This window comes from Rhinichthys klamathensis, unplaced genomic scaffold (assembly GCF_029890125.1).
Source record: "Rhinichthys klamathensis goyatoka isolate OS25496 unplaced genomic scaffold, OSU_Roscu_1.1 h1tg000127l_1, whole genome shotgun sequence".
NCBI lineage: Eukaryota > Metazoa > Chordata > Actinopteri > Cypriniformes > Leuciscidae > Rhinichthys > Rhinichthys klamathensis.
Window position 1 is genome coordinate 4,917,631 of NW_026606664.1, and position 288,358 is coordinate 5,205,988.

The following is a 288,358-nucleotide window of genomic DNA, read 5'->3' on the forward strand; positions in this document are numbered from 1 at the left end:
ATGGAGGCAGAGTGAGGCACGCATGCGTTAAATGTATGTCTGCCAAAGCAAGCAAACATATGCACAAAGTCTGTTCTTTTGCTCTGAGTCTTAGTGGTTTTGGAGCCAAAACATGGAGAAAAATAGTCTCTGTCGATGTCTTTTTATTCAGCATTTATTTTTGTCTCACAAACATATCAACACAGATGAATATGCGGGCAAAAATTGTCTTGTTAGTTTAAGTTGTACCAAAAAATTGGGGGGCTAATTTGACTCCAAAAATATAAAGAATAGGGGAGCGCGGGGCACAATAACGCGGGGTTAAATGTAACACGGACCTTTTACATAGTTAGTCAGGATCAAGCAGGTTGTGTTTCCGCTCTTTTTCTCTCGCTGCTAGAAGACGGTCTCCCGCGAATTTGTGGAAAGTTTTGATAATATTTCGTGAAGATACTGGACAAAGAGTGTTTTGACACCATGCAAGTAAATTTTTTCATCATAGGTTTTTTCGGTTTCTGAGTTGGGTGTGTACGTTTTCAAATCTAACTTTATATTGCCTTAATCACTGTCTTGTTTGCTAAAACATAGCACCGTTTTGAAACATGTCAGCAACTCCTAGCAACTGTTAGCTAGGCTTAAAATATGCTTTACACAGCGGGGTTAGTTGTAACACAGTGTTAGTGTGTAGTGTACAAGTGTACAATGATAATCAAATGAAAACAGGGAGCCACACAACTTTTCAGGTTTGAGTATTTATTTATATATTTAACTTTGTTGGACTTTCACAAACAATGTTGGAATTTAAAATGTTTAAAATTTAGTTTACTATGCATTGATCACTTGTTTATTTATTAAAAATATGGCCTGTTTTTAATGCAATAAAACCTTTAAATTTTGATTTTAAGCTCATTTGTATTATTACTGTTATTATTAATAATAATAATAATTTTACATGCAACTGCCACACAAATCTAATTCAATTGCAATTACAATATTTGATTATTTTATTCATTTATTTATTTATTTATTTATTGCAAAACTGTGCTGCCCTTTTCTATGTCTCTATCCATTGATCCATAATAGAAGGATGATTGGATGAGGGATGGATGTATGGATATCTATCTATACAGATGCACAAACATTATCAAACTATACAAATAAAATAGTACTGAATTATGTGTGTTACACACAAGTGTTACAACTAACCCCTCTGTCTGTTACAATTAACCCTGCATATGGGATAAGTTGTAACATTTGCACTTCTGTCACAGTGCAACAGTACGAAAATGGTAGGTCCTACTCCTAGAACTCCTTTAAGTGTTCATTTGTAGCAGAGATGTGTATGTTGCTTGTGTAAAAAAAAAGTTGAATCTAACTTAATAATTTTTTTAATAATTGAGCCAAAACCAATTGAGCGGCTGGTGGCGGGTTGACTACCTTTCGTGAGGCACACTCGCAAGGTCTCTCGCTCTCTCTCTCTCTGCCGTGCTCGCGCTATGTATGTTATGCGCGCAGTATGTTCTGTCTCGCATGCGCGCTCTAGATTCCGGCAGATCTGAACTAATTTGCGGGCATCAGGGAGACGCAGGAGACTCCCGGGAGACTTGGGATGTCTGCAATGGCCACAGACAATTTGAGGAAGTGGTGGGGGAAGTGACGTATGCCGTAAAGCAGTCGAATTTTGTAGTTCTTTTTGTGCACGGGTTCCTACCCGAAACCCGAAGTTACATAGTGATAGTAAAAGCGATACAGACAACGTCAGGCTATGGCAGACGTGTCATTTAACTTATTTTAAGTCGATGTACCATCACAAGGGTCTTGGAAATATATTATGAAGGTTGAAAAACTACATACTGTTACTTTAACCTAATAAAAAAAAGGCATTTATTTAATTATCTTCCAGTTAACGTTCAACAGATTGCTCTCAGTCTGTCCTTTAGATCTTTGGAAATGTCTAATTAAAATGTGACCTTGAGAAAGAAATGTATAGCTATAAAGTCTTCAATTGTGTAAATATCCTCTGGGTAATGCATCTAATTTGCGATGAATCAGTCATGTGCATAAAGCATGTACGTAATTATAATCTCAGTTTTTAAAAGCAGCCATATAACTGTGGTTCTCTCGTTTATGCTTAAGCTACTTAGAAAATGAATAGTAAATAGTTAGGCTTATATACTTACTAGAATATACTATAGAATTTTGCCATTATTATAAATTCTTAAACACTGATGTATTTTGTGATACTCCCATTTATTAATGGAAATATGACACGAGAGGCTACAGTGATTTAACATTAGTCAAGAAGGTTTTAGGTCATCAGCTTCACTTCGTATTGCAGTATGCACTACCTCTCATTATTTCTTTAATAATCATAATCATATATGTGTTTTAAGGTCTCTTTAAGCATATGGGCCACAGAGGAAGATTACGCCATGTATTTGTGTTCTTACCTCCTACAGTGTTGTTATTTAGCATGTTGAGATGTGTTAACTTGGTGAGGAGGATGATGACAGCCTTCTAACATCTTTTTGTCAAGCTGTGATTCTCACTCCATGTGTGTTATAATTAAACCTGTTGGGGATTGTCCAGTTTATGCCATATACTCTCTCCAATCACACTTTACTTGTCTAGAGGTCATGTTGAAGGATTATTGATCTATTGTTTGAACATGACATGAACCATGAGGTGAGATATTTTACTGAGTACCAAGACATTGTTTTCTATGGCCTTGACTGATTAGCAGTAGGCTAAGTAACAAACATTATGACTTAAAGCGGTTACAGATTGCAGTCTCAACATTGCTGGGAAGAACAAGAAAATTGTAAGAAATGACAAAGAACTTAAAATGGATGAAGACATGTTACCTCGTAGTAAAATGTTATCTTAGATCGCAGATTAGCATAAGCATTAAGCTAATCTAAACAAGTTATTGTAGCAATGTTTTCCTCAAGTCACTTTGGATAAAAGAGTCTGCTGAATGAATAAATGTAAATTATGTTTGATTAGCTTATCTAACAAGTTCAATTAGTTACGTGATGTATTTATTTATTTGGTAAGTAGGCTATTCATGTCCTGAAGCAAGCAACCTACGGTACGCCGCTCATTAATGCAAAAAATAAAAACATTCAGGGTGACAAAAGAGCTGCATGCTTTATGTCAAGGTCTTTATCACCATGTCTGGGTATATTTTGCAATAATAACTGTACATTATCCCTGTTGTATGCTGGCTAAATGTGACTATGCTAGTCTATAGAATCCAATTAGTAACATTTAGGTACAAATTTATGTCTACGAATAGGCTAAACAGAAATGCTATAGTCCATGCAGTCACTGAAGACCAACACGCAGAGAGATTAATGGAGAAAATGGAAAAGCTGAGAAGAAAGAAAAGCAGTTTTCTGGCCACAGATCAAATCTCTTGCATGATGACACAAGAGTAAACTAAATATCTTCCAGAAACCCATCACCTCAGACTTTCCCCCCTTCCTTTTTCCTTCTTTCTCTTAAGTAGTAAGAAGGTGCTGGAGTGTGGTCCAAAACTGCAGTAGTATTTACTCTTTTTTTCCTTGTAGAGATCTTCTCTCGGAACTCTTTTCTTTGAGAGGTTTCTGCAGCTCTCAGAGCTGTCTGTCCCTGGGCTCCAATTAGTTGCCTTTAATGGTCAGCAAGGGCACTAGAGTGACCCTCATAAGGTTCTCCTGCTGAGCAGAAGAAATAAAAGCATGAAGTGTCTCTCACATCTGGGCTGGACTTTCATATGTTTCTTTACCTTATTATATGGTCTCTCACTCTGTCTCTTCCACTCTCTCTGTCTTTTGTTCTGTTTAATGGGTTGTTCCTGTTATATAGTTGTGAACTCTATAACTTTAGAGTGGCTCAATCAAAATTAAAAGAGTTCACAAAATCCTTTGTTAATATTGTCTGATGTTCATTCTGTTTTCTAATTGTGATCTTATTGTGAATGAATCATTATGTATAAGTTTCTTTTTTTTTTTTTTACCTACATTTTTTATCAAAATGTCATAACTCAATCTTCCAGTGAAATTCCAGAATTCTCTCTGGTGACCAGGGTTGCCAGATTTCCACAACAAAACCATCCCAATTGCTCATCAGGATTAGCTCAATTGCATTCCGGGGGGTTTCCCCTGTAAAAATCTCGCTGCAACCCGCAAATTTCAAAAACTACCCACAGCGGCAACAGTGTAAAAGTAGCCTAATTTCACGGGAAAACCGTGGACCTGTCAACAATGCTGGTGACTTATGCCAGACTTTTCCAATTATTTAGTCTGCTTAAACCATGCCCCTTTCTTACATTCAACTGCAAGCTCGATTTCAGTTCCATCTCCATCGTCCCGTCGCACATGTTTTTCTTTTTCAATGATACATTTCACTCCAGTCTGTTCTCACGTAAATGCGTCTCTATAGCACCCATTGTGTATTATCGTGCAATTTATACGCGAAAATGAGTTTTTACGTGCATATGATACGCAGTTTTCGCGTGCATTTGATACGCAGTTCATTTGCGTTTAATAGACACGCACCCCACTATGATGAGTGAATAGTGTCTTTTCTAAGACTTCCCTAAAGACGTAGAAGGAGCAGTCTACCCTTCCGTCGCCGTCAGTCCGTGTCAATTTTTGAATGGGATTGATAGAGACGGCAGACGACAGACTGGCGGCGACGTCACGGCGGTGTCACAGTATGAACGTATACCTTACGGCGACGTGGTGACGGCGTATGTGAGAAATCCATAAAAAAATCCGACGTCTGAACTAGGCACGTCGCATTATAAGACGCCTGATACACACGTCGTCCCTCTGTACGTCGCATTATAAGACGCCTGATACACACGTCGTCCCTCTGTACGTCGCATTATAAGACGCCTGATTCACACGTCGTCCCTGTATGTCGCATTATAAGACGCCTGATACACACGTCGTCCCTCTGTACGTCGCATTATAAGACGCCTGATACACACGTCGTCCCTCTGTACGTCGCATTATAAGACGCCTGATACACACGTCGTCCCTCTGTACGTCGCATTATAAGACGCCTGATACACACGTCGTCCCTGTATGTCGCATTATAAGACGCCTGATACACACGTAGCCATGTAGGCTATGTCACCTTTAAAACATTTTAAAGTTTGCATTAGTGGGTGTAGGCCTACTTGCTATAGGCTATTGCTTTTACAGTAGTTAACTTATTTCCCAAAGGGCCCCTGGTGCATAATAACTATAAGTTTATTCAATGGCTAGCGGGACTTCAGCACCCCCAAGAAAGACCAAAGCAAAAATATTTTCTGGAAGCAATTATATTCAGGCTGTAGGCTGTATAGTACTATTCTATGGAAGCCCTGAACCGCATGGTGAAGAAAAAACGAAAAAGAAATCTTATCTTGTTATTTCGAGATATTAAGTCGTTATTTCAACATTATATCTCGTTATTTCGACATAATAATTAGTTGTTTCAACATTATATCTCCTTATTTCTACATAATAAGTCGTTATTGCGACATATAAGGGGACATTCTAATCTGCATTAAGCTGTATAATAGTTTTCTATGGGAGGAAAATGCTTAACGTGTAATTAAACACGTTGCGTTCATATTCTGGGCTCATCTGATTTTTTTTGTAATAGCCTATAGTTTATTATGATTTTTATCAAATGATTAATAAATGCACGCACAATTATCTGTGAACTTGATAAATGTTGCAGGTATGTTTTATTATTCACAAACAAATGCCTTTCAACTTATGTGTGCAAAATTCAGAATTAAATGAATGTGCAGCAAATTGTACAAATACAGAGTCTGTATACCAAACACTATGTGTTGTAGCCATTAAATAAGCGCATTTAGTTTCATATTTATTAAAATATTATAATGTTATTTTTTTACATCTATGTTAATTTTGAAAAGTGAACAGCATAAGTAAGATATGAGTCGAAATATATCGGTAGACATGGAATGGGTCAGACATGATTTTGACCACTTCATTAAGTTTTGTTTTGTAGAACGCCTTTCTTTAAAGTAAATTTCGTTATGTATAAATTGTATCTTAATTTTAATAATTTTTACCATCAACGAATTGCCTGGATTTAATAAATAAGAAGCAAATATATCAGACGATATAATCATGACATGGAGGCTCCCGCGCGGTCACTTTCATTGCACATAAACTGGTGCGCATCTCAATATAAATTAACAGTAGGGGTTCAACCGAAACTCAGTGTATGCCTCAGACATGAGAAATATAGAGAGAGCTTGAAATGTCTTTAAACAAAACAATTCAAAACGAAAAGAAATAGGCTACTCTCTGATTATGTAATATAGCTTATGTATTTCTCTAGGCGCATTCACTACGGAGATGGCGATCGTCAATTGCATATTTGCAGCAGACACAGTGTTGTAGGCCTATAATACGCACACATATAGCCTAATGTCGAAATAATGAGATATGTTGAAATAACATTACTACTAATAATAAATATTTTGGAAAATGTGGTTGAATGCTGAATGTTGTGCTTGTTCAAATTAATACAATTAAAACTTTATAATTGAATAAATAAAATAATTGAATATTAAATATTGAGTGGCCAAGTTTTGCTAATTTATTAATAGTATTGATATAATATATATATATATCATAATATATATAATTGCTCAGCTCCCCCTGTCAATGATCTAGCACTCTCTCAACACCTGTAAAAAATTATCTGGCGCAACCCCTGTTAGATATACACTACCAGTCAAAAGTTTTTGAACGGTAAGATATTTTTGAACAGTAATATTGTGAAATATTTATACAATCTAAAATATGAATATATTTTAAAATGTAGCCTAATTTATTCCTGCGATCAAAGATGAATTTTCAGCATACTCCAGTCTTCAGTGTCTCATGATGATGATTTAATGCTCCAAAAACATTTTATTATTATCAGTGTTGAAAACAATTGTAAATATACTTATTAGGGCTGTCAAATGATTAATCGCGATTAATCGCATCCAAAATAAAAGTTTGTGTTTACATAATATATGTGTGTGTAGTGTGTATAATAATTTTGTATATATAAATACACAAATGCATGTATATATTTAAGAAATATTTGCATGTATATATTTTATATATATTTATACATAATTGATATTATATATAAATATAAATATTCTATATATTAATAACACATTTTTCTTAAATATATACATGCATGTGTGTGTATTTATATATACAAAATAATTATACACACTACACACACATATATTATGTAAACACAAACTTTTATTTTGGATGCGATTAATCGCGATTAATCGTTTGACAGCCCTAATACTTATAGAATGATGCCGTCTTATATGTTAAAAGCTCAAGGAAAATTTGATTTCTTAGTTCATCACCCTTTTAATGTCTTCATAAGATTGGCAAATATGAAAATGTAATTGTCACAAGCATCTGTTTTTACAACCATGTAGTAAAGTTACTATTTAATGAAGTCAGTTTATGTAATGTTTTTACTAGATTGCTGTAGGGCCTGGATACATTGAGAGTGCTACAGGCACTTCAACAAGACAGTGTCCTAAGGAAGCCTGTTTGTTGGAGGTCCCCCTGCCCCATTGACTGCACAAACAATCACAGACCTCTTCCCTCTGGGGACCAAGGGGTTTTTGGGGCCCTTGGGATGTTTTGACATTCACTGACATTTGTGCTTTTTTCAGTTATTTATAAACATGTTAATGGCAAAGGTGTAAATTCACTCTATATAGCACAAACGGGGCTACCATGATATGTTAGCAACATGTATGTACATGTTTGTATTTTTTGAGAGAATATTATTTATGCATGGTTATTGAAAAACTTAAAAATAAAAGTTTCTGAAATAAGGCCACAAAACACATATTGATTATTTCTTCACAAGACCTTTGAAAATTGTATCACATAGTCTAGAACAGGGGTTCTCAAACATTTTGGAGCCAGGGACCCCTTACAGGGGAAAAACATTTCCAAGGACCCCCTCATATTTATAACAGTGACTGAGGCTAAAGTTAATGTGGGAGTGGTTAATGAAATATTTTGACACAAATAGTCTCCACCCAGGGTCATATGCAGGAATTTCTAAATAGCCTACTGAGGTCCCAAAAGTGAACTTGCTAGGGGGGTTCGGGGGCATGCCCCCCCGAGGAATTTTAGATTTTCTTGATCTACACGTGCATTTTAAGGTGTTTTTAAGGCCAAAAATTGTACTTTTTTCTTGATATACCCAGAAAGAATGGAAGTGCAATGTGACAACATGTCCCATAGGTGGGGCACATTGTAACATGACCATATGACAGATTAAAATGTTATCTGATCTAATCAAACAAATATACAAGACAAACAAAAATATTTTCTCAATAAAATACAATTATTAACTTTTTCATATAAAATAATGGCATTTTAAAACAATTAAAAATAAACTAATTTTTGAGTTTGACAACGAACACACAGCTATACAACATAGTTCAAAACATATTCATTGTAACGCAGTGTGACAACATGACCCACTTGCACAACTGGGATTTACGTTGTGCCCCGCTATCCCCTATATTTCCTTTCCCGGTTGATACTTTGCAAACTGATTGTTTCTGTCGTTTGTTTAAAACTTCTATCTAAAACAGCTGTTTAGTTTAGCGATTTACATCTCATCTCGCACTTTATGACCGAATAACTGAAGCGTCATGCGGAAATTCGCGCTCGGCTTGCAGCTTCTGTGAACATAAACCCGCCTACTTTGATTTAATCTCCGACTCAAACATTGACATTGACGAGCGCTGTTAGTCTGCTGAAACCGCTCGGATGAGAAGGTCAGTTGTCATCGCGATGTTTAATATCCTTGCAGCACCAAATTAGAGTTAATATTAGGCAATTATTTCACAACTTTCATTATACACATAGAAAAATTACAGAGGCCCGGACCTCAGGGACCTCAATTGTGGGTATACGACCCTGTCCCTATGCACAAATTTATAATTTACTGTATTCTCCAGAAAATAAGTTGGACCTGAGTGTGTAATACTTTGTTGCGTTCTTGAGGCGTAGTAGGCCTACTTCCCCTCACTCCACAGCAAATCCTTAAATTAATGGTATTCAGAACAAAACAAGAATGAAAAATAATACTATTAATAGATAATAATACAAATAATAATAGTATACAGACAACATTTATTTAAAACATCAAGTCTAAACGAATTAAGTTGAATCGAAACTGAAACTGCAGACGTTGGGCTCGTGCATCTCTCATTCGGTCCAAAGTTTCCATATTTGCGATGTAGCCTAACATTTGGAAGCTTAACTATTTATGTAAAGAAAGCTTCATGCTTCAGTCCCAATATAGGCCTACACGTATCAGCATCTTCACATTTGGAGAAATGAGATTGGAACAACAGCAAGTCGACAGTATATGATTGACCGTCTCTGCCTTCATAGTGTACAACAGACAAATTAAATTAAGCAGAACTTTTTATAAGTTCGGTGAGTATTTTATTTTGATAATGAACAGGTTTTGATGTCAAATTAGCAGTGCTAGAACTGACATATTGTGCGCGCACATGAGACGCCGGCGCGAACACTTGGATTTTTCCTCAGCAGTGGTGTGGTCATACAGATAAGAGTACATCATTCAAAACGGCAAAGTGTCTATTTTTTATTTGTGTATACATTAAAAATGACTACAAAATGTCATGCCTTTTAAAAATAAAGAACACAACAGGATGCGCGTTCTGCCGTCTCTGTCTCCTTTGTGGCGCACGTGCCCAAAAATCGACCAAAATACAGCGAATACTTGACGCACAGACATAAGAAATATAGATAGAATATCTATCTATATAAACCTTTAAGAGCCTACTTTTTTATTATTTGACATTAAATGCATTATATAAGTCACTTTGGAATAAATAGCAAGTTTTTAGATGCTAAAGAAAAGATGACTTATAGTCGGGAAAAACGGTAGGCTGTTATAAATTATTTCGCGGACCCCCTGGCTATAGTTCACGGACCACCAGGGGTCCGCGGACCCCACTTTGAGAACCACTGGTCTAGAATATTTGCTCCAAAACTATGTGAGAATCATCCTGACTACTCATTCAGATAAGTCAATAAAGTCTTTAGAATGTGTATGACGTGTTTTGTTTGAGAAAGCTTTATGCGAGGAGGCGTGATCTCTCATTAATATGTATGCATTTCACACCTGAGAAAGACAAAGACCCTCCCATAATGGCCCAATTAGGTGCTATCAGGCCATATCAGTATGAGGAGCCTTGCACAAAGAATGGGGAGATTTAAAAAAGAATGGCTTTTAGATTGTTTGGATTTATTTACAACACAACATAATCCAAAGATACACAACAAAGGACAAAAAAGCACATTAGTAAACACACTGATCTAAAGACAGAGGCTTGCACAGTCACACAGCATTGTCCCATTCCTGAAACATAGTAGGCCTACATACCTGTCATTTCCAAGGTGTTTGATTTTTCATTACAGTCTCCTCTGAATGTTGAAGTCAGCAGGACTGATATCAAGAGAAACTATATGGCTGCACGACTTTGGGCATACATTGTAGATTTTTTCTGGTTAAAATAGCTTTTTAATTATATATATATATATATATATATATATATATATATGTATATATATATATACACACACACACACACTGCTTAGAATTAGAAGTGAACACATCCATGCTAAAGTTGACTAAAAAGAGGAATAAAAAATCTTAATGCCTTAATTAAAAAATGAGGAAAACTCCAACCTTTAGGGACATGAATAATGTCCCTGAATTCTTTGTGAATGAATATTGTATCGCAAATAATTAAATGTTCTTCTTTAAAATACAGGGTGCATACTTCTGGACACTTCTATCCCCAGAAACTCCTAACAAAAGCTGATGTCTATATTTTAAGGCTTATTTGATGCTTATTTGATTTGAAAAACTTTATCCAAAACTAGTCAACGAAATTTTGTCTTTTATTTCGTCTGTAACAGTGCGTTCATTCATTCATTTACACACACACACACACACACACACACACACACACACACACACACACACACACACACACACACACACACACACACACACACACACACACACACAGAAACATGATTCACATTTAAACAGTATGCTATGTTTCCGTTTACTGACACTAACGTTATTCTATATCGCGATTAGAACAAAGCACAAACATAAAACACTTACAGTTCTCAGCAGAATCTGTTGCTCCTCCTCGAAGTGAAAATAAACCAGCACTTGTTCTGTGGTAAATGTCCCAGGATTATTCCTCATAGCCGCGCAAGACGAATCTTAATCTGACTAAAAAATATAGTGTGTTTACAGCATTTGGCATTTATCTATTTTGCAAATGGCCTCAACACATTATCTTATGAATAGCGCGCTCTGCGAGTGGGTGTGAACAAATTAACGATAATGAGCTGAGACAGGAGAAACTGTACTTCTCTTTAGTTTCATACAGATTACACTGCAGGAGAATATTTGTTTTAAATGTGAATTGTTTTATTTAAAAGTAGAAATTTAAAGCATTCTTTAGACGTATGTTTCATGTTTGTATGATAAGTATTAGCGGAGTTTCCGTTCATTTTCCAGACATGTTTCAGAAAGATTTTTGCGGAGATAGAGTGAGCTGAATGCGCACCCTGTTTATTTTATTTATTTATAAAAAAAAATACAAGGTTTTGATGTTAATGTGAGTGTACACAAAAAAAGAAGACCCTCTATAGTTTATAATCATGTATTGATTTTATTTATATGACCATAAATGACGGAGCATTTAAAAAAAAACAGCAAAACGCGCGGGCGCGTTCTTGGTCCCCAGAGGGTTAAGGTCAATTATTCATAATATACATAAGTTCAGTGTTTATATACACTACCGTTCAAAAGTTTGGGGTCGGTACGATTTTAAATACTTTTAAAAGAATTCTCTTCTGCTAACCATGGCTGCGCTTATTTGATTAAACATACAACAAAAATCGGTTATAGTATTCAATATTATTCCAGTGTAAATCAGCTGTTTTCTGTGTGAATATATAGTAAAGTGTCATTTATTCCTGTGATCAAAGCTGAATTTTCAGCATCACCAGTGTCAGTGTCTTCAGTGTCAAATGATCCTTCACAAATCAGTATAATATGAGGATTTGATGCTCAAGAAACATTTATTAGCCTATTATTATCAATGTTCAAACAGTTGTTGGTCTGTCAGTTGTACAGTTTTTTTTTTTTTCTTAGGATTCTTTGATGAATAGGGTTAGGGTTAGAATCTTTTGTAACATTATAAATGGCTTTACTGTCACTTTCGATCAAATTAATTATTCCTTGATAAATAAAAGTATTGATTTCTTTCCTCAAAAAAATAAAAATAAAATTCTCACTGACCCCAAACTTTTGAACGGTAGTGTATTTCTTCATGTAATAGAGTTGTCAAATAAAACAATATAATTACTTTTAATAGGCCTACTTTATTTGAACCAATTATATTGCCTCATTTGTAATATGTTTTAAGTCATACTAAAGGCAATTGTTCACTTCTGATCTATCTTTATGACCAAAAAATACATAAATAAAATAGTCGACACTGACAGCCCTAGTTTTGAACATTTGAACATGAACCTACATTGTTTTGCATTTTGTGACTAAGACTATTTCCATGTCTTATATTTTTTCATTGTTGATTTCTTAAAAAAAATAGGCTATTAAAATACTTTCTTGTCACTTTCTCCTGTAAACAATTTTGTGATTAGTTTCATATTGTGTATTCGCCCATTATGGTCATCTGTGTTAATTAAAATTATTTTCCACCTTCAAAAGTAAAAACTCAGAATGACACAGTCCAGAATATTATGTTTATAGATTACAATTAATGAATTTATCTGTTCAACTTTAAAGTTGTTGGTAATAATTGTGCAAAAAGTTGTGACTTTGATAGGCTATAATTTGCATATTAGTCCTCATATCCAGTAGAAAGTGAATATATATATATATATATGTTCGTAAACCATTCAGAGATGACATTAATGACATACACAACTTTGTATACAATACAAAAATTTGTATCAATGATATTTTCAATGTCATCAGAACACAAGAAAATAATGATTGATTAGAAAGATAACAAAGAAAAGATAAGAAAAGCTGGGGGGGGGGTAGATATTAATTTATTGTGGTGCGACGTTGGAGTCACGCGTTGGTGTCACGCGTCTGTGGTGCGGCGTGCTGTGGTGTGACGTTGGTGTCACGCGTCTGTGGTGCGGCGTTGGTGTCACGCGGCTGTGGTGCGGCGTGCTGTGGTGTGACGTTGGTGTCACGCGTCTGTGGTGCGGCGTTGGTGTCACGCGGCTGTGGTGCGGCGTGCTGTGGTGTGACGTTGGTGTCACGCGTCTGTGGTGCGGCGTGCTGTGGTGTGACGTTGGTGTCACGCGTCTCTGGTGCGGCGTGCTGTGGTGTGACGTTGGTGTCACGCGTCTGTGGTGCGGCGTTGGTGTCACGCGTCTGTGGTGCGGCGTGCTGTGGTGTGACGTTGGTGTCACGCGTCTGTGGTGCGGCGTGCTGTGGTGTGACGTTGGTGTCACGCGTCTCTGGTGCGGCGTGCTGTGGTGTGACGTTGGTGTCACGCGTCTGTGGTGCGGCGTTGGTGTCACGCGTCTGTGGTGCGGCGTGCTGTGGTGCGACGTTGGTGTCACGCGTCTGTGGTGCGGTGTGCTGTGGTGCGACGTTGGAGTCAAAAGTCGGTGTCACGCGTCTGTGGTGCGGCGTACCCCTTCTGTCACGTAAAAGTACACGACTGTCGACTTCGGTAGGTTATCCGTGACACTATCCACTCGCCATACCCCACACCACTAATTCTAGCCAAACGTATAATACACACGCACCCCACACCACTACTAAACCTACCCTAACCAACCATGCGTATCCTATGCACGTAAAAACTCATTTTCGCGTATAAATTACACGATAAAAACACTGCGTGCTATAGAGACGCATTTAGTGTGATCGGGTTGTTCACTCATATGTACATCACAATATGGAAGAAATGATCGAAAGCAACTTCAGTTACATGTTGACTTTAAGGACCTGGATTTTACAAAAGGCTAACATGATGGAAGGGGTTATTGGGGAATAATGAAAAGCTTAAACATTTTACAAGTAGCATTAGCACAAACAGTAAAAATGGCAACACCAACTCAAACCACAGTAGTAAAATTATTTAAATTTTACCCAATTTTTCACTTAATTGGGAAGTAATATGGTTTAAATTTTTAATGTCTAAGTGTGATTTTAGTATTTTATCTAATATAGACTATCTTATTTAATATACATACTGTACGATGAGGGCATGAAAATGTACTGCATAACTAGATGCTAATGGTCTCTTGGTGCTTCTGTAGACGAGCATCTCACAGATATGATTTGCAATTGCCCTTAGCACTTAGATTATGTTTTATGGCATGGTTTCAAAATAGATTAGTGAAAGTGTGTGAATTTATGTAGGTGGAGGGGGCATCCTTTGTATGGTGACCTGTATTTAAAAGCACTCCAAAACCATAGAGAGAAAGCTGCCAGAGACAGTGCAGTTTTTGTTGGGGCTTTGAAAGTGTTCTAATTTGGCAATCTAATCACACGCTTTCCAACAGAGTTTTAAAACAGGTGCTTAAAAGGTGTGCACAGAGCTTTATAATCTTGCTCCACGGTAAATTAGGCCTTTAAAATGCTAATTGGCACTCACCTTCGCTCAACTGGAACCGAGTGTAAACCATGTCATATTGTATGTAAACTTGGAGCTGCAAAACTGTTCAATGAAACTATGAATTGTTTCATGCTCCACTTGCTTCCACGAAGGCAGGTATCCAGGAAACCACTGCCATAAGCCAATGCCTGGTTTCTGCAACTTACCAGGAGCTTTCACCTGCAAATTTAAGTGCCAAGCAAACTCTCAGAGGATTACAATGGCGTATCTTTGTTTTGCATCCCAGCAGGCACTCTTAAAGATTAGAGGCGATGCTTGCAGGATAAACAACAAACCAGTTGGAGCGTATGTTTGGGCCACGGGCGGCTCATTGAGGATGCAGCACTCGTATTGCGTTAGCATGCGCGCATGGACTTTGGGAGAATGTTGTAATTTAGGTCTGCAAGAAAAGCTCAGTGGGTTAAACAAATTAGTACAGAGTTGTCATGTGAATGGATAAGAGTAAAGATTTATCAGTTAACTAATTTGGACAAACTTACCAAAAGGCTAAAGGGAAATCATTGGGAATTTAGATATAAATGAAGGCCTGACAAGTTCCATGCATTATGATTTGACTGCTCATAAAACAATTTCCACACTAGAACTTTAAATCTCTAATATGGTAACAGCACACAAGAATTTATTTTTGTTTTCACGCCCCATTAATTTTCAAACATTAACATGTACACACTACTTGTGCTTCTTGCCTTAAAAAGCTGGAATAACGATCTCTAGTGGTGTGCTACTGACATCTAGTGGTGTTTACATAAAAATATGAGCCTAGTGTCCTACTACTGAGTCTAACTAAACCATGGGGTGTCTAATCCTGCTCTTCGAGGGTCACTGTCCTGCAGAGTTCAGGTCCAACCCCAATTAAACACACTTGAACCAGCTAATTATAGTCTTACTGGGCATATCAGAAACTTCCAAGCAGGTGTGTTGAGGCAAGTTGGAGCTAAACTCTGCAGGACAGGGATAACTGAACTAAACCATAGAATGTGACTAAAGATAAAAAATGATGAAGTAAATGGTTTTCATAACACAGTGTAACTAAACTTAATAGATAAACCAAAAATTAAAACACTGCCTAAACTAGCATACAAAAAAGCAGCAATGCATTATATGGTGAACTCTAACTGATATTTTTAGATGGAACACAGTATGTGCTTGCAAGAGACATGGACACACCTGGACTGTTCAGTCAGACAGGGCATTAAAGAGAAATAGGACGACAGCATACAACAGCGAGCACCCTTATACAGTGCTAATTATGTGAGCTACAAGCTAACACTAACTGCAGCTACTGGTTAAAAGACTTTTAGGGTACATTTATGCGACACCGATGTACTAAAATGGAAAAGTTTTTCCTTCGCATTTTTTCGTGTACAGACGACAATGTTGTCTAAATGATGCAAGTTCACACGGATCTGTGAAAACGAGTGAACGATTAATCGCAATTACCATGTAATCACACTTTAACCGATTTTGCTTATCGTGATTTCGAAATCGCGAAGGCTACGATTATCAGCTTGTCATTGATGTATGGCTCGGTAAACGCTGCTCCATCTGAAAGCACTGAGTTTGAGTCACTTATAACTTGCATTTGAAAAAGATGAGAAGCATTTATGAACCTTTTATCCAACAAAAGACAACATTTAATAACATGCTTTTACTCCCAACTCACCTCATATCGACAGTTGAGCATCCTTCTGTGAGATGATGCCCGATAGGGATTTCCTGAAGTGATGTGTGTTATTGTTCTTCCGCGGTGGGGCATATTTGGCGTGTCTGCGTGAGACGCCCTCTGGCGTAACGGTTTTCAAAAGTTTGCGTTTTCAGGCCCCCAAAATGCAGTTGTCGTGTAAATGAATGGCCAAAGTGCATAAAAAGTTTTTAGTTGAAAATGGTGTCGTGTAAACTGGCCCTTAGTCAAATGGTTTCAATATCACTTACATGTTTCCTGTGTTGGTGCGTAAGTCAAACCTTCTGGCAAAGTAGGGGTTTTTTTTTTGGTAAACTTTCAGAACACTGATGTTCATTACACCTACAAGTAAGCAAATGATTGCAGCTACATTGATAGTAACACAAAACTTGATTTAAGTAAAAAGCTCTCCAATAACTTTCTTCACAGTCTTTCTCATTGCTAGCATGTCAAACAGGTGTTCCGAATTACATTCTGTCAGATTTGAAACACTGCCCCCTATGTGCAGTAAAGTCCCAACTGTGTCTCTTCTTTTGGACCTGAAGTGACCCATAGCCCATGTGATACGAATTTTACAGGCAACGACAACAGTCTCTGTCTGTAAACTTTTCTGAGCTAAATTTAGCACTGGGTCAAACAACAAGGTTGCTTAGCTATTGCATACATATTATATAGCATGCAAAGACATTTGTAAGCCATAGAGAACATGATATGTTAAGCAAACAATATCAGGAGCGAGAGATGAATGGACTAGAATGAAGGGACAAAAACAGAGGTGGGTCTTCTCAGAGAAAGTAGAGCAAATCACTGTTGACCTCAAGATCACCCAGAGGACCCGGTACCCAAATATTACAGCCCAAAGTTGAACAAACACCCAAATCCCTATATGTGTTAGTGCGTGCATTTATTTATACATCTTCAAACGTCCTCCTTCTTTGGGCCATGACAGGTGCCCCTCAGCTCCACCTGTCCATCCTTTTCCACAGCCACATGGTGGTGGACAAATCCAGAAAGGGATCAGTCATTCAAGAAATGGCATGCTGAAGTGCCACGGGGCCACGGAAGATCTCTGGACACCGGATCAGACGCAGCTGCCCCCCGGCTGCTATTTTCACTCAGCTTAAAGCACCATGGGCAGCCAGCATCTATGCCATGGACTACCCACAACAACCAGTCTGCCTCTGCACGCCATGAAGTCCACTGCAGGCGAGCGAGGGCTAACTCATGAACATCCTGCACACGATACCCAGAGCTTACCCTCCGACCCTGATGAGCTCGACAGCAGCAGTGACAGTTCGGAGAAATCCACCGGGAGCCCAACGCGGGGCCACAGGGAGGCGGGGAGACACAGAGGAGGCCGTAGACTCTCAGGGGTTAGTAAACAACGGCAGGCAGCTAATGCTCGGGAGCGAGACCGTACACACAGCGTCAACACCGCCTTCACGTCTCTACGCACCCTCATCCCCACGGAGCCGGCCGACAGGAAGTTGTCGAAAATCGAGACTCTGCGATTGGCATCAAGCTACATTTCACACCTGGCCAACGTGCTTCTGCTAGGGGAGGACTGCAGGGACGGGCAACCGTGTCTAAAATATCAAAACATCTTGCAAAGCAACACCAACCTCAAAACCCCACCAGTACGACCCATCTGCACCTTTTGCCTGAGTAACCAAAGGAAAATGGTGAGTCCTTGAAGGTGGCGAAACTATCAACTTCTACCTGTTGAGTCTTTAAAGGTTGGGCTTGCCTGAAAATGTCCAGAAATTGTGGCATATATTTGCATGCCAAACTTTATTGGATTTCACGTTACTTGCCAGTAGTATTGCAAATAGCTTTCCTTGAATTGTCCTCTTAGCTGTTTAACAGCAATAACGCATGCCTGTGTATTTCACACAGAATTGTAAACTGATATGATAAAAATTGTGCATGTGTGAATTCTAACACCTTTCAATTATCATCTACTTCTGCAGCTTAGAGACGGGGAAAAGCAAACAACTGCGTGACAGCAGAAGTTCTCTGACTGACTGCTGCTATGTACAAGCTCTCAACTTCTGAATGTTTACATGTATAGAGACATCGCCTTGCACAGAGACAAGACTTTCTGCTGTATGTTTTTTTTTTTTAAATCTCTGAGGACAGACAAAATGAGCGACAAGAAGAGAGATCTTCTTTAAGAGATTCTTGAAGAATCTGCACTTTTTCTGCATTTCCGATAAATGTGTTGCTTCTGCATGTGTGGCCACCTTATCAACTGTGTATTGGTTAATGTAACCGGAGAATATGTGTAATGTTGCACCTGGTGGGAGGCTATTTCAGTATCAGATATAGTAAGCTACACCATCCCTTGCCTTAAAAAACAGTCTTGTGTCTGCCTCTTGCATGTCACATGATGGTAACTGAAACCTTGCGGTTTGCAGTGGTCGCTGTCAGTACAACGACAGGCAAAATCTCATCCCCTCCCTCTTGTCTCCACATCTAAGCTGGGACCCCAATCCCAACATGGGTCTCAGGAGACTGCACACAAGAATCTAACCTCAGCACGAGAACTTGGGTTGGGCAAAACATACTAAATATTTATTAGAAAGTTCAAGTGGCGCGACTGAATGCTAAAGGTGGAAGTATTTCATAATGAGAACATAATCTTTCATGTCTTGGGAACAAGGTACATGATCCCTAACACGAGCCTTGGTGTCATGACCCTGACCTCAAATATGATATAGACTTGTCTCAAATGCTACCCGCAGTCCTTACTGTCTTTCTTTGAGTCCACAGTTTGGTGACGTAACGCTCGTTCAGACTGTTGTGTAGAAGCGCGCACCAGTGCATGCTCAGGGAAATGGGTACAACAAGGTCGCACTGCAAACACAAAGGAGACGCTTATTGAGATGTTTATAAATCATATAACACCAAATTCGGTCTTGTGGATTTCATTGACATTGCGTGAGAGAAGGCCATGTTACCAAAAGTCCAAATCACAATACATCTTGGGCCCTGTTTACACCTGGTATTAAGGTCACCTGGTATTGGTCGATCTTATCACAAGTAGACGAGGGAGACACGTACCTGTTTACACCTCTCTTTTCCTCTCCACTTTCAACCACTTCTGTCCTGCCTTCTTCGATAGAAGGGTACATAGGCGGGTAAATGTATTGGCTTTTTCAGATTTTTCGATCTAATGGACAAAATAAGCTAGAGCAAATTACATATGAACGCGCCGGAGACGACAGAAAAACACACGGACAGCATCAGCTTTCGTTTCTGCACTGACAGCCGCAAGATCACATCGAAGGCTGTGTGTGTTAGAAATCAGGAATGGTGAGAACACATTGTGATGGGTTTGTTTTTTGTCTTCAAACCAAGCTTGGGTCTTCAGCCGACAAAGTTGAAATCCCGCCTGGCTAGCGCGCTTACCATAATGTTTACAAATTAGGTCAGTAGGCGCAGAGCAGGAGGTCTTTTGTGGCTGTTCAAACCCAGAGTACCCCCCCACCACCAAAGTTCATTATTATAAAAACATATTTATAAAAAGTCTTTGACTTTGAAAAGTGCTTAGTGCCACGTCAGGGTCTAAGCAGACGTACAGACTTGTTCTTTTGGAGTCTGAGCACTGCAGGTATTTGGAAATCGAACACAATTTCAAGAGCATTTGCAATTTATCGATTTCACATCTGGAAGAGAGGTTAGGTCTCTGAACAACACGTACGCACAATGGAGAAAAGATATGAAGATCAAATGAAGGACAGTTTCTACACAACATTTTATTAATGAGGCCCTTGTCAATTACACAAACATTCTCCACAATTGTATCTCCTACAAACATGCAAATAACTATATGAGAATTAATTTGCACCAAATGGAACCAAAATATGAGAGATGAGTAGCTGGTAATTCCCCTGGTTCTTCAATTCCTCATTGGCTATTGTTAACTGCAGCGGTTTTGCTTGTCGAAGTGTGCAAGACTTAAGGGGCAGTTTAATTCAACAATGGTTTTGGGGCAGGGGTAGGCAAGTTCGGGCCTAGAAAGCTGCTGTCCTGCAGTTTGGCTCCAACCCTGAAAAAAACCCTCACTTGCCTGTAGCCTTAGTAATCCTGAAGACATTGATTAGCTTGTTCAGGTGTGTTTGATTAGGGTTGGAGCTAAACTCTGCAGGACAAAGTGTCTCTAGGACCAAACTTGCCTACCCCTGGTTTGGTGGAAAGGTCAACAAGCTTCTGGCTTGTAGCGTGCACTAGGCTCAAGTACACCACTGAATCCTCACATGTGCTGAAACTTTTGTTGTATGGTTTACATTAACAGAAGAGGAATCACAAATTTGAGCCTAACATTTACTGTGATTAAAATTTAGTATATTTTCAGATTCTGCACCTGCGATTTTAAACATTTAAGAGTTTTACTTTTGTAAAAGCATCAAGATGAGCATAGCCATTTCTAATCCAAAATGTTTTCCCATGTGTCTTGCACAAATCAAAACTTCCGCTTGTAAGGTTTTCCTGTATTTTTGGAGACTGTGCATGACTTCTTGCATTCACTTTGTGAAAATGGAGGTTTTTTTTCCTTTTACTAAAGATGTGCAACCAAAAAAAAAGTGCAATGAAAGTACCACATATTGTACTGGAAATACTATGACATGGCTTTTGTAAGTCATTTGTAATTGTATTTTTCCCCACCAAAATGAAGGTCAAAGTGCATTATATCAATATGGCCTACTTCTAAAACGGTTTCAAAACTATCCTGTCATTCTAATACTTGAATTGTCTTCTCTTCTAAAAGTGGTCCGTTGCACATGCCAAACATCAAACAAGCTGCTATTTAATTATCAAATATTTTTGTACAAAAAAAACAGTCTGTTCTTGTGACTTTTTCAACCAATAAATTATTTTTGAAAAACATGTTCTGAATGTGGTTCTTCCTGGGTTTTGCGGTGCCCTCTGGTGAAAGACATATTGCACACCCCTTTAAAATAGTGGACTCAATTTGATTTTGCAATTATTCAAAAACCAGCATGTTAAGAATAGGCAAGAACCACACACAAAGCATATATACTTCTAGGTCTTTATTTCTTAAAAAAAGTCAATTAGTTATTCAGTTTAAAGAAATTGGTGACAAATAAGATAAAGATACATCATAGAAGTGGTTGGGAGTCATTTAAGGGTCTTTAAAGGGTGATCAGCTATTTGTTTTCAGCGCTGTACAGTTTCATAGGCAGGGAACAGAATACTAATGGATGTTATGGAAGAAGGACTTAACCCTTTGGCAATAACATCACAATGAGACAAGCTGACTGTTCTTCCCTATGTGGACACTGATCATGACGGGGCATGAAGGCATCAATACCATATAGAAAAGGGCATCTTAAAACCAAACAAGGCAGCCTGATCTAAATCAATGGAATGTCAATTCATAAAGGAATCATTTTAACAATAATTTAAGATGTCCAAAGTGTATTGACACTTAAAAGTTCCTTGAGTGAGTAAATAATTACAAAGGTTGACCACAACTTTTGTGCTATTTTAAGTGTAAACCTTTATATTACAAAAACATGTTAAAATTAACCATTTGTTATAAAGCCCTTAAATGACATCTAAATGTTATGGTTTGAAAAACAGGAGGTAGAATAAAAAAAAGGAAAAAAAAAGGCCAAAAGAAAAAAAAATTAGAAAGACGAGCACTTCTGTAACAAAACATTCTGCTGACATTGTGTTTTAGTCTGCCTCCTCTTCCTCAGATTCAGATTCTGGGAAGAAAAAAAAAAGGGCAAAAAATTAACAAGAGTCATTTTAGGCAGAGACGGAAAAGAAGAAAAGAAAAACCACCACTGCTTAGTGCTTACCCTCCTCAGCATTTTTCAGCCATTCTACAAACTTCTTCATCTGCTCCAGGAAGACACTCTTTCCTTTGGCCACATGGGCTTCTGTGTACCACTTCAGAATAACCTCCTCGCTCAAAACATCAGCTACAGGCAGTCAAAACAAGAAAAGCTTCAAAACACAGATATAACCTCTGTATTCCACCAGCCAAGTAACATCTTTGTACAAAATTACCATAGTATCGCAAGCCTTTGGCTTAAGTGCATGGTTTTGAAAGGATTAAGTAAAGAACACACACCTTTGTAAAGAAGCACCACGATCTTCTGGAAGGCCTTCATGAAGTGGATATTGTCGTAGCAGTACTCCTGGATCTTCAGCAGGAGGGTGAGCTCAGACAGGCCTTGGGAGGTGAAGGCCTTCAGCAGTGGGCTGTATTGCTGCAAAACAAGTTAGCAGAAAATATTACTACTGATAAAATTCAATAAAAGGAAGTAATGTCGCTTCCATGAGCGATGTAGATACCTTCAAGTGTTTGATGGCTTGCTCTGTGACGAGCTCCTCCTTTTTATTCCACTCGACGGCGCTCATGACACTGGTCCACACAATACCAATCATTGTCTGCTCAGAGATGCTCGTTTTCTTCATCTCCTCACGAACGTAGGCAATGATCTGGGGAACAAAAACACATTAGCTGAATACAGCAACAATAAACCTGCATAGCCAAAATATGGATGATAATGTTAATCAAAATCTTTAATATTTTAAATGAATCATAATATTTGGATGCCTATTTTTAGTGGGAAAGTAGCCCAGCTGTTGACAAGACAAACTCACGTCTTTGAGGGTCTCGCCACGGGACATCAGCTCTTGCAGTTCTTTCTGAAGCTCTTTGCGCGCTCCAATGGACTGCTGGTTGCGAGCGAAGTCCGAGAGTTCCTTCAGCCCAGCGTCGGTGAAATATTTTGAGAAGTGTTCGCAGCTACGCTTGTTGGCAGGGAACAGCTCCTGTTTTGGGCAAGAGGATGATAGGTTAAAAAAAAAAGAAAGAAAAATAAAGTATCAACTAGAGGTCTTCACAGGTCCAAAACTTTGCCAAGTGCCTCAGATCTGGGTCAGTCTAATAGCCTCAGGTAATTTCAAATAAATGCTTTTGCTGAATGGACCCAAGACAACTTGTATTCTCTTAAAATATACCAACTCAGTTTTTCCCCTACAATGTATTCAGCGCCGCTGCAAAATCTTCACATGATCAGTAATAAATCACGACATTCACTTACACTCCTAAAAACACTGCCACATGGCGACCGGCTGGCGCTGCTAATGCGGTGGCTCTGAATCCACTTGCTGACAAGGATGAAAGAGCCACATATGGAAATATTTTCGATTAGACAAATTCCACGTTGCCATAAGGGGCCGTTCACAGCGCGTTTTTTGCGCCTGCAAATTCGTTATTGCAAATGTAGGCGCGCGGCAAGCCCACTCATAACAGAAGCGACACTTGTTTTTCCAGGCGCGCCACTGTTCATGGTTGCATAGCAATGACAGATGCCACGGGAGAGCAAGCGCTTGTGGAAAGCACTCTCCATAAGGACGAGGAAGTATCAAAGAATTAATTGATTTCTAGCCCTTGCATTAGCTTTACTACTAGATATATTTATGGAGATGTGAAATAAAAAGCCACCCTGTACAGCTATGATCAGCTGTTCGGCCGAGCTTTCGATGATACGGAAAGGCCGAAGCTGATCGGTTGGTTTTAGTCACATGACTTGAGACGAGATGTTTTCATCTCGCCACGGCTATGCGGTTGTATCGGGGTACTTTTACGAGTACCCAACATGAGCAAAGTATTGGACCAACACCCGAGTACTGGTATCAGTATCGGTGCATCACTATTTGTCATTAATATTAGTCCGTCAGAAAAGCAGTTCTAGGCTTATGGTCGTTTCACACCGCAAGCGCGCGGAAGTATTCAAACCGGAAGTGTTTGTATAGTGTCACAGCAGCGGCTACACAGCTACATATAAGTAGGGCTGCACGATTTGGGGAAAATGTCATATTACAATTATTGAGGTCAATATTGCGATATAATAAACAAATGGTTTCATGAGTCAACTTGCTTGGTTTTAAAGCAAAATGCACACACAGAATTCTGAAATGTGTATTTCTCAACTCAAACTAACAACAACAACTAAATGATTGATAACACCTATAATGACCAATAAGCCATTGATGTCTGGATAAAAATAATTTTCATTTTAATTTAAGTGAACTTCAAACAATCCTCACATAAACCCATAATGTCATATTTACCTGTGTTCTTCCTGTCTAACAGGTAGGACATGTAGAGAAATTGAATAAAGTTATCAAACAGTCTGGACTGCATAAATGATAAATTATATGGACTAAAATCCTATTCCCATTTCAAGTTCTTTGGTCAAGAGCAGTGAGTGTTCTTTGATTAACTTTACTGACAGAAAGCATAATTGGATGCTGGCCCTTTAAGGGTTGCTGACAGAAACGCGGATCTCACACGCGCCTTTTTCTCTCACAACTCTTTACGACCATCATAAGACTGCTCTTATGTTATGAAGACACTCGACAAATGATATTTTGGCATAATTGTGTGTGTTATTGTTCGTTCACTTCAAGCGGGGGGGTAATATTGGGGGGTCCCACAATATTACCCCCCCCCCCCCCCCCAGTGTAATATTGTATGGTGATTGCAACTACATTTGCACCAGCTGGGTGGTCAAGTGTGTTCGGGTCAGTTTCATTGGGGAGAAGCTTTCTGTGGTGGTTCTGGCTCCTTTCTATGGTGGCTATATTGTGCAGAATGGCACATGCAGACACTATCTGTGATGCCCACTCTGGTGACTCTTAAGCGCCAAAGACAGTTGAAACGTGCCTTTAGGATGCCAAAGATCATCTCTAACTTTTACTATGGTTTTACTGACACATGAGGGTCATGATAGGGAATTATTGTGTAGGTTTTGCTGTCCCAATTCAAATTAACAGTGTTTTGTACTGTACCAAATTTAACTAGCTTTCCTCAAAGCGATGACACAACATACTCACGGAAAGTAGATTGTTATCTGTTAATTTTACTATTAATTTAACGATTCATCTCACAGAAAATAATAATTTCACATGTTCACATAATCTCTACCTGAACATTAAGGCTGTGAAAGGACTTTCTATTAACATAATCTGCCTCATGTTCTCCTAGAGAAGTGGAGATTGCAACATGTGTGCAGGCTATTGCTCCAATGACTCTATAGCAGGGGTCCCCAACCCCCGGGCCGCCCCGTTTTTTCCAAGCGCGTCCGCGCCGCATCGAGATAAAAACATCTCAACTTTTCAGAATGCCGCAAGCGGACTGTAGGTCACGTGACAAGAACCAACCAATCATCTTCCACACTGTAAACTGCTGCACTAGTTACTAGTAAAAAATATTTTTACTAAAAATATTAATGCTCACAACTAGGGATGGGAATTGATAAGATTTTATCAATATCAATGCCACTAACGATTCTGCTTATCGATCCAATTCTTTAACGATTCTCTTATCGATTCCTGATAGCACTGTGAGGGAAAAAGTAGTCTTTTTCGGGGGAAAAAACAAGTTGTTTTATTTGTTTTAAAGCTTACACTTGACTAAGCAAACTGTACTTTTTATGTAATAAATGGAACCTTATTGTAAAGTGTTACCGATTAGTTATACACCGATTAAACGCCCCGTGAGTTCAGTGTTGGAAAGATCAGTTGTTTTAACCATTCATTAAAACGAATCGGTTCAAATGAGTAATTAGTTCGCGAATTGGACGTGTCATTATCGGACGTGTGCTCGTTGTGTGATTATCCCGGCAGTTGGGACATCCCACAAGATGTGTGTCATCACAGAAAACATTTCATCACTGGATCGTTTTTTTCGTTTATTTGAAGTGTGGTTTATGTCAGCTGAATGTGCGGAACACTTTTCAGAGAAGATAAGGCAACGTATTTTAGCACAATTCACACCCAGCGGCAATTCAGGAAAAACAAATCTCCGAATGCTCCACAAAAAACTTTAGTCTCCCTACCTTACCATCGTGTCGTTTATTTTGATTAATATGTGCGAGGGAGAGAGGAAGACAGCGCTTAGTTTTGAGACGGTGAAGCCTACTTTCGCCTTGCTCCGAAGAGAGAGAGTGCGTGCGCGCGACCGGGGCTCTCTCGCTCTCTCTCTCTCTCTCTCTCTCTGCTCGATCAGTTTAACATGCGCCCTGTCACAAGCGCAGCGGTTCATCTACATTACCAGAGAGAGACAATTTTACTCACTGATCAAATAAGACTTTGCAGGACAAAGATTAGCTTTGGACGCGGTGCTATGGTGCTTGATAAAGGACAAAAGGGACAGAGCAGGAGCATCGATAAGAGGACTCGTTAACGTCGAGGGCATACAATATCGATGGATCGTAAAATTTAGAACCGGTTCTCGAGTGGAACCGGTTTTCGATTCCCATCCCTACTCACAACCGATTCCTTGTTAAATCCATCATTGTTTATACAGAATTGTTCTATATTCTATATATAAATGTGTATGTGTTTGCTATTTCTGGTGTTTTATGACCACTTCAGTTATAGTCTGACCTCAGACAAATACAGAGCCGTTGCGCAGGAGAGATAAGTTAGTTTCATGGCAGAAGCTCCGTTTACTGATGCTTGGGCCAACTTTTCTTAAAATATACCGTATTTTCCGCACTATAAGGCGCACTTAAAAGCCTTTAATTTTCTCAAAAAACGTCAGTGCGCCTCATAATGCGGAGCGCCTTATATATGGATGGTGAACATGTTCACCAAGACGGGGAGACAGCGCCGGGCGACTTACGCCACTATCTGGCAATGGATCGTGGATGCCTGGGCTGATATATCAGTCTCCTGTGATCCGAGCTTTCACGAAGGCAGGAATAATCTCTTTATTCAGCCAGCTCACATACCCGTATTTACTTCCTGTTTTCGGCCGAAGTCCACAGTAGTTGATTGTCGAGTTCGCGCGCGCGCGATCAAACCTCCTCTGTGTGTTCAACATCTGATTCGGATGAACCAGAGCCGTGGCTCTGGGATGAACTATCCATTTGAGCTGATATTCTCAGAACACCACACAGCACCGTCATCGGCTGACAGCTGACAGTCTGAGTCTCCACTGTTGCTTAGTTACCAATGATCGCGCGCGCGCACTCGACAATCGCCTACTGTGGACTTCGACCGAAAACAGGAAGAAAATGGGGTATGTGAGCTGGCTGAATAAACATCATTTTTATTCATATCTTTCTTATTTACTGGAGTCAGATTCACCGTGTTCACTCACATGGTTGTGCACTTGTAATGACACATTAAGGTTGTTAAGAGGCTAAAAGCAGGTTTAAAACTTTTCCCGTTTAAGTCAACAGGGTGCAAATTTTAAAAATAGGATAACGCGGTGTAGGCAACACCAGTTTTTGTCGTTGTTATCTGTACTGACAGCACTCCAAATTTACAAAAAATGAGCTCAATGTTAAAATTGACCAGAGTTTTCCTTTAACGTTTGAACAACGTTACTATGGGAGTGAACGGAGTTGTCAGAACGCTTAATAAAGTTTGATCTGACTGTTTTGTTGACATTTGTTGACATCTAGTGGATGCATAACGCAAACCCAGTCAAACGTTTGACTGCAGTATCTTATGCGCCTTATAATCCGGTGCGCCCTATATATGAAAAATGTTCTAAAATAGGTCATTCATTGAAGGTGCGCCTTATAATCCGGTGCGCCGTATAGTGCGGAAAATACGGTAATCAAACTGGTCCTTGTCCAGTCTGAAATAGGCTTTGAACCTCCCATTGTCCAGGCGGAGCTCCTGAATCAGCTGGTGAAATTCCCCATGGTTTTTGTAGTATCGGTTGCACGGTCTTGCACCCAAACACTGCAGCGTTTTTTTTTTTTACTCTTCTTAGTAAATAAATCTTGAAATTCCCGCAAACATTGATTCACTTTAGCATGTAGGTTGTATTAGTAAATGAATCCACACAGATTATTAAATTAAATCAGTAATTTAAAAACTTTCTGAGAGACGCAATTTCACAAACAGCGTGAGTTCAATGGTGCTGCGTCTTCTCTCTCTCGTCTCTCAAAACGGCTGCTCAAGGCAAGCGTCCAGCGCTGCAGTCGGTGAAACTACACGCTCACGTTTAGGAGTCGGGACATGACGGAATATTCACTGCTTAATCGGGCCAGCATTGCATCGTGACTAAAGTTTACCATTTGCACGTCTTTAAGTCTTAACAGTTTAAACATTCAAACGATTTTAAACTATTCAGCACTTGCGCGCTCTCTGAGAGTTGGTTTTCTCTGCGTGCATAGGCCTACATAGACTGGAGTAAAGCCGCCTCACATACAGCTCGCGAGATTATATCGCTTTAACAGACTAAAACACGCAAAATGTCAGACATTTTGGTCTTGGTAAGTATCCTCAAAACACAGTTGGTTATGTCTTAACCTCTTCCACTCTAAGGCATATTTTGGAATTCCGCCTGAATTTAACACACCCAAGTTTAAATATTCACCCTAGACACATACAGTGTAGGAAATTTAAAAAGCTAGTGTCATTGTACAGAAAACCCTTCAGATTTATTAAATTAGATTGCAAAACTTCATAAATAGCATTGTATGCTTTTAAAATATTACGATAAACATAAAAAAAATAGGACTTTTATTTTATTTTTTTATAGAATCCTGTCTTTGAAAATCTGTGATTCAGGTACTGTTTGCTCTGGGGACCTGCTGATTATATTGTTTGACTATACTAGGTGGCAGTATCCACCAGAAAAAAAGATTTTTTCTCTATGACATTCTGAGCAAGAGTTATTCAAATATAACCGAAGGGAGGTAAAGTATCATTTTTAGTGCATATATGTGTCCTTTGGATTTTTCTAATACTCAAATGCAATTTTTTTTTTTTTTTTTTTACTAATACTACCCCAAAAATCCTACTTTTAATACATACTAAAGCACTTTACTTAATTATCGATTGATTTTCTTCATTTTCATTCAGGTTTAATGCAAAATGGTATAAAGGAATGAGACCAAGTAACATTTGTGTTTTGTAAATAAAAGCACAACAAATGTAGGCTATTCTCCTTTCAGGAGACACTAATCACTTAAAAAACTGTCTTGTAGAATTTATGTGGTCTAAAACACACCACTTGTACAAATTGAAACATAAATAAAAATGAGAGACTATAGAAATATGAAAGTAGACCTAGATAACGTTAGCCCTAAGATGCACGCTACACGATGCACCGTCACTTTCTCTTTCAAGCTCTTCTATTGCTTCAACGCAAGAGAACACCTTTTTAGCTGCTTTTCCCTCTCCAGATGCCATTTTTTTTATCAAAACGCTCGAAAAATACAAATATATATCCAATAATTTTCTGTCAGTCGTCTTCGTCGCTTGTCATTCACTTGTTACTATCTACTCGCGCGCGAGTCGCGCCTATCATCACGTCGTGATGTACTAAAGCCATGATAAAAGCCGGTCGTGATCCCGCCCACCTACTCCACTGATTCGTTGGCTGATTCAGCATGTGATTGGACTAGATAAATGATTGACATGTGATTGGAAAGCTGACAGCCTCAGCTTTGAACACGTGCCTGATTTGTATATCATCGTCATGATTAGAGGACGCTTGCACGGTTTGATGATGATGTGTAGATCGCGTGTTTCTCCTGTCGAGCGCGTTTTGTGTTCTGGACATCCGCGACATAACAGTGGATTATTTACCAAGAGGAGCTCACTGAAAAGTACAAATGGGCTCATTTGAAAGATAACATCTTAAGGTAAAAGATGATATAGAGTTTGTGGCTGATTTTAGCTTAGAGCACCTGTAATCGAAGTAGAAATGAGACGTTTGTCTTTGTTTATTCACAGAAATCATATTTTACTGCCCGATTCTTGTGGAGATAATGTGAACTATGATGTTAAAACAATAAAACAAACTACATAGTCACATTTCTGAGAATGAGAGCTTTCTTTTGATATGATTTTTCTGTTTTGTGAGATACATAAAAAAATACATATTCATATTTACATATCTGCATCGCCATTTTGGGGGAGGAGCGATTTTGTGACGATTGTTTTTTAAAGCTTTATATTAATTATTTGTGTTCCATATACACACATATAATTGTATTCTGTGTAAAGATGAGATTTTAAGATTTAAAATGATACTATATATGGGGTTATAGTATCTCCAGAAACATAAACAAATTAAGTTTAAATATAATGACGTAGCTCTTTTGCCCGCCCACGGGCGATCAGAGTGGAAGAGGTTAAATAAGCTTAAAAGTTTTTAACAGAAACGGCAATTCCCCGGTTGTATGATGAAGTTAAGCGAGATATTCTGCTGTCACTCTCTTAACCCTGAGCCCTGAGCATGTCAATCAAATGTTGTTTCTGCATAAAAATCTGAAAATGTAATCATTTAAATTGATGACTTTGTTTGGTGCACATTCCAACACTTAAGACCTGTTAAATCCTAGGTGTTTAAAAGAGTTCGTTAACAACTTAAATTGAACTTAGTTTTCTCATTTTTGCTTTTATGGAATGTTTTAAGTTTTGTTTAGTCATTGAGCAGTGTAGACATGCTTCAGTGTCACTATAATTGTCATTTCAGTTATTGAGGCAGACTTTAAAAGCAGAAGGAAGAGCCATTCTAAGCTTTTTTTATTTATTTAACTCATTGTTTATTTAATGACAAAAACTAAATTGTTTTTCAGTTATCACAACTGTTATAACACTGGTTATTCAATAAACAGAAATTACTGTTACTAAACTCAGCTCAAAAGAAATTTAAATTCAAAATTGATATCGTGATACGTATCGTATCGTGAGATTGTTGGTGATACACAGCCCTATTGCCATGATAGTGAGGTGCTATAGGCTATGCCCGGTTTTATCTGTGGTTATGATCTAAATGCATGATGCTGGATGACCAATGGTTAATAATTTTAATAAAACTCAAACAGTCAGAATATTACATTTTACCAAATAAAAATTAGCACATGCAGAAACTAAGAAATATTTTTTCTATTAAGATATTTATTTTGTTAAGGAAAAATGACATGTTTGAATGTTCTAACTCAGATTTGTCAAAATGTTCTGACAATAAAGAGTAGTGATCGGCCGATATATCGGCCCGATATTTGCGGTTTTTACGTGTATCAGAATCGGCCGATACGCGGCTGCTGCGTTCGCCAATAGTTTTTTCCCGGCATTATTTATAGACAGGCGTCCACAGGCAACTCTGTGCTGCTGGAGACGCTGCAGTTCACGTACAGACCCTGCACTGCCCCTCCCCCACTAACAGAGTGCAACCTGCACTTCAAGATAACGGTAACTTTTAAACTTTCAAAGCATCTTTTAACTGTTTGACTGCTGAAATATTGTCAAACACTTTGAAAATGGAAACACGTTGCTTTATAACTGTTATGTGGTTGCAACTATATAGCTAAGCAAGTTTGTGGGTCCAAATGGAAAACGCGAATGCCTCGTCTATAAAACTGCTTGCTTGCCATTGTATTTAGGGAGCTGCAAATAGCTAAGGTGTAGGCTATCCGTTCAGTATGCATTAGGGCTGTCAATGAATATTTTAAATACAAATATATATCAGGGCTCCAGACTAACTTTTTGCCTTGGTTGCACTGGTGCGCCTAACTTTTTTATTTAGGTGTACCAGCACAAAATTTAGGTGCACTCAAATTTTTCCTCGTCTCGCGTCGCCTTTAACGCCACAATTTCAAGCTCAGCTTTTTATCACGCTCCATATATTCATACCGTATTTTCCGCACTATAAGGCGCACTTAAAAGCCTTTAATTTTCTCAAAAAACGACAGTGCGCCTTATAATCCGGGGCGCCTTATATATGGATGGTGAACACACGTTCACCAAGAGGGGGAGACCGCGCCCTGCCAATGGATCGTGGATGCCTGGGCTGATATATCAGTCTCAACTGTGATCCGAGCTTTCACGAAGGCAGGAATAATCTCTTTATTCAGCCAGCTCACATACCCGTATTTAGTTTCTGTTTTCGGCCGAAGTCCACAGTAGTCGATTGTCGAGTTCGCGCGAGCGCGATCAAACCTCCTCCGTGTGTTCAACATCTGATCCTGATGAACTATCCATTTGAGCTGATATTCTCAGCACACCACACAGCACCGTCATCGGCTGACAGCTGACAGGCTGAGTCTCCACTGTTGCTCAGTTACCAATGATCGCGCGCGCGCACTCGACAATCGCCTACTGTGGACTTCGACCGAAAACAGGAAGAAAATACGGGTATGTGAGCTGGCTGAATAAACATCCTTTTTATTCATATCTTTCACATTTACTGCACTGCAGTCAGATTCACCGTGTTCACTCACATGGCTGTGCACTTGTAATGACACATTAAGGTTGTTAAGAGGCTAAAAGCAGGTTTAAAACTTTTCCCGTTTAAGTCAACAGGGTGCAAATTTTAAAAAGAGGATAACACGGTGTAGGCAACACCGGTTTTTGTCGTTGTTATCTGTACTGACAGCACTCCAAATTTACAAAAAAATGAGCTCAATGTTATAATTGACCGGAGTTTTCCTTTAACGTTTGAACAACGTTACCATGGGAGTGAACGGAGTTGTCAGAACGCTTAATAAAGTTTGATCTGACTGTTTTGTTGACATTTGTTGACATCTAGTGGATGCATAACGCAAACCCAGTCAAACGTTTGACTGCAGTATCTTATGCGCCTTATAATCCGGTGCGCCCTATATATGAAAAATGTTCTAAAATATGTCATTCATTGAAGGTGCGCCTTATAATCCGGTGCGCCGTATAGTGCGGAAAATACGGTATATATTATGTAAATGCTTTTAAACAAGAATAAGGTGTAGTTTTTTTATTTATTATTTGAAGCACAATTATACTGTATATAAAAAACATAAAAAATGAAAGTGCTGTTTTTACAATGTTCAAGTTAGGGCAGGGTATTGACACATTTCACAATTCGATTCAATATTGATTATTGTGGATATCAGGTACAATACATGGCAAATTTTCTCAAGAAAAACAAATCTCAACTAATGCTGTAAACTGGGAGTCAGTTGTAGCCCACTATGCTTCATTAGCCTACTATAATATTGAAGGTAAAAATTACCTGATTTGAACACAAACACCTAAATTACACTTTTATTTTATTTTTTATAATAATAAAGTTACATGAAATATAAACATTTAAATGGTGGCTGCATAAAAACTTGCCCGAATTTTTTTCAAACAACATGCATTAAATATTGAAAAACATAAAAAATTATAATGAATATGTAATATGGTGCATATATTTGGCACAATGCTCCTCTGGAGTTAATTTTTCTAGCTAGCTAACTAGTTTATGGGCACTGGATATGTTTTTTCTGAGGTAAATGTGACGTTACATTACATTGTTTACAAGCGTTTTACTGACGTCTTTCCACGGTTGAAATACTGAATGAGCGATTCCATGTGAAAGATACGGATTTCGATAAGTTGTACTCTATCCTTTAACACACTTTCAGATGCTCGTTCATGTGTATTTCGCGCTGTAACTGCTATTATTAAGGCGGAAGAGAAGATGTGCTCCGCGCTGCTGCTTCTCTTGAGCTGAGCTGAGCCAGAGCGATCTCACGCCACAGCGTCAAAACACTATTTATGTTTTTGAATTTCGTAAGAAAATGGACCTAATTTGAAATCTGAGACTTTGTTTCATATCAATAGTAACAAAGCACAAAGATTATTGCAATTTATTGGATGGGATGCGCGCTACAATGTTCCATTCATTCATCAACTGAAAACAGCACAGCCCAACGGTTCGTAAAAATCAATGAGAATCGATTAAAATCGAGAAATCAATATTTTTTACCTAGTTCAAGTAGCCTATATTTTTAAAAGTTTCTTCGTCGTCTGTTTTCCTGCGTTTATTTACCTGATGCTGCTGATTGCCGTAACTGATTCTCTGGTGCTCAGGTGACAGGTCGCAATTTATTTCAATCACACAGTCAGCACGGGACGGAGCATTTTAGTCCTACAGGAATATCTGAACCACAACCAATCAGAGGCAAAGACCCACCCAATCTCCATCTCTGATTGGTTTAGACCACGATATGATCCAACCATGCGTGCAAGGAGAACAGAAGACTCGTTTGTGGAGAGGCAGCGGATGCGATCATGCGAGAACGTTAGGTGCACTGGTGCGACCTAGGAAAAATTCTTGTCGCACCTTTTCAAATTTTGGTCGCACTCTAGAGCCCTGTATATTCGAATAGTTTAAAAAAACTGAATTTTGAAGGGGAAAATTTATATTCGAATGTGGAAAAACATGCCCGCGGTAGCAGACTAACGTTACCACAGCACAGCTCGCTCAGAGCGCTCAGTGTCGGTTCTATGTACTGTGAAACTTCAATTAATGTATTTGTTTCAATCACTGAATGAAGCCTGCTATATTTGAGACCGTAAATTCGCAACCTTAAATTGCTTGCACAAAACTCTTGATCAGCACTCAACATTTGTTTGTTGTTGTTCATTTAAACTGGCATGCGCATGAGAGGGTGAGTGCGAGAGAGAGAGTGCGCCTGCGAGTCGGGGCGAGCCAGAGTGAGCTCTGCGGTCTTGGCCATTAGTTGATTTACTCGTTTTTTTTGTAGTAATACGTTGTCAAATATGTTTAAACTCAAATAAGCTACTTAATACTAGTAGTTATGTCTCTTTGTATTAATTTGTCCTGTTATTGACGTAATCCGCGTCATTGACCAAAGGCACGACGATATGTTCAAATATGTTTTTTTAGAGGGAATATGCAAACGCCATTTGAGCAATTTTGACAGGTCATAGGATTAAGTAATACCAACGGTGTTCCGTGCTTTTTGTGGGAGATTTATTCAGCGACCACCTGGCTGAGGTTTGGACGCGTGTGGTGTTTGTCTCCCTCGTCATCGCAGTGATAGAGACTAGACATGCTCATTTCATTTTATATAGAAAAATTTAAACCATGGCACTAAATAGTTCGTTACTTTTAAAATGAAGTACAGTGTGCACTGTGCACTTTATTATGCTGGTTGCTACTGTGTGCAATAGTGTAATTATTTTATTTATGCTTAAATATTTATTTTCAGCACTGAACTTTTTTTTGTTCTACCTCATGTTTTTAATATTTGTTAAATATTGTTTATCTACTTGTTCTTGTTCTACCTCACATGTTTTTACTATGTTAAATATTGTTTTTTTAAGTTAAATAAATGTTACTTTTATTAAATTGAGACCTGTTACATTTGTTAAAATGTCATTTTTATGATGTAAATTGAATGAGCAAAATGTATCGGCTCCAAACATCGGCTCAAGAAAATCGGCAGCCCGTATCGGTCATCGGCTAAGGCTGATGGGAAAAAAATCGGTATCGGCACTAAAAAATCTATATCGGTCGATCCCTAATAATGAGTAGTTTAAAACCACAATTAACGCTCTGGTTTCTACAACTTTCACTTAGGAGCAAAAATCTGCCTTTAAACTTTTATAAACTCTTATTAAACGGTCTGTAAACTTACAAAGTTCTCAATGCTTCGTTTTGCATGTAGGGACCCTCATTATGTTACTGTGCTCGTGTGGGGCTATTTTGAGCCTTGTTAGTGGTATAAACTAGCGATTTCTTTTTACTTATTAAATGCCCCCATTACTAGCGTTATACGCTAAACAGTTTTTAGAGATAAAACTCTTTACATTCGATTATCATGAAAACAAATCTCAGAGAACGGTTGACTAGGTAACAATGTTTTATTAGACCAAAGGTTCATTTTGCACCGGAGTTCTCCTTTAATTTTTTCCAGAGCTGTATATTCTGACTAGTTTACACTTTAAAAAAAAAAAAAAACACCATAAAAACACCATATACTTTCACCAAAACTGAATAATAAAAAACAAGTTTAAATGGGTAAATTTTCTATAAATATTTTTGAGTCTTCATTTTCTTTTCTGACATGGCTACGGCGCCGAAACCCCCGCTTCACTGCTGCTCACGCGACGCTCCTGCTTGACGCTCATGCGCTGCTCCTGCTTGACGCTCATGCGCTGCTCCTGCTCCCGGTGTGAATGCACTCATTGATTAACATGCACGCCGGAAAAAAATTCGACCCGCTCACGCTTGCGGTGTGAAACAGCCGTTATTCTTAGCTGGATAACTCTTGGCAGGTTTAAAAAGGCCCTTTTCAAATTAAATACTAACAGTTTTGGATTAAATAAAAGTACAGTCAAGTCAAATAAAACGTTTTAGCTCTTGTATAGTTTGGCAACACTACAATAAGATACCATTCATTAACATTACTTAATGCATTATCTAACATCAACACATTGAGTGAACAATATATTTTTACAACATGAATTAATGTTTGTGAATGTTATTTAATACAAACACTTGATTGTTCATGTTTGTTCACTTCATTCTTTGTGCATTAAATAATGTTAACAGATAAAACTTTGGATTTTAAAAATGTATTTTTAATTATTATTATTTTTAAAGGTGCTCTAAGCGATGTCACACGTTTTTTAGGCCAAAACATTTGTCACATACAGCAAACATCTCCTCGCTATCCGCTGGCTGCCTGTCCCCTGAACACACTGTAAAGAAATGCGATCTCTGTAGACAGCCCAGGCTCCACAAACAGCGGAGACCCGCTCCCCGAAACATTAACTGTTCCAGCCAATGACCGACAAGAAGGGTTTGGGGGTGTGATTTGGGGGGTTAGTGTGCGGATGAGGAGGGGGGAGGGTCTAGCTAGCCTCCGTTTTGTTTGACAATAGTTCGAATGTCAACAAGAAGTGACGTCACCCAGGATCGCTTGGAGAACCTTTAATTATAAAATTAAGGTTTCTGTTTGTGACCAGTTCAAGGTACGCAATTCTTCCGGAGGTGCATGCCCCGAGCAGAAAAACAATGTGCTGATGCCAGAAATCGATTAAAGAAAACCATCTAAAAGCATTTAAGGCCTAACTAATCAATTCAACTAAACAATAACCAACTATATTTCCGTTTTCCCCTCAAACAAAATGTGAAAATCCAAGGGAAACGTTGTTCCATATTTACCATCAGCCTGTTGTCCATGCCAACTTTACGCAGGCAAGCAGCAACTGAGTTGATGTCTTTTTCGTTGATCCAAGATTTGAAGAGTTTCACAGCGAAGGCGGCAGATACCCCTAAAAATAAAATCCAGACGATGAGTTAGTTTACATATTCTTCACCCAGAAAGTGCTGCTGTTAAACAAGTCTGTCATTACCTTCCTTGACCAAGTTCTCATTAAAGAGGCTGCTCAGGATGGAGGCTGATATATTGCCATTGGCCAGCAGGATTCCGGCAAGCATGGCCAATTTATTCCTCTCGGACTCGGTGAACCCTTTTAAAAACAGCAGCAGCTGTAAAAAATAAATAAAATAAAATAAAAGACATTATGGGACTTTCCAGATGAACAATGAAGCGGTCTTTGTTTGACTAACAAATACGTGATAATCCTTAGTTCAACAATTTTGCTTACCTTCTTAATCTCCTCTTCAAACCCTTTCTCCAGGTACTTGTAACGCCTGATCAGCTTGTTAAAAACCTACAGCACAAGGTGAATGTGTTGAAACATGTAAAGAGGGAGCTGAAAAGTACAATTTATATCCATCACAGTGACATTAAATCAGAACAAGCTCTGAAAGGCGAGACTATTTATCAGTCAAGCAGTTTATAACGGTGAATACCTGAGCGTACGCCTGCATGGTCTCCAGGTCTTCACTTGCCGTGAAGAGGCAGAACTCAGTACGGGTCAAGTCATCAGACAGAGTCCCTCCTGGGGCTGAAAAAAATAAATATATACAAATACAACCATTGAATTAAGATGGTTTATTTCAATTCCAGCCCACTGAAATGGCCATAAATAGTTGCTTACCCAGCATTCCTCCAGCCACCAGGATGTCGAAGAGAGTCTCAGCATACCGGCGGTAATCGAGCTTGGCGCCAGAGGCATCAAGGAACTTTGCAACCGCTTCCAAATCAGTGCCAGTTTGGTTCAAGCCTTGAACAATACTTTCTTGAAACTGAGTAGGGTCAAATCTCTCCTTTTCATCTGTGGGGAAATGAGTTTTAAAATGGGTGGCACTTTTTTTCTTTTTTTTTTTACACAGAAGTTCCTGAGGCTAAGGGTTTTCAATCTCCTAGAACTAATGGCGGAAGTACCCGCCTTTCGATTTTAGCTCTAGGAATGTGGTGATTAAAATTAAAAATTAGCTCCTACTAGGGGTGGGAATTACAGGGTCTCTCACGATACATGGCTCACAATACCGATAATATCACAATACAGCAATTCTGCGATAATCAATGTATCATTTAAGGATTGTCTAGCAATATAACATGATATCGGTCAATGAAAACACAGTGCCTGTGAAAAGGTTAAGTGCAGGTTTTACAGACTTTGGACAATTATTTTACTCACACTGTTGTTCGCCATTCCATGAAAAATATTTTTCTTAGGCCATTTAACTTATGTTCACATTCTCTCATTCATTTGTTGAGAGCCAAATTGAGGAGCCATGAAGTATATCGATATTTGGTGCCAGCATATCGATTCTTGAATCGGACGGAAAAGAACAACGACATACTTCCCTATCGATATTTTGTCCCACCCCTAGCTCCTACTTCAGAGTAGGATCTAACCCAGCACAATAGGAACTACCAGTGGCGTAAGTGTACGCTGATTGGCCGAATGCACAAAACACCAGTAACCGCAATGTGGTTTCTATAAAAACCACATTTATAGATGGACCTCTCAACCTTTACGAGAAGGAGAAAATCCAACGCAACTTTAAGGGGACCAAGTGAAACATGATAATATATTTCTGTTCAACTAGAGACAATGGGCATCAAGCACACGGCAAACACTAATACTTTTTCATATAACCTTCTGTCTATTTTCTTTGTATAAATTCTAATAACGCATTAGACAGGATTACTAAACAGAGAATGGGAGCGCTGTGTGCTCAGGCGTTCTCAGTGCCGTCAAAATAAATGCCTGCCGCGCCATCAAAATAAAATTCACAACAAGCGCAGCTTCAGAGTTCCTACTGGCGGTGCGAATCCAACCAAGAAAATGGTCCTAGGGGAATATTTAGTTCTCAGGGAACCACGCTGGTGGCTAGTTCCTATAACCAAGTTCCTAAAAGTACTAAGTGCGAAAAAGGCTTTAGATACCACAAAGCCCCAAATATGATCATCCTAATCTGAAGGAACCTGCATCATGAAATTTTAAATTTAAGCCAATTAAAAATTGTCATGCAAGTTCAGTTTTTAGTTTAAAGCAGTCATGTGAACAGACCCGAAATCATTTTAATACAATAATTTACTGAACAGTAATTACTTAAATCTCATTCAAATATCTTGTTAGTAAAAATTATTTACACACCATTTTTCTCTGAAATTTTCTACGGACTGCTTTGTACTCCATCACAGCCCCCGGGACCCCAGTTTGAGAAGCCCTGGTGTTAGGCTACTTACCTCTTTTCCTAGTTTTAAAACGCTGGCCGGTAAGCGTTGGCTTTTGCTGCTTTTGATTATTCATAAAAGACACCTATGACAAGAATAGCAATATTTAAGAACATTTCATTGAAGAGTACAAAGAAACCGCAAGTAGATGTGGCAGGACATTTCCAAAGCCAGCAATAAAATTCCAAAAGAAAATGCGCTAAACAATACTGTCAATACTTTCAGGGATTTAAACCTTTAATAATAAACTGGTTTAATTAGTAGTTTCAGTGAAACCTGTAAGTTAGTAAGTTAATCAATCCAACGTGAAAGCATAAATCACGTTGTCTCGTGGGCAAATTATACAGTTTAGTATTGCTCAGATAAAATCCATAACTTGTTTAATTACTACTTGCATATGGATACGTTGCTGTATAAATGTATTAAATAGCGTTTATGTATTTTTTTTGAGGGGGTCTGAACTGCAACTCACGCGCCGGGCTCGCGCTAACGTTAAAGCTAACCGGCTAAAATGAGGCCTAACCGCTCCAAACATTTTTTAAGAACCACTTATCACTATTTACAAGCATTTCAGATCCAAACGAGCGCAATGCCAACAATTTACTGAATTAACATAAAAAAACGTGAATTATAAAAGGTATTATCTTTTACATTAAATTGATATCATGTCGGGGGCTCCGCCATCATGATTTAAACAGCTGATCACAAACATTAGCCCAAAAAACGGCCATCCTTTTAAAACACGGATATACAACAACTCACGTTTAAACCATATACGATTATTATACGTATATAAAATACATAGTGGGCTTACCGAAATGAATTCAGATAAAAAACGGCTTTTTGAACCCAAGAACAAAGCAAGACAATAGCAGGTTCAAACTCAACACACAAAACCCTCCCTGATGGCAAGAGCCTGATGCGCTTGCGCAGAAGAAGAACGGAGGGGGGGGGACAATGGACCCGTCCATTACAGGGGAGTGCGAGGGGTTAGAGAGGTGTTTATTGATACAATAATGCTAGTTAGACGTTATTAACTATTGTTTAGTCAATTATTAAAAGTGCATATTATTAAAAAATGTTCTTAGAGTGAAAAATATACTCGCCTTACTATATATGTGAAAGTTCATAAAAACATACCCCCTCCCAGCTGACAGTGATTTGTAAGCCAGATGCGGGTCATACCATTGTAATGAGGGGTGGGATTATTTTTTTTCTTTATCGCCAAGGGTAAACCATAAAAAGCATTCAGTTCAATTGGGTCAGCACGCTAAGCTTTGATTTGCATATTTCTGTATTATTGTAATTTTCTTGAAATGTATATTTTATATTTTAAGCTAAATATGAAAGATTTTCACACCAATACTTTGGGTAGGCTACATAGTAGGCCTAGCCTATATAGCCTACCTAAATCAAAAAAGAGTTTCATGTCCATTTATTCCTTTGATAATTAGCCGAGTAAGTGAAGTGAAGTGACGTGACGTGAAGGCCAAGTATGGCAAACCATACTCAGAATTTGTCTTCTGCATTTAACCCATCCAAGTTAGTGCACACACATTAGGAGGACACACACAATGTAAACCGTGGACTGGACACACACACCCAGAGCAGTGGGCAGCCATTCACTGCGGTGCCCAGGGACCGATTGTGGTTAGGTGCCCTGCTCAAGGGTACCTCGGTTGTTTCTGCAAGTATTGAGAATCGAACCCACAACATTCAAGTTACAAGTCTGACTCTCTAACAATAAGGCCACAATAGATCAGCCAAAACCTGCATCTGCTTTGTGGCCAGATCATCTCAGACCGACTATAGGCCTACATTGTCATTGACAACAAAAATGGGTGAGAACAATCATATACCAACAAGAAACATTTAAAAGACCTTTAACAGATCAATATTTAACCCCTTTATTTCCTCTCTCCTCTCAGGTGCTTCTCTCCTCTAGGTAGAACTGGTGGCAAACAGGTGGTCTCCCTCAAAAGGGACGGCTGTATGTACAATGGCATCGTACAACATGAGCTCAATCATGCCCTGGGATTCTACCACGAGCAAACCAGGAGCGATCGTGACCAGTATGTGAAAATCAACTTTGAGAACATCTCTCCTGATATGGCCTACAACTTCGAGAAACAGAACACCAACAACCAAAACACTCCATACGACTACAGCTCCATCATGCACTATGGAAGAACTGCCTTCTCCACTCGGCCCTGGCTGGAAACCATCACTCCCATTCCTGATGAGACTGTGGAAATCGGAGAGGCAGGGATTGTCCAACATCGACATCCTGAGGATCAATAGCTTTATAGATACTGAAGATGAAACTGATACACATTACTTAAAACAGTTCACGTGTCTGTATAGATAGTGTGATGCGGTGATGGTCTTTACTTTCTAATGGCGTTTACTTTCTGAAATGTGTGAAGGAGAAGTTGAATTAAACATTTAACAAATGTCAACCTTTTTGTGAACTCTTTGCATCTAATAGTTTTTGTTCTCTAATAATGTTTCTTCTTTTTGAACGAATAAAAGAATTTCCAAAGCAATAAAGAAAGATATAAAAATGGAGGAAAACCCACTGCATGCATGTCTTCTTCACGCATTCCTGAATTTAACCATGAAAGGCAGGGCAAAGCCTTTAACATGTGATCTCAGTCAGTCAGTCGCTCATTCAACTGATGGTCAGTAAACCAGGAGCATCTCCGGTGACAACTCATCTTCATATCACATATCCTTCTCAACTCATCATGTCATCTCTATCTGTGAACAGCGAGCTTGTCTTCTACGTTAATGGCAAGAAGGTACGATTCAATTACAAATACTGATTTTAAATGTTTACAGATTTGAAAATGTAAGGCACATGTATTTAACTTGTACAAAATATGGAGGACTTTTCATTTTCTTAATAGTTTTTGGCTCGTAATATTGTTAATATATGGCTTTTATATTGTGTTAGTTCATAAATAAAAGTGTTTTTAATTTCAAGTTGCTGTCACAAGTTGTCACAAGCTGTGAAGTACTATCTCAAAAAAAGGAAAGATGTGATTCTGCTGGTATTATTACTGTGATGAATATTAACATTTTTATGTTTAGTCTTCTCATATTCAAAGTACATAACCAAACTTGAACATATAACCAGCAGAAAATTGCGTGACTAAACGTGCATGTCTGAATCGTGGCACATGACAGTCAGCCAGCAGCCCAAAAAGAAATCTTTATTCCTCTTATGTATGATGCCATGAAAATGATTTTCTACGCTGCACACAGTCAGTTCATCATGTGTTTGCCCTTCTCACACATACACTTTCTAACTATAACTATGATTGACGTTCATCTATTCTAATGTTTCCACATTTCTCTCAGAATTCAACTCAAAACAAGTAACATAAAATTAGTGGTGATATTAATTCATTGGTGTGTGTGTGTGATAGGCTCAGAAATCCAATCCTGTCACATGACATGACACATACCAAACTGTGTATGGCTTATAGTTATCAATTGAAGATATTTGAGCAATGGCATACAGTCATTACATGTTTTTGCTATTTTTATGTAAAGATAGTAGAGAAGAATGCTGATCCAGAAGAGATGTTATTGGCTTACCTACGACGGAAGGGTATGGTAATTGCAATATGACAAACATTCTCCAAATAATGGTGTAGATACTTAGCCAAGGATATATATTAAATATTTTATACTCACCAAGCCTGCATTTGCTTGTATGATGTTTTTGTGTCCAGTGGGTCTGACGGGCACAAAGTATGGCTGTGGTGGAGGAGGATGTGGAGCCTGTACTGTGATGCTGTCCAGATATGACTCTATTCAGGACACTGTGCTGTATCTTTTACTCATATATCAAAACTAGCGGTATAAAACCTTTATATGAAACAAACGAAAGGAATGTTTGTTTGCAGCTTTTGACTAAATCAATGTTTCAATTAGCAAGAACGTACAACTTTATTTAAACCATGACGTTTTTAAAAATAAAAAATTCAATAAATTTGATAGTTTCATAATCCTTAATCCGTTCTTCAGACACTGGTCGGTAAACGCGTGTCTGCAACCGATTTGTGCTCTGTACGGTGCGGCGGTGGTGACCGTCGAGGGCATTGGAAGTACTAAGACTAAACTACATCCTGTTCAGGTACCTGATTCTACCTAAGAGACAAACATATCAACGTTCAAAGTAGGTTCTTTGAATAGGTTGTCCAGAACCATGTAGACATTTTTTTTTTTTTTTCAGGAGCGTATAGCAAAGGCTCATGGGTCTCAGTGTGGGTTCTGTACTCCTGGGATGGTGATGTCCATGTACACATTACTTAGAAACAACCCACATCCCAACATGGAGGACATTCGAGAGACACTGGGAGGTAACAAAAATACGTATACTCAAAATTTTGAAAACCAAGAATTTAAACACGTTTAAAAACATTGCGTTTTCTCTCTTTTAAGGGAACCTGTGTCGTTGCACTGGATATCGACCGATAATTGATGGATTCAAAACATTCTGTGATGTAATGGCTTTGAACTTTTAATACAACATAAAAATTTCAACAAAGAAGTGACAATCAGTACATGTAACAATTTGTAAAACTATTGACTTTGACTGAAGAAAACTAACATGTGCTCATAATGTGATCCATATGTTTCCAGACTCCAATATGTTGCCAAAATGGTGACGGAAATGGGAAATGTTGCATGGAAAGCAGCAATTCCCACAACAATGAATCTGATGTAAGACAATATGAGAAACAGAAATTCTTACAATTGCATATACAAATTAAATGTGACTTTTTATTAGTGGAACAGCACAACAGAACACCCGTTACTTTTTAGAAGAGTAGTACACAAAATTAAAATCTTCTACTACTGGTATTTTTGGTAGATATCTGGAAATCTTTTCAGCTTGGATGATGTCTTACCCCTCGACCCAACTCAGGATCTGATCTTTCCCCCAGAGTTACTGGTAAGCAAACCGTTTGTGTTCTTGTAGCTAATAAGAACATGGATATTTCAGGCCACTTATTTTTGTTATATCCTTTCTTTCTATCAGATTATGGGAAAGAAAAAAGCAGAACAACTTTGTTTTCAGGGCGAAAAGGTCAGGTGGATTTCCCCAGCAGATCTGAAAGATTTAATTAGATTGAAAACTGAATACCCCAACGCACTTCTGTTGGTTGGGAACACAACCATAGGTTGGTTTCAAGAGGAAGTTTATCTATCTATCTATCTATCTATCTATCTATCTATCTATCTATCTATCTATCTATCTATCTATCTATCTATCTATCTATCTATCTATCTATCTATCTATCTATCTATCTATCTATCTATCTATCCATCTATCCATCCATCCATCCATGCATCCATCCATCCATCCATCTGATTTTGTTCTCTCACAGGGCCGAAGATGAATCTGAAGGGAACCGTCAATCCTTTGGTGATCTATGGTGGAAGCATTCCAGAACTTCGTGCTATCAAATGGCAAAACAATAGTAAATCAAATTCAAACAAAGCATCACCATTACATATGGTTATTTAGTGAATATTAAAGCCCAAAGTAAATTCAACAACACTTTTTGTAGGCATAACTGTAGGGGCAGGATGCAGTTTGTCTGTTTTGAAGGACGTCCTCCTGCGTGGAATTGAGGAACTCGGCCCAGAAAAGAGCAGGGTTTACCAGGCCCTTGTTCAGACTCTACAGTGCTTGGCCAGCCAACAAATACGCAACATGGCTGTGAGTAACATAAACAAATCACCACGAGGAATTAAGAAGAACAGTTGTCTACATGTTACAGTTTTGTTTATGTTGGAATTTCAAGACCATCGGTGGAAATATCCTGAGCGCCAACCCCAAATATGACCTGAGCAGCATTCTCGCAGCAGCGGAGTGTACGCTACACATTGTTTCCAAAGGTAATGTCAGTGTATTTGGACTGTATTTGTAAATGTGGAAATATATAAAAAAAAAATACATTTGTTCTCAGTTGCCAATATATTAAACATGGAAAGTAACTATTCATTTTTAAAAATAAGAATTACATTTTTGTTCCTTTGTTCTTAAATATAGATGGTACTCGAGAGATTTGTCTAAGTGAGGAGTTTTTCACAGACTTTGGTAAAACAGCTCTACGACCAGATGAGGTTCTGCTGGCTATTGATATTTCCCACTCGACACCGGTATACTTCAAAATGGAGGAAGCTAAGCCTACTTAATATTACAAAACTATGTCAAGCTTCAACAAATAGACTTGGCCCTTAAAAGACTTTTAGTCTTTGCTTTTCCATCTATTCTCATTTTTTAAAACAACAAATATGCTATGAATTCACTTGCCATTTTGAAAAGCTAAATACTAATCCCTGTGTTTTTCAGTGGGAGTTTGTTTCAACATTTCGCCAGGCACAGCGCAGAGAGTTCGCCTTCTCCATAGTGAATGCTGGCATGAGGGTATCGTTCAGTCATGACTCAAATGTGGTGGAGCATCTGGATATTTTTTATGGAGGTGTGGGGCCCACTCTGGTAAAAGCCAGACATACCTGTAAAGAGCTGATGGGAAGGTACAGCTATCACAAGGCCTACATAATTTGTATCCGTAAATCTTGTATATGTAAGAACAGACTATCCACTGTATTGACAAATACATTGGCTGAAAAGAAAAGCCAACATAGCAAAATCTGACATCTTAGCTGCATTGTAAACATTCCAGTCAATAAACATTGTTTTTTGTTTGGCAGAAAATGGGATGAGAAACTTCTGGTAAAGGGAACACAGCTCTTAGAAGAAGAAATCTCCATGCCCCCTACTGCCCCTGGTGGACGGGAGGAGTATCGCAAGGCTCTAGTACTCAGCTTCTTTTTTAAGTTTTACATGCAAGTGCTGCTGGAACTCCAACAAAGGGTATGATGACGCTAATTATTAGTTTAAAAGTGGGATGATTTACTTAATTCATGCTTATTTTTTTCCCTAAAGGAGGTTTCTGTGAATGATTTGCCATTAGAGTATCTCAGTGCTCTAAAACCCTTCAAAAATGAGGTACCACAAGGAAACCACTCTTTTCAGGTGAGCAGACCCGAGTCAAGCTTGAGTTTTCATATCAGGTCTGTCTGATAACAAAAACATTCTCATTACATTACAATTCAATTACAGCTTGTACCAGAGACTCAGTCTTCTAGCGACCCAGTGGGACGCCCCAATGTTCACCAGGCCGCCCTTCAACAGGCTACAGGAGAAGCTGTGTATTATGATGACATCCCATCTGTTAAAGGAGAACTCTTCGCTTCCATGGTAACCAGCACCAGGGCTCATGCAAAGATCATGTAAGTGGAAGGAAATTAATTTATGAAATAATAAATTTAAAAACAAAATTTCGATCAGTTAGATTAATTTAAAATTTTTTTCTGACACAATCACACATTTCAGAAATTGAACACCACCACAAGACAAAATATCACCTCATAATTAGCTTTATTTTCCCGTATAAGATCAAACATTTTGACAATTTAAAACCATCAAAAGACAAAGACCATCACCTCATTACATTTTTTATCTGTGTATGGATAAAACATAATAAATGATCAAACAGCACATCCATATAGCTTGTTGATCCTCAGGATGTCGATGTTAGACATATCCTGCCTCTGTCCGATTTTCACCGTCGCATCAGGAATGGGAATGATGGTTTCCTTCCCGGTCTGGTTAGTGAAGGCCGTACTTCCATAATGCATGATGGAGCCGTAGTCATATGTGGTGTTTTGATTGTTAGTGTTCTGCAGTTGGAAGTTGGAGGCCTTATCGGTAGGGATGTACTCCCAGTTGATTCGGACATACTTATCACGATCGCTCCTGTTTTGCTCGTGGTAGAAGCCCAGAGCATGATTGAGCTCATGTTGTATGATGCCACGATACACACAACCAGTTCTTTTGAGGGAGACCACCTGTTTGCCACCAATTCTACCAAGATAAGAGTAGCACCTGAGAGAAAAAGAGAATTTTATATTATCAATCTGTGTTAAAAATCTCATTCATTGTAAAAGAGTTTCTGCTAAGGTCAGTTAAATGTTTTACATTTGTATTGTATGAGTATCCTCACCCATCTTTGTTCTCAATACTGATGTAGTCGGTCTGAGATGATCTGAGCACGAAGCGGATGCAGGTTTTGTTGTGAAAGGTGGACATGGCATTCTGAATAACAGAGATGTCAGTAGAGGCTGCAAAGAAAAAGTACCACAGGTTTTTAAATACGATTTACACACATATATATGCTAAATGAATGAAGATGATTTACTTACAGTATTCACTGCTCATTATATAAGGGACCTCCACTAGGTTGCTAGAGTTTTTCTTCCAGAAACAGTTGTTGCTGTAGCAGTAGAGAGCATTTTTGGTTTTGGGAAACACCATATCTCCTTCAATCAGGTGTTCAGATGATGCTGTATTTAAAGAATGTTTTTTAATTAAATTTCTCAGTATGAGAATTCACATTTTATATATATTTCACAATTTTATGAAACCCATTGTTGGCTTAACAGGAATCTACAAGATGCCTGACCATTGTTGGACTCCAAAATCTTTGTTGTGATGTCCACATTTCCAGGTATGGGTGAGAACCCATTGTGATGGTCAGGCTTCTGATTATGAAAAAAAAAGAAATTTAAATATTACTCTTGTTAGGAAAGTTCATCATCTGAGTGCATTGAGAGACTAGGAAAAGTCTTACCCTGACAGGAGACGTCTGGGAGATGCCAAAGAGAATCAGCAGAATAGAGAGGGAGGCTCTTGGGTCCATGTTGTCTATGCGTAGAGATGTTTAGGATGCTCCTGGACTGACATTTGGTGTCTGCAAGCTGTTGAACCTAAACTTTATATTCACCTGTGTAGGTGGGTCAACCAGGGATTAAGCCTTAGTGTCCAAAGGGAGGTAACTAACTCATCTGTTAATCCAAAACATTGCACAACCAGATAATTTACAGATTGTTTTGCTAATCCACTGAAATAAACAAATCCAATTATTGGATTGTATTAAGAACCCCAAAACTCCATTATACAGGGAGTGTCCCAAACACTTTAAATGGTTTCTTAAGACAGATCTACAACAAAATAATTTGTGTCAGTAGAGGTCATAGTCAAGCTCATCATGATTTAGAATCTTCTTTACAATTTATTTAAGTGCATTTTATTTCACAGGACCAACTGTACCCAATATTCCTTTAGTCCTAACCACTTTAATGTCTTTTCCAGGCAAGGAGTACAGCTCAATTCTTGGTAAAGTTACTTTTGCAAAATAGTAACAATCACTACTTTCCTATTTATACCTGCAAGCCACCTACAAGCTGAAATATGCATGAGTATGATGGGAATTTTAAGTCTAGAGACCGTGTCTTGCTCATCAGTACGTGCAGAGAGTGACAAAGTCAGGCCACTCCAAGATTTATATTTTAAAAACTACATAATACCGTTAAAATAAAAATATATCTGATTTAGTGGAATGCAGTTGCACTTGTTTGTGACAAAATAACAGAATTTGGGTGTTGACCAAGAGTAGGTGAGGATTTGTTCTTCCGTGGAGCTTAAATGTGCGTCTGTCATAAGCTTTGCCTTTGTTTTGTCAATTAACGTACACTTTTTCAGCCTAACATGTGTCATTGTATCCAAACTATGGTAAGGGACTTAGGAAAGGCTGAGAAAAATGGTATCTTTTGATAGTTTAAGAAATTATTTTATTTTAAAAAACATCCACATTTGACTGTTTATTCAGAATTTTTATTATCTTGATTTTTTCCCTACTCAGCCACACATTACAGAAATTCAACACAATTAAAAGACAAAGACCATCACCTCATTCCATTATTCATTAACGGGAACGTTAGATTATCTGACGCACAAGCATATATATATATATATACGTATATATATATATATATATATATATATATATATATATATATATATATATATATTGTTTTGAGCTCTAACAAGGGCTTTCAACCTTGTTTTTAATCTGAATGGTATATGCGGAAAACACTTGAGGTTTGCCACAGACTTGTTCCACCACCTAGAATGCAACTGAATGCTTCTTTAAGAGCCTCCATACTCGAAAAAACACGGGAAACTATTTTTAAACAGGAAATAACGCAATATTTATATACTTATTTACAGCTTGTCTATTCGCAGGGGATTTGCATTACCTGAGGTAATTTTACTGGGCCTTTTTACAGAAGGTAAAAGTTGCCGTAATTGTACGTAATAATTACTGAGATGAGATGGCATATTCGGACGGGACTAAAATAACTAAGAAACTCCGGTAATAATTACTTTACCCCACCTCTCCATGTAAAACTAATCCCATCTGAATAAGCGACTGCCTCCAGAAGAGGGTCTTGGCACAATTAAGGTCTTTATAATTGAGGTATCAGACAGGAAACCTGTCTTCTCAGCTGTAAGCATATGATTACACCAGAACTAAATCTCAAAAATCTTTCAAAATCTACATTATAGCATTTTTCCAAAAAAAGATAACATGTTGAAATGTATGAATCATAAACTGTGCCCAGTCCTCCAGTTCTCCAAGGGTAAAACCAGGTGTCTTTAATTATGTTGCAGGAGAAGCTTAATGACACCTTTAATGCTACAATCAAGCACTTTCTTAAACTTGACATTGAATCACAAATAACCCTCTACTGCACGGTGTTGCCATAATGGCAACATACCTTTTCTTTGGACATTTCTTGAAATTTGAAAATAAATATGAGCTCTGATTAATCTTAAATTCATGATAGAACCTGGTGGTAACCAATGATATGCTTTGATGACATCACGACACTACACACACCCTTGCAACGTCATTCTTTTCACACACTTTTGATTACTCCAGCTCCTGAAAAAGTGCTCGTGTATATGTGAAGATTTTTCTCATTTTTTTCATATTTCTTCGGAATAAAAAAATACATCAAGCATCTGGGGTTAGTTCTAATCTTTTTTTCAATCATTGTCGCATTCTTTTGATACTTATATTACCTTTTTATTTAATAAAATAGGTATGTTGCCATATGGCAACATTGTGCGGTAATGGAACAATATTTTGCCCATGCTAATGCAGAGTAGCTTTGTATGAATGACAATGTATGGATGCACTGATATAGTTGGATGGTTGTATTCTACTCATATATTTATATATATTTGTATATATTTATAAAGTAAAGTAAAGTATAAAAGTAAAATATATATATATCCGTCTTGACCGCTTTGATCACTGGCCAGAGATGGGTTTACCAAAAGGAAGGTGCAAGAATCCTGGCTGCAAGGGCATCGTCAGAGGGGTTTGCTCTAAGTGCAAGGTGCACCTCTGCCTTAAAGGTGGGGTATGTGATTTGCAAAACGGCCGGCAGATTTTGAAAATACACAACTCAAAAGGTCCTACCTTCTTTCCTCCAATGCTGGCCCTGACTCCACCCACTCCACCCATTCGAAGAGGGCCATAGGGGAAGGGGGTATGGTATGACCGTTTGATTGACGCACTTACTATCCAATGATTCTAGGTGGTCTTGGAAATGATTGGCTGGAGTTTTTCGAGTCCTGCCCGTTCCACAGATGATTAAATTTTTTCAGTGATTCTAACTCAGAGTAAGTGGGTTAGGAATAGGATTTCAAGTGATTTTGAAAAAATTGTCAAAAAAGAAAATCACATACCCCACCTTTAACGAAGAGAACAACTGCTTTAAGGCGTTTCACATCGAGTAGTTTCACTTGAACAGTTCTTATGAGTTTGCGTCAGATGTTTTGTAAATGTTGTTGAAATAATACTTTGAAAATTAGTTTCATATTTTGTACACAAAGCTCTTGAAAACATTTTAAATAATAAAAACAATTTAATTTCTAAAAGACAGTTCTGTAATCATCTATGAATTTCATGTCATTTTGGGAGAAAACGCATCAGACTGTTCCATTGTCGCACAATGTTGCCATATGGCAACGCACCCAAAAGTATGGAGTCGTATGGAGTGTTTTGGTTGTTGGTGTTCTGTTTCTCGAAGTTGTAGGCCATATCAGGAGAGATGTTCTCAAAGTTGATTTTCACATACTGGTCACGATCGCTCCTGGTTTGCTCGTGGTAGAATCCCAGGGCATGATTGAGCTCATGTTGTACAATGCCATTGTACATACAGCCGTCCCTTTTGAGGGAGACCACCTGTTTGCCACCAGTTCTACCTAGAGCAGAGAAGCACCTGAGAGGAGAGAGGAAATAAAGGGGTTAAAAATTGATCTGTTAAAGGTCTGTTAAATGCTTCTTGTTGGTATATTGTTCTCACCCATCTTTGTTCTCAATACTGATGTAGTCGGTCTGAGATGATTTGGCCACAAAGCGGATGCAGGTTTTGGCGTGAAAGACCGACATGGCGTTCGCAATCACTGATTTGTCAAAATTGGCTGCAAAAAGGGTCCACAGGTTTAAAATAGCATCTAAATGAATCGTAGATATGTTCAATGAATGAAGGAGATTCACGTACAGAATTCACTGCTCACTATGTAAGGGATCTCCACTATGTTGTTAGAGTTTTTCTTCCAGAAACAGTTGTTTTTGAGGCAGTAGAGAGCGTTTCTGGTTTTGGGAAACACCAGATCTCCTTCAAGCAAGACTTCAGAAGATCCTGTTTTTAAAGACAAATATATTGATGAAATACTGCAATATATTCATAAATCCCGATCACTTTTTAGAAATGTGACCCATTGCTGGCTTTATCTACAAGATGCTTCACCATTGTTGGTTTCTAAAATCCTTGTAGTGATGTCCACAGGTTCCGGCTCTGATACAAACACACCATCAAACATCTGCTCCTGGTGGTAGAAACAGAGATGTTTAAAACAAATCATTTGAGGACTGTTAATCGTTTAAGGGAGAGACTAGAAAGGACCTTACCATGAGTGGAGACGCCTGGGTGACGCCAAAAAGCAGCAGCAGAATGGAGAGGGAGGCTCTTGTGTCCATGTTGCCTCAGTGTGTGGAGATGTTCAGGATGCTCCTGTGCTGAGATTTGATGCCTATGAGCTGTTCTGTCTGGACTTTATATTCACCTGAGTAGGTGGGTCTACTGGAGGATTATGGGTAGGGTCTTATGGCGCTTTTCCATTACCAGTACCAGCTCGACTCGACTCGCCTTGGCTCGCCTCGACTCGGCTCGCTTTTCGCTCCGTTTTCCATTGCAGAAAGTACCGCCACAAATAGTACCCGGTCGTCATAGCGACGCATTTCGTTCCTCGTTGCCCCATCAAGCTCTCGCTGGATCCTCTCTTCGGCAACTAAACAAAGGAATGTCTGCACCTCCTCGTTTGACCACGGCGTATTCTTCCGAGTTGCCATAATAATAGTAGTAAGTTTAGTAACTATCTCTGGCCAAACTATTTAAAAATGGCGGGGTTATTCTGGATACTCCATCTGGCGCGTGCAATGATGACGCAGATTCTCTGTGACCAATGAGCAGTCGGCATTGTCTTCACGTCACATTTTAGTATCGGCTTAGCTCGCCTCAGCTCGCTTAGAACCTCGCCGGAGGTGGTACGAAAAAAAGTACCCGAAAGCAGGTACAGGTACAACTTTTACACAGTGGAAAACCAAACAAAGGCGAGTCGAGTCGAGTCGAGCCGAGCCAAGGCGAGCTGGTACTGTGTAGTGGAAAAGCGCCATTAGTGTCCAGAGTCTAAAATGTGTACCTACAGGGAGGAAACTCTGACCTCGCCTGTAGGTCCAAAACTTTAAACAATCATAAAATATACCTCAGTTTGTTTAACTAATTCACTAAAATGGACATGCTGTAGCTTTTGGACTTTACCACGTGCCCTAAGACAGTGGTGTACAGGGATGGTCCACAATACCTTAAATGCGCTCTGTATGTAGATTACAAATGAATCCTTATTTGTGAGAACATCTGAATTCACTATAGAGATTAGTAAACGACCCCAAATATATTAGCAAGATGGACAACTAGTTATTTAACAGAAACATTTTAGCTTATAGCTAAACTGAAAGCATCTGATTTAACAGGGAGAAAAGGACTGTTACTGAGAATTGCTAAAATATTTTCAGGAGAAATGTAGTAATATAGTATTTCATTGCACTACACCGCTTCTTAATTGATATAATTGTTTTGTTACTGAAAAGCAAAATGATTTCAAACGATGACAAAACCACCTCGCTGATTAGTAAAGTAGTTTAATCGTTTAACTACGCATGACAATGCTACTGCATTTTAAACATTAAACTGTACACCATTACTAGTTAAAGAAAAGCCACATTTCAACTCTTTGAGGTTTAAAGTTTTGATCAAAAAAGTTTCTAATTCGATTTTTACAGAACTTATGTATTTTATTTTGTAGTCCAGATGTTATAATCAGTTTTTGCAATACAGCAGAAAAAATGCTCAAATTTTATTTTGATTTTAACATCAGAGACAAGAAGTTCTGAATCTCATTTACGTAGAGATTCCAGGCGGGGGAGGGGTATATTTTCTGGTAACTGCTCTTGCATAGTGTGATTTTGTTCATCTACAAGGCCAGAGCGTTCCCATCGGACCTGTAACGTATGTGTTCAAAAGTCCCGCTCTTATTTTGTTATCCTCCCAGCAAACAATAAAATTGTTTATGGTGTCATTAAGCAGCTTGTTCATTTGTCTCCTCCATTGGTAGGAAGTAGATACCTGATCTTGATATCACTCTTGTTTGTAGCGATTGTTATTTTCTTGTATCTTTGTCAATATGCAATTTTTTAACGGTTCTTCCTCCAGTCAAATAGTTCCACAAAAACTAAGATCATCACTGCAACACACACCCGACACAGAATCGGCTCTGGCTCTTTTCACACTGATATTTTCCATGATTTATCCCAGTATTATTACTAGGGTCTTGTATGAGTGCCGAATTTTCCAGCATTCTGGCTCTGGCTTGTAGAATGCTCCCCAACAATTTTCTGGAACCAAAGTCTATTGTGAACGCAGCCCTTATTTTCACCAGAACTTCTGAACATATCTAGAACTGCATCTTTGGCTGATTTTATGCTTCAGGTGATCAAATGTATGTCTGCTCTGGACTTTCTCAATCTTTGCCAACTTGGAAAGTTGAATTTATTTTACTAGAGGATGCAAGAGCGACTGACTCCAGAAGAGGGTCTTGGGTCAATAAAGGTCTTTAAAACTGAGGTATAAAACGGGAAAACTCCCTTTTCAGCTGTGAATAACATATGATTACACCAGAACTAAATCTCAAAAATCTCTCAAAATCTACATTATAGCATTTTGCCAAAAAAAAAAAAAAAAGATATTTAGTTGAAATGTATAAATTATATACTGTACCCAGTCCTCCTAAGGTTAAACCAGGTGTCTTTAATTAGGCTGCAGGAGAAGCTTAATACTATGACACCTTTAATACTATGACACCTTTAATACTATAATCAAGCACTTTCCTCAAACTTGACATTGAATCACAAATAAAGTATGAGTTTGTCTTGCAGTGTAGCTTTATTTTTCCCAACCCAACACAATCACACATTTCAGAAATCCAACACCATTAAAAGACAGAAACATAATCTCATTAAATTATTAATCTACAGACACATGAACTATATTCAATTATGTATGCAAGCCTCATCTTCAGCATCCATACAGCTTCTTGATCCTCAGAACGTCAATTTTTGACAATCCCTGCCTCTGTCCGATTTCCACAGTCTCATCAGGAATGGGAGTGATGGTTTCCAGCCAGGGCCGAGTGGAGAAGGCAGTTCTTCCATAGTGCATGATGGAGCTGTAGTCGTATGGAGTGTTTTGGTTGTTGGTGTTCTGTTTCTCGAAGTTGTAGGCCATATCAGGAGAGATGTTCTCAAAGTTGATTTTCACATACTGGTCACGATCGCTCCTGGTTTGCTCGTGGTAGAATCCCAGGGCATGATTGAGCTCATGTTGTACGATGCCATTGTACATACAGCCGTCCCTTTTGAGGGAGACCACCTGTTTGCCACCAGTTCTACCTAGAGCAGAGAAGCACCTGAGAGGAGAAAGGAAATAAAGGGGTTAAAAATTGATCTGTTAAAGGTCTGTTAAATGCTTCTTGTTGGTATAGTGTTCTCACCCATCTTTGTTCTCAATACTGATGTAGTCGGTCTGAGATGATTTGGCCACAAAGCGGATGCAGGTTTTGGCGTGAAAGACCGACATGGCGTTCGCAATCACTGATTTGTCAAAATTGGCTGCAAAAAGGGTCCACAGGTTTAAAACAGCATCTAAATGAATCGTAGATATGTTCAATGAATGAAGGAGATTCATGTACAGAATTCACTGCTCACTATGTAAGGGATCTCCACTATGTTGTTAGAGTTTTTCTTCCAGAAACAGTTGTTTTTGAGGCAGTAGAGAGCGTTTCTGGTTTTGGGAAACACCAGATCTCCTTCAAGCAAGACTTCAGAAGATCCTGTTTTTAAAGACAAATATATTGATGAAATACTGCAATATATTCATAAATCCCGATCACTTTTTAGAAATGTGACCCATTGCTGGCTTTATCTACAAGATGCTTCACCATTGTTGGTTTCTAAAATCCTTGTAGTGATGTCCACAGGTTCCGGCTCTGATACAAACACACCATCAAACATCTGCTCCTGGTGGTAGAAACAGAGATGTTTAAAACAAATCATTTGAGGACTGTTAATCGTTTAAGGGAGAGACTAGAAAGGACCTTACCATGAGTGGAGACGCCTGGGTGACGCCAAAAAGCAGCAGCAGAATGGAGAGGGAGGCTCTTGTGTCCATGTTGCCTCAGTGTGTGGAGATGTTCAGGATGCTCCTGTGCTGAGATTTGATGCCTATGAGCTGTTCTGTCTGGACTTTATATTCACCTGAGTAGGTGGGTCTACTGGAGGATTATGGGTAGGGTCTTCGTGTCCAGAGTCTAAAATGTGTACCTACAGGGAGGAAACTCTGACCTCGCCTGTTGGTCCAAAACTTTACACAATCATAAAATATACCTCAGTTTGTTTAACTAATTCACTAAAATTGACATGCTGTAGCTTTTGGACTTTACCACGTGCCCTAAGACAGTGGTGTACAGGGATGGTCCACAATACCTTAAATGCGCTCTGTATGTAGATTACAAATGAATCCTGATTTGTGAGAACATCTGAATTCACTATAGAGATTAGTAAACGACCCCAAATATATTAGCAAGATGGACAACTAGTTATTTAATAGAAACATTTTTGCTTATAGCTAAACTGAAAGCATCTGATTTAACAGGGAGAAAAGGACTGTTACTGAGAATTGCTAAAATATTTTCAGGAGAAATGTAGTAATATAGTATTTCATTGCACTACACCGCTTCTTAATTGATATAATTGTTTTGTTACTGAAAAGCAAAATGATTTCAAACAATGACAAAACCACCTCGCTGATTAGTAAAGTAGTTTAATCGTTTAACTACGCATGACAATGCTACTGCATTTTAAACATTAAACTGTACACCATTACTAGTTGAAGAAAAGCCACATTTCAACTCTTTGAGGTTTAAAGTTTTGATCAAAAAAGTTTCTAATTCGATTTTTACAGAACTTATGTATTTTATTTTGTAGTCCAGATGTTATAATCAGTTTTTGCAATACAGCAGAAAAAATGCTCAAATTTTATTTTGATTTTAACATCAGAGACAAGAAGTTCTGAATCTCACTTACGTACAGATTCCAGGCGGGGGAGGGGTATATTTTCTGGTAACTGCTCTTGCATAGTGTGATTTTGTTCATCTACAAGGCCAGAGCGTTCCCATCGGACCTGTAACGTATGTGTTCAAAAGTCCCGCTCTTATTTTGTTATCCTCCCAGCAAACAATACAATTGTTTATGGTGTCATTAAGCAGCTTGTTCATTTGTCTCCTCCATTGGTAAGTAGATACCTGATCTTGATATCACTCTTGTTTGTAGCGATTGTTATTTTCTTGTATCTTTGTCAATATGCAATTTTTTAACTGTTCTTCCTCCAGTCAAATAGTTCCACAAAAACTAAGATCATCACTGCAACACACACCCGACACAGAATCGGCTCTGGCTCTTTTCACACTGATATTTTCCATGATTTATCCCAGTATTATTGGGTCTTGTATGAGTGCCGAATTTTCCAGCATTCTGGCTCTGGCTTGTAGAATGCTCCCCGACAATTTTCTGGAACCAAAGTCTATTGTGAACGCAGCCCTTATTTTCACCAGAACTTCTGAACATATCTAGAACTGCATCTTTGGCTGATTTTATGCTTCAGGTGATCAGATATGTCTGCTCTGGACTTTCTCAATCTTTGCCAACTTGGAAAGTTGAATTTATTTTACTAGAGGATGCAAGAGCGACTGACTCCAGAAGAGGGTCTTGGGTCAATAAAGGTCTTTAAAACTGAGGTATAAAACGGGAAAACTCCCTTTTCAGCTGTGAATAACATATGATTACACCAGAACTAAATCTCAAAAATCTCTCAAAATCTACATTATAGCATTTTGCCAAAAAAAAAAAAAAAAAAAGATATTTAGTTGAAATGTATAAATTATATACTGTACCCAGTCCTCCTAAGGTTAAACCAGGTGTCTTTAATTAGGCTGCAGGAGAAGCTTAATACTATGACACCTTTAATACTATGACACCTTTAATACTATAATCAAGCACTTTCCTCAAACTTGACATTGAATCACAAATAAAGTATGAGTTTGTCTTGCAGTGTAGCTTTATTTTTCCCAACCCAACACAATCACACATTTCAGAAATCCAACACCATTAAAAGACAGAAATATAATCTCATTAAATTATTCATCTACAGACATGAACTATATTCAATTATGTGTGCAAGCCTCATCTTCAGCATCCATACAGCTTCTTGATCCTCAGAACGTCAATTTTTGACAATCCCTGCCTCTGTCCGATTTCCACAGTCTCATCAGGAATGGGTGTGATGGTTTCCAGCCAGGGCCGAGTGGAGAAGGCAGTTCTTCCATAGTGCATGATGGAGCTGTAGTCGTATGGAGTGTTTTGGTTGTTGGTGTTCTGTTTCTCGAAGTTGTAGGCCATATCAGGAGAGATGTTCTCAAAGTTGATTTTCACATACTGGTCACGATCGCTCCTGGTTTGCTCGTGGTAGAATCCCAGGGCATGATTGAGCTCATGTTGTACGATGCCATTGTACATACAGCCGTCCCTTTTGAGGGAGACCACCTGTTTGCCACCAGTTCTACCTAGAGCAGAGAAGCACCTGAGAGGAGAGAGGAAATAAAGGGGTTAAAAATTGATCTGTTAAAGGTCTGTTAAATGCTTCTTGTTGGTATAGTGTTCTCACCCATCTTTGTTCTCAATACTGATGTAGTCGGTCTGAGATGATTTGGCCACAAAGCGGATGCAGGTTTTGGCGTGAAAGACCGACATGGCGTTCGCAATCACTGATTTGTCAAAATTGGCTGCAAAAAGGGTCCACAGGTTTAAAACAGCATCTTAATGAATCGTAGATATGTTCAATGAATGAAGGAGATTCACGTACAGAATTCACTGCTCACTATGTAAGGGATCTCCACTATGTTGTTAGAGTTTTTCTTCCAGAAACAGTTGTTTTTGAGGCAGTAGAGAGCGTTTCTGGTTTTGGGAAACACCAGATCTCCTTCAAGCAAGACTTCAGAAGATCCTGTTTTTAAAGACAAATATATTGATGAAATACTGCAATATATTCATAAATCCCGATCACTTTTTAGAAATGTGACCCATTGCTGGCTTTATCTACAAGATGCTTCACCATTGTTGGTTTCTAAAATCCTTGTAGTGATGTCCACAGGTTCCGGCTCTGATACAAACACACCATCAAACATCTGCTCCTGGTGGTAGAAACAGAGATGTTTAAAACAAATCATTTGAGGACTGTTAATCGTTTAAGGGAGAGACTAGAAAGGACCTTACCATGAGTGGAGACGCCTGGGTGACGCCAAAAAGCAGCAGCAGAATGGAGAGGGAGGCTCTTGTGTCCATGTTGCCTCAGTGTGTGGAGATGTTCAGGATGCTCCTGTGCTGAGATTTGATGCCTATGAGCTGTTCTGTCTGGACTTTATATTCACCTGAGTAGGTGGGTCTACTGGAGGATTATGGGTAGGGTCTTCGTGTCCAGAGTCTAAAATGTGTACCTACAGGGAGGAAACTCTGACCTCGCCTGTAGGTCCAAAACTTTACACAATCATAAAATATACCTCAGTTTGTTTAACTAATTCACTAAAATGGACATGCTGTAGCTTTTGGACTTTACCACGTGCCCTAAGACAGTGGTGTACAGGGATGGTCCACAATACCTTAAATGCGCTCTGTATGTAGATTACAAATGAATCCTTATTTGTGAGAACATCTGAATTCACTATAGAGATTAGTAAACGACCCCAAATATATTAGCAAGATGGACAACTAGTTATTTAATAGAAACATTTTTGCTTATAGCTAAACTGAAAGCATCTGATTTAACAGGGAGAAAAGGACTGTTACTGAGAATTGCTAAAATATTTTCAGGAGAAATGTAGTAATATAGTATTTCATTGCACTACACCGCTTCTTAATTGATATAATTGTTTTGTTACTGAAAAGCAAAATGATTTCAAACAATGACAAAACCACCTCGCTGATTAGTAAAGTAATTTTAATCGTTTAACTACGCATGACAATGCTACTGCATTTTAAACATTAAACTGTACACCATTACTAGTTGAAGAAAAGCCACATTTCAACTCTTTGAGGTTTAAAGTTTTGATCAAAAAAGTTTCTAATTCGATTTTTACAGAACTTATGTATTTTATTTTGTAGTCCAGATGTTATAATCAGTTCTCTTACGAGAGGTTCTCTCGTATTGCGTAAGCTAGCTTACGCTGCGGGAAAGATTCATCTTTGCTGAGATATTGAAGCCAAAAAATTATTTCATAATTTTGTATCCATACACAACGCAGTTCCTCTGCGGCAGACCTAGAGCGGGCTAGCTAGCAGCTCATTGGTTCGCTCAGAGAGAACTGCTTAAGCCTATGGGAGAGCGGGGCTGAACCCGCTTCCAATGAGAGGCGTCTTTTTAAAGATGTCTCGTTTTTCCTGCGGCTCTTGCCGCGCTCGTCTCGAGGACGGAGACCGCCATGTCATCTGCGCTCTCTGCTTGGGACTCGAGCATGCAGAACTCGCCCTCGCTGATGGAGGATGCGACCTCTGTGAAAGCCTGCCGTTATCGTCCCTGCGGGCACGACTTCTGGCAGTGAAAACCGCTCCCGCGCCGCCTATTCTCTCGCCGCGTAAAAAGAAACGCCGCTCTCAAAGGCCGCCGGAGCCCCCAGCGGAAACATGCGGGCCGCCGCCGCCGCCTCCCGCTTCCCGCTCTCCCTCCCCGCCCCTGCCGGACATTCAGTTGCCGCCGAGTGGCCGCTCTGTTGTTTCCGATGACGCCGCGGAGGAGAAGGACTCCTGTTCACTGCTCGCTTCTGACAGTGAAGACTGGTCATCTCTCGGATCCGCGAGAGAGTCGACGGGGACCCGCGCCGGGATAGAAGAGGAGCTGATGCGCCTCCTCTCACAGGCCGTCGAACGCCTCGGTCTCGAGTGGTCTCCTCCACCCGAGCAGGCCCCGAACCGAATGGACGGTAGCTTTTTTCATCGGCGCTCGACCCCCGCGTGCACCCGGGCCGCTCCATTCCTGCCTGAACTTCACGCAGAGCTGACAACGCTTCCTTCGAAGGCTTGCAGAGCGACCTCGAGCTTTCATGCTCGCGCTTACGCCGCCGCCGGTCAGGCCGCCGCTGCGCTTCACTCTATGTCTGTCCTCCAAGTGTTACAGAGCGATATTCTCCGTGAATGGGCCGAAGGCGGTAGAAAAACCCCCCCCGCCGTCACGGATTTGAGAAGTGCTACGGATCTCGCCCTTCGCGCCACTAAAGCCGCCGCACAAGCTCTGGGGAAATGCATGGCCAGCCTTTGTGTTGCTGAGAGACACTTATGGCTCACGCTCGCCGACATGGGAGATTCTGAGCGCGCCGCGTTTCTCAACGCGCCCCTCTCCCCGACGGGCCTGTTTGGATCTGCCGTCACGGGAATCGTCGATCGCTTTTCTGAAGTACAGAAAGCTTCTCAGGCGATGAACTTGTTTCTACCCCGCCGCGCTAGCTCTTCAGCGGGCCGCTCTCACGAGCCCTCCGCCAGAGCCCCATCACAGCGCCCCCCTCCGCAGACTCAAACAACTCAGCGCAGTCAGAGCGGCCGCCCTCGCTCTCGCTCTGACAGCCGCCGCAGACCGCCGCCCCCCCGTGGCCCGCGACCTAAGATCACGCTGAAGCCTGATCATCAGAAGTCTGCCTAACAATGTCAAGAAAACGACGGTGCTCTCCCGCCGCGGCCGGACCGCCGTCAAAGCTTCGCCCTCTGCCAGTCCCCGTTATTTCGCCGACTGCTGTAGTGTTGACCGCCACAAACAAGCCGGTGTCCCAGCCCGCTTGCGAGCGACAAAAAGCCGTTTTTACGGCTACCCAGAGAAATCTCAAAAAGAGAAATTTTGCCAGTTGTGTAGAAAATGTGCCCACAATCATGTGTTCACCCATACACACAAGCATAACATATCCCGTGTCTCTATCAGAGCCCCATCACATGAAACGGGCACAGCCCGCTCTAATATCAGAGAACATAAACACGCCCACGAGCTCGTGCACGTGTCCCCTCTCTGCTCGCTCTGTGTCACGGCCCATAGACTCCTCTCTGAGTGCAAATCCCGTTGCCACACACATTCAAAGCGCGCCCACACACTGTGTCCAGCCCGCTATGTGCAGCAATCAGGGCAATACAGCCATTCGGCCACTAGCCGCATGCTCCAAAGCGTGGGAAGCCATTCCAGGCATTTCCCCGTGGGTGTTAAGCATTATAAAGAACGGCTACCTGCTACAGTTTCGCCGCCGCCCGCCTCGTGCGCGCGCGCAGCTCGAATCTTCTGTCAGCCCGCTGGCCGCCGGCACGCTCCGCTCAGAAATTGCGACGCTGTTGCAAAAGGGCGCGATAGAGAGAGTCCCGCCATCTATGACCGAGTCGGGGTTTTACGGCCGTTATTTTCTGGTTCCCAAGAAAGACGGCGGCCTCAGACCGATCTTAGATCTCAGGTCTTTGAACAAAGCGCTCATGAAGAGACCGTTCAAGATGCTCACTACCAGGAAACTCCTCGCGCAGGTGCGCCAAGGGGACTGGTTCATATCTCTAGACCTGAAAGACGCCTATTTTCAGATCCAGATAAATCCCCGTCACAGGCCATTCTTACGTTTCGCCTTCGAGGGTCTTGTTTATCAATACGCCGTTCTCCCGTTCGGCTTATCTCTGGCGCCCCGTACATTCACGAAGTGCATGGATACGGCGCTCGCCCCCCTGCGAAGCCAGGGGCTGCGCATTCTGAATTATCTGGACGACTGGCTGATTTTGGCCCAATCACAGACGGAGCTTCTGTCGCACCGCGCAGTTCTCCTCGACCATTTGGAAACGCTGGGCCTCTCTGTCAACTGGACAAAGAGCTCCCTTCATCCCAGTCAATCGATTTCCTTCCTAGGAATAGATTTGGACTCGGTCACGATGACGGCTCGCCTGTCTACACAGCGCGCGCGCAGTGTTCAGCGTCTAGCCGCCTCGTTCCAGATGGGCACCCGCAGGCCTCTGAAAACTTTTCAGAGGATGCTGGGTTACATGGCCTCAGCCTCCGCTGTACTTCAGCTGGGCCTTCTGCACATGCGCCCGCTTCAGTTCTGGTTGAACAGCCGTGTACCCCACCGCGCGTGGAACACGGGTCGCCAGCTGATCAGGGTTACGCAAACGTGTCTCACGGCGCTGCAGCCATGGACAGTAGCAGAATGGTTTCGTCTAGGCGTCACGATGGGGACCTTTTCCTGCCGAAAAGTCATCTCGACAGATGCATCCAACACGGGTTGGGGTGCAGTCTGCGAGGGCTCACCGGCCTTCGGCCACTGGTCGATTCAGGAAAGCCCATTACATATAAACTGTCTGGAAATGCTGGCGGTCGAGAACGCGCTCTCGCACTTTCTCCCGCGCATCCAGGGACACCACGTCCTGATCCGTTCGGACAATATGGCCGTGGTCTCCTATCTCAACCGTCAGGGCGGTGTCAGATCCAGAAATCTCTGTCGACTGACGCACCGCATTCTAGTTTGGTCTCAGAGCCGCCTGCTCTCGCTCAGAGCGACGCACGTGCCGGGCCATCTGAACGACGGTCCAGACATACTATCCAGGAACCTCATCTCCACAGGAGAATGGTCCCTGAACTCACAGACGGTCCAGTTACTGTGGCGACTATTCGGCAGAGCAGAAGTAGACCTCTTCGCGTCAGAAGAGAACGCTCACTGTCCAATATATTTCTCGAAGAGCGAGGACGCGCTAGCCCAGGAATGGCCTCGCCGCCCGCTCTATGCATTCCCTCCGATCGCTCTGTTACCACAGGTAATTCAGAGGATCAGGGACACACGCCACTCGGTGCTCCTCATAGCCCCGCGTTGGGAGAGTCAGAATTGGGTTCCGGAGCTCACGCAGCTGTCACAGACAGCCCCGTGGCCCATCCCAGTCAGAGCAGATCTCCTCTCTCAAGCTCGCGGCACGATCTGGCACCCCCATCCACAGCGCTGGGCGCTGCATGCATGGGTGATCAACGACTATTCGTTGATTTGCCAGAGGGAGTAAGAAACACTATCATACAGGCTAGAGCACCTTCCACGAGAAGGCTCTATGCGTCTAAATGGTCTGTGTTCTCAAAATGGTGCACCGACAAACAGCTGGACCCACGGTCGTGCGTGGTGCCGTCTTTGCTTGTTTTCCTTCAAGAGATGCTGAACAAGGGCAGGTCCCCCTCCACTCTCAAGGTTTATGTGGCAGCCGTCGCGGCGTTCGCGGAACCCCGACGCGCTCAGTCATTGGGCAAAGACGAGTTAGTCATCCGCTTCCTCAGGGGAGCTAAGAGGATGAACCCTCCGCGGCCCCCGTCGGTTCCGGTTTGGGATCTTTCTATAGTCCTTGAAGCTATGAAAGCACCCCCGTTCGAACCGCTCGAGTCTGTGGATCTGAAATACCTCTCGCTCAAAACCGTTTTCCTGACGGCTCTGTCCTCAGTTAAACGCGTTGGGGATCTTCACGCGCTCTCATCCAGCGCCGCGTGTCTTGAGTTTGGACCGAATGATTCGATTGTCATTCTCAAACCTAGGCATGGCTATGTCCCGAAGGCGATTGGTACCCCGTTCAGGGCTCAGATTATCTCCCTATCGGCTCTGCCTTCATCCGATAGTGAGCGCGATGCCAATCTCCTTTGTCCGGTGCGGGCTCTGAGATTGTACACTACGCGCGCTGCCGCGTTCAGACGCGCTGAGCAGCTTTTCGTGTCGTTTGGGGGGCGCACCAAGGGTCTGGCCGCCTCAAAACAGACACTGTCTAGATGGATAGTGGACGCTATCGCCTCTGCTTACGCATCTAAATGCCTGCCCTGCCCTCTGGGCATCAGGGCGCACTCCACTAGAGGCATGGCCTCATCGTGGGCATGGTCCTGTGGAATTTCCATTCATGACATTTGTGTGGCCGCGGGATGGGCCTCCCCGTCCACTTTTGTCAGGTTTTATAACTTGGAAGTTCCCGCCTTGCAGGCAAAATTACTAGCTGTCTGACGAACAGCTCTCTAAGAAGCTGCTTTTCTGGAGGTCCCTCACAACCGGTTCGCCCCTTGTGCTCTCCTGTAATGCTTATACACTTCATGTGCCCGCTCTGCTGGCCCCATACATGCTTATGTGTACACTTCATGAGCCCGCTCTGCGGCCTCTTTGTACATTCACTCCACGTTAAGAAATTCCCCCGGTATATCCCTGGGTTTTTCATGAGTGGATTCGTAGCGCGCACGGCGTTGGCCAGGTGTTCCCGCAGCGTAAGCTAGCTTACGCAATACGAGAGAACCTCTCGTAAGAGAACGAATCGGTTACCTAACGTAACCTCGGTTCTCTCTAGAAGAGGGAACGAGTATTGCGTTCCCGGCCGTGCTTGCGCTACTAGCGTTTCGCTTCACGCTGAAATAAATCAACATATAAGCCTGGGAGAGCGCCTTATATACACCATGGCCACGCCCATTCTGGCGGGTCATGACGCAATGAGCGCGCGGGCGCCTCTCATTGGAAGCGGGTTCAGCCCCGCTCTCCCATAGGCTTAAGCAGTTCTCTCTGAGCGAACCAATGAGCTGCTAGCTAGCCCGCTCTAGGTCTGCCGCAGAGGAACTGCGTTGTGTATGGATACAAAATTATGAAATAATTTTTTGGCTTCAATATCTCAGCAAAGATGGATCTTTCCCGCAGCGTAAGCTAGCTTACGCAATACTCGTTCCCTCTTCTAGAGAGAACCGAGGTTACGTTAGGTAACCGATTCGTTTTTGCAATACAGCAGAAAAAATGCTCAAATTTTATTTTGATTTTAACATCAGAGACAAGAAGTTCTGAATCTCATTTACGTAGAGATTCCAGGCGGGGGAGGGGTATATTTTCTGGTAACTGCTCTTGCATAGTGTGATTTTGTTCATCTACAAGGCCAGAGCGTTCCCATCGGACCTGTAACGTATGTGTTCAAAAGTCCCGCTCTTATTTTGTTATCCTCCCAGCAAACAATACAATTGTTTATGGTGTCATTAAGCAGCTTGTTCATTTGTCTCCTCCATTGGTAGGAAGTAGATACCTGATCTTGATATCACTCTTGTTTGTAGCGATTGTTATTTTCTTGTATCTTTGTCAATATGCAATTTTTTAACTGTTCTTCCTCCAGTCAAATAGTTCCACAAAAACTAAGATCATCACTGCAACACACACCCGACACAGAATCGGCTCTGGCTCTTTTCACACTGATATTTTCCATGATTTATCCCAGTATTATTACTAGGGTCTTGTATGAGTGCCGAATTTTCCAGCATTCTGGCTCTGGCTTGTAGAATGCTCCCCGACAATTTTCTGGAACCAAAGTCTATTGTGAACGCAGCCCTTATTTTCACCAGAACTTCTGAACATATCTAGAACTGCATCTTTGGCTGATTTTATGCTTCAGGTGATCAGATATGTCTGCTCTGGACTTTCTCAATCTTTGCCAACTTGGAAAGTTGAATTTATTTTACTAGAGGATGCAAGAGCGACTGACTCCAGAAGAGGGTCTTGGGTCAATAAAGGTCTTTAAAACTGAGGTATAAAACGGGAAAACTCCCTTTTCAGCTGTGAATAACATATGATTACACCAGAACTAAATCTCAAAAATCTCTCAAAATCTACATTATAGCATTTTGCCAAAAAAAAAAAAAAAGATATTTTGTTGAAATGTATAAATTATATACTGTACCCAGTCCTCCTAAGGTTAAACCAGGTGTCTTTAATTAGGCTGCAGGAGAAGCTTAATACTATGACACCTTTAATACTATGACACCTTTAATACTATAATCAAGCACTTTCCTCAAACTTGACATTGAATCACAAATAAAGTATGAGTTTGTCTTGCAGTGTAGCTTTATTTTTCCCAACCCAACACAATCACACATTTCAGAAATCCAACACCATTAAAAGACAGAAACATAATCTCATTAAATTATTCATCTACAGACACATGAACTATATTCAATTATGTGTGCAAGCCTCATCTTCAGCATCCATACAGCTTCTTGATCCTCAGAACGTCAATTTTTGACAATCCCTGCCTCTGTCCGATTTCCACAGTCTCATCAGGAATGGGAGTGATGGTTTCCAGCCAGGGCCGAGTGGAGAAGGCAGTTCTTCCATAGTGCATGATGGAGCTGTAGTCGTATGGAGTGTTTTGGTTGTTGGTGTTCTGTTTCTCGAAGTTGTAGGCCATATCAGGAGAGATGTTCTCAAAGTTGATTTTCACATACTGGTCACGATCGCTCCTGGTTTGCTCGTGGTAGAATCCCAGGGCATGATTGAGCTCATGTTGTACGATGCCATTGTACATACAGCCGTCCCTTTTGAGGGAGACCACCTGTTTGCCACCAGTTCTACCTAGAGCAGAGAAGCACCTGAGAGGAGAGAGGAAATAAAGGGGTTAAAAATTGATCTGTTAAAGGTCTGTTAAATGCTTCTTGTTGGTATAGTGTTCTCACCCATCTTTGTTCTCAATACTGATGTAGTCGGTCTGAGATGATTTGGCCACAAAGCGGATGCAGGTTTTGGCGTGAAAGACCGACATGGCGTTCGCAATCACTGATTTGTCAAAATTGGCTGCAAAAAGGGTCCACAGGTTTAAAACAGCATCTAAATGAATCGTAGATATGTTCAATGAATGAAGGAGATTCACGTACAGAATTCACTGCTCACTATGTAAGGGATCTCCACTATGTTGTTAGAGTTTTTCTTCCAGAAACAGTTGTTTTTGAGGCAGTAGAGAGCGTTTCTGGTTTTGGGAAACACCAGATCTCCTTCAAGCAAGACTTCAGAAGATCCTGTTTTTAAAGACAAATATATTGATGAAATACTGCAATATATTCATAAATCCCGATCACTTTTTAGAAATGTGACCCATTGCTGGCTTTATCTACAAGATGCTTCACCATTGTTGGTTTCTAAAATCCTTGTAGTGATGTCCACAGGTTCCGGCTCTGATACAAACACACCATCAAACATCTGCTCCTGGTGGTAGAAACAGAGATGTTTAAAACAAATCATTTGAGGACTGTTAATCGTTTAAGGGAGAGACTAGAAAGGACCTTACCATGAGTGGAGACGCCTGGGTGACGCCAAAAAGCAGCAGCAGAATGGAGAGGGAGGCTCTTGTGTCCATGTTGCCTCAGTGTGTGGAGATGTTCAGGATGCTCCTGTGCTGAGATTTGATGCCTATGAGCTGTTCTGTCTGGACTTTATATTCACCTGAGTAGGTGGGTCTACTGGAGGATTATGGGTAGGGTCTTAGTGTCCAGAGTCTAAAATGTGTACCTACAGGGAGGAAACTCTGACCTCGCCTGTTGGTCCAAAACTTTACACAATCATAAAATATACCTCAGTTTGTTTAACTAATTCACTAAAATGGACATGCTGTAGCTTTTGGACTTTACCACGTGCCCTAAGACAGTGGTACAGGGATGGTCCACAATACCTTAAATGCGCTCTGTATGTAGATTACAAATGAATCCTTATTTGTGAGAACATCTGAATTCACTATAGAGATTAGTAAACGACCCCAAATATATTAGCAAGATGGACAACTAGTTATTTAATAGAAACATTTTTGCTTATAGCTAAACTGAAAGCATCTGATTTAACAGGGAGAAAAGGACTGTTACTGAGAATTGCTAAAATATTTTCAGGAGAAATGTAGTAATGTAGTATTTCATTGCATTACACCGCTTCTTAATTGATATAATTGTTTTGTTACTGAAAAGCAAAATGATTTCAAACAATGACAAAACCACCTCGCTGATTAGTAAAGTAGTTTAATCGTTTAACTATACGCATGACAATGCTACTGCATTTTAAACATTAAACTGTACACCATTACTAGTTAAAGAAAAGCCACATTTCAACTCTTTGAGGTTTAAAGTTTTGATCAAAAAAGTTTCTAATTCGATTTTTACAGAACTTATGTATTTTATTTTGTAGTCCAGATGTTATAATCAGTTTTTGCAATACAGCAGAAAAAATGCTCAAATTTTATTTTGATTTTAACATCAGAGACAAGAAGTTCTGAATCTCATTTACGTAGAGATTCCAGGCGGGGGAGGGGTATATTTTCTGGTAACTGCTCTTGCATAGTGTGATTTTGTTCATCTACAAGGCCAGAGCGTTCCCATCGGACCTGTAACGTATGTGTTCAAAAGTCCCGCTCTTATTTTGTTATCCTCCCAGCAAACAATACAATTGTTTATGGTGTCATTAAGCAGCTTGTTCATTTGTCTCCTCCATTGGTAGGAAGTAGATACCTGATCTTGATATCACTCTTGTTTGTAGCGATTGTTATTTTCTTGTACCTTTGTCAATATGCAATTTTTTAACTGTTCTTCCTCCAGTCAAATAGTTCCACAAAAACTAAGATCATCACTGCAACACACACCCGACACAGAATCGGCTCTGGCTCTTTTCACACTGATATTTTCCATGATTTATCCCAGTATTATTACTAGGGTCTTGTATGAGTGCCGAATTTTCCAGCATTCTTGCTCTGGCTTGTAGAATGCTCCCCGACAATTTTCTGGAACCAAAGTCTATTGTGAACGCAGCCCTTATTTTCACCAGAACTTCTGAACATACCTAGAACTGCATCTTTGGCTGATTTTATGCTTCAGGTGATCAGATGTATGTCTGCTCTGGACTTTCTCAATCTTTGCCAACTTGGAAAGTTGAATTTATTTTACTAGAGGATGCAAGAGCGACTGACTCCAGAAGAGGGTCTTGGGTCAATAAAGGTCTTTAAAACTGAGGTATAAAACGGGAAAACTCCCTTTTCAGCTGTGAATAACATATGATTACACCAGAACTAAATCTCAAAAATCTCTCAAAATCTACATTATAGCATTTTGCCAAAAAAAAAAAAAAAAGATATTTTGTTGAAATGTATAAATTATATACTGTACCCAGTCCTCCTAAGGTTAAACCAGGTGTCTTTAATTAGGCTGCAGGAGAAGCTTAATACTATGACACCTTTAATACTATGACACCTTTAATACTATAATCAAGCACTTTCCTCAAACTTGACATTGAATCACAAATAAAGTATGAGTTTGTCTTGCAGTGTAGCTTTATTTTTCCCAACCCAACACAATCACACATTTCAGAAATCCAACACCATTAAAAGACAGAAACATAATCTCATTAAATTATTCATCTACAGACACATGAACTATATTCAATTATGTGTGCAAGCCTCATCTTCAGCATCCATACAGCTTCTTGATCCTCAGAACGTCAATTTTTGACAATCCCTGCCTCTGTCCGATTTCCACAGTCTCATCGGGAATGGGAGTGATGGTTTCCAGCCAGGGCCGAGTGGAGAAGGCAGTTCTTCCATAGTGCATGATGGAGCTGTAGTCGTATGGAGTGTTTTGGTTGTTGGTGTTCTGTTTCTCGAAGTTGTAGGCCATATCAGGAGAGATGTTCTCAAAGTTGATTTTCACATACTGGTCACGATCGCTCCTGGTTTGCTCGTGGTAGAATCCCAGGGCATGATTGAGCTCATGTTGTACGATGCCATTGTACATACAGCCGTCCCTTTTGAGGGAGACCACCTGTTTGCCACCAGTTCTACCTAGAGCAGAGAAGCACCTGAGAGGAGAGAGGAAATAAAGGGGTTAAAAATTGATCTGTTAAAGGTCTGTTAAATGCTTCTTGTTGGTATAGTGTTCTCACCCATCTTTGTTCTCAATACTGATGTAGTCGGTCTGAGATGATTTGGCCACAAAGCGGATGCAGGTTTTGGCGTGAAAGACCGACATGGCGTTCGCAATCACTGATTTGTCAAAATTGGCTGCAAAAAGGGTCCACAGGTTTAAAACAGCATCTAAATGAATCGTAGATATGTTCAATGAATGAAGGAGATTCACGTACAGAATTCACTGCTCACTATGTAAGGGATCTCCACTATGTTGTTAGAGTTTTTCTTCCAGAAACAGTTGTTTTTGAGGCAGTAGAGAGCGTTTCTGGTTTTGGGAAACACCAGATCTCCTTCAAGCAAGATTTCAGAAGATCCTGTTTTTAAAGACAAATATATTGATGAAATACTGCAATATATTCATAAATCCCGATCACTTTTTAGAAATGTGACCCATTGCTGGCTTTATCTACAAGATGCTTCACCATTGTTGGTTTCTAAAATCCTTGTAGTGATGTCCACAGGTTCCGGCTCTGATACAAACACACCATCAAACATCTGCTCCTGGTGGTAGAAACAGAGATGTTTAAAACAAATCATTTGAGGACTGTTAATCGTTTAAGGGAGAGACTAGAAAGGACCTTACCATGAGTGGAGACGCCTGGGTGACGCCAAAAAGCAGCAGCAGAATGGAGAGGGAGGCTCTTGTGTCCATGTTGCCTCAGTGTGTGGAGATGTTCAGGATGCTCCTGTGCTGAGATTTGATGCCTATGAGCTGTTCTGTCTGGACTTTATATTCACCTGAGTAGGTGGGTCTACTGGAGGATTATGGGTAGGGTCTTCGTGTCCAGAGTCTAAAATGTGTACCTACAGGGAGGAAACTCTGACCTCGCCTGTTGGTCCAAAACTTTACACAATCATAAAATATACCTCAGTTTGTTTAACTAATTCACTAAAATGGACATGCTGTAGCTTTTGGACTTTACCACGTGCCCTAAGACAGTGGTGTACAGGGATGGTCCACAATACCTTAAATGCGCTCTGTATGTAGATTACAAATGAATCCTTATTTGTGAGAACATCTGAATTCACTATAGAGATTAGTAAACGACCCCAAATATATTAGCAAGATGGACAACTAGTTATTTAATAGAAACATTTTTGCTTATAGCTAAACTGAAAGCATCTGATTTAACAGGGAGAAAAGGACTGTTACTGAGAATTGCTAAAATATTTTCAGGAGAAATGTAGTAATGTAGTATTTCATTGCATTACACCGCTTCTTAATTGATATAATTGTTTTGTTACTGAAAAGCAAAATGATTTCAAACAATGACAAAACCACCTCGCTGATTAGTAAAGTAGTTTAATCGTTTAACTACGCATGACAATGCTACTGCATTTTAAACATTAAACTGTACACCATTACTAGTTAAAGAAAAGCCACATTTCAACTCTTTGAGGTTTAAAGTTTTGATCAAAAAAGTTTCTAATTCGATTTTTACAGAACTTATGTATTTTATTTTGTAGTCCAGATGTTATAATCAGTTTTTGCAATACAGCAGAAAAAATGCTCAAATTTTATTTTGATTTTAACATCAGAGACAAGAAGTTCTGAATCTCATTTACGTAGAGATTCCAGGCGGGGGAGGGGTATATTTTCTGGTAACTGCTCTTGCATAGTGTGATTTTGTTCATCTACAAGGCCAGAGCGTTCCCATCGGACCTGTAACGTATGTGTTCAAAAGTCCCGCTCTTATTTTGTTATCCTCCCAGCAAACAATACAATTGTTTATGGTGTCATTAAGCAGCTTGTTCATTTGTCTCCTCCATTGGTAGGAAGTAGATACCTGATCTTGATATCACTCTTGTTTGTAGCGATTGTTATTTTCTTGTATCTTTGTCAATATGCAATTTTTTAACTGTTCTTCCTCCAGTCAAATAGTTCCACAAAAACTAAGATCATCACTGCAACACACACCCGACACAGAATCGGCTCTGGCTCTTTTCACACTGATATTTTCCATGATTTATCCCAGTATTATTACTAGGGTCTTGTATGAGTGCCGAATTTTCCAGCATTCTGGCTCTGGCTTGTAGAATGCTCCCCGACAATTTTCTGGAACCAAAGTCTATTGTGAACGCAGCCCTTATTTTCACCAGAACTTCTGAACATGTCTAGAACTGCATCTTTGGCTGATTTTATGCTTCAGGTGATCAGATGTATGTCTGCTCTGGACTTTCTCAATCTTTGCCAACTTGGAAAGTTGAATTTATTTTACTAGAGGATGCAAGAGCGACTGACTCCAGAAGAGGGTCTTGGGTCAATAAAGGTCTTTAAAACTGAGGTATAAAACGGGAAAACTCCCTTTTCAGCTGTGAATAACATATGATTACACCAGAACTAAATCTCAAAAATCTCTCAAAATCTACATTATAGCATTTTGCCAAAAAAAAAAAAAAAGATATTTTGTTGAAATGTATAAATTATATACTGTACCCAGTCCTCCTAAGGTTAAACCAGGTGTCTTTAATTAGGCTGCAGGAGAAGCTTAATACTATGACACCTTTAATACTATGACACCTTTAATACTATAATCAAGCACTTTCCTCAAACTTGACATTGAATCACAAATAAAGTATGAGTTTGTCTTGCAGTGTAGCTTTATTTTTCCCAACCCAACACAATCACACATTTCAGAAATCCAACACCATTAAAAGACAGAAACATAATCTCATTAAATTATTCATCTACAGACACATGAACTATATTCAATTATGTGTGCAAGCCTCATCTTCAGCATCCATACAGCTTCTTGATCCTCAGAACGTCAATTTTTGACAATCCCTGCCTCTGTCCGATTTCCACAGTCTCATCAGGAATGGGAGTGATGGTTTCCAGCCAGGGCCGAGTGGAGAAGGCAGTTCTTCCATAGTGCATGATGGAGCTGTAGTCGTATGGAGTGTTTTGGTTGTTGGTGTTCTGTTTCTCGAAGTTGTAGGCCATATCAGGAGAGATGTTCTCAAAGTTGATTTTCACATACTGGTCACGATCGCTCCTGGTTTGCTCGTGGTAGAATCCCAGGGCATGATTGAGCTCATGTTGTACGATGCCATTGTACATACAGCCGTCCCTTTTGAGGGAGACCACCTGTTTGCCACCAGTTCTACCTAGAGCAGAGAAGCACCTGAGAGGAGAGAGGAAATAAAGGGGTTAAAAATTGATCTGTTAAAGGTCTGTTAAATGCTTCTTGTTGGTATAGTGTTCTCACCCATCTTTGTTCTCAATACTGATGTAGTCGGTCTGAGATGATTTGGCCACAAAGCGGATGCAGGTTTTGGCGTGAAAGACCGACATGGCGTTCGCAATCACTGATTTGTCAAAATTGGCTGCAAAAAGGGTCCACAGGTTTAAAACAGCATCTAAATGAATCGTAGATATGTTCAATGAATGAAGGAGATTCACGTACAGAATTCACTGCTCACTATGTAAGGGATCTCCACTATGTTGTTAGAGTTTTTCTTCCAGAAACAGTTGTTTTTGAGGCAGTAGAGAGCGTTTCTGGTTTTGGGAAACACCAGATCTCCTTCAAGCAAGACTTCAGAAGATCCTGTTTTTAAAGACAAATATATTGATGAAATACTGCAATATATTCATAAATCCCGATCACTTTTTAGAAATGTGACCCATTGCTGGCTTTATCTATAAGATGCTTCACCATTGTTGGTTTCTAAAATCCTTGTAGTGATGTCCACAGGTTCCGGCTCTGATACAAACACACCATCAAACATCTGCTCCTGGTGGTAGAAACAGAGATGTTTAAAACAAATCATTTGAGGACTGTTAATCGTTTAAGGGAGAGACTAGAAAGGACCTTACCATGAGTGGAGACGCCTGGGTGACGCCAAAAAGCAGCAGCAGAATGGAGAGGGAGGCTCTTGTGTCCATGTTGCCTCAGTGTGTGGAGATGTTCAGGATGCTCCTGTGCTGAGATTTGATGCCTATGAGCTGTTCTGTCTGGACTTTATATTCACCTGAGTAGGTGGGTCTACTGGAGGATTATGGGTAGGGTCTTCGTGTCCAGAGTCTAAAATGTGTACCTACAGGGAGGAAACTCTGACCTCACCTGTTGGTCCAAAACTTTACACAATCATAAAATATACCTCAGTTTGTTTAACTAATTCACTAAAATGGACATGCTGTAGCTTTTGGACTTTACCACGTGCCCTAAGACAGTGGTGTACAGGGATGGTCCACAATACCTTAAATGCGCTCTGTATGTAGATTACAAATGAATCCTTATTTGTGAGAACATCTGAATTCACTATAGAGATTGGTAAACGACCCCAAATATATTAGCAAGATGGACAACTAGTTATTTAATAGAAACATTTTTGCTTATAGCTAAACTGAAAGCATCTGATTTAACAGGGAGAAAAGGACTGTTACTGAGAATTGCTAAAATATTTTCAGGAGAAATGTAGTAATATAGTATTTCATTGCACTACACCGCTTCTTAATTGATATAATTGTTTTGTTACTGAAAAGCAAAATGATTTCAAACAATGACAAAACCACCTCGCTGATTAGTAAAGTAGTTTAATCGTTTAACTACGCATGACAATGCTACTGCATTTTAAACATTAAACTGTACACCATTACTAGTTAAAGAAAAGCCACATTTCAACTCTTTGAGGTTTAAAGTTTTGATCAAAAAAGTTTCTAATTCGATTTTTACAGAACTTATGTATTTTATTTTGTAGTCCAGATGTTATAATCAGTTTTTGCAATACAGCAGAAAAAATGCTCAAATTTTATTTTGATTTTAACATCAGAGACAAGAAGTTCTGAATCTCATTTACGTAGAGATTCCAGGCGGGGGAGGGGTATATTTTCTGGTAACTGCTCTTGCATAGTGTGATTTTGTTCATCTACAAGGCCAGAGCGTTCCCATCGGACCTGTAACGTATGTGTTCAAAAGTCCCGCTCTTATTTTGTTATCCTCCCAGCAAACAATACAATTGTTTATGGTGTCATTAAGCAGCTTGTTCATTTGTCTCCTCCATTGGTAGGAAGTAGATACCTGATCTTGATATCAATCTTGTTTGTAGCGATTGTTATTTTCTTGTATCTTTGTCAATATGCAATTTTTTAACTGTTCTTCCTCCAGTCAAATAGTTCCACAAAAACTAAGATCATCACTGCAACACACACCCGACACAGAATCGGCTCTGGCTCTTTTCACACTGATATTTTCCATGATTTATCCCAGTATTATTACTAGGGTCTTGTATGAGTGCCGAATTTTCCAGCATTCTGGCTCTGGCTTGTAGAATGCTCCCCGACAATTTTCTGGAACCAAAGTCTATTGTGAACGCAGCCCTTATTTTCACCAGAACTTCTGAACATATCTAGAACTGCATCTTTGGCTGATTTTATGCTTCAGGTGATCAGATGTATGTCTGCTCTGGACTTTCTCAATCTTTGCCAACTTGGAAAGTTGAATTTATTTTACTAGAGGATGCAAGAGCGACTGACTCCAGAAGAGGGTCTTGGGTCAATAAAGGTCTTTAAAACTGAGGTATAAAATGGGAAAACTCCCTTTTCAGCTGTGAATAACATATGATTACACCAGAACTAAATCTCAAAAATCTCTCAAAATCTACATTATAGCATTTTGCCAAAAAAAAAAAAAAAGATATTTTGTTGAAATGTATAAATTATATACTGTACCCAGTCCTCCTAAGGTTAAACCAGGTGTCTTTAATTAGGCTGCAGGAGAAGCTTAATACTATGACACCTTTAATACTATGACACCTTTAATACTATAATCAAGCACTTTCCTCAAACTTGACATTGAATCACAAATAAAGTATGAGTTTGTCTTGCAGTGTAGCTTTATTTTTCCCAACCCAACACAATCACACATTTCAGAAATCCAACACCATTAAAAGACAGAAACATAATCTCATTAAATTATTCATCTACAGACACATGAACTATATTCAATTATGTGTGCAAGCCTCATCTTCAGCATCCATACAGCTTCTTGATCCTCAGAACGTCAATTTTTGACAATCCCTGCCTCTGTCCGATTTCCACAGTCTCATCAGGAATGGGAGTGATGGTTTCCAGCCAGGGCCGAGTGGAGAAGGCAGTTCTTCCATAGTGCATGATGGAGCTGTAGTCGTATGGAGTGTTTTGGTTGTTGGTGTTCTGTTTCTCGAAGTTGTAGGCCATATCAGGAGAGATGTTCTCAAAGTTGATTTTCACATACTGGTCACGATCGCTCCTGGTTTGCTCGTGGTAGAATCCCAGGGCATGATTGAGCTCATGTTGTACGATGCCATTGTACATACAGCCGTCCCTTTTGAGGGAGACCACCTGTTTGCCACCAGTTCTACCTAGAGCAGAGAAGCACCTGAGAGGAGAGAGGAAATAAAGGCGTTAAAAATTGATCTGTTAAAGGTCTGTTAAATGCTTCTTGTTGGTATAGTGTTCTCACCCATCTTTGTTCTCAATACTGATGTAGTCGGTCTGAGATGATTTGGCCACAAAGCGGATGCAGGTTTTGGCGTGAAAGACCGACATGGCGTTCGCAATCACTGATTTGTCAAAATTGGCTGCAAAAAGAGTCCACAGGTTTAAAACAGCATCTAAATGAATCGTAGATATGTTCAATGAATGAAGGAGATTCACGTACAGAATTCACTGCTCACTATGTAAGGGATCTCCACTATGTTGTTAGAGTTTTTCTTCCAGAAACAGTTGTTTTTGAGGCAGTAGAGAGCGTTTCTGGTTTTGGGAAACACCAGATCTCCTTCGAACAAGACTTCAGAAGATCCTGTTTTTAAAGACAAATATATTGATGAAATACTGCAATATATTCATAAATCCCGATCACTTTTTAGAAATGTGACCCATTGCTGGCTTTATCTACAAGATGCTTCACCATTGTTGGTTTCTAAAATCCTTGTAGTGATGTCCACAGGTTCCGGCTCTGATACAAACACACCATCAAACATCTGCTCCTGGTGGTAGAAACAGAGATGTTTAAAACAAATCATTTGAGGACTGTTAATCGTTTAAGGGAGAGACTAGAAATGACCTTACCATGAGTGGAGACGCCTGGGCGACGCCAAAAAGCAGCAGCAGAATGGAGAGGGAGGCTCTTGTGTCCATGTTGCCTCAGTGTGTGGAGATGTTCAGGATGCTCCTGTGCTGAGATTTGATGCCTATGAGCTGTTCTGTTTGGACTTTATATTCACCTGAGTAGGTGGGTCTACTGGAGGATTATGGGTAGGGTCTTAGTGTCCAGAGTCTAAAATGTGTACCTACAGGGAGGAAACTCTGACCTCGCCTGTAGGTCCAAAACTTTAAACAATCATAAAATATACCTCAGTTTGTTTAACTAATTCACTAAAATGGACATGCTGTAGATTTTGGACTTTACCACGTGCCCTAAGACAGTGGTGTACAGGGATGGTCCACAATACCTTAAATGTGCTCTGTAGGTAGATTAAAAATGAATCCTTATTTGTGAGAACATCTTAATTCACTATAGAGATTAGGAAACAACCCCAAAAATATATTAGCAAGATGGACAACTAGTTATTTAATAGAAACATTTTTGCTTATAGCTAAACTGAAAGCTTCTGATTTACCATTGAAAATAGGACTGTTACTGTGAATGGCTAAAATATTTTCAGGAGAAATGTAGTAATATAGTATTTCATTTCACTACACCGCTTCTTAATTGTTATAATTGTTTTGTTACTGAAAAGCAAAATGATTTCAAACGATGACAAAACCACCTCGCTGATTAGTAAAGTAGTTTAATCGTTTAACTACGCATGACAATGCTACTGCATTTTAAACATTAAACTGTACACCATTACTAGTTAAAGAAAAGCCACATTTCAACTCTTTGAGGTTTAAAGGTTTGATCAAAAAAGTTTCTAATTCGATTTTTACAGAACTTATGTATTTTATTTTGTAGTCCATATGTTATAATCAGTTTTTGCAATACAGCAGAAAAAATGCTCAAATTTTATTTTGATTTTAACATCAGAGACAAGAAGTTCTGAATCTCATTTACGTAGAGATTCCGGGCGGGGGAGGGGTATAGTTTCTGGTAACTGCTCTTGCATAGTGTGATTTTGTTCATCTACAAGTCCAGAGCGTTCCCATCGGACCTGTAACGTATGTGTTCAAAAGTCCCGCTCTTATTTTGTTATCCTCCCAGCAAACAATAAAATTGTTTATGGTGTCATTAAGCAGCTTGTTCATTTGTCTCCTCCATTGGTAGGAAGTAGATACCTGATCTTGATATCACTCTTGTTTGTAGCGATTGTTATTTCCTTGTATCTTTGTCAATATGCAATTTTTTAACTGTTCTTCCTCCAGTCAAATAGTTCCACAAAAACTAAGATCATCACTGCAACACACACCCGACACAGAATCGGCTCTGGCTCTTTTCACACTGATATTTTCCATGATTTATCCCAGTATTATTACTAGGGTCTTGTATGAGTGCCGAATTTTCCAGCATTCTGGCTCTGGCTTGTAGAATGCTCCCCGACAATTTTCTGGAACCAAAGTCTATTGTGAACGCAGCCCTTATTTTCACCAGAACTTCTGAACATGTCTAGAACTGCATCTTTGGCTGATTTTATGCTTCAGGTGATCAGATGTATGTCTGCTCTGGACTTTCTCAATCTTTGCCAACTTGGAAAGTTGAATTTATTTTACTAGAGGATGCAAGAGCGACTGACTCCAGAAGAGGGTCTTGGGTCAATAAAGGTCTTTAAAACTGAGGTATAAAACGGGAAAACTCCCTTTTCAGCTGTGAATAACATATGATTACACCAGAACTAAATCTCAAAAATCTCTCAAAATCTACATTATAGCATTTTGCCAAAAAAAAAAAAAAAAGATATTTTGTTGAAATGTATAAATTTTATACTGTACCCAGTCCTCCTAAGGTTAAACCAGGTGTCTTTAATTAGGCTGCAGGAGAAGCTTAATACTATGACACCTTTAATACTATGACACCTTTAATACTATAATCAAGCACTTTCCTCAAACTTGACATTGAATCACAAATAAAGTATGAGTTTGTCTTGCAGTGTAGCTTTATTTTTCCCAACCCAACACAATCACACATTTCAGAAATCCAACACCATTAAAAGACAGAAACATAATCTCATTACATTATTCATCTACAGACACATGAACTATATTCAATTATGTGTGCAAGCCTCATCTTCAGCATCCATACAGCTTCTTGATCCTCAGAACGTCAATTTTTGACAATCCCTGCCTCTGTCCGATTTCCACAGTCTCATCAGGAATGGGAGTGATGGTTTCCAGCCAGGGCCGAGTGGAGAAGGCAGTTCTTCCATAGTGCATGATGGAGCTGTAGTCGTATGGAGTGTTTTGGTTGTTGGTGTTCTGTTTCTCGAAGTTGTAGGCCATATCAGGAGAGATGTTCTCAAAGTTGATTTTCACATACTGGTCACGATCGCTCCTGGTTTGCTCGTGGTAGAATCCCAGGGCATGATTGAGCTCATGTTGTACGATGCCATTGTACATACAGCCGTCCCTTTTGAGGGAGACCACCTGTTTGCCACCAGTTCTACCTAGAGCAGAGAAGCACCTGAGAGGAGAGAGGAAATAAAGGGGTTAAAAATTGATCTGTTAAAGGTCAGTTAAATGCTTCTTGTTGGTATAGTGTTCTCACCCATCTTTGTTCTCAATACTGATGTAGTCGGTCTGAGATGATTTGGCCACAAAGCGGATGCAGGTTTTGGCGTGAAAGACCGACATGGCGTTCGCAATCACTGATTTGTCAAAATTGGCTGCAAAAAGGGTCCACAGGTTTAAAACAGCATCTAAATGAATCGTAGATATGTTCAATGAATGAAGGAGATTCACGTACAGAATTCACTGCTCACTATGTAAGGGATCTCCACTATGTTGTTAGAGTTTTTCTTCCAGAAACAGTTGTTTTTGAGGCAGTAGAGAGCGTTTCTGGTTTTGGGAAACACCAGATCTCCTTCAAGCAAGACTTCAGAAGATCCTGTTTTTAAAGACAAATATATTGATGAAATACTGCAATATATTCATAAATCCCGATCACTTTTTAGAAATGTGACCCATTGCTGGCTTTATCTACAAGATGCTTCACCATTGTTGGTTTCTAAAATCCTTGTAGTGATGTCCACAGGTTCCGGCTCTGATACAAACACACCATCAAACATCTGCTCCTGGTGGTAGAAACAGAGATGTTTAAAACAAATCATTTGAGGACTGTTAATCGTTTAAGGGAGAGACTAGAAATGACCTTACCATGAGTGGAGACGCCTGGGCGACGCCAAAAAGCAGCAGCAGAATGGAGAGGGAGGCTCTTGTGTCCATGTTGCCTCAGTGTGTGGAGATGTTCAGGATGCTCCTGTGCTGAGATTTGATGCCTATGAGCTGTTCTGTCTGGACTTTATATTCACCTGAGTAGGTGGGTCTACTGGAGGATTATGGGTAGGGTCTTAGTGTCCAGAGTCTAAAATGTGTACCTACAGGGAGGAAACTCTGACCTCGCCTGTAGGTCCAAAACTTTAAACAATCATAAAATATACCTCAGTTTGTTTAACTAATTCACTAAAATGGACATGCTGTAGATTTTGGACTTTACCACGTGCCCTAAGACAGTGGTGTACAGGGATGGTCCACAATACCTTAAATGTGCTCTGTAGGTAGATTAAAAATGAATCCTTATTTGTGAGAACATCTTAATTCACTATAGAGATTAGGAAACAACCCCAAAAATATTTTAGCAAGATGGACAACTAGTTATTTAATAGAAACATTTTTGCTTATAGCTAAACTGAAAGCTTCTGATTTACCATTGAAAATAGGACTGTTACTGTGAATGGCTAAAATATTTTCAGGAGAAATGTAGTAATATAGTATTTCATTTCACTACACCGCTTCTTAATTGTTATAATTGTTTTGTTACTGAAAAGCAAAATGATTTCAAACGATGACAAAACCACCTCGCTGATTAGTAAAGTAGTTTAATCGTTTAACTACGCATGACAATGCTACTGCATTTTAAACATTAAACTGTACACCATTACTAGTTAAAGAAAAGCCACATTTCAACTCTTTGAGGTTTAAAGGTTTGATCAAAAAAGTTTCTAATTCGATTTTTACAGAACTTATGTATTTTATTTTGTAGTCCATATGTTATAATCAGTTTTTGCAATACAGCAGAAAAAATGCTCAAATTTTATTTTGATTTTAACATCAGAGACAAGAAGTTCTGAATCTCATTTACGTAGAGATTCCGGGCGGGGGAGGGGTATAGTTTCTGGTAACTGCTCTTGCATAGTGTGATTTTGTTCATCTACAAGTCCAGAGCGTTCCCATCGGACCTGTAACGTATGTGTTCAAAAGTCCCGCTCTTATTTTGTTATCCTCCCAGCAAACAATAAAATTGTTTATGGTGTCATTAAGCAGCTTGTTCATTTGTCTCCTCCATTGGTAGGAAGTAGATACCTGATCTTGATATCACTCTTGTTTGTAGCGATTGTTATTTCCTTGTATCTTTGTCAATATGCAATTTTTTAACTGTTCTTCCTCCAGTCAAATAGTTCCACAAAAACTAAGATCATCACTGCAACACACACCCGACACAGAATCGGCTCTGGCTCTTTTCACACTGATATTTTCCATGATTTATCCCAGTATTATTACTAGGGTCTTGTATGAGTGCCGAATTTTCCAGCATTCTGGCTCTGGCTTGTAGAATGCTCCCCGACAATTTTCTGGAACCAAAGTCTATTGTGAACGCAGCCCTTATTTTCACCAGAACTTCTGAACATGTCTAGAACTGCATCTTTGGCTGATTTTATGCTTCAGGTGATCAGATATGTCTGCTCTGGACTTTCTCAATCTTTGCCAACTTGGAAAGTTGAATTTATTTTACTAGAGGATGCAAGAGCGACTGACTCCAGAAGAGGGTCTTGGGTCAATAAAGGTCTTTAAAACTGAGGTATAAAACGGGAAAACTCCCTTTTCAGCTGTGAATAACATATGATTACACCAGAACTAAATCTCAAAAATCTCTCAAAATCTACATTATAGCATTTTGCCAAAAAAAAAAAAAAAGATATTTTGTTGAAATGTATAAATTATATACTGTACCCAGTCCTCCTAAGGTTAAACCAGGTGTCTTTAATTAGGCTGCAGGAGAAGCTTAATACTATGACACCTTTAATACTATGACACCTTTAATACTATAATCAAGCACTTTCCTCAAACTTGACATTGAATCACAAATAAAGTATGAGTTTGTCTTGCAGTGTAGCTTTATTTTTCCCAACCCAACACAATCACACATTTCAGAAATCCAACACCATTAAAAGACAGAAACATAATCTCATTAAATTATTCATCTACAGACACATGAACTATATTCAATTATGTGTGCAAGCCTCATCTTCAGCATCCATACAGCTTCTTGATCCTCAGAACGTCAATTTTTGACAATCCCTGCCTCTGTCCGATTTCCACAGTCTCATCAGGAATGGGAGTGATGGTTTCCAGCCAGGGCCGAGTGGAGAAGGCAGTTCTTCCATAGTGCATGATGGAGCTGTAGTCGTATGGAGTGTTTTGGTTGTTGGTGTTCTGTTTCTCGAAGTTGTAGGCCATATCAGGAGAGATGTTCTCAAAGTTGATTTTCACATACTGGTCACGATCGCTCCTGGTTTGCTCGTGGTAGAATCCCAGGGCATGATTGAGCTCATGTTGTACGATGCCATTGTACATACAGCCGTCCCTTTTGAGGGAGACCACCTGTTTGCCACCAGTTCTACCTAGAGCAGAGAAGCACCTGAGAGGAGAGAGGAAATAAAGGCGTTAAAAATTGATCTGTTAAAGGTCTGTTAAATGCTTCTTGTTGGTATAGTGTTCTCACCCATCTTTGTTCTCAATACTGATGTAGTCGGTCTGAGATGATTTGGCCACAAAGCGGATGCAGGTTTTGGCGTGAAAGACCGACATGGCGTTCGCAATCACTGATTTGTCAAAATTGGCTGCAAAAAGGGTCCACAGGTTTAAAACAGCATCTAAATGAATCGTAGATATGTTCAATGAATGAAGGAGATTCACGTACAGAATTCACTGCTCACTATGTAAGGGATCTCCACTATGTTGTTAGAGTTTTTCTTCCAGAAACAGTTGTTTTTGAGGCAGTAGAGAGCATTTCTGGTTTTGGGAAACACCAGATCTCCTTCAAGCAAGACTTCAGAAGATCCTGTATTTAAAGAGAAATATATTGATGAAATAATGCAATATATTCATAAATCCCGATCACTTTTTAGAAATGTGACCCATTGCTGGCTTTATTTACAAGATGCTTCACCATTGTTAGTTTCTAAAATCCTTGTAGTGATGTCCACAGGTTCCGGCTCTGATACAAACACACCATCAAACATCTGCTCCTGGTGGTAGAAACAGAGATGTTTAAAACAAATCATTTGAGGACTGTTAATCGTTTAAGGGAGAGACTAGAAAGGACCTTACCATGAGTGGAGACGCCTGGGTGACGCCAAAAAGCAGCAGCAGAATGGAGAGGGAGGCTCTTGTGTCCATGTTGCCTCAGTGTGTGGAGATGTTCAGGATGCTCCTGTGCTGAGATTTGATGCCTGTGAGCTGTTTTCTGGACTTTATATTCACCTGAGTAGGTGGGTCTACTGGAGGATTATGGGTAGGGTCTTAGTGTCCAGAGTCTAAAATGTGTACCTACAGGGAGGAAACTCTGACCTCGCCTGTTGGTCCAAAACTTTACACAATCATAAAATATATCTCAGTTTGTTTAACTAATTCACTAAAATGGACATGCTGTAGCTTCTGATATTTACCACGTGCCCTAAGACAGTGACAGTGGACAGCTTTTCTGTCTGGACTTTATATTCACCTGAGTAGGTGGGTTTACTGGAGGATTATGGGTAGGGTCTTAGTGTCCAGAGACTAATGTGTTTAAAGGGTTAGTTCACCCAAAAATTAAAATTATGTCATTAATGACTCACCCTCATGTCGTTCCAAGCCCGTAAGACCTCCGTTCATCTTCGGAACACAGTTTAAGATATTTTAGATTTAGTCCGAGAATTTTCTGTCCCTCCATTGAAAATGTATACACGGTATACTGTCCTTGTCCAGAAAGGAAATAAAGACATCATCAAAGTAGTCCATGTGACACCAGTGGGTTGGTTATCATTTTTTGAAGCATCGAACATACAATTTTGGTCCAAAAATAACAAAAACTACGACTTTATTCAGCATTGTATTGTCTTCCGGTTCTGTTGTCGAGCCGCGTTCATGAGTCTGCATTGACGCTGATGACGTAAGGCGCTGCTGACGTGTTATTTGGTGTGTCCGTGTATTCGGGTTCAAATAAATATGGCTGGGCAAAAAAATGCAAGTCTTCCTCTGTGTCGAAATCCTTAGACATGTTTGCGAAGATTGTTTTGTTTACAGCGTGCGTCTCCCTCAGACTGTAAACGAACCTCGGGCGCACTGATAACACGTCAGCAGCGTCTTACGTCAGCAGCATCACTGAACGTGGCTTGACAACAGAACCGGAAGAGAATACAATGCTGAATAAAGTCGTAGTTTTTGTTATTTTTGGACCAAAATGTATTTTCGATGCTTCAAAAAATTATAACTAACCCACTGGTGTCACATGGGCTACTTTGATGATGTCTTTATTTCCTTTCTGGACAAGGAAAGTATACCGTGTATACATTTTCAATGGAGGGACACAGGGCCGTTTGAAGGAATTTGGGGGCCCCAAGCAAAATGGACATGGAGGTCCAGGGAGGTCCAGGTTCAGTTCAGGGAAGAGAGCGGACCTATATTATGTTTATTAAATTGCTTTCCTGAGGTAAATCTGACATATTTGTTCTCCAGCTATGTTATTGACCTCTGCACGCTGATTAAAAAAAATGATTGGTCGATATTATGTATGAGGAATACATTTTGGTAAGTTTAAAGTTGTAGCCTACTGTATCTTTCAACAGTGTTCGTGTTTTTTTACTATTAGCTAGTAGAGATGATCGGTTCACGTGCGCTAGGGATCTGTCGTGTAACATTTACAAGCGCCAAAACGGTATTTATTGTTTGAATTGCGTAATAAAATTGACAGAATCTGAGAGTTGAGATTTTTTTTATATCATAACTAAGCTGCTCTGTCTAGTCTGTCAGTCTCCGTGTCCTCTTTGCTTTGCGATTTTTCTGTGCGTGACAAAATTGATGTGTGGCGTGAGAGCGTGTGAAAAGTGTCAATTGCGTGTGTCTCACGTTGAATTCGTGAGAGTTGGCAGCTCTGAATGGCGCTAGCTTGGTCAACATCAGCGAATGCTGTCTGTCAAATTAATGTAATTCAAACTAACAATAAAAATGTAATATGAACAAAACGAATATGAACATATTCACTGTTAAAGGTGAAGGGGAGTAGCTTGAATATGTCATATTTAAAAATCACTTGACATCAACCAACGTTCCTCTGGAGTAAAAACGTCCTCTATTAGGAGTTGGCTCGGCTTCGGCTATGGCTCTAGGGTCGTTGTGAAGGTAGGGGCGGAGCATAGAGACTATGCCGTTTCTCGTTTGTTACTCTAGAGTAGACCAACTCACTTTCTGGAGGTATACTGCCCCCATCTGGTATGGAATGTGGAGTATGAATTTATTTTTTGGCGGACATTGCACAAGGCACCTTTAACTAAAGGGAGTGCACTCTATGTTAAGTCCAAAGCCTTGTAGAATCAAGGGAGGTACCCAAGCTTGTTTAACTAATTAATTGAAAAGTGGATGCACTTCTTCAAAAAAATTTAGTTTCTTTGGTAATCAAATTATTGTCTCAACCTTATCACATCAGCTCTATAGATGCATCAGTGGCTCTAGCCATGCCTGGAGTGGTCGCCTTCATCTCTGCCAAGGATGTTCCTGGTCAGAATCGAAGACTCTGGTTCAACAACCCAGAGGAGCTTTTTGCAGAAGAGGAGGTACTACAATAAATATTCTCTGGTTCAGAGATACATCTGAATACTAAATTATTTCTACCTCAGATTAGATGTTTCAAGCTTTATTATCCATCAACAGTGATGTATTTTTTTTTGCATTTCAGGTACTTTGTAATGATATGTCTTGTCTGTTTGCCTTTTCCAGGTCATCTGTGTGGGGCAGATTATTGGTGCCATTGTCGCTGAGACCAGAGAACAAGCCAAAAGAGCAGCCGAGCAGGTGGCCATTACTTACCAGGACATCCAACCTATCTTTTTCACTATAGAGGTATTTCTAAACAAATTTACATTAATAAAACATTTAATGGAGTGCTACATGAAAGTTTGGGAGCAGCACTTTATCCTGCTAATCACAACATCTTTGTTTTTATTAAGGAGGCCATAGAACACCAGTCCTTTTTTGACCCCAAGAGAAAACTGGAAAGAGGAAATGTCGAAGAAGCATTTGAGAAAGCTGACCACATACTGGAGGGTTTGTACAATTAAATATGAATCCTTAATTTGAATCAGATTCAACTCTGAATCTCTTTATATAGAAATCTTTTTTTAAACCGTTATTTGGGTTTTTTCTCGATTCAATGTGAATAATCATTCTTTTATATCTCACAGGTGAGCTGTATATGGGTGGCCAGGAACATTTCTACATGGAAACTCAGGGATTGATTGCGATTCCTAAGGGAGAAGCAAGTGAAATGGAGCTCTTTGTTGCCAGTCAGCATGCAGCTTATACTCAGGTTTGTATTACCCCAATGACATACATTGATGAATATGAATCAATAAGGATATTCATATTTTACCCCAATGACATACGTTGATGAATATGATACAATATAAATTTATTCATATTTTTATGTAAATCTGCTGAAATAATTCAAAATAACTTAAAAATAGGAGATTATGAATACAAAATAACAATGATATATTTACATAATCTTACTCCAGTATTGGCATAATTTCCTTTTCTAAACAACAGGAAGTGGTGGGTATCACTCTTGGAATTGACTCCAATAAGATCACATGTCATGTGAAGAGGCTGGGAGGTGGATTTGGTGGTAAAGTCATGAAGATTGCATCATTATCTGCCATCGCTGCTACGGCCGCTTACAAGTATGGCAAAATGAAAGACTTTCTTCTTTTCATTTGCATATCTATTTGCTTTTATTGCTTATATTTAAGTATATTGTTTACTTATTTGTGTGAAATTTAAAGAAAATATGTTATAAAAGCAGATTTTAAAACAATGCTGATGCTAAGTATTGACTAAAATCGATCCACAGGACTGGCCGTGCTGTGCGATGTGTTCTAGAACGTGGAGATGACATGCTCATCACCAGTGGCAGGTCCCCTTTCTTGGGGAAGTACAAGGTCATTTGGCATTATGGGTAATAGTATTTTTGACATCACTGGGCAACTGTACATCACAACAGCTTAAGTCCCATCTTTTTCCTACAGGTTGGATACATGAATGATGGAACAATCCTGGCTGCTGATATTACATACTACAGTAATGGAGGATGCACTCTGGACGAATCCTCTTTTGTATGTTGGTTTTTATAAACAGGCAATCCCTGATGAAATATTGAAATTCAAATAAGTCAGTCCTGTAAAGGAGCTGTGAGCAAGGCTTGCAAAGAGAGACACTATCATGGATCTAAGTTTACCTTGAATTCTTATGTAGGTCAGTCTCCAAGTCACATACTGTTTCCTTTTGTAATTTCCGACCAGATCATGGAGAAAGCGCTTCTTCACATGGATAATGGTTACAAGATCCCTCATCTACGTGGACGTGGACTGGTGTGCAAGACCTACTTACCCTCATATACAGCATTCCGTGGCTTTGGTGGACCTCAGGGTTTGACCATCATCGAAAGCGTGCTACACGAGGTGGCTGTCAAGTGTGGCTTGCCTACACATCAGGTGGGACCTTTATGAAAACAGAACAAGTTGGCTGAACATACGTCAAACAGTGTTTTAATGGTTTGAAATTTGAGCTGATAACCAAAAGATTGTATGTTTAAGTGTTGATTCAAGATGTTATTGAGGTTGCTGAGTTGTTGAGAAGTGTCAGTTTTTGCTATCATAAATTTGCTGAAGTGAGATTATTTTGGTGTGTTAAAACTTGACGGGCCTTCTGCTCAACTCTCTGAAAATAAAATAAAAAAATCATAATTTACAGGTGAGAGACATCAACTTGTACAAGGACGAGAAATGCTACACCCACCACAAGCAGCTCTTTTCCCCCCATGACATGGTGCGGTGCTGGAACGAGTGTCTAGAAAAATCCGACTATACCCATCGATGCCTGTTCATTGAGCAGTTTAACGCCCACAACCACTGGAAGAAGCGAGGGATCTCCATTGTCCCACTGAAGTTTGGAATCGGATTCTCCAAGGGCTTCTATAACCAGGTTGGTGAAAACTTGTGAGATTGCACATACAATGGTGCATTTTGGTTTGAAGCTTCACACGACCACTTTAAAAGTTTTAACTTGGTATTAGTAAAGACTACTAATAAGAATTCAAAATCTATTCTCTTCAGGGAGCAGCATTGGTGAACATCTACAAAGATGGATCGGTTCTCATTTCTCATGGGGGAACCGAGATGGGTCAAGGTATCAACACCAAAGCCATACAGGTACGATGAGTCTCAGTGTCAAACAATGGATCCAAATACATACATCACATGAAATATGCCAGTTGTAACAATGTCTATCTTCGACAAATTGCAGATTGCCAGTCGCATTTTGAAGGTTCCAATGTCTTCGATCCACATCAAGGAGACCTGCACAGGAAACGTGCCCAATGCTGCACCATCCGCTGCATCCTTTGGCACGGATGCTGTCGGGATGGCGGTCAAGGTATAGTGACAGTCATCCATTTACTTTTTTTTTTTTTTTTTTTCACAACTGAAATTGTAATATTTTTCATGTAGAATGGTTGTGAGAAACTAATGAGACGTCTGGAGCCACTCATTAAGAAACACACCCAATACACCTGGCAGCAACTGGTTAGTAAGAGTGATATCCAAATACTCAATCGTATAATACAAAGTGAATTAAAGATAGTACAGTGAGAGCCAAAGGAGAATCACTTACTGTACCTACTATGTTTCCAGGTGGTGGAAGCATATTGCCAGAAGATCAGTTTGTCAGCAACAGGTTTCTTCATGTAAGTGTTCGACCGTGATGTAGCATAATGAAGCCGCATGGTAAAATGTTTGAGCATCCAACAAAATATTTGTTCGTGATATTTTGATAGTTGATTAAATGTAGTAGCCTAAATATAAAATAAATTATATACTTCTAACAGGGGCCCACACACCAGTGTTGACTGGGAGAAGAGTGAGGGCAGCGCATACTATTACTTTACTTTCGGTGCCTGTTGCTCAGAGGTGGAAATTGACTGCTTGACAGGAGATCACAAGGTACTTGTCTTTTTTATTCATCTACATTTATAAAATTAAATAATTAATTAAAACACTATTATAATTTGGCTATGGAATGCATTCTGATACATGTTATAATACAGATTTATAAGCAGTTATTTGTATGTCATTAGCCTAGATTCTAATGCTGCAATTTATCAGGTTATGTGTGCATACATTCACAATATTGAATATCAAAATTTTGTGGGCTGTGAAATTATATTTTACAGAACATTAGGACTGATATTGTGATGGATGTTGGTCGGAGCATAAACCCTGCTCTGGATGTTGGACAGGTACGAAAGATATGTTATTGCATTATATATATGTATATATATATATATATATATATATATATATATATATATATAATGCAATAACACATATATATATGTGTGTGTGTGTGTGTGTGTGTATGTGAATAATATTTCTATAATAAAATATTGGTTGTATTATTTGGCAAATTAGTCACCATACTGTTAGTAAATCTGTGTGTGTTTACAGGTTGAGGGGGGTTTCGTCCAGGGAATTGGGCTCTACACTATAGAAGAGCTGAATTTTTCCCCTGAGGGCGTGTTGTTGACCAGGGGTCCCTCTCAATATAAAATCCCAGCTCTGTGTGACGTCCCTCCTCAACTAAACGTGCATCTGCTGAGCAACGCAGAAAATCCTCACGCCATATACTCTTCAAAGGTAAGACAAAACCCCCCTGAATGTCAACACAATATGTTGTTGAGACAAAATAAGAAAGTTGTTTAAGTAAACTGGAAAATAATTAGTAATATTTACCTCTCAGTGATAATTGTAGACAAAACAAACACCAAAAGTTGTGTCTAGGCTTCTGTGATGGCAAAACTCGTCAGGTCAGGCTGCGGTTCACAGCAGACTTCAATCATTTAAGCAGATAAAACAACGTTTGCAACCTACTTTACTTCCGTAGTCTGACATACTTCCGAGCAAAGCAGGATATTTATGCACAGTGGAAATTTTAATTAATGTTGAAATATTGGCTGAAAAGGTTGTTTTAAAATGTTTAGGGGATCGGGGAGCCTCCTGTGTTTTTCGGCTGCACTTTGTTCTTCGCCATTAAAGAAGCGATTGCGGCTGCACGGAGGGAGAGAGGCCTGAGCGACAGTTTTCCTTTCTCTTCTCCTGCTACTGCAGAAAAAATACGCATGGCCTGTGAAGACTGCTTTACCAGGATGGTGGGTGTGAATAAATTCATATGAAATATATATATATATATATATATATATATGTTACCTATGTATAATATATAACCTACCTATATATAATAATAATATTATATAATTTACTTTATACGATCATTTTTATTATCTAATACATTTAATATATATTATTATATATTATTTCAGGTTTAGGTTTTCGCTCTTGATAATAATCTTAAATATCACCTTTGTTTTTGTTTTTTTACAGAATCCACTGGACAAGAAAGTAAAAATCAAACCCTGGGCTATTAATGTGTGAAGAAAAACTTATCCAAATTCAAACGTTTTAATGCCTCACCTAAACAAGATGTAACTTCCTTTTCATTGTTGGAGACTTTGAGCTCATAAATTGTTTATCAAATCAAACTATTAACCTTAGATGACATGTCAGGGACTATATCTTCTAGCGTCCATGATATTTTAATTGTGCAGTTATTGTTTTATAAAAGCAATAAGTAACTTGCTTAAATAATCAATAGTAGGATGAGAAATAATGTAATTCACATTTATTAAACTTGTCAAGCTGTCAAAGAAATCATAAATGTTAAGTGTGTTAATAATAAACATAACTATAAATTGGTCTTGAGACGTGATTGCATGCAGAGCATCTTTTGTCTGTTTTTTTGCTTTAGAAGATTAGTTTCGGCAAGCAGCTGATAATAGTTGGATGTTAAATCAGGCGACTGTGAAATCATAAAATGTCATGTGATTTGATAAGAGCAACACAACAGCTTTGAGTGAGATAAAAATGTAATAATAGGATGATGATGTTGTTTTCATATGTCCAGAGCCCATGGCTGAGCTGGTCCAGAAGTTGATCCAGCTTCACTTTGTGCAACCTACCAAAAACAAAATTATATTAATTTTATTCAGGTTTAAACCATATTTATCTTTAAGGATTTGTTTAATATAGATTTGGACACTTGAGCATGAATGGGTTACTGTAATTCTCATACCATCTTTGTGAAGTGTGTGGCACAGGCCAGACATGCCCGCTCTGGGGTGGCAGGGCTGTTTAGCTGGAAGGGGCCGGTTAAACCTGCATCATTTCGGGCTGCAGTCACAGCGTCTTTAATAGCAAAGAATACAGAACTGCCAAGGAACAATGTCGGTTCTCCGATCCCCTAAAACAAGTGGGAAAGTGCACCACAATCAGAAAGCTTCAGTTTGCAATGATGTCACATCTAGATCAGATCTAGAAAAGCAAAACAAAACAAAAAAAACCCACTAAAAATTGGTACGAAGTCACACAAAAATCTAAAATAGGGTTCTGGATCAGGTTTGAATGCACTTAGACGGGAAGGAAGTGAACCACAATGGTTCCACAAAATCAAAATAAATTGACTTTGAAGCGAACCTGGGAAGTACATACATCCGTAATAAGGAGAAGATGAGTGAGAGTGAATTACCTTTGATGAATAGATGGCACGAGGGTTGGTTGAGCCGGCTAAAAGATAGACATTAAACTTCAGAGGGACGTCACAAAAAGCCGGGATCTTGTACTGGCCTGGTCCACGTGTGTACAGAACACCAGATGGAGAAAACTTGAGCTCCTCCATGGTGTAGAGACCCAGACCCTGCATGAACGCTCCCTCAATCTAACACACATACATATTATATGAATAAATACATATATACGTATATTGTAGGATAGTCTCTTCTGCTCACCAAGGCTGCTTTTATTTGATCAAGAATACAGTAAAAACAGTAGAATAGTGAAATTTTACAATTTAAAATAGCTGTTTTCTATTTATATATATATATATTTTAAAATGTAATTCATTCCTGCAATGGCAAAGCTGAAATTTTTTAAGCATCATTACTCCAGTCTTCAGTGTCACATGATCCTTCAGAAATCATTCTTATATGATGATTTGATGCTCAACAAACATTTCTTCTTATTAACAATGTTTAAAACAGCTTCATATATTTGTGGAAACTTGGATTTAAAAACAAAACAAAAAAAGAACTTTGAACAGCGTATATGGGTAATTTGCCTATATATAGAGTATAATATAATATATAAATGAGGCATACAAAATTATTAAAATGTTTAAATTTGAAAAGACTGATGATAATTATGAACTTAACTAATACAATTATTAAAAAATATTTATGTATTGGACCTGACACAAGGGGGAGCTAACACTTCTTTTATTCTGGTACAGTTACTGGACAATAGTGGTTAATCTAAAAAAAAAAATGATTGGTTCATCAATATTCCTAATTAATCAGATATATCTTTTAACCACTGATTTTTAAATTATATATTTCGGTATTTAATAAAGGTTCATTTCTACTAAGCGAGGGAACATCATAGAGAGCATCTTACCTGACCAATGTCAATGGACGGATTTATACTTCTGCCAATATCAACAACAATATCCGTCCTCAAGGTCTATGAGGAAAAGATGCAGTATGTCAGATTCATTTTACACTGATTAAACAATGTATATGAAAAATGCCCTACATTTTCTGCATCATATCTGCATTTACCCTGTACTCTCCGGTCAAACAGTCCAGCTCAACCTCACTGCAGCACACGGCATACGTGAAGTAAGCGTACGGATTGCCTTCCTGCTTCTCCCAGTCCATGCCTAGATCATGACCTCTGAAAACAGACAAAACGCGGCTAAAGCATCAAACAAAACCTCCATGTTTTGTCTAGTTTTAAGCCTTTGTTCTAGTCTTTGATGATGCACTGAAGATCACACTGTTGAAAAACACTCTCAGCTAGCACTTTTATGTCTCAAAGTACATTTAGAAAACAAAAACACTCCTTTTAAAGGACATTTGGATTATTTACCTGTAGAATCCTGTGGCTGACAGACTGATCTTCTCCAAAAATGCCGTCATTATCTTTAAAGACATCATTTAAAGCAAATGAATAAAAAAATAAAATACATAAAATATAAAAAACGAGTGATGGCAATAAAATAATAATAAAGCAATAAAAAAAGTAACATGGTAAAGTCCCTGTACCCATGACTTTGAATGGCTTATTGCTTTTACATAACCGCAGCAACAGTAATATGATAAAATACACCAAGTAAATAAATAGTCATTAAATAATAAATCACAATGAAAACATCTTCCACCAAATAATATAGTTCATTAACCGTAAATGATATTATGTATAAATATAGATGAAAGTATAGATTTAGGTAACAGGTTATTTCACAACGGCTTTGAACGTGGCTGATTCAATCAGGTTTTAAAGTCCGAACTATCCATACAGTATATTGTAGAATTAATTACTGTACCCATCCTTTTTATTTTGCATCAAAAACGAGAAATTTGAATAGTTTGTCAACTTTACCCAGTTCTGCCATGTTCCCTCAGGATCCTTCTTTCTGATTGGCTCTAGTCTTTTGTACAGTATTTGACAGGCATCCTGCAAAAAAAGGATTTTAACAATCCTAAAACAGACATTAAAAGCATAAAAAGGCCAAACAATCAAAATGCATACATTTAATGATTTCTTCAAAACCTCTTATAGACAGAAGACATAAATCCTTCAAGATAAATGATGTTGTCCAATCTGATCTTGTGCTTCAAAATCTGGTTTTCGATATACCTGCACAGCCATTCCGTTGGCGTCGGTACCGAAGGACGCAGCAGACGGGCAGGTATTCGGGACACACTGTGTGCTGGTTTCAGAGATGTGGATCAAAGAAGCAGGAATATTCAGCTCTCGACTCACCACCTGTGAGAAAACATGAGGTCAGCCCAAAAACTCTGAAATGGTTGCAGATCTGTGCAGAAAGCAGGACGTGGTACCTGTTGGACTTTAGTGTGTATGCCTTGACCCATTTCCGCCCCACCGTGGCTCACTAGCACAGATCCATCCTTATAAATATGCACGAGAGCTGCAGCCTTTGTAATACACACACACACACACACCAAAAGATCATTTGGAGTTCATTTAAAATAATTTAAAAGTCTCAGCAGCATGTTTTAGGTCACAGTAACCTGGTTGAGGAAGCCCTCTGCAAACCCAATGCCATATTTAATGGGTATTATGGCAATTCCTCTCTTTTTGTACTGGTTCTGCTGGTTAAAGAGAACGATGGCCTGCCGTCTCTGACCGAAGGCAGCTTTTTCCATACACTCGTTCCAGCAGAGGACGAGATTCTTTGGGTCAAACTCCATCTTGTAGTGAGTGAGGGAAACTTCCTTGTACATGTTTATCTCCCTGATCTGCAACAATAAAATAATGAAAGATTAACAATAAATAAATAGATAAATATTAGTTTCCATATCAGCAAAGGCTATATTCGTGACAACCAATAAATAAATGAATACATACATATTTATTACTATATCATCATCAAAGGCTAAATTAATGACAATAAACAAATACATATTCATTTCCATAACAGCAAAGACTATATTCATGAAAATAAATAAATATGTATGTATGTATGTATGCATGAATTACTGACTGTATGAGCAAAGACTATATTCATGACAATCAATCAATAAATAAATATGTATGTATGCATGAATTACTGACTGTATCAGCAAAGACTATATTCATGACAATCAATCAATAAATAAATATGAATATTCATATCAGCAAAGCATATGTTCATGACAATAAATAAATATTAATTTCCATATCAGCAAAGACTATATTCATGACACTAAATGAAATAAATAGTGCTGTATCAGCATAAAAAGGCTAAATTAATGACAATAAATCGATCAATCAATAAATGTTAATTAATTTCCATATCAAGAGACTATATTCATGACAATAAATAAATCAGTAAATATTAATTTCCATATCAGCAAAGACTATATTCATGATAATAAATATACATTTTCATTATCAGTAAAGACTATATTCATGAAAAAAAAAAATATATATATATATATATATATATATATATATTTCCATTTTGGCAAAGACTATATTCATGACAACAAATAAATATAAATTAATTTTCATATCAGTAAGGATATAGTCCATGACAATAAATAAAATAAATATTGTCGTATCAGCATAAAAAGGTTAAATTAGTGATAATGAATCAATAAATAAATGTCAATTGTCATATCAACAAAGGCTATATTCATGACAATGAATCAATCAATAAATAAATAAATAATTCAATAAATAATCATTGCCGTATTGCAAATGCTATGTTCATGCCACTAACTAAATAACTAACGGTTTAAACAAATAAATATATGTTCATTACCATATAAGCATCAAAGTTTATGTTTATGACACATTTAAAGTTGACAAATAAAAAAAAATATATATATATATAAAAAAAAGAATTCATTGCTATTTCAGCAAATGCTATATTAATAACAATAAATAAATAAATGAATAAATGGATAAAAAAGCATTGCCACAATCAACATCAAAGGCTATTTTCATACCAGTAAACAAATAAATACAAATTCATTACCATATCAGCATCAAAGGCTATAATTATGACCATACATCCATACATACACGGCACGCATCAATAAATACCAGATGGTATCAAAATTAAAGGATATTTTCATGCCGTAAATAAATGATGAATAAATGATTAATGATGAAATATATTTAAATGACATATAAATATTTGAAAAAGTGCCAAATGTACAGTACAGTATATTCCCAATATATTAAAACCAACAGTTCATTAGCTCGATCAATAGTAATATATGAAGTATAATGATGTAACCAGGCCAAAAGCAAAACATCGTTTTGTTACTGCATGGCACCAACCTCTTCAGGTAGACGGCCGAGTTTAAGAGCAACATCATCGATCATACTCTCAATGACCAGCATGCACTGGGGCACACCGAACCCTCGGAATGCAGTATTGGAGGGCAGGTTGGTCTTGCAGGCCGCCGATCGCCCACGCAAGTTTAGAATATTATAGGCGTTATCGAGATGTAGGAGGATCTTCTCGGCGACCTGGCAGAGTGAAATATAAGAATAATGATACTGTACAAATTCTGTAATATATGTTCTCCAATGTTTTTTCCCAAAGGTGTCTGCAGTGACCCTGAACATGTAGCTTCCACTATTAAGGCACTTAAGCAGGAAGTGATCTCACCAGTACGGACTCATCTGCTGTGTTTCCGGCGTTGGCGTAGTACTGGAAATCGGCTGCTGTTATCCTCCCGGTATTCATAAATCCCACCTGTTGGAGTCAAAGTCAGAAACATGCCAACATATAAGTAAATTACATAAATAAATAGTAGCTAATAAATATACTAATAACAGCTAAAACACATTCACAGTCGTTTTTTAAAATAAGTGTTAGGAAAACCACTAGCCTTATATTTTCCCCACACCGGGTGACGCCCTCCGGTTATCAGCATGTCCTCTCCTCTCTCTAAAACACATCGTACTGGCCGTCCAGTTCTGGGGAGATAGAGTTATACTTGCCAAACTCCTACACATCAAAATTATTAATATGGTAAAAAATAATATATATATATATATATATAATGAATTAATATTTAATATCTAATTTAAATAAAATCTTGTGAATCTTTCATTCTGATGTTTGGGGTCCGACTTATTTCGACTCACTTCCAAGCAGCAACAGCAGTGATGGAGGCCAAAATGGCAGTTTTGGTGACCTTGCCTCCGAAAGCTCCGCCCAGTCGCTTAATGTGACAAGAAATGCGATTGGACGGGATTCCCAACGTCTCAGCTACCGAGTCCTACAACAAATTGGAACAAACATACTTTCTTGTACATGTTTATCTCCCTGGTTTGCAAAAATAAAGTAAAATAAAATAAAAATGTAATAAAATATGTAAAACATATATAATAAAAGGAAATAAACAAAAAAATAAATAAATAAAGTTTCAGCTACTGACTCCTACAACGAAAAGGGGGGGGGGGGAAGCTACATGCAAATCTCCCTGATCCAAATCTCCTCCTCCTTTTGCAAAAATAAAGTAAAATAAAATCTAATTAATAAAATAATATTAAATAAAATAAAATATAAGACAAAATAAATAAAAAGTCTCCACTACTGTACTATACTTTCTTGTGCATGTTTATCGCCATGATCTGCGAAAATAAAACAAATATGTAATATAATATAGACTGTTAAATGTATAATATAATACGCACAGAAAATTTGTCACACGAGTTTTGTCTCATCTGAACATGACGCATTAAGAGCCGGGGCGTGAAAACTTTTTGAGTTTGAAGATGAAGGTAAAATGTACTTAATTTGACTTCTGGGAAACACGTAAGTATCTTCTGTTGCTTCCGAAGGACAGTACTAAATTAAAAACAATTATATTCAAACAAAATAAGAAAAATTTGGACATCTTCAACCTGTTCAAAAGTTTTCACCCCCGGCTCTTAATGCATCGTGTTTCTTTCAGGAGTATCAGTGAATGTTTGAACTTTTTTTTTTTTTTTTTGTGTTTGAGTCCCTCAATTATCCTCAGTGTGAAAAGACGGATCTCAAAATCATTCGGTCACTGCTGGAAAGGGTTCAAATATGCAAAAGATGCTGGAAGACTGAAGAATTTTGAACATTGGGCGGTTTAACTGCTCAGGACAAACAAGGGACTCAAGAACAATCATAACAAAACAAAAAAAAGTCATGGATCATCCAGGTAACAATACACAGTATTAAGAATCAAGGGTACACAAACTTTTGAACTTTTTCATTGTTATAAATTCAGCTATTTCTTTTCAGCTATTATATTACAAAATATAAAATAAAATATAAAACAAAATAAAGTCTCAGCTACTGACTTAATCATAACATAATGACATAAACATTTCTATATGTAACTGATCATAATAACATACTTGTGTAAATGTAGGATGCTGAGTGGACAAATAAACTTTCATCTCCTTCTCTTCCCCAACTGGAATGACCAGAAAACTCTGTGTTTCCATGTAGAAATGCTCCTGTCCTCCGATCCGAATCTCTCCTATGAAACATGAAGCAACATGTTATAAAACATAAATCAGGTGATCAGAGAGGTAGTGTGCTTGATCATGGATCTAACCTTCATACACCTTTTCGGCCTCTCTCAAAGCCTTTTCCACATCTCCTCGCTCAATCTGTCTTTTAGGAAGAAAGAAAGACTCTTTCTCGATGGCCTCCTGAAACCAAGAAGATCCAAGAGCAGCTCTTTAAGAATGGATCTTGTTAAAACGGGAATAAAAATGAGCAGATTATTTCTTCTCACCTCCACTGTGAAGATGCGATCCTGCAGATCTTCATATCCGATCTTCACAGCTGCCGCCCCACGTTTAGCATGAGCTTTGGAATCTGCGACCACAGCACAAACCATCTGACCCACACATGTCACCTGAGGACACAAAGGAGAAGAAGATTGGAGAAGAATTACATTTTTTATGTAATTAAAATTCAAAGAAATGCCTTACATAAAAAAATAATAATACACAGACCTCATCTTCAGCCAGCAGTTCTTCATCAATGCCATTTTTCCCTGGTATGTCTTTGGCTGTGATCACATCCACCACACCGGAAAGCTTTAGAGCTTCACTAAAGTCAATATGACTGTGACAATACAATCATTTAGATGTGAAGGTACTCATTTTTATTCAAATATCCATTGTCATCTCAGTTTCAAAGGCAATTTTTTTTACCATAACTTATGGCAGTTAGCATGAGATTATATCATTAGTTGATAGCTGATGCTCAAGTCGCTATGATGAATGAATGAATGTTAATTTCCATATCAGCAAATTAAATTGATTCAAACTCATTCAAAATAATAATAAAAAAAAAATATATATATATATACCATTGCCAATATATATATATATATATCAGCTTCAAAGGCTATATTTATGTCAATAAATAATTAAATATTTATTGCATATCAGCTTCAAAGGCTATACTTATGTCAATAAATAATTAAATATTCATTGCGATACTAGAATAAAAGGCTATATTTATGACAATATATAAATAAATAAATAAACATTCTTTGCCATTTCAGCTTCAAAGACTATATTTAAGACAATAAATTAATTCGCTGATTATATTAATTAATTCATTCAAATGATTGTACACATAGATTTCTAACAGTTTTTAAGTTAAAACTGTCAAACTGTCTGCATGCATCTTACGTGATTTTGGCATGTGGTCTGGAGCTTGTCACGATTGTGAGGAAAAGTTCACCATCGGTGTGTGGTAGGTCATCACAGTACACGGCCTCTCCAGTAGCCTGACTCAGCGCCGACCGGTGCATCATGGGTCGGCCCACAGGATCTTGAGCTGGCTGATTCTCCAAGACATTCTGTACACATAAAACACACAAAGTCCGTTGTTCATCTTCTATAAGTTCAGTGCTTTTGCTTTTTGTGGACTTTTAATAGAAAAAAGTGAACAGATAATACAATAAATGATGTGTAGAGAAAGGAAACAGAAACAGGAAAGTTGCAAGCTGGATTCGAACACAAATTTCCCATATGAGAACCATGGGACCATGATTTTGCCAATTACATTGCTTTTATGGACAGCTACAATGAAAACACACACCAAAGGGTGTATAGCGTTACCTTAAGTTATTTATGGCAATAAACAATTGAATACACATTGCCACATAAGCATCAAAGGCTATATTTATGACAATAAAGACTTAAATATTAATTACTATAAAATCACACACATCGGAGGTTCGTATAGTGTTACCTGAAACTCTTGGTAGCCAGACTGAATGCGTTTTGGAAGAGGCTGAATTGCACTTTGCATCTCTTGAGGTATTTCCATCTGAGTCACATCCTGTAAAAAAAAGACACACAAAAGAGGCTTAATAAACTATGTCCATTTGGTAACTATCTCCAAAAGTCATTCATACCTTTTCCTTCAGGTAACGGAGGACGAGCAGGTGGAATTTAAAAAGCAAACTCAAGGTCAGGGATCTGCGGAAATCCACCTTCCCGCCTGGAGCCGACGGCCCAAGTTTGATCTCATCAACCAGCGCGCTGTACGCATCACTTAACGTTGCCTCCTCCCAAGGCCTTGCAAAAAAAAACAGTGCAAAGTCTTTTTATGCTTTTTTACATTTTCAATCTTCTTTAGTTTGTAATTACGTTGCTGTTTGAGCATGAAGAAGGTCCGCAAATTGAAGTCACTTCAAACAGAGTTATTCTCTATATCAGTGCGCACCGTTTCTGAACTCCCTTAAATGCCTTGATTGTCACAATATTTCTCATTTAAATAATTCCCGCCCAAGGCCTAAGTTTCTGCCTAAGTCCAGCGCCGTGGCTACACATTGTCATGTTGTAAATAAGAATAAAAAAACAGTTGTTGCTGTTATTGGCGTATACCTACCAACGCAATGGCATTGCCATTGAAACCAATGCAGGTATTCCGTAAACGAAAGAGTGGCAAGGGACACACAAATCGGATCTCAACAGTTGCGATTCACAATGTGGACATTCAATAATTTTATATCGGATTCAAATCGGATGAACAAAAAATGTGAACTTAGGCCCTGTCCACACTACTGCGTTTTCGTTTAAAAACGGAGACCTTTTGCTACGTTTGCACCTCCCGTCCAGACTAAAACGGAAAAAACGAAGACCTAAAACGGAGAAGTTTAGAAACGCCGCAGCTCCGTTTTGCGTTTTGAATCTCCGGAGGGCGTTTTAGTGAAGCGGAGGACTTTAGAAACGATGACGCAGAGGCTCACGCTCGGCTCCTCCCTGATTCGTCAGCCACCCATCACATGTCAATCCGTTTCCTGTTTACACCGGCACGCGCATGCCCAGTGTTGGTGAATGGTCACGTGATCCGCGGTTTCAGGCGTTTTAATGTGGACAGAGATCAATTCTAATACGCAGATAAAACGCTGGTGTGGACGGAGATCGTATTCGTTTTAATTCTCCGTTTTTAAACGAAAACGCAGTAGTGTGGATGGGGCCTTAGTCCCATCCAAGAGGAAATGCAGCTCAAAAAGATGTACATTTGTGTCCTACCTTCCTAGAATCTGTTTGCACACGTGGTCAGCGCTGAGGATGGTGGCTCCCACACCACCGTAATAAATACTGATCTCCTTCACTACATTTGAGTTCTCGTTGAACCAAACGCGCATCCCAGCGTTCACCGTAGCTAGCGCGTTCTCCTTACGCGGGGCGTGTCGGAAGGCATAGATGATCTCATTCTGCCAAAAAAAAAGATGCTTTAGCAAACAATGCGCAAAAAGCTAGTCGATGGTTCATTTCTTACCTGTCTTGTAGCTGGAATGAAAACGGACAACACAATCTCGTCTGGCTTTAGAGCAGTCTTTGCAAATCCCAGGAAAAAATCTTTATCGATAAGCACCCTCCTTCGTCCATCTGTAATCGATATTTGGTAGAAATTGAGACACGTCAAAATATCCTCCTTGAGGAACATAACTACTTTCAGAATGAATGCAAAATGTGAAATTTTTGTGTTGTGAAATATTAGATATCTAGAAATGATTCAAACAAAATTAAACTTGTTTACACTTTTTTTCGATAGTCCGCATTAGACATTCTACTAACTATAACTTTGCAACTACATGTTAGATTAGGGTTAGCTGTTAGTAGAATAAGTTGACATGTACTTAGTTGCAAAGTTACTTATAGTCCGTCGAATGTCTTTTGGCGGCAAGCAGGGCAGGGCAGGTCCAACTCGACCCGCTCCGAGTGGGATTCAAACCGGTATCTTCGGCATGGGAGGCGGGCGTGCTAACAAGCACGCTAAAGATCGCAGTCTCTAGTGCCCCTTTTGAGGCCAAGGGAGTGAGGTTTACTCGCTAAGCTCTTACCCTCCGCTACACTCACCCCCTAAACCTCACTCCCATCCGGGTCATGGCACCAAATGTAACCAGTCTTACAGAGCGGGTTTCAAACCGGTGTCTCCGGCATGGGAGACGGGCTCGCTAACAAGGACGCTAAAGACCACAGCCTCTATCGTCAATTGCTAGTGCGCCTCTTGAGGCTAAGTGAGTGAGGTTTAAACACACAGCTCTTACTAGCTGGCCTCCGTTACACTAGTGTTAATGAGCGCCACATCAGTTTTGAGTCCAATGGAGGAGCTCTGGTAGGACAAAAGGACTAGGACTTATTAGTATTTATATATACTAATAATTTTGTATATATAAATACACACACATGCATGTATATATTTAAGAAATATTTGCATGTATATATTTTATATATATTTATACATAATTAATATTATATATAAATATAAATATGTTATATATTAATAACACATTTTTCTTAAATATATACATGCATGTGTGTGTATTTATATATACAAAATAATTATACACACTACACACACATATATTATGTAAACACAAACTTTTATTTTGGATGCGATTAATCGCGATTAATCGTTTGACAGCCCTATTTATTTTATTATAAAAGTTATGTTAAACGTTCACTGGTTCGCACCTCCTTCTTCCCTGAGCCTTTAGACTTTAGCGGACCATCAGAATAAAGTGATAGCAGATATTAAGCAGTCTACTAATACTCTAATGATTGGTAGTTGACATGTAGTTGCAAAGTTACTTATAGTAAGAAGAATGTCTAAAGTGGACTATTGAAAAGTGGACTTTTAAATTATTTAAGAAGTTGGCTCACCTTTAGAAAGTGCCACTAAAGTGCATCTCCCAGCAGCTAAGACGGGGGTCAGGTCGGAGTTTGGATATGCGCTTGCAATATTGCCGCCCAGTGTCTACATATTTCAAGAAACAAAATAATAAATAATATAAACACACACACACACACAAACACACAAAAACTATTAAAATAGCTCATTTTTGATGCCGTACTTCAACATTCAAATAAGTTGAAGAACTAAAATGATTAAAAATAAAACTAGAAATGACAAAAACCAGACAAAATTAATAAAACTTAAATTAAAATAAAAACTGAAAATATAAAAATAAAAGCCATTTCAAAATAGTAATAAATACTATAATAGTATATAATTAATACTAAAATAACTTGTTGATTCTCCCTTAATTTGGCGATTCAGTGCTCAAATATTAAAATTCTAAAATGATTTAAAAAATAATAAAGTATTATGCTTTATTTATTGTTGATTTTACCTTAAATATATTTATGATACCATTTTAAATATTAGTTTAGTAGTTTAAATGAGGCCAGAATGAGGTTTTGGACCAGATCATAAGAGACTGAGAAATATTTGTGAGTGTAGCAAGAGTGACGTTGTGCATTCAGGGTCTGTTTACACTTACAGCCACGTTTCGGATCTGCTGTCCGCCCACAAGGTTTATCTGCAGCAGAAGAGCCCGAAACAAGTGTGTGTTCTCCGGCGGGAAACCATTTATACTTCTCTCCAGCACACTTTTCAAAACAGACATACTGCACCCTGCTCCAACACACACACCTACAAATACAAAGCATTCATTAATGCTACTTAAAGTATTTTTTGTTGTTGTTGTTTAAATACATTCTTAACCCGGTTTATTGCTCATTGACTACTATTATTATGCCATTCATGGGTTTATCTACCCCAAAAGTGTAAACACTGAGCCTCCCAGGCATCATAGAAACATTGAGGGCGCTCTGCTCAGATCTGTCAATCTCTTTCCACCTTAACCTAATCTAAAACGCAGTAGGCTGGTTAGGAAACCTTATTGTAAAGTGTTATCAAATAAAACTAACTGGAATAAGGTTAAGTTGAAGTACTAAAACACACATACCCTCTGATCTCTGGGTAACTTTGAATAGTTCTGGCACTCGTGTTGGTGATATTAATACAGGATGGAAGATACCCTTGAACTTCATGTCCAGACCTAAATAGAATAGAATAGAATAGAATAGAATAGAATAGAATAGAATAGAATAGAATAGGGGAAATGTCATAGTGACCTGAAAATGCTGAAATAGCACACAAAAATACATTAGAGTTTATTAGGTTTGGCCACGATTTGCCCATATGAAACCTATGTTGGTGTTGCCCATGACAAGAGGGGCTTGTGGGTAATCAGCCTTCAGCTGGAGCAGCTCATCTAGAGATCCAGGGCAGATCCAGGTCATTCTTTCCCCACAAAACTTCTGAGTGGTTTGGTCCTTAATCTCTGCCATTCTCTAAACACAAAATAGACTGTGAATTTATGGCATAGCTTTTTTTAAATGTGTTGTTTAGTTGATAACAGCATTTGAACTTCTGACAGACTAAAATCAACTGAATAATAAACTAGAGCTGAATGGCGACCTTGTTACAGCTTAAACATTAAGCTTAGGTTTTATCTAAAACCTCTTAGTCATAGTTACATAACCTACTCTAGTGAAGACAAATGGAGTTTTGAACAAGTCTGACAAACCATGAGTTCAGGGGGAAAGATCAGATCCTGGGTGGGGTCGAAGGGGAGCAGGTCCTCTTTACGAAAGAGTTCTGGATGACCCTATTAAACACAAAAATAACTATTACATCATTCAATCCACTGAGCGCCAGTGTTATTTTTTCTACAATAGGTTTAAATGCATCCAAGGTCAAAAAACACTTAAATTTTCTCACTTCTTTTCTCAGCTTGTCTAAAACGGATCGATAAAGGATTTGGTCTCTTTAAACCCCTCCTTTCCGGGAGCATACTCTGCTCTGGTTGGTCAGATGGCTCAATATGCTGTTATTGGTCTACTCTGTTCTGATTGGTCAGATGGCTCAATCTGGGGCACATTCAAGTTCAAAACGGTGCGCAACGTTTTGCTACGGTTTCCGGGTTGAACGTCATGTTTCCTGGAAACGGCGTGCACCGGTGTGCAACGGGGTTTGAGATGCGTTTTCTCTTGTTTGGTGGGTGTGTCAGAACTGCAGTCCAATCAGCAGCAACATGTACACTCACCGGCCACTTTATTAGGTACCCCATGCTAGTAACGGGTTGGACCCCCTTTTGCCTTCAGAACTGCCTCAATTCTTCGTGGCATAGATTCAACAAGGTGCTGGAAGAATTCCTCAGGGAGTTTGGTCCATATTGACATGATGGCATCACACAGTTGCCGCAGATTTGTCGGCTGCACATCCATGATGCGAATCTCCCGTTCCACCACATCCCAAAGATGCTCTATTGGGTTGAGATCTGGTGACTGTGGAGGCCATTTTAGTACAGTGAACTCATTGTCATGTTCAAGAAACCAATTTGAAATGATTAGAGCTTTGTGACATGGTGGAAGTAGCCATCAGAGGATGGGTACATGGTGGCCATAAAGGGATGGACATGGTCAGAAACAATGCTCAGGTAGGCCGTGGCATTTAAACGATGCCCAATTGGCACTAAGGGGCCTAAAGTGTGCCAGGAAAACATCCCCCACACCATTACACCACCACCACCAGCCTGCACAGTGGTAACAAGGCATGATGGTTCCATGTTCTCATTCTGTTTACGCCAAATTCTGACTCTAACATCTGAATGTCTCAACAGAAATCGAGACTCATCAGACCAGGCAACATTTTTCCAGTCTTCAACTGTTCAATTTTGGTGAGCTCTTGCAAATTGTAGCCTCTTTTTCCTATTTGTAGTGGAGATGAGTGGTACCCGGTGGAGTCTTCTGCTGTTGTAGCCCATCCGCCTCAAGGTTGTGCGTGTTGTGGCTTCACAAATGCTTTGCTGCATACCTCGGTTGTAACGAGTGGTTATTTCAGTCACTGTTGCCCTTCTATCAGCTCGAACCAGTCTGGCCATTCTCCTCTGACCTCTGGCATCAACAAGGCATTTCCGCCCACAGAACTGCCGCTCACTGGATGTTTTTTCTTTTTCGGACCATTCTCTGTAAACCCTAGAGATGGTTGTGCGTGAAAATCCCAGTAGATTAGCAGTTTCTGAAATACTCAGACCAGCCCTTCTGGCACCAACAATCATGCCACGTTCAAAGTCACTCAAATCAACTTTCTTCCCCATACTGATGCTCGGTTTGAACTACAGGAGATTGTCTTGACCATGTCTACATGCCTAAATGCACTGAGTTGCCGCCATGTGATTGGCTGCTTAGAAATTAAGTGTTAACGAGCAGTTGGACAGGTGTACCTAATAAAGTGGCCGGTGAGTGTATATAACGCACGCTGTATTAAAGTAAACTCGCACAATGGGTTCAAGGAAAGTTATTTACAAATGTGTTCGATGCAGCTCGGTATACGCAACAACTGAGGGTATCAGAAGACATGTTTGTCGTAAGTTTTATGGTAAAAATATAGGATATCAACATAATGATGTACAGTAGTTGTTTATATTTTTAGCTTCATTGCAAGTGTATGACATTTGGTATAGAAATAAACAATGGTAATTAAGTGTTTTTCCTAAAAATGAGAAAGAAAATACAGGGTATTAAAACAGTATGAACTACAAATAAAGTCATTATGTGAGGCTATATAGATGTGTTTTAGTCTGAATTAGGTAAGATGTGTGCTTCCATTTCAGTTTCCACAAATCCCTTCACTCGACTGGGATGCTCTCTTGTGTTCTGGGCGGCAAGTGCAGTAACTGTAACATCGGGCATATTTTGTAGTATTAAACACATATTTATACCGACTTCATCAGGCTCCGAAAATTCTTCACAAAGAACACAAAGAATGGCCTTTCTCAGCTGCCATAGTTGCAACTCTTGCGTCATCAGAACAGTGCGTTCAACGCATCACCGTTTCTGTTTAAAAAACGTTGTGCAACGTTTTGTCGGCGCTGAACGCAGCCCTGTTATGATTGGTCTACTCTGCTCTGATTGGTCAGATGGCCCAGTCCGTTGTGATTGGTCTACTCTGATTGGTCAGATGGATCAGTCTGTTGTGATTGGTCTACTCTGCTCTGATTGGTCAGATGGCTCAATCTGTTGTGATTGGTCTACTCTGCTCTGATTGGTCAGATGACCCAGTCTGTTGTGATTGGTCTACTCTGCTCTGATTGGTCAGATGGCCCAGTTTGTTGTGATTGGTCTACTCTGCTCTGATTGGTCAGATGACCCAGTCTGTTGTGATTGGTCTACTCTGCTCTGATTGGTCAGGTGGCCCAGTCTGTTGTGATTGGTCTACTCTGCTCTGATTGGTCAGGTGGCCCAGTCTGTTGTGATTGGTCTACCGGTTACAGTGCGTGTCGGAAACTACATTGCCGTATCTGAATTTCAGCTCCAGAGCTCCCTCAGCACTGGATACACAGTAATATGAACAATAACGATGGTGTCGGTTTTACCTTATTAACCCTTTAATCCCAAATTTTTCCCAGACAAAAAAATATCCAAATCATGTGTCATTAGTATCCCTTTGAAACAATCAATCATAATTTTTTTTAATTTTCTTGGAAAAGTGTGTGAAAAAGTGAGTTTTATGATCGGTCACAATTGTGACCGGTGGGATAATGTGTTGTATCAACCATTGGACAGAATGAATATAGGTCTATAGGACCTGTGCAGTGTGTTTGTGTGTGCATGTGCATGTGTGTGTGCGTGTGCGTGTGTGTGTGTGTGTGTGTGTGTGCGCGTGTGTGTGCATGTGTATGTGTGTATGTGTGTGGGGTTTGTGGTGTGCATGTGGGGTTTGTGGTGTGCGTGCGTGCGTGTGGGGTGTGTGGTGTGTGTGTGTGGGGGGGGTGTCTGGTGTGTGTGTGTGGTGTGGGGTGTGTGTGGTGTGGGGTTTGTGGTGTGTGTGGGATGTGTGGTGTGTGTGTGGGGGGTGTGGTGTGTGTGGGGGGTGTGGTTTGTGTGTGGGGTCTGTGGTGTGGTGTGCGTGGGGTTTGTGGTGTGCGTGCGTGTGGGGTGTGCGGTGTGTGTGTGTGTGGGGTGTCTGGTTTGTGTGTGAGGGGTGTGCGTGTGTGTGGGGTGTGTGGTGTGTGTGTGGGGTGTGTGGTGTGTGTGTGTGGGGTGTGTGGGGTGCGTGGGGTGTCTGGTGTCCGTGGGGTCTGTGGTGTGTCGTGTGCGGTGTGTGTGTGTGGGGTGTCTGGTGTGTGTGTGTGTGGGGTCTGTGGTGTGTGGTGTGCGTGTGTGTGGGGTCTGTGGTGTGTGGTGTGCATGCGTGTGGGGTGTGCGGTGTGTGTGTGTGGGGTCTGTGGTGTGTGGTGTGCGTGTGTGTGGGGTCTGTGGTGTGTGGTGTGCATGCGTGTGGGGTGTGCGGTGTGTGTGTGGGGGGGGTGTGCGTGTGTGTGGGATGTGTGGTGTGTGTGTGGGGGGTGTGGTGTGTGTGTGAGGTGTGTGGTTTGTGTGTGGGGTCTGTGGTGTGGTGTGCGTGGGGTTTGTGGTGTGTGTGCGTGTGGGGTGTGCGGTGTGTGTGTGTGGGGTGTCTGGTTTGTGTGTGTGGGGGGTGTGCGTGTGTGTGTGGGGTGTGTGGTGTGTGTGTGGGGTGTGTGGTGCGTGGGGTGTCTGGTGTCCGTGGGGTCTGTGGTGTGTGGTGTGCGTGCGTGTGCGGTGTGTGTGTGTGGGGTGTCTGGTGTGTGTGTGTGTGTGTGTGGGGTGTCTGGTGTGTGTGTGTGGGGGGTGTGCGTGTGTGTGGGATGTGTGGTGTGTGTGTGGGGGGTGTGGTGTGTGTGTGGGGTGTGTGGTTTGTGTGTGGGGTCTGTGGTGTGGTGTGCGTGGGGTTTGTGGTGTGCGTGCGTGTGGGGTGTGCGGTGTGTGTGTGTGTGTGTGTGTGGGGTGTCTGCTTTGTGTGTGTGGGGGGTGTGCGTGTGTGTGTGGGGTGTTTGTGCTGTGTGTGTGGGGTGTGTGGTGTGTGTGTGGGGTGTGTGGTGCGTGGGGTGTCTGGTGTCCGTGGGGTCTGTGGTGTGCGGTGTGCGTGCGTGTGCGTGTGCGGTGTGTGTGTGTGGGGTGTCTGGTGTGTGTGTGTGTGTGTGGGGTGTGCGTGTGTGTGGGGTGTGTGGTGTGTGGTGTGTGTGTGGGGTGTGTGGTGCGCGTGTGTGTGGGGTGCGTGTGTGTGGGGTGCGTGTGTGTGGGGTGCGTGTGTGTGGGGTGCGTGTGTGTGGGGTGCGTGTGGGGTGCGTGTGGGGTGCGTGTGGGTTGTGTGGTGTGTGTGTGTGTGTGTGTGTGTGTGTGTGTGTGTGTGTGTGTGTGTGTGTGTGTGTGTGTGTGTGTGTAAAATTAGGTAGAAAGTTAGGTAGCAGCAGAAAGTAAGGTAGAACAGTTAGCCTATGTGTATTAGCATGTAGATACAATGGGTTATCCCACCGGTCACTATTGTTGCTGGTGACATGTTTGTAGGTTCTATGACCACATTAAACAAAGTTGAGTAATTGCAAATGCATATATCAATACTAGACACCTTAAACATGATGTGTACCAAAAATCTAAGTCCTATCTTTATGTTAACATGCTTTACTGATCTTTTCTTTGGGAGCTTTCTTGCTGCCATCCTCTTCTCTTGGCACAAACAGGAAATAAAACAGCTCTGGTCATGTGACAATTTACAGTAAACATGTGACACTGCACATATTTCATTGAGACCCTTTATTATTTCAATATCTGTTGGAAATGCACTGATAGATCATTCAGTAACATTTTTATAGCCTTAGAAATGAAACATTTTTTTACGGTCACTATTGTGACCGGTGGGATTAAATGGGTTAATTTGAGCTCTAGTCCTCATCCTTGGAATTGCATACAAAGTAGATTTTCTTTCACAGTGCTGAAAATACATGTCGGTAACACAAACCAAACTCTTCAAGGCCTCGGGTACAGTGTTTGAGGGTGGAGCAAAGTAGATGTTGCTCGCTGGCAGCCAATGAAGACCATAGGCTGAAATTATGCATATTTTGTGTGTGTGTGTTTGTTTTTGCTGCAACTAAAAAGTTAAAGTGCCGCAGTACAATAAAATAGGACAAAAGTGAGTGCAATAAATGTACTAATTTAACTCTGGTCAAGATGAAGATACTCACATTCTCTATGGGCTCCACGGATCCATTTCCATTGGCCAAACTGCATGCAGTGCCATTCAACTGACAACAGTTTTCACTCTACAAAAATAACAGAAAGAGTTTCATGTTATTTTATGCTATGCATAATGCAACACACAAATGTCAGTTAAACCTCAAGTGAAAACAAAAAAAACAAAAAACAGAAAAGCGTTTAAATGACTGTCACATTGTAAAAGTCACATTTTAATTGATGAAGAACATGCAGTTACCAGATTGTGTATCACTAAATGTCAACCATAGACTAAGATGTTTAAAAAAAGAAATAAAAAGAAAAAAAATTGCATCAAAATATGTGGAGTCATAATGGGTCGCTTTCAGATGAATCAAGAATATTAGACATGGATGGCCAGCTCAGAACAAATCCATAAAGGATCTGGAATGTCAAGTAACATGAGTGCCACATGATTCAGCAGCTGAAACGAATCAAATAAAGGATGAATCTGGCCGCCGGCGCTGTTCACCTCACAGAAGGTTCTGTAGCCATCAACGATTGGGCGGTACCCTGTGCACCTGCATAAATTACCTGCAATAGGAACATTCATGATTGGTCAAAGTGTTCTTAAGGTTTTTGTAGATTTAAAATCATGTTTGTGTCACTGTACCAGCCAGACCCTCCGTTACATCTTCCAAAGTTGGCTGTGGGTTGTTTCTCAGTAATGCATACATGGACATCACCATCCCAGGAGTACAGAACCCACACTGAGACCCATGAGCCTTTGCTATACGCTCCTGATGAACAGAACACACATACTGTCAATGATGTGCTAAAGTGTCCATGTTGACTATATACCCTGTATATAAATATTACATGAATTAATTTGTATTAATTGAAGTAATACATATTTGTCTACATATTAAAAATGGTAAATATGATCAAAGATGGTTGTAAAAAATAAATCTGCATTGTTAATCCTTTTGAAATGTTATTTTAAAAATCTAACCTTTCATGTGTTTTGGAGAAAAACATTTATTTCATAATGTGATTTTCCCCCCACTTTAAATTATTTTACTTCAATAAAAGGTTCGATTTTTCGTAGGTATGTTACAAGAATTAAGACTAGAATTACTGACGACTTGTTTCGGCAGTTGAGAATCGGCTTTTGTGAGACAATAACTCTTTTATCTGCACTTTGATTCTTAAAACACATATTTATATGTGTGTGTGTGTGTGTGTGTGTGTGTGTGTGTGTGTGTGTGTGTGTGTGTGTGTGTGTGTGTGTGTGTGTGTTTTACTGCAACTAAAAAGACAAAGTGCAGCAGTACAATAAAATAGGACAAAAGTGAGTGCAATAAGTTTTCTAAATTAACCCTGGTCAAGTTGATACTCACATTCTCTATGGGCTCTACGGATTATATATATATATATATATATATTATATATATATATATATATATATATATATATATTACTTATTTACCTTAATTTATATTTATTACTCTTTATTATACTAGTTTAATTATAATCAATTAAGAGCAAAAAAATATATATTTTTTTTTAAATCATTAAATGCAATATAAATAGCATTTTAATGTTTTTAATTTATTTTTTATTAATAGATGAGGAAAAAATAGGCGTCATGCCACTGACCCAAATACAAACTAGGAGGAAAATCAAGTTATGATCAGATGATATATCAACTATCTGCAATTTAATCTCATAATCAGGACTGAGTGTAATCTATATTCAAAAATGATATTTGAACTGGCAGTAATCTAATACATTACCCTGGATTATAATCTGTCTGCATAATAATTTCCTGATCTGGATCTCATAATCTGGATTGAGCAAGTATAGATTATAATGTGAATCCGATACCTGGACCGGGTGTAGTTTGGTTTTGGTGCTTCCGATGCCTTCGACGGTCATCACTGCCGCTCCATGAAGTTGGCACACAGGAAGCAGGCAAGCATTCACCGACGAATGACTGGCCAGTGAAAAAAAAAATTGCTTCTTACATGCATTCGGAAGTGATTTATTATGATATCTGAGTAACAAAAACTAATATATATCTAAAAGCATACAAATACTAGCAGCAGGGCTATCTTCCTTGAGAAATCTGACTAAAAACACAGCCTAGAATTTGAGTTTGAATCTTGATTTACAAGTGTGAAAAGTGGGATAAAAAGATATGGAAGTAAAATAATGGCAAATGTTTTTGAAACAAAAAAGCTTGTTGAATTGCACTACTTGAAAAAAATATGCATTACATTAACCCTGCTTGCATTTTGCATTGTATTTTTAGGGCTTGCATTTTTATGGGCTGAAATTCAACTTGTGTATTTAAGCTGTGAATTTTTCAATTCAAAACATTTCACACGTTTTCATTTTTAAAAATTCAATAATCCATATTCACCTTTCAGATTTCACTTCCAAAATATTCATTCTGTTTAAAAATACAACCTATAATATTCGACAGGCAATTTTCGGTCCATTTTATTTCGCTTTACAAATTCGCTTCCTCAAATTCAGTGGTTCAAAGTAGACAAAAAAATGCAACATTTGACATCCGGGAACGGCAGGAATATCAGTGGATTGCCGATTGATAATCTCCATAGCTGTTAGTCGACCTCACCAGCAGGGAGTGCAAGCGGCTGTTGACGAAGAAAACTATAGAGCAACGGGTGAGAGACTCATTCATTCATAAAAACGGATTTACAGAAATGGAGCAAGCGGTAAGTATTTGTGATGATGATGATCAGGACCAGTATAGCTATTGAAAAGCTGATAAAGACACAAAAGCTGTGTTTACATTTAAAGGGATAGTTCACTTTGAAATTAATTTTTGGTATGTTTTAGCTTACCTCAAGGGCATCCAAGATGTAGGTGTCTTTGTTTCCACAGTAGTTTCAATTTTGATATTTTTAGGTCAAACTATTCTTGTCTGTCAGTCATATAATGCAGGTCTATGGCCACCAGCTCAAAGAGCATGCACAGAGAAGTCCAAATTAAACATGATTTAATGACTCGTAAATGTAAGTACACATTGATGGCCTAAGGCACGAAACGAGCTGTTTGTGTGAGAAAACTAACAGTATTTCTATCGTTTTAGCTCTTATAACCACAGCAACGTCCAAGTGATCTGAGGGCGCGGGCGCTTCGGTCTGCGCAAGCGCCGGAAGTGATCTCTCGCGCGTGTACGTCACTCATTGTTTACACAGAGATTTCGGAAGTGTTACCTTTCACTGTAAAGATCTAAACATATTTAGATAGGAAGTCGCAATGGAAGACGATTTTGATATATCAACAGACAGCGTTGAATTTTTTTCGCAACTGCGCGAGAGATCACTTCCGACGCTTTCCGGCGCTTGCGCAGACCGAAGCGCCCGCGCCCTCAGATCACTTGGACGTGGCTGTGGTTATAAGAGGTAAAAACGATAGAAATACTGTTCGTTTTCTCACACAAACCGCTCGTTTCGTGTCTTAGGCCATCAATGTGTACTTTACATTTACGAGTCATTAAATCATGTTTAATTTGGACTTCTCTGTGCATGCTCTTTGAGGTGGTGACCATAGACCTGCATTATATGACTGACAGACAAGAACGGTTTGACCTAAAAATATCAAAATTGAAACTACTGCGGAAACAAAGACACCTACATCTTGGATGCCCTTGAGGTAAGCTAAAACATTCCAAAAATTAATTTCAAAGTGAACTATCCCTTTAAGTCTTTACAGTTAGTTTTGCACATGTAAGCAGCTTTCTCTACTGTAAAATGGATTATAATGTTATTCCCCAATTCTGATGTACAGATAAAACGTTTAATCTGAGGTAGTAGACATATATTTCTCTCGGTTGTTTAGTTTTCTTAACTTTATATTGCGACGCTGTGCTGCAGAACTGTGGATTCCCTCAATGTGTCATTATTTTACTTCCATAATATGAGTAGTATCATGGGTCAGACCCATTAATAAAACAGTGTGATGAAAAGAAAAAAAGTAGAGAGAGAGTGAATGAAATACTTGATGCTCTTGGTCTGAGGGTCGTATCTGGACACCATGACGGTACAGGCTCCACATCCTCCTCCACCACAGCTGTACTTACTGCCCGTTAACCGCACTGAACACACACACACACACACACACACACACAGTGTAAAACTAATACAGTTAAAATAAGTCAATAATATTCAGAATTGCCGATTAATCTCCTCTAAAAATTATCCACGGTATCACTTCAAAATTAACATCAACAAACCTTATTATGTTACATAAATATGACTTATAATATAAATAATGATAGATAGATAGATAGATAGATAGATAGATAGATAGATAGATAGATAGATAGATAGATAGATAGATAGATAGATAGATAGATAGATAGATAGATAGATAGATAGATAGATAGATAGACAGACATGTCAGGAACGTTTATGTTATAATAAATAATATTAACATTAATACTAATAACAATGTTTTAGTTTTTATATACTTCCAATTCAAAATTCAAAATTTTAGTGCTTCAACTTAAACTCAAAAGGCAACAATTCTAGTTTTCGTTTAGTTTAAGTTTTTCAATAATAACAATAATAATATGCGCATTTATTAAAACGTGTAAACATACATTTCTGCCTCAGATAAGACAGCAACATAGTCTCGGGGTCTGGGTTCTTCTCCATTATCTGTCAACAAGAAGCAAACATATGCAGAGCATTCAATTCATGCAGATTACTATTATTTTAAATATCTTTAAACAGATTCTAATCACAGTCTCTGTTCAAATTAGATTCAATAGTATTATTACAAGGATTGAATTTGACAACAGGTTCACAACCAAACAAGTCTTTACAGTTTGACAGCCTTATTTACAATTTAACATGACCAGAAATTCTGGGTAAACAAAAAATTACGTTGGTTATGCATAAGCAATCACCTTTTTCCCGTTGACATAGAAAATCAAGCCATCGTTCCTTTGTTCAGCCATTTCCTCAAAGATTATGCACAAATCAAACAAACTGCAGCAGATCTGCGGACTGTGTCTCCAACAGGGTGAATGCAAGAGTCGCTCGAGTTTTCTGCAAACTGCAGTGTAGAAACAGAAAAGTACTAGAGGTTAGCAAAGGCGGAGCTTATCTGATGGAAGTTATTAAGTTATCCTTTCTGTTATTAAATACGATGAGTTTAAATAATAATTATCATGTTTAAACTCTTATTTGTGTATTATTGTAATTCAATGATATTAAGGTGTCCCAGTCTACTTGTACGCCACTGTTACTTTTCTCAGCGCTGACTGGTTGAACCAATAACCGCAGTTTGTGATTACTGAATAAGTGTTTTAACAAGAATTTTATGGAGACTGCTTACATTACTGGTTTTGTTTACATATCAGGTAACAATTTGTAAAGTTAGTGGATTAAAACGATGACGTTTTAGTACAAAAATAAATACAATAAGAAAAAACCCGTTTGCGAACTCAAAACGCTTCGTTATAACCTACGCACTTTTCAGAGTTTTTACTTTCTCTGTCCCTGAATTTCTGTTTTATTTTGGTTTTGCCTTATTTGAACTGGTTTTAAAAGTGTACGACAGACAAATTGCAGTAGTTGGCAGTTTTTTCATTTTATTTGTGTATATTTACCACCAGATGGCGCCAGAGGCATACATGTAGGTATTTCATCTGAACACGAGATGGCGCCAGACGCCAATGCGTAATTAACATATCTGACCACAAAGTGTCGATAGAAACAAAAAATAAAAGCACTAAATAAGAAAAAAAAAAAAGTATCACCTCCAGAATCATCCATACATTAAACAAAAGAGACTGATACAATGTTTTCAATGTGGATTTTTTTTAGTTCATCAGAAATGTTCCTGATTTGTGCAAAAACACAATAGTTACACATATTCACAGCAGTTTCCCCTCAGGACTATAGACAGAAATGTATTTTCACTGCTAATAAGTTTCTAAGAGCTGAAAAACATGTCAATAAATTGTGTCTTGTGTTGCTGAAATAGAAAAAAACACACAGAGAAACCCTGCTGCGACCCCCTGTGAAGTGTGATCAGGGAACCCCTACAGAGATTATAGCAAGTTAAAACCCAACAGTCAGAAATCTCTCCCCACAGGCGTTTTAGGATTAGCTAACACGCTAACGCACATACAAAACATGCACATATGCACTTACGAGCAAGAGACCACACTGAGAAAAACATCAATAAACTTAACCACTTAACACACAAAGGTGTTGAATGCAAAATTGCAGTAGTCAGACACATGCAGTTTGCAGTTTAAACACTAGAGGACGCTCATGAGTGAAGGTCCACACCATATAGACTGTAAAAAAGGTCCACAGTCACACCCATAGGCTATATCGCCAACTGTCCATAAATCTCACAAAAAAACAGCTGTTCTGTTTGGCCTTTGTGTTTCCTCATATTTATACTCTTGTGAAACAAGAAGTCATGGTTGGACGATTTCATTTTCCTAGTCACCCTGATGTACTAAAAAAAAAAAAGTAAAAATGAATGGGAAGATATACTCACCCTCAAATTGTTCCAAACCTGTATGAATTTCTTTCTTCATTTGAAGATAAAGGAGGATGTTTTGAAGAATACGAGTAACCAAACAGTTGATGGATCCCATTGACTTCCATAGTAAAATACTGTTTGGTTACCAACATTTCTCTTTAAAATATCTTCTTTTGTGTTCAGCAGAAGAAAGAAATTCATACAGGTTTGCAACAACTTGAGATATCATTAATTCAAGATTTTAAAGTAGTAATTTGAGAATGTATTCTGATTCAAGGGGAATCAGAATGCCAAATCCTGACTGGGCGAGAGGGGGAGCTGGGGATGGAGGAGGGTATAGCTCCTCTGAAACGCCATGCTGCTGATAATACTGAAGGAGCTTATATATGTATACCGTGATAAGCGTCATATAGGTAGACGTGGATCAGCTGAGAGAAGGCTGATGCGAGCTTGACTAACGTGACCTGCCAGAACTGACACTACACTTGATTTTTGGGTGTACTTTCACTTTAAGTGATATTTTACACATTTGAATGAATGAGTGAGTGTGTCGTATCAGTCCAAATCGGTTAATGAGTAGGTCTGTATTAAGGCATTGACTTCAGCTGGTGAATTTTGAAGGACAGTGGCAAAGGTTAAGCTAGACGCAAGGTTAAACATTGCGAATCATGGTAATGGAATGTTTACTTTCACTCGACCAAGAGTCTTCGATTTCTAGCCATTCATGGCAAATGGCTCTCACTTCAGGAACTTTAACTAGCTCAGACCTTTAGCAGCTTCACAACGCCACCTCGCTTATATAGGTCTCTGAATCAGTGCCCCAAGTAGCAACAGTTTTAACTTAATTATATTTTCAACAAGGTCTGTTTTAATGACACATTACACAGTCAATTCAGTGTACAGAGTTAAGCAAGCAGAAAACAACTAAGCTAACAATGTACATTTTCGGAAATCATAAATAAAAATGTCATAAAGTGCTATTTCAGTACAAACATCTGATAAGCATCTTTAAAAGAACAGATAGCTAAACACCACAAAAACATCTGCTGAAAGTCTTTTTAACATTCATCAGCAAACATTTTAGAAACAGTAATGAGTAGCCAACTACAAGTTTCAAGTAGCTTACTCACCTCTGCTGGTTATGCATGTTAAATGCAATGAGGTTCATAATACTTGAAATAAGCTAAGGTTGATTTTGAATCTGCCATCTTTGCTCATGGCAGTATAAATCATTTTGAACCAATCACCGGAGCTGTAAAAGCCATGTGACTGATCCATATAGAATTATATAGATCAGTGGACTGATCATTCTGATGCCTCTGGAAATAATGACACCAGTGAACGACTGATGGAATCAGGCACTGGTAAAACATCTACTTTAATACATCAAAATATTTGTGATTCATATATTGCATGCAAAAAAAAATATTTTTGTCAGAATACATGCCTCATTTTGAATGTCTGACTGTGGAGAAAGATGCTAATCATGCTAAAGCTAACCAGCAAAACATTGGCCTACTGGGCCTCTTGTATGTCATCTATACATCCTTTTGCATGTAAGTTGTCCTATTAAACTGAATGCTTAAACATAGTTTTACAAACTATTTACACAGATTTTACACAGACACAAATTGTGTTTATGTTTTTTGAATGTGGCCTGAATATTGCAAAAATACATTTCTTAATCATTTTTTTTGTCGTTTTATGTTTTATGTTTATCGTCCATTATTATAAGGTAAAAATATTTTTATAAGAGAAATTCACTTAAAAAGCTAAATTGTTTAAGAAAAAAATATAGAAAATATTTCAATTTAAACAACCTGCTATCAGATTGTTTTTAAGTTTACACTTAAATTAAAAACTTTATATATACATACAACTGAAATGTAGTTTTATTCTCATATGCATTTTGCCTGTCAAGCAATAAAACTTGTTTTCCAGCAAAAAAAAATAAAAAAAATAATTGAATGTAAAAAAGACAAAACTGAACATTTAAGAATTGTATTTGTGTTGAGCCATATTTTAATCTACAGACACTTTGGAGAGGATATATAGATAGGTTTACATTTCTCTTCAGAGTTCAAATCCATATTTGGTCACTGATATGTTTGTAGGTGTATGGTGTTAAATGTGTTCATGAACTGTTCCTCCTCTCTTTGATTTTCTCCATCCCATCCCCCACTTCTATGAAAAGAAAGACACATCTGCTTTCCATCACACCTTTACAACCGTGACTCCCTCTCTCTTTTGTTTTGTCTCATACTTCTTTCATCTCTATCCAGTTTCTTCACTCACTATCTTCCTTACCTTTTGCTCTTTGTTCATGATATTTCCTATAATCTCTTTCTACTTGACATGAACCAGTTAACTTTACAAGTTAACTGTAATTACAGGTATGGATTGGTTAACTGTGGTTAAGTAAGCGTGTGTGTGTGTGTGTTTGCTCAGGACTTGTAATCACAGACCAAAGCAGAGACGCTGACAGAAGCAAACTACTGTTCAGCTAGTCACAGTCTAGCATGTGACTTTTGTGAACACTGTTACAGTGGATTGATTCTGTCAATATAGAATTAAAATCTCCAACAGTCTTTTGATATGTAATTTAGTTAAAGAATGTACTGTTCCATCTGCCATTGTTTGGACAAACAAGTAGATCTTCTCCAAAAATCACGATTGGTTCGTGTTTGGTTATTTTTTTATTTTTCCGGCCCAGTCAGGATGTCAAACAGTTTGCCGTTCGTTTGGTAAACTGCACACTTTAACTTTAGTTATCTATGTTTTGCAGAAAACATTTTCAGCACATTCACAACCACATGCTTCAGTCCGTTATCCCAGATACAGCTGCCTATTAGTCATGATGGAGCGAAACAAAGAAGTTCTGTTTATAGGTTGATCGATTCGTCATGCAGGCGATTTGCTCTGCCGAAACATCCAACAAGAAAACCTTTTAATCAATATATACTCACACATAGTATAATTGGGAAAATATTATAGGTTTTATTAATATTTTGAATTACTTTTTATTTTTAATATATATATATACATATAATTTTTATTTTTATAAAATTTAGTTTATAATCATTTCTATTTTAGTTTGTTATTTCAGTACATCAAGTTAAACTAAATGAAAATCAGAAATGTTTTTGTATGTTTTTCAAAAATCTATTTTAATTTCAAATAAATTTTATTTTATTTCAAGTAACAAATGAGTTTCTTTGTGTATAAAAATTATTAAATGTATTATTGAACACTTTCGGTATAAAGGTGCATTCACATTCATGACGTAATTACCGTAATTATGAAATACAGCTTGCATTTCATGCGTTCACATCCTTGTAAAACTCGTAGCTTGTAAACTGGGACATTTCTGAGAGCTCCTACTTGTACCATGTGACCGCTGTACCACTTGACTGCTGCAGATTAATTTGGGCATTGATAATGTTGCCATAGAAATGCATAATTCCCAGTCGGAGGACATAAACAGTTTAGTGTGTTGTCATCATGAAATTACAGTAATTACAACATGGTCGTGAACGCAGTTTAAGATTAGATTAAATTAGTCATGTGACAAATATGCCTTTTTCTACACTGAAATCGGTAACTGTAAATGATTTTGTGTGATGCTACATCCACATCAGTAGGTGTCAGTATAAAGTATAAATATTGAACAAAATTGTGCTGTGTCCAAAATCGAATACTTCCCTACTGTCGAATACTTCCCTATTATGAGAAAAACAGTAAGCCAAACGAGTAGTATTTCCAAATACACAGTATTCATTTAACAGTGAGCGAAAAGTCCCTGGATGACCTACTACTTCCCGCGAGATTCTGATGCCACGGGAGAGGATTTATGAATGGAAGTGAAGCAACGCAACTGACGCTGGAAGGTCACGTGATAATGACCGATATATTACGTCCGAATTTCATTCATAGACACATTCATAAAAAGTAGTCTAAGCACTAGAGAATACTAATTCTAAACTAATTCACTTCTACATTTACTAGCTTGGTAATATTAAGTGTTGTTTTCATGAGTAAACTCTATAGTAGAAACTTGATTTTAACATATGCTAGTTCTCGGTGGTTGTTTACGGCATTGCTATGCGTTCAAGCGCATTGCTACACAGTTTTTAGGGTGTTGTGGGTGGTTGCTAAGAAGTTTAGCTCTATGTAAGTTTTCAGCCGTTTTATGGTGCACCAGGCGAAAATTGTAAGCATGATTGCTAGTAATTTTATGTCTGTTGCACAAAGGTGCTGACAAGTCAACCCAAAATTTAATACCTCAGTTTAAGGGCTTGTTCAGATCTCTACCTAAGTATTAGCAACCACCGAAATATTTAACTTGGCAAACACCAATTAAAAGATGTAAGCATTGCTAGTCTTTGTCATACGAAGGGCACCAAACTGAGCTTGTTTACTTCAGTAAGCAAATGAGGGCTCTTGGCCATTGTCAGCAGTGCGGCAAACGGCAGGCTCGGGACTGTCCCGAGGGAGCTAACATTTGCAGTAGCCTTTGAATGGTCCTGCAAAGAGAGTTTTCTCTTTAGCTAATGAAAGAGAGGATCGCTTGGGGGACACTTAGCTTTTATTACTTTCCTGAGAGAGCTTAATGCACTTCAGTGTTGCATAAACGTCCTCAGGTGTGCCTCCTTGGTATAATACGTCACTTTTATCAAGAAAAGGGTTGAATAGTACTTCATGTGCTTTTCTAGGTGGAGGGAAGTGTTCTGATTTTATGGCTTGCGAAAGGAAACCCATATGTGTTTTAGTGCAGTTAGGCTGGTGGCTTGATAAGGCTTCGTGGGTCACTATTAAAGTGCCTTGTTGTGCTAGTAAATTATTGAATTTTTGTTTGTTAGTGTGTGGAGTTAGGTTTTAAACATAGCGCAAATATAGGGCATTGCGTTAGCAACGCCAAAGTTATGAGTTTGATTCCCAGGGAAAGCATGAACTGATAAAATGTATTGAATACAAGGTTTCTTTTGATAAAAAAACATCTGCCAATGCATAAATATAAAATGTAAACATTAGAGTTCTCACACTTTTTCAATGATAAATTTACAGCCCTAGAATTCCCTGATGTTTTCAAATAAAATTGTATATCTAGGCCTATGTAAATAACATGGCTTAATGTCTTAATATATTTTTTAATATCTAATATTTATTGTAATAAGAAATATGTTAATGTTTATATATAAATGTAAATGTATTATGCATATAATAAATATATATATATATATAATAAATTATATAATTTATATTAAACATTTTTATATTTTAATATCAAATATTAAACATTAATTTTTTTTATTACAATAAAAGTTTGAAGTATTGTAATAATCTTTTCCCATTTTTTTTTTTTTTTTTTTTTTTTTTTTTTTTGCATTTCAATGGTTCGCAATTTCCTGAAAAATAATATTACTTTCACTAGCTCTGAAATCACTTCTGCGAACAATTTTGATTATTCATATTCATGCTTCACATAGCCTAGTGTTCCTTTTCCCTCTGAAATACGGCACATTCCGGATGTTAAATGTTAATGTTGCATGTTGCCTTCAATGTTCACGATGTTATATTTGTAAACACATTTGAATTAAACACTATTTCATATTGTTGACCCTGTAACCCTCAAAGACACACATACACCTACCTGCGCATGGAAATCATGTTGCTCTCTTTCTTGCATGTATTTAGGTCAGAAGAAAAAAGCAACCAGAGTATATAAGCTTGTTACGAGTTGCTCTGAAGAACCGTGTACATGTGAAGCCCCAAAGCGTAGCTCTTCTGGGAAACTCAATGTATGTGCTTTCTGGCAGACTCGTTAATCTATAGAGCCGCTCTGTACGGCTCAGAAATAGGTCAAAGCTGAGACTAGGGTTTTATAAGGGTATGAGTGTGTAATATGTGTGTGTGAGTGTATTTCACCTGATTCTGACTGCACTGTGGTTGTCATTACAGAGGATAAGAATCACATGGCTTCAACCGACTGTGATTTTATGGATACACAACTAATTCGTTCTCTTGGTCCAAACACCCCATTCTGTGAGCCGTGCTCTTTTAAAGATTCAGACTGTGAATTATGCATGGTGTGATATTGTATTTCAGTCATGACAACTCTCGGAGTGGATTATTTCAACCAGCATTTATTGGCAATGGCATGGAATATACATAAGCTTGATTTTGGCGGAAGAGATCTGCAACGCTGCTGAGCAAAGAATTTGTTTAGCTTGGTCAAAATAAACAAAAAGGACAGCCTGCTGGAAGAAAATGGGAGAACCCCGGTAGCAGATCTCTACAGGTGGTGCTGGGGAGGAGGAGGGGGTATACAGAAGTTTTTTTTAAATTCTCACAGCAGGGTGATCTCAGGCTAGGGTACGAGATATAAGGTTACGTGGATTAGGAAGAACTTCTGATTGGCTGATGCCACGGTATTGAAAGAACCAATCATCACTCGGTTAGAATGCAACACTATTTACAAGTGACAAATAGACAGTGCGTGCAGAATTATTACATTGATTTTCTGATCACATTTTTTTTCCCAGGCACATTTTACCAATTCCAAACCACATTAATCTTAATAACTACTATTCATTTTGTATTTAATCATTTATAAGTGATATATAATTGTTCATGAAGGCTGGAAATGCTATTCATTGCCATTATAAAGCTTGGAAGAGCCAGGACATTTTGTAATATAACTCAGATTGTATTGGTCTGAAAGAAGAATGTCATATACACCTAGGATGACTTGAGGGTGAGTAAACCATGGGCTAATTTTCTTTTTTGGGTGAACTATCCCTTTAAGGCATGACCATTGGTCAGTGAAATGCTCATTGGGTCAGCAGGGTCAGACAAACACAGGTGGAGAAGAAAAGACACGTTAACTGCAAAAAGAATTAAGAATTAAGGTGAAGAATTAAGTGTGAAACCATCAGGAACCCTTTAGTGTCCAGCGCCACCATTTTCTAGAACGGCAACCTACCTGGAGTCTCCAGAAGTGCAAGATATCAGGATATCAGAGACTTAGGTTAGGTAAAGAATCCTAAAAAAAAATTACCCCCACTTAATACAAATCACAAGCTGAAGTATAGTAAAATACATGAAGACTGTTTTTTTTTATATTCTTTATAGACAGACAGACTGAGAGTGACTCTTGAAGGACCAGCACCACATCCTCTTGTACCACAGTTTTGTAGAATGCATCTTCCAGAATCTGGCAATAAGTTTTGGGAGTTCATTTTTAGTCCATCTCCTTCCCTGAAGTCCGTTTTGCAGAAATGGACAAAAAAAAATACTTTTTTTCTGAGTCAAACGAGTCTCTATGACAATCTGGTCTTGAGATATGGCTCAGATTCTTCCTTAAATGTAAGTTTATTGCATTTTCCCCCCCGCATTATTACACCAAGTGAAAATTGTAGTTTATATAACCTAAACTAATAACTCGCCTCTCCTCAAAAAGAGACATGATTTAATGTCTGGTCCATAAGCCATGTAGGGTAAACCATATTTTAAAACAGGGTAGGTAAGGAGATTAAGTACCCTAAGTATGAGCAACAAGAGAGAGCAAGAGAAAAGTGGATATGATACAGAGTGCACGAAAGAGCACCTTTGATCAGCAGGAAGTCATTAGGGCCCAAGCCCAAAGGGCGAAGGCCCTATTGTTTTCCTTAGGATTATTTATTATTATTATTATTCTTATTATTTTTCTGCTACCTTTTGGACACTTTTGGAGGCCTTAACATGCTCAAAAACTCCTGAAACTTTGCACACATGTCAGAACCCGCGGCCATCAGGGCCGGGCTGAAGATGGTACCCGGGCGTGGCAGGGGGGCTCGACAGCGCCCCCTGGAACGGGGTCCGAAAACATGGTCCATAAATCAAACACGCTTGCATGTAATAATATGAAACTCGGTACACATGTAGATCTCCTCGTTTCATATATACTTCACACTCTTACTTTTTACCCCAGCCCAACAGGAAGTCGGCTATTTAGGGTTGTTGGTAAAACACACGCAATGGAATGTGAAATACTCCTCCTAGAGAATTCAAACAAACGGCACGAAACTCGGTCAGCATGAAGTCAAGACATTGAGGATGAAAGTTTGCGAGGGGATTTTTGATATCTCGAACGGTTTGGCCGTGGCGAGGAAACAAAATTATGGCGAGAAACGTGAAACAGGAAGTGTGTCATAACTACTGCATACATTAACTGATCTTGATGAAACTTCAACAGTGTGTTCGTTGTAAGAGCCCGATCACATGGATGTGACTATTGTGAGTCAAAGTTATAGCGCCACCAACTGGCAGCAGGAAGTGTGTCACTTCCTAAATGCTTTGAAATCACCCTCTTATTTTTACCCGATTTGCTTCAAACTTTATGTGTATAATGTAAACACACGGCAGATGTAGACCTGTGAAAGGATTATTGATATCTTAGATACTGTTGCCGTGGCAACACATCAAACTTTAATATTCTTGTTTGATGCTTTTGAGACTCTTAGCATGCTTGAAATTGCATGAAACTCGACAGACACAGGTATGCATATGGTTCAGATCAAGCCGGACAACTTTCTAATTAACTGTCATTAGCTCAGACCAAGAGGAAGTCAGATATTTTGGTTTGAATGTGGATGTTTCTGAGAATTTTCTCTCCCTCTCCCTCTGATAGAGAGAATGCACCCTGCCATTCGTGTGTGTCTGTGTGGGGAGGGGGGGGAGGGGCTCTTTTAGTTTAAACACAAAATTATACATAGGGCCATACTGCCCTCTTGTGTCCAAAATTATATTTATATATACATTATACATATATTTGGTATGTGACTGAGGACCGAGAGCTTTTAAATACGGGACATTGATAATGGCCACGTGCAGAGCGCTCGAGGGAATTCCTATGGAAGTTCTGCTCGCTCATCGCCGTGGACGCGCACCGTTATGAATGCCCGTGCAGCCGTTAGTTTCATTTTAAAATTAGCGCCTTTTCTGGGGCCGATTGCTTGAATTGTGAGTTCAATAGCCTATTATTCTTCATGGAAACCACAACAACAAAAGAGTATAAAAGTTTGGTGTGAACGCAGCATAATGAACAAGCTGCGATCTCAAGATTGCAATGCTGGAGTGTGTGTGTGTGTGTGTGTGCGTGTGAGAGAGAGGCGCGGGCGAACTGTGTGTGTGTGTGTGTGTGTCTGTGTGGGGAGGGGCTCTTCGATTGATAGTTATTGTACAAAATTATACATAGGGCCATACTGCCCTCTTGTGTCCAAAATGATATTTATACATATATTTGGCAAGCATGTGACTGAGGACCGAGAGCTTTTAAATACGGACGTCCACACGGACATTGATAAGGGTTGCGCTTGCAGAGCGCTTGAGGGAATTCCTATGGAAGTAGGAATGAACTAAAAAACGTTCGCTCTGTTCTGCTCGCTCGTCGCCATGGACGCGCACCATTATGAATGCCAGTGCAGCCGCATACTTTTTAGTGTCACTTTAAAATTAGTGCAATAACGGGGCCGATTGCTTGAATTGTGAGTTCAATAGTCTATTATTTTTCACGGAAAACACAACAACAAAAGAGTACAATGATAGATTCGCTTAAATATGGGGCTTTTACATAAAATAGCCTATTCCGTCATCATCTTTTCAGTCAGCTCTTCACTCTCGTGATTAATGAAATTTGACTCCTGTTGCTGATATTTGCTGCAACTTTCGTTCCGCTCACAATTTAGTAAGCAAACACGCTTCAAATGTGTTTTTATTTTATTTTTGTGTATATATATGTGTGTATATATATATATATATATATATATATATATATATATATATATATATATATATATATATATATATATATATATATATATATATATAGCTTATGTTTCAAATATGAGTTAATTAACAATCGTTGGAAAGAATGATACTTTTAATATCACTAAACCGTCATTAGGTGTCGCTAGGCGACCGTCTTAATGAGCGAGTCATTGATTCATTCGTTCAAACGATTCGTTCGAACGGCTGAGTCATTCATGAATGAGACAGATTATGGATTGGTCGTTGAATCTTTGAGTCAACCGATTCGTTCAAAATGCTGAATCAGTAATGAGAACGCGTTGCTGTGAGATGCTCGATGGTTCTGCTGTGATCTTTGTTTAACTATTTTCGCTGCTGAAACAGAAAAAAAAAGTCAATATTGCATCTAAAATGTAAGTGATTTGACGTGTGTGTGTGTGTGTGTGTGTGTGTGTGTGTGAGATTGTGTCTGTTACAGTGATTGTTTAACCCTTGTTAAAGTTTAGGCCTTGTCTTTTTGGATATATATCTTTTTATATAAAAAAAAATAGCATACAACCCATGTATTTTAAATGTATTGTTTGCTTTAAATTACATTGAGATTTGTATGTTTGGTAATTGAACCTGAATGAATTATAAATGAATGTGCTATATTTCAGATCATATATTTGTTTTCCTTAAAATTTGAACTAACACTAACTTTATTCTCATCTGAATGATAGATTATTTATTTATGTATAAAATAAAAACACATTTGATTTTTCTTTTTTAATCAATGTAGAATGTGTAACTGAAAAAATAAACAGATTAGGGCTCTGATCGAGGACAATAAATGAAAACCAATGCAATATGATGAATGTCCAAAAGATTTTTTTTGCTTTTAAACTATGTGTGTGTGTGTGTGTGTGTGTGTGTGTGTGTGTGTGTGTGTGTGTGTGTGTGTGTGTGTGTGTGTGTGTGTGTGTGTAAGAGATTTCGGTTGGGTGACAGTTGTAGTTTACAGTTTGACAAAAGCACAATGTTGTGTTTTATTGTGATTGTACACAAATATAAGTAAACACTTTGCAGTTTGAATAATGTCCTGTATGAACAAAAGGACGGGGTATGTTTTTATGTCTACATTGTTCAATCACGCCTCACACACACACACACACACACACACACACACACACACACACACACACACACACACACACACACACACACACACACACACACACACACACCAACTATTTTTCTAATCAGATCAGGCAAGTAATATTCTGTCTTGGCACACTTCATATAACTTTCAAACTTGTGTACTTATTTCATGTGTGCATTAAGTCCATGAGACCGTAGGGTGTCTCATTTTTCATTTTAGGTTTCAGAAGGTTGCTCACGCATACTTTGTGGTTGATATGTGCCCTCAATGCACACTTTTGCAGAGCCCACACCAATGCAAGCTCTACAGCACACATCTTCTCAAAGGTCAAAGCGGAGTTACGATATTGCCCGTCATGCACAGTAACCCTAAAGGCACCGGGGTGGCGGTGCCACCGGCTTGTTTATATATATATATATATATATATATATATATATATATATATAAATATAGCTGCGAGCAGCGATGAAGGGCCAAAGCCGGCGGCACCGCCACTCCGGTGCCTTTAGGTAACTAAAGGCACCGGGGTTGCGGTGCCACCGGCTTGGGCCCGTAATCGCTGCTCGCAGCTATATTTTTATAATTGAGATCGTAAGTCTGGAAAATATCTTCTGCGGCGTATGTGTGGTTTAAGTACGCCTGAGAGGCCAGACGCGACAGTGTTTTAAAGATCAAACGCTATAAGCAAACACAGAGCTCGATAGTCCACGATCAAAGCACGCCCCAGTCGACATCGTAAACACACACACACACATGCTCACTGAGATGCTCTGGATCTTGCTGTTGTGATGAAACAGTTTAGTGATAAAATATTTGCAAGCGCTTTGATGCATAATTCTATTGTTCAGCCTCTTTGGTCAATTTTACAGGCTCTTCCAACCACACGTACGGCTCTGAAGGAATGTTCTGCATTCAATGGAAGTCTTTTATCAATATAATTTGCGGTATGCACTTGATTGCGCTAAACAATAATTGTCTTGTCTGTCAGTTTGTAAAACAAGGCAAAAAAAAGTGTGCATGCATTTACAACGAAAGTCTGAGGCACTGCATTCTCGAGAAAGAAAGACATTTAAACACATTTAAATCTTGTTTACACTGCATGTATTTTAACGCTTATGTTTCATTGTACATGCATTTCTGTCAATATGATGTTTGCTTGTTTTTCTAAATGAGATTAGTCAAATTTATTTTCTATGCTAATCGACAGCATGTCAAAGATGAATTGATGATTTGAATGCGAAACATTCCTATTAATGTAACTGCTCATTTTGAGAAATCAGTGTCACATGCATTTTTTTCTGTATGGACCTGAAAGGGAACAGTTCATGTTGACTCTGAGACTTCAAAAGACAACTTGTTTTGTAGTCATGAATCACCTGATTGGCTGTCGTTTTTAGAGGCAAGTTCCTGGGTCCCAGTTAACCTCAAGGTCAAACCAACTCTCGTTAAACATTCTCGTATGCATTTGATCCAGGATTAAGTGGTTACTCCATTTATGATAAGGTGAAAACTATTTAATTTGAAGAAAATGTTTTGAAAGCATTCAAACAAGGTGGTGATGGCAGAATAAGAAACATGTTTTGGTAAGGTTATGGAATGTGTTCAAACAAGGTGGTGATGGCAGAATAAGAAACATGTTTTGGTAAGGTTATGGAATGTGTCAGAATCAGCAAACGCACATGAACCTTGAGTCCATAATCTGCTGGTCTCCACCAAGACGTCTGGCTTCTGAGCGAGGATTATCCTGATAAACGTGGTCTCTAAATCAACTTTGTCTCGGTCTTGGGAACAGAACTTAAAAGTTCCAGACAGCGCTGTAAATATTTAACAAATGTTAACCAAGCCTTGAGTGTAACCTAACCTAAAGCAAACAAAACTAGGTTTAGCCTTCTTTTATGCAAAGTAACGTTATTTACAAAAATTACCTTTGTGTTTAATGTTGTGAGAAAAACTTTTAATAGATTTTTTGGTTAAATTTTAGTTAGCTCGTTAGCCACAAATGTTTTCTATATGGTTTTACCCAGCCCAGCTGACAAAAACATGTTGTGGGAATATTTTACTGACATTCCAATTAAGTAAAAAAAAAAAACGATAAAAAAAAGGTTATCTGTTCGGAGGGTGCGTTTACATGACACCGTTTTCAACTAAAAACTGGAAACTTTTTTTATGCGTTTGGTGCGTTTTGGTCGAAAAACGGGTTTCAAAGTGCAAGTTTTTGAAAATGATACAGTTATTGTCTCCATGTAAACTACAAAAATTAGTGAAAACAGTGACATCATGCGGAATACATATTACGTGTTCAGTCTAAAGTGTTTCCTTACAATGTAACATCGCCAACTACTGGCCTGGCATGAATAATACAGCTTTTTTTTTTTCCTTTTTTGCGAATCCTTGTGAACGGGGATCAATATTGTCGTCAGTATGTGTAAAACGCAAAGTAAACGCTTTTCCGTGTTTAGTACATCGTTGCCGCGTAAACGTACGTGGATCACCAGATTTTATACATTTTAAAATGTTTTTTCTTGGTTATGCGAACATTAAGGGACCATTACATTTTATAATTTTGCAAACATTACGGAACTTTTGAATGTTCTCTGTACATTCTGAGACAAGCAGCAACATTTAAAACATGTTAGATGATCGTTCATCTAAAATGTTTTAGAAAAAACGTTCAATGAACGATGTATAAATAATATTTTTGTGCTAATGTTTTGAGAACAATATTGAAGACCAGATCATTTATGTTTTATAAATGTTACTGGATGAGCATTTGTTTATATTTTTGAAAATAAATAAGCCAGAACGTTCCATGTTAGTTGGATACCTTAATGAAAACGTTAGCTGTTAGCTTGAGGTATGATTATTAATCTGTATATTGTCTGTAGAAGGTTTTTTTTTTCATGTTAAATGCTGTATAATACATTTTTTATAGTTTTTTTTTTTTTTTTTTTGCAGCTGTTAGCTTGTGGTGTTATTGATGTATGAGAAGCCTTTGTTGGCCATATGATGTATTTGTTTGACCTCATCAAACCCTGGAGATCAGCGTATAATTCATTCAATATGGACGCAACTGTCTTTGCCTTACAATATGTTTGCGTGCACCTCCACCCACCGATGTAACACTTTGATCCACAGCTCCAGGTGTTCCTGGTGTTCACAAGCAAAGGAGGGTGAGCCCTTTGTGGTGAGAGGTGAACAGTGAGGTCATCTGTTGAACATTCACAGTCCAGATGAACTGTTTATAGAGATATGGAGGTTTTATCACCAAGGTATTTAAAAGAAATCCAGTCACAGTTTGAATTAGAGAACGAAAAACGTGCACATGGTATTAGTTTCTAGATTCAGCTGTTTTTTTGTGTGTTTCAACCAACAATGTACTTATCCTGGCAAAAGTTGATAAGACCTGTGTGCTTCCTTAGCATATGGTGCAATTAATATTTAACATTATTAACACCATAGTTAGTTTCCAGTTGATCAGTGCTTCACAATACATTTGTTCAGGTTAATTTTTAATTGCTTCACTAGGTTATTAGTTCTTTTTTTTTTTTTTTTTTACTTTAGAGACATACAAATTTAAATTTTGAATTTACGGAATTCATTGGTTGATTTTATTGTATTTATTTACAAATTTCAATTCTGACAAGTCTACAGAAGATTTGTATGTATCTAAAGTTGTACATAGTTTACATTTTAGATGCGATCAAAAAATTGAAATTGTTAAATAACTCCGATTGTTAATTTCAAATAACATGTACAATTAACATGTACATCAATTAACAACAACATGTGCATCCTGGCCAAACTTGCCCATTGGCCTCTGTCCATCATGGCCTCCTAATCATCCCCATATATATATATATATACTGATTGGCTTCATCACTCTGTCTCCTCTCCACCAATAAGCTGGTGTGTGGTGCAGGTTCTGGCGCACTATGGCTGCCTGTGCATCATCCAGGTGGATATATATAGGTGAAATACAGGTGTAAAAGGGGTCTAAAATGTTTTGAGCTTGTCCACTTTCGACCACTTCAGAGGTAGTCGAAAACGCAGCTAACTGTTCTATTGACCTAATGAAAAAAATTATAAGAAGCACGCTAGCCAGACGGGATTTAAACTTTGTCGGCTGAAGACACAAGTTTTGTTGACGACGAAAAACGTACCAAGCATAATGTTCTCTCACCATTCCTGGTTTCTAACACACACTCACAGCGTTAGATGTGAATTTTTCCAGCGCGTTCATATGTAAATTGCACGAGCTTATTTTGTCCATTAGTCCGGAAGATCTGAAAAAACTCATACATTCACCCACCCATAGACCCTCCTCTCAAATAAATCAAGAAAGAAGTGGTTGAAAGTTGACAAAAAAGACAGATTAAAGCACCAGGTGTAAACAGGTACGATCGACCAAAACCAGGTGACCTTAATACCAGGTGTAAACAGCACCTAAAAGTTAAACAGTATCTTATATAGTAGGATATAATATAGTATGGTAATGATAGGTTTTTAAAGAAAAACACCAGGTATGGGAGGTTGAATAGCTATGAATTGGACTAGTAATTTGAGTTGTACTAATTCTTAAACAGAGCTATATTTTGTGAACATGGTGTGTTTGTTTTCAATTGGTTGTTATTACGGCAATTGATTTTTAGCAGTTTGTCAATGATCAGGCGACAGTAACTTAACACATTAGTGTGTCAGAGAAGAGAAACTCGCAGAGTGCTGAAGCGTGAAAAATGTCCTCTTTCAGCCTAAGGCTGTGACACTTGCCAATAGTCAGATATTTAATGTGAATGTGTTTCTTTGGTGATTCCTCTGTGATGCATTAAAAAAAAAAAAAACTAAAGACTTACACGAGACAGTCCTGCTGAAGATTTTATAATTCAGTGTCCAGCTATGCTCATAGACTTAGATGAATTCACACACATACAAGTTCACAGCAGAATTGGGAGTTCTTGGCACTGGTAGCTGACCGAACTCAGTTTCCTAGCAACCAGGTGGCTCGTTGAATGAGGGATGTCAGGATTGTGCTCTATGTGTGTGTGTGTGTGTCTATAGGAGTACACAGCTCGCACTATATCCCCCAAGCATGCTTCACAATCAACGTCTTCAATTTTAACAGAGGCAAGCTAGTATGAGCTGTGTGTCTAAACTTCACTCTCATCCGGGTCACGGCACCAAATATTACCGGTCCTACTCGGACTGTACCGAACTGGCTTCTTCAACATGGGAGGCGGGTGCGATAACAAGGACCCTAAAGACCAGCATTCTTGTTTTCTTTGTCTTTCACGGTTTCGTTCTCTCTACAGCTTAAAGCATCTCCTTACAGTTCTTGTTTGGCAGAAAGAAACCGCTCTCGTTTCACGCCCAGTCTTTCAATCGTCTGCTCTCCTCCCCCAGGAGAGAGAAAGATCTGAGTCCCAAATTCATTCTGCTGGGACTTTACACCAGGAAACTCTTGCGGCTCCCGCCTCCTCAAGCAGCCAAATGATATGCTTGGCTTTTACAACTGCATCAACAGCCTGTCCTGATGTCTGTCATTAAGCGCCATAAATTCTTCATGAACAACAAGAGCAGGACAGTACATGTTTACTGTAGATGTGTCAACTCTGTCTCTTACAGAAGATTTGATCCTGCAGAAATTTATTTTACGTATTTAACTCAATTCAAACTTTAGGAGACGCCTAAGCACGTTCACGTACTTGGCAGCATTGTTGTGTTTAGCAGCATTAGCATTGCCTGTTCACTAAACTGAAGTTAATGCAAAGGGTGTGTTGTGTATCTTTTTGAGAAAATGACAAGCTGTGTTCCCCCTCTAATCTAGTCAGTGCCACCTGAGAAAGACTCTGCTAATCAGGATATGACACATTTTGGGTTTCTGTTGTCTCTGATTTTCTCTTTTGAAGACAACAGATAATAAAGGGTGAGGATGTCTGTTTTGGTTGAATAATAGATGAATTATGTGTTGCGTTCTCAGTGTTGCCTCAAGGGGCGCTGTAGTAAGAATTAGTGCAAATAGTCTTCTCTTTCAGTTGAACTACAGTTGTGGCAGAGCAAAAAATTTGAGGAGAATTTTACTGTTGAACATGATAAAGTAGAGGAGAACAGGGCACAACCTAACGCAGGGCTAGTTGTAACACCCTTGTTTTAAATACTTCCACACATGTCAGCATGTTGAAACTTAGTGTATTTACTAGTTGCCATATCAACACTACATAGAGAAAAAATTGCGGCAAAATTCAGAAATCTTTGTAAGATATCACTGAACATTTAGCAAAAGTAAATTTCTTATTTGTTAATTTTTCATCTTTTTTTTGGTGTTTATTTTAAATTAGACAAATCTGATATTATTTGAATCTCCAATATGATATTTGACAGTTGATAGGGTCATTTAATGCTTCGCTAACTAGCAGAAGAAACTAGCAGGGTTTAAATCCCAATTGTGCAGATGGGGCATGTTGTAACACTGCGTTACAATGAGCCCCTATTAGAACTATGCTATTCTATTCTACTTTTCTGAATTCTATTAAGAAAACATGAGAAAAAGGTGAATAAAGACTGAGAGTCAATGTTCAGAAATGTTTTAACTTTGTTGTATAGCTGTGTTTTCCGGTGTGTTCGTTTTCAAACATATTTTCATATTTTATTTTTAATTATTAAAAAAATGCCATTATTTTAATTATTTTGTATTTTATTGAGAAAATATTTTAGTTCCCTTTCGTTGTCACTCCGAGTTCCGTCGGATGACGACGAATGGGGTTTCGCTTAGAAAGCCAATCGACTTCGAATACTTCAAAACGAGCCAATGGCAAAGAAATGCCATGGGTCTGCGGAATTTGCATAGCGTAGCACCGCCCCACCTCGTGGGTATTTAAGGAGCACGCTGGCAGCAAACCGGCATGTTTTCGCTTCGGAGCCAAGGTGATCCTTCGTTCCACAAGCCATTCCTGAATTTGTCAGTTCTTCAAACGAGCAAGATTCTCTGGTGTTGGTGTGACGGCGATCTTCGGCGAGCGCGCACTCCCTGCGTATCTGTCTGTGGTTCGACAGCGAGTGTGTTTCTCCCCGAGCGCTTCAACACAATCAGGTTTCTATTCTCACAAAAGAGCTTGCACGTGGCACGTCTTTTTAAAGATGCCTCGCCCGTGCACTTCTGGTTGCGGTAGGCTGGTTGACGACTCTGATGGGCACGAGTGGTGCATAGTGTGTTTGGGCATTGATCACGCTAGAGCAGCACTCGTGGATGACTCATGTTCTCTCTGTGGGAACATGACCATCGCAGCATTACGGTCAAGACTCGGTGATCTCGCAAGAGTGAGGGTCCCCTCATCCACACCCCGATCTACTGACTCTAGAAATAGAGCTAGTACTTCGGCTGGTGGCCAGGGTGATCTGAGGGTGACGGTTTGGAACCAAGCGCCGACTATCAGTCCGTGCCCAGCCGCACCCTCTCCAATGCTGCAACCCGTGAGTGCTCAGGGGATTCCGGCGAGATCATCTTCGGGTGTCCCGCGGGTTTCCTTTGGCGCTCCAGAGGAAGATGCCATGTCTATTGCAGCATCACAAGGTGGGTCGGAGTCTGCTGGAAGTGAAGACTCATCACAGCTGCCGCCTTCGGGTGTGACTACAGTTGTGCCAGAGTCAGATCCAGAGATGACGGCCATGCTGTCTCGAGCCGCCGCGAGCATCGGGTTAGAGTGGAACCCTCCGCCCTGTCCCGAGCGCTCGCGGCTGGATGACTGGTATTTGGGTCAGGCTGCGGACCCCCGTCCGCGTCAGGCCCCGATACCTTTCTTCCCGGACGTGCATGATGAGATCTCGAAGTCCTGGAAGACTCCCATGTCTTCCCGTGACCGCTCGATGATCTCATCCGCCTTTCCTCCCCTCGATGAGGCCGCTGCCCGTGGGTACACTGGGCTTCCCCCGGTCGAACGCTCTGTTGCGATGCAACTGTGTCCTCAGAGCGCTTCGTCTCGTGGTGAGCCAAAGCACCCATCCAAAGCCTGTAGGTATTCGTCTACGTTAGTGGCGAAGTCCTACAGAGCTGCGGGACAGGCAGCCACCTCTTTGCATGCCATGGCCATTCTGCAGGTCTACCAGGCCCAGATGCTCAGGGACATGCACGAGGGTAGGACGGACCCAGGGCTCTTCAATGAGCTGCGCGCCGTCACCGACCTTGCTCTCCGAGCGACGAAGGTGACCGCACGCTCCCTGGGTTTGGTGATGTCCACAGCCGTGGTCCAGGAGAGACATCTATGGCTTAATCTTGCCGATATGAAGGATGCCGAGCGGTCCCGGCTGCTCGACACCCCCATATCGCAAGATGGCCTTTTCGGCGGTGCAGTCGAGGACTTTGCCCAACAGTTCTCGACTGCGCAGAAACAGACTGAGGCTATTAAGCATATTCTGCCCCGACGGCCCGCTGCTGCCTCCACCCAGCCGACCGGGCAGAGTACTCAGTCTGTTCGCCGCCGAGGGCGCCCTCCTGCGACTCCCGCCCCTCCCGCCCGGCCCAAGCAGCAGCCTCCACCCGGGCCCGGTCGCGGAGGAAGTCGCAAGAAGGCGCCCCAGCCCTCTCCAGCCCCGCCCCCCGCTAAACGCCGGGCCAAGCGGCGCTCCTGAGACGGGCTGCTCAGGGATGACGTGTGTTTCTCAGGAGGTGGTAGCAGGACCACTCCTTCCCCCGGTGGAGGGCCGGGGGAGAATCTTTTGTTCTCCACTCCCCGCTGCTCACCCACGGGTGGGCAGCACCCTAATGTGGTTAAAGAAAGAAATAACACGTTCATCCCTGAGCACACAGAGTTCTTGGACGACACGGTGCGCCGCCCCCGGGCCGTGCACCCCTCGTCCTCCTCTGTCCCAGAGCCGGATGACAGTGCGCGCCGTCTCCGGACCGTACCACTCTCATCCCCCTCTGTCGCCAGACCCCTGGCAGAGCAGACCCCCGTGGAACGTTCGTCCTTCCCTGGTCTCCTCTGTCAGGGCGCGGTTCATGACTGCACCCCCACATCGGGCCGCTATGCCGTCCACGTCTGGGTCAGTCATACCGCCTCGCTGCCCCACCGACGGGAAGTCTGTGGTTCGCATGACCCCGCTGGTTCAGTCCTTGGGAGCTTGGTTAGAGCTTCCCAACCTGTCCCGCTGGGTCGCACGAACGATCAGGCTCGGCTACGCGATTCAGTTCGCGCGGTCTCCTCCCCGCTTCAGGGGAGTCCGCTCCACTATGGTCGGTGGCAATGCCCCTATCATGAGAGCGGAGGTTGCTACCCTGCTGGCGAAGGGTGCGATCGAGACTGTCCCTCCAGCCGAAATGAGGTCCGGGTTTTACAGCCCCTACTTCATTGTTCCGAAGAAAACCGGTGGGTTACGGCCAATCCTGGACCTGCGCGTATTGAACCGCTCCCTTCACAGGCTGCCGTTCAAGATGCTCACCGCCAAACGCGTTTTCGAATGTGTGCGGCACCAGGATTGGTTTGCAGCGATCGACCTGAAGGACGCCTACTTTCATGTCTCCATTCTCCCTCGACACAGACCGTTCCTACGGTTTGCTTTCGAGGGACAGGCATATCAGTACGCAGTTCTCCCATTCGGGCTAGCCCTGTCCCCTCGCGTCTTCACGAAGGTCGTCGAGGCAGCCCTTGTTCCCCTCCGGGAACACGGGGTTCGCATTCTGAACTATCTCGACGACTGGCTGATTCTAGCTCACTCTCGAGATCAGCTTTGCGAACACAGGGATTTGGTACTCCGCCATGTAGCCCATTTGGGCCTTCGGGTCAACTGGGAGAAGAGCAAACTTTGCCCCGTGCAGAGGATCTCTTTTCTCGGTATGGAGATCGACTCGGTCGCCATGTCCGCGCAGCTTACGAGCGAGCGCGCGCAGTCACTGCTGACTTGCCTGAGACAGTTCGAGGGCAAGAGTGCGGTTCCACTGAAACTTTTTCAGAGGCTCCTGGGGCATATGGCATCTGCAGCCGCGGCAACGCCGCTCGGATTGCTTCATATGAGACCGCTTCAGCTTTGGCTTCGCGACCGAGTCCCGAGGTGGGCATGGCAACACGGCACGCTCCGAGTACCAGTTACTCCGACCTGCCGTCAGACCTTCACCCCGTGGGGGAACCTCAGCTTTCTACGGGCAGGAGTGCCTCTGGAACGAGCTTCCCGGCATGTTGTTGTAACGACAGATGCCTCCACCACGGGCTGGGGTGCCATGTGCAATGGACGTGCTGCCGCGGGCTCCTGAACAGGACCCCACCGCTTATGGCACATCAATTGCCTCGAGTTGCAGGCTGTACGTCTTGCTCTGCGCCGCTTCCAGGCCGTGCTCAAGAATCAACACGTACTAGTCCGAACAGACAATACCGCCACTGTAGCGTACATATACCGTCAAGGTGGTCTGCGCTCCCGCCGTATGTCGCAACTCGCCCGCCACCTCCTCTTTTGGAGTCAGAAGCATCTGAGGTCGCTTCGAGCCATTTACATCCCTGGAGCCCTGAACTGTGCAGCCGACGAGCTGTCACGGCTTCAGCCCCTCCCCGGAGATTGGCGACTCCATCCCCAGAGGGTTCAGCTGATTTGGGACCAGTTCGGGGACGCACAGATAGATCTGTTTGCCTCTCACGACTCGACCCATTGCGCCCAGTATTATTCCCTGACCGAGGGCACGCTCGGCACGGATGCTCTGGCGCACAGCTGGCCGCGGGGCCGCAAATATGTGTTTCCCCCAGTGAGCCTTCTTGCGCAACTCCTGCGCAAGGTCAGGGAGGACGAGGAGCAGGTCACTCTGGTCGCGCCGTACTGGCCCACCCGGACCTGGTTCTCCGAACTTGTACTCCTCGCGACAGCACCTCCTTGGCCGATTCCTCTGAGGAAGGACCTCCTTTCTCAGGGACGGGGCACCCTATGGCACCCTCGTCCCGATCTTTGGAACCTCCACGTGTGGCTCCTGGACGGGACGAGGCAGGTTTGAGTACCCTGCCACCAGCGGTGGCGGCTACCATCACTTCCGCTAGAGCGTCGTCCACGAGACACCTCTACGCGTTGAAGTGGAACCTCTTCGTCAGCTGGTGCTCTTCTCGCCGAGAAGAGCCCCGGAGTTGTTCGATCAGTGTTGTGCTTTCCTTTCTTCAAGAAGGGTTGGAGCGAAGGCTGTCTCCCTCCACCCTTAAGGTCTATGTAGCCGCTATTGCCGCACAGCATGACCTTATAGAAGGTAAGTCTTTGGGGAAACATGACCTGATCATCAGGTTCCTGAGAGGAGCGAGGAGACTGAATCCTCCTCGTCCTCCTCTCGTACCCTCTTGGGACCTCGCAGTGGTCCTAGCTGCCCTGCGCAGTGCTCCCTTGAGCCTTTGCAGTCAGTCGAGCTAAACTTCCTATCTATGAAGACAACGCTTCTGACTGCATTGGCCTCCGTTAAGAGGGTGGGGGACCTGCACGCATTCTCCGTTGACGAAGCGTGCCTAGAATTCGGGCCGGGCTATTCTCACGTGATCCTGAGACCCCGGCTTGGATATGTGCCCAAGGTTCCTACCACTCCCTTTCGGGACCAGGTGGTGAACCTGCAAGCGCTGCCCCGGGAGGAGGCAGACCCAGCCTTGGCACTGCTCTGTCCAGTACGTGCGCTCCGCATCTACGTAGACAGGACGCAGTGTTTCAGGACCTCAGACCAGCTCTTTGTCTGTTATGGTGGGAAGCTGAAGGGAAAGGCTCTCTCCAAGCAAAGGTTGTCTCACTGGATAGTGGACGCCATTGCTTTGGCATACCAGCAGCAAGGTCGACCGTGCCCCCTTGGTGTGACTGCCCACTCCACCCGGAGTGTGGCATCCTCTTGGGCTCTAGCGCATGGCGCCTGGCTAACAGACATCTGCAGAGCTGCAGGCTGGGCGACACCTAACACATTCGCCAGATTCTACAATCTCCGAGTGGAGCCTGTGTCCTCTCATGTACTCGCTTCAACCAGCTAGTACCGGACCCGCTCAGGTGTCTTCGCTTGCTCGCCATTCCACTCTACGGACTGGATACGTGCGATATTCTCCTCAGGTGAGCTTCTCCGAAAGCCCTGAGTTCCTCCAGCACTCCTGACGTCGGCGCCAGTGTCTCTTGCCTGCGCGTCGGCTAGGTGCCTCCCGTGTGCATGGTACCTCCTGGAGCTACCCCCACATGTGTATTCCCACTGTAAGCCTCTCTGAGCATGTGTCTTTCCCTTGGCAAGCCACCTTGCCACCCCTGGGGTTGAAATATTCCACCTGCGGCTGGATACCCCAGTGATTCCCCATATGCATCCCTCGGGTCATATGTGTATTTCTAAGTCCCCCCCTCTGGGTTGGCAGTAATTGCATACTTCCCTAAGACCTGGGATATGCTCCCCAGTGTACCTTGGTATTCCTGTGTTAAATAGGAGTCCTTCGTCCGTGCTAGTCTCACGACAGGGATCTCAGATTTACGCAGGGCACTGGAAGACAGCTGGGAAGGTGGCGTGATTAGACTGGTATCCCCATTCGTCGTCATCCGACGGAACTCGGAGTGACAACGAAAGGGAACGTCTCGGTTACGGATGTAACCCTCGTTCCCTGAGTAGGGAACGGAGACGTTCCGTCTGTCTGCCACTTCCGCTGTGCCGCGAGGATCGCCTGACCTCAGTCTTGGCTCCTCAGCGAAGAAAACATGCCGGTTTGCTGCCAGCGTGCTCCTTAAATACCCACGAGGTGGGGCGGTGCTACGCTATGCAAATTCCGCAGACCCATGGCATTTCTTTGCCATTGGCTCGTTTTGAAGTATTCGAAGTCGATTGGCTTTCTAAGCGAAACCCCATTCGTCGTCATCCGACGGAACGTCTCCGTTCCCTACTCAGGGAACGAGGGTTACATCCGTAACCGAGACGTTTTTCTCGTATATATATTTTTTTTATTGGATCATATAGCATTTTAAGCTGTCATGGTCGTTACAATGTACAACTATGTGGCATGTTGTCACATTTCACTTCCATTCTTTCGGGGTATATCAAGAAAAAAGTATATTGTACTAATTAATTCACTCGTTTTAGTTAAATTGTGGATAGGTTTGCAATAATTTGTTCCCTCATTTTAGGGTCTGTTTACACAACACCGTTTTCAACTAAAAACGTAAAAAAAATGAATGCGTTTTGGTCGTTCGTTTCACAGACAACAGCGTTTTGAGTGCCTGAAAACGCAAACTTTTGAAAACGGGTTTCAAAGTGCACGTTTTTGAAAACGGTCTCTGTGTAAACAACAAGAACGCGAATCTCTGAAGACGATGACGTCATGCACATGCGTGTTACGTGTTCAGTCTATAGTGTTTCATCACCATCTAATGGCCTGGCAGCAGAATACAGGGTTTTTAGTCATTTTTGTGGATCCGTGTGAATTGGGATCGTTTTGACAATGGTGTCTTCTGTACGTGAAAATCTCAAAGGAAAAACTTCCCCGCTTTACGCATATTGTTGTCGTGTAAACGTACCCATAGTTAAATCATGGCCACGTTGTACTAATTTGTTCCTAGATTTTACTATAGCTTTATTAAGTTATGGGAACAAATTCTTAATTATTTTGGTAATTATTTAGTTCATTTATATAGCTAGCTACATTAATAAAAATACCAGATTTATTAATCACCCGCTTGAGTACTGAGGTTTGTTAACACAGGAACAAAACAGGACAGTGCGATCACATTCATGTGTTAGTCAAGAATTTTTATCTGTGTTTGCATATTTATGTAGCGCGTTTCTGGTCTAACAATGTGTGCACAAGGCTACGGATAAAATATAGTAACGTTCGTCGCTGTCCTGACTAGTCCAGAAACTCTGATTAGAGACTTCCGCACTATCGTGTTACACTTGAGCCGCGTTTCCACCGCAATTGCCCGGAACAATTTGTCCCAGGAACTTTTTTCCCAGGAACTTTTTTTGCCCCAGACCGGTAGCTTTCTGCGTTTACATCGCGGTCTAAAGTACCGGGTAAACTGCGCGCGACTGCTCATTGCTTGCTTGTGACGGACAGTAGACTGTAAAAGACAGTAATCAGTTTTGAGCGCCACATTTATAATAAATATGGAAGAGATTCACACTGTGCTGCAGTTGTTTGAGATGTATTGGTTTACTAACCAGGTATTTAACAAAACGGCAGAAAAGAGACGAGCACTGATACTAAAGCGTGTTCAGAAAGCTCGTAATGCTAACGTTAGATCTAAAATTAGACAGCGTATGTTATCAGCTATTGCGGACATTGACCGTGAGAAGGCTGGGACGAACGCGCAGAAAATTTCTCTTCCGCAAATACGCTTAATAAAGCCTGAATCTCGTCGTCGGTCCAGCTGCCTTTTTTATTTTTATTAAATTCCATATTTGCAGACAGACAACTCTTACTGCATGGAACTTCATTACTGCATGAAGCCACGAACTGCAATAGATAGATTCTAAAAATTCCGGTTAAAATAAAATGCTGCGCGGAGTTATCCAATCATAATGCGGCGTGAACACAACCAATCAGCATGTTCAGCGCACAAGCCCCACCCGCGAAAGTTCCTGAACTTTGAAAAAGTACTACCTCGCGAGCAGGGACTTTCGGAGGGGGAAATATCTACCCGGAACTTCATTTAGACCCTGGTTCCTGCGGTGTAAACACACCGAGTACCAGGCCAAAGTTCCTAGTTCCTGGGTAAAGTTCCTGCGGTGGAAACGCGGCTTTGGTAACACAGTGTAAAGCTAATGCACATTGTTAAGTACTCAGAACAAAGATAAACTCTTCAACTGCAACATGCCAATATGCTAACCCACCATTTAGCTCAATAGATGTAATGGATGGAGTAGCAGACATCCCAAGTCTCCCGGAAGTTCCGGGAGTCTCCCGCATATTGCTAGCCTCTCCCTGATGCCCGCAAATTAGTTCAAATCTCCCGGAATCTAGAGCGAGATAGAACATACTGCGCCCAGAGCTTAGAAAAACTCATATTTAACGGCTCTGACTGCGCGCATAACATACACAGCGCGCGGCGCGTGCAAGGCAGAGATGGAGAGAGCGAGAGACCTTGCGAGTGTGCCTCAGGAAAGATAGACAACACCCCCCCCCCCCCTCCCCCCCCCCCCCCCCCCCCCGTCAACAATCCAGTCACCCCCCCCACCTCCCCCCCCCCCCGTCAACAATCCAGTCACCCCCCCCCCCCCCCCCCCCCCCCCGTCAACAATCCAGTCACCAAGATATACCTCCCTGAAATGACTTCTTGCAGGTTGGGATGTCTGGAGTAGATTAAGCTCTGAGCGTATGAAAAAGAACTGCGCTTTGCCAGCAGTTATCTGGCAGGGTTACGATTAAAATGATTTCATGGGTGAAAATGAAGACGCACTCACACACAGGCTTATGGTGCAGAAATGCTGTGGTGCTATGGTTTTACTGTTCTATTTCTTAACTTCTAAGCATTACGCATTGTGCTGAAGGTAACACATTCCACTCGACAGTGTGTCTGGGCACATACATCACGTGCATTACTTCTTTATTCTCTTGCTAGCACTCTAACCTGAGGGCTTCATTAGGGAGAAATACCAGTGTACTCTGATTAGCGTGCTAGTTTTGGTGCAGTTAATTCAGTTCACCTCACACAAGTCAGAACATGACAACCACAAGCACACGCACTCTTTTCAATGAGCTTTGATTTTAACAGCACATTGTTACTGCCTTTTCTCTGGAAATTAACTAGAATTCAAGTCAATCTTTCTGTTGAAACAGACGTATGCCTATCTTGAATAATAGCATGATGCTTATGACACAATATACACTGTATACTGCCATTTAAAAATACAGCATGTGAAACAGTGCAACAATAAACATGTTAATTAGCAAGGTCACGTGACAATGTGTTAATGAAGTTTAATTTAGCAAAGATGTCTAGTTGGAAAATAAATACTTTGTTTACTATTGTTTTGTTAAATGTTGTGTAAAAATAGCTACTTAATGTTCAAGAAAACAAATGGTCAAAAGGGACAAGAAAAGTAGATTCTGGACTATATTATGGATAGATTATGGATCTATTAGTTCCAGGATTATTCATTAAAAGGAAATAGAAGGTTAAGTGAAGTACATTGCATTGTGGGATACAAAATTTTGCACAAAAAAAAAGTCTTACATCCTTTTTGACATATCTATATCTAACTACTGTACTGTAAAATCTATAAAAAAAAAAAAAAGTATATGAATCATATGCAGTGTTGCTTCTCAAGTGAATATATCCTGTTTCAAGGACTTTCGATTTTGTAACTGGAAAATAAGACAAAAATACCTATGAACATCATTTCTTGAAGTGTGCTCTTGCACCCAAAGGGTACATCAACATTATTTGATGACGTCAGTGTGGTGTGTCATTGTTTCCTGAATGACACAGATCACCTAACTGTTGCGACCCCAGGCCACTTTCCAAAAGCCAATTTGGAGCTCTTTACGCAACAACACTGAACCAGTGTCACATTAGTAAAACTTGTTCATTAACATATTCGCAGTCAGAAACAGAGGTTGAAACAGAGGTTTCAGCTGCTTAGGACTCAGCACATCGGAGTCATAACTTTCAAGAAGAAGATTGCATAGGCATCTTTATGAAAACATTTTTTCAAATTGGGTACTTAACAAAGGAATATTTCCCGATGGCGACGATATATAGCCACGCTGGATTAGTGTCCTTATAAAAGTCAAAAATACTTTGTTCCTTCAAGTGACTATCATTTTTATCCTTTGTTAAGAGCCTTGTGGAATGGACCTTCATGGAGGAATTCAGTTGCTCTCTTTCATTTGGAACAATCCTTCAAAAAGTTTGCTGTACTCGCTTAAGCTAATGAGACGTCGCCTTGGATTCCATTCATGTTTTGGAACTTTTGAATAACTTTAATACTTAATATTGAAGGTTCTAGAACTATGGTTATATAGGTATGCATAGTTCTAATGTGTATGTCATGTAGTATTATCATAAATATGAGTTTCCAATAAAAATTGTCTGTCAATGTCGAAATAATAATCACAAGTTCTTCAGATGTCATCGGATGCAAAATTCACTTTTATATGGTGTTTGCATATAAGTGTGTCTTTGCAGTGTGTGGACAAAACCACCATACAATGAAAAAAATCCATTCACTCCTTTTTTTTTTTACCCTCAAAAAGCCAATACACTCTCAATAATCAAGCCGTTTGGATTTTCATGCTCCGCCTACGACCACTGACGGACTGTCCCGTATTAGCATATTTCCACCTCAGTCATTTGTACTGTATGTCAGCCAAGGCAGCACTTTACGTGTCTTGTGTCAAGCCCCATGGAAGAGAGGGGTGGGGTGAGCAGTTGCTCATTATCATTTAAAGAGACATGCACCGAAACGGGTCGCTGTGAACAGAGCTGTTTTTGAGGAGGTAAAAAAGGTGGTGTTTTACACAACCATTTAGGAATTTTAACCAAAGTATGTTAGAATCTTAACATGAAGACCCTAAAGAATCATACCAACTTGTGGAAAATGGGCATCCGATGACCCCTTTAACAAGATCAATACTCTTTGTATAAAGTGCCGTTATAAACATGTGGAAAAAGCTGTCATTTATGTGTACATTTATATTTCTAAATACAATCTACGAGTCTTAATATCTTATACAGTGTTGCTTCTCAAATGAGTTTATCTTGTGACAAAAAAAGACTAAATTCTTTTGGTTTTAGAGGTGTGTTTACTGTTGTTAGGTAAACAAAATTACAGATGGCTAACTTTAGCATACTTTAACACATAGCTACAAGTTGTTCCTTATTGGCAATAACCAAGTAGTCATTACAGTAATTCTGACATGAACACGGTAAATCAAAATTCCATTGAATTATTTCACTAAATTCATTGGACCAAAAAAAAAAACCCACTGAGATGAAGGCTATTTGCGATTTCTTGCCTGAACTAATCCCACTTTGAAGAAATTAGACTGTCAAATTAAATCCAGCCCCTCACGATAAGACAGACCAAACGGCCTATTTGTCTTTCTGATCTCTGCTGGATTGCTTGTCTATTTAATATTTATTCTACCGGAGATGAAGTCTCGGCCAGCGAAGGCTCAAGACTCTAACTGGTCCTGCTGAGGTTCAAAGGGAACTTCAGTTAAGACCCATAACCCTGTCTCCTCTGATTAGCTAATTGGTGATCAGAACTGTCTGATTGAATGGACTGCATGGATTGGCAATGTGTAATCTTAATGCCCATTTATAATCTTAATTACTGGTCAGTTAGCTTGTGGAGATATACATGATTTGATGCTAAAAGGTACAGCTCTCGTGACTGGCTAAGTTAAGTCTGACTATCACGATTTTATGTTATTTTGGTGATATTTCAGATGTACAGCACTGAGTGAAAAGGTGAACGTGATTTCACCAAGTACAACATGTTCCTGGATCAACATTCCTGTCAACCAATCAGATTTGAGGTACAAGTTTACTGTTTAGGTCAAGTTTAGGCTTACAACCAGGGTTAGGTGCTTACACCTATCATTTCCCTCTGATTTTAGGGATGCGTTATAGGTAGGGTTAAGACTAAATTTTCAGACAATGTTGTTCCAGGATCAACAAAATATGTTGATCCAGGAACATGTCTTACTCGGCAAAATCAGAGTAATACGACACTGTCTCAAAGCAACCTTTGTAAGATCTCGCTTCTTGTCGGAGAAGCTTAAATTCTTGCAGGGTTCAATTCAGTTAAAGCTTTTATTTTTGTACATTTCCTGTCATCTCGGTGTAGAGATTGTTCTTCAGAGTGCCACTGAATTCTGTCAGCATCAGCATACCGAATCTCTTCTCCTACCTTTCATTGGCCTCTTTCCCGGGTCTCATATCAGAAATAATTGACACGGACAGAGATAGTAAGAAAAACAGAGATAAACAAGAGAAAAAAAGCAGGGTTCCATGGTAATTGACATATCTAAGTTTTGCGATCTGCTGGTTGTTTCCGTTTCGTGTGATTTGTCATGGTGGGAGATATGGTGGCATCTGTGAAAGTGCGAAAAGGAAGGAACAGATGCCAGGAGCAATAGCTTTTTAGCTGTTCTAGGCCTTCTTTGTGCCAAAGAACAGAGAGGAAGCTTAACGTGCCATAATCTTCATCTTGTACCTAAAGACCAGTTATAAATCACTGAACTTCCTCAGGGAATCTATAATTACAGTTTGCTGACTGTCATAGATCTAATGTTTAGTTACAAAAGTTACATTACGTTATTATACACTCACCTAAAGGATTATTAGGAACACCTGTTCAATTTCTCATTAATGCAATTATCTAATCAACCAATCACATTTCAGTTGGTTCAATGCATTTAGGGGTGTGGTCAGGGGCGTCACTAGGATTTTCATTTTAGGGGGGCTAAACCCCCAATATGATTAAAAAATATATATAAAAAAGGTAATACTTTAGTTTAGGATCTAAAGATCACTATTAACCATTTTCATTACGATGCAAAGTCACGGTTTTATAATAACTGTGGTCCCAAATGTGTGGTAGGGCAAATAGGGGGGTTCGGGGTCTCCCCGAGAAAATTTTGATTTCTCTAATCTACATATATGGATTTTAAGATGTTCTGAAGGCCAAAAAATTTGGATAGTGGGCAGCTGATTATTTTTCTCTCCTCATCAGCATCACACTCTTTTTCTCTTTGTTTTTATCTTGCCCTGTCTCTTCCCCTCCTAAAGCTGAGCTTTGACTGATATAGGCTTTTCATTTTTGTCTGTCAGTGAAGAAAGTAAACATGGGGTCAACTGATAGGTTGATTTTGCCTATGAATCATTTTCTCAGACGCGTTTATTTACTGAAAGCTACTAAAGGTAATTAAGTTTATTAAATGCATTCACAATATGTGGGCTACACATTTATTATTGATCTAATGCCTAATACAGGGCCGTAGACAGGGCTTTATAATCACAGAGGTCCTAAATTTGAGGTTGGTAGGGGGTTCAAATTTTTTATTTCTCTGATATGTGCATTTCAAGACGTTTGAAGACCAAAAAAAAAAGGATAAGAAATAGCTTTAAAACCATGTCAGTGGGCAGATTATTTGTCAATACCTGCTCTCTCCTCATCTCCATCACTCTTTCTTTTTTTCTCAGTCTCTTCATCCCTTTCTCTTCCCCTCCTAAAGCTGGGCTTTTTTAATTTACTAGGCTACAATTTGTATTATATTCTCAATATGTACACATTCATTATTAATCTTGTGCCTAACATGATGAAAACGGCTTTGTTAATGTTTCTTGTAAACTAATTATTACATTACATGAGTCACGTTACAGCCTATTTTCAGTTCAAAATGGCGAAATTAGACAAAACTATATTACCGTAGTTTGTCTGATTATTTTTTGTCATTCGTTTAACATTTATGACCTAAAAAAGTAAAATATGAAATGTTAAGTTTAGCTACTTACATCTTATCTCGCACTTGACCGTACGCGTCGAGTCGCACTGTTAAAATTCGCGCTCAGCAGCGTCTGTGAACATAAAGCCCGCCTACTTTGATTTGATTGGTCATCTCAAATATTCTGACATTGACGAGCAGTGACAGACCAATGAGGCTCAGATGAACACACACATGAACACACACACACACACACACACACACACACACACCCTGTCCTGTTTCTGACGTGCTCTCTGCTCGGCGCCGCTGCGGATTGAAGATGAAGAACGCGCTGAATCTGATAACAAGACTGAAGCGAACACGAATTTGTGTAGCCTACATTAATCGCACATTTTTAGGGGGGCTAGGCAGAAGTTTAGGGGGGCTGAAGCCTAGTGACGCCCCTGGTTGTGGTCCTGGTCAAGACAATCTCCTGAACTCCAGACTGAATGTCAGAATAGGAAAGAAAGGTGATTTAAGCAATTTTGAGTGTGGCATGGTTGTTGGTGCCAGAGGGGCCGGTCTGAGTATTTCACAATCTGCTCAGTTACTGGGATTTTCACACACAACCATTTCTAGGGTTTACAAAGAATGGTGTGAAAAGGGAAAAACATCCAGTATGCGGCAGTCCTGTGGGCGAAAATGCCTTGTTGATGCTAGAGGTCAGAGGAGAATGGGCCGACTGATTCAAGCTGATAGAAGAGCAACTTTGACTGAAATAACCACTCGTTACAACCGAGGTATGCAGCAAAGCATTTGTGAAGCCACAACACGCACAACCTTGAGGCGGATGGGCTACAACAGCAAAAGAGACCCCACCGGGTACCACTCATCTCCACTACAGATAGGAAAAAGAGGCTACAATTTGCAAGAGCTCACCAAAATTGGACGGTTGAAGACTGGAAAAATGTTGCCTGGTCTGATGAGTCTGATAATGGTATCGGTTTCAAAAATGTGCAATTTGAAAACCGTTTTTATGTTTTCGTTGTCAGGCCCCCCTGTTGTCGTGTAAATGAACGGCCAAAACGCATAAAGTGTTCCATTTTTAGTTGAAAACAATGTTGAGTAAACGCCCCCTTAATAAGTATTTTCAGTTAAAATATTAAAAAATCCATAAAACAAGATAAAATTTATAACACTTCTAATCAAGATACACTCTGAGATATTTTGTTTTTAGGATATTTGGATATTTCACTTAAAAAAAAAAAGATTTCATGATTGACTCACTGTAAATAAATTTCATCATATCATCAGGAAAAATATCAGCACGTCTCGATTAAAGAAAGGCTGATTTGGCAATGCTGTGCATATTAACTAAAAATAATGAGATGTAAAATATGAAATGCTACATTTGGCCTGTAGTATTACTGCAGTAGTTGAGACTGTGGGTTAGGATCTTTCTGTACGTTTGATCTAACAGATTCGACTTATATCAAGAGTAAAACATTAATGCTACTTGCATAACAGTTACTTCCTTAGAGAGATTTCTTGATTTCTCTCATTCACATAGACCATCCTACCCTTCTACATTCCAGACAGTGATACACCACAGTCTTTCCTGACCTCACCTGGGACAGTCTATAATGTACCATTGACACACACACACACACACACCAAACAGGTGATCGACTGTTCTGACATTCCCTGGCCAGTGAAAGGCATATTGTTTTGTTTTATCAGCTCAAATTCTTGTAAAGGCGTGATCCACCTGGTGCTGTCCATACCTCATGAAATGGTACATTGAAACACACTGACAGTTTTACTGTAAATCTTTTCTTAGACACCACAGAATCACAGAAGTGTCCTTCCTTTGGATCTGTGGTCTGTTGGTCTCGCTTCTTTTCAGGCTGAGTCAACATTTTTCCCTATCAGAGGTGCCATAAATTCCTGTGTTTGTCAATGCTCCCTTTCATAAAAGTAAGCAATTTAAGTCTTTCTTCATTCAACCAGTCCTCTCTCCCAATTATGAAAAAGTTGCCATCCTTGATTCTATGATCCGAGAACACTGATTTAAGAGGTGAGGAAAAGGAGAGTACATTTTACAAGCCTTGATGATTTAACCAGGAGACCTTTACAGACTCTTAAAGTACAACCTCATGTACACAAGATTGCACACAAATAAAGGCTGAGAACTTTCTCAAAAAGTAAGCTCCAATCTGATTGGCTAGCTACAGTATACGTAATTTCTGGTAGTCAAGTAGTGGGTTTTTATTATGTCATTAGGAAATAAAGTAATAGAAGTTCTCAGGCAAGTACAAATATCTAGTTGATTGATTGGACAAAGATTGCAAGGTATTTTTGCTTCAAAATTTAGTTTGAGATTCTCTTGGTACTTTCACAATGACAGTGATTCCCAGTGATTTTTTTTTTTTTTTTTTCACAAGATGCAACGACAATCAACGGGAATGCACTTGGATACTGCAGTCAAGAAGAAATGCCTACTAGAAACCAACTGCATGGTTCAATCACTTCCAGTTTAAACTCACCTTTCATCGGTTTCGCACTTTGTTTGAAGTCGAAGTTCAATTCCACACCTTTCCACTTCTACAAGGTAGTCCAAATAACATTCACACCAGTTGCAAACAATACTGCAGTCCACTTAAACCATGTCCCAGATCTTTCAACTGGACTCATATGGTATTTAAAACAGCTGGGTTCAACACCAAAACTTATAGGGCCGGTTTCCCCTTAGGGCTTAAAATAAACCAGGCTAATTCTACTTAAATTAATCCACACTAAACAACTGACTTTCTGAGATGTTGCTTATGGCCATGTTTACACGGAAACGATCTGAAGAGAAAACGCAAAAGTGGCGTTTCGTTTTCACTTTTTATTCTGCGTTTAGACGAGCGTTATGGGGGGGAAATCTGCGTGCATATGGAGACGCAAAAGTGTTAGAAATGCGATGTAGTATGCACTCCAGGCGGCTAGGTGGCAATGTGAAGCACTGCCACACAACAACAACAAGTCCGTGCGCCTGCGTACAACCTTCCTTCTACTTCTCTCCCTAGTAGCGCGAAATTGAAAAGACTCTTGAACGTTTATCAGAGCTGCTAGGGCAACTTGAAGGTCCGACGTATGGAAATAATCCGACATGTTGGTTGTTATTTTCCTGTACTGGCGCATGCCTGTGACGTAAATGCGTACGCGACGAGAGCCGCCATGAGCAGATTTGCGTTTTTACCCGTTTAGACGGAAACGCGACGGTGGAGTGTTTTTAAGATTTCCACTTTGGAGGGTGGTTTCACTTTTTTGCGTTTTTAAGCCCCAAAAACGTGTAAACGAAAGGCACATCCGATAAAATATTATTACGTTTTCACCCGGAATCGTTTTCGTGTAAACAGGGCCTTAGTTTGGATTAACTAGTTCTAGACTATAGAGTCTCAGATTAAGGTAATCAAGGACAAGTGAGATCATCTTTTGGAAACCCGATTAGATGGCATGCACATGTGGCTAAGGAGAGGTTGCTATAAAAACCTGGTATGGACACTTAACCAAACACTTAACCAAAAAATGGATAAAGGCCGAAGAAAACGCTCAAAAAACTTCAGTGAATTTGAGAAGACCCTTTTTAAACAAATTGTATCAAACTATCCTGTAATTGAAAACAAACAGCATGATTCAGCTACAGAAAACAAGAAGGCACGGATTTCCATATTGAATGAATTCAACTCAAATGAAAAAGTAACCAAAAGGACACTCCAAGTTCAGGTAAGATTTATTGTTGCCCCATTCTTACAAATCAGTCAATTATAAATGTTTTCATTAATGAAATGTAAAAAGAAAACAATATTATATAGAGCTCCTACTTCAGAGTATATATTATCTTGTAAAGGTCCTGTGGAAAAACATAAACATAAACCTGAAAAAAACAACTGCTGCTACGCGTCAAGAGCGTTTCAAGACAGGTGGGGGACTCCCAGTTCCACCAGACACAGAGGAGTTGGGGGACTTGTTGGCCGGGATTATTGAAAGTCAGCAACCCCTGGAAGGTATTCCAGATGATGACCATTTGGACAGTTCAGGTGAGGAGTCTTTCAAAGACTCATTTTTTAGGACACGTCTCATTTACAGTAACATGTGCTATCCCATCCAACATAATTAAATGCAAGTCATGTCTTGTAACAAAAATTAGGTAATGACCTTTATTGTTGAAGTCAAATGTAATGCTACATTTTTTTTCCATACAAAGATGACCTGATCTTGACACAGGACTTGGGGGGCGCAGGGAACAGTCAAGATGCTCAAACGAATCCAGCAGCATCCAGTCTCCTGCAGTAGCATTAGTCAGCATCCAGCAGTCTCTAATCCAGGCAGCAGGTCAAGAGGGAAAGGGATGACCATTCATGAGAAACTTGCCATAGAGTTCCATGAACGTAAATTACAATATTTAAAAGAAGAACATGAAGTCAAAATGAAAATTCTTCATCTTGAGTTGTCTATGAAAGAGAGAGACAAGAAGCAGCAGCAGTGTCAATTGTCTTTGGAACAAAATCTCAGTTAAATAATTTCCTGAATTTTTTTTACCTGTCTATGCCAATCATTTATGTATCACTCAAGGCTCATTTATGAGAAGTGCTGCAACTGTGAACGTGAGCCTTGAGGCAAGAAGTTTTTAATCTGAGGTTAAACCTGCTTCTGACCAGGTTTAATTTAAGACTTCATTTAGATCTGAATTACGTCTAATCCTACTTCTAGAAATCCGATTGTTTAAGTCTAGACTAGTGCAAGTCTGAGACTATTGTAATCCATGTGTGAGAAAACTACTTCAATAAATCCACGTTTAAAATGACATTTAGTCTACGACTAGGCTCAATCCCCGTACGGGAAACCGGCTCATAGAGCTAAAGTCACCTAGTAGTAAATGTAACAGGTACTACTCAACCCCCTCCGAGCGGGATTCGAACCAAAGAGGACGCTAAAGACCGCAGCCATTAGTGTGCCCCTTGAGGCCAGGAGAGTGAGTTTTACACACACAGTTCTTACTAGCTTGCCACAAGTATGCAAGATATCTCAGGGTTATATCTGATTTCACATGCACTAGGGATGTGACGGTGAGGATATTTCCCCATCGTTAACTGACGTGTACTGGTATCACTAGCGGGGCTTTTAAATCATATAAAGGCGAAAGTAAAATGCATTCATAATGCTGCTCTGCTCTCCGCGCCTGTTCGTGCGCATTTTAGTTTCACTTTCAAATTAGCGACAATTTTGGGAAGGACTGCTTGAATGATGAGTTTATTAGCCTATTATTCTTAAGGAAAAACACAACAACAAAACAGTACAGTAACACATTCCCATATATAGGCGCTTTTACATTATGCAAACCCTTTCTGTCTAAGTAGATAATTCATGGTCAGAATAAGCTAGACTAGACTTTACACAGACTAAGCAAAATGACGAATGTGGATGATACATGAAAGCAGTGAAATACCCCACAGAAAGATGCACACAAATAAAGAGCAGTAAACTAGGCAACAAACCCATTCAGTTAAGAAAACCCGTACATTACCTTCCAAAGGGTTTACTTAATATAATGGGTTTGTTGCAACTGGACACTGACCTTTACCGAACAGGCCTAGAGAGAACTTCCAGGAAGTCCAACGTACTGTAAGTCACCGGGCTAATATAGAACTAATGACTGGAAAGAGCTGTCATATTTGTTTGACAGGAAGTATAGTCAAATAGATGTGCCATTTACGTCATTATATACATTCAAGCTCACTGACCCTGATAAATGAGATACCATATTTTAAAATGCATATGTGTGTGCTTATGTGTATTTAACTGTTTTTACTGCCTGATTTTAAAAGTATGTATATGTGTTTAATCTGTGAATATGGTCACCACATGGGTGCTGGCACCAGCACCAAACCTTTTCAGACACTCAGCCAGGAACTAGCATGAAGGAACCCACATCAGAAACAACAGCTGCACGTCCCGACCATTTCCACCGTAATTTACCACCAAAGCTGCTCTGAGGGTCCTTGAGTGTAACATGCAACTACAAATTGAGACTGGAGGAACATGTTCACAATTTGTTGACGTTATGCAACGCTTTTGGCTTTGATGATGTATCGGACAAACTATATACATCAGTAGTTGGCAGGGTTGAGTGTGTGTCTTACGCACCTTCTTTGGATAGTACTGCACCTCCCTGATTCGTTCCTGCATGCCTTAAAAGGGTCAATTTCATGGAAAAGACGCTCTTTTGTAAAAAGTGCTTGATGGTCTATGCGGACAATCAAATGCGAAGCTGTGCCATAATTTCACTCAGATTAACTAGACTACCAAAGTCATTTAGATATCATCATCATCATACTCAATGGCAAATGAGTTCTCTTTAATATTCTCCTAGATAGCGATGAGATGAAATAGTGATCGAATGGAGACTTGGAGACCCTCCCTACCACAGCACAGCAAATGATTTATTTGCTCTCCTAATTAAAGTGAAAATGAAATGCACTGGAAATCTCCGGTATGCAGACGTGGCTCTCGTTCTGACTCCAAATAAACCATGTTTCTGCAGAAACACAAGCTCGAAACTACCGAGAGAGAGCAGCTGAGTGGGGAGACGCGTGGAGACGCACACCTGGGAAGGAGGGATTAACCCATCTCTGAACTCTATGCTGTCTGAACACGCTCTTACAAGCACTCGTGCGAAGGAGCAAGGGAAGCAAAACGGCAAGAAAAGTTGGGCGGATTTAGAGCTGTAAATTACAGCGCATTTACAAGTGGCTTAAAATACTTATGGATGGTACATCTGATAGCATAGCATCATAAATTAGAAGAAAGAAACTGTAAGGCATACATTTTTTTCAATGGTAACCACCTCGTTCTCTGCAAGTATCACAGTTCGGTATTGTTTGCCTATAGCAAGAGATAATGCAGGATTGTTTCTCTAGAAATTGTCAAAATTCTTTCACACAGTGCTGTCGAGAGCAAACAGTCAATGACCTTGCAGGAGAGAAGTGAACTACAGCCTGTCGCAAGTATGTTACGTAACAAAGAGCTCTCAGTTTAACGGCCTGCCTCAATAATAGGGTTGACCGAAAACATGTCAGGGCACCATAAAAACAGTGTCTCCTCACTGACAGGAACACAAAATGTCTTGTTTATTCAGTGGTATGTTAACTGTTGTCTTGGCCTCCTTTTAAAACAGCTTGCCTGTTGTAGATTAACAGTTTTACAGACGCAATGGTGTCCAGCGATGTCCATATGGTGAATATTTACCTCCCTGTGAGTACTTTATTCCCGTCCTGACACTTGTGTTAGGAGTTAAGTCTTTCTTTAAGCCTTGGCAAACAGCTGAAATGACTCAGATGCTAAACCGGCGTTAACGGTTAATCCCTTTCCCTCCCGCCGAGTTGGGGTCTGTCGAGGGCGGGTATTACAGGTCAGAAGTCGCAGAGTTAAACCTCCCGATTCGCAAAATCTCAGACTTGAGTAATGTGCTAAAGCTGAACATATGTGGAATTATGAGACTACAACAACCAGCGACATTTTAAACTTCAGTCTGTCTCATTAATTCTGTCTGTCATTTTGAATGACATGGATCTATCTATCTATCTATCTATCTATCTATCTATCTATCTATCTATCTATCTATCTATCTATCTATCTATCTATCTATCTATCTATCTATCTATCTATCTATCTATCTATCTATCTATCTATCTATCTATCTATCTATCTATCCCATTCTCCATGTCTGTCTGTCCATCTGGCTGTCTTATGTATCATTTACATTATTCTGTCTGGCTATCATTCTGGCTGTCTGGCTGTCTATTTATCAATCTGTATGTCTATCATTCTGTATCACTCTGTCTGGCTGTCTATCTGTCTAATTACGTTTTTCCCTCAATCTATCATTCTATCTGACTGTATATCTATCATTCTGTCTGACTGGTGGTCTCTCTATCTTTTTTGTCTGTCTATCCTTCTTTCTTTCTATCTATCTATCTATCTATCTATCTATCTATCTATCTATCTATCTATCTATCTATCTATCTATCTATCTATCTATCTATCTATCTATCTATCTATCTATCTATCTATCTATCTATCTATCTATCTATCTATCTAACCATCTACTGTATACATTTGGCTTATCTATACATTTGGCTGAATGTCTATATATACATTGTAAATAGTTTGTGACTGTGGTTTCTGACATTGGATTGTTGCCATAGAATGCGAGCATCATATTTTGACCTCGTCACCAATCAAAGCCCGTTGATTTGACTTTTTCAGCACAAAGGCCCGAGGCACGGCACAGTATGTCATAAACAAAACACAAATCCCCTGGAAGCTCAGCACTGACAACAAAACATGAAAGCTGCATGTATTGTATTTTTTAAGACAGCACTGATGTTAGCATACGGCACATTCCTATAGACTTAATCCAGACGGTGTGATTTAAATGGCCCGAATGCAAAAGCGCCCACTCAGGATGAGAAGATAAACAGAGAGAGAGAGAGACTTGATAGCACTGAACTACTAAGCAGGATTAATCAGTTCTCAACAATATGCAGTAAACAAACAAGGCGCCAAAGCAACGTCTTCCATATCCATGAGCACAGAAATGAATGATGCATCGGCTGAAAGAGGAAGACAGAAAAAGATGACAGGAAGGTGAGAGGGGGTGGGTGAAGAAGTTGTGGAAAAGTAGGGCACAGAAACAGGAGGGAGAATGAGAGATTTCTGTGTAGGTTAGATATCGGTTTCGGCACAACAAAAGGTGAAAGAAAAGCCAGAGAGGTAAAAAGGCACTCTTGGTCTTGGGATGAACAATGAAAAGGGGGCCTATTATATTATTGGATATTACACTTATGCTCAAAGTGCCCTTGTTATATCAGCAGAAAATAAAAAGTTGCTGTTTCAGAGATTTAGAAATTTATTACGTTTTGATGAAAGATTATGAAAAATAATGCACATTGATGAATCATGCACAGTTAGACCAAATCATTAACACCCCCCCCCCACCCCCCCCCCCCCCCCCCCCCCCCCATCCCAAAAAAAAAAAAAAAAAGACTATTTGGATTCAGATTTATTTAAATTCATGCTATGAAAAAAAAATATTTAAAAATATTATGCTTTTTTTTGTTTTACAATTTTGATCTATTTTAAAATATAACTGTAATCTACATATTGTTATATAATCTATTATATATTATTGAATAAAATAATATATAATATAAAATAAAATATACATTTGAACATGCACATTCTGGTGAGTAAATTATGACTGGGTGTGGGTGAACAATATAAATAAGGTCAATATTGATATGTTGAGTGTTATTCAGGGTCAAATTATTTTGTGCGCCAGATTTTTTTTCAAATAGTTTTATTGAACATGTCTAAAAGGTCTCATTAAAAAATATATATATAAAAAAGACTCACTAAAGGTATACCAAAATAGTGCTGTAAATGCTGTGAGAGAGAGAGACGCATAAATGCATGAATACGTTTCTTTGGGTTTTACCTCATTGCTGAGAGCATCTTTTCAACCATAGATTTCTCCACTCATTTCAATCTGGTTAGCTGCAGAATGACGAGTCTAAAAGCAGGCAGAGAAAGAGAACGCTTGGAGAAGAGGACAAGAAGTAACAGAGCGATGAAAAATGGAAGGGAAAGAGGGGTAAACAGGTGTCAAGACGAGCAAAACAAAATAGGCATGTCATGACGGGCAACAAACTCCCAAATATTTCAGTCAAAAGATCCAGGTGTGTTTTCCAAAGCTTCATGGATTTACCCAGAAAACCGGGATGGAGGCGTACGGGAAAGGGGTATATTAATAGACAAATCCTTCGATATGACCCAAATAGAAGCAGAAACAATTTTCCCTGCTCCTCAATGGCCATTTTGAGTTTTACTCTTAGGAGTTCAAAATAGGGCTTTCTCGGTGTCTAACTTATGAATTATGTCATTGTTCCACAAACATACAATTTGCATGCAATTGTACAAACAGCTCATTACGGGCAGCAGAACAAAACATTGGCTGCATTTTCAGACTAACAAATCACATTTTAATAACTTGTTTTGTATGGGGAGTGAGTGCCAATTGCGATAAATCCTGACAATGGTTGTAATTGTAAAACATTTTTAACATGCGTAAATGTATAAATAAAGAAATCAGGAACAATGAAAGCATTGTAAGTACTAGCTTGTTGATATAGTAGTTGGCTATTAGTGGTACTTGCTAAGGCAAAATGCATGTCTTTCTGTATGTGTGTAATATTTCACTTTGGTGTGTAAAAATAAAGATTTCATTCTTGCAACACACACACAAAAAATAAATAAAAAAAATACGGTAACACTTTAGTTTAGGGTCCAATTGTCAATATTAACTAGTTGCTTATTAGCATGCATATGATATTGGCTGTTAATTAGTATAAAGCACATAATACCTTATTCTGCATGATCATATTCTACATACCTTAATGATACCTGAACTTAACAACTAGCTTACTAATTATTAATAATCAGTAATTAGGAGTTTATTGAGGCAAAAGTCATATAATAGTTAGTTAATAGTGAGAATTGAACCCTAAACTAAAGTGTAACCAAAAAATACAATTTTATTTTTTTTATTTTTTTATTATTCATTGTAATTTTATTTGTATTGCATTGTAATAAATATTATATGAGAACAATGGTTGCCATGGTAAAAAATACATATGTATTTCTCTAGTTGTCGGTAACTCTCTTGTCATGAGTCTTGTTTGAGTGTTGTTTACTGTTAAAACCAGATAGTTTCCCTGGGAACAAAGATACTCCGATATCTCCATTTCCATAAATAACTATATGAGTAATCTCTGCCTTTAAGTATGATAAGACAACCAAATATGAGCAATTCACAGTAAATTAATTGGGAAAATTAAAAACACGCATTGGATCACATTGACTGTCTTGCACTTCTGGCTCAATTGTCACTATAAGATCCCCATTTCTGGCCTTTTCGTATATTTCCAGTGGGTGCTACATTAATTATTAAGGTCTATTAATAGAACCCTATTACCTGCTGCTCCAAAAAAAGCGATGCATCATTCCCACTGCCTGGGTTTTTAGATAGGTTGATGTTCAAATTAATTATCTATATCATCTTTCCTATCGCCTCTGTGGGTTTCTGGATTGTTCAGAGCCAGTCTCTCATCTTGTGACATACCTTAAAGAATTTTACACTCAAGGCCTGGGTTCATTGGGATGATGGGTAATTAATGTGGCTGATATTGTGGCGTACCCCTACTGTGATTGTGAGCATAAGCGGAAGCAGTACAAATATAGAAAAAGATCTTAGCTATATTGGTTTATGGGTCAATGACAAATGAGAATGTCTTGGATGATAAAAAGGAGAGTGTTTTAATAGTCTAGTTCTTGATCATGTTGTATTGAGGTTGGTTTCATACACTGTAAAAAGTGATCAGTTGACTTAACTTAAAAAAAGTGAGAAAACCTGTTGCCTTAAAATTATTAAGTAAATACGTGTCATGTGTAATTGAAAAAATTAAGTTATGTGGAATTGTCAAGTTATACATTTTTTTCAAGTACACATGAAGTTTATTAATGAAAAATTTTAAGAAAACGTGGTTCCTCACTTTTTTTAAGTTAAGTCAATGGATAACTTTTAGTTTTTTAAAAAACATTTATAGATTTTTTTATGTATTTAAAGGAAAAAAATTATTTAATACAAATATCATGATATGTATTATTACTTATTTATTTTTTTCCAATAGTCAAATGATTAACTTTGTTTTTTTAAAAGAAGTCTACATCTTTCAGAAATCATTCTAATTTGGTGCTCAAGAAATATTATTATCAACGTTGAAAACTTTTTGCTGCTTAATATTTTTGTGGAAAACGTGATAAATTGGGTTACGAAAGATATTTTTAAAAATAAATTATTAAATGCAGCAAGGACGCTGAATAAATTTGTCCATAAGTGACATTAAAGACATTTATAATGTTACAAAATAAATGTTTTTCTTTTTAACTTTCCATTAATCGAAGAACCCTGAAAAAAATTAATCCATCCTGGTTTCCACGTAAATATTAAGCAGTGAAAACTTCTCAGCATTGATAAATAGGAACCATTAATAATTGAGCAGCAAATCAGCATATTAAAATTATTTCTTAATGATCATGTGACACTGAAGACTGATATAATGGCAGCTTAAAATCCAACTTTTACATCCCAGGAATAAATGACATTTTAAAATATATTAAAATAGAAAACAGTTCTTTTAAATAATAATAAATATTCACAATATTACTGTTTTCACTGTATTTTCGGCCAATTAAATGCAGCCTTGCTAAAGCACAAGAGATATTACAAACAAAAACGCATTAAAAATCTTAATTATTCCCAATGTTTGTCCAACCAAAATTATGAACCATTGACCTTTCTAATTTTCGAAATTGCAACTGATTTCTTAAAACAGCACAGCATTTTAGCGTGACAGATTTTGCATGCAACATTTGCCTTCAAACTTGTTCTCATCAAAACCATAGTACAGCCTGTTAAAAGTACATTTGATTTAAAATCACGCTTTGTGTATGTTTGCCGACCCAGCAGGTGTTGTGTTGCACGCCTCTAGGCCCCAGTCACACTCCCATCAGAGGGATTTTTCCGGCCCGTTGTGACTTATTCTAATTACACAATGGGCGAGTTCTCCTATTAATATCCATTTTCAATCTCGCTGAGCACTAAAAGGTCATTATCCCAGTCCCGAGAGTGTTTGTGCTCAAACGCGAGCATGTGTGGACCTCGGCCAGCCTGGAGCTAAATCAAAGGGATTTACGTCGTCCAGCGCAGTGGAATCATGTAGATCTGACAGCTCGGGGAATTATGGGTGATGGCTGTTGTACCGAACGGCAACTTTAATTACAGAAAACAGGCTCGCCGCCCGCGATAATGCTGAATGCAGACTTTTCCGAAGTGTTTAGGTCAGGTTGCAAACCAACAAAACGCTACACGTGTTACGTATATTTCAGTATAATTTATTTTTGGCATCATGTGCATAAACAGTCTTCATTTCACTACATGGTTTCATGATACAGCAACCTCTGATTGTAGTACAAAGTAGCATTTCAACAAAACAAACATATCTGGTCATGTTCAAGGCCTGTGTAGGGCACCTCAACCTATTTTTAAAAAGACAGATGGAAAAAAATGGAAAAACTGCATCGGAGGAACTATATGGTTCAATGCGCTGCAAGAAAAGCATAATGTACAAAAGAATCATTTTAATTCAGTTTATTTAAGGAATGATTTTGTAACAAAAGTAGGGTTTTTTCAAAGCACAGGCTACTGTTTATTAGCAATATTTATGGAGTTAATTTCAAGCAGCAACATGGGTCCGGCCCATTTATTTTTTTCTCTTATTTTTATGCACTTTAATTTATTGGCTGGTTACATATTTTCTCGCTATTTATTTAAGTAGTTTTTGGTTCTATACGCAAGCATATTATTAACCACTGTTTTTTTTTTTGTATCTTCTGTAACACTTTATAATAACTTTCACTAACAAGTCAGTAAGAAACATGCTTAAAGTGTGTAATTTCTGCACGACAGCACCAAAACTGAATTGCAAAATTAATGATTGTTTACAAACAGGTTTTCCAAATGTATCTGCCATTGGTCGACAAACAGATTGTCCTGCCCAAAACTAATGCCATTGGTTGTGGCAAAGATGCTATATTGTTCAAGTAAGCTGAAATATTTTAATTTAATTTTACTACTTAATGTAATAAATGTTTTAATACATCACAGTTATCAGATCAAGAGTTCATGTAGATTCAAATACGCATATTTATGCAAATGTTCCAGACAGTATGAATGTACATTAACTACGTATTTGTTGCGCAATATATTATTAATGAAAGTTACTATAAAGTGTTACCAAATCTTGCATACCAAGGCAAAACCCATTATATCTTTCATGGCAATATTTAGTACACAAAAAAAAAGACAATTCTGTCATCATTTCCCCTCACGTAATTCTAAATCTGTACGATTTTCTTCTGCAAAACACGAAAAGGAGATGTTTTAAAATGTCTGGTCACACAATGAGTCAATGGGGACACATGAGGGTGAGTAAATGATGACAGAATTGTCGTTTTTGGGTGAACTATCCCTTTAAATGTCTCTACAAGTCTGCAGTTGTCTATCGTTTCTTCTTCTGTTTGAGAGATTTCCTTCGTTTGACGATCATCTCGTATAGCTTGTCCATTCCTTCATGGAGACCCTCGCCAATGATGGCGCAGGCCGGTTGGACGTGGTACGTGGTGGAGGGACTCAGTTCATGGAGAGCCAGGTGCTTCTCGATCTCGGTGACTGTTAGGGATTTGGGGAGGTCCTGCTTATTGGCGATCACCAGCAGAGGAGTTCCTTGGTTCTCTGCGAATTTAGTGACTTTATGCAGTTCTGTCTTGGCTTCCTCAAGCCGGTCGACATCTACGGAGTCCACCACGTAAATAATACCGTCCGTGCAGCGGCTGTAGGATTTCCATAAGGGTCTTAACTTCTCCTGTCCGCCGACGTCCCAGAAGTGACAGCTGATCCCTTTGGCGGTGCCATTGCTGAGTTTGATCTTCTCTGTGTTGAAGCCGATGGTGGGAACAGTGTTGACGAATTCGTTAAACTTTAACCGATACAGTACTGTGGTTTTACCGGCCGAATCCAAGCCTAGCATCACAATGTGCAGGGACTGGAATGCTGCGATGTTGGAGAAACCGTTCCCCATCTTATGATAAATATATAACAATCAATAAATCACATAGCAACGTCGCCTATCTCGCCTCTCTGATCTCGAGGCGTCCAGGCTTCAGATTCATTGGTTGTTTAGCATCCAAACTGAGATGACTTTCAGTTTTGAAGGAAAAAACACCGGGTTATGATCCCATAAAGCAATCCATAAAAGGAGAGGCACCTCAGCATGTCAATGGTGCATACTTATCCATGCAAACCCATTAAAGCATCCATTGCACAAGCACATCAACCCAGGCAGGTATGCATGGTCGGTCTGGGAAGGGCGTTGGGTCCTCCTCCTGTTTTCTGATGATATGTTGTACTGCAGACTGCTGGCCTCCGTTTATCTCCTCACTATGAAGAGTTCACGAATAGATTTCTTCCACGCACAGCATAAATCCGAGACTTGTAAGGTCAGGGAGCGAGGCGTTTCCTCAGTGGAGATAAAAACAAGCCGACAGTGAGAGTAGACGGAGGTTTCCCCGCTGTGCTCTGCCTCACACTGAAGCGCTGCTGCTGCTGTCTGTGCGTGTGCATGAGGAATACAAATCTGTGCGAACTCCTCCCACACAGGCAAGCAGAAGCACGGAGACACCAGTTCAGAAAGTCACATCCCAACACTGCTTGTACATCCCCATGTACAACATGAGATACAGCGCACACAAAAAGTTTGGTGCTTATATATATATACCCATATATTTATTTATATGGGTTTGCATGGACACAGTCACCTCTGATAACAGATCACTCTAAATAGTAATGTAGACACATGCCTTTTCTGTAAAGCTGCTTTGAAACGATATGTATTGTGAAAAGCACTTTACGAATAAATGTGAATTGAATATATATATATATATATATATATATATAGTGTGTGTGTGTGTGTGTGTGTGTGTGTGTCTCGCTTCCTGACACACACACACATATTATGTTTATATATATATATATATATATATATATATATATATATATATAGTTGTGATTTTAAAATCTCAAATTTGATGTATTTAATTGTAGAATTGTAAAATGTTTTTTATTATTATTATTATTATTATTATGGTGAGAGGTTTTTTTTCCCATATTGAGTGAATAGATTGTAAAAAAAACAAGAAACAATTAAAGGATGAGTCATTTAAAAAGAGACAGTGCAGTTGAGTCTCTTTAAGAATTTTCTTTGTGAGTCTGCTGACATCTGGTGTAAAATATATGTATAACAGAGTCTGTTTAAAATCTCGTCATTAAAATAACATGACTGATGAAACACACACGTGTGTACGTGTGTGTGTGTGTGTGTGTGTGTGTGTGTTTGTAGGGTCCGCTTCATCGGAATTATCTGAACACACACATTGGATTTGGCACAGGTTTTATGAAAAAAGGTTTAAAAAAATTATATATATGAATAACACACACAAACAATTATATAAGTATATATGTATATAGTGAATTTTAACAACTCAAATGTGACAACTATTAATTTTAGTCCATTTATTTAAAGTTGAATAATATTATTATTATTATTACTAAGGTGAAAAAAACACCAAAGCTTTAGGAAAATCATTAAAGCCTTGCAATAGTATTTAATTACATTTGTTTTTAAATATTTTTAAGATTAATTTTATTTGCTTGCGCATCTAAGTGTTTATTCAGGATTGTTGACTGCCAAAAATGTAATGTTGCCTTTCTATCACTAGATGTCAGGATTGCAGAAGTTGCAGAGTGCAGAAGTACAAAAAGTGAATCCCTCCCCGAGGTGAACATCAATTTCTTCCTGTTTTGACCAAAAATGAACGAACAAAAACTTTTGAATCCACATCAGTAGGGGTTAGTATAAAATACAATTTGTGTAAAAAATGTCAATTAGTTTCATCCCTATTTTTCTTTATTTTTATCCAGCTTAATGTTTATAATGTCAATTAGTTCTGTCATTTCTGACATGTTTTTAGTGAATTGCTTTACAAAGTAGTTTCTCACACTATGTCGGCGCGAAGGCTTTAACTCGACTGGATTCAGGCTGTCTGAGAAAAATAAAATGAGTGTGAAAGAATGTCAATGCAAAAAAAGGATTTAGAGAAGAAAACAAAATAGCGAGTTCCTGCCATTCTGACAGTCCTCCAAGAGGAAGGAAAGGGCTCAGGAAGGAGTATGTGGGTCTTACAAAGGGAACTGGTTTATTGTGGCCGAACAATTAAATCCAGATCAAAGCCTGCTTCACATTCAAATGGACCTCAAAGAAGAGCGCAACTTCCTTAGTTAAACCTAGCATGCTGCCTACCTAGACAGCATTTAAAGGGATCATAGGTATCCTGACATGAAGAATGTTGAAAAAAGAGAAATCAACGATATTATGTTGCTTTCTGAGTTCCCTCGTTTTGGTAGAAAAACACAATCCAAGAATGTATTGCAATGAGTTTAGTGAGGGGGAAAAGTTGTGAGAAACTACCCAATATGTGTGGTTATGTTTTGAGTTCCAGCAACATGCTAACATGTTTTATTGAATAATTGTGAGTACACCCCTCACATTTCAGCAACCATTTTAGAATATCTTCTCAAGGGACAATACCATAGAAATTAAACTTGGATATATTTTAGAATAGTCAATGTGCTGCTTGTTTAGCAGTATAGATTTACTGTCCAGTACAGCCCAGGGTCATACAGAGGTTTTCCAAGATGGGTTCCACTTGGAACAGGCCTCACAAGGGTCAACCAAAGAAGAGTCCTCGTGCTGTGTGTCAGGTGTAGACGCTGGCTTCAAAAAACAGACGCATGAGTGTTGCCAGCATCGCTTTAGAGGTCGCAGAAGCGGACGGTCAGCTTGTCAGTGCTCAGACCATACGCCGCACACTGCAACAAGTCGGTTTGCATGGCCGTCGTCCCAGAAGGAAGCCTCTTCTGAAGCTGGCTCACAAGAAAGCCCGCAAACAGTTTGCTGAAAGCAACCTGTCCAAGAGCATGACTTGCTGGAAGCATGTCCTGTGGCCTGATGAGACTACGATAAACTTGTTTGGCTGTCCAGCATGTGTGGCGAAGCCCTGGTGAGGAGTACCAATAAAATTGGTAAAATTGCCTACAGTCAAGTATGGTGGTGGTAGCATCATGGTCTGGGGCTGCATGAGTGCTGTTGGTACTGGGGAGTTGAGCTTTATTGAGGGAAACATGGTTTCCAACATGTACTGTGACATTCTGAAGCAGAACATGATGCCCTCCCTTCAGAAACTGGGCCGAACGGCATGATAGCGACCCCAAACACACCGCCTCAAGCAGAAGGTGGAGAAGCACTGTGTGTCTAACATCCAGCAGCTCCGTGATGTCATTATGGAGAAGTGGAAGAGGATCCCAGCAACAACCTGTCCCGCTCTGGTGAACCCCATGCCCAGGAGGATTAAGGCAGTGCTAGATGGTGCACAATGGTGCTCACACAAAATATTGACACTTTGGCCACATGTTCACTTAGGGTGTACTCACTTTTGTTGCCAGCTATTTTGACAATAATGGCTGTATGTTGAGTTATTTTCAGAGGACAGTAAATATATACTGTTAAACAAGAAGCACATTGACTACTCTAAAATATATCCACGTTTCATTTCTATAGTATTGTCCCTTGAGAAGATATACTAAAATGGTTGCTGAAATGTAAGGGGTGTACTCACTTTTGTGAGATACTGTAGCGCAGCCTCTCATACCTTAAAAATGGCATGGCACAGTATTTCACGGGTATTTATTATCCGTTCCTCACAGGAGGTATTGGCTCCTACAGGAAGTGAAGTAATGAGGCAATGTTTTAAACCAGAGGACGCTGAGGTTGCACCTTGTTATAAATGAGCTCAAACAGGTCCTTGCCCTTTAGTCCTTCCTGTCCACTTCGACAGCTGCTCCGGCAGGAGGACAGAGAACAGGAGAATAGGACAACACACACACACAGACACTTTGTCTGTCTGCCTGTCTATGCATCTATTAGGGCTCCCAACTCTCACTCTATTCAGCGTGAGACTCATGCATTGACACTGTTCTCATGCTCTCATGCAACCGGAGTTATATTAAAAAATGTCCTGGCTCTTCCAAGCTTTATAATGGCAGTGAACGGCCGCTTATGTTTTTAAGTAGGGCTGGGTATTGACACAAATTTCTAGATTCGATTTCGATTCACAAGCTTGCAATTCGATTCGATTTCGATTCGATTCAATATTGATTATTTTGGATATCAGGTAGGCTACAATACATGGCAAATTTTCTCAAGGAAAACAAATCTCTTAACTAATGCTGTAAACTATGGGAATCAGTTGTATTATTATATTATATTAGCCTACTATAATATTGAATATTTTTCTCGCTGACTAACGAGTTTATGGTCACATATGTTTTTTTTTATAATTATTTCAAATAGACACTTTAGTTCAAATAGACACAAATTATTCTTGAAATGACCAAAGTATTTAAAGGGAGAAGGTTACATTACATTTTAAAATTAGATGTTAAATTTTGATGTTCAATTGCTTAATATAGAATTGTTCTATAGTCTATACTCTATATGGTATTTAACGCAAATAAAACGGAAATAACAAATTAAATTACATTAATGTAAAAGTAATCCCTTACTTTACTTTTTCAACTTACTTGGTTATGCATTAATGCTGTAAACTATGGGAATCAGTTGTATTATTATATTATATTAGCCTACTATAATATTGAAGGTAAAAATTAACTGATTTGTAGCTATACAAACACTTAAATGACACTTTTACTTATTTTTATAATAATAAAGTTATATGAAATATAAACATTTAAATGGTGGCTGTCATAAAAACTTGCCAGATTTATTCAAACATTCAACATCGAATAATATTAAAAATTATAATGAATATGTAATATGGTGCATATATTTAGCAAAATGCTCCTCTTTTGAGTTAATTTTTCTAGCTGACTAACGAGTTTATGGTCACATATGGTTTTTCTGAGGTAAATGTGACTGCAGCAAGGTTCAGGGAAGAAGGAGGCGGGAACCGGCGGACAATCAAAATAAAACTTTATTTAAATGAAATAAACACAATACCTGCCAACAGTCCCTCACGGAACTCCTGGCTACCCAAAATAAAATATAGCTACCTGCCAGCAGCCCCTCACGGAAGACTGCTGGCTACCAAAATAAAATAACACAAAGCACAAACAAAAGCAGGCCTGTTCCTCTCTCGCTCATCCACTCCGTCGCTCCCCCTTTATGCTTCCGCTCCTCCGTGAGAGATGCGAGACCGGTGTGCTTCACAGGTGTTGCTCATTAGCAATCGCACCACCGGCCTCGCGACGTTCTCTCACGTCCCTCGGCCGTCCTGCTCACCACATACCCCCATCACCCCTCACAGGCCGGGGGGTACACCCGAGACTGTGCCTACTCCCCCCCCCCCGGCGGCGGCGATCCCTGGGGGTATGGATCGACAAGCCGAGGGAAACGGAGACGGAAGCATGAGGAGCGACAGATCGAGAGAGGGGAGAGAGGAAAAAAAAAAACTTGGTCCGGTTCCCACAACGCGCTGTCAACTGGTCCCCCACCAGCTGGGCGATCTCCTCCGCGGTGCCTGGCGATGACGCTGGGTAGCCCTCGGTGGATGGCTCGACGCTCCTCCGCCGCCCGGTGGACGGCGACAGCTCCTTGGGCTCTAGGGCAGACGGTAGGAGTCCCCCGCTCCCTGCTCCTCCCCTTTTCTGGTGGACGGCAGCAGGCTCCGGCTCACGGCGAGCAGCGGTGACTCCCCCGCTCCCTCCCGGACGGCAGCCGCCCCTCCAACTCCCAGGCGGCCGGCAGCGAGCTCGACCGTCCCCCCGGCAACTCACTCCAGCGCACCGCCTCGAGCGTCCATGGCTGCGAGTCCGGCGACTCACGCACCATGCTCGATGGCACCGCGGATTCCCCACAGCGGCGAGGACTCTCTGACAGCGCGTTCCTCCCTCCTCCCGGGTTTCGGCACCAGTGTAGCAATGTTCAGGGAAGAAGGAGGCGGGAACCGGCGGACAATCAAAATAAAACTTTATTTAAATGAAATAAACACAATACCTGCCAACAGTCCCTCACGGAACTCCTGGCTACCCAAAATAAAATATAACTACCTGCCAGCAGCCCCTCACGGACGACTGCTGGCTACCAAAATAAAATAAAACAAAACACAAACAAAAGCAGGCCTGTTCCTCTCTCGCTCATCCACTCCGTCGCTCCCCCTTTATGCTTCCGCTCCTCCGTGAGAGATGCGAGACCGGTGTGCTTCACAGGTGCTGCTCATTAGTAGGGGTGGGAATCTCTAGGCACCTCACGATTCGATTCGATTACGATTCAGAGGGCTGCGATTCGATGCTAAATCGATTATCAGAATCTTTTTTTTGTGTGTGTGTGACTATAAATACTTTGCTTTAAAAGTACAAAGTAATGACCCATAAAGAATTAACGTACAATATATTTTATTAACATTGCAAAGAACCAACAGGAAAATACATGTGTGTCTGAACTAGCAGCAGCATATTTGTAGTAAATTAATAATATAACAACGACCGGTAACGTTACAGCCGAGTGTTTTTCCTCCTCTGGCTGGAAACGTGTCATATGGCTTCTCATATGTGTCTTGTTTCCGAAATATTTTAGTTTTACTCTACAAAGCTTACAACTAGTGTGGCTCTTGTCCAGCTCCTTTCCCCCTTCAACTTCAGAAGCCAAAATATTTCCACACGTCAGCTTTTAACGAGGAGGGTGTTTGGATTTGGCCCTCAGCCATCGCGTCCGCGTCTGTTATGTGCACGCCACAGACGGTCCGGCCACTGCACTTCCGCGCTTCAGAGTTCCGTCTTTCGCGTTCCGTCAATATTATGTTATTATAAATATATATCAAAATTTTTTTTTTTTTTTTGAAAATCGATTTTTGACAATTGTGAATCGATTCAGAATCGTCCACATCCGCATCGCGATGCATCTAAGAATCGATTTTTTCCCCCACCCCTACTCATTAGCAATCACACCACCGGCCTCGCTACGTTCTCTCACGTCCCTCGGCCGTCCTGCTCACCACAGTGACGTTGCATGACATTGTTTACAAGTTGTTTTACTGACGTCTTTCCACGGTTGAAACACTGATTGAGCGATTCCAAGTGACATGATCCGGATTTCGATAGAAGTTGTACTCTATCTTTTAACACACTTTCAGACGTTCATTCATGTTTATTTTGCGCTGTAACTGGTATTATTAAGGCAGAAGAGGAGATCATGTGCGCTCCGCGCTGCTGCTTCTCTTGAGCTGAGCCAGAGCGATCTCACGCCACAGCGCCAAAACGGAATTTATGTTTTTGAATTTCGTAAGAAAATGGACGTAATTTGAAATTTGAGACTTTATTTAGTATCAATAGTAACAAAGCACGAAGATTATTGCGATTTATTGGATGGGATGCGCGCTACAATGTTCTATTCATTCATCAAATGAAAACAGGATGACTAATCGATTCTTGAGATTTAAGAATCGATATCGGTTCGTAAAAATGAGAATCGATTAATATCGAGAAATCGATATTTTTTACCCAGCCCTATTTTTAAGTCCATCAAAGTGCATCCATCCATGATAAAAGTAATCCACACGGCTCTGCGGAGGCTAAAATAACTAGCTTCTGGCTGACGGACATACGCGTCGATTTATGGTGAAAGAGTAACCTTTGACCTGACGTATGACACATTGACGAACGCGGAATCGCAGATGATGGAGCAAAACAAAACACCAGTCACGAATTAGAAGTCTAAAATGAGAATTTTTAAAGATAAATGTTGGAGGAGCTTGAGTTTGTTGCCCAGCCCTGTTTGTTTGAACCGCGAGAGGCATCAAAGCTTACGCTACTCCTACATCCTATACATCGTCTTTTGGAGTAAGAAACTCTTTTGTGGACTTTCAGACAAGTTTTAATCAAACCAGTTGGTCTTTACCTTTTTTTGTTCCTTCTAGTTGTATTTAATGTCAAAAGAAAAAAAAGGATGGTATTACATGCAACATGCATTTGAATCCCAAAACTTTAACTCTGTGATCTTCATTAGCCCTATATTTCACATTCTTTCCTCAGAATAAAGCAAAATTGTGCATATAGTGGAGGATTTTGGTTCCTACAAACATTTCAAGCTGAATACTTGAGAACTTTTCTGATGCCAAGGGGACGTAATCCTCAGGGTTAATCTAACTCCAGCTGCTCCAGAACATCTAGCGTTCTTTGTTCGCTATGGAGACCAAGACCTCCTCGGGGAGTTCCTTTGAGGTTCCTCCGGAAAACAGTGAGGAAACAGACCTACAATTTCATATTTAACTCCCTTACGACACCCTCTCACTCTCTCGAATGCTAAGCGGCCTCTTACGTTAATGTGTTTTGGCGTACAAATTTGCTGTCAGCACAATCTTCTCATCTCCTTTCTGTTTTATCCACAAGAGCTCTTGCGTGAGGAACAGGTAGATGAGGAGCCACATTAACATGCAGAGAGGGTGCGTAACCGAGCAACAGGCCTGAATGGGATGTGCTGCTAATTGGTTTCTGTTCCCGTGAGGCTCATCGGTTTTGTATTCAATGATGCTGTAAGATCAACCAAGACACGATCAGCGTTCTTACATCAGATCATGGTGATCATCTCTCTGGAACCACTGGCATATCAAATTAGATCTTTTTTTGTATCTCAATTGTTTCTACTAGAGATGTTAGTGAAGCTACTTTGAGCTTGGCTATGTTAACTTAACTGTCACCGTCCCACAGGTGGGACATTTGCCATTATATTTTTAAAACAATAATATCTTAGTTAAAACCTTAAGTAATATTGACAAACTATATATCATTTGAAAGCTTACAATCTCTAGTTTCCATATTTGGTGATTGATTTTCAAAATAAATTACAGAGGAGCCGTAATTTATCAATTTGCAACAAGAATATTTTCTTACTCCTAAGGCGTGTTCAGACCTTTATTTTGAAATAGCAATGAACATGAAAAATCATGAAAAAATTGTAGAAACCTAGTTTGTTTTCATGCCAAGAGTTCAAGAGATAGCATCCATTCAATTATTTTAGAAAAAAAGGTCTGAAAATGTTTTAAATATAAAGAAAAAAATAATAAATTCACCATTTGTGATGTGGCAGCGAGCTATGACGCACATGCGTGTTCTTTGTATGTGTTTATTAGAGGTTGAATTCATATCAAAATCTGCCAAACTTCCCATACTACTTCTGAATAGGATCTCTACTTCATAAATTGTATGAAAATTGTGGAAATAATGGTTCGTATCACTCAAAACACATATGGAAATGGAGGCGCCCTTATATGGGCAGTAATGGAGTCTGGTTGTGACCTAGTGAAAAAGTTTGGTACTGCGCCCAAACAAAATCTTACTGAAAGCTCATTTTTTGAGATATCAACCTAAAATTTGAAACACAACTTGTTCAGATTTTTGGCTTTGATTTTTCTGCAGTTTTAGAGTAGCCCAGGTTTTAAAAATATATATTTTATATAAAATATGAATAATTATTTTTTTTACATTGTACATTTCCATAAAATCAAACTTCTATAACTTTTTTTCTGTTTCACTTTCTTAATTTATTTCACTTCTACATAAATCTGCCAAATGTCTTCTTTAAAACAAGACCAATCTTACGTCTATATTCCAAAGCATTCTTGAATTACAACCATTTATGTTCGAAATGTGCATTTTCATGTCAATTCAAAAAAAGGGGGGTGACAGTTAACAGGTTAACCCTATAAAATAGCTGTATGTATTTGATACAGTCTTTTGTATATAGTCTCTTCTGTCCCCTTTATGGATTATTACATGTTCTTCACTAAGTTAAATAAGTATATTATTTCCAAAATGCCTGCCTCCATGTCACAATCAATGTTGGGTAAAAAAAAAAAGAAGAAGTTATTATAGCTACTAAATACATCTTCAAAAGTTTCATTAGATTACTGTACTAATTACTCTCTCTAAAAAGTATTGCAATACTTATTAGTAATTACTTTCTAAATCAGCCTATAAGTTGAACAGTATGAAACTGCTCTTTTAATTCTTTCAAATAGACACTTTAAAATTGCATAAATTATTCTTCAAATGACTATTCTTGAAAAGTATTTAAAGGGAGAAGGTTACATTACATTTTAAAATTAGATGTTAAATTTTGATGTTCAATTGGTTAATATAGAATTGTTCTATAAGTCTATATTTAACGCAAATAAATCGGAAATAACTTAAATTAGATTACATTAATGTAAAAGTAATCCCTTACTTTACTTTTTCAACTTACTTGGTAATGCATTACAACACTGGTCACGATGGATGTCTTTTTACTGGGATATCTTTGCTGATTCTCATAAAGTAAAGGCAAGATAGAATATACTTTATATTGTCACTGACGTCAAAACGAATATATTGTGGATTTACGCAACTTCTGCTTACTTGCTACTACATACTAATGTTCTTGCAACCACATTTTTTAATTACCAAATTATGTTAATGTACATATTATGTTAATATGATTTATTATACAAATGTATTATGTATTTATACATTTATATTTTATTTTTAATATTTATTTATAACCTTATTTTCATCCTTAGTTGGAATTGAAACTAGTTTCACATCCACAAAGCAAAAAATGTTGGTGAATTTCTTTAAGAATAAAATAATTTCTTCAAACATTATAAATATGATGAAATACATTTTTGTTTCGATCCATAAATGACCATTAAAGCCTGATGTATCAAAGCTGGAAATATATTGTGAAACATTTATTTTCTTTTTCGGCATATTTTGTTTAAATGTAAAGCTGGAACTCAGAATTTCTCATCAAATTCTTCCAGAATTATTTGAGTAATGCGATGGACGTTCATTTTAAAACTATTGACTTATTTTTTCTTATTTCAGGGATTTATAGGATCAACATCTTAGACAAAGTTGCTATGAAGTGAAACAAATGACACTCCATCCGCTTGTCTTGTTTACAATCCTTTTTCCCCCTATCTCTTTCTCTCTCTCTCTCTCTCTCTCTCTCTCTCTCTCTCTCTCTCTCTCTCTCTCTCTCTCTCTCTCTCTCTCTCTCTCTCTCTCTCTCTCTCTCTCTCTCTCTCTCTCTCTCTCTCTCTTTCCCAGCATCTCCCAACCCATGATAATCTCGGTCTCTCTCTTTCCGCATTCGCTTAGGTGAAATACAGTCCACCTGTTATCCACAAAGCTCAGCCAAGCAGGAAACTCATGTTTTTCACAACAGATGCAAGCGCACACCAGAGACACCGTCTACCCCTCATCGCTCTGAAACTCATTATTCTGCCTTTGAAACAGATGGAATCAAGTTTGTTTGTGACATGCTGAAAGTTATAAAGCACGTCTGTACACGTTTTGATGCAATAAGGCCTTTGAAACTGTTCTGTTTAGCGAATAGAGATAAAGAGCTTTGAAATACATAATGCGGAAAAGGAAGGTAAAGATGTTCTTTAACATACCCATAATTCTGTATTGACTAATCAACATCCATGATCAAAAGCTGGATCTGATTTATAACAGTCTGGTGTCTTGGGACTTAGCTTGCTAATTTTCCATGATTGACTTCATAATTAATTTTCTGCATGCGCAGCGCTCATTGTCTTGGCACACACCTTTAAGTCGAAACTGAATAAGAATTTGGTTTATCATGTTTAATTGCCGATGCCAGATTGTAATGAATCAAGCCAAAAACTGGAATGAGACCCTCAGCTCTAATCCGAGGCAGGGCGATTCTCAGGAAACAATGCCCTTTTGTGTCCATGTGTGCCAAAAAAAAGGAATACTTATGGAAATAATATATTTGAAAATACTTAAGTGTTAAATTAATGTAATGTTCATTGCAATTAGATGAAAATTTACAGATTTACTAACAGCTTGAGCCACGCTAATTTGCCCTGTTTAGTAAATCTGGCCCTAAATGTAATATCAAATTAGCCTGGTTAAAACTCAGTTACACATTCTCAGGTGTAACTGAGTTATGGTCTGGCAAAGCGTCATAGACAAATCATTTCCAGAGGGGCGTCACCAACGGACGTCGCGGATAGACCTAAAACCCAATCAGGGGTGCGTTTCCCGAAAGCATCGTTAGCCAACTATGGTCGCAAGTTGGTCGCAAATCCCATTGAACTCCATTGGTAACGACGGAACTTGCGACCATAGTTGGCTAACGATGCTTTCGGGAAACGCACCCCAGAGCGATGAAGGAGATGACGTATGCAGAGCGGCGGAGAATCTCCGAGTGTTTTTTTCTGTGCTCGGTTTTTAACTAAAAGGAAACGTTCAAATCGCTTAAAACAGACGCGATAGCTGATTCGAACGAGTGATGTTCGGCGGCGGCATCCATCTTTGTAATGTAGGCTACAAAATCTGCTTCAAAATCCCAGCGCTGTCGTCATCGTGTAAAGCCCGCCCCAACGTTTCTGATTGGTGCCTCGATTTCGACGGATTGGAAATGGGCTTGAATGAGTTCTTTGCCAGACTAACTTTCAGAGCAAATCTAAATTTGCCGGAAGTTGTCTGGGTTTTCCCAGGCTAATATCAAATGACATAAGAGTTAATTATAATCCAGTAGCCTATACTTTAACATACAGTATGCTTTAGTATTTAATCAACACATTGAAGAAAGTGTCCTTTAAAGCACAACCGAAGATTATAAACGCATAATGATTTAAAAATGTAAGGCGCCCCATTCTTCATTTTAGTTTTCAGAAGGGTGCTCTCGGGCGCCCCCGTCAAAGCGGCCTTACGTCACGAAAGTACAGACTCATAGGAAGACCGTGAGTGGGTGCCATTTGGGACAGGGCCAGTGTACTCTTAAGTACACTTAGTACACTTATATTGTTTATAATGAATTGATTGAGGAACACTAAGTGACGTCCCGGGTCACTAAGGACCCGAGGTATGGGCTTAAGGGTTAGGCTAATTACTGCAACAAGATTGAAATAACTTTGCATTTCAAGGTTAGTAGCCTGTTGATAAATAACTTGCTTTGCAAACTGTGACATAAGAAGTTTAGAGATGGGGTTAATTTAAGTGAATTTTTAGGTAAATGTCTTGTTCAGAATCAATTTCCATGTGATCAAAGTCAAATATCACAATCTCTGTTTGAGGCACACAGGCTTCAGATCTTTGTGAAATATCATCTCTACACACACAGTCACAAACTGTGAAGGACAGGACACTACTGTGCCATATCTCCCCACAGCGTCTGACAAATCAAAGCATGTCACATCAGTCCAAAACCCATCGGGAACAAAACCCAGCATGGAATACATATTTAATCAGCTGATCTGTGAGTGGCCTAAAGGGTTGTCCCAGTGACAAACTGTATAGGCACAAGAGAGCTCATTTATCTCACACAGATCGAGGGAATTGAAAGAAATATTGTGAAGTCCTTCACAGATAATTTTTTTACATCGTTATGCCGGCCTTGTGACCTGACCTTGGGGAGTGTTTCTTAAATTAAAGCCAATGAAATGAGACTGAATTCTTTGTTGCTGCAATAGAGCGTATCAGTGACCACTCACTTTTTCAGCGACCTTGGTTCTAAGTATTGTTCTCATTTATTTTCTCCATGGTTTTAAACAAATTTCAATAAAGAGTTTTAAGCATTGAACCAACCAACAAGCCCTGTGACATTTGATTTGGAGCAAAAATAATTAAAACATACAAAAAATTAAAATAGACTATGTACGTGTTTATGGGGAATAAACTACGCATTCCATGAAGCATTAAAAATTATGTAATCAAGTCAAAAACTTTTAAAGACTAAAAGTCATTGATTTTAAGTATAAAAACAATATACAAAAATAAAATGTATTTTATTAAGTCAAAAGTAGCCTACATAAATATAAAATAAATATAAAATATTTAAAATGCAATATTAAATATTTTGTGTTTTGTCAAATGTATTGACAGTCAATGATTATAGGTATAAAACAATATTTTCAAAATATTTAAATATATTTAAAAAAAATAATAATTACATTTTTACAGTCAGTAAAATTATAGATTAAAAAACAAACAATATAATTAATTTTTATATTTATTTATAAAATGTATTTTGTCAAATGTATTCACTTCAATTGATTATAAGTATAATATATTTTAAAATAATACTTATTCTTAAATTTTGAAATTTAATATTCTACATTAAAATATTTAAAAATGTATTTTAAAATATTAATATTCTAAATTGTATTTTATCATTAGGCTATGTATTGCCCTTAAGGTCACGACTGCAAAATATGCAAGTATCACTGTAAAAAAAAAGTTGCTGCCTTACATTTTTCAAGTTGCCTACAATCAACTTGGATGTTTAAGTCAATTCAACTTAAATTACATTATACTGGCTTAAAAAAATGAGTTGAATCTTGTATAAAAAAATTGCTTAACTTATTTTGATGAGTTAAAGCAATGTAAAAACATATGTCACAACTCATTGATCATATCATTTTTTGCAGAGTAGTTTGAAAGTGTGAGAAGACCAAATCAATTCAAAATGCTTCCCTGATTGGTGGATATTTCTTCAGTATTAGCCTACGATTGATGTAGTTTGTGAATTGAGAAATTAAACAATATCCTTTAAACTGTTAATGCTTTACAATAAGGTTCTATTAAATGAACATAGGGGAACCTATGTATCTCAAGCAAAATAAAAAGATCTAAATGTCTTGTTTGTTAGATGTTTTGTAGCTGAAATGGAGATTTAGATTTCTCTGCTGGCCTCAACTTGATTGCATTATTCTTAGGGCGTAAAGATAGTCATCTCAAAAGGTTGTTTTCCCATGGATGAACTGATGCAGGTTTCGAGGTGCATTTCTTTTCATACCATTGTCACCGAGCTTTTGCATTTACTGTGCAATTATGGAAATGAGCTCTGTCGGGCCAACTCAGCGAGCACGATCTGGACACCTTGTGAAATTAGAAATGAGTTAGTGTCGCTTGCCTGCTACAGATTTAGGAGATAGGGATTGGAGTTCAGTTACATAAGGATGCCAAAAGGCAAGGGGAGATGCTCAAGGGTTTTATTGCACTGAAATACACTGCCTGGCCAAAAACAAAGGAAAAAAAGGTCGCTGTTTGGATTTAAATAGGCAAATGCTTAAGTCTATTGGATCATTATTGCAGTGATTATTATGTTTCTAGCTTGTTGTTTGGCAACAGTTCTTCTAACACTAGGCTATAGCTTTTCATTTCTTAAACAAGCATGTAGGAAGACGCATCATGGTTATATTCCAGGATGACAATGTCAAGATTCATCAGACTCAAGGGGGGGGGACACGACACGACAAGGCACTACAAGACACTACCATGGTGCTTGTATAGTGATAGGCCTATTGTATTATGTAAATAAAGAAATAGTAATGACTCTGTCGAAAAAGAAAAGCATGGTATTACCAATGCGTCTATTGCCAAATAAGCATGGTATATTTTTATATTTTTTTATTAGGCTACACTTTTTAATTTTATTAGTGTAGCCTACCTTTCAGTCTAAACGAATCTTAATCGATAAAACGAAGTTTGCACCTTTCATTATTTAGTACAACTGAATTTTCTTTTTTACTTGTAAATACGAGTTCTATCTAGAATCATTTTCCAGTTACATTTTGAATGTTGTTTGATTTTGTTAAGGACTTCCACTTAAGTGACCGGTTTGATTTTCATTAAAGCGATAGTTCTTCACCCAAAAATGAAAATTTGGAACAGCTAGAGGATGAGTAAATGATGACAGAATTTTCATTTTTGGAAGAACTATCCCTTTAAGTCGTATCGTTAATGTTTGCACATTTTACTGAGGCTGGATTCATCCATTGCAAAGTTAAGCTGAAGGAGATATTGATTTATTCTTCTAACTATTATCCGTCCACACGGCACTCTGCGGGATGGGGAGATATTAATTAAAGGGCTTTACTTCAAGACCAAAGTCAGTTCAAGCTCTCTCACTTTCTTTCCTATTATGTTTTTTTCCACCTGTCCTGCACATCATTCACCTTCGCAAGTCTGAACCATCGGAACAGGAATATGAATTAGGCCTAGCTGCTCCCTCAGGAGCCGTTTCTGCCGTTTTACTGCTAGATTAGCTACTAAACGAGGCTGTTTACTCACCTTTCATTTCTGCTACGAGACAAACGGGTGTTAATGACTCACAGGATGCTGGGTATTCAATTCAAAGAAAGGAAATTTAAATTCGTCCCCTGCCTCAGGCTTTGTGTGTACTGTGTGTTCGCGCGCGCGCGCTTTTGTCCTCTACATTATATAGCCTACTGATGACAGCTGTGTGTAGTGGTTGTTGTCATAGAGACAGCGCATTAGAAAAAGTGCAGAAAGCGATCATTGCATCATATTTCCCCCGCAATAATCGCTTTCTGCAGCTCCTGTATTCCTATGTTTGAAATTAAGAGGCAAACACACCATTTAAAGGTCGAAAGGGGCAAGTTTACCATATTAAAACAACATGCTAGGCCTACTACAGGCACATTCCGTCATTTTCTTCCCAATTAAAAAGTTTAATAAAGAATAAGATACATTAAAAAAAAAAATTAAATTAAAGATTACAGATAAATCATTACATTTTAATAATATATTATAAACACACACACACACATAGCCTATATATAAATAAATAATTTTACATTTTTAAATCAATAATATAAAAAAAATGGTTTACAATATGATTAAAAAAAAATTAAAACCTATTTTTTAATATACAGTACTCCATAAACACATAATCCCAGCATATCAGTAGTTAGGGTGTTTTCACACTTGAGTCCTCTTTAAAAGAACCAAACTCTTCTTTCAGTGGACCAAGAGGTGAACCAAGTAGGCCTACGTCTTGGTTACGGATGTAACCCTCGTTCCCTGAGTAGGGAACAGAGACGTTACGTCGGATGACGACGAATGGGAAACCCAGTTCTCTTTACGTTCACACTGTCCCTATCCCTGAAAGAGGACTTGGATCCTTATTTGGTCCATTTAGGAATGTGGTCTCAGACCCCTGTTGCTTTTTGGATCTAGTCCAGTTCAGTGTTTGATGGCTGATCCTTTGGCCCTATATTTGATCCCATTCACTTACATATTACATTATGTGCCTCACTAACCAAGATATTTGTTTGTATGGATTATTATTATTATTAATTATTATTATTTTGTAAAACAACATTGCTACAACTCTAAGTTGTTTATCTTTTACACAAAAAGTTATTTTGTTGCAATACTACATCCATATTATTGCACTATATCACACATCCACCTTTGTAAAAAAAAAAAACATTTATTTTGAATTGTTTTCCTTAATCAAGTTTTTTTATTGCGGAAGGCAGTAGCGATTCATTTTGAGGAACGTAGCGATTCATTTATAGGAAAAGTATTGATTCTTATTTGAAACGTATCGATTCATTTTTTAGAAAAGTAGTGATTCATTTTAGGAAAAGTAGCATTCGTTTTGAAAAAGTATCTATTCATTTTGAGGAAAGTATCGATTCTTTTTTTAGAAAAGTAGCAATTCATTTTAGGAAAAGTATCGATTCTTCTTTTGAAAAGTAACGATTCATTTTGTGGAGAGTCTCTATTCTTTTTTAGAAAAGTAGCGATTCATTTTGAAAAAGTATCGACTCATTTTTAAGGAAAGTATCGATTCTTTTTTGAAAAAGTAGCGATTCATTTTTGAAAAGTATCTATTCATTTTTGTTTAGAAAAAGTAACGATTCATTTTGAGGAAATTAGTGATTCATTTTAGAAAAAGTAACGATTCATTTTGAGGTAATTAGTGATTCTTTTTTGAAAAAGTAGTGATTCATTTTGTCGAAAGTAGCGATCCATTTTAGGAAAAGTATCAAGTGTACGTTTTGAATGAATAATTTGTAGAAATCTGCCAGAAAAAGCAGCCATGATGAACAGCTGATTTTACAGAGGCATCTGATGACCAAACTACATTGGGATTCACGAACGAAAAAAATCAAGTGAGCCCATGCGGTTTGTCTTCAGATTGAGTGTTTCTAGCGAACCGTATGAGATGAAATCGAGATGGTCTCTGTGCAATAAACCTTAACTAACAGGGGAGAAAAATAAAATAGTTACAAAACTGGTCCCTTTAGGTATTGCACACCATTTAAACCTAAAATCTAATCAGGTCCACATTATTTTGACATTCACTGAGTATTAGATTCAGCTTCTTCACAAGGCAATGACCTCTTCCCCTTTAGCCAATCAGCCTGAAGCATTTCCTCGTTTCCTGGCAACCATCTGGAATGTTTATCTGCATCTCCCGCTGTGTGGCCTTGCCTCATCGCAAAAAGCTCTCAGTGTCGGCTGCCCATTATGATGCGTAATGCATTGCTGGAACGTTTAATTAACCCAATTTTGCAATGGATGCCTGAGACAGGCAATTATGTCATCAGAATGATACATTCATTTGATCATTGGCAGCAATGCGAGCTTAATAAAAGGAGCGAATAAAAAGAGTGGTGCGAGCCTTTTACAAACAAAACCATCATGATGGTTCTTTTGTTTTTCTTGTGTGAAAGAAAACAAGAATGTTGGTTGTTTGTCTGGTTGAGGTTTTTCTGTCCCACTCTTTCATTTGCTTTTCCATTTCTGCCACTTGTTTTACATCTGTGCTTGAATTTCAGTTTTCGATCTGATGTCGACGAGAAGCGAATTAAGGGTGTGAAAATAAACTGAAAAGTGGAAGGTTCATCCTCTTTTGCTTCTCGAGAAATTTTACTCCTCAGAAAGTCCTCACGATGAATCCACCAACATGAAAGACTCCAGTAGATTATGAAGAAAACGGATCAAAAGCCTTTTTTTTTAAACTTAAAACCTAATATTTCAGTAGAAGGCACCTTTAAGTCACTCCTCAGTTCATTTATTCATTAAAGAACAGCCATTTTATTCTTTCTCATATAGAAGTTCGGCTTTGAGTGAATCTCACGGAAATGCCCACGTCACATTCATTTTCATGGCAATTATGACATTTTTGCCTCAAATTTGAATTTCTTGTCCTGATCTCTTTACATTTTTATTGTTGGACATTATTATAATGGGCTAATTTGCATTTAAAAATAATTTGTAGGGAAAATGTGTTGAATTGTCATGGAAATTATCATGATGCAGCATAATATTAACATATTAAAGAATATATATGGTATATATATGCTTTTCTTTAGATTTCAGAGCAAAACATGGCCTGGACATGTTCTTGAGAGGTTTTGTGAGATTCACCTGTATTTTAGGACAGGAAAAACACAATAAGCCAAAGTATCTTTTTAACTTGACACCGTGTCCTAACCAGACGCGATGCGATTAGATTCCAGCGACAAATCATTTGTCTGTCCACACTAGACGCGACACGACTGCGAGATGCGTCAAAATCAATCAAAACCCACAGCCAATCGGAACAGCGTGTGGGCGGAGTCTTGCGGAGAGTGCACAGCACCAGAGAGAGAGTAGCCTAATCTTGACGAGTAGGTAGGCTACATAATCAAATTCACAAATATTAGCCTACACCATTTAAACATTATTAAAAATACATAGGCTACTGAGTTAAAATAATCTTTCTCAAAGAATACACTTGTTTTTTTCTTTATTCTAGTCGCTATTTTATAAAAATGGGTAGGCTACATCAAGTACTTCAAAAGAGAAAAAAAACACCATAAAATATCATAAAATATCCAGAAGCCTAACAATAAATTAGAAACAGATTGAAATTTGAACAAGTGTTTTTGTTTCATAGCTATAATTATATTGTTTAATCTAGCACAGCTACAATGCTGTATCGACCAATCCGCATCCAGGACCTACCAATTTCTTTATAAAGGATACAGCATTTGCTGCTGTAATTTGATGTGTTTGCTCTGCATTTATGTCTTTATGATTCAAGTCATTGTACGTTGCCCTCGTTAATTATGATCGTAATAAAACAATCTTGAATTTATATATTGCCCATTCAACTTTCTGCAAGCTTGTAATTAATTTAGCAATTTAAATATAGTGTTAATTGATTTTTCACAGTCAGCTCTATTGAAGTGCTTAGGGATGCAGAAAGCTGCTAGCAGACTGGGCAGAGGTCAGACACAAAAACCGCAACACACACACACACACACACACACACTCACACTCACTCTAAAGGGCATATACTCTTTAAATGCATTAAAACTCAAACCACAATCCTAGATATAGTGGTTGTAATATCTGGGTGGATGATAAGCAAAACTTTGTCGATTTATAAGTGCTATTATGAAAGCTTGACATAGTTAACAGAGGATTAGCATTTCTAATTTAGGATTTTGACCTTTTTATCACTATTTCTGCCTCAGAGTAAAACAAGTAAAAGGTAATTGTGAGACATTTAAAATAACTTCTCAATAGTTGCAAGAACAAAATGATTTTGCAATTGTGATATATAGTCAATAACAGGAAATGAAGTCACAATTGTGAGATGTACTGTCGCAATTATGAGAAATAGTCACTATAACAAAATTTTATCGCAATTGTGACAAATAGTCAAATTTATTAACCGTTTTATGAACACTTACAGTAACGAGAAATAAATTCCCGATTATGAGATAGTAGCAATAACAGGAAATGAGGTCATAATGGTGAGACATACTGCCGCTATTGAGATATAGACACAATAACAAAATTTAGTCAGAATTGTGACAAATAGTCGAATTTATAAACCGTTTTATGAACAGTTGCATTAACGAGAAATAAATTCCCAATTGTGTGATAGTTACAAGAACAAAATGATGTTGCAATTGTGATATATCGTCAATAACAGGAAATGAAGTAAGAATTATGATAAACAGTCGCAATAACAGAAAACGAAGTCAGTTTTATGAACAGTAACGAGAAGTAAAGTCCTTATTGTGAGGTAGTTTCAATATTGCAAAAACAAAACAAAAAAACATTGCAATTGTGAGATATACTGTCGCAATCATAAGATATGAAGTCATGATCGTCAAATATAAAGAGCACTTTGAGAAAGTTGTATTAAGAACCAGTTGTTATAATTATAAATGACAAATTTGCAATTATGAGAAATAGTCACAATAAAGAGGGAGCTGACAAATCTAACAACAACATTCTCTCAATTTACAGCTGCTTTATTGAATCCATGGGAACAACATGGGACAGCATGTTTAATTAGTTTTCGTGCTAAACATTTGGCTGCAACTAAGACAATGTGTGAATTATAGCTTTTCAAACAATCACTCTTAAAGAGCTAACACAAAAACAAGTTATACATGTGACAGAACTCTGAATCACAGATATACATATATATATATATATATATATATATATATATATATATATATATATTGCATACACATTCACTTTTTTTCCCTACATGCTGTTACAATAAACAGCACAAAATCTCCTTGACATGTACAGGTCCGTGAAATGATTATTATTCAAAACAAATACACCTGCAAACATAAAAATATCTAAAATTGGAAAAATTGTATATCAGGTACAAAAAATATAGAACACAAAAGAAAAAAAATCATCAGTCATAATTTAAATAAAATCACGCTATGATCAATTCATCTGACTGCATTTGTTTCTCGACAAAAACACTGAATGAATGACTCACGATTGAAACTAAAGCAACACTGCAATTTAATACCAAGTACATGGTGCGATATCTCTCTCAAAAGCAAACTTTGCAAAAGCTTGAAAGGATGAAACACATGATCCAGTCTGAACCTTTCCTTTTTTCCCCACAGTCTGAACTTACCATCTCATTAACACACCATACGCTTCTTCCTCTCACGTAACCAGTTTGTGGTGTTTCATGTGTCTAGTAGTAATACTAATCCGTCTTCTTCCTCGTACAGAGCAACCGATCAAATCTGACACAACAAATAAAGATTGTGGAATAAAAAAAAAAAAATCACAAATGTGGAAAGCTCGAGCATTTGGCAACAAATTACAGAACGGCTAGACCAAGACAAACGTGGGTAAACGTGACGTCACAAAATAGACCTTCGTTTTTAGTAACGAACCAAGATGAAATCTGCTTTTTTTTTTCAGAAAAAATCGTTCTTGAAAAACGTGATTGTATAAATTTCCTTTGTGCCATCCAATATAAAAAATATAGATATCGCAAAGAACAAAACTGATAAAAACAGCTTCAGAACTCTAAAAACAATTGCTACACTTAAAACACTCAGTGTTTTGGCTTCATTGGCTTTCCGCATGCCCTTATATGGACGTGGGCGGGTACAGGACGTCCTCGCGGTTATTGGATTGAGGTAAACTCACAGCTGACGGTGAAATAGAAAAGTGTATATCCGTTAAAAGTTTAGCAGTCTTCCGAGGTGATGTCGAAACTCTGAGGTGTTGCTTTGCGAGGATTGTGAGGAGGTGGAGCTAAATGGCAAAGTCATCCTGAGGGGCGGGGCTAAAGGCGGAGCTTCGAAGCAATTCGAGGCAATTGACTAGGATAAGGGTGCCGGTGAGGTGTTTCCAGCGTTTGGTGATGGGATTCTTCATCCGGTCCAGCCCCATGTGCAGTTCGTGGATGACATCGCGGTAACTGTCGCCAATCTGAGCGGCCCATGTCAACAGGAAGTCGTAGGCTGGTTTCCACATGGCCTGAAATTATGAGATAAATGTAAATGGCTATATCTTGTGAACTCACAAATGTAAACTGTACTCTTCCATATTGAAAAGTAGGTTTAGTGTCCTTACTTCACTATCCACCATCCCGGTTTTGTCTCTGTGCGGAGCCTCATAGGCCTCCATTTGTTGTTTGGATACATGGGCGAGTTTTTCAGCAAGTTCCCTCCAGCGAGGAGCCACTTCCACTGCCGTCGTCAGCAACACAAAGTCCATGATGAGCCGGGCCACTAAACCCTGACAATCTATTTTCAGAAGAGCCTGGGAGAGAGAGAGCGAGACAAATGAAGAAACATTATATTAAAGACATCCTATTATGTTTTTTTTTTTTTTTTTTACATTTTTAATCTTCAGGGTTTAATGTTGCTGTTTGAGCATGAAAAAGGTCTGCAAAGTTACAAAACACAAAGTCACTCCAAAGGCAGTTATTCTCTATATCAGCAAACACTGTTTCTTGAGTTTTCTTTTGGGAACGAACATGTCACAATATTCCTCATTTAAATAATTCCTGTTCAAAAAATACGCAAAAAAAAATAAAGGGGCAAGGCCTGGTTGAGTTGAGTTAGTTGGTTGAAACTCGCGGTTATGCTAAGGGGTGTGACATTTCTGAAACACTCTCGAAGCGGTTGACCAATCACAACACACTGGTCCAGCCGACCAATCAGAGAGCACACTGCCCATTTTGGAAGGAGGGGCTTCATAGAGACAGGAAATAAACATAGCGTTACTGACAGACTGGGAAGAGAGGAGCTGCAACAATGTCAAATATGTAAAAAAAATAATGTTTTATTTTTTGGACATAAAAAGATCTAGTAGACCTCAAAACCAATGTCAAGACTTTTTAAAAGGGTATAATAGTTCCTCTTTAGTTTGATATCCCATAATCAAAGTTATTAAAAGATTGAATTCTTTAGAAGAGTTTAAATGTGTACAAATATATTGAAACAGGCCAAAAATATAATCTTTATGACCTTCATACAGAGTTTGAAACATGTATCTGCAATTTTGCAGTCACATTTTACCCGAAAGATTTGTGTTCTTTTAATTTAATGTTTCACAAGCAACACTAATAACATTAGTCCTGCCCTCTGGTCCTGCTTAAAATGTTCATTGTATCTTATAATGACACCATAGAGTTTCATTAGAAGTTATAAGGACATCTCTAGTTTCTATATGGTGATATTTTGAGTTCAAAACACGACTAGAAATCTTTCTAGAGCCACATATGGGCTGGCAGGTATGAGGTTATATATTGTAACGTACGGACAGAGGCGGTCGGATCCATGTGCAGAAATTTATTATAACTTGAACATAAACAGAAATAAGCCAGGCACACAAATAAACAAGGGCAATCCAATAACTCGTGGTGTAAACAGGCGTAGGTCGAGGCAGGCAGCACAGGTTCGCAAACAGTCCAGGATACAGGCAAAGGTCGAGAGTCCAGGGGAACACGGAGAAACAGAACAGGGAATAACGCTCAGAAATGCACGCTTACAGTGTAACAAGACTTCGCAAAGGACAAAGTCAGGAACTCAATAACCAATAATGAAACACAGCTGAACATAATAAAACATAACGAGTCCATGGGGAAAACATAACACAATGAGAGAGTGCCCTCCAGTGGCTCTCAAGGCCACTACAGCAGCCGATCGTCACATATATCATGGAATTGTCAATGTTTTTTGTTTGTTTTGTTTTTTACATTTAATTTGGCCTTCATTTTATTTTATAAATAATGATATATTTTTGTTTGTGTTTAAATTTTTCTTCATTGAATTTGTCTTCTAAGTGCCAATCAACAGAGAAATTAAGAGATACCTTTAATTAGTTTTTTAATTGATGAAATATTCCAAAAATAGGCCTTAAAATATGGTTATGAAATGTATTAATATGTTTTGATATATTATATAACAGGCATATATAATACCTGAATATACAATACTTTTCAATAGTTTTTGGGATGGCAAGATTTTTAAATGTTTTCAAAAGACGTTTATTTGATGAAAAAAATGATTTGTTTTCTATTTGAATATATTGTAAAATGTAATTTATTCCTGTGATGGCAAAGTGGAATTTTCAGCATCATTACTCCAGTCTTCAGTGTCACATGATCCTTCAGAAATCATTCTAATATGCTGATGTGGTACTCAAGAAACTGTTCTTATTATTATCAATGTTGAAAACAGTTGTGCTTCTTAATAGAAATATTGTGTGTGTGTATATATATATATATATATATATAATATAATGTGAAAACAAATGCCAAGCATATTCAAGCAAAACAGCTTAAATGAAACCACACAGCCAACAATCACACAGACACACACATATACATAGTGTGAGAGATTAGACACTCTTCTCCATGACAGCCGTATTTCTAAATCCAATTGTGTGCGAGACATGATCCTCCCAGCACACACACTCACACACTATAGAGAGTGATCTGGCCTCTCTTAGAAGAGGAAATTAAAATAATGTGAAGTTAAATGCGTTTTAAAACAATGCCCAGGTGTGGCAGAATTACAACAGTGTATACAGTCATAAAGAAAGAATGGATAAGGTAAGACAAAAATGCAAGGTCGGGAATTTGTACTCTTCTCTGTGCAGCCCTCCATGGATGAGTGACTGAAACCTTCATTGGACCCGACCAACCCCGTTTCCTGCCACACACACACACACACACAGCAATGTTTGGAATGAGACGGGACCCCTGGGGTCCAGCAGAATGGAGTGGTAATCCCTCTCTCTTCCATGCTTGCTGCCGAAGAAGGGAAGAGAGGAAAGAAAAGCACAACTAGAGCCGGGGAAGAATCTCAGTGAGACGATAACTTAAGATGTATACAATCATGAGAACGGCCGCACGTACCCCGACTCCCTGTTGGGTAAATAAAGTCAATGACTTCCTTTTCATTGCTTGATGGAGAGACACTGTACATGTGTAAGGGAGACGAGGGAGCAGGGAGGTGGAAACTTCCGGAACTGGGGAGTAACGCTTCAAAAGCGTGATAAAGCTGTGAGGCGACTTTAGATTTATTCCCCTGCAGAGCTGAGAGTTCTTTTGTTTAAAGGACGCATTAATATTCTTTACCGCCTCGATATGAAACAACTACAGAAAGTTTCGGTAAATCTAAACCTAAAGGACAGACACTTTAGTTTGAGGGACAAAAAAAACAAAGGAATACCTACACATTTTTTTTTTTTTTATAATAACCACAAAATAGTTAACTATATACTTCATAGTATAACTAAATTGAGATTTTTATCCAGAAATCATGTTAATATATATTTATGTTTATTGTTTATATGTATCAAAGATCAAAGACTCACACAGACCTTTTATAAATATGATAATGAATATGAAAATATTGAAAATATCTTATTTGATTTAAATAATTATATCTATATACATACTCACTGTGTATACATAATGTAAATTGTGTAAAAATTTAATTATATATTAAAACGTGTAAATAAAATAGATATTGTTAATATTAATCTATATTTTATATTTTTTTACATTATTTTATATATAAATATATATAGTTAATCATTATAAATTAATAAAAATAATCATATAAAAATAAAACCCTAATATTATAAAATTCTAATATACACACATTTTATATTATGTTTATTATATAATGCAACAAAAACATTCCACTGCAAGTGTATGCGTTTATATGCACACACACATACATAAACACACACACTTTTTTTATTTGGAATAGATGGAGACTCATATAAGAGATGCACATCTTGTAGTTATATGCTTGTATATATATATATTGCTTTGACAGTATCTCACACCACAGGATGCAAATAGCCTTTTATATGAATGCGGTAATGCTTTTCTGAAAAAGCAATTTCCATCTATTCTCCCCCATCTTCTCTCCATCTTTCTTTCTCAGTTTCTCTTTTAGCGCACTTTAATTGATTGCGGGCCGATCCACGCCTGATCTTCCAGACAAACGCCCTCGCTGCGTTCCTGGCCAGAGAGTAGATTCTCGTTTGAGATCTATTGAAAGCACTCAAGAGGTCTGCTGATTCCTGACATTTGGGATGAGATGGCAAAATGTCACAGTCATTAGAGGGAAAAATACGTTCAGCTGAACAGCCAGGGTAATTTTCTTTCTTGCCAAATGGCCCTGTAATTTATTCTTTTTGGAAGGCTCAACTCGTGTATATGTTCACAAGAAATGCACAGAGTTGCATTACCGCTCCTAACAACACCTCCAGCTAACCTTTAATGAATGACTGATGAGTCTTTCAGCTAATAACTTGCAAAGATCTCAAATTTCCAGTTGCATTTGCATAATCTCTACAACACATTAGTAAACCTTTCTAAAAACAGATCGCTTCAGAAGTTAGGGCTGTATGTTTTTGATTCGCTAAAAAGAGCCGATTCCTAAGAGTCCTTGGTTGGGAATCAAAATGCACTGGCCACACAGTACTGCACATTTGATTCATAAGAGTCATTCGTTCAGGAATCAGACTAAACGGGTAGCGCTGTATGTTTTTTGATTAACTTCATAAGAGTAATTCATTGGGGAGTTTAACTACACCGGTCGCACTGAATTGCCTCATAAGAGTCATTCATTCAGGAATCAGACTACATACATGGTGTATGTTTTTAATTCGCCAAAAATAATTGCTTCCTAAGAGTCATTCCTTAAGGAATCGGACTACACCGGTTACGCTCTAATGCCTCGTTTCCACAGAGCAGCACGATACAGGATAGTTTAGTATGGTACGCAATTTTTTTCGTTTTCACTGTCAGAAGTTGTGAATGGTACCCTAATTCCGAACTGTACCGTACCACTTTTTTGGGACTCTTCCGTTGGGGTACCTAGCACAGTAGTCCGGTACTAAGGGTGGAGCTAGACTCAATGCAGAACATTGATTGGTTGACTGAGAATCGTTACTTGCGCGTGCTACAAGGGGAATGACAACACAAGAGGTGCCATTTTTTAAATACAGTTGAAACACAATACCGTTTCTTCTTGTGACAAACAGCCACATGCCGAGAAGAAAGAACAAGATTTCCTCCATTGTTGTTTCCTGTGTCACTTTCTTCATCGAGCAAGAATGACATCGATCGGTACACCACGCCTATCAAGTAAGATCAGGGTTTACCGTCCTGAATTGTACTGTACTGTACCGGTTTGTGGAAATGAGCCATAGCATGAGCAATCCACAGTCATTAGTTTGGGAATCAAACTACCGTTGTGGTGCTGTATGTTATTGATTCGGTAAAAAAAGGATCTTGTTCATAAGAATCATTTGTACACCAATTGTGCTGTCAAAGAGTTGGACCACATGGGACCGTTTCTGGATCTGAACAGTAATGTGAAGGACTGTAGGTGGTAGTCATTACCTTACCCTCGTCAAAGAACAACTGATAGAATTCCCACTATGAATGAGTCTCCAATGGTTCTTTACTCCAAGTCAGAAAGAAATGGATGGCTTTTAAATGGATGGTTTATTTATTGTTTGAATGTGTCTAGTCAGTCCAGGGTCGAGCGTCTATTTTCAGAGATGGTTTGGTGAACTGGCACTCTCTGTATAGCTTGTATTTATGTATTCACATCCTGAGCTTTTTCAAGTCTTTCCGAAATGAACTCTATACACAATGGGAACAATGTTTGTTTTACAAGACTATAAAGAGTATCCACTAACAGAGTACTCAAGTCCAAAAGTAAAAAAAAAAAAAGGTTACAAAAACCATGCAAGCATAATTGATTGGATGTTTTGGTTTAAAGACCTGGGAAAAACGAATATGCAAATTCAATTAGATGTCTACTAAAGCATAAACGGCTTCCTATCCGTCTTTCTGATTAAAATCTGACTTGAAAATGCAAAGCCTGAGTTACAACATCACCTCGCTTGAATACATAACCAAATTCCAGACTCAGGGGAATGTAAAGTCCCTACTGGAGTGCGGTTGGAATGTAACAAGAGCATTACAGATGCATCTAATTGGACCAGAATACCTCCTGAATTACCTGGTTAATAAGAGAATGATGAATCGTGAAGGAATGGGACCACAGGCATGATCAGAATTCTTCTGCCTATCCATTACAAAGGAATGTTCCGGAATTAGAACACACAACATTCCGTAGGCCAGCAGGCCACCTGTTCGGAATGTGACCGTTTTAATGAGATTAAAATGGATGATGCTGTTTGGAATTGAGCAAATATCAGAACTCTAAGTAAACTTATGCATCTGAATAAACTGCCACAACGTTATCGAAGTCAAACAACATCAGAGTGCAGATGCCAAGCTCAATAAGATGCTTCAATGTACAAACAAGAAGACAATTGGATTTGGGAAGGTGTAGTTATGTAGGGAAATATCTGAGGTAAAATTCAAAGGTTTGTCAATACAAAGAGAACACTTTTGTATACTTTTTCGAATATTATTACCTTTCGTGTAGTGTGTGATATAGCTGTTTGTGAATGTAAAAGGTCTGCAAAGTTTTAAAGATAAAAATTCACGACTGAATGGTTAGCTGATGAATTTATGTTGCTGAAGTGTAGTTAAATATCTTCAAGTCTTTGATTAGCATATTCTGTCATGATAATCTATAAATCGCTCGTGTTCCCGGGGGCGGGGTTTATGTGAATCTTAGGGTTAGTGATGTCACTAACCCGAGAGGAATCTCGTCCCTACCAGCCGTTTGTTGTAGTCCAAATTTCTTCCTTTGCTTCGAACTTTGAGCGTTGTAACTTTGCAGATGTTGTTTATGCTCAAACAGCAACATGACACAGTAACTAAAGTTAGAAAAGTGAAATCATAATCAACCGCCCCTTTAATAAGCCTATCACTGGATTCAGAATAGCATACCCTTCCTATTTCAGCCATATAAATATCTATTAACACTGATATTGTGCACAAACATGCTGGGACGCTATAATGCTCTACACCACATGCAAAGTAAAAGTATGCTATAGCATGAGATTCCATAGATATTTAGCCATGTTTGCTAACTCGAGCTTTTTAAAGTGAGTTAAAGGACTGGGCTGGACTTCTCACAGACTTGCATTGTCAGATAAACAGATATGAAAATCTCCGGTTTAGCTATATGAATGAAAACACTACATCAATGGCTGAAGTAGCCTTCAGTTTTATAATGCAGCAAACTGGTCTTCAGGGACTCAGACCTGAAAGTGGGATTGAAACCAATTTCAGGTTTTACAGGAAAGTTACAATCACTAAAAAAAAACAAAAAACATTAATGGTGTCGGAATAGTGGCTGACCGGTTGACTATAAGAGACATGCTCTCAAATGGGATTGCTGAGCCACTCGTCCTCTGCACAATTTCGTCCACTTTCATCTGAGACAACCTGATGGGAATGATGGACAGATGAAATTGACCTGTGAGCTTAGGAACGGTGGCATCTCATTTTCTACAGTTTAGATGCCTGCTGTGGCATCCTGCGTTTCGGTAGTTTAGAAAGGGATGGGAAGCCGAAAAGATGGAAAGAAAAGAAACAGCAGGGGGGGGGGGGGAGGCAAGCTGATGAGTGGGAGGAAGACGAAAGATTTTCTTTCTTCGTTGTAAAACTGAATAAAATGAACCCGCCAAGGATTTTCTATCTCTCTAGTGACAAGAATAATGAGCAGAGTTTTATTTTCTAGTTGAAAGGCTTTTTGCCTGTGCGGGAGAATGTTTAATATCAGATTTGTTCTGCATTCTGGCCAACATATTACAGGAATAGCTCACCCAAAAATGACAATTCATCACTTACTCACCCTCATGTCTTTCTGTATGACTTTCTTTCTTTTGTGGAAGACGCAATAAAAAAGTGAACGAGGACCTCTGTGCTCAAGCATGATTTTAAAAGCAATAATAGCAAAAGTCTGAGACCATATTGAAAATATTAATTTAAACAAATAATTTAAAGAATTTCTTTATGCCAGATTTTTCCAAATTATGCCAATAATATAACTTGTAATGAACACATCTGGATTAGAAAAATTAGAAAAATACAAAACAGAATAAAATTAACAAGCTATCTTAGACTTCACTATATACATTTCCATTACTTTTAAAAATTTGAATAACTTCCAGAACTTTTTTCAGGTCTAGAAAAACTACAGCTTAAAATATTTTTGTGATAACATAAAAATACTATTAAATGATTATTTATACAGTAACTTTATAATTTAACTATATAATATTTTTATCAATCTTTCCAAAATGGTATCTATGTTTACATTTTACTTTCGGGTCCAGCTGACTCCCTCCCATTAAGTTTAATTTCAGGGAATGATGGGATGATATCTCAAGCACTCAATTACCAAGTGATTCATCACGACATCCACCATGTCATGGAAAACGAATCATAGCTGCTGGATTTATCTTGACCTCCCTTGGCATCCTCCCATTACCTGGTTTCCCACATCATCAGATAGATTACACCTGCCAGGATCAACCATTGGTACCACACGACACAGATCTGACATATCTGACTGAGAGCTGTGAGGTAAAGGTGGTTTGTAGTCTGCAGGGTTAAGGAAATAAATTTATGGCAAATGTCTGCTGTCAGAACTCACTGTGCAGAGGAAAAGAGTAACTCTATCAAATTAATAACCTCTGTCAACAAGGCCATTGTCTTGTTGTAAGTTGTAAGACGTTATTTATTAGGTAAGGTCTTGATAACACAGTGATATATTTTAGTAATAATTCCAACTGATTTTGAATCGTTCATGCAGAAGTGCAGTTAGCATAAGTCAAAGTCTTGGAATGCGGTTCTGAAAAGGTTACTGTGATGAATGCCAATTGGTCTTGCTAACACATTTGAGCTATGAGACTGAGACAATGGATACTTATATGAGGCATTTAAAAGTACGAACAGCGAACCACTCGAGCAAGTATGTATGTATATAGCAAAACAAAGCCAATTGCCTTTAAGATATAATTGTTTTTTTCTCTAGAAAATGCACTAGTTGGATCAATGTAATGAGAATATTTTTTTATATCAATATCACACACACACACACACACACACACACACACACACACACACACACACACACACACACACATACCTACTTAACCACAATGTGAGGACGTATGACTGGGAACCCTACCTTTAGGGACACCCCTTTCTGAAGGGTCTAGAGACAAAAGAAAGACATGACTGCACTTCTGGAGAAGCTGTCATCACACTTATCACTTGATTTTATTAATAAAAGTCTTCCTTAAAGACCTGACATTTTGCCTTCACTTTAGGGACAGTATTTTTTATGTCCATTTTGGGGACATTAAACACAAACTCTGATCAAGTCATACTTTGAGGACCATGGTGATACACAGACTCTGGTTAAGTCATACTTTGAGGACCATGGTGATACACAGACTCTGGTTAAGTCATACTTTGAGGACCATGGTGATACACAGATTCTGGTAAAGGTATAATATCAGGACTTTGTTGAGATGGTATATATTTAGTGAGTAAACAGTTTTTTATTTTTATTTTTATTTCGTCAAGATCACAGAAAATGGGTAGCCAACATTTTTGTCTGATTTGTAGCTTGAGATGAAGTGTCCTTCACTGCTCAGTTGGGGAATGACAATTAACATTCAGAAATATTATTCATTTGACTGTATTTGATTGATTGACTATCAGAGAGAACCAAAGATGGAACTGAAGACAATAGTGTCATTATTCAGCTCAATTCTATTTCAACTGTAAAACAGCTCTACAGAAGTCATTTAATAATTGCTGAAATTTTACAAGTTATGTGCCTGAAGTAGAGGTCAGCACAGGCTTTAAACTTAAGCCCAAACCCGGCCCGTACCCGAAATCATTTAACCTGACCCGAACATTACGGTTATATTTTAAGCCTGAGCCCGACCCAAACCCGAGGTCCGTTTCTCAGTAAATTGCTTTTTTTTTGTGCAATATGCTGTATTTTATGATTGCTTGCCACGATAATTAAAAAAATAAGCTACATGTACAAACACCGTTTCACCAAGGCACATCGGCCCCTCATCAGTCAGCACACAAGAAAAAAAAGAGAAAAAGCACAGAACTTACTAATTACGAAACTTTGATGAGGTTGAAAAGGTGAAACAGTCATAAATTCCCCTGGAACCCAAACATTAAACTTCATAAAGTTTGCGCAGTTGCACAACTATTTACACAAATATAGCCTATCCTTCTCAGTCCGAGTTATGAATGAAGGGAACAGCATCGCGAGCTGATGTTTCAGCGCATCCTCTGACTGCGTGTTGTGACTGAAATTGTGTGTGCGGGAGCACATGCACAAAAAAGTTTTGTAAAATGATATATGATAAAATAAAAATGATTCATATATCATTTTACAAAATTGTTTTGTTTGTTATTTCGATCACATCACAATCAGAGGAGGACGGCTGAAACTGCACACATCTACTTTCTCTCTCGCGTGATCGTATAATTACGATCACAACACAGCAAGCAGCCGAGCACACGGCACGCAAACTAATATATATATATATAGCCTAAATAGTTTTTCTAAGACCACGGCCTGCATCCCTCTAGTTAATTTAGCATCGACTGCAAAATAATCATTATCACAAAAACATCTTGAGTCTTTGGCTACTCACTGGGGCTTTAACACATTAGTCATGTTCTTCTGTAAAGTGTAGTAATTGTCCAAAAAACAAACAAAAAAAACACACACTTCAATTAAATGACTCTTTGGGGACTTGATAGACACACACACACTCCGATTAAATGACTCTTTGGGGACTTGAGAGACACACACACTCCGATTAAATGACTCTTTGGGGACTTGAGAGACACACACACTCCGATTAAATGACTCTTTGGGGACTTGAGAGACACACACACACTCCGATTAAATGACTCTTTGGGGACTTGAGAGACACACACACTCCGATTAAATGACTCTTTGGGGACTTGAGAGACACACACACACTCCGATTAAATGACTCTTTGGGGACTTGAGAGACACACACACACTCCGATTAAATGACTCTTTGGGGACTTGAGAGACACACACACTCCGATTAAATGACTCTTTGGGGACTTGAGAGACACACACACACACTCCGATTAAATGACTCTTTGGGGACTTGAGAGACACACACACACACTCCGATTAAATGATTCTTTGGGGACTTGAGAGACACACACACTCCGATTAAATGACTCTTTGGGGACTTGAGAGACACACACACACACACACACACTCCGATTAAATGACTCTTTGGGGACTTGAGAGACACACACACTCCGATTAAATGACTCTTTGGGGACTTGAGAGACACACACACTCCGATTAAATGACTCTTTCGGGACTTGAGAGACACACACTCCAAGTAAATGACTCTTTGGGGACTTGAGAGACACACACACTCCGATTAAATGACTCTTTGGGGACTCGAGTGACACACACTCCAATTAAATGACTCTTTAATATTAACAGTCTTGAACACATTGTGTTGAAAGTACACATTGCAGTTAATGACAGAAATTCAAAAACATAAAAAAAAAAAAAAAGAACAATGAAAAATCAATTAACTTGGAGGTGGGAATGATTCTCAGTGCACAACCATCCTCGATATTTCCTCCATCCACCCATCAAAATCTCTACCTCCTCCTTTACCTTCACTCCTCCCTCTTTACCTTCACTCCTCCCTCTTTTCAACCTCTTTACCTTCACTCCTCCCTCTTTTCCATCCTCTTTACCTTCACTCCTCCCCATTTTCTCCCTCTTTACCTTCACTCCTCCCTCTTTTCCATCCTCTTTACCTTCACTCCTCCCCCATTTTCTCCCTCTTTACCTTCACTCCTCCCTCTTTTCCATCCTCTTTACCTTCACTCCTCCCTCTTTTCTCCCTCTTTACCTTCACTCCTCCCTCTTTTCCATCCTCTTTACCTTCACTCCTCCCCCATTTTCTCCCTCTTTACCTTCACTCCTCCCTCTTTTCCATCCTCTTTACCTTCACTCCTCCCTCTTTTCTCCCTCTTTACCTTCACTCCTCCCTCTTTTCCATCCTCTTTACCTTCACTCCTCCCCCATTTTCTCCCTCTTTACCTTCACTCCTCCCTCTTTTCCATCCTCTTTACCTTCACTCCTCCCCCATTTTCTCCCTCTTTACCTTCAATCCTCCCTCTTTTCCATCCTCTTTACCTTTACTCCTCCCTCTTTTCAACCTGTTTACCTTCACTCCTCCCTCTTTTCAACCTGTTTACCTTCACTCCTCCCTCTTTTCCATCCTCTTTACCTTCACTCCTCCCCATTTTCTCCCTCTTTACCTTCACTCCTCCCTCTTTCATCCTTTACATTAGCTGTGTTGGACATGGGCTGTGGCTGGATGTAACCGATCGGTGAGAGTTGCCGTGTGGAGGCGGGAGGAGCTGAAAACTGAGACGTGAGTTTGACTCTTTCTGCTTCCCGTAGTGACGCTTGCGCTGTGTTTGCATACTTTACCACAGCTGAAGTGGAATAAATGCATTATTTGCCAAATACACCGATATTTCAGAGACATTTTGATTCAATACATGTACTGCTTAATACAGCGTCTGTTTGTACAAGAATATAGTTCAACATAAGCCTAAATCCCAATGAAGTGGGGTCTACATTGTATCAGTTTTATTTTGATAACCATGACAATATAACATCGCGACTACATGAAAAGAGCTTTCACTGTTATAAAAAACAGATTTGTGCGGTGGATTCGGCAAATCGTGGATCAGTTGTGTCGTCATCAGAGCTCGTGAGTCGCTCTGGAGAAACTGCTCTGGCTGAGTCCTGCTCTCGAATCGCTCTCGCCGTACTCTGAGACCATACGTCACAGTCACGGGGCGTCGCTGTCTGAAGCCGTACACAAGCTCTAACCGTCATGCACTGCTCAAGTCAGCCGTCTGTGCAGCGCTGTCCAACAAGTTCAACAAGCATAAAGCTCTCCTCCCTCTTTACATCATCTTTATATTCTCCTCCCTCTTTACATCCCCTTTACATTCTCCTCCCTCTTTACATCTTTTACATTCTCTCCTCCCTCTTTACATCCCCTTTACATTCTCTCCTCCCTCTTCACATCCCCTTTACATTCTCTCCTCCCTCTTTACATCCCCTTTACATTCTCTCCTCCCTCTTCACATCCCCTTTACATTCTCTCCTCCCTCTTTACATTCTTTCCCCCCTCTTTACATTCTCTCCTCCCTCTTTACATCCTCTTTACATTCTCTCCTCCCTTTTTAAATTCTCTCCTCCCTCTTTACATCCTCTTTATATTATCTCCTCCCTCTTTACATTCTCTCCTCCCTCTTTACATTCTCTTCTCCCTCTTTACATTCTCTCCTCCCTCTTTACATTCTCTCCTCCCTCTTTACATTCATTCTCTCCTCCCTCTTTACATCCTCTTTACATTCTCTCCTCCCTCTTTACATTCTCTCCTCCCTCTTTACATCCTCTTTATATTCTCTCCTCCCTCTTTACATTCTCTTCTCCCTCTTTACATTCTCTCCTCCCTCTTTACATTCTCTCCTCCCTCTTTACATTCTCTCCTCCCTCTTTACATTCTCTCCTCCCTCTTTACATTCTCTCCTCCCTCTTTACATCCCCTTTACATTCCCATCCCTCTTTACATCCTCTTCTCCCTCTTTACATTCTCTCCTCCCTCTTTACATCCCCTTTACATTCTCTCCTCCCTCTTTACATCCTCTCCTCCCTCTTTACATTCTCTTTATATTCTCTCCTCCCTCTTTACATTCTCTCCTCCCTCTTTACATTCTCTTTATATTATCTCCTCCCTCTTTACATTCTCTCCTCCCTCTTTACATTCTCTTCTCCCTCTTTACATTCTCTCCTCCCTCTTTACATTCTCTCCTCCCTCTTTACATTCTCTCCTCCCTCTTTACATTCTCTCCTCCCTCTTTACATTCTCTCCTCCCTCTTTACATTCTCTCCTCCCTCTTTACATTCTCTCCTCCCTCTTTACATCCCCTTTACATTCTCATCCCCCTTTACATTCTCTCCTCCCTCTTTACATTCTCTCCTCCCTCTTTACATTCATTCTCTCCTCCCTCTTTACATCCTCTTTACATTATCTCCTCCCTCTTTACATTCTCTCCTCCCTCTTTACATTCTCTTCTCCCTCTTTACATTCTCTCCCCCCTCTTTACATTCTCTCCCCCCTCTTTACATTCTCTCCTCCCTCTTTACATTCTCTCCTCCCTCTTTACATTCTCTCCTCCCTCTTTACATCCCCTTTACATTCTCTCCTCCCTCTTTACATTCTCTTCTCCCTCTTTACATTCTCTCCTCCCTCTTTACATTCTCTCCTCCCTCTTTACATCCTCTTTACATTCTCTCCTCCCTCTTTACATCCTCTTTACATTCTCTCCTCCCTCTTTACGTTCCCTCCTCCCTCTTTACATTCTCTCCTCCCTCTTTACATCCTCTTTATATTATCTCCTCCCTCTTTACATTCTCTCCTCCCGCTTTACATTCTCTTCTCCCTCTTTACATTCTCTCCTCCCTCTTTACATTCTCTCCTCCCTCTTTACATTCTCTCCTCCCTCTTTACATCCCCTTTACATTCTCATCCCTCTTTACATCCTCTTCTCCCTCTTTACATTCTCTCCTCCCTCTTTACATCCCCTTTACATTCTCTCCTCCCTCTTTACATTCTCTTCTCCCTCTTTACATTCTCTCCTCCCTCTTCACATCCTCTCCTCCCTCTTTACATCCTCTTTACATTCTCTCCTCCCTCTTTACATTCTCTTCTCCCTCTTTACATTCTCTCCTCCCGCTTTACATTCTCTTCTCCCTCTTTACATTCTCTCCTCCCTCTTTACATTCTCTCCTCCCTCTTTACATTCTCTCCTCCCTCTTTACATCCTTTACATTCTCTCCTCCCTCTTTACAATCTCTCCTCCCTCTTTACATTCTCTCCTCCCTCTTTACATCCCCTTTACATTCTCTCCTCCCTCTTTACATCCCCTTTACATTATCTCCTCCCTCTTTACATTCTCTCCTCCCTCTTTACATTCTCTTCTCCCTCTTTACATTCTCTCCTCCCTCTTTACATCCCCTTTACATTCTCTCCTCCCTCTTTACATCCTTTACATTCTCTCCTCCCTCTTTACATCCTTTACATTCTCTCCTCCCTCTTTACATCCTTTACATTCTCTCCTCCCTCTTTACATTCTCTCCTCCCTCTTTACATCCCCTTTACATTCTCTCCTCCCTCTTTACATTCTCTCCTCCCTCTTTACATCCCCTTTACATTCTCTCCTCCCTCTTTACATTCTCTTCTCTCCTCCCTCTTTACATTCTCTCCTCCCTCTTTACATCCCCTTTACATTCTCTCCTCCCTCTTTACATGCTCTTTACATTCTCTCCTCCCTCTTTACAGTCTCTCCTCCCTCTTTACATCCTTTACATTATCTCCTCCCTCTTTACATTCTCTCCTCCCTCTTTACATTCTCTCCTCCCTCTTTACATCCTTTACATTATCTCCTCCCTCTTTACATTCTCTCCTTCCTCTTTACATTCTCTCCTCCCTCTTTACATCCATTACATTCTCTCCTCCCTCTTTACATTCCCTTTACATTCTCTCCTCCCTCTTTACATCCTTTACATTATCTCCTCCCTCTTTACATTCCCTTTACATTCTCTCCTCCCTCTTTACATCCTTTACATTATCTCCTCCCTCTTTACATTCCCTTTACATCCTCTCCTCCCTCTTTACATCCTTTACATTATCTCCTCCCTCTTTACATTCCCTTTACATTCTCTCCTCCCTCTTTACATTCTCTCCTCCCTCTTTACACCCCCTTTACATTCTCTCCTCCCTCTTTACATCCCCTTTACATTCTCTCCTCCCTCTTTACATCCTCTTTACATTCTCTCCTCCCTCTTTACATCCTCTTTACATTCTCTCCTCCCTCTTTACATCCTCTTTACATTCTCTCCTCCCTCTTTACATCCTCTTTACATTCTCTCCTCTTTACATTCACTCCTCCTCTTTACACCCCCTTTACATTCTCTCCTCCCTCTTTACATTCTCTCCTCCCTCTTTACATCCTCTTTACATTCTCTCCTCTTTACATTCTCTCCTCCCTCTTTACACCCCCTTTACATTCTCTCCTCCCTCTTTACATCCCCTTTACATTCTCTCCTCCCTCTTTACATCCTCTTTACATTCTCTCCTCCCTCTTTACATCCTCTTTACATTCTCTCCTCCCTCTTTACATCCTCTTTACATTCTCTCCTCCCTCTTTACATCCTCTTTACATTCTCTCCTCCCTCTTTACATCCTCTTTACATTCTCTCCTCTTTACATTCACTCCTCCTCTTTACACCCCCTTTACATTCTCTCCTCCCTCTTTACATTCTCTCCTCCCTCTTTACATCCTCTTTACATTCTCTCCTCTTTACATTCTCTCCTCCCTCTTTACACCCCCTTTACATTCTCTCCTCCCTCTTTACATCCCCTTTACATTCTCTCCTCCCTCTTTACATCCTCTTTACATTCTCTCCTCCCTCTTTACATCCTCTTTACATTCTCTCCTCCCTCTTTACATCCTCTTTACATTCTCTCCTCTTTACATTCACTCCTTCTCTTTACATCCCCTTTACTTTACAGATGTAAAGAGGGAGGAGAATGTAAAGGGGATGTAAAGAGGGAGGAGAATATAAAGATGATGTAAAGAGGGAGGAGAGCTTTATGCTTGTTGAACTTGTTGGACAGCGCTGCACAGACGGCTGACTTGAGCAGTGCATGACGGTTAGAGCTTGTGTACGGCTTCAGACAGCGACGCCCCGTGACTGTGACGTATGGTCTCAGAGTACGGCGAGAGCGATTCGAGAGCAGGACTCAGCCAGAGCAGTTTCTCCAGAGCGACTCACGAGCTCTGATGACGACACAACTGATCCACGATTTGCCGAATCCACCGCACAAATCTGTTTTTTATAACAGTGAAAGCTCTTTTCATGTAGTCGCGATGTTATATTGTCATGGTTATCAAAATAAAACTGATACAATGTAGACCCCACTTCATTGGGATTTAGGCTTATGTTGAACTATATTCTTGTACAAACAGACGCTGTATTAAGCAGTACATGTATTGAATCAAAATGTCTCTGAAATATCGGTGTATTTGGCAAATAATGCATTTATTCCACTTCAGCTGTGGTAAAGTATGCAAACACAGCGCAAGCGTCACTACGGGAAGCAGAAAGTGTCAAACTCACGTCTCAGTTTTCAGCTCCTCCCGCCTCCACACGGCAACTCTCACCGATCGGTTACATCCAGCCACAGCCCATGTCCAACACAGCTAATCACTCTTCACTTTATCGTCTTTACATTCTCTCCTCCCTCTATAACAGAAATATCAAAAAGTTTAACATGACATTCCATCCAACTTCATTGCAACTGAACAAAGAAAACTGAATAAATGAAATTAGACTATATTACTATCCTCTACTTCTTCATTAGCTTTCTTATACTCTAACTTTTCACTTTATATTCTGTTTCATTCCATCCTCAGAATATTTCTACACCTTTATCCTCATTTCTTTTAATTAAGCTCAATTTCTTACAAAAAGAGCATAATATGCAAAGTGTTGAAGTGTTGATGGCTCCCTACAAACCACCCTTTCTTTTAAGAGTCGTGATCCTGTTCCGCACATAATTTTTCACACCAGTCCATGTTCGCTGCTTCAAAGCTTCTGGCTCTGCGTGAATGCATCTTTCACAGTCTTGCTTACCAGGAACTTTGCATGTCTTGATGAACTTCATCATGTGTCTCTCTACTGCTTTTACCTCACTGTCCTCCCATTTCTTTTTTGGAGCGTGTGAAGAACCTATGAAATAGTTAAAAAGTAAATTCTCATTACAACTAAATCGGTGAGTAAAGACCAAATCAAGATTGTGTCCTCATGTGTTGATTATTTGAATTTGGCTGGATATTGCTGCTTGGAGCTAATTCATGTTTATTTGATTATTGTTGTTTGTGCAGTTTAGAGATTTTTCTTACATTGATCCACCTGTGAAACAGATTGATCAGATTGAACAGGTTGAACAGGTTGATCAGATTGAACAGGTTGAACAGGTCGATCAGTCTCTGCTGGTGCTGTTGTCTGAGATAGGTCACTGTAGTCCTCCTCATCACTTGACATGGAATCACCTTGGGCCTCAAGTTGCTCTAAATAATTAAATGACAATAAAATTAACACTATATTGCTTATACTTAGTATCTGTGACATGATGTGTTTTGCAAATAAGTACAGCACAGATACACACAGACTAAATATACTCATACCATTTGGGTCAATTTCAATGTCATCAAGTTTCTTTCCTTTGTAGTCAGACAGTGTTCCTTTCTCCATGGCCATTAGGACTTTACTCATTTTTGCCAGCTGCAGTGTTCCCTCTGGTAACCGGTAATACTGTCTGTGGATTCTGATATCGTGACCAAGGAAATCAGCCAGTTGGTCTGCTTCATTCTCATCAAGGTTAAGAATTTTAGACATGGTTGCTATGTGTTTCCTGAGCCTAGTTGATGACAGTGCTTCAGGGTTCTTTATGCCACATTCGCAAGCAGCTTTGTTGATGCACTCTCCACCTCTGTAGGCTGACATTGCTCCACATCTGGCAAACATAAAGGGATTCTCTGCTGGAACACCACAAAGCTCCCGCGTTTCAACGAGCAGCTCCATGGCAGAAACCATGGAAGGCTTGAGGAGCACAGGAACCTTTCTGCCTCGTTTACCCCGGATCTCAACTCTTGTGAAGTGCAGACACAGCTTCCTCTCAAACTCAGACAGACAGATGGCAATGTCTTTGTGTAGCTCAGAAGAATCCCTACTTTTAAAAGCTGACAAAAGCATCCGGGATACCTCACCTTCTCTCCTTCGGTTGAACAGGATGACCTGGGACAGTGTGACCTTGGCTAGAGCAGAGTAGCTGTCAGCAGAAGGGCAAGTTCTGAGCTTACTTAGGAGCCCATCGTGTTTCTTTTCAAGATGTGTGTGCAGGACTTTGACATCCTGAGTGAAAGGAATGATCTGTGGTGTGTTCCACTTGGCTTCTTTCAATGTAGTTATAGCACCAGCAGAAATGTACTCATTCCACCTTGCCTGGTGTATTTTCCTGAAGTCTCGGGCGCATTCAGCACGATCATGATCTCCATACATCATGGCATTGCTCTCAACAATGCTACAGACCTTGTTTAAAGAATGCCCAAGTTTGAGAGCTAAAGAAGGAATGCGGTAGGAGTTTTTCTCTTCATTGTAGCCACATAAAACTTTAACAGCTGCTATGACATGTTTGAAGTTTGCTGGTATGAAGAAGTCTACCATTGTTCTCAGTGGGGTAATCTTCCTTGCTTCAAGAAGAAGTCTGCCTACTTCTCTCATCTTCTGTCTGATGTAGTCATGTTTGGTCACATCAGACCCCATCCTGTTGAACATGTGCTCCCCCAGCTGCATGATGCATCTGTCAGTATGAACTACACGCGAAACTTCATCATAGTTCATAAAGGACAGTATTTTCTTGAAACCTTTGCTCACTTCTAAGCCAACTGGTGTGTTTAAAGCACACAGAGATCGAACTCTTTTCCTGCCCTGGGCATCATCCTCTTTAGGTTTAAGGGGACAGTTTTTGATATGCTTCCAAAGGCTATGCTTGTTGTAAAGCCCTTGGCAGTAAATGCAGTGAATAAATTCTTTGGCTCTTTGTCTATTTTTTGGACGGTAGCAGGCAATCATCTCCCCATGTCCTTGTCTCACCACATCTGTGTTGTGGGCAAAGTTGCCCCTTTTTCTAAGGAGGTTTAACTGGACTTGTCTTTCTTTGGAATGTTTTGGAAATGCTATTGCCTTTACAACCCCCACTTCGTTGCGATGGACAAATTCAAGGTGTCTTGCCATTTTTGAATATGGCTTAGAGCAATAAAGGCAATACTGCTTCTTGTTGTACGCCTTGCGTTCCTGCTTTGGTGATGGCATTGACTGAATAAAAGTCTTTTCACCAGACAAAGTGTTTGTCTCTTTAGATTGGCATTTCATCTTTTTTGGTGATGGTGCGGTCATAAATTGATCAGATGAACTACCTGCCTCGTTGGGAGATGTTGGATGTATCAAAGCACTTTTGACCATGTCATGTCCAGAAGAACTACCATCCGATTCATCGGAGCTGATTTTTGGTATGTAGTCAACATCGCTGTAGTCTGTGACATCGCTGTAGTCTGTGTCACAGACGGAACTTCCGGAATACTGAATGAGAGAATTTAACACTTACTCAAGGCAGTGGTTGCTGTAACATTACGTTTCATCATATTGCGGATACTATTATGCAAGCCAATTCATAATTATGCAAAAAAAAATTGCATATAAAGTATCACATGGCAAGTCACATACCTGTCTTTTTCTTGATGGCCTTAAAGAGGATATCTGGAAGAGGATGAATACAAACCAATATAAATGATATATAATTTCATATAATCTATTGTTAGTTCTACCAGTGCAATACACCCCGACCATCCCAATAATTCAGCAAATGAATCTACCCACCTCCCATGAGAGTGTCTCAGACACCTGTGATGAGTGAACCACTGGTGTTGACACAGCACAAGGTGAAGATAAGGGTGGAGCAGGCGAGGATGAGGATGATGAATGCTGCGCATAAGGCGATGAGGGCTTCACAGGCGAGGATGATGAAGGCTGCCCAGGCGAGGATGATGAAGGCTGCACAGGCGAGGCTGATGAAGGCTGCACAGGCGAGGCTGATGAAGGCTGCACAGGCGAGGCTGATGAAGGCTGCCCAGGCGAGGATGATGAAGGCTGCCCAGGCCAGGCTGATGAAGGCTGCCCAGGCGAGGCTGATGAAGGCTGCACAGGCGAGGATGATGAAGGCTGCCCAGGCGAGGCTGATGAAGGCTGCCCAGGCGAGGCTGATGAAGGCTGCCCAGGCGAGGATGATGAAGGCTGCCCAGGCCAGGCTGATGAAGGCTGCCCAGGCGAGGCTGATGAAGGCTGCCCAGGCGAGGCTGATGAAGGCTGCCCAGGCGAGGATGATGAAGGCTGCCCAGGCGAGGCTGATGAAGGCTGCACAGGCGAGGATGATGAAGGCTGCCCAGGCCAGGCTGATGAAGGCTGCCCAGGCGAGGCTGATGAAGGCTGCACAGGCGAGGATGATGAAGGCTGCCCAGGCGAGGCTGATGAAGGCTGCCCAGGCGAGGCTGATGAAGGCTGCCCAGGCGAGGCTGATGAAGGCTGCCCAGGCGAGGATGATGAAGGCTGCCCAGGCGAGGCTGATGAAGGCTGCCCAGGCGAGGCTGATGAAGGCTGCCCAGGCGAGGATGATGAAGGCTGCCCAGGCAAGGCTGATGAAGGCTGCCCAGGCGAGGCTGATGAAGGCTGCCCAGGCGAGGCTGATGAAGGCTGCCCAGGCGAGGCTGATGAAGGCTGCCCAGGCGAGGCTGATGAAGGCTGCCCAGGCGAGGATGATGAAGGCTGCCCAGGCGAGGCTGATGAAGGCTGCCCAGGCGAGGCTGATGAAGGCTGCCCAGGCGAGGATGATGAAGGCTGCCCAGGCGAGGCTGATGAAGGCTGCCCAGGCGAGGCTGATGAAGGCTGCCCAGGCGAGGCTGATGAAGGCTGCCCAGGCGAGGATGATGAAGGCTGCCCAGGCGAGGCTGATGAAGGCTGCCCAGGCGAGGCTGATGAAGGCTGCCCAGGCGAGGCTGATGAAGGCTGCACAGGCGAGGATGATGAAGGCTGCCCAGGCGAGGCTGATGAAGGCTGCCCAGGCGAGGATGATGAAGGCTGCACAGGCGAGGATGATGAAGGCTGCACAGGCGAGGATGATGAAGGCTGCACAGGCGAGGATGATGAAGGCTGCACAGGCGAGGATGATGAAGGCTGCACAGGCGAGGATGATGAAGGTGACGTGGGAGGTGTTGATGTTGATGAGGACAGGGCAGGAGGGCATGAGGTTGATGAGGCCATTATAGAGGTGGACACAGCACAGGGTGCTGATGAAGAGGGTGCACCAGATATGGATGCGACTGAGGATGACTGTAACAGTCTTGATTGAAACCGCTTCTGCAGATATATAAAGAGATATTTAGCTTAAACAAGAATAAAATGACATTAAAAATATTGAAAACTGTGGCACCCATATAAAACAAAACAAACACACTGTAGGGGTAAACAAAAAATAAAGAAACGTGTTTTGCACACTTCAAAGCAAAGATCATTAATAAAATAAAAAACAACAAAATTGTGACAATAGTCAAATTAATAGTTACACTGGTTCAGACATTAAAACTCTGAACCAATAACTACTTAAATGATTAGTTCACTTCAGAATTAAAATTTCCTGATAATTTACTCGCCATCATCACACCATCTAAGATGTTCATGTCTTTCTTTCTTCAGTGTAAAAGAAATGAAGGTTTTTGAGGAACACACTCCAGGTGTTTCTCCATATAGTGACTTCAATGGGGTCCAACGGGGGGGGCTTGTTTGTGTGATAGACATTTTGAACAATCTTTAATGACTCGTGACTACTGAGTTGTCTCAGAGAGTGATTCTTTAATTTTGTGTTGACTGCGCACACACAACATCCTATAGGTTCTGTACTGGAAACAGAAATGATTAGTTAAATCACTCGAGTCTTTGGGTCCTTCGTTCTTCCCATCAGTCCCATTGAGGCTATGCTGTCAGTACTGGAAAGATAAATGATTAGTTCACCTCTCAAGTCCTCGAAGACTCAAAATATGAACTAATCAATTCTGCATCCAGTATTGACTGCATAGCTCAATGGGGCTGCCACGTGATGAACGAATGACTTGAACCCGAAGTCGATAGACTCGAAACGTGTACGTATCCGGTACTACAGACTGCAAAGTTAAGTTTATGAGGATGTCACAGGATGAACGAACGGCTTAGATCGGGAGGTGAGGTAACTAACAGACTGCATAGCCTGAAGACCCAAATAAATTAATGAATCATTTCCGTCTCTCATAATTTGGCCTTTTCCTTGCATCGCACTTTTTTTCTTATTCTAAATGCGATCAACATTTGATGTGTTTGGGGAATTTGGCTACCATTTTAAATACATTCTACTGAAATGAACAAAAGGTTTTCGAAAAAAGATTTGTTAATTTTGATGAACGAGATTCAAAGATCCAAGTCAGTAAAATGATCCGAACGTGCCACAACTATTACACACGTGTGCTGGATGAAGTGGATATGCACCTGTAGTCAACTGGTTGCCTGTGTTGTTCATTATTTTGGGGGCGGAGCAATGAAGGGAGGTGTGTGTTTGTTTGGCTGTCGATTTTAAATATCAACAGTGTTTATCAGAAATCACTGACTGCACTTTTAACTAGCTGGCAGTAAACATCAGTAGATCGCTGCTGCATGTATGAGATGGTTACCGTTTTATTCCTTGATGTTCTTGCTTTGCCTGACAGCTTATGTGGACCCTTGCTGTTCACCTTGTCCAATTCAGGAAAGGGAAGAGAAGCTGCACAATGGGGCTAAGAAAGCAGGAAATATTTGTGAAGGACAGAAAAACTTGTTTATGTTCATTTCTCTAGCTGTCCTACACTTTAACTATCATTTCTTTCACACACATCTCTAAGCTGAAATAGTCAATAATATAATGATACAGATGTTTTAAAGTGGACCTACCGATTTCTGCGGGCCCAAACTGCTGGCTGGCTTTTTATCAGTGGATTCTGCTGATGCTTGATTTAAAGGCTTCAGAAATATGAGACCACAATCACATGGTAACTAATCAGAATGACAGTAAAAGATTATCATGAATTACTGATCAATCTCTTTAGCATTTTCTTGATAGTACCTTGACTCGCCATGGCCAATCTGAGTCTCCATAATTCTAAGTGATTTCTTCTCCTGGTAGAATGTCTCGTACAGCAAAGAGACACAGGTGAGGTTTTCTGCTCACTTCAACGGTTCTCATTTTGCAAGTAGGATTTCTGGTCTGATCGTTTACAAGTCTTCCCAAGGACAACCCGTCTTCTTTAGATGCATCCATGCTATAAAGACATCCAATTATCACTCAATACTTGTAATCTTAGTATACATGATAGAAATGTACAGTTATTTTCTATAAGTGGTTCTGAACCCCAGTCCTGGGAACCCACCGCTCTGCATATGCTGTATGTCTCGTGTTTTAATCCAGCTGATTCAGATGAGGAGTTTATCATCAGAACACGGCTCTATGAACTCAACTGAGTGTGTCTGGTGAAGGAGACATACAGAATCTGCAGAGAGGGTCTGAAAACCACTGATATATATGATAGTGTACTGCAACATCCTCTCAGCTCTCAGATAAAGCCATCTCAAATTAAAGGGATACTTCACCTCTGCGAAGATGAATATGTATTTAAAATGGGTCATTTATGTAGAAGAAATGTGAAATTATTTTTGAATTTGGAGCTTTCTACTGTAGACTGAGAAAAGCCAGAAAATGTATTTTTGGCTTATGTGGATGAAAGACAACAACTCCCAGAATGCACTTGCTTCGCTGCCCTAGGAGGCCACGCCTACCGGTAACAGAGCGCAGTAGTTAAACAACAAGTATAGGCTACTAGTGAGTTTGAAAATGTGTTTTGAGATCGCCCAAAATGTTCGGGATTCGGCTTTTGCGTTCTACAGTCACCATTCATTATGTTTACTGTGGCGAGCAGGACGAGTGAGAGCCGCGGGAGAACGACGCGAGTCATGTTTACTGTGGCGAGCAGGACGAGTGAGGGCCGCGGGAGAACGACACGAGTCATGTTTACTGTGGCGAGCAGGACGAGTGAGGGCCGCGGGAGAACGACACGAGTCATGTTTACTGTGGAGAGCAGGACGAGTGAGGGCCGCGGGAGAACGACACGAGTCATGTTTACTGTGGCGAGCAGGACGAGTGAGGGCAGAGGGAGAACGGCACGAGTCATGTTTACTGTGGAGAGCAGGACGAGTGAGGGCCGCGGGAGAACGACACGAGTCATGTTTACTGTGGCGAGCAGGACGAGTGAGGGCCGCGGGAGAACGACACGAGTCATGTTTACTGTGGCGAGCAGGACGAGTGAGGGCCGCGGGAGAACGACACGAGTCATGTTTACTGTGGCGAGCAGGACGAGTGAGGGCCGCGGGAGAACGACACGAGTCATGTTTACTGTGGCGAGCAGGACGAGTGAGGGCCGCGGGAGAACGACACGAGTCATGTTTACTGTGGCGAGCAGGACGAGTGAGGGCCGCGGGAGAACGACACGAGTCATGTTTACTGTGGCGAGCAGGACGAGTGAGGGCCGCGGGAGAACGACACGAGTCATGTTTACTGTGGCGAGCAGGACGAGTGAGGGCAGAGGGAGAACGGCACGAGTCATGTTTACTGTGGCGAGCAGGACGAGTGAGGGCAGAGGGAGAACGGCACGAGTCATGTTTACTGTGGAGAGCAGGACGAGTGAGGGCCGCGGGAGAACGACACGAGTCATGTTTACTGTGGCGAGCAGGACGAGTGAGGGCCGCGGGAGAACGACACGAGTCATGTTTACTGTGGCGAGCAGGACGAGTGAGGGCCGCGGGAGAACGACACGAGTCATGTTTACTGTGGCGAGCAGGACGAGTGAGGGCAGAGGGAGAACGGCACGAGTCATGTTTACTGTGGCGAGCAGGACGAGTGAGGGCCGCGGGAGAACGCGCGAGTCATGTTTACTGTGGCGAGCAGGACGAGTGAGGGCCGCGGGAGAACGACACGAGTCATGTTTACTGTGGAGAGCAGGACGAGTGAGGGCCGCGGGAGAACGACACGAGTCATGTTTACTGTGGCGAGCAGGACGAGTGAGGGCAGAGGGAGAACGGCACGAGTCATGTTTACTGTGGCGAGCAGGACGAGTGAGGGCCGCGGGAGAACGCGCGAGTCATGTTTACTGTGGCGAGCAGGACGAGTGAGGGCCGCGGGAGAACGCGCGAGTCATGTTTACTGTGGCGAGCAGGACGAGTGAGGGCCGCGGGAGAACGACACGAGTCATGTTTACTGTGGCGAGCAGGACGAGTGAGGGCCGCGGGAGAACGGCGCGAGTCATGTTTACTGTGGCGAGCAGGACGAGTGAGGGCAGCGGGAGAACGGCACGAGTCATGTTTACTGTGGCGAGCAGGACGAGTGAGGGCCGCGGGAGAACGGCACGAGTCATGTTTACTGTGGCGATCAGGACGAGTGAGGGCCGCGGGAGAACGGCACGAGTCATGTTTACTGTGGCGAGCAGGACGAGTGAGGGCCGCGGGAGAACGGCACGAGTCATGTTTACTGTGGCGAGCAGGACGAGTGAGGGCCGCGGGAGAACGGCGCGAGTCATGTTTACTGTGGCGAGCAGGACGAGTGAGGGCCGCGGGAGAACGGCACGAGTCATGTTTACTGTGGCGAGCAGGACGAGTGAGGGCCGCGGGAGAACGACACGAGTCATGTTTACTGTGGCGAGCAGGACGAGTGAGGGCCGCGGCAGAACGACATGAGTCATGTTTACTGTGGCGAGCAGGACGAGTGAGGGCCGCGGGAGAACGGCACGAGTCATGTTTACTGTGGCGAGCAGGACGAGTGAGGGCCGCTGGAGAACGACACGAGTCATGTTTACTGTGGCGAGCAGGACGAGTGAGGGCCGCGGGAGAACGGCACGAGTCATGTTTACTGTGGCGATCAGGACGAGTGAGGGCCGCGGGAGAACGGCACGAGTCATGTTTACTGTGGCGAGCAGGACGAGTGAGGGCCGCGGGAGAACGACACGAGTCATGTTTACTGTGGCGAGCAGGACGAGTGAGGGCCGCGGGAGAACGGCACGAGTCATGTTTACTGTGGCGAGCAGGACGAGTGAGGGCCGCGGGAGAACGACACGAGTCATGTTTACTGTGGCGAGCAGGACGAGTGAGGGCAGCGGGAGAACGGTGTGAGTCATGTTTACTGTGGCGAGCAGGACGAGTGAGGGCCGCGGGAGAACGGCACGAGTCATGTTTACTGTGGCGAGCAGGACGAGTGAGGGCCGCGGGAGAACGGCACGAGTCATGTTTACTGTGGCGAGCAGGACGAGTGAGGGCCGCGGGAGAACGGTGTGAGTCATGTTTACTGTGGCGAGCAGGACGAGTGAGAGCCGCGGGAGAACGACACGAGTCATGTTTACTGCGGCGAGCAGGACGAGTGAGGGCCGCGGGAGAACGGCACGAGTCATGTTTACTGTGGCGAGCAGGACGAGTGAGGGCCGCGGGAGAACGACACGAGTCATGTTTACTGTGGCGAGCAGGACGAGTGAGGGCCGCGGGAGAACGACACGAGTCATGTTTACTGTGGCGAGCAGGACGAGTGAGGGCCGCGGGAGAACGACACGAGTCATGTTTACTGTGGCGAGCAGGACGAGTGAGGGCCGCGGGAGAACGACACGAGTCATGTTTACTGTGGCGAGCAGGACGAGTGAGGGCCGCGGGAGAACGGCGCGAGGCCGGTGGCGTGATTACTGATGAGCGACACCTGTGAGACGAAATTTTCTTAGCAATGTTAAAATGCACATCAACCGATCACTTGTTTAGCTTTCATGTAAACACTACATTCAGATTCACCAATCGGAATGAATTCAGTTAGATTGAAACAAAAGGTGTGCATGTAAACAATGAATGGCGACTGCAGAAAGCAAAAGCTGAATCCCGGACATCGACGGCCGGACATGTCCGGGAAAAAGAGGATGGTAACCCCTACTACTCAGCTTTCGCCACAGAACAAGAACCTGCTAGCTTAGCTTCCAGAAAAAGATGTCTGACACTATGTGTACATTCTGTGAGTGAGATCCCACCCTCTATGGGCGGGTTGAGAACATGCGGGACAGCCCCTACTACTGGCTGTAGTCTTTAGCCTCTGGCCAAAAAATCCTCCGATGACGCAAAATGACGAATTTTGCTTCATCGGAGGATTTTTTCCAGACAAAAAATACATAAATCTCTCGTCTCAGGGGGATATGAGGGTGGAAAGCATGGTAATTCGAAAATACTACAGGTTTTCTACTAATACAAAGCTTAATGCTAAATCCTGAACTATCCCTTTAACCATTTTGTTCTCTTTAGGGAATACAGAGAAAAACTCTGGTGCGGTTTGAATGAAATATGAGCATAACATGGACCAGAGACATGTAAACGAACCAAAAACAGGAAGATGTGACCCTAAAAAGGACAAACTGGTCAAGCATAACAGGTTTGACGATAGAAATGCCAATCTGAACACTAAGCAGACCCGGACCAAACGAACCAAGCGAACAGAACTACAGGCATGAACACACCCTGAGTATTTTACAGTTCCAGATATTTTATCATCACTACTACATCAATCCAACAGTTCTTTACTCACCACCAATTTCTGCCATGCCACTGAAAATCAAACAGGAACGTGTTCTCAGCTTCAGTGTAGTGTTCAGTTCGAGCAAGACTCTCCTCTGAACTCAGAAGTTCACCTCTGTATTCAAGAACAAAATCCCCTCTGAAGAAAGCTCCAGTGGTGAAAACTCCACGCCCTGAAGAGGAGAAATTCATTAGCAGCAGTTTCTTTAATGTCAACTATTATTTTGATTATTACTAAAAGTTCTCAACCATATGATGTACATTATATGATGTAAAAGGGAAATTACTGTAGGAAAATAGTCAATAGCCAGGCTAATCTCAAAGTATGCTTTGCTTTTTATACTTTACATTATACTTTTAAAGGGGTCATGACATGAGACCAAATTTGCCTTGATCTTTTGGTATATAAGAGATCTATGTATTATTAAAACTTCCTGCAAGTTTAATAGCTTAAGATGCCCCCCCCCCCCCCCATTATAAACGAAGCATTTATTTAATCAAGCTCTAAATACAGCTCGTTGTGGATCCATGGTACGAGGTGACGTCACGGTACGAAGTGACGTACCAGTCGTTTGCATATGACCGCCTCCAGCACAAGACAACTATGCCTCATTTCGCATCATCGCATGCGTTGTCATGCAGCGAGTGGGTCTGTTTACAAGAAGATTGCGATGCCACGCAGACGTGCTGTTCCTGGCTGCGGACAAACAACATGTTTGAATACGCCACCGAACGATCCAGGCGTCAGGGAAAGCAGTTGGATGCAGTTTATTTGCCCCGCCAAACAGGGGTGATTCTAGGATTTTATAAATGGGGGGGCCACAGGGTGGACCAAGGACCAGTCAGGGGGGCCCATGGGAAATCAGCTAGAAAATTCAACTAGAAATAAATACTTGTTTAGAAAATATTAAACACGAATTAAAAAATCTTTGCAATGCCCAGTGCCCTAATATAGATGGTATTAAATGTGGCACTGAACAAGAGCCTGAAAATCATTTTGTATTTAACATGGATTGGACCACACAGTTTTGTTCTTATAAATAAAAAAAACATCACCTAGGCATTAATTAGTCATCTAACATGCATTATTCTCAACACAAACATTGAATGTGTGTGTGAGTGTCGGTGAACGTTCTCTGCATGAAATCGGTCTCTAAAATGATTTCTTAAAGAAATCTTGGATGTCCTGTTGCGGTGTATAAATAAACAAAAACCCATTAAGTATCTAAATTACACAGTTGCATGTAGCTATGGTGTTAGTTAACATTCTCACATTTTAATGTTCACCACGGCACGACTTTTTTGGAAAAAGATTATTGTGCCTTTAGTATTTAAAACAACAGATAGAGTAATCTATTAAAAATCTATAAAAATTATCTATTTTATATTTATGTGGTCGTGCGCTGCCACGGAATCTCTATTCAGTCTGCCGAAATTACGTTAGCTGATCTAACGGTACTGGCTTGATCAGTCACACATGAAAGTAATCAGACTAACATACGGTGCAATATTTACAATGACGTGTCGAGGTATCTCTCTCTCTCTCTCCTACTGTTTTAAAAACGCGGACCTGTGATTTCGCTTTGCGAATCGCAAATCAAGCAGTGATTGACAGCGCTCTGATCCAATGGCGTTGGGCATTGTCAGGTTTACAGTAAATCTAGCCCAATGATGTTGGGGGGGCACCAGGGGGGGGTCAATCATATTCCAGGGGGGCCAGTGCCACCCCGTGCCCCCCTTCTAGACACGCCCCTGCCGCCAAAGCCTTATTTGATCGGTGAGTGATGTAGATGAGTGTGACAGGGCGCATGTTACTGAAAGAACGAGCAGAGCCCCGGCCGCGCGCGCGCCTTCAAACTGTCTTGCTCTCTCTCTCCCTCCCTCGCGCATATGCAGGGATGCAAACACATGTATGGTCCAAAAAGAGAGAGGTAATCGAAGCCCTCGCCCCGCAAATTTTCTTATAGAAAATATCCAGAAACTTACATTGCCACCAACCCCTGCCATCCCCGGCCCACCCCTATAGGCACATATAGTAAAATTAAATTCGAATAAAGTTGACAAAAAAGGTTTTATAAAAAGATAAACCTCATTCTTTTTATAAAAATGATTTAAAGGCTGAAATATACGAGTAAAAAAAGACAAATTACTTGACATGTACATTAACACTAGAACTCCCAAGGCAGTCATTTTGACTGTTTTAAAATTTTGCAATGTAATAACTTTGTTGAAATAAAACCCATGTAACTATAGGACCCTGACTTTTCCTAAATGTGTCTATATTTTATTCTATCATTGTTATTTTATTAAAATTACAAGACACAAAAGACTGAGTTTTGAGTATTTCTACCTTGAATGGTCATAACAGTCATACTGACCGTATGCATTACAGACCGTGTGTCGGTTGCTCCTTTTTCCTGCTCTTGAAGATGCATCACCGTTGACTAGCAACAATTTCTCTTGTTGTTTGTTTAGTCTATTGCAAAGCTGAAATCTAGCTTTAGCTTCGAGCTAAAACCAAATTGAAATATTGAAAAGAGAATATCAGAACAATGTCAGCAAGAAGAATGACTGCCACAGAGGCTTTAGCCATGCTTCAGAGCCTTGATGAGGCTGAGTGGTTGTTGGTTAACTAATACAATTTTACATACATCATAATTAAAATGTAGTGTTCTGATGTTTATTATTACCTATCCTAACATAACAGATCCATTTATTCTTAGATTTGATATAGCTTTTTGAAATGATATGCAAATAATGTATGAGCAGTCAGAATGACTGCTATGGCCATTATAGTAGTTATAGAATTCTGGGAGTCCTAGTGTTAATGCATATTAGCTTATATTTTATTATTAATAGTAAAATAACAGTCTGATTTTCCCGTGGCGTCTGTTGTTGCTATGCAACCATGCACTGCACTCTCCACAATGACAAAGAAGTTTTAGTAGGATTTTGACTGTACCACTTCTGCATGAGATGAGAACACTTTTTGAGAACACTTTTTAAGATGTTCTTGGGTCAAGAAAACGCTCGCTCTGTCTGGATGTGCTTAAATCCACAATAAGGACACTTTCCAGTCACACATGCTCACTTCAATAAGCCACAGAACGCAGGTTAATGTGTTTACATGCTGGGCAAATCTGGAATAAGGGGCAAAAATCTAGCGGTGTCGATTGGTTTATGCTTATGCCGTTTATGATGACCTTAGTCTGCGTTTACATGACCACACGCACTATGGGCTTATTGTGCATAATTGGGCTAAGAATGCGCAAATAAACACTGACTTTGGGTTGATGGAACCAGAAATGCAAAAATGCAACTGTTTTTGTTTTCGGGCTAATGCCTGCAGAACTCTATTCAGAAATCTTGACTGCACAATAAAAATAAATTATATATTAAATTATCAGTTTTGTAGAGTAACGTTATTACTGCTTATTCATAAATACTTGCCTTTATATTTGCTGATGAACTGCTCTTGAAGCTCAGGCTTGTCGGTTTCACAGGTAATGTGATGCTCAGCGTCCTGCAGAGGTTTCTTACGTCTTTTATTTCCCAGCATGGCGACTTACTTTCTTGAAATGACTGGGAAAAAAATATATATATATATATATATATATAATGTGAATGAAATAAACAAGCATATTTAAAAAATCTTGTTGATCTTACTGGAATTGTTCACCCAAAAACATACGTAATTAACATACAATTATGTTAAGTGTTCCAATTGAACCTCATGTTGTTCCAAACACGTGTGTTTTTTCTGTTCAACACTAAAGTATATATTTATATTATATCACAGAGCTCTATTCAATGACAGCACGTGTGACCAGTCTACAACAGGAATTTAGATTAAAAAAAGGCAATGTCAATGATGCCAAAAAACATTGGTTCTTGTGTGTCTTGTGACCACAATTGACATGAATCTACTATATTGATTAGCTACAGCATACAGGATATTTTCAGTCAATAACCAGCTAGATTTATATGGACTATTTCTAATGTGCTTTTTGTCTGCTTTGGACATTGAAACACACAATAAAAATACTATAAAGTGTCTATGTACCATCATTGGGCAAAAAAAGATAAAAAAGATAAATAATAAATCTAGAAAAAAACATTCCACTGAAAAAAAGATTTTTGGGCAAATATTGTATTACATAAAATTAAAAATATATCAAATAATAATGATATAAAAATATATAATTAATATTTTAAATCACAGTTGCAATTTGACAACACTTGAGAAAAACAATGATATAGTAGGCTATCACTGACTCGTTTTTTTTTTAATTTGTAGAATCTAAAGTACTATTATATAAGAAATAACAAAATTATATTTACTGGTCAATGCCTACAAGTAGGCAATATACTTTTTTCCTTATTGCAACAAATTATCAAATGAGAAACAAATAAAATACAATCGAGAAGTAAATAAAACCCTAAGCAAAAAATAATTAAACCACTAAAATAAACATACATCTTACTAACTTTCATATTTCACAATGTATTTAGTTATCATGCATTTTCAGGACAAGACTTCATCTCACCTTTCCTGCGTGGTGGAGGGTGGAGGGCTGTCGTCTGACTGTTTCGCGTCCCATTGTCACGTGTCTGCATTTCCCGGGAAAATACATCCACTGTCGCAGACGTGCGTAAATGACGTAGTTACGTATTTGGATTTCACGTTGCAATTGTGACTATTTATTTGACCGAATAGAAAACTCTCTGATGACAAGAATCTTTTTTTTTTTAATCGCAGTAGTGTTTCTTCTTCTTCAAAAAAAAAAAAAAAACTGTCGTGGATCAAGTCTTTCTAGTGGACAGAGCACATGATCACTTGTAAACGAACTCACCCGACTCGAACTAGGAACCAGTGCGCATGTCCGAACAAGCACAGGTTTAAAAGAGCAAAAAATGCAAAATGAGCAACCTAGATATCTTGAACAGACATCTTATTTTCTACTAATAGCATTTATTAATCAAAATAGTAAACTGATGTATGCAAATACACAGCAGGGCTGATATTCAAGCTGGTATAATATGTCTCTACTTTTGGAGTCTGTGTTGTTGTCAATTTATTCGAGTTAAGATGGGGGATGGGTGTGGATTATTTCGAGGCTCTAAATTAAACTTTAACAAGTACTTTAACAGCATTATCTTCTTTGTATTTCTTTCATAAATTAATGGTATTTTACATTACAGGGCGGAGAAGCTAATAGACCTTGTAAAAGTGCTTTAAAAACGCATAGCCACGACAGTTTGTGATCTTTTGAGCAGCACTTCTGCTTAGCTATCTACCTGTAACTGTCAGTCTGTTAGTTCAGCCAGAGACAAGTTCAACTCTCTGTCACTCCAGTCAGTCTCAGTGCTGTGGGGGAAGGGCGCGCGCGCGATCAGTCTCTCTCAGTGCTGTGGGGGAAGGGCGCGCGCGCGATCAGTCTCAGTGCTGTGGGGGAAGGGCGGCTGATCACAGTGTGAGCAGATCTCAGTCAGACTGACAGTCACAGGCAGAGCTAGGGTTAGGGTTAGGGTTAGTGCAGATCCAATGGCTTTTAAAATCAAATTAAGTACAAAATAATTATGTAAACAAACATTTAAACGTGTCAGCTTGATTCATGATTCTTTTAAACACTTTTTTTCTTTTGTATGACTATATGTAACTGCTCTGCCCCCCCCCCCCCCCCCCCCCTCTCTCTCTCTCTCTCTCTCTCTCTCTCTCTCTCTATCTATCTATCTATCTATCGATTTATATATATATATATATATATCAGGGTTCTCAAGTTTTATTAAAAGCTTGGAGTGAGATCACATGCGGTTAGGGGAGGAGCCTAAATGGAGCCCCGCCCCCACCTATCCCCGCCCCCAATTTTACCCATTGTTCATAATTAACCAGCAAAAATTGAAATTATAACAATTGGTAAATCTGATAAATGACAGAGCAATTCATCACATCAAATATAGGCCTACTCTTTAATGTTATATTTCAAAATTAGGCTACAAATATATAACAAATTGCTCCAAAATGTTTGGAAAAACAAATATTTTTGCATTTTTCCCTGACATCTTTGAAAAATACAAATGCAATGGATTAGGCTAATGTATGTTTTGACAGGATATACAATATTATCAAGAGCACTCTGCTTTAGCCTTAATGTAACTTAATACAGTATAATAAACTGAAGAAATACATCTTCATTCCTTCCCATACCCAATAACATTTCCTTAGCCAAACCGAGCCAAAGCTTTTGGCCTGGTTGCAAAGCAGTTGTAGAGTTTTTGACTGCATCAATAATGTATACAATGGGCTATATATTAAATGTTCTAGTCTAAAAATGTTAGGCGAGCTTTCTTCCAACTTACTTTCTCCATCACGACGTGTGTTCGCGCGATGTCGCGGTGGCCGAACTTCCGTGTGTGTTCGCGGACTTCGCGCGTCTATAAGTTGCCTATAGTAACGAACGCAATCTGGCCGAGATGCGGACGCGCTGGCGGCAGGAAACTTATCTTTGTGTGCATGCGCCTCGTATACAACGTTATATATAAAGCTTGCAGGACAACTTGGTTGGCATTGCCTTTTCAGCGTGAGAAATACACGGTGTGGCGTGTGAGCGTGTGAACTGGTTGAATTGCGTGTGTCTCACGGCCAATGCGTGAGACTTGAGAACCCTGTATATATATATATATATATAGGCTATATATATATATATATTGAGAGATAGATAGAGAGAGAGAGAGTGAATGTATGCTGTAACTGCTCTCCTCTATAAACAGTTCTTATCAGTCGCTTTGGTACATTTCTTGAATCATCCTTAAGATTTGCAAACAAGGAAAGTGCATTTCGTACAAACAGCAGAACACAATAGGATTACATGACAGCATTTTGACATTCTTGTTTGTGACACAAGGCACTGATATGTTCATTGATATATATTGTACTAAGGATTTTTAACAAGTTACAGGCTTTTGATGGTTGTCAATATAACTGTATCAGTATTTTGAGAAGTAAACACTGGCTACGATTTTGATGACAATGAAAAGACTGCACATTATCTGTATGACACATAAACACATGTACCCATTATGAGACTGGACTCACAGATACACTGTTGGTCTGTTAAAAAATGACAATGCCATTGCGATGAACAGACTATTCAAACACATACTGTATATGTGTGTGTGTTACATTATGTCTCTATCAAGTATATTTATATAGCGCTTTTCACAATATAGATTGCATCAAAGCAGCTTCACAGTATCAATCAAAACATAATAACAATGTTCGTTTCTTAGTGGAAAAACATCCACGTTTGGTAGAGCTGATCAATGGTATTAATGATTGGTTAATTAATTTGAATATCCCCAACTGAGCAAGCCAAAGGCAACAGTGGCAAGGAACCGAAAAACTCCATCAAGTGACCCGATGGTGTCCTAAAACTCCATCAGGGACCCAATGGAGAAGAAAAAAACCTTGGGAGAACCCAGGCTCAGTGGGGGCCAGTTCTCCTCTGGCGTTTATGAACTAGAGGCCGGATTTACAGTAACTGCAAGGTAAAAATGTATATGAATGTCTCTAAACAGACTTTAAACGTGAACCTGTGATTAACGCTGATGGCGTTCACATGCGCATTAAGAATTGATTCTATAGTTATGTGCGTTTGAATATATGTGCGTAGGTTTGTATTTCCCTAGAAAACCATGCCTGAACAAATTACTTGTCTATAAATTTGATACATAATTTTGTTTTATTTTATCACTTCGGGGTAGGTACGCGAAACTAGATTCACAACGCTTTATCTGTAGAGTTTATTGTTTATTGTTTATTATTTAGATCCCCATTAGCTACTCCATTAAGCAGCAGCTATTCTTCCTGGGGTCTTAACAATTTTTCAACAAAATATTAACATCAAGGCTGTACAACAATGAAGACAAATACAGAAGTGCACACAACATCATTTAAGATATCTAATTAGTGGGAAAGGGATCTCTATCACGTATTTTTACTGTCTCATGTAAAATGCAAGTAGACTCCACTGTAATACAGTAAGTCTACAGCTTATGGTGAACAGTACAGTATAGTGAACACTGTCTGATTACACGCATGTTCTGTCTATAAAGACTTGAATGTTTGAGGACACACACGGTTGTTCTCCCAACATTCAGCTCAGCTTTCAACCCGCCTCGGCCATGAGGTCATGAACATGATCTACAATATTGGCCCCTATTTCTTCAGAAACCTACAATCTCTCTGTTTTACCTCTGTATCCTTCCACCACACATCCTTACTCCTCCTCTTCTTCTTCTCGGCTGTTACCCTGTTGTTCTTCCATTCTCAGAGTGTGTATGTGTTGTGCTCTGTCTATATGGCTTCCAGAGGAAGCTTCATGAGATGCACTCTGAGCGATTATAGAGAACTGGTGATCATTGATTGATCTAATGCTTTACATTCCCCTTCATTAGTGAAATTCAAAATTCACATCTGCAATTCAGGACAAAAAAAGTATAATAGAATTGTATAGAAAATATGTTTGACAGTTTATGACAACTAGTAATTTAATGCCTATATGTTTTGAGGGGTAAGACTATTCAACAGAGAACCAGTATAATACATTTTGATCAACATGACATAAGCAATTGATAATGTAAGAAACAGCAGACACTTACATTTATTGCATGAATGTACCAAAGCATTTGCAATTTGTTCAAAAGAATGATAAACTGCTTTCATGATGTGCACAAGTGACTAGATGATGTGGAGGTTGAACAAGAATTTTAGTTGTGATTTGAGAAATGCACCAAAGCGCCTTAAAAAAACGTATGTAATTAGTGTAAACATTTAATTAATATAATAATATAATATGAGAATGTTTCATGCAGCTGCTCTCCTCTATATAATATAATATAAAATAATATAATATATACTACAAAGAGAATGTTTGCTGTAACTGCTCTCCTCTTTATATAATATAAAATAATACAATGCAATATAATATAATAAGAATAATGTTTGCTGTAACTGCTCTCCTCAATATAATATAATATAATATAATATAATATATAAAGAAAAAAGTTAGCTTGTTTGCTGTAGTGAATGTGTTGCTGTGGTAACTGGTAACGGAGTCCTGCTCGTGCGGGGGGTGGGGGAGGGGCGGTGGCCGCTCAGGGAAATCACTGATATTATGAGAGGAAACGGCAGAACGCAAAGTAGGAGAAAACACTTCAAACAAATAAAATCACTCATAAAAGCAAGCGATTTAGCATGTTTTCACATCTTTTGGTGGCTTGTGTGTTTTTATTAAACAAACTTGGATGAATAAATCATCACATCCATATTGACAGATTTAAACAGCTGTTCCTCCGCTTTTGGAAGAAAATATGTACTTTGTAAATTCACATGACGTAATGTCTCTGTCTCTTCCCCGCTTCAAACTCGTTCCTACATGATTAATAAACTCCTATGTAAGTTACTGTACAGCTGTATAGTCTCGGTGACGCGCAGCAGCGCGATCTTCACACACACATAACGTTACACAGAGCAGACTCCGATGCGAGAGCAAAACTGCGAGGATTAAAGTTTAATAACATGCCCATATACATCGTGAGAGCTCCTGCTGCTCAGGGTAAATTAGTCTATTTTTATTTAAATAATAATTATTGCGAATTTATCTATTATTGAATGTGGATTATCTGTTAATTCATTCATAATAATGATATCGCCTCCGCTCCGCCATTTTTGTTGATGACGTGATGGCCTCAGATTGGTCAGATCATTAAGTCCCGCTCTCATAGTGGCTTCCTGCGCTCTGATTGGTCAGAATCCCCGAAGTGTGTATCTTTTCCGGAAGTGCAGTACTCCTAGAGGGCGCTGTGTTATACACACTTTAGTGGGGGGGCATACACACTTCACATACACAAATCACTTAAAACTGATTTTTTGGGACAAGTGAGATTTTAAGTCTGGACACCATTTTAGAGTATGCTGAATGCCATTATATAGTCAAACAAATGAGGACATACAAAATGTCCTCAATTTTTGAGGTGGTCCTCAGTTTACTGGTGTGTATCCTGGTGAATGTACCCAAAAGGGACATAAACAAACACACACACACACACACACACACACACACACACACACACACACACACACACACACACACACACACACACACGTTATGATGCGTTTAAACTGCAGCAGGAAAAACTCAGTGCCACTCAAAACGCTAGAAAGCCTCCACCTTGAGGTTTGTTTGTTGCAAGTGTGTTTAATCTATGTTCATTTCAGTACACTCCATCATAATATATATACAGTACACACGATTTAGGATCGTTCACACCAAAGATGACAAATATAAAGTTTTAATAATCATTCTAAATTTAAAACAATAGCTAAATCCACACAGCAGCTACAAAAACAACACCAAAAGAACAATCCCATTAGAATCACTTTCAGAGCGTTTTTTTTTTTCAGCTGATGAACAAGAAAAATTTGCATAATCTGCATATTTTTAAATGCTCATGACAAATGTTACTACCTACACCTTACATCGATTGGCTGCTGCCTGGTGTTTTTAGTTTGACATTTCGTTTGCATAAAGTTGAGCTTTCGATGCTCCAGAGCAAAACATGATACATTTTTTATTGATATTTTAAGATGGAAAAGATTGAATCTGGGTAAAATTTTTACGTAATTAATATCCAAGTTGGGAGTTTGTTTAGGCCAAAAAGTTCAGTCATTATACTGCAGATCTGCCGCAGGCAAAAACCAAAGGTTATGCATGTAAATCTTTTCAATACTTTTTATTAATTCTCTCAGTGTATTTAAATCAGTTAAAAAAATACGAATGGCCTAAGGCCGAAATTAAATGTTTCACAGTTTCGTATACAGAACTGGTGTGAATTGTAATCTAAAGGTTAACAATTTAATAGCATCAGAATATGATGTGCATTTGATGTCGCCTTACACACGCTCACGTTGACTACACATACACATTCACTTTAATATACAGTACACAGTCCCAAGTATACAGTCATAAATCACATTTCCTACCCTTCTGCCAAGGCAGCACTGCTCAGGGTAAAATACACAGCATCACCCCAGCACACTGCCATGCTCGTAAATTCAGTGTGATGAGTAATGAGAGCGTTGGGCTCGCTTGCTCCCTCTCTCCCTCTTGCTTCGTCATTCAACTCTGACCCAACCCCGGCCCAGCTCAGACGGTCAATCTCCGCTCCTCTCAGAAGAGACTTGCTCCATGACCAACACTGGATTGCATTGCAGTCACATTTCTTAGTATCCAGAAGTAATTATGCATTAATTTACCAAGCTGATGAGGAGCATATGTAGATTCTGAAAGCCAAAGGTCGGTGCTCTGTGTGCTGGAGGTGGAATGAAGAATCTTCCCAAATTCTTGCCCCACATTTTTAAAGGAATATTTCATTCAAAAATTACTTCTCTTCTGAGAAACACCAAAGAGAAATGTTGAAGAATGTACTGGCCATGTAATGAAATAGAGTGGTCAATGATTAATGCACTATGTTTCAAGTCTTCTGAACTGTATTTTATTTCAGCAACATACTGAAATGTAAGTTATACAGTATTTTTTTCCCCTTCTGCTCTGAAATGGACTACAAAAACAGCACATCAACACCATCTGATGCCAAAATCTTTCGGTTTTCATGTGATCAACATTATTGATGCCATATTTAATTTGAGAGCTACAGCAGAGAGAAAGATTTTCAGTGAATAAAGACAAAGTTATCATATGGCTTTTATAGGAATTTAATACACGTGTAATTTGACTGCTTTTATGATACACGTTCATGGTGTTTTTAACATTTTGAGTTTGAGAGGATTGAGGCCAATCCTCAGAAACACACACACAGCCTATATACTAATATATATATATATATATATATATATATATATATATATATATATATATGGCATCAGTTGGCCTATATTTATGAATATAAATTAAACTTATATAATTTTATAGTACTTTTTGAGAATCTGTTTATATAACTAACTTTAGCAACAATATTGTTTTAGTATCCCATCCTCATCTGTTAACTGTTACTCTCCTTTTTGAAAATGTATCTGAACTTAAGTTGTTGTAGTTCATGAATGTTATGGAATACAGAACTATAAAGATGACTCTGCATATTAATACATTAAGCAAAACCTGAATGTGGAAAAAAAACATATACAAGTGTACGTTTACTGTAAAACATATGTACTGAACTAAACATTTTTTATTTTATACTAAAATAATTTACAAAATATTTTGGCATCTAAAGTTTCTAGAAAATCAAAACCATTTTGTCTAACTGCAACACAGGCTCATTGGGAAAAAAGTGCCTTTACCTAAATTTGAGCAAAATGTAGAAACATACCAATACATAAAAGTCACTGCAGTTTCCAGCTGAAATCAACAGAGGCAGTAAAACAGCAACAACCTTTATTCCTTTTCACACAAAATTATGATTACGGGGCAAATTAACGATTGATACTTATTTGCGTTTCCTTGCACAATACTATGTTATGACCTTAAAACACTTTTACCATAGTACTACATGATTTGTAAACTTACATTTTGATGTTTGTATCACATAACCAGCACCATATACAGTATGTGACTTTTGAAAGAGCTTGTAGAATCAAACTGAAACGGCAAAGACTTGAAGAAGCAAGCTAAAATGGCATGGTTTCTTCAGCAAATTAGTTTTTTTTATCGCATGTTGGCTTTTGTTAACAATATCGGGTATGTTTAGGGTTTGGTGTAGTTGGTACATTATTTTCAAACATGATAGAGAATTACCTTTTAATGCCACTCACCGGACATTTCAATTCAGAATGCAATACAAGTTCAATATCCAACATAATACAACTTTGCCACATTCACGTTCATATGTTTCAGATAAAACTGAACACGCTTTTAGGTCACTTGCTTTTAGAAATTTCACTTTGAAAGTGTTGCAAAACAGGCAAGAAACAATGTAATATTATTTTGCAGCAATGTCACCACAGGCACGGTTTTCAGATCAGCCTGGGTTTTACCCAAGTTGTGTTACACATTTGAAGTTGCTATCACAAAAAATGAGACAAAGGATTTAAAGTACCGTTTCCATGTTAAGGCAAATTCCAATTTTAAAACAGTTTTCACAGGACGCAGTCAAGTGTTTAAAGTCCCCATGAATTCAAAATTGACTATAGTTACTTTGTTTCCCTAAATTCATCGTTTTGTGGTGAACAATTCATCCATGCAAGTCAATCCACACAAACATTTTTTTTTTGGCTTTGTAATCTTTAATCAAAATTTGAAAATTCCCCTCCCCTCTGCATTGGAGGACCTTCCCTGATGACGTAGGTTTGACGGTTTAGGTGTCTGCTTAACATCCGTAACCACGCCCCTCCAACTGACAGTAGACAGGCTGCCTGTGTGTTTGCGAGCATTGACAGCGTGTGAAAGGAGAGATGGCGAGGAGGTGCATTTTTGGTTGTGGCACTCACGGGTTAGTGAGTTACATGCAGGTTACTATCATAACGGTTAAGGTTGCAGCAGTAATAGCAAATAAAAATAGTTTTATAATTTCAATTAGTGTTACCATTGGGGCTGGTGGATTTTCAGGCGGCGAGTAATCCTCAACAACTGATTGTAAACTTGCGTTAAGATCTGCCTCCATTTCTGAATGAAACACCAGATCCAATCAAGTGCTAGTTGGAAAAAAAGCCACGCCCACTATTTTGCCTCATTTTGTATTCCGTTTCTCTCGGAAATACGTCACTACACTGGAGAAAAGTCGTTTACAACTTCCGGTTCACGGGGACTTTAAGCTTTCCAATGATACCAAATTTATGATGATTACTAAAATATGTAATAACAAAAAGAAAATTAAAGCTGCAAGCAGCATTTAGCGGTGTTCAAGCAGTTAAGGCCTTTACGGCCTTTAAGCACAAAAGCATCAAAAGACATTAAGTTTTATTTAGCATACATTTAACCACTGACATAATAGATGGAAAATACCATTTACAGCCAATACAGGTAATTTACCAGTTTTAAGCTTTTTAACAGTTATAGCGCCACCTATGGTCCGATTTCTATACAATTTTGCATGCTTGTTCAGAATGTTATGTCACAAATGCTCACCAAGCTCTGAGTTTTCGTTTAGGATTTACAGGCTTTTGAGTGTTTTTTGCCACGCCCCTTTTATAAATTACCCTGTTATAGCAAACCAAATGGCAAAGTTAAACTTTTTTCCGATAATTATTGATCTAGAGAGTCATCTTGATCTGGATATATATACACATCTTGTCCGTCTTGAGCCAAGGATCACAGTGGTGTAAAGACCTTGATTCTAAGGAGTTATGCACAATCTAGTACTTTTGGTTGCTGTAGTGCCAGCTATGGGCCAATTGGGGTCATACTCTGATAGGTTCTCCCCAAATTGAGGCCTACCATCTGGCCGAGTTTCAAGTCTCTAGGCCTTACGGTTTGGGCTGCACGATGCGATTTAGGGGAATTTTTTTTTTCCAAAAAATCCTAACAATTACAATAGGTTTTCAGCACTTCGTGCTTAAACACCTAAAAAAAAGCAATAAAAAAGTGTGCCACCGTGCCACCTGGTTCTGCTACCGGGAACCAGACAGTTAAGAGGTTACATTACACTTCTTATTTGACAGCTTAACACATATAAAGTACATGGAATATCACAAGCAAACACTTTTCACATAACAGTCTCTTTTATTCAACCCAAACCTGGTCTAAACTCACTCAGCCACAAAACATGCAGGGTAACTGGCAGCACTACACTATAAACATGCTAGCAAGCCTTCAAAAAGTGGTAAACGAAGGTAGATGGACCAGTCAGACAGCAATAGATGATAACAATTTAGACCTGTCACTCTAGTAATGGGCTTCACTACCTAATTGTTAAAGTTTAAAACTTCACTGAAGTCTGTTAATGTTGTTATAAACAATCTTCTTGCTACTTGGCATGTGTGAACAAAAAAAGCTTAAGGGACGCAATAGGCAAATGTTATTTTTAAACTGATTTCTCTTTGCACAATATCATTAGCTCAATTAAAGGTGACAGCACTTCCACTCAGTAAACAGCTATGTCACAGAGAGCATAGAAACAGCTGTCACCGATTCATTGTTTTCTGTGTCACAGCCTCATGCAATCTGACAAGGAAACGGTGACTGCTGGCCTCTTTTTGTCTTGTAGATATTTGCCAAAGCTCAGGAGAAAAGCCAGGGCTGAGAGAGAGAGAGAGAGTTTGTATGCGTCTATTCTGGGATGGTGAATTTGAGTATTTGAGAGGTTGTGGTGTGACAGGAGTGGGATTAATCAGAAAAGAGAGGAAGTGTTAGAACACTCTTTCGTATGTGGGAGACTGACCTGGGTTTAACGAACATCACTCAACATGTAATGCCTTGGACATTTACATGTTAGAAAGTTGCAGACTTCCTAACAGATAAATTATTATGAACAAGCAATAATACCTTTTTTATGCTACAATATCTTAAAGTTATACAGCTCACCCAGAAAAGAAAATTCGAGGTTTACTCACCCTCATTTCATTCCAAACCTAAAAGACTTCTGTTCATCTTTGAAACACAAATGAAGATATTTATATTTTTTCTCTCATCATTTTTGTCTATACACTGGGAGTTCACAGAACCAAAACTTTGACGCATCAGAAAGTACAAAAAGAGATCGTAAAAGTAATCCATATGATCCATTTAATTCTAGTATTCTGAGGAATTATTTAGGTTGTGTGGCCTTTTTAAAATGGAGGGACAGAAATCTCTCGTTTCATTAAAAATATCTTCATTTGTGTTTTGAACATGAACGTTGGGTTTAGAACAGTTACAACCATGCACAGTTTTTATTTTATATTTCAAAAAAAACTTTTTTCATCTCAAATGAAACTGATTAATAATTTTATATTTAGTATTATGTTACTTTAATTTTAGAATTTTTTTATAAAATGCTTACATTTTTAACATGTAATAATGTAATATTTTTAAAACTTGGCGGATGTTTTAAATTCTTTAGAGAAACTGATGCACTAACATCAGCAATAACATTGTCAACATTCCATCCTCTGTCACAATTTTTGTATAAATAATAGTCCCAAAGGTCATCTTTAACTAAGGGGATGCATCAAATTAATTACCAGTTAGGTGACAAAGCCTTTTAGATTCTCCCACTCAATATGAACATAATTTTAATTAGAGATTGCACAAAATAAATTATGAAGGCACAAATACAATTTAAAGTGAAAGTTGCGTCTTGACCTCTGAATAGTTCCCTTTCAGTCGAGAACGTCAGACGTCTCGGAAGCCAATCGTCTTCGAGTACTATTGAACGAGCCAATGGAATTGGCGTGCGTGATTACATCACACACTCCGCCCCCACGGCGCTGGTATAAATACGGAAGTGGATGCACGCGGATGTGTCCGGCGGCCGCTGCCTCCTGGAGAGGTGATCCTCGTCACCCCTCTAGAGCCTGTAAGTTCTCGTCCGCTCTTACGGGCAAGGCTTACAAAGCTTGTGGGCAAGCCGCTTCCTCTCTGCATGCCATGGCGTTGCTTCAGGTCCACCAGGCCCAGGCACTCATGGACATGCACAAGGGTAGTCCGGATCGTGAGCTCATGGGTGAGCACCGCACTGCAACCGACCTCACCCTCCGAGGCACGAAGGTTGCAGCTTGTCCACACTTGTGGTCTAGGAGCGCCATCTCTGGCTCAACCTGGCAGATGTGAGAGAAGCGGACAAGGTTCGATTCCTGGACTCTCCGATTTCCCAGGTTGGGTTATTCGGCGACGCTGTGGAGAATTTTGCCCAACAGTTCTCTGCAGCCCAGAGGCAGACGGAGGCCATCTGGCACATCCTGCCCTGGCGGCCCGCTGCTGCCTTCACTCGTCTGCCGGGGACAGATCCTCCACCTGCCTGTCGCCGAGGGCGTCCGCCTGCAGCCGCCTCAACTCCCGCCGGACCATCGCAGCAGCCTACACCCAGGTCTCGACGTGGAGCCGGCCGCAGACGGACCGCCCAGCCCGTCCCAGGCAATACCAAGCCAGGTGGTAAGCAACAGTGGAAACGTTGAACCTGGATGGCTCCCCAGGGATTGAGAAGTTGCTTTTGGAGTGGCCACCGATCCACTCCCTCCAGCAGGAGTTTTTAAATTATGTGTGTGTCTGTTCCGCCGCTGGCTCCCGTAAAAGCGGGGTCAGCGGTATCCACATTTTCAGAAAAAGAGCAAACTTCTCTATTCCTGGGTCCCAAGAGGGCCAATCTGGCGGTGTGTGACCCTGTATAGCCTTACACCCCTCAGCCCCCTCTTGGTCACCAGCAGGCAGCTTGGTGCGGTTCGAGGACCAGGTCATCCGCCTTGTCACGCATCCCCTGCCGCCAGTGGAGACAGGTAAGTGTTGCACTGCACACTAAAACCACTGTTCTCCACCTTGCTGCCCCACCTCGGGTACGTCTGTGGTCTTCTGGGCCTGGACCTGGTTCGTAGAAGCAGAAAGAGCTTCCAGCCGGTCCAGACCAGCTGGCGACCATCATACTCGGCTATCGTTCAGCTCCGCTCAAATCAGTGATAGTCATCACACTACGTGTTGAGCAGACGTGCTCCTGAAAACTCAGTGATATTCATCACACCTAGTGTTGAGCAGTGCTCCTGTCTTGTGCGTGCATATCTACGTCCTACTAGCGAAGGACTTGAAATAGCTGCTCCCTTCAGCCGATATGAAGGCCAGTTGTTCTAAACTCGTTCTTCATGGTACGGAGTATGTGGTGGGTCGTGACCATCTTAGCCCAAGTTGGTCTGCAGCATCAGGACCTGAAGGACATGTACTTCATATCTCTACCTTCCACACCACAGGCCATCCTGTGTGTTGCTTGTGAGGGTTCAAAGTATCAGTACAGAGTCCTACCCTTCGAGTGCTCCATAGTCAGTTGGGTCCTCAGGTCAACTGGGAGAGAGCAAACTCGCCCACGGGCTGAGTATCTCTTTTTCGGTTTGGAGAAGGACTTGGTCCAACACGTCTCTTCAAGAGAAAGTGTGTTTGGCTGGTGCTATGTAGAAGTGAGAAAGGGTCCCACTGAACATTTTTTTAGAGGCTCCTGGGGCATATGGCAGACGAAGCCGCTTGTCTTCCTCCATATGAAGACCGCTACAGCACTAGTTTCATGATCCGAGTCCCGAGGTGACAGAGCAGCACGCCCTGTTTGACAACAGATAACCCTGGCCTGCTGCAAAACCCTCACCGACTGAGGGGCCATGTACAAAGGGCTTGCTTTAACGGAGGCCTGGGCGACCTCCGACTGCATGGGAATTCGTGCCTCGAGTTGTTGCAGTTCACCTTGCTTTGAGCCACCGCTGCTCAGCGAGCTGGTACTGGTCTGAAAAGACAACATCACGACCGTTGCGCTAAGCTTCCCTCGCATGTCACAACTCACCCGTTACCTCCTCCTTGGAGTCAGAAGCTTCTGAGGTCGCTTCATTCCACCATTTCTTCTGGCCTGCTCAATCATGCCGGCAACGAGCCTCACGACAGCTGTGGCCAGGGAGGGTGGAGACTCCACCCCCTGGCGGTCCAGCTGGGCAGGGACCACTTCAGGGCCGCACAGTTACATCTGTTTGCCCCTCCGGATTCGTCCCTCTGCCAGTTGTGTTATTTCTGTCTGAGCGGACATCCCTTGGACAGACACTGGCTCCCAGCTGGCCCCGGGGCTCCGCAGAAATGCGTTTCCCAGTGAGCCTTCTAAAAAAGCGGCTATGCGATTCATTGTCGCTTGGCGCCTGCTCAAGTTCAGTGATTTTTATCACACTCAGGTGTTGAGCAGAGATGCTCCTGAAGCTCAGTGATCTTCACATGTAGTGTTGAACAGTACTCCTGTCTTGTGCGCGCATGTCGCTTGCACCTACTGTGGTAGGTTTAGGAGTGGAGCAGGTCTTGATAGTTGCCACTTATTGGCACAAACCAGACCTAGTTCCCCTCAACAGCCTTCCTGACTTCCCCTGAATACATTTCAGGGACAGGGCATGATGGCACCCGTGTTCAGACCCATGGAGAGATTCCAGGCCGGTCCTAAAAGCTGGACACGGAGGTTCAAGTGGCTACCGCAGGAATATGTGGTAGTTACCATCACTTCTGCGAGCACCCCCTAAAAAGAGGAAGTTGTGCTTTCGCCAAATGGAAGTGGAACCTATTCGTTGAGTGAGTCTTCTCTCCGTGAGGAGATCCTGAGAGCGTTCGGTCATTTCAGTGCTCTTTTTCCTGCAAGATGGGTTGGAGTAGGCTGTTTTCCTCCACCCTCAAAATGATGTTGCCTCTGTTTTCTTGACGCACATCATGATGGAGAAGCATGGGAAGCACGTCCTGTACTGCAGAGACCGCCCCTGAGCCACTGCAGGTAGTAAGTTAAAAATTCTGTTTTTAAAGAAACTCTCCTGCTCGCGTGGTCTCTACTAGAGGGTAGGGACTTGCTCACTTTCAGTCAACGTGTGCCTGGAATTCGGGCCGGCTAACTCTCACGAGCTGAGACCTCGGCCTGGATATGTGCCCAAGGTTCCTACCTCTCCCTTAAACTGGGACCAGGTGGTGAGCCGGCAAGTGGTGAGCCGGCAAGCGCTGCCCCGGAGGAGGCAGACCCAGCCCTGGCTTTCTCTGTCCGTCCGCTTTATTGTGGTTATACGTGCACAAAACGCAAGCCTTAGGACCTCAGACCAGCTTTTGTCTGTTAAGGAAATCAGCAGAGAGGGGAGGCTGTTTCCAAGCGAGGTTGGCCCACTGAATGGTGGCTGCCTTCATCTTGGTGAAAATCCCGAGATGCATATGTCCACTTAGGTGGTGAGCTCCTCTTTAAGTGAGTGTGTGCTCCCGCCTAGGAATTGACACAGAGTGCTTTGCTGACAGATATTCTAGAGTTGGGGGCTGGGCGACACCTGAGTCGAACTGCTGCTTCCCATGGGCTCCCTTCTCATGAAGCCATGAAGTGTCGGCTTGCTGCGCCATTCCCCTCCTATGGACTGGATACGTGCGCCATTTCTGCTCCAGTTGAATTTCCTCTAACCGAACCCTGTTGAGTTCCTCCGCACCTCTCTGACATTGGACGTGGCGGAACGCCCGGTGTTAGGCCTACCACTCGTAAGGATTGTGGAACCTGTGTTAGGCTGGGTCCATATGTTGCGATCCCTACGGTGATCCCATATGCATATTCTTCCACGGTACGGCTCCCTGCGGCGAGCCCGTGTCTTCTGCTTGAGTCTCCCCCCTGTCATAGACTGGAGCCACCCCAGTGACATTCCATATGTTGTACTGCCCGGTCAGTATGCAACCCACCGTTCCCTGAAGGAGGGAACAGAGGATGTAGTCCCCTTGCCACTACTGCTGGACCACCGCTGACTCCGGCTCCTCAGCGAAAAAGCAACTAGTGCGTGCATCCACTTCCATATTTATACCCGCGCCGCGGGGGCGGAGTATGTGATGTAATCACACACGCCAATTCCATTGGCACTTTCAATAGTACTCGAAGACAATTGGCTCCCTAGCGTGATCCCCAATCAGTCGACGTCGACTACGTCCTATGTGCATACGCAACCAGGACGTTATGCAGGTAAAATAGAAAGACTCGGTTCACTCGGATTGCGTCAGTTTTTTCTGATGCTTATGGGGAAAACTGCACAGACAAATGGCTTTTGAGCCCGCCAAAACGGCACTAAAAAGCCATTGTCCTTCAAGCACGGAGATCATCTTGCTGACTTGAAGAAAAGAAAGAAGCCTTGCTCGCCGCAGAACAAGCCTCAAGCAGAGGAAAAACGGCGCTTTACAGCTGTGACCATCCGGCGAACACTCAAAAGAGCAAATTTTCACATCTAAAAGAGCAAATTCAAGTGCCGTTTGTTGCAAAACGAGGTAAAGCAGCACTTCCAGCCAGCTAAGCACTACCCTTTTCCCAGGCGTCAGGGACCCTGCCCTAAGCTAGAGCTGGATCCTGAGCAGCCCTGATTTTTCGGGCACGAAGAAGAGGAGGCTGAGTCCGGACCACCCCCAAAGCAACTGTTAGTTAACCTCCCAATTCCCTGCTCAGTTCCGGGCGTTGGAGGCGCTGTGTTTGTTGATGGTACTGGGTCCGCCCCACCAGTGGTATGTGCGCCCAGACCTCCTTCCACTGTAATAGCAAACCAAATAAAAAAAAAACATACACCTACACACAAATAGAGCATTCCTCCATCTCAGGCGTCAGCCCCCTGCCATCAGCTGCCGCCTGCAGTTCTTTAAACCCTCGCCGCCTGGATCCAGGGTTGGGAAGCCATTCCCGGTGTGTCGAATTAGGGTTTTAGAAATAATCAAACGCGGTTACTCGCTCCAGTTCACTCACAGACCCCCCCTGCTTCAGGGGTGTGATTTACACAACAATGCTCACGTCCTCCGAACCAAAGTAAAAGCTCTGTTTGCGAAGGGCGCTGTGTAGGAAGTCCCTATGGCCTACAGCGAGGACTACTTCCTCGATTGAAAGAAAGATGGCAGCCTCAGGCCCATCCTCGATTTGAGATGTATGAACCGCCCTCTGATAAGACACCCATTCAGAATGTTAACTGAAAAACCAATCCCCTAGGCAAACCTGCAAGAGGATTTCTCTTGGCGCAGCAAGCCGACACTCATCTGCATGCTCGTTGTCCTCATCAGGGTCTCGACCTGACTGCAATTCGTCGTCGTAACCGACTTGAGTGGGCAAATGCTCACATTCGAAGGCGTCTAGCACTTTGGAGAGGTGTTCTCTTCACGGATGAATACCGGTTTTCACTTTACTGGACAGATGGCAGACATGGCGTCGTGTGGGTGAGCGGTTTGCTTGTCAACATTGTGGATTGAGTGGCCCATGGTGGCGGTGGGGTTATGGTATGGGCAGGCGTATGTTATGGACAATGAACACGGGTGCATTTTATTGATGGCATTTTGAATGCACAGAGATACCGTGACGAGATCCTGAGGCCAATTGTTGTGCCATTCATCCACGACCATCACCTCATGTTGCAGCATGATAATGCACGGCCCCATGTTGCAAGGATCTGTACACGATTGCAGGAAGCTGAAAACATCCCAGTTCTTGCATGGCCAGCATACTCACCAGACATGTCACCCATTGAGCATGTCTGGGATGCTCTGGATCGGCGTACACAACAGCTTGTTCCAGGTCCTGCCAATATCCAGCAACTTCGCACAGCCATTGAAGAGGAGTGAACCAACATTCCACAGCCCACAATCAACAAACTGATCAACTCTATGCGAAGGAGATGTGATGCATTGTGTGAGGCAAATGGTGGTCACACCAGATACTGACTGATTTTCGGTGGGCTTCCCACACATAGACTAATTCGTGGCGGTGCACCACAGAATCAACACTGGCCGCCACATATTGCATTTCGTTATTAATTTTTTTAACGCTATTTAAAACACGCAGTGTATTCGTTCAGCTGCATTTCCTTTCCCTGTGAGGAGGCTTCCAGAGGAGCTATGAGCGAGGATGCACAGTTGTATGCTTTGCGGAAGTGTTTTATCGACTAAGCGTGACGCACGTATCAATTCTCCTCCCCTTTCACGTCGGTCACAATCATTTTAATTTATACTTTACCTTTGCAGTTTATATAAACCACACATCTCACATATTTCAACAGGGTATCTTGCTGTATTATTATTTATTACTAATTTCTTAAATAACCAAACTTCAACAACATAAGGGCAGATCCTTTGAGCGCAGCTGATGACGCAGTGAAGTGACGCTCGAGTGATCAAGTATTCCAAAGTATAAAAAAAACTTTCATTCGATTCCTCTGTCCTCATTTTCTTTCCTTGCAGCCTTCCCTCGCATCCTGCAGGGGGTGGAGCTGAGACGCGAGGAAAGGAAGCGAGGAAAGGAAACGAGGATGCACAAATAAGAATTGAGAAGCACCCACCGTGTCACGGGTGACAAAGACGCTTAGCGAGCGGAACCCTCTTGATGAGTCACGAGTTTCCCGAGGGAACGATTTGTGTGCGACACATCCCACTCCGGTTCCGGGTGTGGCAGAAACATTGTCCGGCCTGATTAGCGCTGATGCACTGCATGTGCGAGAGAGAGAGGAGTGGCGTTCACACAGGCTTCCTGCTTCACAAGCCAAAGATAAAAGGGCTATTCAGAGAGGTTTCGGGGGTTCTGGTTTTCTCGGAGCAGTTTCGGGCACAAGCTTGCTCGGGGAAGTTGTCTGGGTGTGGAAGCCGCCCATTGAAGTCTGCTGGATCAGAGTTCGTCTGTGGGAATCTGCTGGACTGATTTATCGACTGAATCTGCGCTGTGAAGGGAGAGAGAAAGATAAGTAAATTGATTTCATCTTACGAACATTCGAAAAGCTTGAAGAGGATGCAGTGAATGTAAATCTGACTGTTGGGGAAGCTATGTGTTTCGGAGTGTGCTGAGGAGGAACTGAGGATTAAATATCCCCCACGGGAGTGTAACGAATGGATTGAGGCCTCTGATCAGCCCTATCGTGTGAGTGAATTGCAGTGCTTTTGCCTTATTTATATACATTGATTCATGGCTGTGGATTTGAAGTGAACACGAGTGTGGTGTGCTTTTGCTGAGAAGTGGCCCCAACCCCTGCTTACACGTTTGTGAAAAGTTATTATATCTGCTCTCCATCAGAAACCCAGAGTTATACAGCTGAGCTGGAAAGTATCCTGTACTGAGAAGAATCCTTACCTTCCTACTTACCGTCTGAGGCTGGAAGTATACAGCATCGCTGGTGAAGTAAGCTTTTAAACCACTGTCCCACTACTGTGCACTGATGAAAGTATCCTATACTGAGAAGAATCCTTACCTTCCTACTTACCGTCTGAGTCTGGAAGTATGCAGCATCGCTGGTGAAGTAAGCTTTTGAATCATTGTCCCACTACTGTGCACTGACGAAAGTATGCTATACTGAGAAGAATCCTTACCTTCCTACTTACCATCTGAGTCTGGAAGTATGCAGCATCGCTGGTGAAGTAAGCTTTTAAACCACTGTCTCACTACTGTGCACTGACGAAAGTATCCTATACTGAGAAGAATCCTTCCCTTCCTACTTACCGTCTGAGTCTGGAAGTATGCAGCATCGCTGGTGAAGTAAGCTTTTGAATCATTGTCCCACTACTGTGCACTGACCAAAGTATTCTGTACTGCGAAGCATCCTTACCTTCTACTTACCGTCTGGGTCTGGAAATACGCAGCATTGCTGGTGAAGTAAGCTTTTGAATCATTGTCCCACTACTGTGCACTGACGAAAGTATCCTGTACTGAGAAGAATCCTTACCTTCCTACTTACCGTCCGAGTCCTAAAGTGAGCCGTATCATTGGTGAAGTCGCCGTCTGGGCGAAACTGGACGTTCGATCAGTACCTACCCGTAGCTGAAGAAGACCTAGAGGACACTGAAGTCTATCACGTTTGTGCTCATTGATATATTGTGTTCAATAAAGATTGTTATTCCTTTGAACTTATCTCTGGTCTGCATTGTCCATCTGTTGCGGACCCGTGGTGTCGGCTCCTCACGGTGGTGTCTAAGTCAGGGGTGGCTGGTCATCCGAGTCCGCACCGGCCCGCACCGGTGACACACCGCATCTGTCTATAAGGCGCCGGACTGGGCAAAAGTGAAGGGAACTCCGCGAGAGAGACAGAGTGTGTCCGAGAGCACGCTCGACAGTGCGCGAGAAAGACCGATTGTGTCTGCGCGTGAGAGAGACCAAGTGACACTGCGCGAGAGAGACTGAGTGTGTCCGAGCATTAGTAAATTGGTACGTAGTAATATACTATATAAGAGGCATGGAAGTTCGATAAATGGACAACAATATAAATAAAAACAACAATTAAATTCTTACCACTGAATTAGCAGGAAGTAGCCTACTTCTCTCTTTTGGTCAGTATACAAAAACTTCTCAGTTAACATAATGTTGTCTTCAATTAGGCCTAGGTCAAACCTCTCTGAAATCACACTATTTCATACTTATTGATTATAACTTATTATTCAATAAACCAAACTCCAGTGTTACTCGTCTTACGAATTATTAACGAAGGAATTAATTTGATAGTGTAATTAACTAATCAAAGATGATCAACCATATGTAACTTTTTAGAAATAATTATAAGAGGGGTGGCATTTTTTCACCTGAGCAACAGCTCCCCAAAATGTCTGTGCACGGCCCTGTTTGATAGATATGTAATATCGGTCAGCAGCTGTGAATATGTCTTCCCTGCCGTGGAGGACTCCCAGGATGCATGTAAAGTAAAGCGATATGCTTGATTGACCAGATGAAACAATATCAGCCCCCAAAGAGCATATACACAGCAGCTAGTGTCACAGCACTCCTCAGCTCATTATTGTGTTTTCTTTGTCCAGTCACAGAAAGAGATATTTCCAAATATTTGTTCAGCCTGCTGAGTGATCAGGAACATCCATTCCAGACTATGTGAAATTCAATCAAAATGAAATCAAACTCCCGGGAGTGTCCCTTATGTCCCTTTATTTTATCTGCACATTATTTGCAAATAAAATAAAAGAACATATGCATAGTGCGGCCTCTCTCCTATTTTTCGTATTTTAATCATCCAGGCCAGCACTCTTAAAGTTTATAAGTATATGCATTGAGTGAAGCCTGCTCCTATCCTCACTTACACATATACCCTGAGCAATGACCAGACCATTTGTTCCATGTCACTCCCTTACTCTCTTTCCACGTTTCCTGCCTCTTTCCACTTTCACTGTCAAATAAAATCATAAAACAGCCCCCCCCCCCCAAAAAAAAATGAACGACACTTTTGATAAATATGATTTTTTTTAAATGAGATAAGACTCACATAATATGAAGACAGCCATTTTAGTGAACTGGTTATGACCTAAAAAATAAGTCGCAGGTGATCTCATACATAGCAGCATGGGAAAACAATGCTAAATGCAAATATAATCTTGCATAGTTATAGTATAGAAAAATAAATGGGATTTTCTGCTTTTAAAAGGACGGAGAAAACGCTTCTTGTATCCCAGTCAACTGTTTTATTTTGGCAAAAATTCATTTGTTACTTGGTAGGAGTAGCCAAAATAGACAGATGCCAACATGGACAGGTTGGATGACATGCCCTCAACCTTGAAAACCATAAACAAAACTTTGCAAGGGTAAAACTCAGACTAAATTATATATAAGTTCACTTGCACTGAAGATAAACATGGTTTGTGCCAACCACACAGCTTTTTTCTGCAATGAATTATTGGCTGCAGAACAAAATTGAAATGTACAAACTTTGGGGATGAGTGTGAGCCAGCGAAACAAATCCTTCCTTAAGTTACGATAAAACAACTTACTAAATGTATTTAGTAGTGAACATATTGCAAATTTTCAAAGCATTATAGGGAGATCTGCATCATTATGTGCAAAGGTATGATTATTTATTAAATAACTGTTCACAAATTGACAAGTCAGTAATCTAAGAAATAAGATCTTCAATGAGGCCATGAATAACACCACTATTATGCTTACTAATGAGTTTTATCAACATGCTTAACAGGGTTCTCAGTGAGCTCCCCAGTTGTTTAGCTATAGTAATATTTAACAGAGTATCTGTGATCTGCTGAAGTGAGTAAGCAAAGTCCCTTAAAATTGTTTGTATGTTTATAGCCTGTTAGTTAACATGTTAGTTAAACTTAGTTTAATGAAAACACCAAAAACAGAAATTACCATCAATTACATACCATCAAGTGTTCCGACCCTGTGAATTTCTTTCTTTTGCTGAACACAAAAGATGATATTTTGAAGAATATGGGTTACCAAACAGTTGATGGGCTCTATTGACTTCCATAGTATTTTTTTCCATACTATATTCATACTACTTTTTTCCATACTACTATATCAACTGTTTGGTTACCCATATTCTTCAAAATATCTTTCTTTTGTGTTAAGAAAAAGAAAGAAATTCATACAGGTTTGGAACAACTAGAGGGTAAGTAAGGCCCTGTCCCAAATGGCACACTTCATATGCACTTTCGGTCTTGTGGACTTACAATGGCTGCCGTGTACCCGTGTCCGTTTTGGTCTCAGAAGGGTGCTCGCGAGCGCTCCCTTTGCAGTCGATATGCACTGATGCGGGCTCCGCAGCAGACTTCTTCCCGACAGTCAAAGCGCCGTTACGTCACGAAGGTGCAGACTCGTAGTAAGACCGCGAGTGCTTAGGGTGCCATTTGGGACAGGGCCTAAATTTTTGGGTGAAACGTCCCTTTAAATCAAAGTCTCATCAAATTTATGGGCTACTGTATGTGTAAACATTTCAAGTACTAATGCACTTTGCTTATTGTTTGATCTCATATATATATATATATATATATATATATATATATATATATATATATATATATATATATATATATATATATATATACAACAAATTATTTTTTCATCACAGTTTTTTAGAGGAGGCCTCCCCAGGCAAAAACACCCATGCTATAGATGTTCTATCAGATCTTCAGAGAATGTGCGCTTGCCCTCAAACTACAGGCAACCTGTGGGGTGAGAAACCACAGCCAAGCTGACAAATATCATCCCCCTCTGTTTCCTCAACAGAAGCCTTTCCACAAGTCTGAGGCATGCTGACACTAAATGCTGGCCTCCTATGACATTCATCGGCCCCTCACTGGGATCAGGATACTGCTCCAGAGCCCTCACTGTGCTCCATTACCTCACATATCTCTCTCCAGTGGAGAGGAGCAGACTGGAATGACTCCTGTAACTCTGTGTGTGTGAAAACTGTGTAAGCGCCACTCATCCTCTCCTACCTTCCTCCTCCTGTTTCTTTTGTCGACAGTTAGTTGAGCTCTAGACAAGGGAGGTATATTTAGCTTTGGAATGATATTATTAATATGTGTTAATCCCATCACTGATTTTGTCATAAAAGATCTAAATAACTATCTGGGATGTTGCTATGACATCCCACCAGGGATATTACTCCCTTAGTGTGATGTCCTTATTTCTGTGACACAAAGCTTACCCTTTTTTGCTTATTTGCTCATATTCTGCATGTCTTTTCAGGGCTCAAAAATAAGGACTGCTTGATGGCCCAGGGCCAGTGTAGACGTGCTCGGGACAGTTGACACAACTGTCACTTGCCTGATCAGGCCAGTGCTGCATCACGAAAGTTTATCATTTGCACGTGTTAAGCCTTGCCAATTTAAATATTCACAAGAAGGCTCGAAAGAGAACTCAATTCAATAGGGTGAGAAGTTTTGTGTGCACACATATGCATTAAGTTCTAATGCACTTTGCTTATTATTTGATCTCATGTATATATATATATACACATATATACAATCAATTATTTTCTCATCACAGTTTTTTTAGAGGAGGCCTCCCCAGGCAAAACACCCATGCTATAGATGTTGCAATATTTTTTTTTGTTATTTAAAGAGCGCGTTAGTAATGTGCGCCTATTAGGTGGGTCCAACACGCGCGTACACTCTGCGTATTACACACACAGGGACACAAACCAGCCAAATAAAAAAAATAAAAGGATTACAATGTAAAAAATTCTTTTACATAAAGATACGGTGGAATCCGGCTTGTCCCGTAGATGGTCTGCTTGCGTGCTTTAACCTCGTGCTCGAGCAGATCCGTTTGCTCTCTGGAGACGCATTCAGTCTTTCCACTATCAAATTCCGTCATGTAAATAGCAATCCGCCATGGTGCGAGCACAACTGGCATTTAAAGGGAATGGGAGATGAGACTCTGATTGGTTTATTGAACGTAAAGCCCAAAACACACCCATTACTCAAGAGAAAAGGGACAACCCTTTTAGACCATGCCTGGCACCGACCATTTTTCCGTAGTAGGAAAGTGGATTCGGACACGCCCTAAGTGCACTTGTGCCGTGTGCTTTAAACCATGCGCTTAGATCGTTAAAATAGGGCCCTTTATGTTCATTTAAGACGTTATTTAACTATTTGTAGCGACTCTGACAGGGTATCCGAACAGATGTATCTAAATTAGCGAATCCCGATTTGCAAACAAAGGTCAGTTCTTCGTGAGTAAACAAAGGGGCATTCTGTATACGACCCCCTTCGGGCATGTTGACCAGATTGGTGCCACTATGGCTAGCACATGACACATTTGGAACAAGCCAGCGTTGTCTTCAACAAATGGTCAACCATTCAAACCTCGCCGTCTCACGGGACACGCATCCCCCCCCACAGAAAGAGTCCACAAAGCTGCCTGAACGCTTAAGGAAAATCACACATTAATGCACACACACACACAAATGTCCTATAATGTGTATATAAATGTATATAACACAGAAATTGTATCCAACCTTCCTGTACGCATGCATATCTTATTAGCTTTGCTTTATAATAGAAGTGTGGTTTGCTAGTGTATAGCTCTGAAGTCTAAGAGTTCATCAAAAGAATGTTCCAACACATTAACACACAAACACCAGCCATGGAACTTGTCAGAGAAAAGTACCTCTACATGTTTTAAATGTATTCATTTTTGTGCTTAGATGTCGTCACATTCCATACTGGAAGTACTGACAATTTTATTGTGTGTTAAGCAAACTTTAAAGATGCTTGTAATTCTGCATATGAATGTAACTCTATATTCCGATAATCTTCATGTGACGTGTCTGATATGTCTGTAATTCGCTCAATCTAACGGAGCCGAATTCCGATAGCAGAATGAAGTAAGGTGCATTATTTTACACATTTCATATTTCAGGAGCCGAACGCTCAAATACAATCTCCTCACGAGTCAGTCAAGTGGGAATCCCCAACAGGACAAAGAGAACTGTGTCCGCTCCAGATCCGCGGACGGTCATGTGTGATTCGCGCAAACAGAGGCGTGAACCCTCCTCTCCATAAGAAACACAGCAGTTTTCTACGACGCATGAGAGCTTTTTCCTGTGAGAGGTTTCTGGATCCATGGCCCCCTTAGGGGGGGCTTTCTCCGTTTTCTTTAATCTTTCTTTATTTTCGTCTTCGGACTTTTCTTACGTTTAGTTTCAGTGAAATGAACGTAATCGGCAACTTCAACCTGAAGGAGACTCTTTGAATCTGCAGCGACCACGCTCGCCCGGAAGAGCTGAGAAAGCACGCACCCGCTCTTAAGGACACACACGCAAGACACAGTTTTCCTCAGCAACACCAGGAGAACCAAAGACCTTTAAGCCTTCATTCAAACTAACGCGCTTTGCCCGCTCTGAAAGACCACGTGAACGCGTGACGCAAGGACAGAGACACAGACACATGCTTTCTTCACATCACGCCAGAGAGCGTTACCTGTGCAAGTAACCGTTTACCATTCTTTCAAGGTTTAAGATCTGTTGAGTCTTGTTCTAATTCAAAAGGTTCTGTCTGTGATGAATTTTGCCAAACCAGAAGATCTCTCATCTTCTTACTCTCTCTCTCTCTCTCTCTCTCTTCACAACTCTCTCTCTCTCTCCCTCTTACTCCTGTTTGTTATTCGTCTGTCTCATTAGTTTTACTGTTTACTGTATATACAGGTATCCCGTGTTTAAATGTAGAATTCTGTATCCGTAGTTTCATTTTATTAAAACCATTATATTCTTGATTGATCCTGAAGTGCTCATTTACAAGTCAATGAAATGAATATCTCATAGCTACAAAGCTTTACAAGTTGTTACTATATCAGTAACGTAAATTTTATAAACACGAGAAAATTAATGTTCACGGCCGGAACATTGAGATTTCTTGGAGTTTATAAAAAGGGATAACTTTGTTGAGAAGTGGTAAGTTAATCTTACGGCTGTTTGCTGGACAAACCGATTGTTTGATAACTAATTAATTCCCTTAAAGTTATCTTATATAATCGATCTGTAATGAGACCATTGATATATGAATGAGGAATTATAATTCGTTATGATTTACCATTCATACATACAATCGATCTGTTTTCAATTTCGATAATAGAACTGTAATATGCAAATATATTAATCATATTTCATGATTAATTATTAAAATTCCCTATAAATAATTTGAGCTAATTAAGGCAATAACCCATTGTTGCTACAGAAATATGGTGGAGAATGCGGGCATTTCAAACTTTGTTTTATGAGCAAATTCAGTTTCAATCTGTTTATATGGTTATTGATAATTTTGTGCACGCACGATATGGAATTTTGAAATTGTGAGATAAGTCGCAACGCGAACTCACTCCTAACTGACAGGCAAAAACCCGAAGTCAGTCAGTAACGTTACATGTTAACAGCTGCTAAAATATGCATAGACATGTTTTTATCACTGTTAAATGCTGCAGTATTAATATTACGAATGTCCTGTTTAGAGATGAAGACAACTCTCTGCAGGTGATACATTTTAATATGTTTAAAACCGCCTATTAAGACGAAGAAATCTCTTTTTAGTGTGAGACTTAAATCTGATCAGAGCGAGAGTCCTTTGATTCAGTAGTAAAAGGCCTGATATATAATCGTTAGATTAACGATAACTCCTGGTAAGAATTGGCTTAGCTAACCAATTGTAAACCTAACACATTTGAATCATAAGTGCTATATTGATTGTGTGTACGGGAGCCGAAGCAACAGATGAATAATTCCTGTTGTCCACAATTTACGTGTAGTGCAGTGAAGAAATCCTGCCACACACTTTTGTGAAATATAGCACCAAAAATCCGCCGAGATTTTGAAATAATTGTGATTTTTGCAGACAACTGACGCATAGAAACGCACTCAGAGTTAAATCACTCTGAAGCCGAGTGCTCGTAGTTCCGCTGACAAACACTAAAGACACCTTTTTAGTGCTTAACAGTGCAAGTTGCTTCAACCCCATGACTTCAAATGGCGCCATCGTGTGGACGTTAGGAGAAAGAAATTCTAAGCGTAAAATCACACTGAATGTAATTCCGCTGACGAACACTGGAGGGCAGCCTTCCAGTATAGTCTCAGATTACTTCCGCTCCGTGACATCATTCTGCGCGAGCTAAATTGCGCCATCGTATGGGCATTCGCAAACAGGTCACTCTATTCTCATTCTCTCTTGTTTTTTTTCCTCTTCTTCATTTTTCTGTGATTATGAACTTTGCGGTCTAACTTTCAATACATGTTTGCATTGAAAAGCTTTGCTGGTGTTAATATTATTGGATGTTAGATTTTCCTGCCTCTGACGGTGTACACTTATTTTGAATTTGATTCAAACAAGATTTGAATTAAAATTTAAGTTAAGACTCTCAGCTCAGTCACTGATACCCACTTAAAAAGGGCGCTCCCTCGTGGCATCCCCTGCTAAGTCGGTTTATCACTTTTCCTGCTTTCATTCTGTTTTGAAGTGGTCAATTTCCGGTTGGTTTTATTTGATGTGCCATCACTGATACCTTACAGTAATCGTGATTATCATCAGATATTATTCTGATCTTTAACTCGTCTTACACTTATTCAAATTTGGTTTGGAATATCAAATTCCTAATTTAAATTTGAATTAAGTTTCTCATGTCAATTCCTCTTTTCTCTTTTTTCCATTCCGTTGTGAATTGTTTTATTTCTACTTCTCTCTTTGGATTATTTCATAATTATTAATGATACCTTGAAGTAATCTTGATTATTATCAGAGATAATTCTGATCTTTAACTTTCGGTACACGCTTATTTAAATTGAGTTTAACAGATTTAAATTTTAATTTAATCAAGTTGCCTATTCAGCCATCTGATTTATCATCAGATATTATGCTGATCTTTAACTCGTCTTACACTTATCCAAATTCGGTTTGGAATATCAAATTCCTAACTTTAATTTGAATTAAGTTTCTCATGTCAATTTTGTTTTCTCTCTTTTCTCTCTTTTCCATTCCGTTGTGAATCGTTTTATTTCTACCTTTCCCTTCTGATTATTGTATAATTATTGACGATACTTCACTGTTATCGTTAATTATTATAGGATATCATCTTGATTTTTCAATCCCCTTTCACGCATATTTAAATTTGGTTCGAGACCAGTTTGAACTTAAAATTTAGATTGTGTTGGTGTGTCAGCCACTGATATCCACTTGGAGGAAACAGCGCCACTGTGTGGCCTTGTGGATACCAAATCGGTATCACTCTTTTCCCCTTTTCACTATCTGGGAGTGTGCATGTATATCGTTTTTCTCTCCTGATTATTTTATAAATAGGACTGATACTTCAGTGTAGCTGGACTATTGTAGGATATCAATCTGATTGTTACATTTCCGTACACGTTTATTTAGATTTGATTTCAACTTCTGTGAATTTAAATTTAAATTAAGGTGGCTGATTCAACCAGGCTAACCACAAGTGCGCCCCCTGGTGGCAAAAACCCACTACTACGGTTCACTTCCTCCTGCGTTCAGCCTGCTCTCTCTAGTTCTACCTCTCGTTTTTGATTATCTAATAATTGTGGATGATACTTCACTGCTATCATTAGTGATTATTTGATATTATTCTGATTTTCCCTTTAATTCTTCGTACATGCTTATTTAAATTTAATTTAACCCTCTTTGAATTAAATTTGAATTAAGTTTGTCTATTCAAGTGACACAAACACGCTACTACCTGCCTCCTCCTTTGTGCCTCTGGCTTTCGTTATTTTCTATTTTCTCTTTTGGGTTAGGTCATTCTGATAATTACCAACATTATCATAATTTCCTTTTGTTTACTATTATTTAATAAAGCCTTTGCCTTTATTTCTACATACATAATTACTCCATTGGGTTAAACAAGAAAACCTTAATTCACTTTGAGTTTCGCTTGCTAAATCCTGTTCTGTATTTGTACGTAGAATTCCCCCGGGCGCTGTGGTGATTTGACGGTCATCTCTGGCTGGTTTCCGGCAAGCTGGTTTGTCTGACTGGCGTTACCGGCGCGGACCGTGAGTGAGTCTCGGACTTTTCTGTCACTTTCCATTGGTGCGACACATAAAACTGTGTCATCAGAAATCTGGCACTCCAAAGTCGCAGATTGTTTGAGAGGAACGCACCTTGGTACAGATGAACAGAGAGGCCCGAGGACACGGCGGTCGAGCATGGGGACGACGGAAGGATTAACCACGACGCTGGCTCCAACCAGAGTGACCTCAATTCACCCAGGCAAACTAAATAAGGCTTTCCACCGGTAAACCAACTAGCCCGTGGGCCCGGCTATAAATCCAGCTGGATAGCAGGCTCAGGCTCCCTATCCCCTGTAACACTCTCTGTGTTAGTATATCTCCCATTTTATTACAGACCTATTAATTTGTTCTGTTTAATTTTACTGCAACCTTTTCTATCACACTATTTTTCCGTTCTGTTGTGATTTGTTTCTTTCAGTTCACCTAGAGACAGAACCTATGACACAAAGGACAGCTAAATAACAGATCGACCACTAAGCAGCTAGCGTCACCATGTGACCCACTAGGCTGCCGCCCTGTCAAAATCTTTATTTAGGCCTTGCGCTGACCTACGCAAATTGTCCCAATCTAACTGTCTGCATCAGTTAGCCAAAATTCTCATAGACGGCATAGCCCGTATTAGCATAATTCATTAGCTCGTAAACGAACTTGCAGTGGTTTTGCTTTCTTGTGTGTGTGTGCTGTGCTCCATCTCGCCCGCAGTGAGCCAGTATGTTCCGGTCTTCCTGTCCCGCAGCCCGCTGGGACAACCTGGAGACATGGCTGAGATCCACCACACCTCTACTCCTCCCCAAGGTCGCCAGTGACTCAGAGCCCCCGAGCCAAGAGCAGCTGGACGCCGACTTGGACAAGCTGATGGCTCACAAACCGAGCCAAAGCTACAACGACAAAGACTGGGCCCGACACGTCGGAAACCTCGCTCACAAGCTCATCGCACAAGCACGCCTCCACGAAAGGAGCCGCATCGCCCTGGAGCATGAAGGAGCAACGCTAAAGATGCAAGCGGAGGAGGCCCAGATCGTCAATCGTCTAGATCAACTACTCCTCGAAACCGAGGAAGAGGACGACACCGACCCCAAGCTACAGAAGGAAGTGGAAAGACTTCAAACTGCCCTGTCTGATCCTCGTCTACACACAGACCGAAAAGAGCAGTCAGAGAAAGAAACCAGAGAGGAGCTCAACATGAAACTCCAAAACGGTGAAGCTCTCCTTGCAAGAGCAGAGACTGAACTAAAAGAAATAGACACTAAAGCCAAGGCCTGCGAAAAACACTTGCAAGCGGCCCAAGCTAAAATCCACGAGCTTGTTCAGCAGAGACAAGATCTCGAATACGAACTTGACATTGTTCGCACAGAGCTGAAAAGGGGGGGCGAAAGTCCACCGTTCAAGACACCACCAGCCAGCCCACAAGAACCCCCGTCAGCGAAAGGGGGAGAGCCTTTCCAAAGAACCCCTGCCACTAACCACGGCACGGCTCCCAAAGAACTGACAAGCTGGCCAGAAACATCCCGACGTTCACTTCGAACCCTGCAAGAGGCCACGACGTGCACGCCTACCTGCAAGACATTGACTTTCACTTACAGACTGTTACCAACACAACCGCGTGGGACAGACTTTACCTGATAAGGATTACGTCCAGCCGTGAGGTGCGCAGCCTCCTAAATCGTCAAAAAGACACTGTCAAAACTGACTACCAACAGCTGCAACAAGCTTTGATCCGTGAATTCTCTGATCCAGAATCAGGCCAAGGGTTATTCACCGCCATGGACCTCAAGCAGGCCCGACTTGAAACCCCACAGACCCTCAACAACCAACTCCGACAAGCCTATTTCGGAGCCCAAAATCACCCAGGTATGGAAGAAGATTTCAACTTCAGAACTCTGTTTCCCCGAAATCTGCATCCCACGGTGAGTCATCACCTAGGTGTCCTGGCCTGTCCCCGTAGCATGTCTACCCAACAGCTACGAGACTTGGCCCACAAAGCTCACATTAAGCAAAAGATTGTGTCCGAAAAGACTTTGAAAGACCACACAATCTACTCTGTCTCTGAACACTACTCAGAGCTGCCCATAGAGGGCGCCCCACAACACCCAGCCACGTCAGAGACGGCAGAGATCCTGAAGGTGCCGAAAGAGCTTCTTCACGGGAGATCTCACAAGAGAAACAAGAGGTACGAGCCCGACATCCTGTGTCTAAGCACCCTGAACACTGCTCGTTGGCCCCAGGCCACAGAGCCAGCTGTCACACCACAAGGTGACAGCATCACCCAGCCACCACAGCTGACCGCTGCACAGCCTGAGCATGACAGCACAGTGTCACACAACTGGGACCAAAGTCCCGAAAGACCAAGCAATGCTGTTTTGGCTACCTGCCTCCGCAGCGACCCACACAAGGCCGGCCCTAACCGCCCATCGATCAACACACCAGCCCCAACGCCAAGACTCCTGGGAAACCTGATCCAAAAGGGGGGTGGCCCGAAAAACTCTACCTAGCCATCACGATAGGCAATGATTTGAGCATTAAAGCCCTGCTAGACACAGGCCCAGACCTCATCTTAATATCAGCTGAACTTTTTGAAAGACTCAAAGCTAAGAGACAAGATCGAACTCTTACATCTCAAACGTGTGAGCTGAGCGTACAGCCGTACAGCCAGAACAACATCTGGCTAGAACAGGTAGCTCACATCCACCTGACAATTGGTCCTTCGAGTCTAGTCCATCCCGTGCTCATCTCACAAATGAACACTTTTCCACTTCGAATTGGCAAAGATCTGCTAGATCGATTTGAGCCTTTAATAGACTTCAAACAACTGCAAGTTTGGGCTCAAGTGCGAGAACCTGACCCCCTCCAGGCACACAGGTCACCAGAGCCAGACTGGCAGGCCACAGAGATCACAGGAACTCCCACAGCCAGCCATGAAAAGACACAGACTCAACACCAGGTCAAGGTTCAACTGTGCTACCCTGCACCTTACAGCTCACTAAAAGACTTTGACACCTGCTGCCCAAAGGTCATGACTGACCTGCAGCTATATGATCAAACACATGCCCTTGCCAAACCTGGCGCATTAAACAACAAGCTGGGGCCACTTTCAACCCTCCAGGTTGAGGTGAATAAACACTGCTTGGCAACTTTACGAACTAAACTGCCTACCTCAGAGCCACTTCCGCTGGCTCCGCTGTTTACAACAACCAAAATAGCGGATGCGGGCTTCTGACACAATAAAGACTTTGCTTAACCACCTCTTGACCCCCTCCCTCTTGGTTTCACTTTCACTTTCACTTTCACTTTCAAATTGAAACCCAGATACTTTTGTTTTCATTTGTTATTTATTTTATTTTGACTTAAGGCGACCCCTATTTTATTTGTGAGTGTTTACACCTGTTGAGCCTGAACATTCCCACTCAGTTCAGTTGAATTAAATTAAATTTGGGATTTAATTAAATCAACTTGCTCAGTCGATTTCCATTCTAGTTACTAGAGCTATGAGAACACTCGATGTTTACCCTTTTATTTTGATTTTATTTCAATTTATTTACTTCAGGTTTCAGCCTGAATCCTTATTCAGCTCAACAAAGCTTAGCTAGATTTGAAATTTAATTACATTGCCTGATACGCTCTCCCTTTAGTCTCCTAGAGCTATAAGGATGTTCTAACTTTACCTTTACTTTATTTTAGATAAAGTCACTATCACTAGTCACTATCCTCATCTTCTTTCTCTCTATAGGATTACAATATCTAGCGACTGTTGTTTCCTTAGCGAGTTACACAGGTCATGAACATTCTACTTCCTGTTTGTGTTTTACCCCTCCTCACTCCGCAGCACCAAGCGAAGTACATGAAGTACGGCTAACACAAATGCAAAGTAGGCCCCAGACAGAACTGCAAACACGTCCCGTGGTTTCTTCCTCTGTTGACCTTGATGTTTGATGTGTCCCTGCCAGTTTAGTCTAAACAGCAGCTAAACTTAAATAGGTAAAACACTCCTTTCTTCCTCTTCATTTCTGGTTTCATCCTATCTCTTATTTTTGTTTTTACTCTATTTTGTTACTCTCAAAGTATAACATCTGAAAAGAACCAACATGCAATTTTTTTTTGTTTTTTTTGTTTTTGTTTTGAGTAATAGGTTATGACATGTAAGAAACCAGTCATCAGTCGACGCTGCTTAATGCACATCTACTAAGATAATCAAAACCTTTTGTGTGTGTGCTCACCAAAACCTAAATTTTTGCTGCATCTACAAGCAGAGTGATACCTAGCGGTCAAAACTGTTCACTAGCTGAAAAGTCTGCTTTTATGCATAAGAGTGACGTAACTATATAGGCTTAGACAAGCTTTGACTTACAGCTAATCTATTTTCTTACTCTGTAAACAAATAGAATAAGTTGTTTAAAGTAAAGAGAAGAGCTCCATGAGTAAAAGTAACAAATGCCAAAACACATTTGCATTTTACTGAATGTAACACCAAGTTCTTGAAAGACTTAAAGTATAGGAGTCCCCTTTTAACCCGTTTAAACATGCATAACTCAGTAAAATGTGCAGACACTCTGCAGATACTGTTGAATTGTTCTGACATGCTCTGGTTCCCATGACAACAACTGGTCACAGGAAGTGCTAACTTGTGATGTCACGTTGTAAACAAACCAGCCTACATGGCTAGGCTAACCTACCCTAGCATTCACCCAGCTTAGGCTAAGCTAAATAATAACTTCTACAGTTAGCAGTTAGCATCATTCACTGAAAGCCTTAATTGCAGCTTTTGTTTACACAATTCAAAGTATTCTAGAGTACTTTCCTTTACCCCAGTTAGGGTTTGTAATTCCTCACTTTCCTTACTTTCAATTCTTCTCAGCTAAACTTTCACCTTCACTAATTAACCATAGTCCTGGCTGAGCGCTGTAAGCTAAATTTGCAGACAACCTGTCAATTAAACTTAAGTTTAACTACTGTGTAGCTAGAGAAGAATTCGTATTTATTTATTTTTATTTTATTATTCTTTTTCCCACTTTGATAATAATAGCAATCAGCTATTCCCCTGTCTATTTGGTCATCTATATGAGTTAATTTAATTTCCTCTCTTGTTCGAATGTGGTTCCATTTCCCATTGGGCCCAGAAAGGAAACAGAGACGCCTTTATTTGTGATTGTGTTTACTTTCAGCAAGTGCACTCATTTTTGTGACCCTGCAACACAAGTAATTTCAACAATTTACTAGGGCACAACTATAGTCCAAAGGATTGATAATAAGCATAATTTGAATAGGAAAGCTGTCCTTTTTCTCCCCATCATTCACTTCGTCAAGCCGTAGTGAACCACTACTTAAGTCCAGAGAAATAATTAGTCGTAAGAACCATCTTAAGTAATTTATTTCATCTCGGCTATGCCCTCTCCAGGAAATACTCTCGGAACCACACAAGTCTGAGCCTCCTAAAACATCCACAGCTAAGATGATAAAGATACAAGAGACACATCACTAGCTAGATACACATCACTAGCTAGATACACATGTCACACCTAACTTTATGCTACATATCTAGCGAACCCATTAAACCGTGGTTCTGAACTTTTAGGGTCATGCATTAGTCTCTCACCACAAGTATGACCAAATGTCACAGAGCCCCTGCTTCACTTGACCTTAACCTTCTAGCTACCAAAGACTGTGACAAAACAATGGACACTATGAGAAACCACCACTCATACCCCTCCAACCACCCACGAACGCCGTCTGCACCCAGCGACAACCAGTGCCCCTGTCAACCTACGTCAACAAGCACATGTTGCGTGCACAGGACAACATTCAGCGTTCTGCACCGGATGCCATCACTGCGCCAAAGCTTGTGATGCCACAGTGCAAAAGGGGGGTCATGCCAATGTACGCCCTGGACGCACCACGTGCTGCACAGCTCAGCACCAGAGACACTTGCAAGACACCGAAGCAAGTGGGATACCGGCATCCTCAAAGCGAAAAGACTGTCCGAGCCAACCGAGGACGACACTCGCTGAAATTTTTCCTCCCTTTCTCTTTCTCTCTCCCTTTCACTTTTACCAGGATGCTGCTTTGGTTCGCGATGCCTGTGCCTCCAGCCAACCAGAGGACAGCCGCAATCGGACATCTCACCAGGTCCGGCAGCAGGCATCGTCCGGAGAGGACAACAACTCCTGATCACCAACCGCAGGACCCACACCCAGAAAGTGTGTGTTCGACGCAACCCCCGCAACGTCCACAGAGCACCTCACCCCAGCACAGTAGCCCAATACAGCTGGACCCGTGCCCGATGGACAGAGGACTCCCTCGCTCACGCCAAGGCCAACGTCGAGCACATGCTCAACCAACTCGAGAAATTGACTATCACACTAGCGGAGTTAGGTGGACACAACCGCCGCTCCAAACGGTTCCTGGGAGCTTTGCTCGGAGCCGCCGCTGCTGTCAGAACTCTGTTAAGCATTGGTATGCCCAGTGCCAACGCAGTGAACCATGTGACTGAAATCCGGACTGAGATCCCACAGCTAAGACTGCAACTCACAACACAGAGTGCATCCCTGCAGACCATCGAAAAGACATTGATGGGAACTGTGGTAATTCTCAACATTCACAGCGTTCTGCCGAACCAGACAGTAAAATCCATGAAACAGCTGTTTACTGTCTTCCAGAAAGACTTTGCTCAAACTCCGCTGGGCACAGCCCCGGACGGGGTGGCCTACCACATGACCAGCGACACACCGCTGCACCTGGCCCCACATGTGCAGCCCACGACCAAAGACATTCACTATCTCTGCCCTAGCAAACCCTTCCTCAGAGACAACACTGACGGAATCTGCGGTTTGCAACCTATGATCAGCGACACACGCTGCCTTGCAGAAGCCAAGCCTCGCACACAAGTCACCGAGATACAAGCAGAGACTCTAGGTGACAGATGGCTCGTCAACACTCCCGTGCGAACAGCTACTCTCACTTACAACCAACATGAGACTGCCACCCGTGTCACCTTGCTTAACCAGAGCGTGTGGTTTCAAGTACCGAAAGGTACCATCCTCCACCTGGATGACCTGACATTGTTCCATCTTCCAAGCAGAGAGTACAGGTTAGCACTGGAAGCCCCATCCTCCTTCAGGAACCATACTGTCACCCTAACCCCAGAACGGGAATTGTGGTTTGAAAAAGGGGGTCCCAGTGAATTGACATTGCTCCTATCGACACAGCCCTCCAAGCTGTGTCTCGACTGCCAGTCTTGACTACCGCACCTGTTGTCCAAGCCTGGACCGCAGCCGACACTGCGCGGTGCATCTCTACGGTAATCGGCCACACTCTGACACTAGGTTTGGCCTCCACTCTGCAAAGGAGACTCAACGAGATGCAAACATCTTCAGCCAAGCTCACGAAAGCCGTGCCTGAAGGTCTCAGACAGAATCCCCGGAAAGATGGGGGGTGCCAAACCAGAGACCACGCCGAACCCCATCGAGCTGAGCCCTCAGCTCTAAGCTCCACCTGCTGCCTTACCATCCTGGCCCACCTGCTACAAGCCCATCCTGATTCGCCTGTCATCCTGCCATCGTGATGTCGTCCGATGATGTCCACAACAGGGACGTCATCCGACGAAAAGCGGGAATGTAGCGACTCTGAGAGGGTATCCGAACAGATGTATCTAAATTAGCGAATCCCGATTTGCAAACAAAGGTCAGTTCTTCGTGAGTAAACAAAGGGGCATTCTGTATACGACCCCCTTCGGGCATGTTGACCAGATTGGTGCCACTATGGCTAGCACATGACACATTTGGAACAAGCCAGCGTTGTCTTCAACAAATGGTCAACCATTCAAACCTCGCCGTCTCACGGGACACGCATCACCCCCTCCCCCCCCCCCCCCCCCCCCCCCCCCCCCCCCCCCCCTTCAGAGTGTATAGCTCTGAAGTCTAAGAGTTCATCAAAAGAATGTTCCAACACATTAACACACAAACACCAGCCATGGAACTTGTCAGAGAAAAGTACCTCTACATGTTTTAAATGTATTCATTTTTGTGCTTAGATGTCGTCACATGCCATACTGGAAGTACTGACAATTTTATTGTGTGTTAAGCAAACTTTAAAGATGCTTGTAATTCTGCATATGAATGTAACTCTATATTCCGATAATCTTCATGTGACGTGTCTGATATGTCTGCAATTCGCTCAATCTAACGGAGCCGAATTCCGATAGCAGAATGAAGTAAGGTGCATTATTTTACACATTTCATATTTCAGGAGCCGAACGCTCAAATACAATCTCCTCACGAGTCAGTCAAGTGGGAATCCCCCACAGGACAAAGAGAACTGTGTCCGCTCCAGACCCGCGGACGGTCATGTGTGATTCGCGCAAACAGAGGCGTGAACCCTCCTCTCCATAAGAGACACAGCAGTTTTCTACGACGCATGAGAGCTTTTTCCTGTGAGAGGTTTCTGGATCCATGGCCCCCTTAGGGGGGGCTTTCTCCGTTTTCTTTGATCTTTCTTTATTTTCATCTTCGGACTTTTCTTACGTTTAGTTTCAGTGAAATTAACGTAATCGGCAACTTCAACCTGAAGGAGACTCTTTGAATCTGCAGCGACCACGCTCGCCCGGAAGAGCTGAGAAAGCACGCACCCGCTCTTAAGGACACACACGCAAGACACAGTTTTCCTCAGCAACACCAGGAGAACCAAAGACCTTTAAGCCTTCATTCAAACTAACGCGCTTTGCCCGCTCTGAAAGACCACGTGAACGCGTGACGCAAGGACAGAGACACAGACACATGCTTTCTTCACATCACGCCAGAGAGCGTTACCTGTGCAAGTAACCGTTTACCATTCTTTCAAGGTTTAAGATCTGTTGAGTCTTGTTCTAATTCAAAAGGTTCTGTCTGTGATGAATTTTGCCAAACCAGAAGATCTCTCATCTTCTTACTCTCTCTCTCTCTCTCTCTCTCTCTCTCTCTCTCTCTCTCTCTCTTCACAACTCTCTCTCTCTCTCTCTCTCCCTCTTACTCCTGTTTGTTATTCGTCTGTCTCATTAGTTTTACTGTTTACTGTACATACAGGTATCCCGTGTTTAAATGTAGAATTCTGTATCCGTAGTTTCATTTTATTAAAACCATTATATTCTTGATTGATCCTGAAGTGCTCATTTACAAGTCAATGAAATGAATATCTCATAGCTACAAAGCTTTACAAGTTGTTACTATATCAGTAACGTAAATTTTATAAACACGAGAAAATTAATGTTCACGGCCGGAACATTGAGATTTCTTGGAGTTTATAAAAAGGGATAACTTTGTTGAGAAGTGGTAAGTTAATCTTACGGCTGTTTGCTGGACAAACCGATTGTTTGATAACTAATTAATTCCCTTAAAGTTATCTTATATAATCGATCTGTAATGAGACCATTGATATATGAATGAGGAATTATAATTCGTTATGATTTACCATTCATACATACAATCGATCTGTTTTCAATTTCGATAATAGAACTGTAATATGCAAATATATTAATCATATTTCATGATTAATTATTAAAATTCCCTATAAATAATTTGAGCTAATTAAGGCAATAACCCATTGTTGCTACATATTTAAGACTGCTCTTACGAGGATACTCGACAAAACAGGGATTTTGGCATAATTGTGTGTGTTATTGTTCTTTCAAGTGCGAAACAGAACTCGAAACTGGTGGGCGTCTTTTTGTGCACACATGTGTATGTCACATAGACATTCACAGACATTGCGTTCTTGTCGCGCTTGAATGGTATAAAAGCATTTGCATGATTGAGAGCGTGATAATATAATTTAACACTAGCCAAAGGATGACAGAAAAAACGGATGCTGTGTTAATTGCGTTAAATATTTTTAACGCGTTAAACTGGAAAAAATGTATCATGCGTTAATGCGTTAATGTTGACAGCACTAATTAAAAGCCATTTTAGTCCGAATTTTTAGACTGTGGAGTGGTAGTGTCGACTCTCGCGTAGGCGCAGTAACACGGCAAGCTACGCAATGCTTGTTCCCATTGTCCGATTACAGATTACATTAGTAACCGGACCGTTTCCTTTTGATACGGTTCGCTCGCATTGCATCAGTGTTTTCTGTTGCTTATGGGCAGGGGCGTAGGAGCCATTATACGTGGGGGGGACATGGGGGGGACATTTTACAAGGAAAATAAGACTAAATCTAAATTAAATAACCAATACTAGGTTGGCCATGTGATTTTTCTCAGGAGATGTTTTGAGCATTTTACTTCAGACACCGGATTATCAGCAAACTGCCAAGAGAACTGCTAGCTGGCTACTCAAACTAAACTAGCAATCTATTCAGGCAGCATATTTGTGTTTGATCTGTGTGAATTACAGAAATATAAGACTTGCTAGACCTACTTTTAGCTACCAAGGAACCTTTCCACAAGGATAGATTGATTTTATTTTTCAATCTATCCTTGGGGGGTAAGCTAGGTGGTTAATGGAAATTCAATCAACCATTTATATGAGTTTTTAATTTTAGTTAATCAGTACATGACTGATTAACAGTAATGTAAATGCTAAATGTCCTAATACCTGTTGATACTACAACAATGCAAAGTATATGCTCTTAACCTTGCAGTTTTTCCCATATCATGTAAGACTCATTTTCTCAATTTCTTTGCACAAAACTCTCCAGAAAGTGCCATTTAATGGTTTATTTTTCAAAGAAAAATTCCCGGGGGAGCATACCCCCGGACCCCCCTAGGGAGAGCCCACATAAAAAATCCCAATTGAATCACTGCTTAGAACCAAACTAAGTAATACAGTCTGTTCCCATAAGTCTTTAGAAATTAGCATTTAAGTGCCTTATATATAAAAAAATATATACAAAAATTCGGGACATCCCCCCCCCCCTAGCATTTACTGTCCCCCCCAGGTTCATAATTGCTCCTACGCCCCTGCTTATGGGCAACGCACTGTAAAATGCTGTACTACTTGCACAGAACCGAAGGCCATCCTGCGAGTCCATGCCCAGGGCGCTTGATATAGGAGTACCAATAGGAGTGTGGTACGCTGTGATAGCTGCCGTGTATACTGGGTGTGTCCACCATCCAACAGCTCCTGTAAGAATGCGAGAACATGAGCAATCTCACAAGAGAAGGGGTCTACATCCCGGGCTGAACACCAGCTGGAGAAAATAGAACATTTTTGGGTGTAAAGGCGCCTGGTAGAAGGTGCCATAGCCTCAGAGATCGTATTCATGACCTCTCGGGAAAGACGTGAAGGCTCCCATCGAGACGACATACACTGAACAAAATTATAAACGCAACACTTTTGTTTTTGCCCCCATTTTTCATGAGCTGAACTCAAAGATCTAAGACTTTTTCTCTGTACACAAAAGGCCTATTTCTCTCAAATATTGTTCACAAATCTGTCTAGATCTGTGTTAGTGAGCACTTCTCCTTTGCCGAGATAATCCATCCACCTCACAGGTGTGGCATATCAAGATGCTGATTAGACAGCATGATTATTGCACAGGTGTGCCTTAGGCTGGCCAGAATTAAAAAAATATAATAAGACCTAATAAGCGTGCGCTTATTTTGTCCATTAGATTGAAAGATCTGAAAAAGCTCATACATTTACAAGCCCATAGACCCTGTCCTCAAAGAAAACAGGACAGAAGTGATTAAAAGTGGACAAATGAGATGGATTAAAACACCAGGGATTAGAGGTCTTCTCTGGTCCTAAAAACTGTACCCGACCCGAATCGACCCGAATCACTACTTACCCGAACCCGACGTGCATAAATTATTTTTTTTTAAAGAAAAACCCGACCCGAGACAGACCCGATAAAATTAGACCCGAGTCTGACCCGACCTGACGCCATTTCCTTTAGAACCCGACTGGACCCGAACGTAAACGGCATTTACATTGTGCACAGCCTACAGCCCTGCGTTTCTCAAAAATGCACTTAACATAGACGCGCAAGTGTAAGCGCGCTGAAGTGCTAAAATGTCAATCACACATCACTGTAACCCATTACGTCCTATAAAATTTGGCATAATGTTATTTACCGGACCATACAATGATTAGAACCACCATTAGTTTTCCCTGACATTTTTCTCAATGTCTGTTATCGCCAAGGGGGTAATCCACCAGCCGGAAACTGAAGTCTCCCCGGGGGCCGCCATTGGCTAACAAGCCTTCACCTGCTGTTAGCATCCCATTGACTCCCATTAATTTTTGCGTCACTTTGACAGCGAATAACTTTACATCTGAGGCGTTTAAAGACTCCATTTGTCCATTGTTTATTTCTAAAGAAACACGACAATGTATAAAAGGCTCCATTACCTTGTATCTCACGTTATGGCCCCGTAGAAGCCGTTTTTGTAAAAATAGGCTAACGATTGCGTCATAACACGCGACTCTCTGTCGCACAGTAGAGCAATTACCGTATAGACAGAAGTAGAAGCTCGCGCGCAAACGGGGGGGACGTGGAGGCATAAAGTCAAGGGAGAAGCCCATAGAGTGTCATAAAGTTGCTCCTGCTGCTAGCTCATGGACAGCTAAAACTCACGAACTCCGGCTCTGCAAGATTTCGGAAGGGAATGATTCAGATTCCTCTTGGCACAGCTACTAGAAGACGTACAAGTTGCTCACGTCACATCTACGTCGTCAAGCTCAGTTTGAGCCTGCGCAGTACGCTTGGCAATCAGGAAGTGAGTGCTTCTAATTGACTTCACTTTTCTCCGTTGAAGTCCATGGGGTCGCTGTGTCCATTTCTTTTACTGTCTATGTATCGCCTCCATGCTTTTCTGACAGTGTCGCGTATTGTTAAAATTGATTGACAGGCCTGGCTTAACGACAATTCAAATACTTGCATTTAGTCAAACATCCATCCACATGATGGCGCACTAGTTCTTCTTGGCAAAGGGAGGGGTTGGTTTATGTGGAGCGAGCAACTGAGTAAATAAATGCGGAGGCAACCGTGCTTATGCTTATAGCCCATTTGCACGTAGAAGCATGGATTCGCTCTCTCACTTAGAAAAAGTGAGAGAACGGTGTCATAGAGTTGTTTTAAATAGGCCTACTGCAATTTTGTTAAATGCCCAACATAGTTTAAAAGAATTCGGGTCTTCTCGGGTCCATTTGGAAAAGCCATATTTATTTTAAAATACCCGAGACCCGAGGCCACTAATACCGAACCCGACCCGTGTCCGAGACACTCGTCGGAGTTTTGGACCCGAACCCGTTCGGGTCTCGGGTCGGACCTCGGGTTTTCGGATCTAAGTGGACCCGTGAAGACCTCTACCAGAAATAAATGGGTAGGTGTGTCCCTTGTCTACTTGTGATCCGATCGACTAAAACACATCTTAAAGGGGTCATATAATGCCATTTTTGTACAAGCTAATATGATTCTTTAGAGTCTGAATTAAAACTTTGTAATATACTTTAATTAAAAATTCTCATTAGTATTGTAAGAAAACACTTATTTTACCTGGTCAAAAACAGCTCTGTTTTCAGCACGCCGTTTCAGTGCATATGACTTTAAATGATAATGAGCTTTGCTCACCCCGCCTCTCTGTTCTGTGTACACCGTTTGTAACACAATAACCATAACGCGTTGTTCATTATAGACGTGGGATTATGAATTATATTGAGAACTTCGTACATAGAAAACATGCCGTAATGTACCCTGAGTGTAAACCTTAGACACATTCATTGTGAAGTGTGCATCTAGCGATTTGCAAAGATTAATATAAATATTAAAGGTTAATAAAACGTTACACTCACTTCAGTTATTTTGGAGGTTCAGCAGGAACACGAATAGTTGGTACCGGTCCAGGAGCAGCTTCTTAGCAAAACCAGCTTTATACTGACCCTCCTCGTTTAAAAGCAGTCTGGTGTGTGAAATGATTCGCGCAAACATGAAAGCATTGACGTTGCTCGTGGGGAATATTCCCTTCGAAAACAAACTCAGCCACTGCGTCTTCAGCGGTTCGGATTTAGGAACATTAAAATGACTGCTGTGTTCGTTATTACACCCAAGAACAGAACAACACAATCGCTTAGACGCCATTCTGCTCATAGACAGTGCTCCAGCATATCAACAATGACCGCGCCGGTCCGCGCAGACTATGATTGACATTGTCAATCAACAATTGTGGGAGGGGCGTGCGAGCTTGTGACGTCACAGGCTCGAACGGCTCGATTTGAGGCAGGGGAAAACATATAAGGAGATTAAAACAAAAACACTGGATGGATTTTTATCATTTTATGATGTTTGTGTACAGGCACTACCAACACACATTTCAGTACAATCAACTTGTAAAAGTGCATGTACCATTATATGACCCCTTTAATACCAGGTGTAAACACAGGGCCATAGAATAATTAATTCAACCGTTTTGCTCAAATGAAAGAAGCAAGTGTCCACTAACTTTATGAATGGGTCATTGAATCCTTAGCCCCTTTCACACAGCGCTTTGAACCCGGCAAATTGCCAGAGTGCCTTCTGTGTGAACGCAAACACGACCTGGGATCGATGCCGGGTTGGGGACCTAGTAACATTGCCGTGTTCAGACCCGGAACGCGCGCTGTGTGAACAAAAGCCGTAACCAATGCCGTGTCGTAATGATGACGCTGAAGTGAAGTGAAAGCAGGCTTGTGAAACGGTACGTAATGCGCTAGTTTATGATCGAATCAGAGAAAAAAATGCACAAGCGTGGTTTCTCCAGAGAGAAATCGCAGCTCATAAGCAAACTATACACGTTGCTGAGACATTACATGTCACATCGATGTCACGTGTCTTTCCGGAACATACACGGGTTGTGTGTGAACGCGCTCTCTGATTCCGGCAAATCACTGGCAGTGTGAATGAAGCAAAATCAAACGAACCCGGGTCAAATCCCGGGTCGCTTTATCCGTGTATTTTCCGGAATCTGTGTGTGAAAGGGGCTCTTGACTTACCGGAATTCGTTCAAAAGAGGTGAATCATTCAAGAACAAAACACTGTGGTATGTGATGGGATTAAAAAGTAAAAAATAAAATAAAATAAAAAAGTCTTGCAAAAAGGGCACTTATCTAGTCAGAGGCCAAAAGGGCAGGCACTCGACCACCACTTGGGGTATACCTGTGCATGTGCCTGCTATCAAACCACTCTGAAGGGCTACCACATCATTTTGACAAAAGGAAGAAAAGAACAAGAACCCACACACGTCTCCTTTTCTGAGAACTTTCTTTCCTGACTTATACTGACATTGTTTTTATGCTGAGCTAATGATATCTTCTACCCTCACAGAAGTCTTTTTGCATGCTTACATTTTCATTAAGACATTTTTAGTATGTTTATTAAGCTGTTTTCCTCATGGGAGCCATTAGATGGTTTCAGGTTTATCTATCCTTGTGGAAGCATTTGGTCCAAAATGCAGGTAAAAACTGACCCACATATTGTCCTGCTTCACTTACACACTTACTTACACACTTGTAAGTACATACTTACTTGCTTGCTTACTCACTTATTATTAAACAATGCTTGTTTACAATGAATATTCTAAATAAAAATATCTAAACATTCCATGAAATCATTATGCAATTTGAAAAGTAGGCCCATCTAGTTTCCAAAATCAAACAAAATGTTTTCAATTTTCTTTTCAAAGCTAGCACACTTAACCATATAAAGCTGGATAGGGTTATATATATATATATATATATTTTAAATAGACGTTTATTTAGACAAAAAAAAGAAAGAAAAAAAGTTTGCATTTGAGTTACATTATGTTTTGTATCATATTTTGATACATCAGTTTTTTAGTATGATATAGTGAGAAAACGAAGCTCACATTTAGAGGCCAAACTGCAGAAATTTGCAATTTGGTGCATTTGTTTATATTGCCAAAAAAGAAAGTAAGATGAAACTGATATTTGTAAAATCACGGTTGAATTTTATAACAGTGTGACTACTTACATAAATTGGATGTAAATATCAGTTGACACATGTATATATCCCAATAATAGGCTATGTCTTAGTAAGATGATATGAAAATGCATAATTGTATGATCAAAAGCTCTGTAGTTTTCATTTCATTATATCAAAACATATATTGAAACGCAATTCAATGATGATAGAGAGATAAAGTAAGCATTCCTCAAAAGCCTGGACATTTATTTTAAATGATGAATGGATAATCAAGTAAATTAAATTGATTCAGTCCAGTAAATGTTAATCTTGAAATATTATTAACAATATACAAGTTGTTCTTACATTTTTTTTTTAAATCATTAAAAATGTCTCCGCAAAGAGACACACCATCTGAAGGACATTTTTAGATTTACACTACAAAGCCTTTTAGTTGTTAATGAACTATCAATCAGAGCCAGAAGGCATGCAGAGTGTGTGACAGGTTTTTCAGCAAAAGAACAGGTTGCATATTATATAGTGGCCTTAGCCTTTCAAATCTGATATAGGCTTTATAGGGTTAAGGTCGAAGGACATGACTAGAGTTACTGCAGACTGTGTGCAAATTCAGATGTAAAGAAGGCTCTTACCTCAAAATGTATTCTGCAAGTCAGGTTGAGGAATACAGGTGGAGAAGCCCTTTAATGCTCCTAATGTAGGCTATGATGTGAAAACAACTCTGAGATCTGAGGCAGACCACAAGAGACAGCGCTGTAGACTCCACAGAGGCCCCTGACACAAGACTTCTACAACCCTTCAGCATTCATTGTCCTCACTTTGGAGAGGTTTGTTTGCTTTCCTTTAGCGTGTAATAACAGCCAGAGAGTAGACTCCTATGAATAGTATTTGTCTTGATGCTCATTATACATCTTTACAAACACCTGGGAACGCGTTTTATCGCAAGATGAATACTAATGTTGCCATCAGGTCTAACGTTCGTACAAAAGTTTTCAGCAGGATCGTTTGAGATAAGAAAGTTCTGCACAGGACCGATCGGCGATCGCTCCCAGATGCATGCCGATTACAAACGCTGCCACATCTGATGAAGTCAATCTGACGTGCGTCTTAAAACCGTGAAGCAAAAGTTTTCAGAGCCAGGCAAACTAAACAATTACAGGAAGTGACAAGTAAGCATATTTACCCGTAGTTGACGGCTATTTAAAAGTTGTATTCTGGCTAAATTTCGCGTCCAACAATAAATCGTAAATAAATGAACAACATTTAAATAATCAGTCAGTACACCACCAATCCTTCTTCTAAAACGTGTTTTTGCCCTGATTCACTGTAAGCTCGTTATAAGTGTTTCTATTTCAAAGATTATTTTCGCGCGAAATTGCGTATACATCACTCATCAGCGTGTGTCTCGGATGTGGGAGTGGCGAAGTATTGTCACAACAAAGACATGGAGCACGCTAAATCTCGAACCTCCGAATCACCCGTTTACAACGCCAAAAAGAGGAGCTTCTGTTTGCAAAAAGAGAACAGAGCTCGTAATAAAACTAGAATCAAGATTGGTTATTTGGCTAGGCTTTCCGGATATGGCGAGAACTGAGGGATTTTGAAATGAAAACCATGCGGAGATGGCGTTTTCATTACTCAACAAGTAAGGTATTTTATTGAACTGATAAATTGCGAGCTAAACAGAGTTCATTGTAAAGCATTGTCTGTGAATGTGTCATTTCATTATGGTTGTTGCTGAGCTGTGCTGGAATTTGAGGAAGAATGAGTGGGTATAGAATGAGTGGGCTAACGTTAGTCAGCTTAAGATCCTTTCCATACCTCTCATAAGCCATAGCGACAGGATGTGTTCGAAATCGCCCCTATCTCATTCACCATTCCCAAGAATCCCTACATTACTCCACTAATATAGTCCACCTGAAGGAGTGAATGAAAAAAGTGAGTAAATTCGGACACTGAGTCAGAGTGCGCCGGAAGGGCTAAGCTTTTGCATAGTCTGTGCTTGTTGTTTAATAATAATTTGAAACTTAGCAAACTGGCAGCTCCAGTAGTATACTGAAAATATTTATATTGAATTCTGTCATGGAAACTAGCATGTTTAAACCATTTAATAACCAATCAAAAATGTATTTATTAGTGTATTTTCTGCTGTAGCCACATTGGACGAGTGGTTTAGAAAATGGATGGATGAATTATTCAACTGGGGGCGCCATCTTCTGGTGAGACGCAGGAATTCATTTAGTGATCTATTTAAAGGGTTAGTTCACCCAAAAATTAAAATGCTGTCATTAATTACTCACCCTCATGTCGTCCCAAACCCATAAGACCTTCGTTCATCTTCGGAACATCAAGATATTTTTTATGAAATCTGAGAGCTTTCTGTAGTAAACTGAGTAATTGATGAGTAATTAATGACAGAATAATTTTTTTTAGGTGAACTAACCCTTGAAGAGTATACATACCGGTAGTTCCCACATGACGTCACAACATACGGGCATTTGCCGACCCGGCGCCATTTCTGTGGGCATGTTTCGGGCAGAATATTAGAAGAAGAAGCTGAAAAGAGTTAATTTTGCGATAAAAAGTGAAAATGGTCATCTCCTGCTGGGTCAATGGATGTTCAAATCGTGCCGGAGGTTCAGTTAAATTTGGATTTTACAATATACCCGTCTTTAGACTTCATGAATGTGAGAAGACTAAGCTTTTGTCAGAACAATGACGGAGGTTATGGCTGTGAGGATAATAAACAAGTTAACACTTTACAGTTTGAATGATGTCCTGTATTAACATAGTGACGAAGTATTAAAAACAACAGTTTCCACTGTTCGATCGCGCGCGCGACACACACACACAGGCCACACACACACACACACACACACACGCACACACACACACACACACACACACACACACACTCTCCAGCATTGCAATCTCAGATTATGTCCCTAAAGAACCCACATATAAAGTAGTTCCGCATTACATTAATTCATTTGCACGCGAGTTTTATTTATTTTTATACCGTGTATATTCATGCACTGAACCGTGACGCCCGTACAGTTTCGGTTCAATACGAATACATGTACCATTCCAACCCTATTCTTCAGTGTACAAATAAGTACATGCATATTACAGAAAGCACCGATGACTTATAAGGGCTGTTATGAAGGCTATGGCTTTTTAATAGAGTCTAGCATCACGATACATACATTCGCTATGATGACTACTTTTCCATTGATTGCACTTGAGCAAACGTCACCAACCCAACCCTCGACAAACTGATTGTACGCCTCCAGTGATTTCCAGGCTCGGAATTGCTCACATGTGTATAAAATACCAGATAATGGTAACGTTACACATTATAATACTGTATGAGGCAAAGCTGCATAATCAGTGCTCACTGCTCGGTGCTTCCTCCACACCATTTATGACTGAACTTTTCGCATTGTACCTCTCTCTGTCTTGTGTTAATAGAGTCTATTTATAATCTCTGCCAATCTCTTCATGATTTTCATAACATTATAAACCGAAAGAAATATTCGAAATTTGCTTGTAAAACTTTGTAAACAGAGCAGCTTATGCCCTCAAAGATGGCGTCTCCTGGGAGGTCACGTGACATTTGGCCTGTGGGAACTATGTATTAGGGGGACATTTCGGACACAGACTAGGCTATGTTTAATGAACAGTTGGATAACCATTTTCATCTGCACAGTCATGTGGAGCTGAAGCACAGCCAAAACGTACTCGGTTACTAACGTAACCTCTGTTCTCTCTAGAGAGGGAACGAGTACTGCGTAATATCTTACGCTATGGGGAAAACCTCTTTTCCTCGTGATAATGAAGCCAAAAATTATCCTTAATTTTTAATCAATGTAAAACGCTTTGCGGCAGCAAGCAGACATAGGCGAGGCGGCTCGCGCGCCTATTGGCTGCCCTGCGGCAAAAGCAGCAGCCTATCGAGAGCGGCTCTGCGTGACGTCTAGACCAATGGGAGCACTTCGCGCCCATTTCGTCACGTCTCGCCCTATATAAGCAGGTCGATAGCTGATACAAACTGGTTTTCATCGCCGAAGCGAACCAGAGCGTATTGTAAGCACGGCAAGATACGCAGTACTCGTTCCCTCTCTAGAGAGAACAGAGGTTACGTTAGTAACCGAGTACGTTCTCTTACGAGAGTATCTCTCGTACTGCGTAATATCTTACGCTATGGGGAATACAGTGTAACACGCCGTGCATACAGGGATCCAACACCAAAGTCCCAAGGGTAGAGGTCCGGGGCGCATGTAGTGCATAATCACTATAGACTCACAGAGAGTGAAGGAAGAGGGGCTAGAAGCGTCATTCCTTATAAAATAGCATCCAGAGCTAATCATATAGATATTATACCACGCAGCCAGGGTGAAAACACTTTCAGCCTAAACTGGGTGGCCATACATGTGTCAACACTCGTGGAGCTGCTGTATCAGTCAGTGAGCGATACGCAGGCCAAACTCAGCATCTGGGCCGACACAGCGGGGCAGATCGCACTGAATTCTAGACCGCCAAAAGCTTAGCTTGTAAGGCGGGGACCTCCAGGTTATAGTATTTTATAAATGTAGACGCGAGGCCCAGCCCGCGGTCGTACAAATATCTTGCAGGGTAATCCCGCTAGGCCATGCCCACGAAGAGGCCACGCCTCTCGTGGAGTGCGCTCTGACACCCAAGGGACACTGCAGGCCCTTAGAGGTGTAAGCCAGCGCTATGGCATCGACTATCCGTCTGGATAGGCTCTGTTTTTTTTTTTTTTTTTTTTTTTTTTTTTACAGGATAGGCTCTGTTTTGATAGCCTCGTGAGACCATCCTGATCTCGCGAGCTTTCAAGGTTTCACTCGCAGATCAGTCTGGATACTTTCCGTTAAAGAAAATTTGGGAGCAGTTCACCAAACGAACGTCCAATCAGCGTTGGCTTTGAGGCGGGTTGAGGTGTGACGCAACGAGAAGCGCGTCAGTTCAGTCTAAAGAACATGTCGGCTTCAGCGGATGAAACTAGCATCAGCGTGGCTATCGAGCAAGTTTTATCGGAATTACAGAGTATTTCTTCACTGAAAGAAGAGCAAAACACTGCTCTGGAGGCTTTTCTCAGAGGAGAAGATACGCTCTGTTAGTACGTCATATGCTTCGTTGATCTGATTGGTTGATTTGGCCCGTCTTTCACCAACATAGGCCAATCAGCTAACCAGTATTTTCGCCCCTTACCAAAACTACTTCAACGGAAGGTTTCCAGATGGATATGCGGAGCAAATCCATCTGGCGGAGTCAGGTTACTGTTTTGATGCGGCAAGTCCCTTAGAACGTCCGCCAAACAAAACGAAAAGCTGCTCAGTCTGTCTAAAACCAGACGAGCGGGACACATAAGCTCTTAGTGCCCTGACAGGGCAAAGGAGACTCGCGTCCTTCTCCTCATTGGGAACCGGAAGGGCGGACAGGGAAATCACCTGGGCCCTGAACGGTGTGTTGAGGGATTTCGGCACGTACCCGTGCCTAAGTTTGTGTATGACCTTTGAGTCATTAGGCCCAAACTCCATACATGACGCGCTTACCGAAAGCGCTTGTAAGTCCCCTACGCGCTTCACTGAAGCGAGAGCCATGAGAAACACCGTTTTGAAAGACGGATGTTTCATGTCTGACAAATAGATTGGCTCGAATGGGGCACCTTTCATGGCCAACACCGTGGAAAGGTCCCACATCGGGACTGAAGGGGGCCTGGGAGGGTTCAATCTCCGAGCTCCCCTGAGGAAACGCACGACTAAGTCGTTCTTCCCCAGTGGCAGACCAGACGCCGGTTTTGCTAACGTTGCTATGGCCGCCACGTATACATTGAGCGTGGATGGGGTTCTGCCCTTATCCAGCAGCTCTTGAAGGAAGGAAAGCACTTCCGTAACCCCGCAGTCTACAGGTGAAAAGCCCTGAGCTTGACACCGAGCAGAGAACACAGACCATTTCGAGGAATAGAGCCGTCGAGTAGAAGGAGCTCTAGCCTGCGTGATCGTGTTTAACACTCCCTCCGGGAGGTTAGCGGGTACCCGTTGATGGCCCATGCGTGCAGGGACCACAGATCCGGGCGAGGATGCCAAATCGAGCACCCAGCCTGAGAGAGGAGGTCTCTCCTCAGTGGTACAGGCCACGGGGCAGTGCTGGACAGCTGCATCAGGACTAGGAACCAGGTCTGGTTTGTCCAGAGCGGGGCCACGAGCAGCACTGGCCATCCATTTTCCCTGATTCGTTCCAACACTTGAGGCAGGAGCGAGACAGGGGGAAAAGCATATAGGGGAACGCGGGGCCAGACATGGGCCAGCGCATCCCTGCTCTTCGAGCAGAAGTTCGGACACTGAGCGTTTTCGTGGGACGCGAACAGGTCCACCTGCACTCTGCCGAACGTTTCCCACAGCAGTTGGATCGTCTGCGGGTGCAGGGACCATTCCCCTGCTGGGAAATTGTTTCTGGACAGTCTGTCTGGTCCCACATTCAGGTGACCAGGCACATGCGCTGCTCTCAGCGAGAGCAGGTTGTGCTGAGCCCAGACCAGAAGGCGTTCCGTCAACCTGTAAAGGTTTCGGGACATGACGCCGCCCTGGCGATTTATGTGTGCCACCACTGACATGTTGTCCGACCGGACCAGGACGTGGTGACCTTTTATCTGTGGACAGAAGCACCGTAGCGCTTTGTCGACTGCTATCATTTCCAAGCAGTTTATGTGAAGGAGCTTTTCCCGTTCTGACCACAGGCCAGCGAACGGTCTGCCCTTGAGCAGCGCTCCCCATCCCGAGGTGGAGGCGTCCGTAGACACCTCCTGCACACTCGAGGCGGTCCCCAGACTCACACCTGACTGATACCAGTCGGTTACTCTCCAAGGTTTCAGAGCTGAAACGCACTTTAGATTGACCCTGAGGCGAAACAGACCAGCGGTCCATGCCCGGGGCGGAACTCGCGCTTTCAGCCACATCTGCAGTGGGCGCATGCGAAGCAGGCCCAGCTGGAGTACAGAGGCTGCTGAGGCCATCAGGCCCAGTATTTTCTGAAACCTTTTGAGCGGGACTATAGAGCCGTGGCGGAAGGAGTTCGCGACGCGCTGAATGTCAAGTCCGCGCTCCGGTGACAGGCGTGCTGTCATGGATAGCGAGTCCAGCACTGTTCCCAGAAAAGAAATTTTCTGACTGGGAGACAGCGAGCTTTTTGCCCAATTGACTGTGAGGCCCAGATTCTCGAGGTGTTCGAGTAATGTGGCCCTGTGTTCTATGAGCTCTGAGTGTGATCGAGCTAGAATCAGCCAATCGTCCAAGTAGTTCAAAACTCGCATGCCCCGAAGTCTCAGGGGTGCGAGAGCCGCGTCCATGCACTTCGTGAATGTACGGGGTGCTAGGGACAGGCCGAACGGCAGGACTGTGTATTGATATGCCTGGTCCTCAAAGGCGAATCTCAAGAATCGCCTGTGATGGGACGCTATTTGTATTCGGAAATAGGCATCTTTCAGATCTATTGACATAAACCAGTCCTCTTAGCGAACTTGCGCGAGGATTTTCCTGGTTGTAAGGATTTTGAACTGGCGCTTCACAAGTGCTCTGTTCAGCTGTCGCAGATCTAAAATGGGTCTGAGACCTCCATCTATTTTCGGTACAAGAAAATATCTGCTGTATAGGCCCCCTTCGCTCTGAGCCTAAGATAAAGGTTCTATAGCACCTTTGCTCAGTAGTTTCGCTATCTCGGCTCGAAGTAGATGTGCTACTTCTGTTTTCACCGTGGATTTGACGCGTGCCGTGTAACGGCGGGGGCGTCGAGCGAACTGTAGCGAATAGCCTCTTTTTATAGTGTTCAGCACCCATTCTGTTACCCTAGGAAGCTGTGCCCACACTTTCGCATGAATAGCTAGGGGTAGAATGAGATCTGGGCTCTGGCCGTGACATAGTGACGGCAAGGGAGCTCCGGCGTGCTGTAACGCAGACACTGTGTTTACAGTTTGTGAGGCGGGGGGCGCGCCGATCGTGGCGGGCAGCCTGGCCGCGCTCAAATCCCTTATATCAGTTTGCTGAGGGAGAGAGAGCGGGGCGAGCCCCGTGGGGCTCAACATATCTGTGAGTGAATGTGGGCGCGGGACAGCGGGCACATTTACTGCACTGAAAACACCGTCGGCCTGAGCTGACTGAATGTGTGTTGGTTTCGTTTATACAGAACCCGTGGGACATGTGGTGTGTAGTGTTTGTGGGCACTGAGACGTGGGCACATTCAGTACGTTTAGTGCACAATCGACATGAGGCGATTTTGTTTGTGCGAGCCCTGCATTTTTGCGGGCTGTGTTTGTGTGTAGAAATGAGCACTGGGTTGTGGGCATTTTTATTACACTCATAACACCATCGGCTGTGGCCGGAACACCAGAAAATACACTGCTTATGTGATTTATCTGGGTCGCCGTGGAAACAGCATTTGTGTGCAGGCAAGTGGGCCGTGGCACTGGCTTGCTTACTGCTAAATACACTGGAACAGTCGCATTTTCTGGAACTGAACGAGCGAAAAAATTTCGGTGGAAGTCTGGCCGCGGCGAGACTGAAACACCGTCGATTTCCTAGGAGGCTAGGAAGACTTGTGTTGGTTTCGTTTTACAGAAACCGTGGTAGTGTTTGTGGGCACTGGGTTGTGGGCACATTCACTACATTTAATGCACAATTGACATGCGTCGGTGACGCACGCCCATGGGGGGCGGGGTAGATTTCTTATAACGTAAAGAAAGCTAGCCGCGGTTTTAGGGCTCGCGGTCTTGATGCTGGCCTGTTTCCCTGACGACTCGCGGACAGAAGGGGGGAGGTCCACAGAGCTCGCTCAGTCCTCACTGTCCGACGCCAGGATAGAGCAGCAGGTCTCCTCTACAGATGCAGCTATCTCGTCGTCATTAATGGCGGAAGCGGCGGCGCGGTGGCCGTTATCCGTCAGTGAGCGACTCGAGTGAAGCTAGTGAAGCTGGCGGGCGAACCGGCGAGCTTTCACGGGCTGGAGAAGGCTCGGGGACCCGCTGAGTACGGCGCTTTACGGCGCGGCACTGTAGCGGGTGGAAGTGCAGTCTCGCTGAAGGATGCCAGGCATATAGATACAAATATAGATATGTGGGCCATATATGTATGGCCGATCTTGAGCCACATTTAAAATCATTTAAAAATATTTTTGAGTAAAATCCCAATGTTTTCCCATACAGAAAAGTAATATATTCACATATATGTGAAACACTGTAAAATATATTTATACAATAACATGTTATGCATTTTAAAAATATATTTTAAAAATGTATTTCAATATATTTTACAGTGTTTCACATATTTGTGAATATATTACTTTTCTGTATGGGAAAACATTGATTTTACTCAAAAATATTTTAAAATGATTTTAAATGTGGCTCAAGATCGGCCATACATATATGGCCCACATATCTATATTTGACATCTGGGCCAAATACTCCATTTGATATCTGGCCCATGTCTTGGGTGCCGTCTTAAATCCAGTGCCATCTCTGCCAAACCCGGGCCATGTTTGGCCCACATGCTGTATGCCAGTGCCGGATGAATGCCAGCTTTGCCAGACACATGCCAAATCTTGGCCAAATTTGTTTGCTGACTGTAGCCTAAGCTGCTCCCAGGTAGCAAAGAATTCTGGCCCAGATTTGACATGAAGCCGGCACGGCATTCAGTCGGCACTGGCATGAGGCATGTGAACCGAACATAGCCCGGTTATGGGCAGATTGAACCGTTTTTAAGGCGGCAAACAGGATATGGGCCAGTGGTTAAAACGTGTATTATTTGTCTCACACGTAAAATATAGAAATGTGGCCCACATATGTCTGGCCAGACTTATCCCACAGTTAAAATGTAATTTCAGATATTTTATAATTTATAATATTTTCATAAACACAGCTGTTTCCCCTATTCCTGTTTGCACCATGGGCTTATTGCTCAACAAGGTTTAATTAGCCTAATAATAATTTAAAATATGAAACACCATAAAGTTTAAATTTACAATAGAACTTTAATTGTTTGATTGTCTCATTTCATGCACAATCGTTTCTTTCTTACAACGTCCTAATATGGCAAAAAAAAAAAAAAAAACATTTTTAAAAAAATTTTACCAATCAGGTTGCATCTAGAAAAACGCGCCCAGAAAGCGCGCCTAAACCGCAATGCTTCATGGGTTTGCAGTTTTACCTCATTGTAGTCTTTACACTCAATCTTGTATTTTTGTCTTCTTTATATATATATATATATATATATATATATATATATATATATATATATATATATATATATATATATATATATATATATATATATATATATATATATATATATATATATATTCTTCAATTGAAACTGTGCAATCTTGCGATTTAGCCGGTTTAGTTAATGGTTTAGAACGCTTCAACCCAAATTAAAAAAAAAAAAAATTTATTTATACTTCCGGGGCGCGCACTGATGCACTCGACTGCATTTCACTAACGGTTGCGGACTTCTCACCTCAAAGCGAGCGAAGTTTGGTAAGTGATAATTTTTAATTTTAGAGTTAGTAAGAGTTAGTATAGTCGGAAAGTGAAATGTTAAAGATGTGCCACAATGTATAATTGTAGCTGTTAGTTAAAATGTAGAAGTTGACTAAATGTTCGTCGATTACATTTAACGTTAAATGACATCAGACATCTTTATTTTTATATCACAGCCATTTCAATTTAAGTGACATACACTGATGGATTAACATACTAAAATGTATAGCAGCAATTGGCACCTGAAACATCACACAAAAATATAAATATCATAAGGATATTGATTACTTTTGTTTATATTCTATTGATTGAGGATTTTAACAATTTTGTGCCCTTATGATATTTATATCTTCTATAGAGATTATCAAATTTTAAGTTCGATAATTTTTAATGCTAATTTGTGTTATATAAACAACATATCACGACAAAGCCCTCTTAAAATTTCAAATATGCAGAGACACAGAGAGATAAAATCAGTATTGTAACACATACAAAAAAAGTTTAACATTTAAGAAATAGCCTATACATTTTTTGCAATTGTGCTAACTTACATCATTACAGCGATTACATGTTATTATCATGTATATTACACACTGGCAGTTTAAAGTTTTGAAAAACAGCTTGACTGTATTTTTTAGCAAGTAGCCTAAATGTAAATTAGCCATGGTGAGTAAAAGAGAGATTAGATTTGGACCTCCTAAACATTTGACATCAAATTTAGCCTATGTTTGTGTGTGTGTGTTTGCATTTCTAATCCATTGTGGATTTTGTTGTGGTATCACTCATTATTTATGCAATTTGTTAAAATTTTTGTTTGATAAATTATGTAACAAGTGAGCGAGCAAGTGGGTTTATGGGTTTTGATAGTTTGTCTTTCATTTTGAAATTAAATAAGAAGAAATGAAGAAAAAAAACAAGACTTCAGCAGTGAACCAAAAAAATGAAAATATAGTCAAAATCTTATATTTTTGTTTATAAAAAAATATATACATTTTCTTGTTTCTGCTTATTTCATTTTAAACTGAAAAACAAACTTATCAAAACGTACACAGACCTTGTAGTCTTATTCATTTATGATTGTTTTTGTTTGGTGTGTGTGTGTGTGTGTGTGTGTGTGTGTGCTTTCTATATTATTAATAATTTATATAAATATTTTTTCAATTTATAATGTTCTCTTTTGTGTTTGTTTCAGGTTCAAGAACAAAAGACCTGAGTAAAGCCACGGTATGGAAAAGACTTGTTCAAGAGCTGACATTCAAGAGCTTGACAAGTTTTTTGTTTGTTTGTTTTTTGTAAATTGTTTTGTTTAAATGTGAAAAAATAAACATTTGTTAAGAATACTGTTGTGTTTCAGACATTTTTCAGCTGAGCAGGGTGTATATAAAGTGGCTAGATCATGGTTTAGTTGAGGCTGACATGAATCAACCCAGACAGCAACAGTGTCGGCCCAGATCCGGCCCACTTCTTGTACACGTGGATTCCACACGGCCCAGATGTGGGCCGGATCTGGGTCGACACTGTTGCTGTCTGGGAATTGTTTGGTCCTACAAAGGACCAGAATAGGGCCAGCTATAGTCATACATTTGGCTGAGATATGGCTATGCCATGGGCCATATGTGGCCCGAGTTCTGGCAACCAGACCTGGTCCAGAATAGGGCCAGCTATAGTCATACATTTGGCTGAGGTATGGCTATGCCATGGGCCATATGTGGCCCGAGTTCTGGCAACCAGACCTGGTCCAGTCATGTACCGTAATTCATTGCTGTACTTGGGCCAAGTGAAAGTGGGTTGTGTGGCCCGTCACTGGGCCAAACCAATTTTGCTATGTGGGTTGCTTGCATAGATTGCTGGTCCACTATGAGAAGAGGGGATTGTCCGTCTTAACAGCTCTTTTTTTTATCCCTTCCCTGCCTGCAACCGCCTACTCTCGTCTACTTTCAAGGTAAGGAGCTTGCCATCTCAAATGCTTGACATCCTAATCTCTTTTCTTTTAAAAAAAACAAAAAAACCCTGTCCCTTTCCCTCTCTTTTCCAGTATTTGGTTTAAAACTCATATTTAAGTGCTTGTACCCATTACGTTGACATGGAGATTTTGCAGAATACTTGCAATCACTGAAAAAGGGGAATAAATAATAGCTATTTTTTACCCCAAATAGCTATGTATGTCTTTAAATGATAGCCTTTTGTTGAGTTCTGAAAAAAGACATTTTTAGTCCACTGTATATGGGCAATAATTGTCTTTCCACAAATTGTGGTAAACTAATCCATTTATGTCTTGAAGCAATGCCAAACTATTACATTGCTTTGGAGACATGGCTTATGAATCTATTACGCTATGAGGTTCAGCAACTAATAAAGTTTATGATGTCATTAGTTTTTTTCTTTGTTACTTTTCATATAATATTTTGTATATTGACAAGTACTGTATGTGAAAAATGTACTAATTATTATAAGACTCTTTATGTATGGTTCTCTAGTACATGTACATGATTTTGCCCGATTGACCTGTCAAGCAACTAATTGCTAATTGTCGACACTTCAATGTTCAGTTTGTCTACATACAGAACATGCTATGCTACGTGTGCATATACACAGAGTAACCTGTCAAAATAATAGCATCTTAATAACTTGTTAAAAAAGTGTTTCATGCTTTCATACTTCAGTTCTTTTTTTCACACAGCATTTTATACTTTGGATACAGATATGCAAGCATGCAATCCATATTAAAATACTTTTTTAGTTTTTTTTACTAAATCTGATGCAAATATTTTACATTTGCCTGTGCACACATTGACTGAAAATATGAGTTATTTATGATCCATTTTCTGCAGTCTTTGTAAGTGACATTCAACCATTTTAATAAAATACTGGCTTTTGCCCCTTTTAATTTTTGCATTCTCACAGATCTCTCCTGTGATGGAAGGATATATAGTGTTGTAGATGTGTCATAGAGTCCGTATTATCCCAGTTATCTTTGTGACATTTTAGGGATGAAAGAGGCCCTGCTGTAGACTTTAATAACAGAAGGCTATATCTGCTTCAACAGTTCTGCCTCAATCAGAAATGCAGACCAATTTATCATTTTCTCAGGGCTCGAGTTATTGGGTTGAGTCTTGTGAGCTAAGATGTGAAATAAACATGAATTAGAATTCAATGATTTAGTTTGCTAATGAGGCAGAGGACATGCACAAGGTCTTGCTGTAAGTCATGTATTTGTAAAACTGTGTATATTATATACAATTTATATAAAACTAAAAGTGAAAAGTGAGTGCTTTTTCTTTTGCAAACAAGGTTTTCAATAAGCAAATGTTAATTTTGTGAAAACCAGACAGTGATGTTGGCAGGGACACATTGATTTTGACTTATGCCAAGGTCAAGGGTATTCTGAACTTTCTTTCCTGTTTACTTTCTGAGGTTAGGAGCAGGAAAATGTGTTACTGTACATTAGCTTGAGTAAAATCTAATTTACTCATTTAATAACAGATGGCTGCATTTTGATGGCTCATACTACACAATGAGCTGTAACCTTAGCAATATTTAGTGTCTGAAACATGAAGCTGGTTAAGAATCGAGGTAGCACTTTATTTTGATGGTCCCTTTCTGAACATTCTGTTGACTATATAAGCAACTACATGTCAACTATTAGAGTATTAGTAGACTGTCTGCTTAATATCTGCCAACTCTTTATTGTGATGGTCCTCCAACAGACATTCTAAGGGTGTATGCACACCTGTCTTGGTTGGTTCGATTTAATCGAACAAGTTCGTTTCCCCCTTGGTGAGGATCTTTTGGGCAGGTGTGAATACAGCAATCGCACTCGGGTGCGGACCAAACAACCGTACCGAGACCCTGCTGAAGAGGTGGTCTCGGTCCGGTTCCAACCGAACTCTGGTACAGTTCGAATTTCTGTACAATTTCTGTAAGTTTCGCCGCAAGACAGAACAATTTAGTGCACGCACTGAGACGAGAGATTTATGTATCAACTCGTCTTAGTTAAGGGAATAACATTAATATGAAAAAACGGTGGAGTATCCCTTTAAACCTTTAACAGGCCTCTAAACCATTTGATTATTTATATATTTTTTTTATTTTATTTTTTATACTAATTACAGTTTACAAAGCAACACCATTTTCATTTTATGATGCAGACCGCAGTAAAATTACTCATTACATCAGTTTTCTTTTCCTGCTTTGTTTTAATGTAAGATTTCTTTTTTTTAGAAAGCACGCTGAGCAGATAAAATCAACAAAAAAAGTTATTAATATTTTTGAGTAATTAATCATTTTCTTTTGAAAAACATTTAATAACAAATAGTTTTCCTTTTTAAAAGTAATAATCACATTGTTAGTGTTTGGTAAGATACTGTTGCAACCATAGTATGTTTTTGTAAAGGAAGACACTTGATGAAAAAGTTAAAGGTTTGTATATGAAGAGGTTTTTCTTTTTTCTTTTTTTTACACAATTATACTCTTGAGCAAGTCTGATTTCTCTACATAAACATTTACAAAGATTAGCAAATGGCCTGTTTTCATTATAAGACAAGCCTTTTATTTCACTCTAAATGAATTCAATCCAATATTAATGGACATCTCAACTGTTTGCTGATAATAAAAAGACTCTTGAGTAAGTAAAACTGCCTCAAGGAACTACAAAATGCAAAGAAATTCTTTTTTTAACGGATGTCCCCATTAAAGCGTTACAGCATCCCATCCTGCTCGCTACACACTCACAAATGCACATGCACACACACACAAACACAACGGCTAACTCAGCATTTGATCTGAGAGATGAAACGCCTGTCAATGACATCCTCAGGTCAAGCATTGGGCACATCAACCTTGTTGTTGAAGACCCCCTTTTACATGTATTCTTGGATGTAGGATATCTTAGAAGCTTATCTTGCACTTAAAACATAATTTAAAAGGAACCTAAAACATATCTAAGTGTAGGCTACTTGTAATGGGAGTGTGTTTATGCTGACTTACATGCAATTATTTAATCCATCCGCAATTACATGTAATACGGTAGGCTATACAGTGTTGGGCAGTGGCTACTAGTTAAACTACATTTCTCAGTAGCGTGGTGGTAGCGTCGCTGTTTTCTGAATCAAATAGCTTTTCAGAAGCGAAGCTCCTTTTTTGATCAAGTAGTGTGGTAGCGTCCATACCCAGATAGCATGTATAATCGGCCCGAGCTCGGCTGCCCCGCGGCGCCTGCGGCTCAGACTCGGCATCGGCGTGTGTTAACCGGGCCGAGTGTGGCCCGCAGCTCGCTCTGGCACATGCATTTTTGTTACGGCTGTAAAGCACTGGGCCGATTCATGTTCACCATAACTGGTAACCCGGCTCTGCCTGTATGATCTGGACCACTTCTGGAAATGACTCAGATTAAATCAATGATGGTTTTAATGAAGCAATAATTAACATAAAAATTATTTTAAAATTGACGTAAATTCCTGACCGTATCTGAGGCTTGTCCAAAACAAAATATTAATATTTTTTGCAGTAATAATAATAATAATAGTGTCGTTATACACAGAGCATTCTTTAATATTTATAACCATAGCAAAAATATTTAGTTGTCATGAAGATCATTCTTTACTTTATGTATTTTAAACATGCATGCGCGCTAGGTGACATCACTCGCACAGCAGTCATGTTGATCGCAGTCGCGGCATTGGCTGAGTAGTGGCAACCGCAATTAGGCAAAGTCACTTCATTTTATTGCCTATTTCAAATATTTACCACCATTGACAGCGGTCGACGGCTGTAAACTCTGGGCGCTCGGTCGGCTCAGACCCGTTTACCAGTATGAAGCCGATTTCAACGGTTAGTTACTGCAGCAAGCGCCAGCACGCATGCTCAGCTCATCACTGGAGTGACGTGTGCACAACTTTGGGTGAAATAAAACTCCACGCCTGACCCTATGCGCCTGACTTGGAATCATCCCTTCTCGATTCTGCGCCATTACGGTGAACTTGAGGTAAGTCTTGTGTTCAATTTCAAGCATCAACATTTCACGCCGAGCATAGGTTCAATCGAGTTCCCTTAACTTCTTATATTAAATCTACATTTCGACTGTTGCTGATTAAATGTTGATTATTATCGATCCGTTTAAACTTTGTTTGTGGTCCTTTGACATGCTTCCCTCCAGATATTATTATCGATCCGTTTAAACTTTGTTCGTGGTCCTTTGACATGCTTCCCTCCAGATGAAACGAAAAGAAAGAATTCAGAATTCAGTTAAGAATTATTAATTAGGACAATAATTGTTTATCATGTCTAAGTAGTGCAAGTTAGGTTAATATGAAAGTGGCTCTGATTTTTATGGCGCGAACGAAGCTAACATTGACTAACGTTAGCTGGGCTGTTAGCTCTTCTTTGCAGCCAGAATTAGTAACGTTACATTAGACGCCATTTTTATTGAATGCAATTTACGTGAATAATATTTACGAGCACAGTCTTTGATCTGTGGAAGAAAATAAAGTGGAACAAATTTTTAGCTGGATTAAGGCCCCACCGCACAGACTGGCAACAAACATTGTCAAAAAGTATACACATTTTGATCCTGTAAGAAAATGTTTATTTTACTTATGTAAATTGTAATAGAGGAATGATGTGAGACTTTGGTATAAGTCATGCTGAAAGCTGGGTCATTGTCTGTTGCTGAGTGAGATCGGGACTCTTATTATGAAAATGAACTGAGGACTCTTATAGAGGAGCAGTATTGCGCCGGCGCCCTCGCAGTATGATTACTCTGACACGTTTGCTCCTGTTTTTACAGGTATGACAGACTGATCTCATGAAATGGCGTATGTATGACACGCCAATTCGTATTTCCATTTTTGGCGTGCTATCAACACGCATAATCGCTTTTCAGCGTGTTTATCAACGCCTTTGACTTAACGTTATATTACTGTATTATGTATATATAAATATATGACCTACCCCAACCCCGTCCCTAAACCTACCCGTCACTGGGGTTAATACCATTTATGAGTCTTCTCCTACCATCCTAGGAAAAGAAATATCGCTCCACAGATGTAGATATAGATTTTGCTTCGTTTCGCTCGGACATTTAACGGCGTACACATACACGCGGAATCACTCGGACATTTAATGGCGTAGACATACACGCAAAAGATTTCGGCGTGGACATACACGCGGATAGCTCAAAATGCGTATAGATAACACGCCACTTGAATTGAAAGTGGCGTGTATGTTTACGCAAAGTCATGATGTCATGTTGCGTATGATAACAATTTAATATGCAGACGAGTCCTGTAATTCCGATGTATGTTCATGCTGCAAATATTTTGTGTATTAATGTTCTGGGTTGTGAAGATATTGAATATGTGCAGACCGTCCGCCATTTTGTGAACGCTGTGACATGACGTGGTCGTGAAATGCATTTAATGGCCTTTTGCGCGGGGCCTGTAACAGATGCACTTTCGACATTTAACAATATCGAGAAGAAAGTCGTGTCTGAAAGCTGCAATCTTTTACTTGTATTGGTTAAAATGAATGGGCAATATCTCGTGTTTTTCCGTGGGTGCTCGAATTTGTCGGTGGCTGTTGGCTTATTTTTCATAACATGTTTGCTGGCGTTTATCTGTGCGGTGTGAATTGGCCTATAGTTGTAGTTTTATGGTGAAAACTGAAGTAACGTATGCACTATAGTAACATTTAACCTGTCCTTCCAGAAAAATGCAGAGTTTTTTTTGTGATTTGTTGCGGGCAAAAATCCTTAATTATGCGGCACGTTTTCTTAAAAAATGCGACGGAATATGTGGAATATTTATGCAATTGTATGCGATGAAAAAAAGTGATTCCCCAAACACCCTGTTCTCACTTAATCTCCCTTAATGTAAAGAGTAATTTCTTATTACTTCCTATGCTAAGCAAGCATACTACATCACAGAAAGTGCTGGGAATATTTATTTCAGTTTTCAGTTTTATTTCAGACCTTAATAAACACATGGCTCAAACTTACAAAACATTGATGAATCAAACATGTTCTGTAGCTTCACAAAAGGAATATGCTAACGTTACAACTTCTGTAAAAATGAATAAAATATATATATATATATATATATATATATATATAAAGTTTGCTTTCTGTTTTACAGAGTTAGCTATACAAAACAGACATCTGTTAAAATAAGTGCTTCCAATGCACAACGTGCAATATCTTACTGTAATGTAAATTTACATGTCTTGTAACATATTTGTGGCTTTTTTATTTTAGAACACCCCACAAGTACATGACACACAGAACAGGTCTTCTCGAGAGGCTGTGCCTACAGGTAGGAATTCTACAAAGTGATCTTTCTCGGTTTACTCTGACATATCTACATATAATGTTTTGCTACTAATCTGCTATGCCTGCTTTTTCTTGTCTTACAGCAATTGCCAAGGAGATCCTCATTCAGCTCGATTCTATCAGAGCAGCAGTTGCTCATCCTGGTGCATTTCCAAAAAATCTCCAGCAGTCAAGCAGTTCCAGACTTAACGCCAGACCCAACACATTTTGGGCTCCCGCCACTTTCAACTATTGAGGAGCTACAATGTTTGGAGGAGACATTAAAGAATCCAGAGGAGAGGAAAAATCTGGTGAGTTAATTTATACATTAATCAGATCATTCCTAAAAGTCAGTCCCCACTCTCACTCATGCTATATTCCTTAAATAACTAACAGGGTTCTCGCGGGGCCTTAAAAAGCCTTAAAAGCATTGAATTTATTAATTTGGAAATAATACCTTAAAAAGACTTTAAAAGGTCTTGAATTTTGATGTTTGTTTCTTAAAAATTGTGCTGTATGTAACATCTCCGTATTGTATTTTTCCTCAAAAGTTTCATTTGTCAACCATCATCGTTCTCAGCCACTCCCTCTGTTCGCTGATTGGTCCTACAAAAAATTGATTTCTGGAAACCTAAGAATATACAGCAGTCCCAGACGTAGTACTGAAGGAAAATGAAATTGAGCGGAAGTGCGTAGGAGGGCGCAGCCAGGCTAATTTCCCATGCCTGACAGCGCTGGTCAATGGATTGATCTCTATGAAGTGAAACATCAGATACCATATGTAATTTGAGTAAAAAATAAAAAAATAAAAAAATAAGATATTGTTTGATAAGTGCTGATTGAAGTCCGTGAAATCCAAAAAAGTAGTGCTTTACGTCCTTGAAAGTCCTGGAATTTCATAATGACAGAGTCTGTACGAACCCTTCAAATATAAATCACCTTATAATGGGAAGGTTAATTTGTCATTTTTCAGATCAGGTCACATCAGGTGCTCCTAAATGTTTGACTGTGCTCCTAAACTTTTTAAATTAAAAAGAAATGTAAGTGTAGAGGAGAGCCTTGCATCCAAATTAAGTTTTGGTGGTTGCAGAGTAACATCACATGGTCATGCTGCCCTCTTCTATCTTGTGTTTTTCTCAGATGCAGTCCGCCGGAATGCCCTGACCAAAGACTCTACAGAAAAGGAAATAGAGCTCCTCATCACCAGGTGGCTGCAGCCTCTGATAGGGATGGTGGCCGAAGCCAGAGGGCGAACAGGCAGACAACATAGACCTCAAAAACGCAGTGGGATTAAATGTTTTAAAGTTACAAATTTGATATTGGAAATTAGTATTTTGAACTCCTTGATTTTACATTAATGCTGTGATATTTCAATATCTGTTATTAATGTGTGTGTGCCCTTGTTCATATTACATGGGGACCAAATGTCCCCACAAGTATAGTAAAACCTGAGATCACCTACATTGCGGGGACCAGCCAGTGGTCCCCATGAGGAAAACAGCTTTTAAATCATACTAAGTAATGTTTTTTGAAAATGTAAAAATGCAGAATGTCTCCTGTGATGGGTTGGTTTAGGGGTAGGGTTAGTGTAAGGGGACAGAATATACATTTTGTACAGTATAAAAATCATTATGCCTATGGAGAGTCCCCACAAAGATAGCGAACCAGACGTGTGTGTGATGAGCTGACTTTGTTAATTTAAGTAGTGTCCTTCATTCATCAGAGGGGAGAGAAGTGTGGTCCAATAAAAAAATGCATTAAACATGAAACCTGTCTTTCTTGTGCTGTTTTATTTAAGTTTATCTTGCATAAATAACGGCTGCTCAGCTATTTTAGTATTAACCTGACATGAATGAAAAATCAATAGTTTAAATAAGCCAAAACAAGGAACGGGATTGGAGGGGAGCGTTACGTCCTCTCACTCGGGGTTCCGCAATCGGGCCGCATTAAAACCGAGCGCTCGGCCGAGTGTTTAAGCCTTAATCGGACCGCGTTAAAACCGAGTGCTCGCAGAGCAATCGGACCTAGATCCATGCCGAGGATCGGCCGAGTGTTTTAGCCTTAATCGGGCCGCTCTCGGCCCGCACAGTTTTTGCTAGCTGGGTACAAGCTACATTTTCCCAAGCATTTCTAAAGCTCAAGTTCAAATCGGAAATACAACTGCTACGTATAACTGATGCTGGATCAGTAAGTGACGGTGACTTCTTTGTGTTTTACGGAGGTTGGTTGGCATTGGCAACCATGGGGCCATATGATTTCATTCCCGCGATGCGGAAAACACGGACAGAATCGCGGAATCCAGGCATAACTACTTGGTTACTCACGTAACCTCAGTTCCCTGAGTTAGGGAACGAAGTATTGCGTAGCAATACGCAGTGGGAAAACTCCTTTTTCTCGATTTACTGAAACCTATTTGTAAAACGCATTTGCAGCTGCATAGCTAGCCCATTGAGCGTCTGGCTCGCTCATAGGCTGTGCTGCAGCAACTGCACATCCAATAGCGCAGGCCTCAGCCTATATTAGTCCCCGAATTCGCCATTATAGCAGGTTTATACGACTGAAGCGACAACTAGCCAGTTAGTACAGTACGGCCGGCTACGCAATAGTTTGTTCCCTAACTCAGGGAACTGAGGTTACGTGAGTAACCAAGTAGTTCCCTTTCGAACGGTCACTTCGTATTGCGTAGCTATACGCAGTGGGAACGCTATGCAAAACGCCGCACTGGGTAACTGGTTGCCACTGCAGCTCAGGACCCCTGAGCATACAGAACAAGCCGTAGTCCTAACATGTATACATCAGACCAGACACCGTCAGGTCTAAAATAATACATCTGAGTCAGTAATCACCAACATATCACACTAATAAACCCAGACACTGTCGGGGTTAATAGACCAATTTCCAGCCGACGTCACAGTTACGTCACAGCGCTAGCTGGTGGCAGAACAAAGGGAAAACTGGAGGCGGTGAATACAAACCAGCACAGATTCGGCTACAAAATAAGGATCTTAAATTATTCTTATTATTATTAAATGTCATCTTGTTGTGTTGTTGGGTGCAAGAATCAATGAAACATTAATATGCTTTATCTGCAATTTTTTATTTCTAGAAAATATTCACCTCATTAAAATTGCACCGTAATGTCACTCTTTACATTGTCGTCTTCATGGCGCTGGCTAGGCAGAACTGCGGATCGTACACACACGTCTTGCACATCACCATTCAGCACATAGTTATAGGCATCTAAAGATTTATATGCCCTCCGTTTCTCTATCAGGTTGGTGTAGATGTCAGGCCACTCAACCGGAGGTAGCGTTAACGTTAATCCTGTCAGATCCTCAATGAGTGTACGGGTCAGCCAATCTGGTTCCGTCCGTTAAAATTAACTTTTGCAAATAACAATCGCGGTCCTGGACAGTGAATGACCTTGCACATTAAGATAAAATCGGATTTTCTCCAGTCATTGTTAAAAACAAGCTAACAAAACTTGCAGACTTTACGTTAGTGAAGCGGCCAGAGGGATCGTTCTGCCACCACCTAAGCTCCGCCCACATAAAAACGCCACCATGTTTACCAACTGAAAATTGGTCTATAGTACTGTATATGACAATACAACCAGCCAAAGCGGGTTTAATATGTATGTGAAAATATAACCGGCCAAAGCGGGTCTCATGTATATGTATATGTGAATGTGACTGTGCACCGTAATATTAATGACAGGACCGGACACATTTGGGCCCTAATCATACCGAAAGCACCTTCGCCTGTAGGGAAGGCACCTCCATATTATAGAATTTCATAAATGTGGAAGGCGAGGACCAACCGGCCGCATCACAAATATCATGAATGGGACAGCCAAATGACCAAGCCCATGACGAGGCCATGCCTCTGGTCGAATGGGCCCTGATACCTATAGGGCAAACCTGACCCACTGAGGTATAAGCCATCGCGATAGTATCCACTATCCATTCAGACAGTCTTTGCTTAGTGACTGAATCCCCTTTGGATCGACCACCAAAGCAGACAAAAAGCTGTTCTGATTGTCCAAACGACGCAGAACGCTCCAGATAAATTCTCAGCGCCCTAACAGAGCAGAGAAGATTAACCTCCCCATCCTCGTAGAAGGGGGAAGAGCCAATAACGTCACCACCTGTGCTCTGAACGGTGTTGAGAGCACTTTGGGCACATACCCATGCCTGGGCTTGAGGATGACCTTAGAGTTATCCTGAGCAAACTTCAGACATGCCGGGCTCACAGAGAGAGCCTGCAGATCCCCACAGAACATGGTGTGCTGCAATGGCTGCCATATACACTTTGAGCGTGGACGGGGAGCGGCCCGCGTCCAACAGCTCCAGTAGGAATGAGAGAACCA

General features: G+C 40.3%; 15 protein-coding genes and 1 pseudogene across 16 annotated transcripts; 3 read left to right on the forward strand and 13 right to left on the reverse strand.

Annotated features, from left to right (window-relative positions):
- The first annotated feature begins 17,356 nt into the window (after window positions 1-17,356).
- si:ch211-246m6.4 (transcription factor 15) lies at window positions 17,357-19,307 on the forward strand. The gene is made up of 2 exons (XM_056256623.1): window positions 17,357-18,133; window positions 18,422-19,307. The coding sequence occupies exons 1-2, from the start codon at window positions 17,582-17,584 to the stop codon at window positions 18,452-18,454; spliced, it is 585 nt and encodes a 194-aa protein (XP_056112598.1). The 5' UTR covers window positions 17,357-17,581; the 3' UTR covers window positions 18,455-19,307.
- Window positions 19,308-21,490: 2,183 nt separating this feature from the next.
- Window positions 21,491-40,763, reverse strand: bzw1a (basic leucine zipper and W2 domains 1a). The gene is made up of 12 exons (XM_056256625.1): window positions 40,659-40,763; window positions 39,857-39,929; window positions 38,256-38,432; window positions 38,068-38,162; window positions 37,860-37,925; window positions 37,605-37,740; window positions 37,414-37,523; window positions 23,094-23,264; window positions 22,782-22,928; window positions 22,558-22,696; window positions 22,283-22,405; window positions 21,491-22,186 (listed from the first exon to the last, which is right to left on the reverse strand). Exons 2-12 carry the CDS (start codon window positions 39,918-39,920, stop codon window positions 22,155-22,157), a joined length of 1,260 nt encoding a protein of 419 aa, XP_056112600.1. The 5' UTR covers window positions 39,921-39,929; window positions 40,659-40,763; the 3' UTR covers window positions 21,491-22,154.
- A 38-nt stretch (window positions 40,764-40,801) lies between these two features.
- Window positions 40,802-42,212, forward strand: LOC130089380 (hatching enzyme 1.2-like; annotated as a pseudogene).
- Window positions 42,213-42,497: 285 nt separating this feature from the next.
- aox5 (aldehyde oxidase 5) lies at window positions 42,498-92,517 on the forward strand. The gene is made up of 35 exons (XM_056256626.1): window positions 42,498-42,645; window positions 43,403-43,460; window positions 43,585-43,681; window positions 43,880-43,988; window positions 44,088-44,214; window positions 44,297-44,358; window positions 44,498-44,578; window positions 44,730-44,810; window positions 44,898-45,039; window positions 45,247-45,339; window positions 45,430-45,581; window positions 45,667-45,760; window positions 45,915-46,024; window positions 46,218-46,402; window positions 46,580-46,742; window positions 46,815-46,904; window positions 46,992-47,161; window positions 87,141-87,267; window positions 87,431-87,553; window positions 87,661-87,757; window positions 87,895-88,019; window positions 88,259-88,392; window positions 88,563-88,650; window positions 88,738-88,824; window positions 89,011-89,202; window positions 89,462-89,692; window positions 89,824-89,919; window positions 90,014-90,142; window positions 90,217-90,291; window positions 90,400-90,452; window positions 90,594-90,708; window positions 90,939-91,004; window positions 91,213-91,401; window positions 91,746-91,913; window positions 92,146-92,517. Exons 1-35 carry the CDS (start codon window positions 42,523-42,525, stop codon window positions 92,194-92,196), a joined length of 4,083 nt encoding a protein of 1,360 aa, XP_056112601.1. The 5' UTR covers window positions 42,498-42,522; the 3' UTR covers window positions 92,197-92,517.
- LOC130089337 (hatching enzyme 1.2-like) lies at window positions 47,293-48,943 on the reverse strand. The gene is made up of 5 exons (XM_056256629.1): window positions 48,562-48,943; window positions 48,394-48,472; window positions 48,134-48,274; window positions 47,935-48,052; window positions 47,293-47,816 (listed from the first exon to the last, which is right to left on the reverse strand). Exons 1-5 carry the CDS (start codon window positions 48,628-48,630, stop codon window positions 47,420-47,422), a joined length of 804 nt encoding a protein of 267 aa, XP_056112604.1. The 5' UTR covers window positions 48,631-48,943; the 3' UTR covers window positions 47,293-47,419.
- LOC130089346 (hatching enzyme 1.2-like) lies at window positions 55,434-56,940 on the reverse strand. Its single transcript, XM_056256638.1, has 5 exons — window positions 56,564-56,940; window positions 56,403-56,481; window positions 56,154-56,294; window positions 55,956-56,073; window positions 55,434-55,871 (listed from the first exon to the last, which is right to left on the reverse strand). Exons 1-5 carry the CDS (start codon window positions 56,630-56,632, stop codon window positions 55,481-55,483), a joined length of 798 nt encoding a protein of 265 aa, XP_056112613.1. The 5' UTR covers window positions 56,633-56,940; the 3' UTR covers window positions 55,434-55,480.
- LOC130089348 (hatching enzyme 1.2-like) lies at window positions 58,526-60,034 on the reverse strand. Its single transcript, XM_056256640.1, has 5 exons — window positions 59,791-60,034; window positions 59,630-59,708; window positions 59,381-59,521; window positions 59,183-59,300; window positions 58,526-59,098 (listed from the first exon to the last, which is right to left on the reverse strand). The coding sequence occupies exons 1-5, from the start codon at window positions 59,857-59,859 to the stop codon at window positions 58,708-58,710; spliced, it is 798 nt and encodes a 265-aa protein (XP_056112615.1). The 5' UTR covers window positions 59,860-60,034; the 3' UTR covers window positions 58,526-58,707.
- On the reverse strand, window positions 67,348-68,967 carry LOC130089345 (hatching enzyme 1.2-like). Its single transcript, XM_056256637.1, has 5 exons — window positions 68,614-68,967; window positions 68,453-68,531; window positions 68,204-68,344; window positions 68,006-68,123; window positions 67,348-67,921 (listed from the first exon to the last, which is right to left on the reverse strand). Exons 1-5 carry the CDS (start codon window positions 68,680-68,682, stop codon window positions 67,531-67,533), a joined length of 798 nt encoding a protein of 265 aa, XP_056112612.1. The 5' UTR covers window positions 68,683-68,967; the 3' UTR covers window positions 67,348-67,530.
- LOC130089344 (hatching enzyme 1.2-like) lies at window positions 70,582-73,644 on the reverse strand. Its single transcript, XM_056256635.1, has 5 exons — window positions 71,849-73,644; window positions 71,688-71,766; window positions 71,439-71,579; window positions 71,241-71,358; window positions 70,582-71,156 (listed from the first exon to the last, which is right to left on the reverse strand). The coding sequence occupies exons 1-5, from the start codon at window positions 71,915-71,917 to the stop codon at window positions 70,766-70,768; spliced, it is 798 nt and encodes a 265-aa protein (XP_056112610.1). The 5' UTR covers window positions 71,918-73,644; the 3' UTR covers window positions 70,582-70,765.
- On the reverse strand, window positions 73,954-75,542 carry LOC130089343 (hatching enzyme 1.2-like). Its single transcript, XM_056256634.1, has 5 exons — window positions 75,083-75,542; window positions 74,922-75,000; window positions 74,673-74,813; window positions 74,475-74,592; window positions 73,954-74,390 (listed from the first exon to the last, which is right to left on the reverse strand). The coding sequence occupies exons 1-5, from the start codon at window positions 75,149-75,151 to the stop codon at window positions 74,000-74,002; spliced, it is 798 nt and encodes a 265-aa protein (XP_056112609.1). The 5' UTR covers window positions 75,152-75,542; the 3' UTR covers window positions 73,954-73,999.
- Window positions 77,050-78,791, reverse strand: LOC130089339 (hatching enzyme 1.2-like). The gene is made up of 5 exons (XM_056256631.1): window positions 78,317-78,791; window positions 78,156-78,234; window positions 77,907-78,047; window positions 77,709-77,826; window positions 77,050-77,624 (listed from the first exon to the last, which is right to left on the reverse strand). The coding sequence occupies exons 1-5, from the start codon at window positions 78,383-78,385 to the stop codon at window positions 77,234-77,236; spliced, it is 798 nt and encodes a 265-aa protein (XP_056112606.1). The 5' UTR covers window positions 78,386-78,791; the 3' UTR covers window positions 77,050-77,233.
- On the reverse strand, window positions 80,287-82,023 carry LOC130089338 (hatching enzyme 1.2-like). Its single transcript, XM_056256630.1, has 5 exons — window positions 81,554-82,023; window positions 81,393-81,471; window positions 81,144-81,284; window positions 80,946-81,063; window positions 80,287-80,861 (listed from the first exon to the last, which is right to left on the reverse strand). Exons 1-5 carry the CDS (start codon window positions 81,620-81,622, stop codon window positions 80,471-80,473), a joined length of 798 nt encoding a protein of 265 aa, XP_056112605.1. The 5' UTR covers window positions 81,623-82,023; the 3' UTR covers window positions 80,287-80,470.
- Window positions 83,690-84,871, reverse strand: LOC130089347 (hatching enzyme 1.2-like). The gene is made up of 5 exons (XM_056256639.1): window positions 84,788-84,871; window positions 84,627-84,705; window positions 84,378-84,518; window positions 84,180-84,297; window positions 83,690-84,095 (listed from the first exon to the last, which is right to left on the reverse strand). Exons 1-5 carry the CDS (start codon window positions 84,854-84,856, stop codon window positions 83,705-83,707), a joined length of 798 nt encoding a protein of 265 aa, XP_056112614.1. The 5' UTR covers window positions 84,857-84,871; the 3' UTR covers window positions 83,690-83,704.
- On the reverse strand, window positions 92,422-180,512 carry aox6 (aldehyde oxidase 6). 2 transcript variants are annotated; one of them, XM_056256628.1, is made up of 35 exons: window positions 180,455-180,512; window positions 116,354-116,411; window positions 115,750-115,846; window positions 113,605-113,713; window positions 112,391-112,517; window positions 112,250-112,311; window positions 111,750-111,827; window positions 106,233-106,313; window positions 105,852-105,996; window positions 105,609-105,701; window positions 105,141-105,292; window positions 104,521-104,614; window positions 103,133-103,242; window positions 102,883-103,067; window positions 101,760-101,922; window positions 101,594-101,683; window positions 101,029-101,198; window positions 100,342-100,453; window positions 100,119-100,241; window positions 99,936-100,032; window positions 99,733-99,857; window positions 98,485-98,618; window positions 98,226-98,313; window positions 98,003-98,089; window positions 97,669-97,860; window positions 95,910-96,137; window positions 95,718-95,813; window positions 95,515-95,643; window positions 95,257-95,331; window positions 94,744-94,796; window positions 94,434-94,548; window positions 94,270-94,335; window positions 93,347-93,535; window positions 92,894-93,061; window positions 92,422-92,776 (listed from the first exon to the last, which is right to left on the reverse strand). In XM_056256628.1, the coding sequence occupies exons 2-35, from the start codon at window positions 116,406-116,408 to the stop codon at window positions 92,714-92,716; spliced, it is 3,951 nt and encodes a 1,316-aa protein (XP_056112603.1). In that variant the 5' UTR covers window positions 116,409-116,411; window positions 180,455-180,512; the 3' UTR covers window positions 92,422-92,713. The 2 variants fall into 2 exon arrangements, with proteins under 2 accessions (XP_056112603.1, XP_056112602.1); XM_056256627.1 differs by lacking the exon at window positions 180,455-180,512 and adding an exon at window positions 116,663-116,822.
- On the reverse strand, window positions 163,652-164,878 carry arl4ca (ADP-ribosylation factor-like 4Ca). Its single transcript, XM_056256632.1, has one exon. It carries the CDS (start codon window positions 164,319-164,321, stop codon window positions 163,743-163,745), a length of 579 nt encoding a protein of 192 aa, XP_056112607.1. The 5' UTR covers window positions 164,322-164,878; the 3' UTR covers window positions 163,652-163,742.
- Window positions 180,513-185,438: 4,926 nt separating the features above from the next.
- Window positions 185,439-187,260, reverse strand: LOC130089342 (SH3 domain-binding protein 4-A-like). The gene is made up of 2 exons (XM_056256633.1): window positions 187,043-187,260; window positions 185,439-186,946 (listed from the first exon to the last, which is right to left on the reverse strand). The coding sequence occupies exons 1-2, from the start codon at window positions 187,184-187,186 to the stop codon at window positions 186,722-186,724; spliced, it is 369 nt and encodes a 122-aa protein (XP_056112608.1). The 5' UTR covers window positions 187,187-187,260; the 3' UTR covers window positions 185,439-186,721.
- Between the last annotated feature and the right edge of the window lie 101,098 nt (window positions 187,261-288,358).

Coding starts and splice junctions, on each gene's coding strand:
- si:ch211-246m6.4 (XM_056256623.1), top strand. CDS start 17,582: ATGGGCAGCCAGCATCTATGCCATGGACTACCCACAACAACCAGTCTG. Junction 18,134..18,421: donor TGAGTAACCAAAGGAAAATG/GTGAGTCCTTGA, acceptor CTACTTCTGCAG/CTTAGAGACGGGGAAAAGCA.
- bzw1a (XM_056256625.1), bottom strand. CDS start 39,920: ATGAATAATCAAAAGCAGCAAAAGCCAACGCTTACCGGCCAGCGTTTT. Junction 38,433..39,856: donor TTTTAAAACTAGGAAAAGAG/GTAAGTAGCCTA, acceptor ATTTCCCCACAG/ATGAAAAGGAGAGATTTGAC. Junction 37,524..37,604: donor TGAGAACTTGGTCAAGGAAG/GTAATGACAGAC, acceptor TTTTATTTTTAG/GGGTATCTGCCGCCTTCGCT.
- aox5 (XM_056256626.1), top strand. CDS start 42,523: ATGGTCAGTAAACCAGGAGCATCTCCGGTGACAACTCATCTTCATATC. Junction 42,646..43,402: donor TCTACGTTAATGGCAAGAAG/GTACGATTCAAT, acceptor TTTTATGTAAAG/ATAGTAGAGAAGAATGCTGA. Junction 87,758..87,894: donor AGCTGACCACATACTGGAGG/GTTTGTACAATT, acceptor TATATCTCACAG/GTGAGCTGTATATGGGTGGC.
- LOC130089337 (XM_056256629.1), bottom strand. CDS start 48,630: ATGGACCCAAGAGCCTCCCTCTCTATTCTGCTGATTCTCTTTGGCATC. Junction 48,473..48,561: donor CCCAGACGTCTCCTGTCAGG/GTAAGACTTTTC, acceptor TTTCATAATCAG/AAGCCTGACCATCACAATGG. Junction 47,817..47,934: donor AGTATTGAGAACAAAGATGG/GTGAGGATACTC, acceptor TTTTTCTCTCAG/GTGCTACTCTTATCTTGGTA.
- LOC130089346 (XM_056256638.1), bottom strand. CDS start 56,632: ATGGACACAAGAGCCTCCCTCTCCATTCTGCTGCTGCTTTTTGGCGTC. Junction 56,482..56,563: donor CCCAGGCGTCTCCACTCATG/GTAAGGTCCTTT, acceptor TTCTACCACCAG/GAGCAGATGTTTGATGGTGT. Junction 56,074..56,153: donor CATAGTGAGCAGTGAATTCT/GTACATGAATCT, acceptor CCCTTTTTGCAG/CCAATTTTGACAAATCAGTG.
- LOC130089348 (XM_056256640.1), bottom strand. CDS start 59,859: ATGGACACAAGAGCCTCCCTCTCCATTCTGCTGCTGCTTTTTGGCGTC. Junction 59,301..59,380: donor CATAGTGAGCAGTGAATTCT/GTACGTGAATCT, acceptor CCCTTTTTGCAG/CCAATTTTGACAAATCAGTG. Junction 59,099..59,182: donor AGTATTGAGAACAAAGATGG/GTGAGAACACTA, acceptor CTCTCCTCTCAG/GTGCTTCTCTGCTCTAGGTA.
- LOC130089345 (XM_056256637.1), bottom strand. CDS start 68,682: ATGGACACAAGAGCCTCCCTCTCCATTCTGCTGCTGCTTTTTGGCGTC. Junction 68,345..68,452: donor GATTTTAGAAACCAACAATG/GTGAAGCATCTT, acceptor CTTTAAAAACAG/GATCTTCTGAAGTCTTGCTT. Junction 68,124..68,203: donor CATAGTGAGCAGTGAATTCT/GTACGTGAATCT, acceptor CCCTTTTTGCAG/CCAATTTTGACAAATCAGTG.
- LOC130089344 (XM_056256635.1), bottom strand. CDS start 71,917: ATGGACACAAGAGCCTCCCTCTCCATTCTGCTGCTGCTTTTTGGCGTC. Junction 71,580..71,687: donor GATTTTAGAAACCAACAATG/GTGAAGCATCTT, acceptor CTTTAAAAACAG/GATCTTCTGAAATCTTGCTT. Junction 71,359..71,438: donor CATAGTGAGCAGTGAATTCT/GTACGTGAATCT, acceptor CCCTTTTTGCAG/CCAATTTTGACAAATCAGTG.
- LOC130089343 (XM_056256634.1), bottom strand. CDS start 75,151: ATGGACACAAGAGCCTCCCTCTCCATTCTGCTGCTGCTTTTTGGCGTC. Junction 74,814..74,921: donor GATTTTAGAAACCAACAATG/GTGAAGCATCTT, acceptor CTTTAAAAACAG/GATCTTCTGAAGTCTTGCTT. Junction 74,391..74,474: donor AGTATTGAGAACAAAGATGG/GTGAGAACACTA, acceptor CTCTCCTCTCAG/GTGCTTCTCTGCTCTAGGTA.
- LOC130089339 (XM_056256631.1), bottom strand. CDS start 78,385: ATGGACACAAGAGCCTCCCTCTCCATTCTGCTGCTGCTTTTTGGCGTC. Junction 77,827..77,906: donor CATAGTGAGCAGTGAATTCT/GTACGTGAATCT, acceptor CTCTTTTTGCAG/CCAATTTTGACAAATCAGTG. Junction 77,625..77,708: donor AGTATTGAGAACAAAGATGG/GTGAGAACACTA, acceptor CTCTCCTCTCAG/GTGCTTCTCTGCTCTAGGTA.
- LOC130089338 (XM_056256630.1), bottom strand. CDS start 81,622: ATGGACACAAGAGCCTCCCTCTCCATTCTGCTGCTGCTTTTTGGCGTC. Junction 81,472..81,553: donor CCCAGGCGTCTCCACTCATG/GTAAGGTCATTT, acceptor TTCTACCACCAG/GAGCAGATGTTTGATGGTGT. Junction 81,064..81,143: donor CATAGTGAGCAGTGAATTCT/GTACGTGAATCT, acceptor CCCTTTTTGCAG/CCAATTTTGACAAATCAGTG.
- LOC130089347 (XM_056256639.1), bottom strand. CDS start 84,856: ATGGACACAAGAGCCTCCCTCTCCATTCTGCTGCTGCTTTTTGGCGTC. Junction 84,519..84,626: donor GATTTTAGAAACTAACAATG/GTGAAGCATCTT, acceptor CTTTAAATACAG/GATCTTCTGAAGTCTTGCTT. Junction 84,096..84,179: donor AGTATTGAGAACAAAGATGG/GTGAGAACACTA, acceptor CTCTCCTCTCAG/GTGCTTCTCTGCTCTAGGTA.
- aox6 (XM_056256627.1), bottom strand. CDS start 116,713: ATGGCTGAACAAAGGAACGATGGCTTGATTTTCTATGTCAACGGGAAA. Junction 100,242..100,341: donor AACTGCTGGCTGAAGATGAG/GTCTGTGTATTA, acceptor TTGTGTCCTCAG/GTGACATGTGTGGGTCAGAT. Junction 99,858..99,935: donor GGCCGAAAAGGTGTATGAAG/GTTAGATCCATG, acceptor CATGTTTCATAG/GAGAGATTCGGATCGGAGGA.
- arl4ca (XM_056256632.1), bottom strand. CDS start 164,321: ATGGGGAACGGTTTCTCCAACATCGCAGCATTCCAGTCCCTGCACATT.
- LOC130089342 (XM_056256633.1), bottom strand. CDS start 187,186: ATGGACTTTGTGTTGCTGACGACGGCAGTGGAAGTGGCTCCTCGCTGG. Junction 186,947..187,042: donor CCGGGATGGTGGATAGTGAA/GTAAGGACACTA, acceptor TCATAATTTCAG/GCCATGTGGAAACCAGCCTA.